Here is a 288,358-nt window from a genome sequence, read left to right as displayed (position 1 = left end):
AGAGGGAACGGAAGAAGCTAGTGAAGAGGAAGTCCATTAACGAGTTAACGGTAAGATGGAAAGTACAGGAATTCAGGACATCACTGCAGAGCATATATTCATCTTAAACTGAGGAAGACGATCTTAATGTTCATATAATGAACGATAATCTGACAGCTATCATTACGTAGTTCGCTGTAGAAGCAGGCGGCAGGGTGCTTCAGCAGGATGGCGGCAAGCTCGCTCAGGAGACGAAAGACCTGATTAAGAAACACCAAATCATGAAAGCATTTAATTCTATAGACAGAATAGAACTGGCAGAGCTGTCAAAGTCAGTAAGCGCAAGGTAACCGACATAGGGAAGTTTAGTATGGAGAGAATCGAGCATGCTCTAAAGAAGGGAGGTAGCCTAAACGCGCTGAAGAGGAAACTAGGCATAGGCAAAAATCAGATGTATACGTTAAGAGACGAAGAGGGCAATGTCATTAGCAATATGGATGAGATAGTTAAAGTAGCTGGAGAGTTCTACACAAATCTATACAGTAGCCAATGTAACACCAGGACCTAGGTGAGAGATGCAGTGACGCGCCGCAGTGGGAAGTCCCGCCTTACAATGCCAAGGTTGAAAGCTGCTGGTGAGGATCAGATAACAGCAGATCAGTTGAAGGACGGCGGGGAGGTTGCGATCAAAAAAAAAAAAAAAACTGGCTACCTTGTATACACAATGCCTTGTGACCTCGAGCTTTCCAGAAACTTGGAAGAACTTTAACCTCATCTTAAAGCATAATAAAGGAGAAGTAAATGACTTGAAAAGTTACAGACCGACCAGCTTACTGTCTCCTGCCGGCAAGGTATTTACTAAAGTAATCGCTAATAGAGACAGGACAAGATTAGATTTCTATCAACCAAATTATCAGGCAGGATTTGGCAAAGGCTACTCAACAATAGACCATATTCACAATGCCAATCAGGTGATAGAGAAATGCGCAGAATATAACAAACCTATATATATATATATATATATATATAGCTTTCGTATATTTTATAGGTTACGAGAAAGCATTTGACTGTGTCGAAAACTCAGCAGTCATGCAGGCATTGCGGAATCATGGTGTAGAAGAGCCTTATGTAAAAATACTCGAAGTTATCTGTAACGGCTTACCATAGTTTTCAATAAAGTCAGAAATAAAATTCTAATAAACAAGGATGTCAGTCAGGGAGACACCATCTCATCAATGCTGTTCACCGCCTGCTTACAGTAGGTATTCAGAGGCCTGGATTGGTATAGTTGGGGATAAGATTAATGAAGAAAGCCTTAATATTCCGCGATTTGCTGATGACATGCTAAGTCCCTCAGGAGATGAACTGCACAACATGTTCAATGAGTTATAGACAGACAGAGCAGAATTGTCGGTTTAAAAATTTATATGCAGAACACCGAAGTAAGTAAGGTTCAACATTATCGGAAGGGAACAGCTGTTTACAATTGGTAGCGAGGCGCTTGAAGTGATAAGAGAATACGTCAACTTATGGCAAGTAGTGCATGCAGATCCGGATCCCGAGAGGGAGATAACTGGAAGAATATGAACGGGGTGGAGGGAATTTGACAGGTTCTCTCAATCATGGATGGCAGTTTACCAATTTCCCTCAAGAGGAAAGTATATAGCAGCTGTATCTTACCGACACTCACCTGTGGGGCATAAACGTGGAGGTTAACGAACAGGGTTCAGCTCAAGTTAAGGACCACGCAGCGAGCCATGGAAAGAAAAATGTTGTGTGTAACGTTAAGATACAGGAAGACGGCACAGTGGGCCAGGAAAAAAACGCAAGTTAATGGCACCCTAGTCGAAATCAAGAGGAAGAAATGAGCTTGGGCAGGACATGTAACACGAAGGTAAAATAACCAATGGTCGTTAAGGGTGACGGACTGGATTCCAAGCGTAGGTAAGAGTAGCAAGGGGCGGCAGAAAGTTAGGTGGGCGGATGAGTTTGCGGGGATAGGGAGGGGCCACAGCTGGCACAGCAGAGGGTTAATTGGAAAGGAAAGATATGGGAGACTCCTTTGACCTCTGCCATATCTCTGATGATGATGCTGATGTAAATGCAGCGCAAAGCCTTGAACACTGCACCGCCCTTTCCTCTGCCTCCTGATTGTGCTCCGCTCAGCCGGAAGCAAAATGGGCGCCGCCACGTTTTGGCGCCGGAATTTACCTATGAATCCATGGAAGCTTCTCAGGTGCGGCATAATTCAGACAGACTGCGAATGGGGGAAAGAAGTAGCCTATAGAATCATCATCATCATCATCATCATCATCATCATCATCATCATCATCATCATCATTTATTATCCCTTAAGGGCCCTGGGTTGGGCATTACATAAGGGGGGTTGGGGTAACAAGTACATTAATCACGTGGTCATATAATTATAAAGCGAAATAAAAACCAGAGAGGCAAGTAACGTTATACATTCTTATGAAACCATGGTTATTGAAAAAGAAAAATGAAAAAAAAGACGAAAAGAACACCCATGCGATTGATTTTCGCATATCTTTACAAATCAATGCTAAGGTTTACACGCACAATTATTACAAACAAAGAAAAGAAAAGAAAAAAGATACAAGACAAAGCAGCAAATATGACCTATACATGGGCGTAGGGAACCACTACAAAGCAAAATTCGCGTTTATTATCTGGGTAAACCTGGAAATGTTTGCTGATAAAATGATTATTTGGAAAAGTGAGCTGATATTAGCTGCCTGAATTAAGAGGTGTCACGTTCATAGACTACTGGTTCAGGAATCGAGTTCCATTCTTCAATGGCCAAGGGTAAGAAAGACTTATTAAATGCGTTTGTCGAACCAGTTATGCGTTGCAGCTCATAGAATTGAAAAGACGACGTGATGTTCGTACAGGTGGTACTAAAAGGAAGGCTCTCAGTCAGGGCGATTATAATATAGATTTTGGAATAGGCACAGCCATGAAATCTTCCTTCGATGCGCTAATGATTCAAGGTTAATGGATGATTTAATGGCGCTAACGCTAACCCGTCTATCATATTCGGAACAGAAGAAGCGAGCCGCCCGATTCTGGATGCTTTCAAGTGATTCAATTAGATATTGCTGGTTAGGGCTCCATATTGCGCTGGCATATTCAAGTTTCGGTCTAACGTACACCTCGTAGGCAAGTTTTCTTACGGAACTGGGGGATAAGGAGCGGGAACGCTTAATGAAACCAAGTGTTTTGGATGTCTCTGCCACTAATTTCGTGATGTGTTCAGACCAGTTGAGTTTGTCGGTGATAACAACACCTAAGTATCGGTATGATTCAACACGTGATTCAATCGTATCGGGTTCTGCTTCGTCAGCGTGCACAAAGCATCACGACAAGGCACACCAAAAAAAGGCACGCGCGCAGAGCCTAGCGTCTATTTTTAAAGCACAGTACTAACAAGGAGCAGGCAGAAGCCTCTTCAAGAAGCCACAGAGAATCAGTCGTCACTTGCTGCTTTTTGCACACAGCAGAAGGTATGTAGATGAGCGAGCATAAATGTGACACGCGCGGAAGCTTTCAAGTAAGTCTGTTACAGATCGGCTGCTTGAAAGGCCGCACGGAACCTCCGCAGTGTCTCCTTCTCTTCCCCCCTGTAATGTTTTCGTGCATGCTTTCACATGCAGGCTCATTCCCCGGTATAGGACTACATTCTTAGCGGTTTAAACAAAGGATCCGGACTTCCCACGCTTCCCGCAAAGGCTACAGGAAGTTTAAGCTTCGTGGCAACGAGCGCGAAACAATGTAAGTCGTGAATCGCCTGGAGAAAAGTATAGAAGGATGTCCGACCGACGTGTGATCGACAGTAGATAAATGCGAGGCACTAAACCACGCAGAAGGGATTAGGGATGGCCCTCCCAAAGCGCGCATAGCATGGCGGCCCATCACCGTAAACAATCCGTGTGCTAACCGATTAGCCTCAGCATTAGCCGCACGCAGAGCGGACCGACTCTTGCAGGCAATTAGGGGGGACGGTAGCCATTACGCCAATTACTCGGCTTGCTTGTTCCTCCACGTTCTGGCGGCGCTTGTTCGTTTCTTTTTTGTTTTCATTATTTTTCACCTTCGTTCCATTTCGTTAACCCCTTCCGGCCTGCCTGCTTCGACAGTAAGGGTCGTTGCAACCACTCCACGAGAGGGGAAACAAAGATCCGTGCTTCCGATAGCAGGACTGTGTCACGCGCCGAGGCATAAAGAAAGCTTAGCACGGGAACCGGGCGATCGAAGCCGCGGTTAAGAACAAAGGCGCGGAAGACCATATATGTATATATACACACACAAGCAGCAAAGGAGAAAACAAAGATAACAACGAAAGACAGCTCAGCCTGCGCTCAGTGCAGAGTGCAGTGCATCAAGTGCACATATCGTTTGCGTCACGACTAACCGCTGAGCGTGGAAAGAGTTAAAAAAATCGCCCAATAAGTTTGCTGTTTGTCGATTTTTTTTTCTTTTTACACCGAGCAGGGTCAAAGCCGAAGCCGCACGATCGTCTATCTCCGGCTTTGTCTTGGCGTCCTTTAGGTGTACGCAGTTAGCGTAGGCTGCTGGAATGTGGACTGCGGCTGCTCACTTTGAAGGGTCCATGAAGGAGGTAAGAATTAACGGCCGTGTGAGGATGCTTTTCTAAAGTGAATCCGCTTTGCGATTCACCCCCATTAATCTTGACATTCCCCCTCTCCCTTTTTCTCTAGCTCCTTCTTTGTTAGCCGCTAGAAGTGAAGCACGACTTTCCTATCGTTCCTTGACAACGCAGGCAGCGCCTTCCCAGGAGGCTGCTAGTTTCTTATTAACTTGCGTCAAAACGTGTCAGCGCCCATCCTGCTTCCGGTTGAGCGGAACACCATCAGGGGTGGGGGGAGGGGGGAGGGGAGTTGGAATGTTCAAGGCATTGCGCTTCGTTTCCGATCTGTATTAACGATGAGAGTTTGGATACCCCTGCGTGCAATAGAATAGCCTGATATCGTCACATATATGTGGCGATACTACTATAGTAGTAGGAGAGGATCAAGCTCGTCTTGGTCAGGTACGGTTCCAACCTGTATACTCTCAGAGCAGCGACGGCATTAACGATTGTATAGTGCCACTTAGCCCCAGGGCTATGACGGAGAGGGAGAGGAGGAGGTGTAAATTTCCTTGAAACGGAAGACTTCCCACGTCTACATACAGAGTAGTGGTGGTAAAACTGGGCTCTAGCGTAGCCTTTGCCGCCCTGTTCGATCCGAATCGTTGTATGGCTCCACCCTCACTGTTAAACAAAGGGCGCCCAGGAAGGGCACCGGATGAAAAAAAAAATAACCCTTCGGAAAATGCAAAACCATTGCGCATTAGGCAGTGCGCAGCTCTCGGAAAGATGAAGCGCCTTAAGACCGCCCCGCGGTCCCACGGTCCCACCCCCCGGAACAAGGGGAGAAAGAGTGGGGGTCTAAGCGAGTCGGCGTGGCGAGCAGCAGAGGCAGGGACAGAGCGTCCAACTCGTCCATCGTGTTGTCATCCCGGTCAGCTCAGGGAAGCATCACACAGCTCGAACGAAGCACGCACACACCTGAGAGCAAGCAGCGGGCCGCGCGGTGCACCGGAGGAACCCCAACTGTCATTCCGGAGCGGAGAGAGGAAGAGTGGCCCGAGCACCCAGTTGTAAATAACGCAGGCGAGCCAGCCGCCTCTGCCGGTGCACGCATGCCGCCGCCCTCGATTTTTCCTCGACTCGCGAAGGGTGCAAAGTTTTCTTTTGTTTCGCCCTCTCCCCTCCTCTCCTCTCCGGCGCGTTTGTACGGCTGGTTATTCTTCGTTCCTCTTCCAAGTCATCGAACGACCGCGTTAGTGTTCGGCTGACTGCTCTGGTTTGTCGTGTACTGGCGTCATCAGAAGTGAAGCTTGCCATCAATTTCGACTCGCTCCACGCGATTCCTTCTGGCGATAAGGGGTTAAAAGGGATTAATTAAGGCTTAATTAAACAGCATTAGCCACCGGTGCCTGCACGCGGAAAGAAAATTGTGATTGACTAAGTGGTTTGTGCTGATGATATGCCGGAGTGACAAAAAAAGCTGGCCTCATCGCATAAGAGCGCACATTCTGTCTTGAAGATGGGAGAGAGGGTAAAAGACGGAGGTTCACTTCCGCGAAGGGTGGAGAGGTTGACTGGTGGAGCGTTTCTCTGGCCTCCCACTCGAAGCTCGGAGAGATGGTAGCAGGTCAACAGAAAAAAAAAAGGAGGACAGTGAGATGACCAATGTGATAATGGTATCCTCTTCCAAAACATAGTACACAAGTCCACATGAAGCTATGGGACGCTTGCACTATTTACAAGTATACGTATCACACTGAGCTAGCAAGTTACTGAAGGAAAGAAAGCGTTATAGGGCTCGGAGCTGTTCTCCCGATCATACGTTTATATGTAAAACCATAGTGTCTCAAGAAAAAAAGAGCTTGATTGCTTCCCTGATGCCAAGATTTCGCATTAAGCACGAAATTTTTGCATGCGTACGCACAAGTACAGTCGTGAGCATATGACAGAGGACAAAGTTTTGAACATTCAATTATTGATAGCTGCTTAAGTATGTGTGACAAGTACAGTTTTTATTCTCTTTTCTTACTAATTTTCCCCTTGGCGCATAATATCCAATAGTGATTCTCAAATTTAATGGAGAAATAAACAGTAAATTCGCTGTTTAGTGGAAAAAGTTTGTTCCCTTTTATATCGCTCACAACTGGACTTTTTTTTTTCCGCGAAGCTCAGATCGCTTGTTAACGTCTACGAGGCATTCTTTCAATTGTGATTGCCCATAGACAACGTTTGTCGGTGTCGTCACCGTAGCTGCCATTACCAGCAGCCCGGGTCACTTATGGTCCCCGTTCCTACAGTCCAACGCCTAGTCATTTTCATCGGCACACTCTGCACAGTGTAAATGCCATTCTCTTTAAATATTACGTTTTCATCGCACATATGCGCCTCTCTACAATAATGGTCGCGTACGTCTTGTACGGCCAATATTTGAGCGACTTCCATAACTTGCTCTCCTATGTTTTAATCGAAAGGTGCAGGTTATTTCACCTCAGTAACTTCATGCAAGACTGACGTCTTTTCTCTGGGACTTGTTCGTGCGTTAAAAAAAAATGTTGCTTATTTCGAATGAAGGGTGCGTGCTGCTGGATTATGTGTCTCGTTTGCTGTTGCATGCAAGAAAACGGATCTTTGATTTACGGTGTTCGTCTTTTTTTCTGGTGTCTTTCGCAGTTTCTTGCTTCCTGTGTGGACACAAGTGTTCAATTGAGGTGGCAAGTATATCGACGACAGTCGCCTGAAGGTGATTGCATAACGCTACCGTTAGCGGGACGATGCACGATCTAAAATCATTCATGGTTCTGCTGACTTCTGATCTTCTACATCTGAAACTGCTTACAATGAGGCTGATAGGTTGTGTGGGGTTGAGATGGGACAATCAATGCGAAACAAGTGCACCCAGAAGCAAAAGTGTGGCTGGCACGTAACATCTGAGAACAATTAAGTTAAGAAACAAAGGAAGACAGGCGTCCGAGGATTCCACTCTTCGGTGAACAGTTTCAAACCGAATGTGCGGCCTTTGAGCGCAACCCACCGTTGTGCCCGCAGGCAATACCTCTAAAGCCCGAGAGTGCGTGCAAGCGAGCGACCCGGCCAGTCAGCCCATCGAATTAACTCTCTCCATTAACCCGAAACTCCGAGCTGTAAAAAACGGTGCTCCTCGAGACACCGTTGCGTCTGCTCCTGTTATACAGGACCCATGCGAAGCAACGCTGCTCGCGTCGTGCACACTACAAGCCCCAGCAGTCCCGCCGTTCTTTTGTTCTTCCTGTAAGACGCAGCGTCGCAGGCCCGCAGAATCGATGGGTGGCGCGGCGAAGCAGCTAAGCAGGAGGGAGCCCTTGCACGCAGCAGCAGCCACCACCACCACCCGCGGGCATGGTCGACCAGCCGCTCCCATTGTGTTCGGGGTGCGACTCGGGGCGGCTCCGGTCCACGCAGGAGCACCGAAGGAGAAGCCAGTCCTGCCGAGACGAAGTAGGAAGGGGTCAGGCACGAGAGAACCCGCGCCGCGGCCCATTTGGGATACACCCGAATAAATTAGGGCCTCCGCTGATAGATGGTGCCCAATTTCGTACAGTCGCTCGCGCCCGACCGACTTGCTGCCAGGAGAGCGCGCGCCTCTGCTCTGGAAGAGGGAAGCCGCCGCCGAAGCCAGGCTGTGTGTGGGGCGCCTCTCGTGTGTGTGCGGATGGCCGGCCAGCTAGCCATGGGCGGCCGGCCGCTCGCTTTGACTGCTGTTCGTCCATGCTGCTGCCGCTCCTGCCACTGTGGAGCGCACGCATGCTTGCGTGCCTAAGCACGGGCGCGACGGGGGCAGAACGAGGAGGCCGGACAGGGGAGAGAGTGGACGGCGGGAGGTGTGCGGAGTTAGCGCGGTCGTGGAGCGGTTCTTGCGAAACTTTTCTGCGCCGATTCGACTGAACGGAGAGCTAATAGGTATGCAAAAGGGATGTTTGAGCACAAAGCTTGTACAAATGAGTTCAAGAGGGGAAAAAAAAAAGATTTGTTGGAGGGGTTTGAGATTAGAAAGCTTGTGGGGGTAGCGTATGGGACAAGGTTTAACAGAACGCATGGGACAAGGTTTAACTGGCGATCAATGAGAGAGGGCCTTGTAATGCAGTGAGCGTTTGGCTGCTGTGGCTGCTGCCGACGGACATGAATGGTCAGATATGGGAGGACAAGACTTGACTGTGCGCACTGTTCCGTGCGAGCCGAGTGAAGACTGAGTTGAACATCCTTGAAGGAGCAGAATGCACGCAATTAGGTAAAAAAAGCTACGGGGAATGTTTACTGCATTCGAATCAGTGCGAAAGCATGGAATTGTGCTACGTAGACGACGATGAGAGGGCAGTGCCGTGGGACGGAGCGCTCGCGCAAAGCCAGCTGCGAGAGAGAGAAAACATTTTTTTAGGTGATTAATTCGCAGGAGCCGGGTGGCCGGAGCCCCTGGTCCAGGGCTCTGCTGGCGAAAACTGACTTGCGGACTATAGCTGGATCATCCAGGTGGTGAACAGACAACGCTGCAGACAACTGACGACTTTGCTCCGGGTTGGTACCCATCACATAAGTGCTTACGCACTAATATCAACCGTCCTATGAGAAACATTCCTCCCTGAGAGGACTTTGCTTGTGGACGAAACTTCTGCCAGTTTTCCGTGACAATATAATGAAGCCATGCGCGAACACTCGTTATTGCTAACAAAATGAAGTTCGTATACCCTGCTTGGCGCGGCGAAGGCTTAATTGTTGTCCGAAAATGTGCATGCATTCTTTGGAAGACGGCTGTGATGAACGTTGGCAATCGGGTCTGATTCGGGTTTTCGTAACGTGATGCTTACAGCCGAGCAGTCTTGACTGTTCATGCTTTTCGGGTTCTGGCCCAATTCAGGCGCTCTTTGCACCTGAATGCTTGCCTTCTCCTTTTCGCACTTTCCCACTTCATGCGCGTTCATTAACTGCGCACTTAAACGGGGAACATGAACACACATCAAGACAACAGTTGCATATACGTGTGCGAATATGTATACAGGGTGTTTCACCTAAGATTTAGACAATTTTTAGAAATGGGCTTTTTGAGTTAGGAGAGAGCTTTTTTTTTTTGCTTATCATTGTCAGCGGTGTAGTACAGATGGCAAAACGCTTGTCTAGAACACGTTCTGGGCGTGTTTCGGGCAGAACACACGAAATCTAGCAAAAACATTTGGTTGAAAAATGGGCTGGGTGTAAGCATGTGCAGTTGAACTCGCAGGTTTTCATCGTAATTTATTGCCTTCCTGGTCGCAGCGACTTTGGGAACTGCGGAACACACAGTTTGGTCGTTCTAGACAAGTGTTTTGCCCTCTGTACATCAGTATACAGGTAAGATGTGCTAACTAGCAGGCTGGTAACTAATATTGAATATTTAACATTTTAACTATTAACCTTAGGTTCCTTAATTATTGAAAAGCGTGATGCTCACCGCAAGTAGTACCCATATCAGTTTTTAGAATTTCGAAAATGCGGTTACATAAGGCGAAGTGGCCCAACAAATTTTTTTTCTATTTCGACGATATGTGCACTGGAGGGGTTGCTTTGCCTGCAAGCTTCACGAAGGCGCCTGCATTTTGGCGCGGTGTAGCCAAAATCTGTTGGGCCACAGCGCTGAGGGTAGCGGCGTCTTCGAAATTATAAAAATTGTTATGGGTATTACTTACGGTTGGCTACACGCCTAACAGTAAGTTAAGGGCCTAACAGCAATGGTTAAAAAGTTAACTGTACGGTATTAACCAGCCTGCTAGCTAGCACGTCTTAAACGTATCTGATGTGCTACAGCGCTGACAGTGCTACGCCGAAAAAAGCGCTCTTCTAAATAAAAAAAGCCTATTTTTAACAATTGTAAAGTCTTAGGTGAAACACCTGGTGCATACTAATAGCCCTCTTCCACACATTCGTACCTGCTTGCGGTTTCCGTCATGCCACAACCTATCTCGCGCGCTCTACACGCGTAACGAGAAAACAGAGGTGCTGTATTTTTTCTTCTTCTGGCAACAAGGTAGGACTTTTAATTGGCGTCGTGTTCGAGGGTACCCAGCTCTTTCAAGAGAGCATATATGTAGGGGCGTCGAGGGTACTTTGCAGCGACCAGGTGTAGCCGACATACAGCCGCGCATATTGGTGTGTAAGCAGCAAGTGAGGAAACCTACTGCGCTTGCAGTTCGAGCTTAGCTTCCAGTAGCAACGCTAATCACCTAGGAAGTTTCGGTTAGGACTGCATTCAGTAGGCACTCCACAAGCGACCGAGAGTGGCCAGAGTGCAGAAACAGCGGCCCGGCCCCACCAAACAGAAGCCCGGCCGTTATTGATGGAGGAAAAGACGATCGGCGAGCCATTCCCGTTGTTCTGCGCTCACTCAGCCGCGTCTCCTCAAAGCCGCGCGTGCCCCCTCTTGTCGTGCGTCCATCCGCGGAAAAGGATGGCGCTCTCGGGAGCGCGCGCGCATCCTCCCGTTTAGAAGCGTCGATCATTGCGTCCGCGTGCATGCGCAGCCCACCAGCGCGGGTTCGCGACGATGGATGCGCTGTGTGTGGCGTGGTCACAGGATGCACGAAGCCCCATTGCTCCGCCTGCATGCTTCATTCTGTCTCGCCGCTTTCATTCTGCTGCTGCCTGCATCACCCTGTTGGCGAGACTGTGCATGTGCATGCAACGAGCGCACGCGAAGCGACGGCGGCGGAGCACAATCAACTGACGCCTCGGCCTCATTGCCTCCCGGCGCTGCTGTTCGAAATCAGCGAGAGATGGGAGGGGGTGGGGGAGGGGGAGGGAAGGGTGATTACGCCGGGAGACAATTAATGCGGGCACCGCGGCACGGCCAGAGAGGCAGGCAGGGCCGCGGTGGCCATGGAAAGAAATCACGAGCCGCAGTTAATTCGACGAGGGAACTCAGTGGCTGTGCCTGCCTTATTGGGTCCGTGTAGCAAAAGGAAGAGTTCGCGGCGTCGTCGCCAAAGGCCTGGCTCGGGCAGCATAGCACGTACAGGCGGTTGCCAACGCCCACCACGGGCAAGCTTAGCAGCGAGTCCTACAGGTCCAGGGAAGGAGAAATGTTAAGGGAACGAGAAAGAACGGCAAGAGCCATGCACATGTCTTCCTGCTTATTCCGCCAATACCCGTTGCTATTGTCTTCGAATGAAATTTATGTGGGAAGTAAACTTTCTGTGGTCTTTGATTAACGCAGTTCAACAATTTTTGCCGGAAATTTTAATGCTCTTGTAGTGACTACAGAAGGCCAAGGTTGGAAGATGGAATGTAGTTCACTTTTCATGCAGGCAAAAGTCCGCGGTGAGCGAACCCGTACCTTTCTCAGAAAAATATGAGTGCACTTTCTTTCTGGATTAAAAAAAGACTGTTAATGCGGCGCAGTGCTGCCGTCCAAGCACATTCTTCAAGAGCTTTCGTTATCGAGAGTTTTTCTATGACTTCATCGCTTTGTGCTGGTTTTCTTCTTAGACTTAGCCAGCTTGAAAAAATGAAAATGAAAACTGGGGTTTGAGGGAAGGAAATGGCACAGTAAGTGCCTCACATATCTCGGTAGATACCAAGGGGGTGTTTTAGACACCCGAACCGTGCCGTAAGGGAAGGGATAAAGGGGGAAGTGAGAGACGAAAGGGAGAAAGAGGTGCCGTATAGTGGAGGGCTCCGGAATAATTTCGACCATTTGGGGATCTTTAACGTGCACTGACATCGCACAGCACACGGGCGCCTTTTGCGGAAACGCGGCCGCCGCGGTCGGGTTCGAACCCGGGAACTCCGGATCAGTAGTCGAGCGCCCTGACCACTGAGCCACCGCGGCCGGTACCCAGCTGTCCCCATCCCGGTTTTACGGCAAGAACCGCTACTGCGACCTCACCCTTGAGTGTCGTGTAACTGAAGCCCGTTGTGATTGTCGCAGCAATCCGCAAGCCAAGCCATGAGCCAAGCCCAGAGAGAGAAGAGAAAGAAGAGTAGAATGAGATCAAGTGAGAGAAAAAACAAGAAGAAAAATAAAAGAAAAGCAGAGGGGAGAAAGAGAAGAGAAGAAGGGGAGCGAATAGACGGACACTACGTGTCTCGCCAAATATTTTTAACTCAGACGTAGCCTGGTTTTAGCCAGCATTCTTTGCAAACTTTTTCAACTGGTTTAAACAGAGTTAAACCGCAAGTTAATTTCTATTTGCCGCTCTGCCTCCGTGTTAATTTTTTCTTTGAACTCTTTGTCTCCGGAGCCCTCATGAGCACAGAAACTGAAGCTGGCATCAAACAGTATATCCGATGGCTTCCTCTTAGTACGGGTTCGCATGGTGGTGTTTTGCATAAGAAAGTGTCCGGCGGACAGGAAGAGGAAGGATGGGAACAGCGCCGACTGGAATGAAGATTTTCGCCGCTACATATTCCAGCTTCATGCTTGGCATCGAGCGAAGGTGCTAATTTTTGCAAAGTGCCGTGTTTCTTGCACGAACTGTGCACCGGAAAAACGCTTCTTCGAAATTGCGTTCGCTGTTCTTTCTGATCATGAGAGTGTATGTTGGACTTGTTAAAGTGATTTCCTGTCTTTCAAGAACCCTTTGACGGGCAGTAATAAACGCCGGACGGACGGACGGACGAACAAACAAACAACGTAACGAAAATTATGGCTTTCGTTCTGCGGCTGGTTCTCTGCTTTAGGTACCCTCATGGTCGCATGAAGCAATAATAATAATAATAATTGGTTTTTTGGGGAAAGGAAATGGCGCAGTATCTGTCTCATATATCGTTGGACACCTGAACCGCGCCGTAAGGGAAGAGATAAAGGAGGGAGGGAAAGAAGAGAAAAAGAGGTGCCGTAGTGGAGGGCTCCGTAATCATTTCGACCACCTGGGGATCTTTAACGTGCACTGACATCGCACACGCATGAAGCAAGAAAGTTATGATTTCTAGCAGTGACCGAGACGTGCCACCTGTTAATGTCGTCAAGGTGAATGCGGACCAGAAGAAAATGTTATTTTTTTTCACGCGTGTAAAGTGTGAAAGGTAAGAATTGGCAATGCAAAAGTAAAAAAGAAAACGAGAGGGAAAATAAAATAAACCTCCTTTTTTGTGGTTTTCATCCTGTAATGGCTTTTGGCACGGTTCCTTTTCACTTAAGCCAGCCTAATACTGCGGACTTCAGGGAGGTAATAGCTTTTCGCACTTATCGGTCCCCGGAAATGTTGACGCCGCAGGAAACAGGGGAGTATGCCAGCTGGTTGCTCCTGAACGTTAATAACGTTCATCTGTAGGACTCACGGTTTGGTGGTGCTGCCGTAATGAGCGGTGCTAGTTTCCACTTCGTATAACCAGCGACAGTGGCTACTACGCCTTCGCCCCTCCAAGGCTACGTGGCAACACATATGTGCACAAATTACACCATAAAACTGTCCCATGAGGCAATGCCAGATATGTGAGTACCTTTTGATTTTATTTTGGCAATGAATTGAGATTGCTCACGTACGTGAAAATTAACAAGTGGAGTAATAAGTTGTTTATTTATTCTATTCATATTTGCAAGTCGTGGTGGGCATAGGCGTAGACCAGTACTACCGGGTACTTCATTAATCGGGTTGTATATGTGGCAATTCAATATTTTAGAGCTTTATTTTAATGAATACCTATGACTGTTCCGTTCTGGATATGAAGTCTGGTTACTGGATAAGTACGAAGTGTCGAAGAGGCAGTATTTACTATGACCCGAGAAGTTGTGGCGCGCTGGCGTCGCTGAATTTATTTGGCGACACCGAGATTCCTCAAAGTATGATGCTACTTCGGAAGCAGCATATTTACTCTCGTGTGATACGTGACCGATACATCCGTTGTTCTCACAATAAAGGTGTGATCAGGAGAACACAAAGGTTAGCAAAACCATACACCCGCAGTTTATGGAAAACAGTAGCAGAGAAATAACTTTTCAAAGCCTCCTTTGCTAGTGGCGTACAATAGATATAAGCCGCCTTATCCTGAGTAAGTGAATTGCACAGTGAGCCCTTATACCTGATCAAGCTATGCCCCTCGGTTAAAGATATTATACTTTCTATTAACTTATGAGGACTGGTATACGTACTGCAAGCAAACAAGTCCAGCTTTCTTGGGTATCGTTTTCATTTGTAAGGCACCTGTGAAATGTTTGAAGATACTTTTGCCGGTATATTGATGGGAAGGGTCTATCCTTCCAATGTGTAGCAAAATCTTTCTTTTAAAGCTTGTCCTGCGCTCTTATCGAGTAGTTAGAACTGTGATAATAAACCATTGGAGTGTTTTTTTGACACTAAATAGCAGAAAACGACAAGCGTCTCGGGGTTGGATCAACGGATGTATTAACTGTTATGGTGCGATCTTATGAAATGCGAAAAAAATTGCGTTCATAAAGAATTTTTTATTGAAAAAAAAAATGCGCTTGTCCATAATTTCTGGGTATTACTAACCAGAAAACAATAAATGCTGCTGTTACTATGATTTGCGCTGCAGTTACGAAAAATGCAAGTTAATTTAATTTAATGATTTTGTTTCATCTTTCAGCAACTTTTAAAGGAAAAATTCAACTTAGAGACGTAAAATATGTCCATTAAAGAACGGGAAGAACTCCTAAGCTTTTTCGGCTCAGTTTGCCGAGTGTCTGGCTCATTCATTATACATTATCAGGCCCACTGAGCGATATAATGATGAAAAAATGACATCTCTCGCGTAGCCATGTCGTATTCATTTTCTGTTCCTACTTAAGTGCTCAGTACTTATCTTGCGTTTGCATGATAATGTTAATGGAGCAGCACGTTTACATTTTCCTCGAACGAATAATGTGGCGACGCACGCAAAAAATACGCTTCGCTTGTGTAACTAAATGATCAACTCCAGATTAATGTCTCACGTCACCAAGATAAGCGTCGCCTCATCAAAGCGACAGTCTGACGCAAGTTCGCAGAAATCTCCGTCAGCTGCGGTTTTGACGCACATGATAATGGTTCCAGAAGAACTTAGGTTGGACTAAGAAAGATACCTATATTCTTGCCACTGCACTTTCTGGCCTAGTATCGCCGCCTTAATATAAACTTTAGATACTAAATTATCTCAAAAAGACAACCGAATTGAAATGAGAACTGAAGCGTCAGCGCAACCGTAAAGACAACTGCTTTTCTAATTTCCGGGTGTTCGAGAGAACAGGAGTTAGTCAGCCACTGGCTATACGCGTGTAATGTCTCTTTCTGGCATACGCGATGGGCTACTGACGACCTTGTGCTTCTGACTCGCATTAATGAAAGGACCGCAGAAAAGGGCTCGCTCCGCCCAACACTTCTCCCCTGACCGCGGCACTCCCATCGCTGCCTAACCTTCAGCATACCTTCCTCGCTTTTATTTTTCTTTTCTCAACGAAGTCACTTACACGACCCCCTGTAGTGATGGTCGTTCGACAGTACCCGTCGCCCAAAGATTATGCGTGGCCAATTTCTTCATACACTCATTAACGCGACGTGCCAAAAGCAGTTAACGAAGAGCGATTTGCATGCTTCATATTCACACCGCGATTACCCTTTGCGAGTTGGCGGGGCGAACGACTAAAGGCCACACGTAGACGGGACCGAGGTCTCGGCAGAGATAGCCCGACCGCGAGGTTCCAACAAGGCGTGGTTTGGTGACAGGGCTCGACTGGTGCCTTGTGCCAAAACACGTTGTTGGCACTGGGATCGGTACGCCATTATATGATCAGTGGCGTCCGAGTCTTTCTTGCTTGCGAATGTGCCTTTTTGTTTTTCGTACACCGCCTTCCCTGTAGCTTCTGAACGGCACTTGGAAAATTTCAGCATAGTCTTGTCAGGAGAAGCAAGAAAAGGAAGCGCTTTATGACCGCATATAAGGCATACATAAACAACACATCTGAATGCATTTGTAATCGCCCGCTTTCATAGTTAGATTTTTATCCAGCGCGAAGTTTTTTTACCCCTTTGTAGAGGTACGTTTAGTATTTACGTCGCTTATTAAACAATCGAGAACACTTCTAATTAAACGGCTCATCATTGAAAAGAAGAGCGAGCTTAACTGAATGTGTCTTTGGCCGGGCGGCTCTATAGAAGCAAGAGATTAGTGGTATAAACCATTGAATCGGTAAGAGCGTGCAAACAAACAAACACCGGACAAGCAAACATAAAAATTAGATATATACAAGCAGCGCATCATGCGCAACACCTGTTTGCGTATGTGCCCTGCTGGCATATATTCCCCAAATATCTGTTTAATAAGAGCAGTCCTTGTTCCTGAATACTCTCAAGTTTTCCGGTAATGCAAACTAGCTTCAATATTATATTTTCAGAAGCCATTCTAGGGATTGTTAGTGAGCCTGCACCGAGAGAGGTGCGGCGAGCATGCACAGCGTAAAAAGCGTGTTCGTCTGTCAACTCTCAACGAGAAGGAAGACGGACGAGGAGAAGAAGACGGGACAGCCACAGGTCTATTTGTACCGGCGTTCAAAATTTCTTTCTAGAATCTCAGCGACTGCCTTGCCTTTCTTTTATATGCATTATTACATCTTTACTTAATCATTCCTGTTTTCTTTAACCCTCTCTTCTTTTAAAAAAAATTCAAACTCTTATCTCTTTTCAGTCCATGCCCTTCCCCCCGCCACCCGCCGCGGTGGCTCAGTGGTTAGGGCGCTCGGCTACTGATCCGGAGTTCCCGGGTCCGAACCCGACCGCGGCTGCTGCGTTTTTATGGAGGCGAAGCGCTAAGGCGCCCGTGTGCTGTGCGATGTCAGTGCACGCTAAAGATCCCCAGGTGGTCGAAATTATTCCGGAGCCCTCCACTACGGTACCTATTTCTTCCTTTCTTCTTTCACTCCCTCCTTTATCCCTTCCCTTACGGTGCGGTTCAGGTGTCCAACGATACGTGAGACAGATACTGCTCCATTTCCTCCCCCCCCCCCCAAAAAAAAACAATTATAAACCAATTATATTCATGCCCTTCTTAAAGCAGAATCCACCGGTGCTGCTTTCCCGCGTGCTTTTCTTTTTACATTACTGAGTACAGGTGAATAGTAACCTTAGGAGACAAAAGCTCTTTCTGAACAAAATTGGCCTCGGTGAGTACCGGCTTACTCGCTTTAATTTTTTTACTTCGGTTTGGACTCTGCACAGTTACACGTGACCTACAAATTTTATTAAGTGCGAACTGATAGAAAATTGCAGATTTAGAGCGTTGTGGACATCGGATATATGACTGTCGATGTGAGCCCTTCTATTTTTCTTTTTTGCGATGAGGCAGATAACAGGATGAAATTCACCCACAACGAAATCACCCACAACACAATGTAAACTACTATAATTGATGGTCTTTGAGTGCCAAAGAAACGCTGTGGGACATATGATGCATCCCTTGATAGAAGCCTCCGGATTAATTTCGGCCAGCTTAGGTTATTTAAAGCACACCGATTTATGGAAAATACATGCGAAAGAGCCATTGTACGGGTATCCTCCATCAAGCAGCACACAACGTGGTCCGCAATGAACTAGAGGCCGATGCTCAGAGATTGAGTCATGAAGCAGCGTAACTGTGGATTGCTTAAGGGTTATTGCTTTGGCTATCAATCTAAAACGACGTTTGTGGGCGTCTTTCTCCAAAACTGCACGAAGTGAAACGCCCATAATGAATGCTATATTACAAGCACACCAAGCACACAAATCAATTTTCCTCTCCAAGATCCACGACAAGGACGCCTCAGGTTTCGTCTTGGCAAGTGCACCATTCTTTTTTTTTGTATGTGTGTATTTTAATATAGGCTTGGCTGAAGGCACGTAAGTGCAGAGTAGTTAGCGGTTATTGCGGTACAGCTTTGAAATAGCGTTCATGCTGCCAACTTCGGTGCATATAAGGCGATAATAAATAGGAATTACTATACGGCTTCCTGCCCTCCCGTTTGCACTCTCGCGCTTTTTTTTCGCCTTGAAGTCGCATCAGTGGCGTTAACTTCCAGGCCAAACTTTTTAGAACTAATTTATGTGCAAATCTGAGCAGCTGCTGTACTAGCTAGTAGCCATTGGACCCTCCTCATACTCCTAACAATCCCGCGCAGAGCGTGTTCTTCCATCAACATCATAAAGACGTGCGAGCCAATAGCAGGGTGAGGCAGCAAGTAATGCGTTACTCTTCATTTGTGCTTCGCCAATGCACTACGCTCCCTTGTTTCGTCACTGTGGTAATGCACATGCAAGGGCGACTGTGATTTCCGCATGGAAGACACTCATAAGCTGTAGAGTGGCGCGTGAGTCTTCCCCTTGTAGAGGACGTGAAATGCTTGCTGGTAACGAAAAAGCTTTACACTATCTCCAAGTGGAATATTAGCACAGCCTTGATCCATGCAGAGCTAATAGGAATAATACAATTCCGCCATTTTGGTTCTTCTATGAGTCAATATATATTGAACGGCACTAGAAACAGACATACATTTCTCTCTTCACTTCATTCTATAAAAACAAAAATGAAATCAACGAATATTGTCATTATGTTCAAGGTCTCGAGTAACGATAGAAGAGATATCTCGCTTGTAACAGAATTCACATTTATTTTTAACTATAGCTGCTTTCGAAATACTTTTGCTGCTGACAAGACTGGCGTAGAATTTTTTTTCTCTTTGCTGTCTTATTCTGACTGATGTGTTCAGTGTGAGTATTATAATTTGCTATCCAAGCTTCGTTTTGTAATGGCAAAGTGGTTTTGTTATTGTTATCCCCTCTGCTAGGGGCCCGTGTAGGGCCTTCAGTATGTTGTAAATAAATGCTGCACCTACTGTTAGTACACGCGGCAGCCATTTTTGGTTAATGTCTTCAGCACGTTACAGCTCATTACGAAATATTTATTCAAGCACATTTCTAAACAAAATCGAGATTGAATTTTGAATACTTGGAGGTCTAGGTTCATGCAGAAGTAGTCGCCTTTCAAGGAGAGCTGACACTTACGCTAGAGGCTTTCCTGTCGTCAGTGTGGTTCTCAAAACCCGGACTACAAGAAAAAAAAAAAACCTTCTGGCATGCATGCAGGGACACACGGCACGTCACATTGGGATGGTGAAAACGAGTCTTCTTATTCGGTCACATTAAGATAATGTTTAAAACTAAGCTTAGAAAACACAGAGAACGTTTAAGCAAGCCCCTGGGAACATTCAGGCAAGTCACAGCGTCCCTCTGGATGAGCGCATTCTTAGTTTTGATCTCAATGTTCGCTCTTGAAAGCCAGCCTCCACTTAGTACACGCGTACGCGTGTTTGCCATACACTTGAAGCCTAACATGTTATCTTTTTTCCAAAGCTGTGCGAGAAGCACTATTAAGAAACTGAATCGAATAAGAATAGTGTAGCTTTGCTACCGAATTGAATGCGAATATTTATCGAACACGAATCGAATAGTGGTAGAAAGGAATCGCATACAAATTGAATATTTTTTTCTAATATTGGGTACTTGTGCGAAGATTCGTACGAAACGAATATTCGTTCGAAACCACTAAGCGCTACAGTGGCGGGGCTGCGGTACGGCGCTATAACTTGTGGAGCTATAGCTATAGCTTGCCAGAGATGCAACACATGATCTCCACTGTAGGGGATACGCAACAACAAGTCAGTACAATAACACTGTGGTCATGTCATACTTGTTAGAAATTTATTTTTTGCTGCTGGTGACGCTAAACGAATGAACGATTGTCAAATCTCAGTAAATGAGAGCGGCGAGAGCTATGTTTGAGTCTTCAGTTACGAGATGGGGCATCAAGGCAGGGTTTGGTAAACCTGCCTGAGCCCTGTAGCGTCGCCTAACCTTAGAGGCCATGTTCAATCGTCCACACACTTGTCTACAGCGATCGAGCGGCGCTCTGCTGTGCGTTTATCACAACTGCAGCTCCCTGGAGGACCCGATACAGCTTTCAAAGACATGAGGGTTTAAACACGATTCATGGGAACATGCATGCAAGACGCGACCAGGTTTCGAGCCATAGGGCACTCGTAAATGACAAAAGTGTACTCCTGGCGCGCTGTTCGAGCGTTCTAGACAGGTGTGTTGATGACTGTATGAACCTTATGAACGCCGCTACACGAGTGAACTGCGTCGTGGTGCTGAACTATCCTTGCCGCGCAGCCGAATAGCGGCAGCATACTGTGCAGCATCGGAGCGAGCCCTGCTTTTGAAATTTTCCCAAAAGAAAACTATGCCGTGCCTATTCGAAGATTATTCGAAAACTTTAGAACATAATCGATTCGTTTCGAATAATTTTGAACACGCAGTATCTCATTCGTTCAGCGAACAGGATATTCGATTCGCTATTTCGACAACTTCTAATATTCGCACACGTCTACTATTTTTTGGCTTGCTAGAGACTAACGAGCCAGACTGCACGATTTAGTCCTTGCGACGAACTGTTTATCCGCGAGGAGACTGACTGCGTCGGATGCCCTGTTGCACAGCCTCTGAGGGATTGATAGTTGCACTTTTAGGCGTAATGGTGGTTGCAACGCAGTTAGACACCAGTGCAGTTAGCCAGTGTAGTACCTTTCGTAGTTTCTCGCTTAGAGTGCATACTATGTCGCACAGCTTGTTGGAACTGAAATGGAAACTAGAGCTCACATCAGCGAATCCGGAGTCGAATTGTCAAAGCTGCTGCAGCGTTAATCGACTGGTGCTGCAGTTATCGTACGCCGCGTTATCACATTTTCCGACGTTACAGGCGCGCGCCAATCATGAATCTCTCTCCTTTTATAACAGCTCTGAGAACTGGGTCTTGATTACCTGGCAGTCTTCGTGCGAAAAACAAACTTTGAAAACGGAGTGTAATAAACATGACACGTCCTTTTAGCCGAAGTGACAAAGCGGTAAGATCCACTGCGTCCATAAGAGACAACTGGCGACCTGACTGTTATCGTGATTGGGCCCGTGCACATGTGGGCTTCATTTCTGTTGAAGGCCCACTGCTAACATTCGAACGAGCTGCAACTTCCCGGCACTATGTGTCTGAAGCAGTCGCATCGCCGTAAATCTGCGCAGCCGTGAGAAATGCTCTTCCAGTAGCCTGCGCGCCTCTCGATCAACACACCGGACTCACACGCGGTAATATTTACACGTACACACACACGCGAGCACACACACAAGCACGGCGCATTGGTTACGCGAGGGGGGCTCATAATTGCGGCGGAACCTTGCGAAGTGCCAAGAGACTACCGTGGAAGCCGCAGGTGTGTGAGAACACGCGCTGGTGCGGTTCGGGGTGTATATAAGCGGTCGCGGCGGCCAAGGCGATGTTTTATGCATGGCTAGAAACAACACACGCTGTGTTTGTTCAGCACAGGAGGTTGCGCTGCAGCTGCGGGGACGTCATTGTTTGTGTGCACTTGTCTGTGCGTGTTTCTGGCGGGTATATTACGGTGTGCCACGCGGCGGTGATGGCGGTGGCAAGTTCTTAGCCCGAACGAGCGGAGGTGAATGACGCCTCTGCGCAGAAAAACAGGTAGAAAAAGGGCTCGGAGCGGAATGTGCCTATAAGCTCAGGCCAAGAAGATACAGGTGAAGGAAGTGGAGGGCAGAGGGGAGGAAGCCAGCACAATTTGCGGCTTCGTGAGCGCGGCTACTGTCGAAGAAGAGCTGCTGCGATGATGAGCCCTCTTCGAAACGAGAGGGAGAAAAAAAAAAAAAGAAGACGGAGGCACTGGCAGCAGCGGTGAGGGAATCAGGCACGACGTTGACACCGGGGTCAAGGTGAGGCTACCCGAGCCGGTCGTTTTAAATGGCCCGAGCGTGACGCGGGGGTCAGGGCAGAGAAGCCTGCCCTCCCTTTACTGCCCCCCCCCCCCTTTTCCTCGGCGACTTCTTCCTCACTTCGCCAAACCACCGCTTCTGTGTACCGTCTACCGCGCTCCGCGCGCTGTAGCGTCGGTGTCCGAAAGTACGTAACTTCTTGTGGCGGTGTCCGCGGAATATGTTTATGCCGAAAGCGGTTTATTATTTTTTCGGCATCCTTTTTTTGGTATTCCGTGCTCTGTTTCTTTTACTTTTTCCATCAGGAATTTTTCTTCTATGTTCCGCGACCACCGTTAGCAATTTTCGCTTTTTGCCGCATTGGAACACAAAGTGTTCGCTTTAAGGCTGTTATTGTGAGTTCGAGACGGTGCAGCTTGCGCGACTGTGTCTTGAACTTTATCGTGTTAGTAATGCGGTTCCACGACAGCGTTAAACTAGGCTTATCTATCGCAAAGGAACTCGAAACATCACTGATAACCTAGAGAGTAAAACCGCGGATATAAAAAAAGATGCTTAGCTTTACCAAATTAACTGCCAGCTTTTGCGAAATTATTCGAGAACATGAAACAGTAAACACGAACGAAGACCAAACCCTTGAGCTCGTCACCCAGCTTGACAAGAAAGGTTTTCTACAAGAGAACGTAACGAGCACCTAAAGTGATGCTCAGCCTTCAGTCCGGTCCGCATAAGTAGTGAGAATGAGGCGTCATTTGCACCTACAGTGTCTCGAGACAGATTTCTTTTACCGACACAAAAGAAATCCGGATAGTGCATGCTTCTGCGTCAAGTTACGGAAGACTGTTTGCTACAAACAGTCATTGCGTATAAGCGGAGTAACAGTGGGTATAGAACAGAGAACGTCCAATCTAGGCATGCCCGTAGGTATACTAAGCGGCGTGAGCAGGCAGTTTTTGCGGATCACGTGCCTTTGGATCAGCTGCCGGAAAAGGCCAGGGAGAATATTGAACTTTCGTGATCCCCGTAATCTCCAAGAGGGGAAGCGAGGGAAGAGGAGCCATCGGAGAAGCAAATAGGCAATCGGGCACGAGGTTAACACCTCGGAAAGCGAGCAGGGCGGCATGCTGTCAGAAGTGGCTAAGGCCCGGGATCTCCGGTTTGCGAGAAGCTTAGAGGGCGCGAGTGCCGACAGGCCTCTTAGCTCCCCCTGCTGTAATTGCGAGGTCTAAGCACGGATTAGGCCTTTCATGCGGAATTGACGCACGAGTAATCGTATATGTTTGTGTTAGGAATATATATTTGAGTTGAGACGAGAAACTAATCGGATTGCTGGCCTGCATCACACACTAACGTTCTAGATGAGCTTAGTACAGGCAGTGAAAGTGCCAAGCAGAGGCATCGTATTTCTCGTATTTCCAGAAAAAAAAAAAAACCAATACGACAGCAGCCAAGCTTTGCAGGAATGTCTCCGCGTCTTGTTAATGGAGTGTCTTCCTTAGTTAGATTAGATTATGTTCCGGCTTAGGTTAAGTCTTAATTAGGGTCGTTAGCAATTAATGGTTATATAAAGAGACTACAAGCTTCGATGCGGTGAGCTTTTGTCTGAGAACAAAAACTTGGTGGCCTTCCTCACCGCTCTAAACATGGGACGCGATTTTGGGCGTGAACTGAGACGCCATGCATCGGGACGCCATGCAGCTTTTAAATACATGTTGAGTTAAACACGATCTATGGGAATGTATATGCACCGTATAGAGACAAGCCGCGGCAGCCTTAGACTCTGGCGACTCCGGCGACGATGGCAACGATGACGCCGGTTTTTCCGACTTACGAACTCCTTGATGCTCTCGCGTTAAAGGCACGCCGCCCCTCCCTAAGGCCATTTCGCGCGAAACGAACGAGAGACGCGGCGGCCGAACGAAGACCCGCGCAGTGACGTCCGTCCACGCTTTGCAGATCCACCGAAGCATCGTAAAGACCTAATAAACGAGTTTGATTTAAAATGAGCATCCGGCCTTCTTGATGACACTCACATATACGAAATATATAGATGCCTCGAGTACAGAAGTAAAGCATCCGAAAATAACGAGCGAGAACTTAGGGAGCTATGATTTTAGGCACCGTGGAGCGAAAAAGGAACAAGCGCTGCCGGGTTCAGAAACTTAGATAACACTTAGACAACGCTTGGTGCAACTTTCGTCTGACTCGGTCTTCTGTGGTTGTGGCGGATCTCTGGTTGAGTCGGGACGCATTCAATCTTGCCACTCTTGTGAATGTGCCAATATGCTATAGGAGGATGCGCGAAGATGTGACCGCAGGGCGCACGACTCTAGGAAAAGATTAGGAGGAGGGGCACACTTTAATGATTACTGGAGATGTTTGCCTGCTAGTTTACTAGACAGGCTACACGAGATGAAGGCGCAAAAGACGAGAGCCATGCGCACAAGACTCGCGCAATCACATACAAAGACAGGACTTTCAGAGAGTGCGTATCAGCCCCACGTCTTTTGAGAAAATTTAAAAAGGCTTTTGTTCCACAAAACGCCGAAGTACTGTGTCACGCCAGGGATGAAGTGCATGTACTAGGAAGAGGGCGCTGTCCTGTCGGAGACCCAAAGCCATTTTCAACGACCTGCGGGACGCAGTAAAATTATAGGTGGAACGCCACCCTCTAGCAAAATTTTCCTTCGAAGGAGACGCTGACACATTGACGTTCTGCAAACTTGCAGCGCTAGCGAAGGAGACGACGGTCATCACAATGCGGAGAACAATGCACCGACAGCCGAGCGTCCGCGCCCGACCTTTTTCCTCTCCCTATATTGTCTTCACCTTTATCCTCATACGCTTCTAAAACGTTTCTTGGTATATCGAACAGCGTTGTTCAATCAAAGGGTGTGGTGCCCAGAGACGATGTGAGCGGACACGGCCTTCGCCATCGCGCACCGTGTGAATCAGCAGCGCGTCAGTTTCGACAGACAGAACAGACAGAACAAACAACCAGAGCAAGCATGCCATAAGAGACGGCATCGATTGGCCTGAAAGACGCGGGGGTCGGCGTGACGACGCCTGCTTCATCTCGGTCCGGGACTGCTCCGACGATGCGTAGTTTGCTGGCCGGATGACGTCGGCGAGCGACCACCTGTGAGAATCTCGTATTACCGATTCGCCGCAGGCGACGGACACCTGAACAACTGCGAGCATCCGTCGCGGTGCTCAGATCACCGCGTATTTGGTACGCGTGCTTATGACTTTTTTAGTCTTTTTTGTTCGTTGGGCTGCGCGAAAGGCTCAGATTTCGGTTCTTTCCAACCAATGCGCTCAGCACACGTGTAGGGAGGCGACTTGTGGTGGCGTGTCTCTCGGAGAGCTGTTCGAGTAGTTGTCCGCGGTACAGCTACTATCGATGTGTGGTTGAGGTGGCGCTCATGCGCGACTCGGCTCTAACAAGGCGCCATCGTTACGGCCTTAGCCTTTACTTCAGGGGAGGAGAATGTGAAACGGGCCGCCTGTGTTCGGTGCGGAAGCGTGAAACTGAGATTGTCACTATTCAAGTTTAACTCATATGATTATTTGTTCTAATAATACAAATTTGATTAAAGAATATTTATTTGCTCATGAAATGCTAACGCCCACCATTAACTGACGGCCTCGTGTTCCTCCGGGTTTCTTTATGACTGCGTCAGAGTGCTTGCACAGTTCGTAGACAGTTCGTAGACTTGTTTGTGAAGTCTGTACAGACAGATATTAAAAAAAGAATACGAATTTGTAGCCTTACAGTTGTCGTTGACTTTTGTCGACGTACTCTCTATAAACAATTCCTCTAACCATTTACTCGCAGTTTATGGAGTAGGCAGTCAACTGACAATTATTTTGGGCTGCTAACAATCTTTCGGTTATGATCTCACACACTACAGTTTCGTCTAAAGGCTCTCCAATAAGCATGTTTGTATACATAGCCTGTATGCTATGCACTTAAAATATCTGCTCACCGTGTTCCGCACGCGGCGGCCGCATTTAGTGGGAGGCAACTTTGCAAAAACTCCCGTGCGCTGTGCGATGTCAGCGCTTCGTTAAAGAATCCCAGATGATCTAAATTAATCCGGAGCCCTCCGTTATGGCGTCCCTAAAGTCCATCTGCCGTTTCGGGACGTTAAACTCCACATAACACATGACACATTTAGCATCAAGCCTGAAACATCACAAGATGTCTGTCGCATCGCAATAGACGAACATGATGTTGCCAGTCTGAGGACCGCTGTCATTGCATCCCCTATACAAAAATTTCTATGGGCAGTTTATAGACATTCGATAGGCCGTCTGTGGATGTTCTACGGACATTTTCTAAGGACCACGTAGAGTGGAAAGCGGGTGACATGGCAGCGTCGCAATGGCGGTTCGCCTTGTCCTCAATGCGATCTAATGAGATTATATCCAAGGAAAAGCAAGACGTAGGTGATGCCAGGATAAACTGACGGAGAATGTACACACATGCAAACGAGCATACCTGCTCTGAACGCAAACTTGTACTTCGCTACTATTTCTCACTGTCCAACATTTTTAAGCAACATCCCGGATAGGGTGAGCACCAGGTGAAGTGAGTGCTCGCTTCTCAAAGACAACTTTTGCGAATGACCGTGCACTGCGCAGCGCATGCGCAGTCGGAATTCCCCGCGAAGCTTAACCGCATTGGACTTAGTATCAGCTCCAAATGACCCTTCTCCTTATCATGAACAGGAGTCCGAGTTCGCGGAGCCACGTTCGCACGGGCTCCACACTCCTCGATCAGCGCGTTCCAGAAGAACGACAGAAACCGAAAGCGGCGTCTTCGCGAATGGGACTGCCCTCTCTCACACGCTCTTCGCTGCGGAGATAACCGTCCGGCAGGTATGTCGCTTTTCCACCCAAAGAAGAAGATGCCGCAACAAGAAGCGGCAGCTTTTTAAATCGTCCGTCTCGGGCTTCTTAGAGTTCAACTCAGGAATGCCGCCGGCGCGCGTCGCCTACGTCGTGGTCGTCTACACGAGATCGCGAGCAGTGAGCAAGACCTGCCTCGTCTCTTCTTCTCGGGAGACAGCGCGGGGTCAGGGGTCAAATGGGACCTTTTTATGTCCCCCGCTCGGTTGCCTCTCTTCTTTCTATTCCAGCGTCGCCGCCGTCTCCTCTCTTGTGGCCGGCGGTGTACACACGCGAAAGAGAGAAGAATAAGAAAGAGCGGCTAGATGTCGCCGTGGGAATGGCACTGAGATGCGCATCGCTCCAAAGTCAGCCCACCGGGGTCAGAGGTCGCCGGGGGTACGTGGCTCTTTCCTGATAAGGTCAGCCACCTGCTCTCTCTCTCTCTTTCTCTTTTTCGTGGATGATCGGTTTCGCTTGTGGTTTTTGTCTTCTTGCTTCCAGGGGTCGATCGCAGAAACTCGGTGAGGGACAGCCGTGCCAGAAGCCGCAGCCATGCGACGCGGGGAGGAAGACGGCGAGGGTTCACGACCCGTTTATCAGATGTCACCGTGACTTACGTCGTCTTAAGGAGGCTGCCTGCCCAAGCATGCGGCCGTCGTCTCTGGCGGCTCTTCCACGAAACGCGGTGCCCGGCGCCGTGTCTTTGCTCGCGGGCAGGCTGGCAGAACGGTGAGGTAAGTAATGAGACTCGGAGGCCTTGACCGCTTCATGGCAGCCTGCCCTCTCTAATCCCTGACCGGACCTCGGGGGATATATCTCCGGACTTCGGCCCGACTTCCGCACTTTCTCGTTTGGTTGTTTGTATTTCGCGGTCTTGGGAGCACTCACGTCAGTTAACGCAAGGTCATAACGCCGATCCCTTATCTTTTTTTTTTCGTTGATTTCGCTGAAGTAGGCTGGGCGCTTACTTCCCCGTCGGTGTGGCCTTCGGCCATAGCTGCTGATGGGTATGGGTGGACTGCCTCTGACCACGAAGTTTCGTGTTAGGTTCTTGGCCCCTTTCAAAGCTCCCGTTTTAACGCGGTAAATTGTTAAGGTAGTCGTAGGCGTTGGGAGCGAAAAACGAGCCGGGGTAGGGTGGCCGCTACGGCCAGCTAGCCTGGGGCACAAGATTCTGCTCGGCCTCGCACAAACCTCCAAGGTCATCCGCCGTGGTCACAGTGAGTATGCGGATCCTAACCTGATGAGGAACCCATTGACGCTTTCGCGTCCTTCCCTTAAAGGCGAAGCTTAAGTGTCCCTCCAATCTTCTGGCCTGGGTGAAATGAAAAGCCGCCTGCTGTCGGGGAACTATGCACGAGGATCTCCACATCCACAGAATAGCAGGTATACATGTAGACAGAGGACAGGAAGATGGATTCTTGACAACGCATAGCAAAGCGAAGAAAGGTTGAGGGGGGACCGTCAGTCTGCTTAACCAACGTTTCGACACGATTACTTGTCTTCCTGTTGGCGGGGGTTCACTTTTTTTTTTCTTAGAGGTGTGCGGGTGGGGGAGGCTGTTTCTTTACAAGTGTCCTAGAAGCTTGACAATGTGTGCGCACTACGCAATTTGGCTGAACTGTGAAACAGTTATTTGCCATGGGAATTCCTCGCACGGAGCAATCAACAATTAGATTTCTTCAAGAAATAAATGTATGTTGATGTGAAACGCTCTGTCACGTTTTTTTTTTTGGTACCCTCGATAATTGTACATTCGGCTAATTCGGCCGTTTCCTTCGCCCGAATCAGCCGTTAAATTCGTTAACTCGGTCATTAAATCCGATTTAAGGAGTTTTCACTTCACTATGTTCAGCGAGAAAGTCGAACACGAGAGTGTGACCGCATGCCTTTGACGAGAAAGGAGCTTATGGAATGCTGTCATCAAGCTTTCGAAGCTTTTCTTCTGTGCTGAATCCTGCATCCTGAAGCATTATAAAATGGGCATATATTTTCTCACCGGTGGAGTGACGTCAGATGTTTCTATCGGAGCGGCACGGAACATTCCTGGTAGCACGCAACGAGTCGTTTCGGGAAACAAAGAATGACATTTTAAGCGACAACGCGTGCGTCACCTGATAGTTTCCATGCCTCCTTGCGACGCCTGTGGGCAGACGGCTGACTGCGGGTTTCCGCCTGAAATGCGGGCCGTTCTCGATGGGACGTACACCGCCTAGCTTTTACGGATAGGGTTCGCCGCACTTAACTGTAGGCGCGAAAAGCAAACTATACGCCGCGAGATGCAGTACACGGGTCGCATTGTACGAGGCACTGTTGCGCAGGCTGGTTGCGAGGGTTTTACTATAGTCATACGCTTTTTTCTTGCCCCATGTGGTCTAAAATACACAGGTTGTAAATCCTACACTCTAAACACAAATACACCTATATGGGATTAAAATCGGAACGCACACCCTTTTATAAAAGGGTGTGCGATAGAGGACATTTTTACTTCATTTGTTTACAGTGTAACACAGTAAAATTGTGCGGAATGAGAGCAGACTTCACGAGCCGGCCACAGAAGCGCACGCAGGAAGCTAGCTTCCTTGCCTGTCGTGCTATCCTCCCTAGACCCACTACCATGCGCACCACGTCTGCTGATATGGTAGTCATCGGAAATAACAGCAGCACTAGAGCTTATTAAACTTCTCCGCCAACACGCTTATTGCCCCTCTTCGGCTCGTGGTCCGACACTGCAGTAGCCTACCGCGTGGTGCTACACCTCGATTTCCGACCATGTGTGAGCTGCCAACAACCGTGCAAGCTGCACCGGCTCTCGATAGCCGTCAGAGCAGTGGATTTATGAAAGGCGTAATATTACTGCGTGTGCTCTTCTGCCGCGTGCTATAGTATTCGATTCTACGAGGAAAGAGCAAGTTAACTGATGTCACAAGTGTGATGCTGGAGTTAAATACATTGAGCGCTCCCGTATTTAGATATGTCGAATACTTCGATTAATAAAGTGCGGTGAAAATCGAATCGAAAGCGCTATCAGCAAACTATTTAAGCTCCGACTTAAGGAAATGACGCGATAGTGAAATTGGCTAAATCCCATATATGCAGCAGGTCATTTTCTACATTACATTCATGGATCCCTGGGAGTCTTCATACCTCCCCTGCCACAGTGGTGGAGCAGTTAAGGGATGCGCCAATGCCCTACGATGCCAGGTGCTCCCAGCGTTGTGTCTTGTACTGCCCAAGTTGCTTTTCCCGAGCGACCAATCATTAATTTAACTGCCACCTGCCATGGCGGGAAATTTTCTCACTATCCGGTGGGAAGGTTATGACTGCATCACAAGGCCACGTGACCTAGGTGGCCCACCTGCCTCCTAGGTTGCTCTCTGGTCATCACCTGCAAGAGCCATGCTCGTGATTTTTCGATTACAACGCCGACAACGCCGGATTTTCTGCGTAACGGCGACTTTAACGCTATGGCGTTAATATCTAATATTTGCCCGCCGTTACGGGACCTATAATACGCACTCTGAATCGCTTTTTATAACAACAAGCGCTTTTGTTCTAGTTGATGCGTTCTATCGGCTACCGTCTGCATCTCTGCAAAATTTTTATTTTTTTCTTGATAACATGGTAGGTATGCTTTCTTTTCAAACGTAACCAGTTCTAATTATGAAGGATTTTAACATCAACGTTTTAGAATGATAACGAAGAGCAAGTCACAATCTCGACATCATATCTTTGTATGCTTTTTCTAATGTTATTTGGGTGCCTACATGAATTACAAGCTCGAGGGAGGCACTGATTGATTTATGTTTGAAAAATTGCGATAAACTGAGCCAAACAATATGTTTAATATTAAGAGGTTCTAGCGACCTTCTGTCAACCTTTAGTTTTATTCAAACGTCCTGCGCGTTGACTACACCGACATGCTGAGAGAGTACACATCGTACAAATCCTAACAGAAATAATTTGGACACTTTCGAACCTTCGCCTGAAATATAAATTGGAATGAAGCTCTCTGCGAAAAGGCCTTGCTGTCCTATACAATATGTTCATAGAAAAAAAAAATCACGGCTATTGATACGACTGAGCTTTTCATAAAATACCTTTACCTATTTTAAAGAAAGCGCGAAAGCCTTGGATTACTCCTGATTTACTAAAATGTGTAAACGCACGAAACCAATTGTTTAGCAGATTTATAAAAACGAAAGATCGGTCAATCGTAAAACCATACAAAAACTTATGAGTAAATCAGGCTACGAAAAACATGTGAGGGCGCTCCCGCCGCGGTGGCTCAGTGGTTAGCGGGCTCGGCTATTGATCCTAGGTACCCGGGTTCGAACCCGACCGCGACAGCCGCGTTTCGATGGAGGCGAAACGCAAAGGCGCCATGTGCTGGGCGATGTCAGTGCACGTTAAAGACCCCAGGTGGTCGAAATTATTCCGGAGTCCTCCACTACGGCACCTCTTCCTTCTTTTCTTCTTTCACTCCCTCAGCTTGCGTTGCGATTCGGCTGGCGGTGCGATATGGTAACGCTTCAATTCGTAATTTAATGTATACAATTTTTACCTATTATTTAATTGTGGTTTATTTCTATACCACAACCTGCAGGGTTTTATTTGCCAACCAAATTCGGTACACAACTGTCCCCGGATGTGTGTCCCTTTTGTCGGGGTATAATAACGGAACAAAAGTATACGTGTGTAGCGGTCACATAACGGGACAGTTTTCCTACCCGTTATAGGATATTTTTTTGGGTGGGGAGGGGGGGGGGGGGGGAGGTGGAAGGGATGGGAGGCCACCACGAATTTAATGGCCTCCATCTTGAATTCGAGAAACCGAATTTCGTCCCATGACGTCATAACAACATAGTTCCACCCTATTGGACCGTGACGTCATCATTGGCACGTGGAAGGTGGTCGTTTCTACAATGCTATTGTAGATGGCGCTACAAGTCTCAATGCGAGATGTGCTTCTTTCTAGTTGCTGCCACAGATCGCGCATTGATCTCAGTGTGGTAGCAGACTCCACGAAATCTCGAAACGTGATGAGTGTACGAGCTAACGCTCTTAAAATCTCTCCTCCTCCCCGTGAGCGAAAAATCCCTCCTCCATAAAAACGCAGCCGCCGCGGTCGGGTTCGAACCCGGGAACTCTGGATCAGTAGGTTAGGGCGCTCGACTACTGATCCGGAGTTCCCGGGTTCGAACCCGACCGCGGCGGCTGCGTTTTTATGGAGGAAAAACGCTAAGGCGCCCGTGTGCTGTGCGATGTCAGCGCACGTTAAAGATCCCCAGGTGGTCGAAATTATTCCGAAGCCCTCCACTATGGCACCACTCTCTTCCTTTCTTCTTTCACTCCCTCCTTTATCCCTTCCCTTACGGCGCGGTTCAGGTGTCCAACGATATACGAGACAGATACTGCGCCATTTCCTTTCCCCCAAAACCAATTATTATTATTATTATCCTCCTCGCAATGTACGCCACTGCCCCAACAAAATTGAAAAAGGAAATGGCGTAGTAACTAGACAGTTTTAGCTGTGCGTACGCAACGGCTTAGCGTACGCAAGGAGTTTGCGGGGACAGTAGTGCGCATGCGCAGAACGCAAGCGCTATCCCTGCGTCTTGCGTGCGTACGCTATCCAGCGGACTTTGCGTTGCGGCGCTTGCGTGGCTTGCGTACGCAAACGTTGACAAGATGGCGGCGCCCTGCTCACCCGCTTCGGAATAAATACATGTCGCCGCTGGATTCTCCGACGCAAGAACTTGACGCTCAAATGATAGCGGTTCGCTTTTATTTCGCCTACTCTTGCCTACGCGTAGCGGTATAAGCGATAACTAGCCCTTGTTTTAAAAATCAGATAATTTGGCGATTTTCAAGCGCCTAGGCCTGACTATATGCAGTGTGTTCTAGCTTTTAGTCAGTTCTTACATTTTCTCCGGTTTGCATAGTTTTTCTTCTTGGAACAAAACAACAAAAAAAGCTCCCAAAACGCTCACCCTAGTTATCAGTAATCACGGATGAAATTGTCTTCAACCGAGCGTTGATGTGCTTTGACGTCTTTTCACTAGATGGCGCTACTGTTTACGCGTTAATAGGGTGCCTCCAGCAGTTCCAGCGCTACCTGTGCACCCGGATTTTCTACATCTTGATTGCTTTTCCAACAGTCAGAATTGCTTATTTAGAGCTGGAGTTTCATAATCGCCAAACACTGCCACTCGGGCAGTTCTAATAATAATATCAAGCTTTCCTGTCAACGACAGTTTCGAGGATGTTTGGGCATTAACTAACTTGCTATTCTGTTGCTACTGCGACAAAGCAGTGGCAGTATATAAGAGATAAATATATGAAAGCATAACAACTGTCAGAAGATATTGACATACACTGCTAACCTCGTGTTTGGGGTGTTGTTGAAACAGACCAGTGAACTGTGTAGTAGTCTCACTGTTTAATAATAGCACAAAATTGACTCACATTATTTTATAATTTGTTTTGCTTTCAAGAAATGTGTGAAATGGTCACCTTTGTTCAATCTGCTACTCCGTGGTTTTCTTTCGTAGTCTACAATTAACTTGTGCGTGTGTTTGATTCACTTTGCACAAGAGTGCGATAGCCATAACCACTGCTTATTCGCCGTGAAATTTTGACTTCAGTTTGGGAAGGTTCAAGGCAATGCTGTATACGCAATGCCTTATGACCTCGACTGTACCAGAAGCTTGGAAGAATGCAAACATTATCTTACTTCATAAGAAGGGAGACGCCAAGGACTTGAAAAATTACAGGCCGATCAGCTTACTATCCGTTGCCTACAAAGTATTTACTAAGGTAATCGCTAATAGAGTCAGGGCAACGTTAGACTTTAATCAACCAAATGATCAGGCAGGCTTTCGTAAAGGATATTCTACAATAGATCATATTCACACCATCAATCAGGTGATAGAGAAATGCGCAGAATATAACCAACCTCTATATATAGCATTCATTGATTACGAGAAAGCATTCGACTCAGTGGAAACCTCAGCAGTCATACAGGCATTGCGTAATCAGGGGGTAGAAGAGCCTTATGTCAAAATACTGGAAGATATATATAGCAACTGCACAGCTACTATAGTCCTCCATAAAGTCAGCAATAAAATCCCAATAAGGAAGGGCGTCAGGCAAGGAGACACGATCTCACCAATGCTGTTCACCGCATGTTTGCAGGAGGTATTTCGAGGCCTGAATTGGGAACAGTTGGGAATAAGAATAAATGGAGAATACCTAAATAATCTGAGATTTGCTGATGACATTGCCTTGCTGAGTCACTCAGGAGGTGAACTGCAAATCATGATCAACGAGTTAGACAGGCAGAGCAGATCGATGGGTCTAAAAATTAACATGCAGAAAACCAAGGTAATGTTCAACAGCCTAGCAAGGGAACAGCAGTTCACAATTGGCAGCGAGAGCCTAGAAATTGTGCCGGAATACGTCTACTTAGGGCAGGTAGTGACAGCTGATCCGGATCATGAGAGGGAGATAACTAGAAGGATAAGAATGGGGTGGAGCGCATATGGCAAATTCTCGCAGATCATGAGTGGCAGTTTACCAATTTCCCTCAAGAGGAAAGTGTACAACAGCATAATCTTACCGGTACTCACCTACGGGGCAGAAACGTGGAGGCTAACGAAAAGAGTTCAGCTTAAGTTAAGGACAACGCAGCGAGCCATGGAAAGAAAAATGATAGGTGTAACGTTAAGAGATCGGAAGCGGGCAGAGTGGGTGAGGGAACAAACACGGGTTAATGACATCCTAGTCGAAATCAAGAGAAAGAAATGGGCTTGGGCAGGGCATGTAATGCGAAGGCAAGATAACCGCTGGTCTTTAAGGGTAACGGAGTGGGTTCCAAGAGAAAGTAAGCGTAGCAGGGGGCGGCAGAAGGTTAGATGGGTGGATGAGATTAAGAAGTTTGCAGGCAAAGGGTGGATGCAGCTGGCAAAGGATAGGGTTAATTGGAGAGACATGGGAGAGGCCTTTGCCCTGCAGTGGGTGTAGTAGGGCTGATGATGATGATGATGATGATGATGATGAAGGCAATGCTAGCCCGTAATGACCAGCCTGTCCACTTAAACAAAACCAAATTAAAAGATATATTTTGTGTGTCGCTACTCCAAGCCTCCGTGACGAATTACAGTGTCGTCAAGAAGAGGCGACTTATTTCTGGTATCGCTTTTCAGTAAATCCCTACTGGGGAAAATATGCTACTTTGGTTGCCGTCACGTATAGCCACGAGATAAGTAAAATTCGTCACGCGTGCTTCTGGGCAGGCATGTCCTGGAGCTTACCTTTTTTTTTTCTCTTTCTTGATGACAGCAGCGGGGATGAGAGCTTGCCTGCCGCGCGTCTTTCTGCTCAACATGAGTCAAATCCTCTCCTCCTGTCCATTCACCTCTTTCATTTCATTTCTCCTTTCTGTCTGCTATCCTTTATTTCTGATGCCCCAGCTCAGGTGCTTCCGTATCGATGGCAGATACCGGGGCTAGCAGAAATCTTTTCCTTCCTTTTTTATTATTTTAATAAAACCACTTACTGCAACTAGCCCGGACCAGTACCTAATGAGAGGTCTGCTGCCTTGGCCAGCGACTATGGAGTAAGGCGGCAAGCAAGCGTCTTTTGGCAACTGGAGCAGACAATTCCGCTGAAGCGAGAAAGGCGGCCTGTGTTGCTCCGACTCCCCTTAGTTGAGTCTGGCGAGAATAGTGGCACTGAAATGAAGCCGTAATCCAGAGTTGAATTTTTCAGGTTTCTTTGTGAATCGGGCGCTTTTATTGTTTTTCCTTCATGTTTTGAACAAAAGGAAAAACTAACGTTTATTTACACTTAGCAACTGAAATTTGTTGTTGCTATGTTGCCTTATTCAATTACAAATTTCACTGAACCGTTTATTTTTAATTCTTTCCAAGAAAAACCAATAAAAACGACAGATGTTTTGGTGAATAATCAGCAAGGTGTGACATCGTACTATCAATCAACGTCTATTCAACACTATTCAGAGGGAAACTCTGACCATGTGCATAATTTTTTTGCCCAACAAGCCTTTAGCAAGCTAGAAAATAAGAACGTATTGTTTCAGACGTGTCCTCAGTTGCCCGTCCCAGAAGAGTGTGGCGACGGATCGTTTGGAAAGGAAATTTCCTATTAATGCTTGAAATCCTTTACACATGGCGGAGTAATAAGACAAAGTCATCCCAGTTAATGTTGGACAAGCGGGTGCTAACCGCGCAAAAAATAGTTATGTTCGGCCGATCATCCTCCGCGCTGCTGGCATACCTGAGAAACTTGGGATCTAGTAAACAGTTTTTACGTTAGAACAGCAAATGTAGCATAATCCAACAGCATTCGGCGACGCTGATACTGTAAATTATGACTACGAAGGAGGCGCCAATAACGGCAGGCTCTTTTCCAGTGTAGCCAGTGAGTGGGGAACGCAGTGGCCAGTTATAGCTTTTCGATCGGCGTGCATTCGCATCGACAGCATCATGCAAAAAAACATTCAAAACTGGCAGAACATTGCTGCCACGAGCGAAACAACCATGTAGCGTCAATTTCCAGTTTATTCGCACCATTGCAGTCGCCACTCAAGCGCACAAAAACGACGCCACATGCATAGCGCGCAGACCGGCGCGTGTGACCCAACATGCCGCTGCGAGGGGGAAACGGCGGTGCGGGTGCTACAAAGGGTGTCCTCACCCTGAAAGCGGAGGCGATGCGAGCGGGCATCCAGGCACCCTACGCGTTAATGTTGTGACGTTGTTAATGTTGTGACGACATCATTCTTAATCATGCCATAGAACTCTATTTATATACCAATTGTCATACACATTCAATCATGACTACTATACACGAGAAGACTCGGAACTTTTTGTGACCCATATTTTGGACTATCTCGGTAATTACAAGGCAATTTTAATAGTTGCGCCTTTATCTAACCGTCTCGAAAAATTATCTCTAGAATTGCTAGTAACGTGCGGTAACATAACCTAGTATGTAGTGGCAAGTACGGATTTTAGAAACATAAATGAGCTGAATATGCTTCGCTTACAAAATTGAAACGCTCACTCAGAACATAGAAAATCACATCTATACACTGAGCATATTCTCAGACTTCAGCAACTCGTTCAATCCCATTAAATACAACATATTTGTAAGCATACTCCCGTACTGTGACAAAGTTATCTATCTAATCGTTCTCAGCATTTCAATGCCAGCAGTGTCGAGTCCGAACTAGAATGCATAAAATTGGATGTTCTGTACGGCCCCTTATATGTTTAGGTATAGGAGGTGGACTTTATTGGATGCTCTGGGGCAGGTTTTAGGCGAGAATGGAGGGTTTCACCGCTTCCATTCCTGAATTACCACTGAATTCCGAGACTCTGTCGGGACTCCTGTTTAATAGGTGTGGACAAACGAAACAGAAATAATGCAGTAGCGTTGCTGGCTGCTAGGGTCCTCGATGTCTGCCTCCCGCGCTGCCGTTCGTGCACCCTGGTTGCTGCTAGTTGCTGCGGGAATGCAGCGCCATCTAGAAACTTATTCGGAACGTCACTAGGGCGCGTTGCTTACAGCCATCGCCAGATGGGGAAACAAGCGCCTTGCTGACTGGTAAAATGAAAGAAAATCAAAATGTATGTGAAAAAATGCTGGTGTGAGAAGAGAGCAGGTGTTCGCCCAGTGCACCTCGCAGTCCTGCTACCTTAGGAATCTGACGGACGCACGCTACCTCGCAAAAAAAGGCATTCAATAATTCATATTGAGCAATGCCGCTGAAAAGAAACGGCGAAAAAACACCACGTTAGCTCACGTACGCATCATATCTAGTGGTAAATTCTCGAAATTTCTTGGTCTCAAAAATCTGCTTCCACTTCAGAAATACTCAGGAAAGATGGGAGCAACCTCTTTCAGGTTAATTGTGCCTATATTATGTAAAATAATATCATGTGTTGCTCATCAGGATGACGAACTGATTTTTGCGGCTGTTCTTAGAGTATAGGCACCTAATTTTGATGGCATGTTTTCTTCTCTACAGTGACGCGGAAGACACTACTACGCATGAATCATCATGTGATATTCGCCTACGACCGCTAAGTAATTTATAATCAATTTTTTTCTGTCGTGCTTTTTCGGTGTCGGCTTCAACAGTCGAACGTTGACTGTGACGTCAAAGAGTGCTTTTGTGTCGCGTGAGGCATTGAAAAACGTCCATATAATCGTTGCTTCATCGTTTTAATTTACAGCAGTGTTGAAGCCAGCCTTTCTCGAGAGGCGGAATGACAACGAATGTGGAAACAGCGATTATATTGACGTTTTTTCATGTCTCATGTGTCCTGTAAATACGCGTTGGCGTCACAGTGCTCATTCGTCTGTTGAAACCGAAACCGTAACAGCACGAGAAAGAAATGCGATTATAAATTATTTAGCGGTCGTAGGAGAATACCAGGTGGTATTACATGTATAACAATGCCTTACGCATCATTGCAAACAAGAAAACACGCACCCAAAATTTAGGTGTCTATACTCCTTTAACGCTACCACAAACAATACGCTAAGGTAACAGTACCACATCAAACAGAATTCATGACAATCACTTCGTGGTGAGGAGCTAGGTGGGGACATCGTGCTCCGCGAAGGTACTTCATGTACTTCCTGTTTTATTATTGAGAGTATCATTCGTAACGAAATAAAATGACATAGAAACATGTAGCGCACAAAACGACTTGCGCCCTTCGAGGAATCCAACTGCGGGCAAAGCAACGATGACGTTTTCGTTACGGATCACGCGCTTACTGATTTCGCTTGATTGACAGCATTGATAAGGCAGTCCGTGGACGTCAGTGGACATCAAAGAACGTTCTGTATCAGGAGCTGAGCTGTATCTGGTTCCCCAGCACTCTCCGTTGTGCAAGTGTATCCCGTTCTTTATTGTGCTGGGAGCAATGCGGTTTTGTGGGCATTGAGAACAACACATGCGCTGTATTCCTTTGTCCAGCCGCCTATATGAGTCACATATCGCCAAGGACAGTACACAGTATGAGATTCGCGTGGCATCACAGAAACTACACCAGAAGAGTACTGCACACTAGATGTCCCAGGTTCCACGATGTCTACGGCGGCGTGGGAAGGTGCTCGTGGACATCTGATCTGGCTGTGGAAATCCGGCGGCAGCCGAGAAGCGGTTGGAGCAATCCCGTGAGGACGTCATTCAGTGCGATGGAACCCAGCGCTGAGATCTGATATACCGCGAATGCGTGGCTGATGAACCGCGCAATCTTCAAAGGCCACCAAGGGCTCGCATGTCGAGTGTGTTCCCACGCATTGGCTTAATTAAGACGGCGGCTCTCGAGCAGCATCGGCTGCTTTGTGCCACTACCGACGTCGTTTCATAATCTGCAAGGCGTACCCTCAGTGAAATTAGCGGGTCGATCTAATGACGGCTTGGAGAGTTGATCAAGATCCGAACTGAAAAAAAAATGGCGGTGGTTTAGCTCTGGTTAAGCCTGGAGTGACGCGATAGCTACAGCTGGCCGAGGGGAACTTGCTCAGTTGAATTGCAAAGTCAGTCTTTCGCTTCGCCGTTTCGCTATGCCTTCCTTCTTCATCTTCGTCCCACCTGACACGGCGCATTCGCACAGCTGTGGCAGCTCGGTTTCGCCGGCGCGCCGCGCCGCCGACAGCAGCAGCTTCTCCGCACCACGTGGCTGCTCACGTGACCAACCACGTGACGAACCAACTGAACAGCCACGGCGACGTGCCGCCGGCAGCTGCTCCGCACCACGTGGCCAACCACGTGACAGCGTGGCGACGCAGCCACAGGGTGGCGGCGCCGCCACGCTGAAGGCTCGAAATGCTGCCGTAACGTAGCTACCGCTACAAAAGAATGAACGATATGTCGATTGGAAACATTGATCCTCGTCCTTTTATCGAGATAGCGTTAAGGGTCCCGTTCTGCAGAAAATCCATTGTCGTCGGCGTCGTCGTCGGCGTTGTGAGCGAAAAAGAGACGGGGTCGGGTGGCCCAGGTGGCCACCTAGGTCAGTGGCGTTGTGACGTGATCACAACCTGCCCAATGGATTGTAAGCAAACTGACCACCATGTCAGGTGGCAGTTAAATTAATGACTGGTCGTGAGAGGTCGCTCGTGAAGAGCAACCTGGGTCTCATAAGCCCCACCGATGGCAGCACCTGGCACGTGGCCTGCCACCGGCGCATCGCATAACCGCTGTGCCACTGAGCCAGGAGTGCATAAGGACTCCCAGCGATCTATAAATGTAAAGTCAAGAATGACCAATTCTGCATATATGGGCATTAACACGACAACGCTATCGTGTCATACTGATCAAGAAACAAGCAATGAAAACCGTAAACTTTTTTTTTCTTCTGAGATACGCACTAAAACTCTCCACCTTCGAGTTCGCCTCCTACCTTACAAAACCATATCGTCTTTACAATGTTGGATTATTCTGAAATAATTTGGGGTCCGTTTTCAGATACGAATATAAATAAAATTGAAAACACTGCAAAAAAGCTGTTTATTTTATTTATAACGGCTATTGGAGCACATCAGTAAGTGACCTGTTCAGCCGGATAATGTATCAATTACCTTTAATTTCCCCCTTGGCATCACAACTTGAGTGTCTCGAAGTTGTCCACAGAAAGGGCCTAAGAAGAGCTATTGGAGTTCCCCAGGCGGCTGCGAATAAGGCAGTACTTCATGAGTCCCTATCGAAACCTTTTAGCCTTATCGCTTCTCAGAGACTATTAATGCATCTTGACCGCTTAGGAGAGAGGGTAGCTGGGCGATACATTCCCCAGCGGCTCTGCAAGAGATATGAGTCTTCAAATTTTCACGGATGGTTCTGTGGACAAGGTCAAACAAGCTAGCGCAGCGGCTTTTTACATTCCTTCTTTGGACTGTAAGGAGTCCGTACGCTGTACTGCTGTCGTATCCTCCACAACGGCTGAAAGTGTTGCTATTGAGGCGGCTTTACGGAAGTTAGGGTCTTGTCCGGCTCAACCTGTTGTCATCCTAACTGATTCAAAGTCTGCCCTTCAGAGGTTAGAGTGCGGATTCCCTACTGACGCCTTGTGTCTAAGCTCTCTGCGCTTGGTGCAGAATCTGCACAGCAGAGGCTTTACTCTACATTTCCAGTGGGTGCCCTCTCACATAGGAGTCAACGGTAATGAGGTGGCAGACAGTCTCGCCCGTAAAGCTCTCTCAAGGATTCCATAAAAAAAGTACCTCAAGATGGGAAAAGTCTCTGCAGGAAAACGGTGCTCGATCCCTTCAGTACCCTGTGGAGTGCATCCCCCAAGCCATGTGTGACCAAGGGACTGAGAAGATCTCAGGCGACCCTTCTACATCGAATTCGCACGGCCTCTGCTCGCACTCCTGCATGGATGCATAAGACTGGCATAGCATCGTCTCCGCTCTGCTCTTTATGTGGTGTGTGCGGGGATATCGAACATTATATTATGTACTGCCCAGAGTACAACGCGGAAAGGCATGTGATGTTCGCTTCCTTCAAGAAGACAGGAACTCGTCACAGCACAGTGCAGGACATTGTCTACCCGAGTGGAAACCGGACATGCAGAAGGGAGGCTGCATGCACGCCTTCTTTTAACATTTCTGCAGAACACGGATCTTGTTTTTAAATGGTGACAGCAGGAACGGACTATGACCTACTGTGATTGAATGTGTGCGTAGATGGTGTCTTCCGGAGTGGACTACTTTATACTGTGAGTGAATGTGTGTATGGAGTGTGGCACTACAATGGCCTATGTTCTACTGTGACTGAATATGTGCATAGATGGTGACTTCTGGAGTGGACTGTGATGTGAACTGTGTGGATTGATTGTGTGCATAGATGGTGACTGCGGGAGAGACTGTGCGCTTAGCGGGGTAGATGCGGCATTGTTAATATCGAAGGGACGCTGCGGGGGAGCAATTGCCGGCAGAGAAAGCAAGGCTAACCCCACCTGTAGCATTCAACACCTCAACTCAACTCAACTCACGGTTAGGTTAGGCGCCAGCGGGTCGTTTCCCCCTTCCGCCGTGAGCAGGCGTTGCAAACTAAATATCATAACCCCAGTGCGGGGAGTCCCGAGGGGCCAGGACAAGGGCGGCGCGTCGCGCCTAACAGAGCCTGCGCTTAACCGCTAACCAACGTATTCGGTGGCGGCATCTATGAGAGCCACTGAAACCCCCCGCCCACTCACTCACTCACTGAATAAAAAAGAAAAACCTGTGCCGAGGTTCGGAATCGGAGCAGGGCCTTTGGCGTTTGAGGCGGAGACGCTACCACTCCCCCACGACGACTCAAGCATTAACCCTTAATAAAGGCGCATCTAGTGAAGGCACTCTTCCGATGCAGTCTCCGCGCTTTCCCTACGTATATCCTGGCCTAACGCACCTAGGCCATCAGCAAAGACATGACGGACCTTGCCTCGTATCGCCCTGTGTCATTGACCTCCTGTGTAGCTAAGTTGATGGAGAAGCTGGTAAATGAACGCTTATCATGGTGGCTTGAGGACAGCAAGGCACTGCCATCATGTATGACAGGATTCCGCCGAGGTCTTAGTGCCCAAGATAGTGTCTTAGACTTAATCAGTCACATTGAACACCAGAGAGCTTTCGGCCTTTTCACCTTAGCCATTTTTCTTGATTTTGCGAAAGCTTACGACAGCGTGCTTCAGAGCTCAATTCTAAACAGTTTGCAAGGCATGGGCATACAGGGCCATATGTTAAGATTCATTTACAAGTTTATAAGTGATCGCGCGGTTCGCGTACGGTTAGGGAGTACGTTAAGCACTGAAAGGGTTCTATCACGAGGTGTGCCTCAAGGAAGTGTTCTTTCCCCCATGCTCTTTAACGCCGTAATGGCTGGCCTACCCGATTCGTTGAAAAAAAAGTTGCAGGCAAGTGCGTATGTCACTTTATGCTGACGACATCTGTATTTGGATTACTGGCTACCAACATAAGTGATTAGCCCTGATAGCTCGACAGGCTCTACTTTCGGCACAAGCTTACCTTCAAGGTGTGGGGCTGTCTCTGTCAGTGGACAAATCCGGCTTTATTCTGTTTCCAGGTGTAGGAAGACGTCAAGCGCGGTTAAAGATAGACCTCGGTCACTCTTGCATCCGTCAATTCAACCACGCGCGTTTCCTGGGCGTCATTATTGACTCCCGTCTACAGTGGCGAAAAGCTGTAGACGCGATTGTTTCATCTGTATCTTCTCGTCTCAATGTGATCCGTAGAATAGCACGTGAGCAATGGGGAAACCATCCTTCTTCAATGGTCAAACTTCATGAAGCGCTGGTGGTCAGCCGGATAATGCATCAATTACCTTTAATTTCCCCCTCGGCATCACAAATTGAGCGTCTCGAAGTTGTCCACAGAAAGGGCCTAAGAAGAGCAATTGGAGTTCCCCAGGCGGCTCCGAATAAGGCAGTACTTCATAAGTCCCTATCGAAACCTCTTAGCCTTATCGCTTCTCAGAGACTATTAATGCATCTTGACCGCTTAGGGGAGACGGTAGCTGGGCGATCCCTTCTCCAGCGGCTCCGCAAGAGATATGAGTCTTCAAATTTTCACGGATGGTTCTGTGGACAAGGTCAAACAAGCTAGCGCAGCGGCTTTTTACCTTCCTTATCCTCCACAACGGCTGAAAGTGTTGCTATTGAGGAGGCTTTACGGAAGTTAGGGTCTTGTCCGGCTCAATGTTGTCATCCTGATTCAAAATCTGCCCTTCAGAGGTTAGAGTGCGGATTCCCTACTGACGCCTTGTCTCTAAGCTCTCTGCGCTTGGTGCAGAATCTGCACAGCAGAGGCTTTACTCTACATTTCCAGTGGGTGCCCTCTCACATAGGAGTCAACGGTAATGAGGTGGCAGACAGTCTCGCCCATAAAGCTCTCTCAAGGATTCCATAAAAAAGTACCTCAAGATGGGAAAAGTCTCTGCAGGAAAACGGTGCTCGATCCCTTCAGTACCCTGTGGAGTGCGTCCCCCAAGCCATGTGTGACCAAGGGACTGAGAAGATCTCAGGCGACCCTTCTACATCGAATTCGCATGGCCTCTGCTCGCACTCCTGCATGGATGCATAAGACCGGCATAGCATCGTCTCCGCTCTGCTCTTTATGTGGTGTGTGCGGGGATATCGAACATTATATTATGTACTGCCCAGAGTACAACGCGGAAAGGCATGTGATGTTCGCTTCCTTCAAGAAGACAGGAACCCGTCACAGCACAGTGCAGGACATTGTCTACCCGAGTGGAAACCAGACATGCAGAAGGGAGGCTGCACGCCTTCTTTTAACATTTCTGCAGAACACGGATCTTGTTTTTAAATGGTGACAGCAGGAACGGACTATGGCCTACTGTGATTGAATGTGTGCGTACATGGTGTCTTCCGGAGTGGACTTCTTTATACTGTGAGTGAATGTGTGTATGGAGTGTGGCACTACAATGGCCTATGTTCTACTGTGACTGAATATGTGCATAGATGGTGACTTCTGGAGTGGACTGTGATGTGAACTGTGTGGATTGATTGTGTGCATAGATGGTGACTGCGGGAGAGACTGTGCGCTTAGCGGGGTAGATGCGGCATTGTTAATATCGAAGGGACGCTGCGGTGGAATAATTGCCGGCAGATAAAGCAAGGCTAACCCCACCTATAGCATTCAACACCTCAACCTCAACCTCAGCAATTTTTCTTAACTGCCTTGTGCCTTGTCTCCCGCTCCTAATAAACGATTTCCGTAAAGTAGTTTGAAGTTGACTGGCACAGCCGGGAATGTTTCGCCAACGAGCGTGCAAAGACACAAGTGTCTTTATACTGCGAACTACCTTGTACGATCACCGACCATCGTGCCATCATAGTTTTTCATCGACCGCGGCGATCATCTGACCAGCCTTAACATGCTGCTTCAAAGGTTATCTAGCACTTGAAGCGGCACTTGGAGTTCCTCTGCTGTTCGGCGCTTGTAAATCGAGGTGCGTCAAAAACAAAACCACGGGGCACGCAAAGCTCATAGACGCGAAGCGCCATAATAACATCGAAAGTCTCCTTGCCGCCTGTGGCGCCGCCAAGCATCGGTTTTCTTTGCTTCGAACATTCAGGTTGTCTTTTGTCTGTATTCCTTGACTGATAAAAGTGCACTATCGGTTTTAAAACAAAACTTACTTCAACTAGGCCCATTTGAAGCTCTTCTTCAATATTGAACCGCGCAACCTTCCTTTGTCAGCCTCAGAGATTCGCGGTGCATGTCGGAAGGAAAATTCCTCCAACGTGGCGTCACTTGTCCTATGACGTCATAACGCTTGTACTTGCGAGATTGGCCTGTGGTGGCGACACCTGTATTTTGGTTCTTGCTATTTTCTACCTTACAAGAGCTTTGTTTTCAGTAAGAGTGGCGTTTTTGTGATCAGGAGCTGGTATTCTATCGACACAAGCCAACTTCAATTTCTCCTCAGCGTCTCTTTAAATCTGGAGTGACGCGATAGCTACACCTGGCCGAGTGGAACTTGCTCAGTTGAATTGCAGAGTCAGTCTTTCGCCGCTCTGTTTTCCTGGGCGTTCTTTCTTCACCTTCGTCTCACTTGACACGGCGCATGCGCATAGCTGTTGTAGCTCCGTTTCGCCGGCGCGCCGCGCCGCCGATTGCCCGTCGAGGTGGCTCAGTGGTTAGGGCGCTCGGCTACTGATCCGCAGTTCCCGGGCTCGAACCCGACCGCGGCGGCTGCGTTTTTATGGAGGAAAAACGATAAGACGCCCGCGTGCTGTGCGATGTCAGTGCACGTTAAAGATCCCCAGGTGGTCGAAATCATGCCGGAGCCCTCCACCACGGCACCTCTTTCTTTCTTTATTCTTTCGCTCCCTCCTTTACCATTTCCCTTACGGCGCGGTTCAGGTGTCCAACGATATATGAGACAGATGCTGCGCCATTTCTTTTCCCAAAAACCAATTATTATTATTACGCCGCGCCGCCGGCAGCAGCAGCTGCTCCGTACCACGTGGCTGCTCACGGGACCAACCACATCACGGTGGCGGCGCCGCCACCGTCACGCGCCACCGCCACGCTGAAGGCTCGAAATGCTACCGTACTGTAGCTATCGCTACAAAAGTTACCGGAATGCCCAAGATATGTCAGCAGTTGCACCGCAAATGAGCCACTGGTTGAGGGGGCAAAATTTAAAAAAGCCTTAATGATAAAGATGTACTACCTTGATGGAAAGAAACATGAACAACCCGGCGCCAACACGCTCTGCTGTTTTAATTTCTTTTCACCGCGCTTTTACTTCGGTGATAGCAAAAAGACCCTAGACTCGTCCGTGATACATTCTAGGACGACTCTAACGTCTTTTTCGTACCAGCCAGTTAAAAGCGCGATGAAAATAAATTCCGACAGCGGGGCGTGTTGGCGCCGGGTTGTTCGCGTTTCTTTCCATCGAGGTAGTACAACACTGCATTTCTCTAACCAGTCCGTCAGACTTACCGGCATTATCTAGAAATTAGCTCCTTTTCATTCAATACAATGCTATTAACTTCTATGCTTTACCAATTATTAATCCTGAACTTGTATCCTTACGTCAACGCCCTCCTTTTGGGCCATCAATCTTACAATCGCTTTTTGCGAACGTCTATCCCAGATTCGTTCGCATTACCTTTGTTATCTCTAACACTAGGGCCTTAGGGAAAGTGAATGTGCCCTTCTCTGGATGGACATATGGACCGATATACTGCCACATTCTAGTGAAATATATTATTTTACGGATCTACCACACATTGCACACGTGTCATTTTCTTCGTTAAATATTGTTATATATCTTGGCGTTCTAAAGGCCGTTTCACATGATGCGATTGTTGGCGCAGCGCAGTGCGATTTCTGCCGCTGTGCGACAGAAATGCGCGTCGTTCTCGTCGCAGGGCCTCTGCGACAGACTTTCAACAAGTTGGTCGCATTATCGCAGCGTCGGTGCGGTCGCAGCGATGGCCACAGTAGTCAGCCAATAGGAGTTCAACGACATGACAGGAAAATCTCGAAAATGTCTTATTGAACTTAATAATACATCACAGCTCAATATTATTGCCCATTATTACGAAATCAACGCCTGCCACGATGTTTGACATTTACTGCAGCCGAAGAATTTTCGTCCACTGAAAGGCCGCACCGACGCTAGGGTGCCGACGGCACCGACAGAAATCGTTGGCATGTGAAACGGGGGCTGCGATTACCGTTGCAACGACAGTGCGACCGGACCGTAATTTTTCGTTCCCGTCGCACGATGTGAAACAGGCTTAAGACACCATAATCTCTCGCCAAAGAATAGGGCGTTGCCTCTTCAGTTACCATAGGACGATTGCTTCCTAGATTTGTTTGTGCATTTTCTATCACAGGTCTGTGGCCGTATACAACTTATGTCAGCAGTGATGACTGCACAGATTTGCTACTTCGGAAAATATAGTCCTCTATTTTACTTTTCTTGCCTCCTAAAAAAAAAGTCTAATCACCAGAAAAAATTATAAGCCGAAAATTTTGACACCCCTAGCTTGTTTGATATTGTCAAACTTCTCAAAGCTGATTTCGATTACTCTTATGAACTTATGGTTGTTCAGCGGAGTAATACAAAACGCCGCGGACCATGACCCATTGTTGCCATATTCTGCTTCTTTTTTATGGCCCAAGTTTTACTCTCCTATAGAGGTTCAGCTTTTTGCTTTGAATTAGTCCAGTTCTTAACTTCTGCGTGTGTGATTTGGTGTTTAAAGCATTTTATTTCTCCGCCCTGTGTTCCTGTTTTGTAGTCGTTCTCCGCCACTGAGTAAACTCTCTGTACAAGTAATTAAACGGCTTAGCTGCCCGCCTACTACCGTTAAAATAAAACTGCTGCTAGAGTAAGAAAACGATGTCAGCGCCACCTCTCAGGAAGTCTGGGAACCGGCGATGTGTCGCTATTTCCCGCATTGCCGAAAGATGCCGCAAGCGGCTTTGAGCGCAGCTCCTAAAGGCGGCGTCACTCCACAAGCAGCGCGCGCACACGAGGGAATTACAGGACAGATCAAATCCTGTATGCGCACCTGAATATAGGTGGGCAGACGAATAATTGTAGCAGTGTTCTTAGACGAAGGCCGCAAACAAAGGGGAAGGGGAAACAAATTTACACAAGACTGGCGCCAAAACCTCTAGAAAGAAGTGGAAAACGGGACAGAAAAGGTGGCGCAAAAAATATTTTCTCATCAGAGAGACAGAGAGAGAGAGAGAGAGAGAGAGCTGAGTGTAGGGCGCGCCCACGTACGCTTCCAATCCTCGAACCACCGTCTTGTTCGAACTCGTTTGTCAGCTTCTGTTGACACCAACTCGCCCATAGCAAGCAGCATTATTGGCTAACCACACTCTACGCCTCACAGAAAGGCGACCGTTGGCAGCAAAACCAGTAAAAGGTGCTTATTCCGCTTCAGCTGGTGCTTTCCTGCTTTGAACGTTTTAACTCCTGAGGTGCCGAAGCAGAAAGCCTCTTAGAGCTTTTCCGCCTGTTGTTGCCTGGATCTGGGTGCAATAAAATACTCACCATAGCCCGGATATCTGTGCAGAATGTTCCGATTGTGGTCCTATCGGGGGGAGGATGTCGACCAAAGAATTGTCATACCCGGAAATACTGGACAAGCGCATTCTTCAACGGGAAGTGTTGTTTATGAACGAAATTTTGGCACATCGTAAGGTTGCAGCATAATGCATATTAATCAAGATATCAGCAGATCCCCCACAAGGGGGAAAACTTTAAAAGAAACATTTTGCTTCGCATCGGAAGGTTAGACCGTTCCCATCCATATGTTCATAACAGTATCGTACAATGTTCCGCAGTTACCTCACAATCAAAAATGATGACCAAGTAAGCTGAACTTGCCTGTCAAATAAAACTTGCTGTGTAGGAATGTTGGAGCTGTATTCGGGCACTGAAACTATCTAGGCTGCTACAAGCCACGTGGTGTGAGTATATCATGCGGTGTGAGTATATCATTATAGCCTCCCTACCTGGTGTGGTCACACAGGCGGCTTATAATCATGGCTGCCACAGCTGCTGCAACTGAATGTTTTAATGCTTCGGTTGTTGCCCGTCCTGATCCAGCTGCCAATCCGTCTGTCTTCTCGTTTCTTTGGCACAGTATTCACGAATAAATTGAAGCTTCATGTAATCCGAGACATGCAAGCCGAAAACAGTGAAGACATTGGTATTAAAGGATATCTAAACACACATAACAGACTGATGGCGGGCGATGCAAGGAAACAGTTGTTAAGAGCTTTAGAAAATGAGGCGATGAAAGCACGTGATATGAATACCACTACAATCACAGTTCAAAAGCGCAACTTTGAGGCCAAGTGAATCATTCACCCCCTTTTACGCAGTTAACGCTGTGGAAAATTTATTACAGTTTATGCTCAAAACACTTCCAACTTATCTGATTGCCTTCATTGCCTACGTCTAATTTTTTTTATTGCAGCTAATTGAATAAGAATAATAGCTATAACGGTGCACAATTATTTCGAAACACAAAAGAGAATTAGTGCGTTTGTAAAGTACGCCTTCTCCAAAGTTAACAACATCGCATTTGTCTGCACAGTGTTCTGCTGCCAGCGATCGAGAGCAGCGTCTGTGCGTGTCTCTCGGTGTCTAGTTCTTCTGTTGTGTGCGTGTTTTCTTGCGCTGCTACTATGCCTAAGATCGAGAGACAGCGGACTTAGCAGGAAAGGTCACTTGCAGGTGCCGCAATGGGACAAATCACTCGGCCACGCGGTTATCCCGCCAGAGAGCTTCGAAGTCTAGTTTTTTTTAACACTTTCTTCATCAAGTTACACAAAACTTCTCAAAACTTATTTGGCCCCATAGCCTGACTGACTAGAAGCGGGACCAATCGATCGATGTACCAAAATGATTCGGCAAGCAGTAGCAACACAGTTACAAGAAGAAAAAAACAAAACAAAATGTAGACATTAGAGAATTAATGCTCTTAGTCTACAGAGGGTAACAGCAAGTCAAAAGTAACTATTTGCACGATTATACTGCTTATACACGAAACAAAAACAGCTTTAAAGCCATGGAAAAACTTGGTGCTGCTTTCATGTCTGCCGCTATAGAATTCCCAACAAGAGTGCCATGAAACTCTATAGGGTAAATTAAGCAGTAATGCGCTGCAGCTCTGGTACAGCCCGCTGATAACGTAAATGAGCTTAATGGCAAAGTGCCATCATGTATTGTTATTGTATATGTCATGTCAGCTAAATTTAGTGCTTGAACAGAGTCATGAACATGGACAGAGTGAGGAGTCTTCGTTGACAGGCAAGGAAGACACGCAGTGACGCACAGATTCAGATTGAAGAATACCTACTTGGAATCGTTGCAGTCCAAGAGTGATCTAAAAAAAAGTGCAAAACTGAGGCCTTTGGCGTCGCCCGTCTTGGACTTGGCTGTCGCTCTCACTTATATCACTTTTTTTCTTCGCTTAGGCTATTTATTAGAAGACGCCGACCAGATGTGTCTTCCGTAAATAGGAAATCTGCATTATTCGATAAAATAAAACAAAATAGAATATATATTTTTAAGAGCCACGATCTGCTTCGACGAAATTTGAGCGACGCAGTGTCCAGGAAAAATTCATTCCGACGCAATCATGTAACCCAATCGCCTGAACTGTCTGAGTGTACGAAGGAGACGTGGAGGCTGCATGCGCTGGTAGCAGTACCGAGCGATGTGAGCGTCGAGGCAGCGCTACAGTAACTTTCTTTTTTGTGAGAACACGCGTCCAGGAAACTTTTGCGGTCGATAGTACACAGAAAAACATGAGCGAAAAATAAAAACACATAATGGATGGAAAGAAGAAAAAAAAGAGAGGAACTAGAAAGGAAAACGAATAGAGAAAGAAAGAAAGAAAGAAAGAAAGAAAGAAAGAAAGAAAGAAAGAAAGAAAAGAAAGAAAGAAAGAAAGAAAGAAGAAAGAAAGAAAGGCGTGCGAAAGAATGGTAGGCTTGGAGATATTTGCTGAAAGTAGAGTGACCTCAAAAATTGAAAAGAAGCAGGCAGAAGAGTAGGAGAAGAGGAGTGGTTCCGACAACGACCGAAGGTGGAAAATAACGGGGTAAAAGGTTAATATGAATGATACCTCAAAGAGTGCCCTGTTGTATATATACCGAACGGGAAAAACCAGAGGGAACCCTTAAGCTCCACCTTAAGGCTATGACGCGATAGCGTTAGTGGGTTAATGAACACATGCGCGGAATTGTTCATTCTTGAATACATTCACAGAGTGCGTGGAGTCCTAATACCACCGGTGGCTGTTTGTGATACCCAGGTTGCTCTTGTCGAGCAGCCTTTCACGACCATTCATCGACTTAACTGCCACACTTCCACAGTGGGCAGTTTGCTCACAATCCGGTGGGCAGGTTGTGATGACCTCACAAGGTCACGTGACCTAGGTGGAATGTGTACCACCGGCTTTTTCGATCACAGTGCCATTCACGACGCCGGATTTTCTGCAGAACGGCAGCCTTAACGATAGCGCTTTAAAGCAAAGTTCGAGGAGTTTCTCAAGTTCATGCTCGAATTTATTTGCAGTGTCAAGATGATAATCAGCTTGGTGGATAGTGCCGCACGTCATTCGTTAGTGAACTTCACAGGCAGGAGCGCTCGCCGGCGTTCAAACCAACCTGTGGAGCGGTAAGAAAGATGGCTAGGTTGAATACACCTAAGAGCATGATGCTTCGCGATACGCTCGGTTTCAGTGATAAAGGGATATTTTGTTCCTTTCCTATTGCGTCCAGTGCCGGGTGTGTGTATTGGACACAGCGAAAATCGCCAAGTTAGAAGCACACTTAATCTTCGGGATGTTTGAAGCTCGAGCAAATGTTTAGAAAAACACGCTGCGCAAGGCTCCAGTACCTGCAGTGAGTGCAATGGTCCTCAGTCTAGAAGCCTTGGTGGGGCTTGTATCCGGATGGGAGGGCTCCCATGAGATTAGAGGGTGCTTGAACCGACACGATGAACCTCTGGTAAACCGAGCATGTTACAAGCAAAAAGAAAAAAAAAACTGATGACTTGCCTTTATGCTGTGGACAGGGTAAAGCTTGAAACGAATACATGTGCCAGCGATACATGAATTAAATAGTGCTACAAACGTGAGTCCACAGGGGAGGAGCATTTTTATTGTCACGGAACGCACCAATAAAACCATTTTCACGCTGTGGGATATCCCTTTTCAGTGCCAACGTCTTTGGTTAGCGTAATATAGAGCGTGTTGACATAAGACTGCCAGCCATTTTTAAAAATAGACATTTTGAGTTAAAAGAACGCTTCTTTTGCATAGCATTGTCGGCGGTGTAGAACATCATAATGCAGCTATAGACATGCTCACTAGCAGGCTGGTTATCTAGCATTGAATAGTTCGCTTCTTAGCTATTACTGTTAGGCTCCTTATTTATTGAGAGGCTTGAACCCACCATACGTAATAGCCATATCAGTATTTAGAATCCAGAAAATCCCATTCTCGTCACTGCTAGAGGGCAATTTATTTCGGGGCCGCACAAGGCCGCAGTCGAAACTGCGCTGCTGCGGAAAAAGCGCACACCATGCACGTCTACGAGCGCGCGTCACACGCCGGCGCACCTGTCACGTGCTCTCTGCCGGCTCACCGCTCCCATTCGAGAGCTCGGCCCGCCGCTGTGCGATGTCAGTGCACGTTAAAGATTTCCAGGTGGTCGAAATTATTCCGGAGATTTCTCCACTACGGCACCCCTCTCTTCCTTTCTTCTTTCACCCCCTCCTTTATCCCTTCCCTTACGGCGCGGTTCAGGTGTCCAACGATATACGAGACAGATACTGCGCCATTTCCTTTAACCAAAAAACCAAATTATTATTATTATTATTCGAGAGCTCGTGACATCCGCACCTCACCACTGTGTTTGTTACGAGCGCTCTTACGCGCGGCTCTTTCAGTTCGCGCAGTTTCGCTTTCGTCTGTGTGCCGTCCCGAAATGCCTTGCAGTGCAGTGGCGCCGAGAATGGCATTTTCGAAATTATAAATACTGATACGGATATTACTAAGGGTGCATACATGAGCAGCCTAACGGTAATATAGTTAAAAAGTAAACTGCTCAATGTTAGATAACCAGCCTCCTGGTTGGCGCGTCGTATCTATTTTCTGATACACTGCACCGCTGACAATGCTATACCATGAAATGCGCTCTTCTAACTCAGCAGGCCTATTAAAAAAAAGTTCCTGACTCCTAAGCGAATCAACCTGTACATACGAGGTGATCCTTTTTTATCTCTTACGGATGTTTATTTTGAAAGCTGCGAGAGACGCGGGTGTGCGGTCTGTGCATTTAGATTGTACAGCAAGGCGGACATTGTGTACGTGACAGCGTGGAGTAATTTGACGATTAATTATCTGTCCGTAATAGCCTGAATCGCTTTCGGAAGTTAAACTCTCATGAACCAGTTACCTAAAATTTCCTAATCAACTTTTTGAATTTTGATTTTAGGGGGCGAGATTATATGCGAAAATGAAGGTCGCCGACAACGAAGGTGAGCAAAGTTTTTAATGTTTAAAAATCAGCTATGTGGTTCCAAATATTTAATTCCAAAATTACGCATTTCAAAGCTGGTTGAGCTGGCTTTCCCGCATTGCACAAGATGGTCCTCTTCGTCAAAGTTTTTGATTTATTATTTTTTTTTTGTAAGTGAGTACAGTTTTGCTTAATTTCTACACTCGCTTTCTTTGCTTTAGACGCCGCTTAATACTTGGCCGCACCTTTCCGGCTATTGCGCACGCAACACGCAAGTTTTTTCAATGCAGACTGCACGGCGTTATGAATATTGAGATTCCTCAAATGAAGTATGTACACTAGGTTTCTACTGAGCGGCAGAAGTTTTTTCATTTTTTGCGCAGCTTAGTTGCTTAATTGTTGGCGGAGATTCGAAGGGAACCAAATGTCAAAGCTAGCTTGTGCCTTACGCATGTAAGCATTCTAAGCTTGAAAACCTAAAGACGTCGTAGACAGCACACGCGCCAGTCACGTGCATCTGCAACGTCATGGGGCATATGTATAACACTGCTATGCCACCACTTCACAACTAAGAGACAAAACACAGTGTGGCTTGTGCGCTTCCACGTCTTAATTCAGCGCTTGCGAACACAAGGCCTAAATCTTCTGCTCTCAAAACTCTAAGGACCTTGAGCTTAAGCCGAGTTGTTTGCCCGCAAATTTAGCGCTGTATTATAGGTCATTTTTCCCTGCCCTGACAGTTCGAGGCAGCCGCAGTTATCGCTAGGAAACTGACGTGGCGGAACCCTAGATTTCATCTGAGAAAGCTGAGGAGGGGACGCCTGGTAAATATGTAAACGCCCGCTTCGAGTCGAGGCGCTTCTCTTGACAGGCGCCTGGAACTCGCCGAATATTTGACAGCCCACTTTCGGCGGTCGTGCCTGTCGGAAGGCAGTGATCATCTCGCGCCGTTTGGTACGCGCGTCTTCATCTCATTTTCGGCTACTCGATGTCTGACGGAGCCTCGTGAGCCAGCATATGCCCCGACTGTGCATAATCTCTGTCCTACATCCTCCGGCCTGCGTAGCCGCTGAACTTCCATCTCACTGCAAGCCAGGATCGGTTTGCTCGTTCCACCCTCTCAGCACGTGCGAACGCGCGGGGCGAGCAATCATATGGCGTAGTATTTTATGATATGATATGATATGGTTCGAAATGGTATGCAGCCGCGAACCTAGTTACAACGAAATGGCTTGTCACGAAATAATGTATATAACGAAGGAATGACAATTGTCCTTTGACATTAGGCCAACACGGGCTATTACGAAGCTACGTCTATAACGAAGTAATCGCCGGGCACCCTTCAACTTCGTTATAACGAGGCTCAACTGTGTTATGACATATTATGTATAACGTATGGTGCGGTACGGTACGGTATAGTATGGTATGATACGGTATGGTGCGCTATGGTACGGTATGGTATGGTACAGTACTGTACGGTACTGTATGATATAGTATAGTATGATACTGTATGGCACTGCGGGGCGAGCAACGGTATGGTATAGTATGGTAAGGGGGGTTTAACTTTCCGAAGCCCCATTTTTGCTATGAGAGACGCTGTAATGGAGGGCTTCAGTTGATCCATAACAGCGCGACAGACGGGAAAGAGAACAAGGGACACAACACAGAGCGCTGTCTCACAATAAAACCAGTTTTTTTTTTGGTTAAAGTTCCGCCACGTAGGGGTCTTGAACGTGCGCTGCCATTGGACACCACTCGGGCGTGTTCCTAGCCGCCCAGTGAAACCTCTGCGGCAGGGATTCAATCCCGTGAACCTGGACTAAGCAGCATAACTGCTCAGCCAGTGAGTTAGCGTAGCCGGCTGGAAGAAGGGAGTGAGGGAGGGAAAAAGCGGTACATTCACTACCGGGCTTGAAATTGATAACTTTATTTCTCGCTGTTTGCATAAAGGTTGGCAAAAAGTTCAAGATTTCCGGTAAATGAAATCGCTCACAGACTGCACAGGTGGCAACCACAGCGAGATTAGCTGAGGGATTGCTGCATTATTTCACCTTGTTTGGCCACACAGAAAAAAGCCCGTGCCTGGTAAGAGAAATGTGCTCCAGTAAGGCTCTCCCTGCGTCGCGACCTTTCAGTCTGAGTCTATGCCTGTCTCCATCGAACGCGTGACTTCTTTCGGTTGTAGCTGCTCTCGTGTACTTTGAATGCAATTTGTGCAGCAGTAAGCCAACGTAAGTATAGATGTTGCGATCCAAGATGATTGGCTGAAACATTGGGCATTAAGGTTGGTTGAAGAAACTACACGCACTCGCACACGCTCGCGCGCACGCATACATACAAGCACGTACCGAGGACAAGAATGAGAAGATGCCGGGCAGTGTTGTACATTTCATGCCTTCGAGCACGTGTTTAGTGTCTTTGCTTTCACAAGCATTCGTAACAAATTCATTGGCACGAAAACCCTGTTAGAAAACAGTTCCCATAAGCCACCGTATTTATAGCCATTTTCTGTATTGGTTTCTGTCTGCTGAAAAAAGCCAGGAATCTTTGAGGCCAAGTTACAGGAAGCAGTGCAGATAAAAAAGAACAAAAATACTCAACGTCAAATTCGGTTTAGTGGTCGCATATATACACACAACCCTAAAAAGTAGCCGCCTTGGATTTCTCCCCTTTTAATCTATTTCGTAAGCACGGACTTAACACGTCTGCTGCCACTTTTGCCTTGTTGGCAGGTGAACTGACGAACATTCATGCATAGTGAAGGAATTTTATCTCGCAAATGAATCAATTTTTCTCCTATAACCTCCTCAATTTACTAAACAGACTAAAACATGAGAGTTTTTATATTTCCTGCAAATAAAAAGAAGGAATTCTGTAGTGCTGCTATGAAAATTTCTGTACTTGAAAATTTCCTTCGCGCGAGACATGTGCAATTTTTTGTTCATTCCTTGTGCCTTTTCTTTGCGATTTGCATTTTGAATTACCATCAGTGACCTTTTCCTCACGTCGCATGGGATTTCTTTTTGTGCTATTATTTCATGGTGTGTGTTTCCGACATTTCAATTGCTTCATTTGATTAAATTTTCAGAAGCGATTGCTGCACTTTCTTCACTAAGTAGTTGAACTGGATGTTTTTGTTTGCATTTGTAACCTTGCGTAATCCTTTGCAACCCGTATCTTCGTTCTGTACTATCGAAATCTAAAGGATCCGGGACATTCTGACAGGGTGCTGCCGAGCTCTCCCTGGTCCTTCTTTGTAAGGACGAAATGAATTTCAATTGAACTTCGAACCTGCTGCTCGCAAAGCCAACAAGAGGCTAAGGCGACCGAGCAGTGATAATTTTCTTTTTAATCTGTCTTGTTCACACCATTTGTTGCTAGCGCCTTACTGGCGCTTTGAGATCGAATGTTTAGAGTGTTTAGAGTTTTACGGACCCGCCGCGGTGGCTCAGTGGTTAGGGCGCTCGGCTACTGATCTGGAGTTCCCGGAGTCGAACCCGACCACGGCGGCTGCGTTTTTATGGAGGCAAAACGCTAAGGCGCCCCTGTGCTGTGCGATGTCAGTGCACGTTAAAGATCACCAAGTGGTCGAAATTATTCCGGAGCCCTCCACTACGACACCTCTTTCTTCTTTTCTTCTTGCACTCCCTCCTTTATCCCTTCCCTTACGGCGCGGTTCAGGTGTCCGCCGATATATGAGACAGATACTGCGCCATTTCCTCTCCCCCAAAACCAATTATTATTGTTATTAGAGTATTACGGAAGCTGCGATTGCGCAAAAGACTGGCTTCTGACCTTCCGAATGCGCAGTTTCTGAGGCAGGGAGAAATAAACACTGATTTCTCCTCGCCACCTGTCAGACGTGACCGCTGTCCGTCCAGCTCAGCGCGCTATTTCCCTCACGATTCTCAGATTTGTTTGTTGCATGAAACACAGGGACACCTAATTTCGTCGTGTGTTGGCACTGCGACAGTATTGAGAGCTGTCGATGCCTTTGCCGGAAGCGACCGGGTGGAGCTTGTGAGGCCCAGGTTGGCCTTCCCGTTCGCCGCCTGCCACGGTTGGCAGGCGGAGGCTTCACACTGACGAACCTGGTATGGTAGTGAAAAAAAATAATATTGATGGGTTTTGGGGGAAGGGAAATGACGCAGTATCTGCCCCATATATCGTTGCACACCTGAACCGTTCCGCAAGGAAAGGGATAAAGGAGAGATTGAAAGGAAGGAAGAGGTGTCGTAGTGAGGGGCTCCGGAATAATTTCGACCACCTGGGGATCTTTAACGTGCACTGACATCGCACAGCACACGGGCGCCTTAGCGTTTTGCCTCCATAAAAACGCAGCCGCCGCGGTCGGGTTTGAGCCCGGGAACTCCGGATCAGTATACGAGCGCCCTAACCACTGAGCCACCGCGGCGGGTGTATGGTAGTGACGCCATTTCCGATCTCGTGATATCACTGCCGGGCTGTGACGTCACGTCTCTCCAGCCAATGTGATTTCTTCGCTCCGAATGGCTTCACTGATGATGTCACTGCACTCCAGCCAATCAGAATTTTTCCGGACAACGCCGGACGGTCGCCACCGGCTTTTTGTTCCCCGATTTTATTCTGATTTCGCACTAGGATGCCCATTTCCCCAGGGTGCGCTCCTTATTCGTACGTTCATGCCAGCTTAGTTCAGGCTAAGAACTCTGTCGTCTCATTGCCTCAGAAATCCGGCCTCATTTAGCCTACTTTTCTTTCTCACCGCTCACGCACGCAGTCCACACATTCATAACATGAACCTCTTTCTTCTCTTCCGTTCTGCCGAACACCACTCGGGCGGTTGTTTTCTTTGCAGGCAGACTTAAAACCTGCAAAGTGGGAAGCTACGCACGCGCAAGCCTGGGTCGAAATTTAATTTGAGTTCCTCGCCTCGTCGCCTACTCGTGGCGGACCAGTGTCTCTTGAAGCAGGGCTATTAAAACTGGCCAGGCGTTAAGTGGCTCCAGCAAAGCACTGTCCACGGCATCCCCTCTTCCTGCTCAAGTACTACGCAAGCTGACCGCGTGAAAAAAAGAAAAAAAAATGCAATATCGTGAAACGAGTGCGCGACCTCTCGCTTTAATTACAGGCCACATTAAACTCGCCCTGAGTGATTACTTCGGCTTTTGAGAAACGCGACGCGACACGGTGCAAATTAGAACGTGCTCGTGTGGCAACCGGGAAAGAGCTGCCGCTACATGTTCGCAGACTGTCTTCCTGCGCCCGAACAGCTTCAGCTATATTTTGCAGAGTTCTCACAGCTCCTGCCGCTTAGTCGCCCGTACGTGCAACGACGTATGGCGGCACTTTCGCAGCTTTTAAACGTCTCTGCGAGCTGAGCTTAGTTTTAAGCCCCCCACCCCCCCTTATGTTCGCTCTCTCGCTCTCTCTCTCTCTCTCTCTTATTGCCTTGCTATCTCGGCGGGCTGCCCGTTGACCGGCTGATCCGCTGGACCGTGGGTTGTTAATTGGAGGTCGAACGTCCCAGAGGTCCCGAAGCTGTAAACCTGCGCTACAGGCCGAGGAACGGCGGCGAATTCGGGTCTAATGTTGGGCCTCTTGGGGGTCCTTCGTTAAATCGCGATGCTGTGCACACGCCGCGCTAAGGTGGACACTTTATGACACTGTTTAGCTGCGTGTGGCGTGGCTGAAGCTCGCACCTTGCGGATTATGTGGCTAAAGGTGCGGGATGCAGTAAGCATATGCCCCGGGGGAGCCATCATCATCGCAGGCAGAGGTGCAAGGAGGAATTTGCGACGAAAATTATTTGCTCCCCGGCTGTGCAACCGCACTTACGCTTGCTTAGGCCCAAGATACGTCGGATGTATACCGTGGAGTTTTAAAACTGTGCCCACAATTTTACGGGTTGAAATAGACTATGCTCGTGTTCTAATAGACTTTGCAGGGCAAAGCAACTTCGTCAGCATCATCATCAGCCTTACCACGCCAACTGCAGAACAAAGATTCCTAATCTGTCTCCGATTAACCCTGTCCTGCGCTGCCAACAGCGGTCACCTTAACCCTGCAAGCCTCCTAATCTCATCCGCCCACCTGAATTCCTGCCACCTGCTGCTACGCTTGCCTTCTCTTGGAATACACTCCGTTATACTCTTAAGGATCATCGGTTATCTTTCCTTCGAATTAATTACATGCCCTGCCCAAGCCCATTTCTTCCTCTTGATTTCGACTAGGATGTCGTTAACCCGTGTTTGTTCCCTCACCCACTCTGCCCGCTTCCGATCTCGTAACGTTACACCTAATAATAATAATTGGTTTTTTGGGGAAAGGAAATGGCGCAGTATCTGTCTCATATATCGTTGGACACCTGAACCGCGCCGTAAGGGAGGGGATAAAGGAGGGAGTGAAAGAAGAAAGGAAGAATAGGTGCGCCGTAGTGGAGGGCTCCGGAATAATTTCGACCACCTGGGGATCTTTAACGTGCACTGACATCGCACAGCACACGGGCGCCTTACCGTTTTTCCTCCATAAAAACGCAGCCGCCGCGGTCGGGTTCGAACCCGGGAACTCCGGATCAGTAGTCGAGCGCCCTAACCACTTACACCTAACATTTTTCTTTCCATGCCTCGCTGCGTTCTCCTTAACTTCTTCTTCTTCTTCTCCTCAAGTAATATAACTTAAGCTGAACCCTCTTCGTCAACGTTTACGTTTCTGCCCCGTAGGTGAGTGTCGGTAAGATACAGATGTCGTACACTTTTCTCTTGAGGGTTATTGGTAAACTGCTATTTGTGATCTGAGAGAACCTGCCATATGCGCTCCACCCCATTCTTATTCTGCTAGTTATTTCCCTTTCGTGGTCCGGATCTGCAAGACTACTTAGGTTTTGCTAAAGCAAGATTCCTAGTGCAGGCCCCATAGGCTGCATGCGACGGCCATGGCCAATCATCCCGAGGCAATAATAATTACATTTATATTCTTAGAGCAAGTACATGCTGCCTGGGAGTACTGGGCGTGTAAGCATCAAGCTTATGTGCCACCGAGCCGCACTCACCTGCATTTCCAGTTTTGTGTACGAAGGCTTCACTGCTTCGCATTTTTGTATTGCGACGAAGAGCTTTTCGAACGAACAACCCTCTTTAACACGCTGCTGATCACAACAAATACGAGGCAAAATTAATCTGAGTCAGCATATGCAATAAAGCGGGCCTCATAACGGGTGTGTCTTGCCAGGAACGGGATCCAACTAAGTTATGTTCATGACGTGTGGTGAAATATGACCGTGTAATGTTGCGCAGTACCATAAAGCGACCAATTCTGTGATCACAGACCTAACAGCGGCTAGAGGTCTGGTAAACTTGGGGCTGCGTGCACTTTGAACCATGTAAAGCCAGACACCTGGCGAGGCTCGATTCGTTCAGAAAGAGTGCCCTCACAATGAGCAGCGGTGTCACGCATGCCTCTCGCTAAAGTCGCCTTGCCTCTCACGTTACAAAGAACGTGCTTTGTGATTAAATATTAGAAAGGAAACTTATATTGAAAGCAGATGCTCTGTTGAGAGAGGTACGCGTTAAATTCAACACTCAGCTTGGTATCGCTGTTTCAATAGCTGACCTCTAGCTACTTGTTTCTCTCGAGAACTCTTCCCTCGTACAAAATTCAATGAAAGAAGTAAACTTCGATGTGCTTTATTTATCTCTAACGCTTATGATACCCCAGGGCCAGAAGAACGAGTGACTCTGAAAGAAGCCGTCGGACAGATTTGCGTGCTGCCATCTCCTGTTCCTATTTATAGAACAGGAAGGAAGCCGAAGGTTGCACGTCAGATTCTCAAACAAGTTTCCGTGGATGCTTTGCGACAACACTTTGGCGTTCATGCTGTGAAGCTTATCTGGAAACAGTGAGGTTCCGCGCTCGTACAAAACAATGCAGACCATTAATGATTTCAAAAACATATACTATGTATAGCCGGCCATGCGAATTCTGTGCAAGAGGCTAAAAAACGTTTCGAAGTGTACTTTAGCGTCTGAAGAAGATCCGCTGAGCTAAACGTTTGTTGAATCTGAAACTTACTGCATGAACTGAAATGTATGCGCTGGTTTGTTGTCTGTCGCACAGTTGTCATGCTAGAAATAAAAGCAAACACGCGTAGCTGCTTTTTGTGTTTGTGACAACGAGTTCATTTCTCACAAACAATTCTCTTTCTTTCTTTATTTCTTCCTTTCTTTCTGTCTTGCTTTCTTTTTCTTTCTTGTCTTTCTATCTTTCCTTTTTTTCTCTCTAATATTGCTTCATTTTCTTCCTTTCTTTTTCTCTTCCTTCCTTCCTTCCTTCCTTCCTTCCTTCCTTCCTTCCTTCCTTCCTTCCTTCCTTCCTTCCTTCCTTCCTTCCTTCCTTTCTTTCTTTCTTTCTTTCTTTCTTTCTTTCTTTCTTTCTTTCTTTCTTTCTTTCCTTCTTTCTTTCTTTCTTTCTGTCACACACTCTTTTTCTTCGTTTCTTTTCCACTCTTTGCTTCTTACTTCCTTTCTTGGTCTCACTCACTTTCTTTCATCCCTCCTTTCTGTCCCTCTCTTTGCTTCTTTCTTCCTTTCTTTATCTTCCTTTTCTGCCTCAGTCAATATCTTTTTGTCTCTTTCCTTTGGTTATCTGTTTCTCCTTTTCTTTCTTTCTTCCTTTAGTTTTCTCTCTTTCCATTATTTTTCTGCCTTACTTTCTTTTTCTTCCTTTATTTCTTTATTCATATCTCTCTTTTTCTTTTTTCCTTTATGTTTAGCTCATTCTTTTTTTATTTACATGAAAGTAAAGGAGAGGTTGGTGCTGCATAGCGGCTCGGGCTACTCCTTTTCACCAATTCGTAGCAACCACTTGGTCATTCTTTTCTTCTTCCTTTCTTTATTTCCTTTTTCATTTTTCTTTTTATCTTTCTTTCCTTTTCTCATTTATTATTTGCTTCCGTCTTTGCCTCCCTAGCTTCATTTTCCTTCCTTTCTCTCTTCTTTTCTTTTTCTCACTTACTCTCACTTTCCTCCTCTTTTTCCTTATCTTTCTTTATGTCTTTCTCCTTCTCTCTCTCTCTCTCTGCTTATTTTTCCTTTCTTTTTCTTTAAATATTTCTTTTGTCTTTCTTTATTTATCTTTTTCTTTGCTTTCTTTATTTTCGTTTCCCTTCCTTTCTCTCTTCCGCCTTTCTCTCTTTTTAACTTTTTCTTTCTTCCTTTGTTTCGCCTCTTTTCTTTCTTACTTTCTTCTTCCTTCCTTTCTGAGTCTCGCTCTCTCTCTATTTGTATTTTTCGCTATTTCCTTCTTTCTTCCTTTCACTTCCTCTCTCCCTTCCTTTCTGCTGACGGTGACCAATGCTACCGGTTAAGGAGCTTCTATTTCGCATTCGTTATTGCATTTGCATTTTGTATTTGTATTAATATTTGGATTTTTAATTGTAGCATATATTTCAAATTAAGCAGCATTTGCTACATAGCGACAAAAATTGCAAGGCAGAAATCCACAGAAATACCAGAACAGTAAAGGATGTAGAGGAGAGACCACTGAAAGGCATAAGATGATGGAGAAATGCAATAGCAAAATCATTGTTTCCACGTGTGATTCCAGTTTTGTTTCGTCAGCGTTGTTATTCGGCGCAGAAGAAAAATCATTCGTTGCTGGAGTACCATACTACTCAGTAGAGCTTTTTTGGCGACATGAGTTCCTCTTTTTTTTTCTTTCGTGAACACTTTGAGAGAGTATAAACGTGTTGTCAAGAGAAATTCACTGCCAAGTGGGCGCATTGTGGAAACCGGATTAAACTCAGCTTCAATTTACATCACTGCTGTAGAAAGGTCCCGACGCTCCTGCTTCCGGAGGAAGGACAGTGGTGAGCTCATTATGCAGACCCGGCCTAAAAGTGAGTTAAAGGGCCAGACCAAAGAAATTTGACTTACTCAGATACCGGCAAATGCCCACGGCTGTACGAGTGTTTGTGTTGGCATCCAGGCAGGTTGGAAGAGTAGCAAAACTTATCTCAATTTTTTTCTTCTCAGAGTGAGATTTGAAATACTTGCTGGCCTTTTCACACCTTCCTTCACTTTATAAATTTGGAAATTTTCTTTGCGGAAGGGAGCGTTTCGGCTGAACAGTGGTCTTAAGACTTGTAAGGGCGTAAGCTCTTACTACTTAGTTTTCAATATGGCGGCTAAATCACGTAATCGTAGCCGTAACACCTCAGGTCAGCAGATTGTGACACCCCACCACGTGACCACGCGCGCGTGCAGCCGCCGGGACGGCACGGCGGCCGGATTACATCCTGTACTGCATGGCGTTCTGCTATATATGGACCGTCTGTGACAAAACTGACAAAATTGTGGCCCACCCGCTTAGTGCAGAAGGTTCGGAGTGTGGCAAAGATTTGGCGCAATTCGGCACACAAAGTTGTTAGTCGGGTTGAAGCGCGGTGCTTGTGAGGAATTCATACCGATGACCTTTGTTCCTCGAAGCCGTAATGTGGGGTGACCTTCGGAGGGCCGTGGCGGGCGAGCCATTGGTCGCAGAGGGATGCGGGTGGTACCAAACGAATCGTCGTTTCATGGTATACATGTTGGTATCAAAATTTTTTTAAAAGCACAGGTGAAAACAACTTAGCTAACGCTCTTCATTTGATATCACATTCGCGAATCATTCGTTTAATTTTTTTTCACTGTGTTCAGTTTAAAGGGTTGTCACCAATACTGACTCGTTCAGAAAGCTCGGTCCTATTTGAGCCCTCTGAGAATGCGATCACATCCCATGCTGCAGGCTGTGCAGAGCATTTTTCGTAAACTACGGACAAAGACATCTCAAAACTAAGTGCATCCTAAGGAATAACAGTGTTTATTGTATCGACTAACAACTGTCTACAAGTTCGGGACGCTTTGTTCGTCATTACATGCGGCGTCCGTAGCACAACGTTGTATGCGTATTTTTTTCTCCACTTTTTTTTTACAACAATTTTCTTCAGGCGTCACAACAAGGCCGCAAGCACAACGATCAGAAAAGAAAAGAGAAAAGCGCACAATCACGCACAATGTAAAAAAAAAGCAAGAAAGGCAATACACATTCGAAAAAGGGCCCAAATTTTGTGTTAGACAAGCAATGCCCTTCGGTGACTGTTTGCCACGACACCAAGACATACATGAAGCGAACACGCTCATTCTAGAGTGGTAGCGTTGTGAATCATTTCTTGTTTGCCGTGGACTTCACCATGAATTTGGCAACCTTGTGTTGGAGAAAATAAATTCGACACTAGAGGAAGTGGCTCTTAATAGAATTTAGCAGAGGGGCATTAAATAAGACGAGGTACAGAAAGTGTGTAGAGGTTGCTGGAACCTTGTGGATGTCTCGGAGATTAAAGCCAAAACACAGTTGAGCCGCAAACGCGTTTTTTTTCTAGAAGTAATTAATGAGACTTGTTTAAAATTCCGCGCTTTTGCCTAGTACAAATAACATACCATGCCGTTGTTACTGCGTTATACTTGTTTTCTACAAAAGCTGCTCGTGGGCTTGAAGTGTGGAGCGCACCAATCGTGATTGTTGTTTGTTTCGGAAGGAAGAATTTGAACGACCTTGTTCAGATTTTCTGCATAGTTTCCCGGCATAAAGGAAGAAAATGCACATTTGAAGCTAGCAAGTGATTTCTGTTGATAATGAACTCAGACATTATATGGCATTGCGCGCTTTCAATATTTCTGTTGTTTACTGAGCTATGCGTAAACAGAAGCACGCCCTTCGGACACCAGATTCCGAAAGCGACTTGAAAGCAATTACTCGTTGAAAGTGATAAAAGCCGAAACTGTTTAAAATAACCTTTTCTGTAACTTTTTAAAAACTTGAGACCAAACTGAAAGCAAGACACGACCAATTGATGACGCATCCTTTATCGGTTTCCGAAGCAAAGAACAAGAATATCTCTATAAATGAAAAAAAAAAAACAAAAACAAAACAAACTCTGAGCGTTTGTGGATAAAAAAGAACATAGGAAAAGCCAAGGTTCTCACCCCAGACTTGATGATATGCTCACTGGCTGTGGATGCTACGCATTGGCTGTGTTGGTCTACTGGTTTGGAAAAAACAACTCGCTCGACTAGAAATAGGCTAGGAACTGTAGGGTAAAGTACGCGTGCTTTTGAAGGACTGAACGGGACACTGTCCCGAAAACCCGAAGAATCTAGTACTACAGCAATAGAAGACTGCTAATAAATCGGGCCCAACAAATGAATAAAATGTTAGGCTTCCCAATGTCGTCGCAACTTCCTGCTTTAGATTTAGAGCTGAGTAGTGTTTAAGCGTTTATTTTTTTAGACGAATTCAACTCGCCTTAACACGAACCATGACAAGACTCGAACCCTCAAGACAAGACAGCTGCGAAATATGTTTCGTTTTCCCAGGCGAAATTATCCAGCGTGTACGACGAAATTTGTCCAGAACCCCAACTGCATTAAACAAAGGGTCTTATTTATCGTTAATGAATCAGGTAAAAGCCTGACGGATGAATGTTTCAAAACGTTTAATAAGTACTGCACCGGACGTAAACCGTAATCCCGAATGATAATTAAAACTGGCTTTGTGGTCGCCTTTGAAAGCTAGCTGCGAAACTCCTCGCCGATAAATAAAAGAAACAAGTGGAAGCTCTCTGATTTGCGCTGACTACAAGGGTGTTAAAAATAGAGGGATTTAGCATAGCGCGATCCTCAGCCGCTACCGCGATCCGTTTCAGCGGGGAGCCAGTGCGCATGCGCAGGCTGCCCTGAGGTCGCCAGGTGCTGGCAAGCTGCGCGCACGCCTGCCGCATCGGGACCAATCAGCGCGGGCGCATTGGCGGCGCGGTGAAACGGATCGCGGAAGCGGCCGCGGATTGCAATATGCTAAATCCCTCTAATGTCCGCCTCAAGTGCCTATAAGCGCAGCTGTCGAATTCCAATGGAGGCTATGAACTATCTCACAATGGTACATCGAAATGGCATGTCAGATCCCTCATTAATTATTGGTAGCAAAGTTAAAGGCAAGCCATCAAAGCCAGTAGGCTATGATTTTTTTTTGTAATTAGGTAACAGGCCTTACCTTAGCCAGGGGTTGGAATAAGAACGTTACATTACTCACATCCATGTATGCATGTCACGAAAATTTTCGCTAGCGCTACAAGCGTTGCCGAGCTAAAGCATTTTATTTCGCCTTGTAGTTGAAATGCGCAGTTTGTTGGGAAAAGTAATAAATTTCAGTAGTTAGTCAACAGACAGCCTATGCACAACTTACGGACTATCTGCTTAATTATGTAGTTTTAAAGCCAGCCAGAAAGCCGGAACTCGAGACATAAGAGAGCGAAGGACAAAACTTGGACAAATAACATACCATTTGTTGTTAATCAAGTTGTTAGTCCAGCTGTAGTATTCTGCTCCCCTCCGTCTTGTACTGCATTTTTTTTCTGCCGGTTTCATTTGTCCTAACATGTTTCACCAAGTGACCCATCTTTTAGCTTCGTTCAGATACACAGCATTGTGGTCCTAGCCAAACTCTCCTTTGAGGTGCATTACTCATAATTTGGGGCCAGTTTACCCGGCAGCACCACCTTATTAAAGTTGTAATGATTTATCGTTGATATCCCAAGTGCAACAGTTGTGCGCACACATCGTCGCGGCGTTTCTGCACAGTAATTTCTCCTCCCTCTGAAAGCACAACATAGCAGCAAGTGTTTTTTTCTTTTTCTAACACTTTCTCTGACATGGCGAGGCAAAACAACTTGCAATCACACGGCCTCCTCCAAAACGAGGCAACAGACTGCGTTAGTGACGTGTTGCCCGAAAGCAACGCATGCGTATGCCCTGTCTACAGACGCCGGTAACAGATCGAAAGAAGCACGCGAGCCTGTGTACAGCAGTCTACAAGGGTAGGGCGCAATGGAGTCAATATGCGGCACACTAACACGCAGCGAAGTTGTAGCAACAATAGATGACATCGCGCCACTGAATGTGACACCTGAAACATGTAGCTTTTTTTTTCTGGGTGGACCTTTGTGCGGTGGCGCCGAAACCTGCCGTATAGCCGGTGACACAGTGGCAACGAAGTAGACGAAATTTTTTTTCGAAAAATTTGAGCTCAGTTTTGAAGTGTGGTGAAAATGATAATAGAGTAGAATAAAAAGGGATGAGAGGGGTGAATACTAAACTGTTTTAAAAACCAAGAAGTATCACAGAGACAAAAACGAGACAATAAAAATGGTTGAGTTTGAGAACAACGCGTGCTAATAAATTCATAACTCGAGTAACTGTGTGAAATGAAGGTCAGAAACAGGAATTATTTACCCGCTCCTTCTAGTTAGTCAAGGAGTAAACAAGATGGAGATAAAAAGAATGGTCACGAAAGATATCCCGAGAATGTTGGAGCGTAATTGCCGTCAGTGGAAGCGATTCAACTTGTCGGTCGCTAAAATTACTTTCGTTTTAGAGAAAATTACACGGACAAAGAGAATTAGCATAATAAGCTTACTAATGAACATCAAATTTAAACCATCCCCAGAAATCCAAAAAAAGTCGGAACTTCTGAGCACCGAAGAGAAATACAAAATTTAGATTTGGAGGATGCCTGACTAACGAGAGAGAAAGACAGAATGAGTACTGATCCCTTCAAGCTGCTCTCGAAGCGATGAGATTGCTTAGGATGATTGAGATCCTGCACGGAGCGACGCATCTTCCAGTGCATTGTTCATTAGAACACAGGACAAAGCCTCTTATGTTTCTAATTCCTCACGACCCAACGCTCGTCTGTTTAGCTCGCTCTGGCGTTAACTTTCGAGTCGATGATTATAGGAGGTTGAATAAACGGGGACTTTGTCGCTTGCTCCTAATTAACGGTGCCCTGATGCTGCCACGAAGATAGTTCTCGCATCACATGATGATGTTAACGTTATATTTTGAGCCGCATTATGTTTTAGTTTTCGCAGTTATAAAGCTTTACAGCTATTCAAAAATGTTCTGAAAGTTTGGCAAGTAATAAAAGGAACTGAACAAACTCTATCAGCAGATCAATGTATCAGCCAGCCCTCTGTTGCCATGGCAGATTGTGAATATGATTTCTTTTTTGTCTCCGCCGTGCAAAATTATAGAAAATGTTTTTTTTTTAAAAAGAAATAGCGCTTGTCTGAACATTCCTATCCATCCTTTGTGTTTCCTTCGCGCTATTTTTAATTTACGTCATGAGAGTTGACCAGCCTTCCCAGCTATCCGCTTTACTTAAAGTGAACAAACAAACATCCAGAAGCACACAATGCTTAGTAACTTTGTCACAAAGCCAAATTATTCTATGCCTATCTGCGCTTAACTCAGGTTCTCTTAAGCAAGAAAACTGCGCGACACTCGGCTTCAAGCTAAGTCTCGCGTGCAGGCTTGCCACACACACGTGGGTTTTTAGTACACTTTCCACTTTCCCTGGCCAGCCGGGCTCATCACCTTGAAATAAATCGGAAGAAAGGAAACGTAAACTACTGATTAAGGTGTCAAATGGATAAAATACAACAATGTACAGAATACAACAAGGCATACGGTATGGAAGATCTGACACAAAATCCCACCAGTCACATTAAGAGCGAGCAACTCTGTGTGAGACGCAGTGTCCTAGCTAGGTCACTGTAGAGTATGCTGACAAGCAGCGTCTACCGATCCATCTCATTACGATGTCATGATCCGTGACCATAATTCGATACTGCGATGGCAACGTGCCCTGCGGCCCTAACGTCTCATCAAACACACAGAAGAATATAACGCAATAAAAAGTTGTGGGTACGTCAGTCCGCCAATGTGAAGAATCGCAGATGCAGACCGCCAGCTCGCACGCAGGCTAAAGCACGACCGCACAAAGCTCGCCCTGGATACTTTGCACCAGTTTTCTTGCAAAAAAGTAGGTGCACAACGTCGACACCGGGGGAGTAGAAGCAACACTGGGCAAGCTACGAGGGAATGGACAGTATCGGAGCTGCCTTCAGCGGGTCGACAGCTAGGAGCGGTGGTGGCAGCGGGATATGACGGGGGCGCTCTGCTCGAGCCACGGTTCATGCGGGCCAGGCGACATTCCTGCGTCCCCTGGGCAGCGCGAGATGAGCGCTGGGAAGACACGATAGAGAGGGGACGTGGCGCAGGTCGGGGAGGGCTTAAGAGGAGACAGAGAGAGAGGGCGCTGGCGGCGCAGCCGCTCATGAGCGCGGCAGCGCCCCCTTGCGTGCCATGGCGGCCACGTTGCGCTTGTTCTCGCCGCGGGGCCGGCAGCGCTTCGCGAGGCGCTTAGGCCTGGCCTGGGGCCACGGAGACGTCGCCTGGGACATGTCTGCGGACAAAGGGGGAATAGGGAAGCAGGGAAGACAAGAGATGGGAGGTGTTAGTGAAACATCTTCGAGTTTATACATACATACATACATACATACATACATACATACATACATACATACATACATACATACATACATACATACATACATACATACATACGTACATACGTACATACGTACATACATACATACATACATACATACATACATACATACATACATACATACATACATACATACATACATACATACATACGTACATACATACATACATACATACATACATACATACATACATACATACATACATACGTACATACATACATACGTACATACATACATACATACATACATACATACATACATACATACATACATACGTACATACATACATACATACATACATACATACATACATACATACATACATACATACATACATACATACATACATACATACGTACCGAACATAGCTGATATGTGAGCTACGAAGCAAGAGCTGTTATGCCCCCGCACCTAAAAATAATAATCAGTCCTTTACGACAAAAGTGTTCGCCCCTCCGTATGTGGTTCTAAGCGGGTTCTGACCCACACTGAAAGCCAGTTAAAACAGGGACATGTTATGCCAGTGCACTAACTGGAAAACTGTGTTGGAGACAATTGAGCTTTTTGTTTTTCTTGCGCTTTCACCGTGAAGTAAGACAGCGACCGCTGAGTGACCGTACTCGACACTTTGCGCATCGGATCGTTTTGATAAAACGAGGGCATGCGTAGTCACGACGCGACCACCACACCTGGGGACAGCTTGCACCTATACTGACCAGAGTGCTTCAGCTCAAGTACTGGGTTACGCAAGGAATTCTGTCTCGTCACACGACATTACCGTGTGTACGATCCGTTCACCAAAATATTGGACAAGCGATACTTGCATAACATGTAGTGGGTGTTATTTGTTGATCAGACCCACCTCAACACTAGGCAATCTTGAAAATCAAACTAAGCCACCGAAATGGAGTTGCGTGTCGACGTGTAATTTGAAGTTGAGAAAGTGATTAAACGGTCGTCAGCCGCGCTACCTGCGCCACAAGGCTTGTTTGCTTTGCGAGCCGTTCCCGAAGCCTTTCATTTTCTCATCGCAGTAGCTGGTATGTAGGTGTCGGGCTGCAGAAGCTGACTTCCCGTTTTGTGTATGATCCTTTTACACGATGCATTTCAAGTTTTGTCGTGCAGCAACCACTCTCCTTGTGTCGAAACCTGACCGCTTATGAAGCAAAATTCGTGGAAACCAACGAGCTAATTAACGCTTTCGCCGCTAGCAACGCAAGTAACCGGCTTACCTTAGTTTCCTTTCCTTAATTAAAATACAGCTTTTTTATACATTTATATACAACATTCGGGACACGTCAGATGCATACGGTTTCAGGCTTTAAGGCATTAATCTTGGCTTGCGGAGATTCTGTGCCTTTGGAAACCTTGCGTGGTACACTTGAAAGAGGGTGTGTCCTCAAAACTTCGTGGGATGACTGAAACATGTCGCTGAAGATGCAGTAGTCCGATACAACTCAAGAACCCTCTTCCAGCCAATGGTGTCAGCCGATTCTCATGACCCTGATAGCGTGACAATGCTGGGAACGGTGCAACAATGGAGAGAGGGGACTATCCCCGACCACAGAGAGAAAGGACTGCCCCATTTAATCTCCCACTCATTGCTTTGTCACACTAGCAGGCTAATGAAAATCGGCCGACGCCATGGCTGGAAGGGGGTTCTTCGACGGGGAAAGGCGACTGCGTTCTTGAATTGTATCCGACTATAGTCATCTACAGAACTCTAGTGAAGCGTCATCTTAATGAAAAGCTCGAAGCATTGCCTCGAGCTGTGGTATTGTGTGATTGTCGTTATCAGTTAGTCAAGTGGCTGGCGAGAGATCACATGTTGCAACCATATCAGTGCGAAAACACAGCGAGGTGTGGCATGCGCTTCACAATTCCGAGGAGTTAATTTTTCAGTACGGTGTGAGATATGTCGAGCTTTTTCTTTCGAGAAATTACTTGAGTTACGGATAATACTGCCTCATACTGAAATTATTGAGAGGAAAGGAACAGGCTGGACGGCGAGGGGGCAAGGAAGCCGTAACATGCAAGGACATAGCGACTGTTTTTTTTCTTCTTTTAGAGTAAATGTATTGTAGGAGATGCAGGCGTGCTCAAGAGGCTCTAACTACTTAAGGCATTGCTTGAAAAACAATAAATATGTGCACACGTGCAGCCTTCGTAAAAAAATGTGCCGCTCAACAGGTTTGATAATAAGCCGTGTACTGGGCCTCTCTAACACCACTGCAACCTGTAAGCCCGGCAAGGTTGAGGAAAAGTTTATTTTCATTTAGAGCGAGTTGGAATGCTAGCTACGCATAACGAGCCGCACTGTGTTGCCCAGAAGCAAACAAGCGGACTCTACGTTTTTCGACAGTCTATGTCACTACTACGCTGATGTTAACATAGTGTCGAAGCTTAACGGACAACCCCGCATTTTTTATTTTTGACCGATGCACATTTTACTGAAATTTCCGCTTTAGGCTATCCGGAGTGTTCTGATCCTTTGGCCTGAACTTCGCAACCAAGACGCTTTTCGTTTTGGCACAAGTAAATTTTAAGTTTTCCATTTTTGTGGCCTCTATCGGGGCTATTTCTACAGGAAAACCTTGCTGTGTGACGTCACGAGCTGCCTGCCAGTAGATATTTGATCAGAGTTTGCTGAAAAATAAGAATATCGAGCTTTTTTTTTTTACCATTTGAGAGAAATAATGACCGACGCTGTCACTTAGTCTTCACTTAGTTTTTTTGATGGTATCCTTGACATCATACTTTGGTCAAAGGCCACATCCGGTTTCCTGGTTCTTGCTGTTTTATGATTGTTTTACTCATTATTTGGAGAAAGTATTCATCGAACTAAGACAGGGAAGTCAAAGAAATAAATATAATGCGATAGTCAACTCAAAATGCTTGAAAATTCTCTGGAGTCCCCCTAAAATATGCGCAAATCAGGGACGTGGAACACATTTAACAAATTTCTGATTTGCGCTCCCGTGAGGAACGTGGCACTCAAGCACCAAACAGTACTGGAAACACAAAGTGTACGCAGGAATACTAAAAATATGTTGTAAGACAGACAATTGGGCTTTGATGCCACAGCGGCCAGTGCCGACGAAGGAGAGAAAGCAGACGGAAAACGAGGCCGACGAAGTTCAGTTTGGCGCTCACGAACGCTTGGCTGCTGAACTGCGCTGTGCTAACAAAGTTTGTGGCCGTCCACATTTCTTGTTTGATTTGTGTCTTTACAATATATTCAATACAATTTAATACATAGAAAATCCACAGAGAAAATTTTCAACCGTTGTTTTCAGCAAACTATGCATAAAAGTGGGTGAAGAATTAAATATAAAGGAGCGCAAAGAAAGTGACGACAGGGAATGACGGCAACACAAGCGCCCTTTTTATGGCGATTAGGGAAACCAATACGGCTAGTTTGGTTAAGTCATAGTCAGACTTGTACGTAACGCGTTACAAGTAGTATATTAATTGTAATAAATTGCGTTTTCTTTAAAATTTGCACTTCATTAACAACTTTTTGAAAAGAGTTAAGTTCTCGGTAACCCAAACATCCTTTTCAGTAATCGATTACTAGTAATGTTTAAATTCATTTTTTCTTTCTGAAAACAAGTCGTAGCCAACGGTATCACCCCGAAAATCTGAACTCGATGGACAAAACTGGTGTAGGACAGAATCTTCTCGCTAGTGTGGAAGTTATAGTTACCCTTACCTCGCGTTACAGCGGCAACAGTCAAGCTACGGAGAAGCCGCGCGCGCGAGTATATGTCGGATCAGCCTGCATTTGACTAGACGCGTGTTTAACACTTCGCATTTCGAATTTCACCACGACAGCACCTGTTTTTTGCCTTGGGACCTCCTACTGTGTACAAATTGCATGCTATCACTATGTATAAAAATAAATAAAATTTGATTGGAATGTCACGTTTAGTGAGCTTGGGCTTTTTGTAGCGTTAGAGCGCGAAGAACAGCGGAGCTAGGCACTTCGTTTAACTTCGAGATTGTCACTCCCTTCCCTACGGCGCGTACATAAAGATGCTCTTCAGTGTCGCTACTAATGTGCTAAACCAGGTAGACGCGCGAAAGCACGTGTTTAGCCTGGTTGGCTAATGGTTTTGCTTTACTGGGTCGTCGACACGCCTGGCGACGATATTAGACTCAGGTTAAGCTCTGGTCGAGGTTAAGCTGATCTGATCTGTTTGCGGCGCAGATGGAAGTTGATGAACACGACGACGTGCAATGCACAGCGCGAGAGTGTTGCAGTTAAACACGAGGCGTGATCGGCTGCGGCGGAAGTATAGTGCCCTTGTGCAGCAGCCAGCGAAGCTGATCTGTTCGCGCTGCCGCGGGTTCAAAACCCAGTCGCGGCAATATTTATTTCTGCACGGGCCGTTGCTATGCTAGGTTTTGCCAAGGTCACTGCCAAGGTGAAGCTTCACAGAAACTAGATGAGCCCATTAGACCTCGTGATTTAGTGCTTTCGCACTAAATAGCCGAAGAAAATATCGAAAAACAACTAAAGGTGAGGTTACCAACGTATGTGCGGAAACAGACTATAGATCAACCAAGCTGAACCGGGTGTTGGTGGTGGCGGTGTGAATGAACAGGCGGGATTAACCTTACAGTGGCCTCTCGGCAATTACACCGCCTGAGGCAATGTTCAGCTCACTCTTGTCCCTGTATATTTTTGCTATGTTTATAAAAGGGGGACGTAGAATAACTTAATAGTAATCAATCACTTCTCTGTAATTGTTCAGTTAATTTCCGTGCGCTGTAGATGACCAGTGAAATCAGTTACATTTCGGACAAAGTAATCAGTTAATTGTTTTCAGTACCGTGAACAAGACAGGTTGTAGTAAAAAAAAAAGGACAGCCCGATGTATAAGAAATTCATTGTGCTAACGTGACAAGATGGTTAAATCAGCAGGGATTCATCGTGAAGGAGCACAAACATGACGGCGACTTACAAAGAAGACAACAACACTGGTGCGCTCCTTCATGATGAATATCTACCAAGTTGCCCAACTTGTCACTTTAGTGAAGATCAAGAATTTCGGATTTTCAGTTTTTTTGTAAGCCCAGTGCAACAGCCGAACTTTTCACTCCACAAAGCAAAAAATAAGACAGGAAATTCACGCCGTCTCGTCATCAGTTCGTCATCGTACAGAACTGCATGACAGTGAAATCAACATTACGACAAAGATCTGCGCTGCTGAATGATTTTCTAAGCTTTCTTTGTAATCGCATGCTGGAAAGCTGCTGCGCTTGACATTAAAACAAAAAAAAAAAAAAGGTGGCACGAGTGCCGATTTTATCCGTTTGGTCTACAATTGCAAGCTCAATGTTATGCTGGTGTGTTGCCATGTGAAGCAGCCTCTCACCAGCTCCAAGCAGGGGCCGACGATAGTTGAAAGGTGGAAGCCTTCCCGTTCTTGCCAGGTGGCCCAGGTTCCGTTTGACTTCTTCCAGTGACGGCACCAGCAGAATATCTTCCACATCCTGCGTCACGGTGCAGAGCCTACTTTCAACATGCTCAAGAAAATCAATGTTTATGCAAAACAAAACTTATTTATGGTTCGATTGATCGTTTGACGGAAGACATGGACCTAGGGTCAATCTCAATATCACCTGTTCGACCGCCATGCAGCGAATTAGTACAGACAGTTGATTCTGGAGGGCATCCAGCTTATTATGACCCCGGTGCCTGCCCCAGGATCAGTTGCCATGATGGGAAATTGCACACGGCTATTCTCATAGTTTTTTTTTTTTTTTGGTTTCCGTGCGGCTCATGCGGAAACCACATAGAACACATGGGGTCCATAAGAGTATACGGGAAATACGTGCGGATAAATCGAAATACACACGGACTCCATATCATACTATACGTAACATTACACATGAAAATCACGTAAACACCGAACGCAAATCATACGGAAACCATGCACGAAACGAGTGGAAACCATACAGATTTCCGCATATTACCCGTATCACACGTACTCCATATTCTCATAATTTCACACGCGTGGCTCATATGGAACGTTTCAGTGGTGGTCCGGTTTAGCTTTTCAGCAGCCGAGACGTTAATGCGAGAGTTCATGGTTACGACTGACTACGAAGGCTTCACTCTTTTCATCCCAAGGAATGTCCCACACAAAGTGCACAAAACCGTCTCGGCGGAAGGGAGTAAATAGCGTGCATATATACCTCGTCGTCTTGGTCGACGCAGTCGGGTGTGTCGGAGGCGGCCTCGTCCTCTGGCACGAATTCCTCCTCGTCCGCGCTGGCCTCGTGGGCCTGAGAGCCCGAGAAGCGACGCAAAAACTCGGCCCTGGTTCCCCGCTCCGCTGAGGGCGCCGCCACTGCGACCGGAGGCAGCCAGCCATTGCGCGCCAGGGCGGCCACGTTGCGTTTGGCGCGGCTCTGCTGCTGCTGCTGCTGCTCTCCGGACCGCTGCTGCTCTTCGCGCTGTGCTCCCTCGTGCTGCTGCCGCCGCCCTGGGCCGCTAGAGACGTCTCTACGCATGCGCATTGAAGGCACGAACGAGAACCTGCGAGGAGCCACGAGAACGGAGCCGGACCGGGCGTTAGGCGGGAACCGACACGACATGCGTGTTCCTGCGGACGCACTACGCTTATGGCGGCGGGGAAGAGAGGATTTACAATGGACCGTCTTCTACACCTGACTGCTTAGGAATAACGGCACAATGTCTACAAGTTGTTTGTAACGCCACGTCTTGTACAGTGTAGTGTCTTATACTGCTTGATATCAGGACAGCGCTCGTATTGACTGTTGGAGGCTTGGTTGAGGCTTGGTCGGATAATTGGTTGGTTGCGAAAACGACAAACTGCAGCAAGCGACCAAGCAAAAATACTATTTACGCGCGTTTTAGGACCTATACGGCTTCCATGACAACAGTCAAGAAACCGGAAACACGGGGTTGCTTCTAGAACGAGGAATCGGCATCGCAAGAGGCATTGCACATTTCCCCAATGGTTCAGCTGAAGTGCTGATGACGACTTCAGAGAAGAGTACCGGCACGTTAACAAAGGAACGACGACGGCTTTCTTCGAGGAAATATCCGACGTTTCCGACGCGTTCGCCCTCTCCGACTGAGTGCCAGAAGAATTGCCGAATGAAGATCACAAGCACGCCTTCGACATAAACCCAGCACTGTCCCGGAACAAGACCAGATCCGCAATCTGCTTCGAAGCTACAGCGAGTGCTTCTCGTCATCGCCGAAGCTCTTATAAACGCCGATTGCCAAGCATCGCATTGTAACAGACCAGCACACCTGACGTCTTCGCCAAAGCCGCTACCCTGTCTCACCACGAGAACGACAAGCCATCCGGGATCAAGTGGAAGAAATGTTTCGCGACGTCATCCAGCCATTGAAAAGCCCCTAGGAGGAACCGGTTGTTCTAGTGAAGAAAAAAGACGGCGCACTTTTATTCTGCGTCGATTATCGCCGCTTGAACAGCATAACGAAGAAGGACATCTACGCCGCACCTCCACCAGATGTCACGCAGTGGTGACGGGAGTTCAGACAGTGAGCAAGACAGCTAAAAGCGCTTCAAAAAGTAAACTGTGTATTGGGCTGACCTGCGCCCACAATAGATTGAATAGCACGGCTGGGGCGAAAGCAACAAGCGTGCTCGGCGGTCGTCGAACGGAATGCCGCCGCTCTCGGAAGAGCTCAATTTAAAGCTGATAGCGAACTTTCCAGATACGGCGAGCATAGTTACTATAACAGTCTGGAACAACCTTGAACCGGTTCCACCTGGATGCGATCAATCGAGATAAATCTGGTCGCGTCTTGCATCGCAAACAAAGCGATAAACCGGCGTGTCGGCACCTCTAAAAAAAAACAAAACAAACAGTACAAAAATTCACGGCAATTTTGAGCCGCTTTTGTCAGTGGCAGCATTTTTTTTTGTTTCCACAGCCGTACCTGACCAGCCATAACTTCGTCCAACTCTTGACTGCTTAAAGCGGTGCTGCTTCTGAGCCAAACGCTGAGAGTGAAAAAACGTTCTTGCTTCTTACTAGGCGCTGGCGAGTGACTGACGTCACGAGAGGGTTGTTGAGCGCCACTACGGATAGGCTACTAGCACTATCCGGCGTTTGAAAAACGCAGCGCCAGATGCGATTAGGCGATGTATCGGCCAAGTTGGAAAAAAAAATGTGGTGAAGCCGGAGCAGGATTCCACATTTCCATGCTCTCTTCCCTCCTTTTTCATCATGCGAACTAGATTCAACAAATCTTGAGCTCTATCTTATACAACGTAACTCCTATCCCTGGATGAAGATTTTTTCGCATTGAAATTAGCGCTTTACTTTTTTGCTTTATTTTTCGAGCACATAAGATGTTTCTCTCCCCATAGCTATTTTATTAATTTCTACCTAAGTTTTGAGGTTTCTACCTAAACTGCTGTAGTCTACCGCTTCTCCATTTCTATTTAGTAATTTTTTTCGAACAGATGGCCGGATACGCATTCAACTCAGCTGCGTATGACAGTTGGTTAATACTTTCTCCGCGTGCTGAAACGAAGGCATCTCACTTTCGCAGGAACGCTAGCGTTGTCTGTATTAGGCGTAATCGCCTCGCTCGGATACATGCAGAGCAAGTGGTGAGTTCTGTTCAAGAAGTTGTCTGTACGATGTGGACGATATGTTGAAGGAACCCAAAAGGGTTAAAAAATAATATTACGGCGTGGACAGTGCATGACACAAGGATGCACGCAATCATTCGCTTGCGATACAAACATACTAAATTCAGGCGCAAATGCATGCACTATAGCCGACTCGCACGTTCGGCTCATTCAGCGCAAGCTGGTGTTTGTTCCCAGGCCCATGCCCAGTAACATGGTATATTAGATATTAGATCGGCAGGATGAATCCACAAGTTGCAGAGATGCACCAAACTGAATTCATTAGGAAACGTACGTGGCGCGGGACATTCAGCGGTAGCTCTGTTGTAAGATTGTCACCATGACCTTCCCGGCTTCTGACTTTCGGGAGCCCTCGGAGCCCCCACTGCGGCGTCCCCCATAGCCCAGGTGCAAAGTTCGGGACATTAAACCGCATCATACCACACCGGGAGGCGAAGTACATACAAGCGAGGTTTATTTAGTCGCGCTTTACTTTCGCCATCTGAAGACGGTAATCTTCAGACCGACTTAATATTTCAACAATCTTCATAATAATTTAAGCTATACGATGTCTGGTGCTGGCATGCAGGTGCTCTCTACAGCTGTGGTAAAATAAAAGGACCTGGCGCAATAGTGAAAATTGAAAGACTGCTGAAACGAAGCAGGGCGGATTAGCGTTACTGGGCTGGGTGTATTTCTCTATTTAGCGAGGAACCTTGAGAGTTTTCTTTGGCCCTAGGCATTTGGTATTTATGCATCGATTAGGTTGGGAATCGAAATGATGCTTTGATGCTGTGTGCAGCAAATGCATATAAGGAAAGGGTGTCTGCATGGCCATGGAAGGGAAGGCGGGAGGGTCTCTCGGTGCCGCGCAGTGTTGATTATTGCAGTAATTTGTGCCACAAAAGGTAGATGATAGGAGACACGGCCGGGCCTGAGCTCAAACGTAATATCAAATCAATGAGCTTAATTGTCTTCTGCAAGACGGTATATTTGAGGAATGGTTTTTTCAGCCTATTCCAAAAATTTCTTTTTTTGCGTGGCATACTTGTCTGCTTTCATTCTTTGCTCATAATTTTGTGCTTATAGCTGTTAATCTGTCTCATTGCATTGCTGTAACCTACTGATTTGCGCAAGCCATACTTTTGTTCACATTTTGTATTAGTGACTGCTGTTCCTTTTTTCTTATTTTGTCTATTGTGCCCCACTACTCCCCTCTGTAATGCCCTCGAGCCCTGGGTAATGAAATAAATAAATAAATAAATAAATAAATAAATAAATAAATAAATAAATAAATAAATAAATAAATGCGTTCAGTATTGCTAAATTGCTACTTGGATGGCAGGGACTGCAACGAAAGTGCAGGGAGAAAAGAAAAGAGGAAATGTGTGGCTTAAAGGCTGAATAACGCAATTGTGAGAAGGGCTGCTAATTACTGTCTATAATTTATACTGCTATTTTCAAAATAAATTGACTCTTATGGGTAACACTGACACGTTTCCTTTGCGCAGAACAATATCTCAAGCACGAGCAGATGTGTTCGATAAAGTTGCCGCGCGTGCGATCCTTAGCAGTTACTGTGCTGTTTAGGAGAACGCTGATGTTCACTGATAGTTATTTGTTTGAATAAAGGTCGCCTTTGCCATTTACCGGGACTAAGACTTCACTATACCTGGCGAGGTTTTCTTGTCCTGCTAATCGCGTGATATTCTCAGGCCCCAGGTGGTCTAAAGGGAATATAGAAGTCCGTCCACTGACCCCTGCTGCAGGGAATATGAACCGGCCCCGGCCTTATGCGTGCGCAGATTACCCGGTGTTTCGAAGGGGTAAGCATCGGTTCCCCAATAGAGAGTTTTAACACAGCGCAATCCGGCACCGTAATCCGCTTCCGAGGGAACTCAGGTGCGCCTCTTGAGGGTATCTGCGCATACGCAAATGGCGTTTTGAGGAACCAGTTCGCAGTAGACGATCGCTGATGACGCTATGCTAAATCTCTCTAATGATGGTAATGCTAAACCTCTGTAATGAACCTCTGACGAATGAGACCGAAAATTATTTTTATTCCATAATCCTTCAAAGCTTTATGAGTGTGGATGATTCAGTTCGCGCTCCATGAGCGCTGCTGTCGAGCGTACAATGACTTGGATTGGCTTGCATCGTTTTGTCAAAAATTATTCGGCAAATTATGCAAGACTGCCTGGGACTTCGTTCAGTTAGCGCGAGTAGCTGCAACAATGCTGTGTACAATACATCCCCCTCCTCCCCCCTCAATTCAGTAGGCGCCAAGGGAAATTTCTCTTCAGTCCCAGTGGCTTTTTAGTGGCTTTTAACTGTCGCCGGAGATCGAAAAGGCGCCGCCCCTGCCCGGGAAAAAAAATCTTTGTCTCTGTGACGTAAAGCTGGACAGTTGGCATTCGGCAGCTGTAGTAGTCCGGCCTCTCTGAAATGACGAAGGTTGGCACCGCTGGAGGCAAGGCTCACCTAGCCTCAAGCTAGCTCGATTAAAACTGACCTCTTCCTGACATGAACGGACACGACTGCACTTAAGGGGTCGCTAACCATAACTTGAAATCCGGGGCACAGACCTACATGCTCACAGTTCGAAGTAATAAATCCTAAAATGATCCCAACTTTGCTTTTCATGCATGGCTCCGTAGAGCGTTTCAGTGCGGGTAGTTTCATAACTCCGCGTTGATTTAAACGGAGCACACTAGATGGCTCCCGGAAGACGTCCTGAGCTCTATAGTAAACTCTCAATAGGTCCAGGACGCGCCTTCTGGCAGCCATTGAAAGCCATCTCTGCTCCTTGCGAGGCATTCAAAAGTTGTCGCGGATGATGGCCTCCAACGTTCCTCTCAGCCGCCACACATCACTTCATATGTCTTCAAGTGCCAGATGGTGAAATCAAATATCATCAGTGACGTCCCAAACAACATGCCGCTTCTATACGTTAGCAGAGGTAGGCTTCGTCATGCGAGCGAAATCAAGGAAAGCAGCACTAGCGTTGGCCTATTGCTCGTGGGTGTGTGTGTGTGTGTGGGGGGGGGGGGGGGGGGAGCTTTTTGGACAAAGGGACGTGTGAGAGGAAAGTGAAGTGTGCGTGAAACTCTCAGCTGCTGCTCCTTTCAGTCCTTAAAAATTAAGACCTATGCTCCATGACAAAAGTCCACAACGTCATTTCTACTCTTCCTTTGCGTTTACACGCTCTTTTCAAGCGAGATGGCTACGAATGCTTCTGCTGAAAATTGCTCTAGGGGCTCTTCATCTGCAGCACGCGCAGTTTCAAGTCTGCTGTGAGTTTATGAACTCTAGCCTCCTGAGGAAGTGGCACAAAAAGTTGTGAAGAAAAGTAAAAGACAGTTTGTTCAGTCCATCCACGTTATAAGCACGTGGAGTTTTTATTAATTTGCTTATAAATACAAGGCATGATGCTTTGTGAAGTTTAACTTGGCGTGACTGCGGGTGGCTCACACGACACCCATATCAACCATGCTTTGGCAGCCTCGAAGACAAGAGCACAACTCACGCACCGAAGTGGCACTCACGATGGCACTCCTTCGATTATACTTTACATTAAACCATATCGCTATTAAACAACCCACAACGACTCACGATTGTCATAATCTCAAATCGATTGTCATTCCACACATAGAATAGCATTGTGATGCTTCAGACACATAAACACTGTCTTCTACAGCCCTAGTCTCGTGTTGTTTTCATTTTTATTTACAGATCTTTTTTCGTGAATGTTTAATATTTTGAATTGTGTCATTAGGGCTATCTACCAATTTTGATTTCCTTTTCTCTAACGCAGTTGTTGTTGCTTTTTTCCGCTACCTTCTTTGGTAGCGAAGCCAAAAAACACTGGCAAACAGGTAAGGCAGGCCAGGTATTATAAATGCAAATGCGCTGTCACGACGCTGCCGCAGTAAATTTGTTACCAGCGCAGCAAAGCATGTCATGCACCTAGCTGTTAGTGCGTCGACATAAGAGCGTTTAACACAAAGCGATGTGAGAGCATAAGCGAAAAGCCACTGTGAAACGACACAACGAAAAATGCACGCAGAGGGCACGAGCACGGAATGCAGATGTGCATGAAATATTATAGTGGGAATACCAAAGAAATAGACATGAAAAAGGGTGGTGCTGCCTGAAACCCATATCAACGTTTCATCAACAGGACTCGGCACACAGGCCTTTTTGCTGAAACGTTGTCACAACACTGATGCCGCCAATAGTCTTGTTAATTTATAGTTCTCACACAAAGTTACTGCTCTCAGCCGATCACAACGATATAGAAAAATATCTTTCTCTTGCAAAAGCACAACAGGATTATGTACGAGTTATATGTTTTAGACCTTGTGGACATCGAAGACATCGAATAATGTAAAATAAGAAAAGTTCCCGAATCCCGCTTGGGATAAGCTTAATTAAAAAAAACTGTTGCATAACTAACGATGCTACAATACAGAATTTCATCCAGACTGGCTTCTTTCTTTACCCGCAATGCAAAAAGTAAAAGGACAAAGTGTGCAAACAATTTGAAGGAATCAGTAAGTACAAGCCAATTTTACTAACTGATAAATGTAATGCTGGCTTAATTTTTCCTTCTTAAATTCTTATCGAGCTATCTAAATCGTGGATAGAGAAAGACCACGAATTTTCGCAATACCTCACATTTGACAGCCAGGAATTTCTTCGTATGTAGTCGTCGTGTTGTACATACTGTATCCATCATTTCACGCTGCAGTTGAACAAATGACGCCATTGTCACTGACTTCCGGATTTCGTGCCTTGTCCGCTTGTAGTCTGTGAATTGTTTTGCGTCAAATAATACGGAAAATGTCAGCCTTAACTGGTCCACGATTTTCAATCAGAACGCCTAGAAAGTAAAAGACGATGGCGACACGGCTGGAACAGAGACGAAATTTAAAGGAAAAAAAAAACTGAGCTCTATAGGCGAAGCAGAAAACCTCACTGGCATGATGGAGAAAGCTGTATCTGGGATGCTGCAGCCGCTATCAAGTTCTACTCAAGTGGGCGCTGAATGTGGACAAGTGCTCTTCTCACCTTAACTCAAGTGCAGAGGAGCTGTCATTTGGGCTAGACAAGCTCGAGACTTTTTGCGGACCACTTACAATGGGCCTAAGCCGGCAGGACAGACAGAGCAGAGCCTGGCGTTTTCACAACAAATATAAGGCTATCCAGCAAAGCTTCAGTCGTAACCGATACGTTTCTCTACGCAAGCGAGTGTATAGTCCCGCAGCGCAACTGGCGTTTCGTAACAGCCACAAATTCGTTACAGCGAGGCCCTGCCACCGGCACAGCAGCAGCGGCGATCAACGGTGCCTCGCCCTGAGCGCGGGCAGCGGGTGCAGCACGAAGCGAGCAGGGGGAGGCGGCGGGGTAGCGAGCAGGCAAGACAGAGTAACAGCGGGGTTTATGCACCACGGCTTTATCCACCTATGCGGCCCGATGTAGGGGAAGATGGCGGCCTCGGACAGGCGGCCCAGCGCCTCGACGACGCCCATCTTGTCGGGCGCGTCGCCCTGAAGCGCCTGGTCGCCCGCCGCCGACGTCCAGCCGTCGGGGCGCCAGCCGGTCCCCTGGTGCTGTCGCAGCAGGGGCGCCATGGCGGCCGCGGGCAGCAGCCTGGCACGGCTGCCAGCCATGAGCATCCGCGAGGCGGGCTGCAGGGGCGAGGCGGCCGGGCCGAGCTTTTTGTTGTAGTGGAACCGGGGAAGCCGTCCGCTGCGAGCCAGGGCCGCCAGGTTGCGCTTGCTGGCCAGCAGACCCGGCTGCTGCGGGCCGGCGACGCCCAGGTCCGCACCGCCGTCTTCGTCGCCTCCCGACGTCTCGACGCCGCTGGCCGCGTACTCAAGCTCTTCGTCCGCCCAGGACGTGCCTCCCTGCGCCCGAGGATGGGGAAGAGTGAGCTCTTGAGCGGTGGCCGCCCTTCACACGTTCCCTACAACTGTGTTGCTCATAGTCAATGCATCGACTACAATCGACGTACTGACCATTCTCACAGTAATGACGACAATGCCCTTCATCTTCGTACTCTCCTGATTTCTGCTTTTTTTTTTTGCTACGCCCTCTCGGAGTAGCAGGCCTGAGACGTGCTACTCCAACCAACCTCTCCACCCTTCTACACATTATAGATTTCTCTCTATGCCTCATATTAATTCACTACCAAATTACTCTGAACGACTTCGATCTATTGGCACCGGCTAAAAACCCGTCGGCCATCATCAGCTATTACCAGCCGTCAATGTACTGACCATGGTCACCACATTGACCGTCGTCCCTTTTAAGGCCACTGACTCATTTAAGGCCACTGGCCGAAAAAAAAAACCGCCTTTTGTCAAGCATTGGTCATTCTGAAACATATTGACCGTCATTAGAATGTTGGCCATAATCAGCATATTGGACTGTCCATGATGACCATCGACCTGTAGATCGTTGTCAACATTTCTATTGTGACCATGCACAGTCTGCTTAACCCTGTGTAGAGAGATCGGGCAGTGCACACCACTGAATAAGAACTTGAAGCAGAGAGCAACCGATAGTTCTCGTGTTAAGTGACAGTTACCGCCTGGTTTATAATTCTACACAAACGTTGCCTCAAAAACTTCGCAGCTGCGATGAAGTGTCGCTTTGTTTCGACGGTAATGCGCTGTTCGATTGCCCCACACAACGTTGACGCAGACTGCAGTGATCCAGCAACAACGTACTGATCAACGATGATCTGTGAAGTAAACAAAATGCGGTGGCGCTGCTGGGTAAGTGTAACAAATGGTAAGCGGCCCATACTAATTCATGTAAACAGAAATTTAGATGTAGTTTTCTGACTTCATAGGGCGCCTATGAGGTCGCCTCTTCGTTGAGAAAAGCCCAGTACGTTTTAGAACAAAGTGCGAAAACATAAGAAATTATCTAAAAGTCGATGTATTTTTAAAATAACAAAATGTGTGCGCGGCGAAGAGGGGGGAAGGGGTACTAGGGGGAGAGCGGTCCATAGGAACAGACGTCACAAAACATTTCAAAGTAAATTTCTTTTCAAAGTGCAGCTATGATTGCGCTTGTATTTCAACAAGTGGCGAATACTTTGAAGAAAAGCATGTAAAAGTATGCAGCGATATTTCGAAGCTGGTACTTTCGTAAAACGTCACTATAAGTACGTGATGTGTTGCCGGACATAATCTTCACAGCGTATGGGCACTCAGTCAGCTGGGCGCTTCTCCGAATCGGACAAGCGTCAGACATGTTTCCGCGGGCGCTACGCAGCGTCTCTAATACAGTCGTTCATACTAGATGCCTCTACATGTAAGTCAGTTCTATCACTGCATAGTAAGTGAACCGCTCACTGCAGCAGATGATGTAGCTGCCGAAACCACCAGTCGCATAAGGCGTTCGTGTTCGTGACCCTATGGTATTCGTGACCCTATGGTTTTGAACATAATCTTGTATTACGGTGATTGGCCACAATCCGTATACTATTATCTATATTGAAACGCTTTTGTAGCGATAGCTACACTACGCCACCTCTTCGACCCTTCAGCGTGGCACCACTTGAGCTCCGTGGCGGCGCCGTGGGTTGATCACGTGGTGTGGAGCAGCTGCTGCTGCCGGAGGCGCGGCGCGCAACAGCTGCAAGAGCTGTGCGCATGCGCCGTGTCAAGTGGGACGAAGATGAAGAAAGAACGCCCAGCGAAACGGAGCGGCGAAAGCCTGACTTTGCAATTCGACTGAGCTAGTTCCACTCAGCCAGATGTAGCTATCGCGTCACTCCAGGTTTAACCACAGCTAAACCACAGCAATTTTTACTTAATTAACGCATCAATGGTCGCGTACCATATTCAGCGCATTGTACATCAACGGCCGCCAACAACTCGCTGACCATAATTTATTGGCCATCAACTTAGTCTGGTTGAGGGCTGTACGAAGTTTCAGTTCAGAGACACGATAATTCCTATCTACAGGCATTGTGACACAAGGTGACACAGAAAATTGAATTGCGGCACAAATTCAGGTGTGCGGTCCTTTGAAAGAGCTTGCGCGTGAGGCTGATAATGGCGCTGGTTGACAATAGAAGTCCCCTTTTTGCATGCAGCACTTTGCGTTCCGGCATTCACTTTCCCTAATCTCCGGCAGAACAATTATGCACTCCAGGTAACAACGCCGCTGTTGTTCGAGGCTACGAAGATCCAAATCTCAGAGCAATGTCACGTACACTTTGCAAATAATGATCACAGCGGATGCAGTAGCTGGTAAACTCAACTGATGTCCAGCATTAAGAGCAGTAGTTGTAGGCGTTGTTTTGGATTGCATCGGTCAAAGTGCTACTGTAGGATCGTTTCCTTTACTGGCATTTTCAGCAAGTTTTTACTTACTCTCCTGCGGTCACCGACTTAAACAAGAGTCGTCAAGTAGTCACGATATGCAAAAATGTTCACTATAAGCAAAGTGACATAAAAAAGTAATCAGTAATCAGTGCACTATATGCTACCTGCGGAGGTTTATTTATGTAGCGGTTGTATTTCCATCGCATTTATATGAAGAACGTACACCCAGACGAGCTGAGAGAGCTTTCATGGGCCCCTGATATTTTACAAAAAGGGAGCGGCACCCGGGGGTCTCATGATCCTCGAAACGTAGGCCACGACAAGAATCCCGAGTTTTTTGTGTGTGAGAAAGAGAGCCATGGCATCGATGTGGATTGTCTCCATCTTTACTCCAACTTTGAGCACTGAATCTACTCTTACTTTGTGATTTCCCGAGTTGACATGTAGGAAATGGGAAGTCAAGTGTTTTCAATACTCAGCTCACGGTTGCCCATACCGTGTGCGGTGTGATACCGAGGTCAATGAACGATGAATTATGCTGCACCTCGAAGCAAGGGGGGAATGAGAATCTTCATTTACACGCTTCAAATATGCCATAAACACAGACGTGCGACGGAGGTTGTAAATTAGCCGTAAAAAAGAAAAAAAACACAGGAAATATAGAAAGCTGCAGACACTCCGGGCTTTGCTGTACGGAGCTTCTCCTGTTTTACGTTCGATAAGTAATAAAGAAGTTCCGTCTTTACCGCGAGCCGGTCCTCGTTGAGGAGGTATAAGCACGTTACCCCACCTCCACTCGTAAAAGATGCTTCGCCAGCAAACGAGTGGATGCTGCGGTGAAAGCCACGCGGGCAGGAAATGGATTCATCTTGCTGCCGTTCGCACTTTGCTGCCCTCTTTTTTTCTTTTATTTCATATTCCTCATTTCCGATAGCTCGTTCTCCCCCGTGTCTCACTAAAACCTTGCACCGTCCTGGCCCTTCTATAGCTTGCGCCAACCAACCGGGGACCCGGTTCATAAACGTGTTCTTAGCCGAGAGCACGCTTTGTGATTGGCAGGCGCTCTCGAGCGTGGCGGCCTATCGCAACAGTGAAAGAAGTAATACTCGAAACGCCGACCAATCACAAACTATTCTTAAGCGGGAACATTCCTGTAGATTCCGCTGCTGAATAGCCGATACAAGCCACAGCGTCCAGAACGTTGCACGCTTTTTTTTAAAAAACAGAACGCGGTTGAGCCATCTGCTTCTTTCAGACCCTTATTCCGTTCCTCACTTGGCCTGCGTCATTTTCGGTCCCGCTCGTATCAGCGACTTCAATTCCGTGGTGAGGACTGTGCCTTCTCGCGGTCACGGATCATTTACAGCTTTGCGACGCATTTGCGGTATTCTGTACCGAGGAGATATAATAACCCCGCGCAGAAGTCCGGACACAGCTAATACTGGAAGGTTTGGTAACGTCCGTGGTTCTGCCTTAAAAAGAAAACAGCAATAAATCGGTGTCACTCAGTGGATATAGAACGCTAACGAAATCGGGAGCTAAGCAATATCTTCCTACATCTCTCCTCCCACCCCTTCTCCCTTTGCAACATACCGCTCGCAGTCAGAAAGGGACGTCTTTCAAACGTTGAAGACGGTGCTGCGCTTGCAATTGATTCCGTCGCGATCACTGGCATGACTATTATACATTCCTGCTCTCTCGTTCGCTCACTTATCGACTGCCACTATTGTACAAAAAAGAATTACACTTGACTTCAAGACAGAATAATCGTAGGAAGAAAAAATGGTTTTCGAAGAAAGAGGGTTCTGTGCCTTACACAGGAGGGGACGCTAACCATTCCGAGTAGTGTGGTGCATTTGAAAAGACGGAGCGACGCAGAACACCGATCAAGGACGAACCAGCCTTTGGTGTGCTTTGGTTCTCATTACTCGGAATCGGGAGTAATGAGGACGCATTGCCCGACTGTACGCGAACTGCAAAAGCAATCGTTCGGGTGATGCAAGTTTCGCGAGAAATTGGAAGCTTCGCCGGCGTTTTCGCGTACAGATCAACTTGATCAGCATTTGAAACGCACTCGGTCAAAACCAACTGACGTCACACACCGAGTTATCGCATGCAAATTTGCAGCCCCATTGAGTACAAGGACCATAGACAACAATTAGGCAGTGGCAAAAGTGCTGACATTTAGCTGGGACTTTGTTGCTAAAGAAACTCGCACTTCGCATAGGCTCGATGAAAAATATTAACAAAGAGAGGTGGAACTAAGAAAATGAAAAAAAGTGATATAAAGGCCAACTACGACAAAACACGTTCGAAGGATAATGGCCGACGTTCATTCGGAATCGGCAAGTGAGAACTGAAATTTTCTTAAAAAACCACCCTGCTTCTTTCAAAAGTAAGAACAGAAACGGATAGATTCACATAGGCTTCTGACAAGCGATAATTTGGAAGCCACTACTGCACGATATCCTGTCTTATTCTCAGCAAGCTGGACTGAGCCACAGATTTACGTACTCATTTACCCGCTAGTGTGCAAGTTAAGCAAACTCTTGCGAAATCGATGTTTTTCTGTTGCTGTCTCTACGTCTTCTAATTCGCCCATTCACTTCCCGCTTTCCTGCCATTCGCTTGCTGGCTTCGTTCCTAGATAGAAATGCTCAGCAGTGCATATTTTAAAGTTCACAAGGACAGCTCTGGAGTAGACAATGGTGGAACGAGGCTGAAGAACCACTCGGGGAAACCATTCTTTCGAGCCCACGGAATGGCACGAAACTAAAGGAGGTTGGGAGGGGGGGGAGGGGGGGGGGTGAGACAAAGGAGGAACGGCGCTTAATAAAACCTCTGTAGAGTTCGCGGTACCGCAGCTCGTCGGTAGCAAAGCGTTTCTTGTTCGGCAAAAAATTTGTTCAAGAACGCCCCATTGTGTGACATAACGTCACCACCTCATTCCCCCCTTGTTTCGCATGAAGCAGGGAAAGAGAATATATCCTTTTTGGTGTCCATTTCTTCACGTGTGCCTCCGTTTTTTTAAAGACTAGTGCAGTCTGCGTTGAAGTGAGAAAATTCGTGGCTTAAGCTACATGCTTAGGCTCTGCAGATGGACAGGGCTTTTCTTAGTGTACTGCATCGGTGAACTCTGTGAACTTTACCTTTCTTGATCAGCCTCGCGCAACTTGAATGTCAATATAATGTCAGCATGCTAATAAATGGAGTGCTTTGATTTCCTCCTAAACTCTGAGGGGACGTTAAGACCAAACTGCAATGATAGATATATTGACGCGTTGTAATGACTACGAGGAGCGCGATGACATCACCCGGAACGCTATACTATGAACGGCTGCTTCACAATTTTGATATGCAAATTGGTTTGTGAGGAAAGAAAATGGCGCAGTAACTGTCTCACATCACTATGGACACCTCAACCGCGTCTTAAGAGAAGAGGTAGAGTCTGGGAAGGCATACAATTGAAAGAGCATATGTCGTCGGTTTGAATCGAAGTCACGTGTTAGCGTCCAACTTGATTAGCCAATGTAAGCTATATGCAACGAGAAATCGTATGACGCCGCTCGGAACGCTGTATGAAAAACAGTTGCGTCACAGTTTTGGTACCAATGATTGTCTGTCGGAAAACTGGCGCCTCAGAAATGCAGTACTCAAGAGCGGCTTCGCCCCAGGAAACAGTTTGGCGCCGATCGCCACTGTATAGCATGCGTAATCACGCCGATTGGGTACGAAATCTTGAGCCGAATATCTAGACCACGGGCCTCTTACACGAGTAATAACGAAATTTAATATTCTTTAGAAGCCCTCCTAGCTCTAAGTTTCCAGGAAAAAAAAGCACCGTGAATGCAATTACTAAGAAGTCTATAAATTGGTCTTACATAATTAAGAATTTGACGGCGAGATAGTTGTCACCTCGCTTTGTGCTAGGTTGATTGCATAACCATTGCGCAAAAACTGTTTCGCTCTACTGTTATTCATTTGTTCTCAAAAACTCCCTGTACAGCTCATTTTCACCGCTTCTCCGAATATTACCCCTTCTGATGACAAGCTGTGAACTAAGAACGAGACGTGCCTGATGCCGACGGACTTTGACGGCCCTGTAATTAAACTGTCCACAATAGCATCGTCCTCTGCGCGTTGACGTCACGCCATGCAGAGGCTCAATGCAACTCCGCGGATTCGCTCTAGCGCATGACATTACACGCACCCGAAGAGAGCCTGCGCGGAGTTAGTCTGTGGTAGTAGAGCCGCGACCGCTAAGGCCGCCTCTTCGGAACGGAATAGCCTCGCGAACATTAATAGCCCGGCTCGCGTTCCACGCTGACGACGAAACCGTTATTCAAACTGTCCCCCCAAGATATCGCCGCCCGTTTCCTTTTCCGCATTGCCGCTTCTTGCGTCGCGTAGAGCCACCATTAAGCATCCCGCAACCGGAGACGCCGCGACCGCGTATGCGTAAGCTGCGCCGTTAAGACGAACGGTGTGGGCGGCGTGCACAGCGTCTCACTTCAGGCGCGGCGGCCGCAAATGGCGCCGGAATTTCCTTTCCATTTCGGCAGAAATGTCTCGCGAACGTACACGGTGTAGCCCTGCTTCCTTCTCGTGTTTGCGTAGCTTTTAAACTTGGCAGTTAAGATAGACACAGGAGAAATAGGAATAATTGACAAAACCACCAGTGCTTGCCTTTTTCGTTACCTGCATTTCCTGGCTCAGGGCTGTACGCCGCGAGGAAAAGCGATTGCCGCAGCCCTGTTGTGTCGCGTAGTATCGTGTCGTGTCGTGCCTTGCCGTGTTGTGTCGTGTTGTTCGTTATAATTTAGCATTAAGCTAGGCCTAATTAACTGTGTTAGTCACACGTGGATAAGCAAGTGAATTCGAATAAATTTTCAGCGCGGTAGTCAAAACGCATAAGCTTATTATCTCGCCAATGCACCTTACGTGCCCGCTAGGACACAGGACAAAAAGATGCACATTAATGAAAAACATAAAATTCAGAACTAAACAAACATTGAAAAAAAATAAAGAGGGTAGAACCGGTACAGTGTTTGCGAAAAGAAACCAGGCGAGAGTTTGTTTCTCAGTCGTATATTAAAGCTATTATGCCAGCCCTCAAACTATAAATTTCTCTGTGGTAAGGAAAACCCTTGTCCTCACCTTCCGAGAACTTTTTGATCTTCAGGGAAGCCGTACACTCCTCTACTATTCGAATGAGAAGGAGACCATGCAGCCTGGTTACTTTTGGGAAAGGCTGTACATTCCTATAATACACAAGAAAGAATAGAGCTTGTCATGCAATCCCAGACACAAGCATGAATACAGTATTTGCACGCTTAAAATTTTGAATTTTTTTTTGCATGAATGCAGTCTTGCCACAGGGCCAGATTGTCAAACTGGACCATATTTGATGCCCCTAGCTTGTACGGATGAGTCGAAAAGCACTGAATTTTGATCACAACAATTGTGTTCTACAGTACTTGCAACAGTGATATGTGAATTACGTGCACTGTGCGCGAGAGTGGAAACGTACTGCCTGGTTTCCTTACTTTGGACATAAAATTATCAAGTGTAATAGATCGTCATTCCTTCTGCCTCGCTATTAGGTGCGCCCGCAGTGGATTGTCTGTGACAGAATGAGTGGCTTTTTTCTCTGCCTATTAGCTCAACCTTATCGAACGTCTAGTGTAAGACAGCCCATATTAGCATTCTCAGTTATACAATAGGTTTAAGCCAATAAGAATATCTCGCATATTGCGGAATTACTGCTTTGATCCTGAATAAAAAGTTAACTGTTTGGTGGGGTTACCTGATCGCGAGACGTGAAGCGTGTCAGTAAGAGGTAAAACGGCCCATTTGTTCGGCACAAATGCGTTCTTTTCGATGCAATTTGGCGCTCAGAACTAGATTATAACTTCAGTAGAGTTAGTTCTTGGGCTAGTTGGTATTGTTGATTGAAGTTCATAGTTCTTCAGCGCAACGGCACGTTTTTAGCCAAGGAAAAGAAGACAGAAGACAGAAAAGAAGAAGGACGAACAAGGACGAACACAGATTATAACTGAAGCTATCCAAGATAACATAATTTTTAAAAATGAAATACTTCCCTTCACTCACTAGGTTAGGCATGTATGGCGCCTTGGGTTACAAATATGTAAGTGATAAGTTGCGGCTCACAAGATTTTTCCGAATGGTTGCACCACTTCCTTTGGCACTCTTTAAGCTCGATGAAGAACAGAGTCAGGTGGTGGTGGTTTTTTGGGTTGTGATCATTATGCGGATACCTCGGCTAAGCTGAAAGGTAAAATCTTCGCTGTTTCCCTGGCGAGTGAAACCTAAAGGTGCCTGGAAATGGCAGCCGGAGCATCAGTTACTGAAACAAAACCCTGCACTTCAGTATGCACCCGTTCACACAGTGAACCATGCACACTTCTGAAATATCTTCAAGGGTTAAGCAAAAAGTGATTCGCAGTGAAAAAAAAAAAACGGCTGTGGTTTAGCTCTGGACAAACCTGGAGTGACGCGATAACTATATCTGGTCGAGTGGAACTCGCTCAGTCGAATCGCAAAGTCAGTCTTTCGCCACTCCGTCTCGCTGGGCGTTCCTTCTTCATCTTCGTCCCACTTGAAACGGCGCATGCGCGCAGCTGTTGCGCGCCGCGCCGCCGGCAGCAGCAGCTGCTCCGCACCGCGTGACCAACCACGTGACCAACGACCACACCACGTGATCAATCCACGTGACCAACGGCGCCTCCACGGAGCTCGAGTGGTGCCACGCTGAAAGGTCGAAAAGGTGGTGTAGTGTAGCTATCGCTACAAAAAAGGGAATAAAACAAAACACCGAGTTATATTAATGGTTGCCGTTATCTCTGGAAGTAATCGGGCGGCCAGAAGTTCTGAATTTTATATATTGCTCTTGGAAGCAGAGGAACCAGACCTTCGTTCGAACTCGGTTTCTTTTTATTCACCGACCGTAAGAACACTATCATCATCATCAACCTGGCTACGTCTAATGCAGATCAAAGGCCTCTCATATCTCTCAAATTCTCTGCACAGCACTTATCCCCTTTATCCATCTGACATACTCGGAATCATCGCATTCACTCACTAACACCATGTTTTCCGAAAACTGACTGTATTTGTTTTTTCTGCGAACAGTATCCGATCGGAATCATGCTATGGCGTTGTTTTAGTTTAGTAACACTTGTCACTCTTTTATGCATATTCCTCTTGATTTTGTTCTGCATATTTCTGAAATACTTAACAATACATGCCTGTCCTGCTTGGACCGTGACAAGGGTCTGCGGTATGTACTAAATAAAATAAATAAATAAACTAACACTGTCCTGTGCTGCCAGCAGCGGCCACCTTATCCCTGCATCCTTCTTAATCTCATCCGCCCACCTTACTTCTTGCCGCCTGCTGCTACGCTTGCCTTCTCTTGGAATACACTCCGTTGTACTCTGGTTATCCCTCCTTCGAATTACATGCTCCGCCCGAGCCCCTTTCTTCTTGATTTCAACTACGATGCCATTAACGCGCGTTTATTCCCTGACCCACTCTGCTGCCTTCCTGTCTCTTAACACTAATTTTATTTTTATTTCTTTTCCTCTTACCCATTTTACTGATTGCCTTTGAACGGTACATGTGTCATTTTCCTTTCCACAGCTCGCTGCGTTGTCCTCAATATAAGCTGAACCCTTTTCGTTAGCCTATAGATGCGCTTAAAAGATGACCATTTCCTATTCTAATCTTATTCCTGTCTTTCTTTGAAATAAATTTTGGACTGTACAAGAACGCGGCACACCTCGTGCGTTGCAGTAGCAGAAGGCGCTAGGCAATCGAGGGATGAAGTTAAGAACTCAGCTCTCATAGAGTAAGCGCAGGTACCAGTAGCTCAAAATCCGTGAGAGAGGCCTTTGCCTTGCAGTGTGACGGATGAAATGAAGATGGGGAGGATGCGACGGCAGCGAATTTGCTTGTCGGTGGCTAATGAATCCAAGGATGCCCGCATTTTTATTTCTTACTTTTTGCCCACATCCCAGCAGCCCATTAGACCTCGAAGATGGGGCGTACGAATGGTACAAATTCTGAACGGAATTGAACGCAAACAATGTAGCTTTCCTACCGAATCGACTGCGTTTTGAAAAGAGAGAAAAAAAAATCAGACATCGGGCATTTAGCAAATAATGTTTTAATTGTGGGCACTGCTTTAATAAACACGCGTCACCCACGGACTGCTGGTACACGTGGTTTCGCGCGCTCCTCAGACGCACGGTTCCGGTTTGGCGAATGTACAGGATCAGAATTTTTTGCTCCGCAGCGCCGATGAGAAAAGCATTTTACAAAATCTTGGAACTCATATGGCTATTGCTATGGCGTACGACAAATATCTAATTACAATGATGCGCTTTACGGCGATGGTTAAAATGGTTATTAGATTTCTATTAACAAGGTTCCCAGTCGACACGTCTTAGCTGTTCTTTTTGATGACCGTTAGTGACAATATATGCCGACGTAAATGTACTTTCAAATAAAAATTTTTTTCTTCAACTTCAGGTGTAAGTTTTGCATCTTAAATAACGGCTAATTCCCAACCTCCTAAGTTTCTCGAATAGGATATTTATTGGCAACCAACGTCACTGTCATCATTTAGTCTAGCTGTGATGTCGCTGAAAGACACAGTTGACGCAGGCACCTACGTAGTAAAAGGAAGGTAAACGATTAAATAGGCAAATATTGTCGGTAAGCTTAAAGGTCTCCTACGTTGCGCAAGCTAGAACCATACAGTGACGTGAAGCGGTGGCACTATACCACACCCACGTACGTTGCAAATGCTAACCTTCTCCGCAGCGACGTTTCTCGACTCTGAAAATCAGATGGGCTACAGCGACTCTCTAGGCCGAAATAAAAAATAAAAATACTTGAAGAATGGAGTGCTCGAGCTACATTGAGGAACCATGTAGCACACAACCTACGACGCCGGCTTGCACGCGACCTGCTATTCTTGTTGAGAAGCAGACGCACGGAGAATACCACACGTGATTAAGCAATACGCGACGCAACAGCCGTGACGAAACATGAGCTCCGTGGTTAGGAGACACTTGCAACCAGTTGCTAGGAAGGATTAGAAGTGCGTGAAATCCCTCAATACGGACAGGGAGGCGCGTTTCGAAATTTGAGCGGTCGCAAACACGTGAGAGGGATTCTTCCGCGTGGGCATCGCACACTGTAGCACTGCATTTAATTCCTAGCACGTGGAACTAAAAGCACGAAACGCGAACTGGAAGTTGGTAGCTAGAGGAAGCGTGACAGTCAGGCAGCAGTCTCTAAAGTCTTCCGGAATAGGATGAAAACAGGAACTGGCCCCGGTATCGGAAGCGTGGTGAATACTTACGCCTAGCGTAAAATGTGGATAAAAGAAGTGCCTCGCACAATTTCTTTTTGCCGGGGCACTCCTATGGCAAAATATTCCGTGGCCTTATATTTGCGCAACCAAAGTAGTGAAGAGTCCTTTCTGATAATTAGGGCGTGTTCCTAATTCAGGCAATACCCTTTATTTCTCACATTCCAAAAACGATTTAGCTTATATGGGAGTAAAGAGAGAGTAAGCTGTCCTGCAGTGCACTCCCTTTTAGAGGCAGGACATTCTTCCCAAGTCCTGGGGTAGATTTTCATCATTAAAAATACGAAATTCCTATAGTTCGCAACGCAAATATACCCCCACTTCAAAACATGCGAAGTTTTAGCAATTAGAAGCTTTTTACCCGAGGTTCAAATCTCCTCTCTTTGGTGACCTCAACACCTCCGGTGTCGCGTTTATAGCCTCCTCCACAGCTTACTCCTTTCCACTCCCATATAGGCGAATACGTGTTTACAGTGCAAAATAAGGCACCTTTTTTCGGCACTGTCGGTACTTCAGAGACCTAGTCATCACGCGAGCCGCGCACTTTGAGCCGGTATAATAACAGCCGTTAAAAAGAGAAGTCATTTGTTGGGTATTTTGAGGTCCTCCCTCCGCTGCCACTAACAAGGCGAGCCGGGATATGTCCGAACGATATTTTTACGGCAAGTGGAACGAGCTAATGTTGCAGAGATACGCTTGGATACATAAGTCACTCTGACACAAAAGATAAGGCAGGGCGCGCGGGGCTGCGGGCGAAATGCGCAAGACTAACCTTGCTCAAGCAACAGTGCTCAACGCAGTCCAAACAAAAAAAAATCTCGAAAGAAAAAGCGGAAATACGGGAAAACACTCGAGCCGCCGGGCATAGTCAGCAGATTCCCTCTGATAAGACGCTGACTGGTCCCGAATAGCAGTCAACTTCTAAAGAGATTGTAATTCCGCGATTTAAGCAAGCGTTGCGCTCTTTCCAATCTTCCGCGCGCCGCTTGCCTACAGCCCCTGGGTGTTGCGATGGAAACAGGGCGTGGGAGGGGGCAGTGGCTTAACGTCCCAAAGCGACTCAGACTATGAGGGACGTCGTAGTGAAGGGCTCCGGAAATTTAGACCACCTGGGGTTCTTTAACGTGCAGTATACGGGCCTCTAGAATTTCGCCTTCATCGAAATTAGACCGCTGGGGCCGGGATCTAACCCGTGTCTTTTGGGTCAGCAGCCGAGCGCCATAACCACTTAGCCATCGCATTGGCGTCTCGGAAAATTATTTAAAAAAAGCTGAGAGTCTTATTACTTGCCAATTATATTTGCTTTTGCTAATAACTGTTACTTTATCGCCTTTACATCTCTATATTTTTATATATACCTCCTCGCAGGAAGTGTGCATATATTGCACTTTTGTTACTGTAATTGTGATCTGCTGTTCCAGATGTGCCTTTTATGTGCATGCATTTGAATGAATTACACCACTACTGCAACTGAGTATAGAAGAGCTCTGGGACCTTTGTCGGGCCCTCCTGGGCGTTAAGTCCCAGTCTCCCCTTGCTTTGTCGATAAATAAAGCTCTTTGAATCAATGACCAGAATCGCTTCGCCCAGCACAACGCCATATGTAGGTAGTGGTAATATAATGTCAGTTTGTTGTTAACATGCTTCAAGTATTCCTCTTGAAGCATGTTCTGATTCCTCTTTTGCTCAAACAACAGTTATACAATTCGCCCTTTTTTATTCAAGACTATGCTATGGGATCTTGATATGGGGAACAACAACAACGAACTACAACAAGCTAATTCTTTTACAAAAACCCATTCTTAGTACATACAGCAATTACCATGGCCGTTACGCAGACCTTGCAACATCTCCATTATTCATTATTCACTTCTTCGCACAGACAGAATTTATTATAAGAAGCTTGTGCTTACAGTACACAAACAGAAATTATTCTCTAAAACATCAAATATTGATACACCTCGGCACCTTCTACGGTGAAATATCAGACACATGCCGAAGACAAGAACAAATTATGGAAAGCAGACATTCTTATATAAGTCAACGGAAATATTAAACAAGGTCGAGGCACTGTTAATTTTAGCGCTTCATTAAGTATTTTCAATAAAGAGCTTGCCGCATTGCTAATAGCCGATGTTGTTTCCTTTTCTTGATGACTGTAATTCTGTTTCTGTTCTGTTTTTGTAGGTATATCCGTTCACAAAATGAATATATAGAGTGCAGTTGTGCTATGTGTGTATTGTGGCTATGTAATGCGTAATAAACACAAGTGTAATGTGTGTCTTTATGTAAATTCTGTACTTTTCCTTTTTATATGTATTTCCTTCAGTTATCAATGCTGTCTAAACTGTTTACTGTAGGGGGCTCGGACCTTTCGTCAGGTGCTTGGTAAACTTAGTCACAGTCTCCACTCGCTGACAAGAAAATAAAGTTAATTAATTCCTTCAAGTATAAAGAAAATCACACACACGCACACGCGCGCGCGCACACACACGCCAAGCATGTTTCAATTCCGGTTCTCGTCAAAATTGAATTCTTACGCAGTAGAGAAGTTTTCTTTATTTTGTCGGTTCTTCCGTTCACAAGGCAAGTTCCAATTTCCAACAAAGAGTGCATTGTTTTTGAGTTGCTCATCACCCATATGCAGCTATCGAACATTTAATCCCGCAATTTTTCTTTCTTTCTTTCTTTCTTTCTTTCTTTCTTTCTTTCTTTCTTTCTTTCTTTCTTTCTTTCTTTCTTTCTTTCTTTCTTTCTTTCTTTCTTTCTTTCTTCCTTTCTTCCTTTCTTTCTTTCTTTCTTTCTTTCTCTCTTTCTTTCTTTCTTTCTTTCTTTCTTTCTTTCTTTCTTTCTTAATTTTCCATATTTCTCTTTTCATTTTCCCTTTTCTCTCCTACTTTACCATTTCTCTTTCCTTCTTTTCCCCTTTTTCTCTCCTTTCCCGTTTCCCTCTTTCTTAATTCCTTCCTTCCTTATTTCTTTTTTCGTTCCTTTCTTCCTCTGTATTTATTTTTCTCTTTCTTCCTTCATCCTTTATTTCCCTCTTTGCTTCTTTCTTTCTATCTTTCCCTTTTATCTTTTTCTATTTCTCTCTTTCCTTATCCTTTCTCCTTTTCTCTCCTTATTCTATTTCTCTTTTTCTTTATTTCTTTATTTACTCCCCTCTTTCTTTATTTATTCCTCCCTTTCTTTATTTCTTTCTCTATTTCTTCCTTTCTTTCTTCCTTTATTTCTCTCTTTGCTTCTTTCTTTCTAGCTTTCCCTTTATTTTTCTATTTCTCTCTTTCCTTATGCTTTCTCTTTTTTCTCTCCTTATTCTATTCCTTCGTTCGTTCCTTCCTTCCTTCCTCTTCCTTCTTTTCTTTCCTTCGCCTTTCTCTTTTTCTCTCCTTTTCCTATTTCTCTCTTTCTTTCTCTCCTCCTTCCCTATTTTTGTCTTTCCTTTCTTTCTTCCTTCCTTCCTTTTTTTTCTTGACTTTTTACTTTTTTCCCCTTTTCATTTCATTTTCTAACCTTGTTTACCCCTTTCTTCCCATCGTTCTTTTCTTTCTCCTGCTTTGCACGGCAGCTTTGCCAGGGTGGAAGTATACTCTCGGAGACACTGTATTTCTTGGAGTTCAGTAATGCTAAAGAAACCTTTTTAAACCACGAGGTGCCGGAAGCCGGAATTGTCAAAAAACTTTCTGCTTTCTTTGTCGCATCTTTCACAATGATTTTAGGAAGCTAAGTGTTGTATTCCTTACATTTTATATTCCATTTTATCTAAATTCTATTCACATTCCGTTTCAACACAGACAGCGAACTGGCTCTGGAAAGGCAGACAAAAACAAAGAAATGCTAGGTGCTTTTCCTGTTTTTGTCCGCTTGCTAAGGCCGCACTACCCGATGTTCATTTTAAGTACGGTTTCACATTGTGGAGTCGAAATAACTTGCTAAAAGATAGTGCCTCCGCATTCCCTGCACAGGCATCTCTCCCGACCACTATGCGCAAAAGCTGGAGGGAAAGGGAAAGAGGGGAGCACGCCCCTTGAAGTGCGAGAATTCAAAATCAAATAAGGCTAGGGAGGAACTTCACAGCAGTCGACATACAAAGTAAGCCCGTCTTTTGAATTTCGCGGTGCACGCCCTGAGAGAATATTGCCCGCCTGTGCATTTTAGCAGCAGCTGTCGCAGCGACGCCAGAGTGCGCCACTACCTCCGGTTGCAGTAGGAAGTCGATATCCCATGGTTCCAGCTTTTTCAGCACTGTGGTGTCTCTACTTGCGTCTGCATACGCGCGTATGTTCCTGATTCGAGACATATTACATAGCATTAGTAGCAAGTCATAAGCTTTGGTATCTGTTCGACAGTTAATTACGGCGCTATTTAAGCTAAAAAAACCGCCCAAAAGCGGGATCAAGCCGAGCGCTGACTGACAGCTGAGGTTTATTTCAGCAAAACCGAAAACTGAGCAAGTTGTGGCAGGATATCTATTTTAAACGGCGCAGAAAAACCAGGACGACGCAAAGAAACACACACACGCAGTGCTCATACCCAGCAATTCAGGACAAAAACATTTTTGAACGGGAAAAGTTCATGAGCGGAATATTTTTCATATATTGTAAGATTTAAGTATAACAATCAATACATGCGCAGGTATCCCGTTGGCAGGCTTGAATGTTTTTGCTAATAACGTTCTTGCTCGCCTCACAAGCGTTCCCCAGTGGTTTACTATCACTTACAAAAGCTGTCTATAGACGGTCTATAGATTTATTATAGACTATTGCCTTCCTACGGATATTTCTTTTCGTCCATTCAGTCTATAGACAAAACTCAACTAAAGCGTATGGCCATAAATCTATAGATTGTCTATAGACTGTATATAGGATTTGTATTGCCTATAGACTGTTCTCTAGGGTTTGCCTATAAAGGGTTTAGAGATTTTATAGACAAAAGTCGTTGGCCAGTCTATAGACTATCTAAGGAAATTTTTGTAAGGGATGGCACTCTTAACTGCTCGATGCGAGCAATGGAAACGGTACAAAATAAATATTTTGCTTGATATCGGAAGAATGGGCCATTACCTTCAATATTTCTCACAGTTATTCAAAATTTTTGTCCAATAATGCCGGGCATGTGTGTGTTTCTAGTTCGTTGGCAGCGCTGCATAGGTGCATTTGTTGCTACGTTGTGGTCCTTTTGCTCTGTTAAAAAATGCTTCTGGTTCATTTCGTGCAATGTAATAAAAATCAAGAAAGAACAGGCAAAAAAAGGAGGAAACGGGTGCACACTCTGTGCACAGAGTGCTTAACTATCAAGTAAGAGTAGCTTTTCTACAACCAGACCACGAAGAAACTTTTTTTTCCTCGTTTACACACACGGCGGCAGCAAGGCGCCCGCACCGCATAAAAATGGACACAGTTAAAACGACCTTAAGTCAGGGTAAACAGAAATCGTACCCCGAAGTTGCACTTTTCAGGTGACAAAAGGGAAAAAAGAGCGCCAAGATACGAAGGGAGCTGCTCCTAATTAAACCTGTAACGCGGCGCGCTCCAAAATAATTAGACCCGGATACTCTGAACGCAGAAAGAGAAGCCATCGACGCGTGGTTGGGACTAAGAAGTGCTGACCTCTCGTTGGGCTTGAGTTACCGCGCTTAACACTTTCAGTCACTGCTTAATGTAAGAAAACCGCGTGCCATTTTTTTCAAGAAAGTTTTGTCTTCTTTTCATTTTATTTTCAGGTGTGTCCGTGGGCATATACGGCCACGTGCTACTTCACATCGAGATTAGCGCCACGGCTAAGCCCTCGACATCGTTTCGAAACTAATAGCATATTGCTGATGGCCGCTGAAGAATGGCCACGAAGTCACAAAAGAACCAAATTAGAAATGAACTGGTGACAGCCTTCAACGAAAAACTTAGTCAAGCCCAGATACATACAGAGAGTAACACGAATACGGTGTGGAATGGCCAGAAGTTTGCGAACCTGTAGCAGCTAGGGAGTAGAAATTAAGAAGTTTAGAGGCTGATGCTCAGGCTGAAGGGTCAGAGGAGCTGGAGGGTCCTGAATGCATATAAATTGATACTGCACTAAGAAATTCATTAAGTAATGATTGATCGACAACGTTCACGTTGCTGGGTGTATGTCTTCCCCCAAACAGCTGCATTTGGTTGTTTCCTCTGGTTTTGATGTGTCAAACAAATCTCAGTGCTTTTCCGTAAGAATGAGTTGCACTGATACTTTTTTAGTTGTCCACGTGACAACGCATACACACTGTTCGCATGAGATTTTTCTGTTTTGGGTCTATTTTTGGACGCTTCTCTTTCAACTCTTCCCGAAGAATCTTCTGACCGTGTTAATTCTTTCTTTTTAGGAAGGGAAGATTGGGGGGTGGGGCGTGGGTTTGGTAACTCTTTTCTAACGTTCATCCTCAATCGCTAACGTGAATCCTCCGAGCGGTCAGGAAAGCCGGTGTTTTGCCGAAGTGTTGCTGTTCGTTTTTCAAATCTCAGTTAGGCTCACCATCTCTACAACCTACAGGCATTCTGACTGAAGTTTGAATTTAGAAGTTTTCTTTTTCGTTCTTGTACTTTTGAACTTCCATCAAGCAAATAATATACAGTGCGAGCAAATAATATACAGTACGAGCTAAACAACAACGACTTCGGTATCAAAAATTGAAAAAAAAAAAACACAGCTCCAATAAGTATGCCTAAAAGGTGTGAACAGCCTTCATATTTTCATAGAGAGCGAGAGAATCTCGAGACGCTAGAGGTGGGGGTCAAATTGAAACCGTTCTGCAAGAGTGCGCCTGCGCCTGAAACGTCCTGCATGCAAGCCTGATGCCACAATACATGTGAGTGCAAAGCAAAGAAATGGAGTTAGCCTTGCAATGAACTATCTTGCAATTTTCAGTAGGAAAGAAACAAAAAAACAACAAACAGGTCAGTCTATCCGCTTTATGAAAATTATCTTTTTTTTTTTAAGAGGAGCGCGAACTGCTTTAACACTGCTTTCGTATTCTCTTTTTCGCTCTTTCACTAAGGAGAAGGTGAAAGAGCGTTGGCGTCGAGGTGAGCCGGAGAGTTGTCCCCATCATCCGAAGTTCCTTCATACGACTGTGGCGTTCTTTAGGTCGAGGTATTCAAAGAAAACATTCATCGCTCAGGTCCAATAGACAGAAATATTTTCAACATATGAACAAAAAGAAAAAAGTCAATAATATACTTGCAGCACGGCAGCATAGAAGATCTCATCGTCAGTGCACAATGCTACGAGAGTACTTTTTTAAAACCGTTACTAGGAAGAGACGCGTTAAAGCAAGATCAAAAGAAAAAAAGAAAACTTTGCCCGATGTTTCTCTAGTCGTATGTGCGCTCGGAGCATGTTCCTCTACTAAGAGCTACGCTACCTACGCTACAGACGCGTAAACTCACGCATGTCTTTTTCGAAAGCCACCGGACCACTTATTCTGTTCATGGGCCCTTTGCACTGCAGCTTACGCAGCATTCACAAAAGAAAAATAAACAAAAAATAAACTCGTCTGTTTTCATAATCCCCATAAAAAGCTTCTCTTTGTTGAACAATTGTTTTTACATTCTTCCCATTGTCTTAATTGTTGCTGCATTCCTATTAACTTTTCAAATAGCGTCAAATGCCTCGGTATACTTTTTGACAGAAAGATGTCTTGGAATAGTCATCTTGCCTTAATATGTAACAAGCTTCGTGGTTTATCACGTGTACTATACAATGTTCGATATTTATTACCTTTTCAGACTAGCAAGCTTGTTGCACATTACCTTATTTATGGTATCCTAAGATATTTGGCTCACTGTGTGTTATCGCTGCTCAAAACTTTCACTCCGTACTCCGTGCACCACTACTCCGTGCACCATTAAAAACATCAACATGCAACCAAAATTCACTCTCGGCATCTTTTCAAAAGCAAGGAGGACTTTCCTCCTCACTCTTGCGGAGCCTCACTGCCAGAGTTTCTACAAAGCCCTATCTAGACAGTAAATGGTCAATAACACCTTAAGCGCATTAGGGAGCATGAAAGTGGCATTGTCGCTGCTGCTCACTTATACACGCAGCCTTCGTTTATCCGACTCAGCCGGCAGTTAATAAAAGGAAAACGGCACTTGTCTCTCTTGGTGAATTATTGCGTCTTAATGGGAAAGAGAAAGAACAAAACAGTATTGTCGCCTGATGTTTATAGCTAACCTGAAAAAAGTAGACGAAGTGGTCGCGCTATCGAGTAACGGTCGCCACCGCCTTATAGTTCTACCTGGTTCCAAACATTAACTTACGCCTCCTTTCACAAGATCGTGACGAACTGGCAAAGGAGCAAGATTCCTGTAGCCCATGCAAGAAATCGCCTCCGGTTGGTCTTTAAGAGAAAGCGCGAGCACTGGCAATATTTCCGTGGTATGAATTCACGCGCGCATGTTTCTCAGATTATTTAACATATATTTCACTCATCAGAAACAAAATAAAAAATAAATAACGGAAAGGAATAGTGTCGCTGGTGATCTGCGCATCTTGACATTTCAATTTTCGTCTCTGACAACATCCGGCGAATCCGGAATGCCCGAGCCGCGCCGGGGCTCAGTTCCCTTTCGATCAGTCGCCATTGATCGCTGACATTTGTTCACATTAGACGCTCACTTTCTCCGCCGCATCTTCGCCTATGTGATTCCCGGAAGAATGGCACCATACTTTACTTCTTTTCCTTTTTATTTATTATTTAGAAAAACCTATCGTCAACGAAGTTACAGCGGTGCACGATTTTTTTTTTTCGAGTCACTGGGTGGGATTTTTTTGCTCAGTCGCCCCCGCTTTCCCTATTCCCTGATTACTCCGAGCTCCGGCTCTGCTCACGTCTTTTCACTGGCCAAACAATAAAGAAAAAAATAACGCAGGACAATGCGCATTCTGTCTGATCTGGCAACCAAAGGTTTCATAGAGCGGAAGGACACAGCGGAAAGCGGACTTCCGTAAACTAAGCTAGAATCGAAAAAAATGATGAAGCAGGGAAGAAAGGTAGCCAGAGATACGGGAAAGAAAGGAATTGCTGTGAAGAATAGGGATGGCACGGAAAAGAGGCCTGCTCTCGCTCGGCTATCGAACGCCACCGGGCTGGTCGGCTGACTGCCCTTCCTTTATGTTACGTGCGCCTGCGCGTGCAATCTCGGAGAAAGTCGGGTCGTCTTCTTCCAAGAGTTCGCCCAAGGGGTCGTCGGCTTGGGCTAAAAGGGCGCGGGGAAAATTTTTTCTCTCATTTAGGAGGTTCATGCACAGTGCTACTGGTCGTCGCCCGGGACTTGAAGGAAAAGAAATCAGGAAAAAAGGACCACTTCCCTTCCTACGTAGGCTTGCAAAGTAAGACGCTAGCTGGACAGACCGAAGCATGAACACGAGAAGTACATAATTCAATAAGAAGGAAGAATAATGAGACGTTTCTTCGACAGAGTTATCAAGCGGATAGACCCTTTACCTTTAGCCACAGGCGCTATACCAACACCGGTGAAATAAATGACAACAAAATAATAGACAGCCACCATTCTCGCACTGAGACTTCCAGCCTCTTTGAATAATCGTGGTTGGTCAAAATTAAATGGAAGCTGCGCCGACTGCGGTGTCCGTCATGGTCATTGTTTTGTTTTTTCTTTGAGGTGAAATACCCTTAGCAAATAAGTATCACGTATTTAGGAGAGCCAACAGGCATTAAAGCCTAAAAATACAGCTTTTTTTTTTGGCTATGATAACTTTCCGATGTCGTGCGTTCCCAAAATATCAGCAAACCTAGGTTCAAGAGGCGTCTAGCGCGCAGCATTTACAAATCGTTGTGTTCTGCAGTGTTGCATTTTATGGCGCATAAGTGACTAAGTTACAATTGACTTTGAAACAAACTTCTAAAATGTATTTAAAATCACATACTTTGTTAAGAAGCTTGGCTTCGTTTAAAAATGTAAAAACACCAGACATGCCCGCAGGTGTAGTCTCTCCTATGAGTAGCCAAGGGTGAAAAAGTATATATCAAAAAATTGGAAATGCTTTCTTCCTCAGTTTTTTCTAGATTTGCTCATGAGCATAGTACAAAGCTCTACCTACGTTAAGAAGCCTACTATCGCGATCAAAAGTTTACAGGACCCTTGTTCTAGGAGAGAAGTTTATTGCAGTTCCGTCTCGTTACCCAGTCACGTCGTATAGTTACCAGCGGATACATCAATCATGTCCCTTCATGCATTGACACATTTGAGGCGACTGTATTACGTGACTGCGCCGAAATACTATTTTTTCAGCATATTCACGCCAAGCGAACTTTTGATCGCGATTGCGCATGTGATAATAATAATAATTGGCTTTCGGGGAAAGGAAATGGCGGAGTATCTGTCTCATATATCGGCGGACACCTGAACCGCGCCGTAAGGGAAGGGATAAAGGAGGGAGCGAAAGAAGAAAGGAAGAAAGAGGTGCAGTAGTGGAGGGCTCCGGAATAATTTCGACCACCTGGGGATCTTTAACGTGCACTGACATCGCATAGCACACGGGAGCCTTAGCGTTTTGCCTCCATAAAAACGCAGCCGCCGCGGTCGGGTTCGAACCCGGGAACTCCGGCTCAGTAGCCGAGCGCCTTAACCACTGAGCCACCGCGGCGGGTAGACTGCGCATGTGCAAAGCACGCTTCTGCCATAAAAATGTTTTCCGAGGCCAGTAACAGTACCGTTGGCTCGTACTAGAAGAGGCATTCTGCGCGCTGACACTCAAAGCTTTTACAGCCTGCGCCAATACACCTGCGAGGCGGGCTTGAGTTGTTTGATGGCGAAACGCTTCACTAATCCGCCAGAGCAACGGTTTGGTCCAATACCCTTTTCCCAAACATTTCAACCCAGAAAAACTGAGCAGCTGGTAGAGGGAAATCTTGTACCCATTACAAAACCGGCGGCACTAGGGATCAAACCCAGCATCTCCCGAATGCGAGGCGGATGGCCTACGACAAGGACGCCGCTTCTCCATTGTGGCAAGTTTTCAATACTGGATAGATTTTACGGTTCGTAGACTCCGCACGTTCGATCGTGTTCGGTTCGCAAATAGTTACGCTGTGAAATAACCGTCACACCACGTTTTCGCTACGCTTGTTAAGGTGTGTGGCGTCCTTTCTTTTCTGAGTTATACTGCAACGAAAATTGCACGTTTGGCCAAAGCTCCCTGTGGGAACAGTGTCTGCTTTTGTGCGCTCTACGAAGCTTCCAAGCTCCAATGGCTGAGGGTGGTAATCCTCCTCACCCTCAACAGCGTCTGAGCTACAGGGGTGTGGTAAATGCACCACCAAAAAGCTTAAAAGCAGGCCGTGTGACATAGGCACTTTTGACCTACCCTGTATATTATGGGCAGAGAACATGACGCCACCGTGGCTATTTGATCGAAGGGTAAGAGCTGAGGCGCGGGGAAGGAAATGGCAACTAAAAACAGAGGCGCAGATAAACATTACGCCTTAGAAGCGACGGCTGCAGAACGAAGTGAATTGAGGCAAAGGTGTGCAGCCAATCTTTGGGTCCTTTTTCGGCTTACACGGTGGTTTAATTTCCGGCGGACTCGACAAAGCCGCACACGTATAGATATGCACTGAGCAGTAGGTGCACGCGGACGATCCTGCCAGTTTCAAACAAAGAGTTTGAGGTTGCATGTGCTACTGTGGAGTGTTCCTGAGCATCATGAAAAGAGCATGCACTGAGACTGAGTGCTTTTCCTGTCTTCTTTTTTTTTTCACGATCTCTGCCCATGTTTTGTCTTTATTTCGCGCTAGATATTATGTCGTGCTATTCGACATACCAACTAGGCCATCTTTATGCTTTAAATCCGTACAAGCACAGCATGCACAGTGATGTATGCGCGAACCGCTTGTAATGGTTTTTTTGCTTGAACTGTCGAGTGTGTCACATCAGCAGTGTGCGTAAAGATTAGGATAGTGAGAAATTTTAAGTGGAAGCTTTAATTTGGTGCTTTGATATTTCGTCCCCAATTAACTGTGTGCTATAAATGAATGCTGTGTTACTACAAAAGTACTCATAATAAGTTTGGTTTTATTATTAGCCTTTTTTGTTTTTCTGAAGGAGGTAACGTAACAGGCATCATTCCAGAACTCTACGATGTCTTCGGCACTCATACATTGATGTAAAGAACTAACACTAATTGAAGATTGCTATCGCGATTGAACAAGCTCCAACAAGGTGTCTTCTCAAATGTAGATCATTGAACTTGACAGATCACCAAGATGATAACAACTTTTCGTTTGGTGTTAAATTACAAAAAAATGTTATTGGAATAGCCCCAGCACGAAGCTGAGTCCTGAAAAACAAGAAATTCCTGAGATATACAATTCCCTGCAAGGTCACTGATAGGAAAACTACCGTCTGCGCCACTTAAACTGTAATTGAAAGCGTGGTAGCTGACCCGACCTTTGTTGGGTGTTTAATCTCTTTAGAATTCGCGGCTGTTCTTAACAGAACTGTTGCAATCAATGAAGGGACACGATGGACGGAGAGTTATCTGAGCGAAGCAGAGCGACATGAACATATCGAAATCATTATCCACGATTAAAAGAAAATCATTACTGTCTCCCATAGTTCTCGGTAACACTGCGACCTCAAAAACGCCGGCTGCTCGAAACACCGTAGGCAATGGAAACGTACACGGTCGATGAAAACAGAACTGGAACCATTGCACTTGGATTCGATTCCTGGCTTCGCAGACCGATGATTGCTTCATCCAAAAAACGCCACGTGTACAAATGCAGCAACATTACGGCAGGGAAAAAACGTATCGCTTCCTGAAACTTGGACCCAATCAATTTCGATTTTTCTATTCCGTGCCTTTTTCTCTGAAACGGAAAGAGAAAATAGTAGGGCGTGTCGATATGCGAAGTAGCAGTGAACGCAAAGCGTTGGTACAGGGCGCAGCGCTTATTTTAGAAAAACGTTGCGGCCTCTGCGGTAATGTACAGACCAGAGCCAACCGTTAACATGCAAATTTTGTGTTGAGCTAACTCCCTCCCCCTCCCCCTTCAAATATTTTAGGAGGCTGCCCAGAATGAGTTCTGATAAATGTCAAACTCCGCAACAGGAAAGCTCATCTTGCTTTACAGCTGCCTAATTGACTATGCTCACAACATTAGCAGCTGACCGCTAATACCCAGCTCTACTTCACTCATGTTCGGCCAATACCTGAGTATGCGTGTGTTTGTTGGGATCCTCACACAGCTGAGCTTATAGACCAATTAGAAAAAATCCAGAACAGGGCAGTCAGATTTGTTCTTGGAAATTACAGCCGGAAACTTAGCACGACAGAAAGCAAACATGAACTTCAATGGCAAGAGCTTAAGGATCATAGCAGAAACGCTAGATTAAATTTTTTCATAACATTTATTACTCTAAAACAGGCATCAACCGCGAAAAGTATATCCAGGCTCCAAATTATATATCTAAAGCGACTGGACCACGATTTGAAGGTCACGGAATTTTCTTGTAGGGGGTGACGCCTTGCGTTACTCTTTTTTTGTTAGAGCTGTGCGAGAATGGAACAGTTTGCCATCAAGCACTGTGTGTATTGCGATGAACGATGCTTTTTACCATGCGTTGAAGTAATATGCAAAGTGACACTTAACGTTAGTAGCCACCCCTGCTGTATAATTCCCTACGGTCGATGCAGGTATCCAATGACTAAATAAATATTATATATATATATATATATATATATATATATATATATATATATATATATATATATATATATATATATATATATATATATATATATATATATGAAGGGGGCCAACAGTCACCGAAACCAAGGTGCATAGGGGAACGTTAATTTTTTTTTTTTTAATGTGTTATGCTTATGAGTGGCGCTGGTGGCGCTGGTGGCGCTGGCGCTGGCCGGTGGCTTAGGGTGGCGCTGGTGAACACTCTCAAGGCTCGCTTACACCTAGTAAACATAAATACCCACGAGAGCAGCAGATTGGACAGCCGTCGCCGTAGCTCAGTTGGTAAGAGCACCGGACGCGATATTCGGAGGTCGTGGGTTCGGATCCCACCGGCGGCATGGTTGTTTTTCTGCTGCTTTATAAGTAATTTTCTTTAAGCAATTTATTAATCTAAGTATTATTATCCCACTCATAAGCATAACACATTAAAAAAAAAAATTAACGTTCCCCTATGCACCTTGGTTTCGGTGACTGTTGGCCCCCTTCATAAATTTGTCAAACGGGCCCCTCATTTCCTTCAACTTGTCTGCTAATAGCTTAACGAGGGTCTCGGTTCTGGCAGTCTTGATGCCATAGGTAGCATAAGAGGGCTCTCGCACAGTTTCCGCCCTCACCGTTAGTTGCCGTTCTACGTCACGCTCGCGGTATTACAGGACGTGCTACGTCCGCCGCTATGGTCGAGGGTGGCGCTGGTGAACACTCTCAAGGCTCGCTTACACCTAGTAAACATAAATACCCACGAGAGCAGCAGATTGGACAGCCGTCGCCGTAGCTCAGTTGGTAAGAGCACCGGACGCGATATTCGGAGGTCGTGGGTTCGGATCCCACCGGCGGCATGGTTGTTTTTTCTGCTGCTTTATAAGTAACTTTCTTTAAGCAATTTATTAATCTAAGTATTATTATCCCACTCATAAGCATAACACATAAAAAAAAAATTAACGTTCCCCTATGCACCTTGGTTTCGGTGACTGTTGGCCCCCTTCATAAATTTGTCAAACGGGCCCCTCATTTCCTTTAACTTGTCTGCTAATAGCTTAACGAGGGTCTCGGTTCTGGCAGTCTTGATGCCATAGGTAGCATAAGAGGGCTCTCGCACAGTTTCCGCCCTCACCGTTAGTTGACGTTCTACGTCACGCTCGCGGTATTACAGGACGTGCTACGTCCGCCGCTATGGTCGAGGGTGGCGCTGGTGAACACTCTCAAGGCTCGCTTACACCTAGTAAACATAAATACCCACGAGAGCAGCAGATTGGACAGCCGTCGCCGTAGCTCAGTTGGTAAGAGCACCGGACGCGATATTCGGAGGTCGTGGGTTCGGATCCACCGGCGGCATGGTTGTTTTTTCTGCTGCTTTATAAGTAATTTTCTTTAAGCAATTTATTAATCTAAGTATTATTATCCCACTCATAAGCATAACACATTAAAAAAAAATAAATTAACGTTTCCCTATGCACCTTGGTTTCGGTGACTGTTGGCCCCCTTCATAAATTTGTCAAACGGGCCCCTCATTTCCTTTAACTTGTCTGCTAATATATATATATATATATATATATATATATATATATATATATATATATATATATATATATATATATATATATATATATATATATATATATATATATATATATATATATATATATATACAAGCAGATAAAGTATTGAAACTTCACGAAGGTTAAACCAACCGGGCACACTTATAAAAAGAAAGACTTTTTCATAACATCGTTACTTTTCAGTTAGGTTTTATCCTTCGTCTACCTCTGTTCTACAGCAAGTAAGATGAGTTTAAAGGGACACTTCTATTCTTAAGTTTTGTACATGAGTCTAGCGCTTGCCTTACAGCCATGAGAGACAGTTAAAGTGAATGCTTGAGAATCTGTCAGCGCCAAAAGACGCCAGCAATTAAGCACATACACGCACAAAGCACAACCGCTTGCCATCAACTGAGCGTTTTTTTAGCTCACGCGAGCTTTCATTTTCAAAAGAACCCTAGGCGATAGAAATCATCCGGAGTCCTTCACTACGGCGCCGCTAATAGAATTAGTCGCTTTGGAATCGAAAGCCATAACATAAGTCAGTCCGTAACAGTCATAACAGTTGATAACAGTCAGCCCAACATACGTACTGGAAAATGTAGCTTTTGTCACAGTGACTGCGCAACCGTAGCGATACGGTGTGCAAGATGCACCATACGTTGAAACAGCAAAATTAAATCAGATGTTTACTCTGCAAGCAAAGCCCAATCAATCGATAAAACATTCCGCCCCAATATATAATGCGATGTCGAAGACAGAAACACGCGCAAACCGTAGTAAAGGGAACACGCCGCAAACTTCAAAAAGTAACCAGTAAATTACAATGAGGCGACAAAGGCCTTAATCGAGGGCAACTGATAGGTTGGGGTTCACTAAGATTAAAAAATATTAGCCCCCGTCTGCATCGCCTACGCACAACAGGCTTACTAATCGGTAACTGTTGGAATGAAAAACAACCACGACCCACGTGGCACCATCTTGCAAAGGGCTGTAAAGAGGAAAGGTCACAGCAAAATGACACTCCAGCCGGTCGCAGCAAAATACGTTAAACTTACTGCAGGCACAGTAAAAGACAGTTGGAAACAGCGAAATGCAAAAAGGCCACGGAAAGCTCACACCGATCTCCCACCGAACAATGAAAAGGGGGAAGTAACGTATAGAAATGCAAACTTGTCATTGTTGTGTCTCTCGGTGCCTTTATCCTTTAACTTCCATTTCGGGATTAGGTTTCACACATGTTCGAAACTATTCTATATTACTCGGTTTTATTCGCCTCTAAGCATTTTGTATCATCCAAAGTTCTCGTGTCTAACGTTTCTTCTATGAACTGAATTTCGCTTATACAGTAAAATTTGTAGTTTTTGTTTAACGTTTACACGTGTGGTGCTTCACTGCAGCATTTAATTCATGTTTTCAAGATGAATTCACATGGTTTCAAAGATAAAAGGTAGTTATAAGAGTTAATTTAGAGCCAGCTGGTGATACAAGAGAGCACCTTAGTAAAATCGTGCTGCTAACATCAGGGGAGGACTTCAGCGCCTGATTGAAGGCCTAAACAGGCAATGTACAAGTATAAGCCTAAAAATTAACACGAGGACGACAAAACTATTAGCCAGGAGTTTCGGAAGAAAACACTTCACGGCAAGCACTGATGCTTTCGAAGTGGCCAGGAAGTACTATTTTATAGGCCGAGCAGTGACTGCACATGTGTGCCACGATGAAGAAATGATCAGCAGAATATCATTAGGTCGTAACGCATTTGTTATGCGTTCCAAGGTTATGAATAACAATTTGCTGACATTCCTAAAGAAAGTGCATGACAGCCGTATCTTGCCGGTACCTGCGTAATGACGAAAAGAACGAACGGGATACACAATTCAAACAAGTTACATGGTCTTGTTTATCGTGTAATGCTCACAAACGGAGCGCAAAAGTACGATATCCTTCCTTGTTCAAAGCTTGTATATCGCGTCATGATGACGTAAAAGTGCTCCCGGCACTGGGAAAGAGGGAGCGCCATCAACACTGACCTTTAGTAGTAAGAACATGGTTGCCATGGCTAACCCCTCCAGATGCGGTCTAGGTGCTTACAGTGGACTACATGCTGGCAACCACAGAATGAAGTCAAGGACGGGTGATGTAAAGAGGGCTTTAATGTGTGAAGCCTAGCCGGCAATGGTGCCTACAATCCCGGTGCGAGCGCACGGCCGTTGTTGTCCTCTGTTGGAGCGGGACATCTCTTGCAAGGCCGTCTTTGTCTTTTTTTTTTTGGCGCGGCAACGATGGTGGTGACCAGGATGGAAAGTTTGGCAAGAGGGGCGATGCTCTCGGAGACAGAAGGCAGAAGTCGACAGAAAATGTAGGACGGATTTAGAGTTGAAAGAGACAACAGAAGCTAAACATTACGCATTTAGTATGTATGGTTCTGTTACGCGTTCAGAAAATTTTCCGGGACGGTATATAACTCGTAGGGGCATCCTATAGTCTCTTAAGCGCTTCCTGTAGTCACCAATGGGTGGATCATGGTGTTCGTGTTCAGTTTTGCAACGCGGTAGACGCCGAACCTTGCTGTAATGCCTTGGCGTGTGGACGCTGTGGCGTCAAAAGACAGTCACCTTTTCTCGCAGTTTAACTGCTCATGAAGTGGATAATTCGTTTTGGCGAACGTTGGAGAAAGCCCGGTTTTCTAAATAGTTCACGAGCATTCCTCACATTCCTCGCTTGTCTCTCACTTTCACTTACCATATCTGCTGTCTCCAAAAATAAAGAAAGCCAGAGTAACTATTTATACCTGCCCCTATTATAGCACAGAGTGACCGCTCAGAGGTGCTATTTTGGTCGCTCATTACTACAGGTCTATCATCAAGCCAGGTCCGGCGCTAGTTTCGAAACGTTCCCATGACGAGGAGCCGTACACTGAGCTGTTGAATCAATAAACCTTTTTTTGTTGTTGCATCTGAAAGGTCGTGGCTGGCACGACGCTGAATGCAATCGGCGCGTCTCCAGATATAGACGCACCTCTCCTGACACACAATAAACGCTGGCTATTTAAAGCAACCGCATTCATTTGCCGGTTAAAGTGATTTAGAACAGCTTCGCCAAGGGGAGCGGTGGAAAAGTTCGAAATTTTTTTTTTCCGCTTTGTCCCCTAGAGTACCCGTCGGATTCAAGCGTGGGGAGGCAGAAGATCCTGAACAAAGAGGAAGCCGGCCAACTGTCTAAGTCTGAGCACCTCGGCTGTCCACAACCGAGACTAACGCCGCTCATATGAGCAATTTAATCAGTTTAATTGTGGCGTCTTATCAAGAGAAAACTAAATAAACACGTACCGCCAGATATAGACTATCGAGAGTTCTTTATTCACGCTTGAATTCACCTCATTTGTAAGCTCTCGGTGAGACGAACCTAGCCTACTCGAACCTCTGCTGCTTTTTAAACCTTAAAACACGACTTGCGTACCCTCCCTCAACTATTTTTTGTCTATAGCAGAGCTGAGGACCTCGCGCCCATTCATCTACGCTTGCGAATCCGAGGCACGTGATTTTACCACGCCTCAGGTGAAAGAAGAAAATTACGGACTCTGCTATCTCGGGCGTGCCCCAGCTGCCGCGGTAGAGAGCGGTAGGGAAAATACCCAAGGGGATTTCTTTCCGTGTAAAGCAACCTTTAGACACGTTCGACTGCACATTGATATCTTCGCAGCACGCAACACACGAGACCACTTTCTCGATTCTCGTGTTCGACTCTGCCGAGCAGCCATCTTTAATACGTGGCTTGCATGCAGCGTAGCAAGAACGCAAATAAATGCGCCAGCGAAGCAGCTATGTAAGGAGTGTCGCACGAAGAAGTGCGTGAACCCTCAAGGGGCGCACTTAAAGACCCGAAAGTTCGAAGTTTTCTGCACCGTCTAAAACAAGGAGAACTGACAAAGCGCAAGTCGCGCTGGGCTGCAATGGCAATGCGGCTACCGTGAGCATCATGCCAAATATCTTGGTCGGTGGTAAGGAAGCTATAGACGAGACGACTTCGAGACGAGGACAAGACGAGATAAGGGAAAGACTCAGACCTTACCTCGTTATATTGATAATATAGACCAGGGAACGGATGAATCTAGGGCAGCGGAGATCACCTTAGGATTACTAGGGTAACAGATTAGATTTAAAGGGGGGGGGGGAGCGGTCAAGAACGACATGGAAGAGAGACAGAAACAACATTTATTGCCAAGAACTCGCCGACCGTAGCCGACTGGACCTCAGTGTAATCCCCATACAAGGGTGACCTCCAAGCCCCGCTATCCAGAGCTTCCTGAGTTGTCCGTTCCTGCTTCATTAGCACTTGGTTCGAGCTTTCCTCAGAGGCAGCTGGCAGAAGCGTGCGGGGTGAACCTTTCCCTCACATCCCCAAAGAATATGACCTTGTGTTGCCAATTCCTTTGAATAGCAATTTTTGACATGCGGGGTTATATTTTCCATTTGTGATTAAGGATAATCAGTAGGGGCTTTGAATGAATCGGATGTGGATCCTTTTCAAAAGCGTGGCCTGTGTTTTTCTGAAGTCCGCGTGCGGAGGCGAGTAGACGACATCAGGAAATTCGCCGGGACGCGGCAGCCGTGGCCGGCGTTGGACAAAGCTGATTCGACGAAAGCTGGCCGATGATGATGATGGCTATGCTGAACAAAAATCTTTCGCCATTTCACTCTCTTCACAAATTTTCGGAAAAATAACGCATCCGATTCGCTTCGGTGTTACGCAGTGACACGGCTTACGTCAAACCGATTCCGGAAGCTCCTGGATTGGATACGGTCGCGCGCCTTGTGGTCCCGATGAGATCTGCATGCCCAACGGTGCCGCTGCACAATGCTCTTCTTCCACGCTCATACGCGTCACGGGATGTCTGGGCGGGCAGCTGAAGAGGACAAAAAATGGGGAGGGGCGCGCCCCGCGGGCACGCGGCACCAAAGCGTGAAGAGATCGAAGCGAAGCCGAGGCAGCGTAGGCTGTACCCGTGCACCCGCCACTTCCCTGGTGCTTCTCTGCGGAGCGGTCCTCCCTTCCCTCGCCACCGATCCGAGTCACAAGGAACCGGGGGTAAGTCGTGTCATGGCTTCCCTCTCGCCTAGAGATGTTCCTCCGGCTCCAGAAGAGGGACGTGTGTCGCTTCAGCGATGTAGTACACTTCGGTCGCAGCGTTTGCTGTTCATCGCGCGACAACTGCACGAGGTGTTAAGTCGGTGGCTGCGGCTAATAACCACTGAAGGCTGACCGCATACATTTACTAAGCGCCGAGAAAGGAAACATCGTTTCCAGACGCGATGACGACAACATGTGCAAAAATTATTGATAAAATATTAGTTTAGCGCAGTGGTTTGGTCTAGTTAGTGGTGGTAATAGGCAGAGAGCGTGGTGGGAGCAGAAAACAAGACAGGGGCAACGGGAGCGATTGCTCGTATGCTGTTCCCCCGATGCGCCTTGTGCATTTCGTGCTGTGCATCTCTCACCATGTCCACGAAGGGATACAAGCTCCCCGATTTCCCACCTTCCTCCAAAGCAGTGATAGAAAGAGCTGCGTTATACCACATACTCTCCGTCTCCTATAATTCTATGCGACACTCTCACCGCCCACCCATACCACGTGATCACAGATGGCATATCTTCGTGAGCCTGCACTCCTCTGTCTTCTTATCCGTTGTGGCTCAGGCCTTACTGTGTAGTATTCGTTTTGGCCAGCATGCGCACGCTGTAGGTTTTTGTTACAGAATACAGCCTCAACACTGGTGTCGCTTACCCTGTACAAAGACTCATGTTCAGCTATCGCAGTACTGAAGTTAAATATGCAAATCACTCAAAGTCTAAAGCGATGCGCATGCCTTCAACGAGCTACAACGCCTACCAGGAATTTGCCGTGGCATAAAGTCGGCGTGGAATTGATTCCAAGAAAGCGTAAACGTAGCAGGTAGAGGCATAGATTCACGTGGGCTTACATGAGATGAGGAAATATGCAAGGATATGGCTGCCACAACTGGCGGTGGACGGGGCTAATTTGAGACCAATGAGAGAGGTCGCTGTTATCCAGTGCTGCTGATAGTGAGGAATCGGTGTAGGCATTTTATTCACTTAAATGGCATGACAGTGTATTCTGGTTGTGTGGTCACTCGAGTTAGGAGCATATATGTAGAAGTGCATTGTTTCCATTTAAGGTCGTTATTCGAAAGCATCAGCACTGGCTTTTGCTTTTACACTTGTTTAGCAGCCTCCGGCACTGACGCGATTTGGGACATTTAACCGGTAGACCACTGCGAAATTTTGTTGCTTGAAATGCACAACGGTGAGTCGTGTGATTGTTAGACATTGTTTGATGCCACCAACTTTAGTGTCTGTGTAGGGTAAAAAAAAGCGGTTTCGGGATTTTACTTGCACACCTAAAATGGCAGCTGTCACAAGCTTCTGCAATCACCAGCAGAGCAAGGTACACATGCAAATTCAGGTTCAAAAGCAAAGTACACGAAGTGCTCAGCAGACGACCGCCTTCAAGATACCTTAGTTTTTTTTTAACCTTCTATGCGTTCCACTGCTTCCAACAGATTCTTTAATTCCTGTTCTATCGCTTTGATATGCGCCTCTATTACCCAGGCCACAAATTCGTACATTGCATGTTTGTCTGCAGGCGTCTTGCAGGACGAGCTCGTACCTATTGACTCATCTAGTAGCCCTACTTCAGCATGACATCAGCGGCGCCATTCGTCGTGAAGCAAGAGCCTCTCAGCGATTTTGGCGACGCCGAAATGTCCCCTCTCCCCGACGACGCTGCTGACCGAGAGGACGACTCCGACGAAATCGACGACCGCTCCAAAAGCGGAGACTTCAACGACATGGTTTCCGCGTTCGAGAGGTCTCCCACGGTGTCGAGGGCCCGCGTGAGGTGCGGCATCTGCCACAAGGTGCTCGCAAACCGCACCACCCTGCACAAGCACCTCCGCATCCACACGGGGGAGAAGCCCTATCCGTGCAGCTTCTGCTTGCGCCACTTTCGACAGAAGGAGCACCGCGACAAGCACATGCGCATCCACGCCGCCCAGGTAGGCTGTGTTGCGCAGCTGCGGGTCTCTGAGGCTCTGCACAGCTAATGGCTTCCGCCCCTCGTGCAGGGGCTTATTTGGAGAAAGGAAGGGGCGGTGGGAGGGCGCTGCCTCCCTCTTTCACAAAGGACGAGTTTTCTATGGCAAAACCCCACTGCCACTGCTTTCTGAGCGAAAACGTCAAGAAATACAAGTGATATAATGCGAGGCAGGATACACGAAAGGGGAAATTATCTTTGAGAGAGGCCTGTGCCCTGTAATTAGCTCGTTTGGTGAAGATTATAATAATTACACACAATTAAAAGGACAGAGGTCATTTTGTGTCATGCTGCCGCGGCACGGAACGCCGTATACTGCTACTGTTGAATGTATACTGGTTCCAACTTTTCAGGCTTTAAAACCAAGAATCGATACTTACTCACCAAATGGGCACTTAGCAGTTAGGCTGACCTGCGTACCTTGGTACCCTTACTGCAGCGTTCTTGAAAACAAAAAAATATAACATTTGTAAGGTGCAGATATTACTGCTTTTACGTAACTGAGGTTTGCGGAGCTACAACCACGTGCGAGGTTCATGGCGATGTTGCGCAGATTTTAAACAGTGCCCTTCGCAAAGCACAGCTGTAGTACTGCGCCAAATGAGTGGGATGTTCAAGTGACACGATAAAAAAGAAACAATGTGTCCTCCAGTGAAGTTTGGCTGGATACTCAGTAATGAGGCTGGAGAAATAGCCAGTATTGTCAGCCACAGCCTAGCAGCCTAACAAGGAGAACATTTTAACTTTCATGCAGCTTTTCGGAGGTAATCAACACAGATTTGAACATTTGTTCAAATCTGCGTTGATTACCTCCGATTACCCCCCCCCCCCTTCTGTACAAAAAAAAATACCTTGTGACATAGCGCTCTTTGCCTAAGTCTTCCCTCGTCCATATTCGACGTCATCATCAACTAAAACTACCATTTTCTCACTTTCTGCATCAACGGCCGATCCGTTCTAAAATGAGCGTATGAGCTGGGCGATGATGGGAGACACGAAACGGTTGCTTCCAAATTCCTTGAAAATATTCCTCCAGTTTATGGATGGTCGGGACGCGGGTAGTGTTGTTAATTATTCTGTCTTTGATCCGTGGGACGATTGATGTTCTCGGCGAATTTTACCGACGCCCGTAATTTACGTGCGCAGTGAATAACTTTAGAGCCATGCACAGCAGTACCTGGATCTTACAACGCAAGCTTACCTAGAAAAAAAAATCATGCGGACCAGTAAGTGAACGCTGGAGCTACCGGTCACCGAGGCGAAGCCGACATCAGGGATTCCAGAAAACGTCCAACGCTGTTAACACATTTCTTCGTCTACAGCCTAACGTGACTTGATGGTTATTGTTCTCGCTTCGGCTACACAAGACCAGTAAGCTTCTCCCTTAATCTTATTCTTATTTCTTAATCTCATTTCTTAATCTTCTTCCTTAATCTTATTCTTATATCTTAATCTTATTTCTTAAGCAGCTTAATCTCCGATAAAAGTGACGGTGAAGGACAGCGGAACCAAACGTTAGCCAGGCTCGTGTGTTTAGTTCCCACTTTTAGCGAAGTAGACCGCGTTAGAGCACTTTATTTCAAGCAGGTTAAGCTTAACGTGATAATCCTCCAATCGTGCCACACTGTTGTGCTCTCCATGTAAGGCCATCTATGACATCCATGTAAGGCTAACTCGTTACAGTTCGAACTGGCAGTGGCTAAACGTTGCATGTGCCTATAACATGAGTGGTGCGGCGTCCAGGGCAAGGCGTTCGAGTGCGTGCAGTGCACCATGACGTTCGGCCGTCGCCACTTCCTGGCCAAGCATCTGCAGAACGTGCACAACATGGACATTCTCTCCATCGCCGAACAAGAAGCGGCCTTCCTCGCCAACAACGCCGCTCAGCCTCCCGTGCTCGAAGTAAGTGAAGGGCAAGGCCTCATACTCCTCATCGACTCGTAACTATGGTTCTCGCGCGTCAGCGGCCAGGAGTGGCGAACAAACTCGAAATCCGCATCGTCACATCCGCAATGACTATCCACACTTCCGAGCCTTTTAATTTTTGCCGTGATTAGTTCAGTCAGGCAAAAAAAAAATTATATATTTCGAACTGTTCGCCTTCTCCAGAGGCCCTCACGGACCCCCAGTTTCGCTCCTCAGTGTGATGAACAACTTAGTAGCTCAGATGGAGTAGTCCCTGACTACAGAGAAGGAACACTGCAAGGCACATATGAACCTAGATGGCTCAGGCTCCTCCTCTATCGTAGAACATAGCGCGTTTTCACTGGCCACCAGGCGAAGATCATTGGCAGGGAGGTGATCGGGTGATTCCGTACAGTTTTCTGATTATAATAACCCCGCTGATAGAGTGAGCAAGGATAAATTTAAGGTAAGCGGCGGCACCCTTCCTAACTAGAAATTTAATTTGAAGAAAACCCATAAGGAGCTTCACTTATCAACGAATGATGCCCAAGAAATGCTTTGCGCAAATATTACTGCCCTCCACAACCACCACTTCCTAGAATTACCTTTGAATCTGCCCTTATCAGTAAGCACCACCAACAACTACAAAATATCTCGGCCCTTTAGCCTCCTCATGGGGCAAAGATTTACATCGATGGCTGTATCATATATAAGCTTTCCTCTCTCCCCCCTTACCCCTGCCTCCGTCTCTCCGTACAGCATGCGTCGGGAGGCAATTAACGAGGCCGTCCATTTGGCGTTTCGCAAATTAATTTCCTCCGACACTAAATTTCCGCGCCTGCAGTTGCAAGTGGAGGCTGCCCCGCCGCCCAAACCACCCGCGGAGTCCACGTATCGCTGCTACGTGTGCCGCAAGATGTTCAGCCAGCGGTACAACCTGCGCCGTCACATGAGCAGCCAGCACGGCGAGTCGCCCAACATGTGCCAGTACTGCGGCAAGACCTTCAAGAGGTCCTCCGGTCTGCAGACCCACGAGCTGACGCACTCGGGCGAGAGGCCGCACCAGTGCTCCGTGTGCGGCCGCTGCTTCACGCAAAAGCACCACATGATGAGGCACCAGCTGGTGCACGTGCCGAAGGTGAGCGTCGTGTGCCCGGTCTGCAACCGGGGCTTCAGCTACGCGTCCACCTTCTTCGAGCACATGGCCACGCACGATGCCGAAGAAGAGGAGAGGAAGAAGCGGGGTAACGCCCAAGAAGTCGCGGAGGATTCTGGGGAAGACGACGGCCGCGGAGCGACCACGAAGAAGGAACCGGACGAAGTCGTTGAGGCGAGCGACGACCCTAGCCTAGAAGACGAGTGCGGGGAAGAAGACCAAGTCGGCGAGGAGGTAGTGATAAAGCGGTCGCCGCTATCGACGCCGCCGCAGCAGCCGTGGTCGCTTCAAGATGATTACGTTGACGTGGAAAACTTGGGCATGGACTGCATGTTCTGCGGGAAGTTGGTCATCGAGCCGTGCGAACTCTGCGAGCATCTGCTGGAGCACTGCACCGAGATGCGCGGCGGTAGTCAGAGCGACGGCTGCCGATTCGAAGACGACATGGACGAGATACTGGGCCTTTGAAATTTCTCGTACACTGTCGTTTCAAGGAGACCAGTACTTTACCAAGAACTCTGCTAACGTTGACATGTCCGGTTTTTGAAAAATGAATGAAAACAAAACGAGCAAGAAAAAGCGTTTTCTTAAAAAAGTTAGTGCACGTGGTTAGTCATATCTCGCTTGTAAATTACAACTGGGATGCGTTGTCAGGATAGTTTTTACTGAGTCCACGGTGCGTCAGCGCTGGCAGAAAGCGTAAACGAAGCGGTGTTATTTTTTCAATATATTTTCCTCGGCTTCTAGCGAATCTTGTACGCTTTTTGGGGAGATGAAACGGCCCTTCTCGTAGTCTTCATATTCTTCCCGCTTTTTTTTATTTTCTCACCGTTTTTCATTCTGTTTTCTAGCTTAGGATCTTTTTTTTATCTGCATGGCAAAATAAGATCGCTCACAACATTTACTAAAATAAAGGCCACGTTCTGACTACTTGTTAGCCTCTTTTGATGACAAAGCCAAATTCTAGATACAATGCAGGATGTAAAATTGTCAATGCGTCATCATGAGAAGGGTCTGTGCAGTGGGAAATGGGACCACCGACACGTGTGACGCGTGATAAGTTGCGTGACGTATGCGGACCTGTGACGTCATCACAACCTGCTTACCATGGCAGGTGGTAGTTAAATTAATGATTGGTCGCGAGAGGTTGCTTGGTGAGAACAACCTGGCTCTCACAAGCCCGCCTGTGGCAGCATCTGCCATTGCAGTGGAACATCGGTTGACCACTGTACCGCGGACCAGGAGTGGTATGAGGACCCCCAGCGATCTATGAATGCTGAAAATGACCAATTCCGCCTACATGGGCATTAGCTGCAACAAAATCAGCAGCAACAGAAAATGCCAACGCATTCAAACGAGCCGCCCAGGATCGCCTAATATTTTTCTTTCTGCCTGAGCCTAACGTCCTGCGTGGATTTACAACGTCTGTAAAAAAAAAAAAATACGCAGCCCGAAAGCTCTGCCTCCATCCAGTGCAGTGGTGATTCATGTTGCGTCGTCAGCGTCCCATACCTCAACTCTGGGCTTTTGTACCAAGAGGCCCATCCACACCAGCATACATTTTTTTCCGCTTCATTTTAATAAAGTTTGCTCTCTCTCTCTCTCTCTCGAGATTGAGAGAAACTCTCGTCCTCACTCGACCTGAGCTTGGAAGTCGTGGGGATGTAACAAAAGTCCCACAACTGTGACTGCTAGCACATGTTTGGTTTGTGGTTTATGGGTGTTTAACGTCCCAAATCGACTCAGGCTATGAGGGACGCCGTAGTAGAGGGTTCCAGAATAATTTAGACCACCTGGGGTTCTTTAACGTGCACTGACATCGCACAGCACACGGGCCTCTAGAATTTCGCCTCCATCGAAATTTGGCCGCCGAGGCCGGGATCACTAGCACATGTGGCGGCATGCATATTCTTGGACAAATTACGTACATTCCATACAACAAAGGTACTTTCAAAATTCTTGTATTGTAAAATTTTGAATCTCTTCCGACAGTTTATTTCATCAAACATGACATGGTTTACGCAAAAAGCGCTAAAAGACGGAGACGACACACACAAGACCAGACTGGCGCCATGAGCACCGCTTTCAAACTGCTTTGGCTCGACATATAATAATTTAACTCGCCAGATAAACCTTTTGTCGCGAGAGCTAGGTCTGAACTGCGCAGACAGTTATTCGTGTTCTTCCTGCGCAAAACAGTTCTCTCCGTTCTCACTGTCACAAGGCACTTGAACCGAGAGTGCACATTGAGCACTGTATATTTTACAAATATTTTAATGTACCTTTTAGAGCTTCGTTTCTGTGCAAGAGATGCAAGTTAAAAAAATTTGTACAGCCAGCTGAAAAAGTTTTTAAAAGAAAGAGACTGCGAAAAAGATCTAAGCCGGATTTTCTTCTGGCCTTAGCGTACAGCAAAAAATGTAGTGTACTTTTATATTCGAGACAGTACATCGTATTCAAATTCTTGCTTCAGTATATGCATTTTTTCCTTCATGGCTCCCGCGTTCCCTGAACTTTTTCACTTAACTATACTCGCGTTATCATTGAAAACGTCTAATACACTCCGCGTTGAGTAAGACACTTGTCGCTTTATTGGAAGACGCCTATGTTACTTTGTTTCTTTCCTTTCACTTCACCCGCCAATTTATTTATTTTTTTTTATTGATACTGTAAGTCCCATTAGGGACTGTAACAGGAAGGACGGTGAATAATACAACCAGGTGTAGTGCCCATATCGGTAAGTAAAGCAACTTGAACAATAACATATGGTACAAAATGTTACAAAATCGGTTAGAATTCAAGTTGAGGTACAAATAATAGGCTGCAAACATTGTTAAAAGCAAAAAAAAGGAAAATCGGCTGTACCAAGTACCAATTTTACAAGTACTGCCAGCCTTAAGATACCAGGCCTTAGGCAATAGTAGACATTTGAAATATGTTTCAAACTAAACCAGCAAGCATGACACCAGACACTGAACAGTGTATTGCTGTAAAACTGTAGAACAAATAACACAGAAAATAGTTCCTCCTAACGATTTGGGGGGGGGGGGGGGGGGGGAGAGCCAGGAAATGGAAGTTACGGTTTATGCGCAAGTACGCAAAAAGAATGATGAAAGTGTTGGACAACCAACATTGTTTCCGGGTAACGTGTCCTTTTCAGAAACTGTGTGAGGCCAAAAGGAATTCTTCAATACGCTGTTACAGGATGAAACGTTTCTGGCTTTTTTTTGTGTGTGGTAACGAGCGTGTGGAGCGTTGCTTAGCGGGCTGAATGTGTAACCATCTATCTATTCCTAAATTTTTGTTACAGAATCAATCTAAAAACTTCAGCCTGTCCCGCTTACGCATTGATGCGAAATTTCGTACTTCCACATTATCTAGTTCAGATGTTGGAGACGTGCGCGAGCAGTAAGACTTAAAAATGAACCTGACTGGCTTTGTATGAACCTTCTAAAATTTACTGACGTCAGCTTGAGAGTGCGCATCTCAGGCAATCCCATTATACTCCCGAAGACGTCAAATAAACATCTAGCTTGTCTGAAGTTTTATGGCAGGTGAAGCGTCTCCTAATTTTCCCTGTCGCGTTATGACGTTTGTGCTTCCGTCGATGCGTCGTGGCTAAACGACACCTGTCCAATGCACGGCTCTGTCAATAAAAGTGTTCGCCTCTTTTACACACCAGGCTCAAACACCGACACCCTGAAAAGCTAGGTGATGATTTAAAGAGAAAAAGCAAATAAAGAGCAGTGGTACCAAATCCTTGCTTAGGTATTGCTCAGACCTCCCCGAGACAGTGTGCTCGAAAAGTCTCGAAAGTAGCTGTGGTGAAAGAACGAATGAATGGACAGCGCTGGGCGATGCACCGAAAAAACTTGCTTGGCAAATATTAACGTATTACCGTCATCTGCTGACTGTTAGGCGCTTGACGTAGTGACGGGCGGTGCCGGCAGAGGGCGCTCAGTATGCTTACCGGCCGGTAGAGGCTCGGGAGCTTCGAACTACTCCCCTTGTCGCAAACCGCTAACGGTGACATTTCCAGGGGCGCGGGTGAAAAACCCTTTAAAGCAGAAGCTGCGAGCGGCACAGGTTTTGGAGGCTTTATCGCGATTCTTTCCAACCAACCAAACGGGGATTTGTTTCCCCCTATTATCTGCCGAAGTTGAAGGGGGGGAGGGGGGGAGGAAATCCTGCTGTTCGTATTGTGCGTGGGAGCGATCGGATAGGGTGTCGCAGAGCGCGACGTTTTTTTCCAAAACTTTGACGTCCGTCGTCTGTCCGTTTCCTATTGCAACCTATAGGTCTCTCCGTCGGAACCTACACCACAACACCGAAAGGCTTCGTGATCGTGTTCGGTTACCGGTGATGAATGGCTCGAAGCCAGCTTTCTGCGAGGGTGTTTTCCACGCGGCTTGCGGTAAATACCGCTGTTGTGCTTTTTGTACTCTCTTCAACAGTGCAAACGTGCTGCCAGCGCACAGCGATGAGTTCAGTATGGAAACTGCGCTGCACGAGCTATGAATTAACCACCTCATTCTCTTAACACTTGCGATCACTTAAAAAATGTAATAATCATGCTAGAGTCGCCTTTGCTTATCATTAGAAATAGCAGTCGACAAAACAGCGCTCTTAAACAAAACAACAAAAGCTTGGTCTTTGTATTCCTGTCATGTTAACAACTCGCTGATCTTGTAATGCACTACAAGATGAAATTCACAATGTAAAACGGCAGCGCGATGACAGGAAGGATATATGGGCGGCTAACAACGCAAGCGTTTACTGGAAAGTAAATCTTCATTCAAAAGAGCACTCATACATCCCGGACTTATAAGTATGCGCAGAAAAAGTGTGTCCATTATTATGCCCCTAAAATCGAATAAGAAACAGCCATTCAAGAAGCGATGCAATCTAAGTTTCCTAGCAATATACTTTCAATGACTGTAACAAAGCTTACAAGGATGGAGGTGCAAGCTAGGTTTCTCGGCATATCTTAATACCTGTAAGCGCCTGCTGTAGAGTGCCCAAACGGGCCTATTTTGTTTTGTGCACCATCATCAGGGAGTGACTCGCAATTATGTTCTTTTTCTTCCATACGAGATGGGTTTCTGCGGCTTCGCTCGTTATTTTGTCGTATTCATGCGTGACGAGACCGTTACGCGCACAGGCTCTATTGCTGCTTTCGCTGTTTAACGCTCTACAGCGATCGCCCGCTCATCATAGACCTTAGCGATAAGTTCGGCCGCTTTCTCACCTTCACGTGTGGCTCCGTGAAGCTGCGTCAGCACCATTGACTCCAAGCGCTTGCAAGAGTGGAACGAACCGATGAATGCTAAGGAACGGGCGATTTACAACACGCAGCGCGATAGGCTACCAATTTGAACGCGACGCTCGAGAGGCTGCGGCGATGGTCGCTGAGGGATCGGAAAACTAAGCTGCTCTGTTGGCGCCGACAATGGTTCACACCCTGCTGACGGCAGAATTTTTATTCCCCCTGCTGGCCACCGCTCTGATGGAAAAGTTCGAAAGCTTCGAATAAGTTCGGCTTCAGGTTCGCCGTAGTTACAGGACGATGTTCGCCTGTATTCGCCGATAACGGAAGCTAAAAGCATTTCATGCTTCGAAAAAGCCTGCCTGTGCTGAAGACCGTCCCGCCCGTCGCCGTACAAAATTAATCGGACAGCCTGGTCTATACGACGACTCTTATAGTCAAGAGCGCAAAGCCTTTGGCACTAAAAAATTCATCATACTTTGTTACTAGTGCCGCTGTTAGTGTAGTACACTTTGTGCGGTAACATAATTAGTTCCATTCAGTTAGTCGCTCCGGAGACAAAATAGAGAGAGTGTTTAGAAGGAGGAACCTCTAACGCTCCGCTGATGTACCGACTGCAAGTGACCGTGGAAACAGTACGACGCACCGCAACTAATGGTGTGTTGGGTGGAAAAGCAAGCTAGCATAGTCTTTGTGCCGACTTGGCGAGCGCAGATCGTCGCTGTGCAGCGGAAAACAGGAAGCCGCAAGCTAGGTGTAAACAACGGGAAAACGTGATAGCCAGCGGCGGAAGGAGACCACCCGCGGTTTCTTAGGACAGCGTGTGTTATCCGCAATAGGACCGCGCGCAAAGCGCGTTGGAAATGTAAATAAGCTGTTTAGACGCGTGCTACACAATTACGTTTCGTTATTTATTTCATATTATCACGCTGACAGGCTCACCTGTAGACCGCACTTTGTGAGAAATTTCGAGACGTTCTCTAAAGAAGTCCCCAGGGCGGCAAACTTCAGCACCCGTAAATAGACAAACTGAGAGCGTCAATATTCGCTGCAGAGTTTTGATGTTTCCCTGGTAACAATCACTGCTGTCCGGAGAAAGTGTCATTTTAATCAAGTAAGTACCTCGGAGAGAGTTCGCATTACATTTTTTTTATGCGACAGCGTATACAGCTCGTTCGGTCAAAAATCCGTCGGCGTAGTAGTATTCGACACCGCGCGTCGGAAATAATCGGGGGCTGTGTAAAAAAAATCGTATCACGGCAATTTGTGCTTCTAGTGATTGATGAATGATTGTTGTGTTATAGGCAATGAAAAGTTAATGAAATCATTGTAATTAATTTTTTAATTAAAGAAATGAAAAATTGCAAAAAGAGGGTTCAAAGAAATGTTCAGAATGAAAAGCCACGCTTGATATGCTAGAGAAAATTTAGAGTGTGCAATTCATCAATTAATTAACTGAAACAATTGAAAAAACGAAAAATGCGTTCAAAGGTGTCAAACTGCTCAGAATGGAAACCTAACCTACTACTACGCTATCACGCCATACTTTTTTTTTAATCTGTTAGGAATAACGAGCTTTGAACATCACCTCGCAACAAAGCCTACAAAATCAGCAACAGTCATTCGTGGAGTGTATTGTAAACAAAATTTCGAAATGCGAATTCATCGGGATCGTATTCTAACTGTTGCAACGAACAAGAGCGAACTCAGCGGCGCACATTATGTCGAAGATACAGTCAGTGTACCTTACTGAACTGAAACTATAACATTTTTATTGCATAAAATTTCAGTCGGTTCAATTCGTCTTTATAAAATTTTGCAAAATGGCACTGGGCACTGGAGCAGGGGTCAGCACCTCGCACAGAAACCCGCACGATCTCGCGAGAAAAGACAAAGGCGTCCCATTTACCGTAGTGGATAAGCTTATGAAAGGAATACAGAACTGATACTGTTCAAGCACGCAGTTCAGCGTAGGTGAAAATGTCGAGGCCTGCAATGGTGCAAAACTACAAGGATGTTCGCCTACTGCGCCATATCGGTCTCTCCTTGAGAAGAAAAAAATGTACAGGCTATTCCAACTTGAATGCCAATTAGGAGTCGACGGTAATTAATCTCATCATTCTAGGAGACAAGCGACACGCTTGTCGACGTAGTATCATCTCGCAAAAAATGACCAAGTACTGAGGTTTCAGTGCGCGTTACCGAACCCGAGCTGGTCAAAGTTAATCCGTGCAGCCGCCCACTACGGTTCACCTCTCATAACCCGCATCGTTGCGTTAGCACGTAAAAGTCCATTAACCATTAACCGTTAATTAGGCAGCCGGTAAGTGAATGCCGGCAACCCTCGTAGCAGAAACGGCGACCTTTCCGGAGATGACGGCGGTCAAGACGGTCCTTATATCCCAATCCCCGTGCTGACTGCGCTCTATTCTTTTTCCCATTTCCTGCCTTTCGCAAGCACACTCAGCATCCCCGAAGGGATAAAAATATACACAGGAGAAGAGGCTGAAGAGGGGATGGAAGCAGCTGAGGAAGAGAAGGAGGGGTGGGAGGACGGGTGCCGCTGTCCGCTGTAGCGGCATTCCTATGCGGTCCTGGGAAAGATTTGTCGGAGGCCCGGGAAATGAACGAACCTCTGGGTGAACGGACAGTAGCCCGGCTGCGAGCCACGTGAAAGCACGCAGATCCAAATGAAGATATCGAAGCAAAGATGGCGAAGATGAAGCGAGGTTGAGAATGAAGGAAAGAAAGAAAAGAAAGGAAAGGGAAGAAGAGAAAAAAGCGGTGCGGGAAGAAATCGTCAGGGCACGAGAGCAATTCCCCTCGCTTCAGCGAATGGAGATTGCGGTCTCCGAGGCGTCCTCCCGGGAGGTAGCGACGACGGCCAAAAGGACTGCGCTGTGACACTTGGTACTAACCACCACCGCCGCCTGGCGGCATACACACGCCTCGTAAGCAACGACTCGGCTTCCCACCATCCCTTCCCCCAGACCTCTCTTTCTTTTTTTTTCCTTCTTTCTTTACTCGGTGTCTACCGAGGCACGAATTGCCACCACCAGCTGGCGGGATCGGCAATAGGCGTCGCTTTTGTGTTCCCACGCACGAAGGAGCTCACAGCGGTCGCAACAACTCCGCTACACTCGGCGCGTGCTTGGGACACAAGTGCGACGTGCAGCGGGCACGCTGCCACCCCACGATCCTGACGCGCGTCTTGCATTACACACACCACGCTGCCTTCAATCTGTCCGCGCGGTAGTAATAGTTACGGAGCGAAGCAGTGTTGATATCTCCCTCCGTCAAGAGGGAAGGCAGAGAAGAAACACTGTTTAGTTCTGGACGCCACGTTACACGGCACTCTCGGCTGCGAGTTGCTTCATACTGCGCAGTACGCGCTATCTGAGCACTGCAGTTACATAAGTAATAAACAGCCACTGGTTACATCCGAGTTAGCTACTCAATAGGCGTCGATAGCGTGCTTTTGTAGCCTTCCCACACACCGTTTGTTCGAACGGTGACGCTGGTGATTAGTTGGGACAATATTCGATACATGAAACTTGGTCGATTAAAATGTCAGCCGAGCAGCGCCTCGCAGTAGGAGAGTTAGGACGAACCGCTTAGAAAGTGGTATAAGGGACTATGCAGCTATTCCATCGTCCTCATTCACTGTCCGCCCATCGCCACCCTGAGATGGTTTCTCTGCTCTGTGCAGCGTACGAATATTTTCTCCTTTGTTCGTCGACATGAACAGGCCTCTCCACGCTAGCATCGTAAGCTTCTCCAAGCGCGTGTTAGCACCGGGGAGCTCAACAGCGCCGGTCTCATAATCGAGGAGCGCTAGCTCCTATTCCCTCTTCGACTGGCTTTATAGACCCCATCTTTGCTTCATTGCTCAATGTCAAATGACGTACGAGTCATTATGAGCTACAAACTTTTCGTTCATTCATTCGTTCTTCCTCTATTGTCTTTTCTTTAAATTGTTCGTTTTTTCTTCCGTCCGTCCGTTTGTTCACCTGCCCTGACCAAGTAAGTTATTTGCGCATCCCTGTAAGATCAGTCACAGCCCGCACCCCTTTCGGCTCTTTCTTTTCCCCACAGTATACACGCTCTATTCCGCGACAGTCGATTTATAGGAGGCAAAGCCCTGTTTGTCCTTTCACTTCTAACAGTTCGCTTATTTACCCTCCCTGAATGCACTTTGCGCCCGGCATTTACTGTGTGCATTTCCAAGACGTTAAAGCTGTACTCAACCACTTGCTTCGGGACTTGCCTGCGCTAAGGCCAACCGTAATCCGGCCCCTGGAGGCTCTGCGTTTTGCTGGACAGCGCAGCATCTTACAGTATGCTCTTATTGGGCACAAGAACACTGTTATTAGTCCGTTCCGGACTTCAATCGTTGCTTCAACCTTTAAATATTTTTTATATTAGGAAATAATCAACGCGTGCAATTAAACTTGAGCTTGAGAGAATTCTTGAAGTTTTGACAGGCCTGAAAGCTCTGACAGCAGATCGTAAGCGTGTCCATGGCCATCCGCCGTCTAAACCCGAAACTATCAGATTGCTTCCGAAGAACTTTTAGGCCTCAAGAAGGATGCGGTGTTTTTCATTCGTCTTATTCTTTCGCACTCTTTGTTGAAGGTCTAAAAGTACAAACCAACAAGCCCAAACTAGTATTCAAGCAGGTGCCGAGCGTCATGGACAAATTTACCAATTTTGACTTTATTCTGGCAGCCGATAAACACGCAGAGAAAAGGGGTAATGACCGGCAGGCACAAAGGCTTCTCCAGTGCCGCGGGCCTGCGCTCAATGGTTCTTACATCCTCACCCACTCCGTTTCCCTCCCGCTTCAAGATAGAGCAGAGGTGCTGAATGGCTGAAATATGCAATCAGGGACAAAACAGCGGCATCACGGCTAGCTGCTCACTTTAATGATGTGCCTTTCGCTCAAGCGAGAAAAAAAACGACCTCTCTGTCTATCTTTGTAGGTAAATCTTTCTTCTTCTCTTTTCCGTTTCGCCAGGACGACGTCACACATTCACTTTATAAAGCGAGCTGTCAATAAGAAGAAAATGTCGAGTCTAAACATTTTTCTTTTCCTAAAAGAAACTACGCTCTAAAGCCTTGCGCGAGGTTTCTTTACACATTGATCTGTCAAGCCGCCTTTGGCCAGCTGCTTCAGTATACAGTGTGATTACTTGCAGCCCGCGAAAGAGCGATAGGCTAATGTGCGTCGAGTGGGGCTCTCAGCGACACCGGGGTCGCTAATGGACCCCGAGAAAAGCAGAGTAGAAAACTGTGGAAAAATTCGAGTGGTGGTTCGGCGATGAAGACTCCGAGAAAGACCGCACGGAGGGGCAAAAGGTTCCAAGCAATGTCTCGCTCCATCGATGGGCCGGTGGAGAAGTTATACCGTAAAAATTGGACGGAAAAGGGGGCGCTACATGTCTCTCCCACGCAAGCCTACACCCACACGCACGCACACACTACGTGGGCGACACTGGCATTGCGGCTGGATGGTATGGCCGCTAATATTATTTTAGGTTTTATTTTTTTTTCGCCGAAATATCCGGAGTGCACAGAAGCAAGGCTGACGTTTGACTCTGCACATTTCGCGCGTTATGCTGAGAAGTCCGTCGGTCAGGCTTTTCGGGTGTAAGGTTAAGAGGACCATTTAGCACTGCTTCGCATATTTTTGCGCGAGGAGCCGGCGATGCTTACTGACCTTACGGTTTAGCTCGTTTCCTGCTTTACTTAATTTTTTTTGCCTCGTCGGTTGGAACACGGGCCACGATAACTGGCCACGTCGAGAGCTCTGTACTTTGGGATGTAAAACAAAAAAAAAAAGCGAAGAAAGAAAAAACACTGTTTTACAGTATGCCTGACTCAGCCGAGACAAATGAGGTTAAAGTGCTGACCACGGCAGCGTGCCATGAGGCGTGACATGCTCAACAGCTTGCTTGAGATGGTGACGGTGATGCGACGTGACGGCAGAAGGGAGTGCTGGTTGTCAGAGTTATTTTGGGTCTGTGTTTAGAATGTGGAGAGTTTGTCGAAAGTTCCAAGGTCACAGGGTCTGCCTTTGAGCCGCACTGTCGGTCACAAACGACGCCTGTATGACGCTCACAAAGTCCTCAGGAGAAGGGATAAAACTGCTCATCCCCTTCGAAAAATTTTGACTTTGGCCCAAAGTTAAGGGAATTCCCCAAGTTGGAGTTGATTTGTAATAAACAAGTAACTACTCATTGGCATCCATCCAAGCAGCCATACGGTTACAAAGGAAAGCTATACAGCTTCCGCAGAAACTTCGTAGTTAAAGAAAAATTCGGCCTGACCCGGGGTTGAAACCCGAGACCACAGCTTCACCGGAGCAGTCGCTCTACTGAGCTAACGGGACAACTAGCGTATGGTAGGGCGAGGGCAAATTAATCACAAACTCGAAATGGGAACGGTGTTGTAAAATTTTTCTTTAACTATGGGGTTTCTCTGTAGCTCTCCTTTGTAGCCGTATGGCTACGCTTGGATGCATGCCCATGAGTATTTACTCTCTCATTACAGATTTTTACTCCCTGACGACCCAGTACGCGGCTTAATTCCAAGAAACTTTGGAGAAGCGCATTTTTTTTCAACGGCAAGCTGTTTAAGAGCGCGATTTTTTTCGCATATCGTAAGATCGCACATAGCAATCAATCTATCCGCAGACACACCTCGAGACGCTTCTAGCTTTCTGCTGTTTATTCTCAAAAACGCACCTTAGTGGTTTTTTTATGGTGGTCTTAACTACTCAGTACTAGCGCAGGACCAATTTTAAAAGAAAGATTTTGCAAGGTATCGCATTGTTACAGCATTCCCCATCAATATGTTCAAAACAGTATTTTACACTATCCCACACTTGCCTCACATTTACTGTCAAAAAATGCCCCGCAATTTCTAAAAACTAACAAACACACCCCATTTCATTGCGAAACCCCCCCCCCCCCCCCCCCCCCGCATGCAAAAAAACTCGTCCCACCACAGTTGCTTCGTAATTGAAAGTGATTTCTAAGAAAGCTGAACTTTCAAAAGCAGACCGTGTGGCCTAGGGACTTTTAACCGACTATGTACCTCGCCAAGTGATGAGCATCACTAGCTAACGATCTAAGTACTTCCTTTTAGTATCCCCAATGTGCCTCAGAAGATAACGGTGCATCGTACGCAGTGCCATCCACATTTACCGGTAATCGAGAGAGAACAGAACTGGCATGTACCTCAGTTTAAAACTAGGAATGATGACAACAAAAACGGACTTTTCCGTATAAAGACACTTTCTCTTGGTTCCACCGATGTAATGCAACTAAAAATCGCGCGTATATGACGAAATTTATCTCCCATATGAAGACAAAGTTCATTATGAAATTTCGGAAGCGCTCCAGGAACTTCCTTGTGATGCCTTCTTCCCAGATATCCACCTTTCGTTTAGCTAGCCAGTTTTAAACAGTGTCACTTTTGTATTTTTTTTTCTTGTTGCGCTGAATTCAATCCCCTTAGCTAGATTTTGCATTAGAAGATAGTCGCACAAAGCCCCAGATAACGACCTCTGCCGGCAGCTTCAGTCGCTTTCCGGCCTGAAACGAACTTCGTATCTGCAGGTGAGCTTCCAAACGAAGATCAGGAAGGCGCACGCGCCTTACAAAAAAAAAAAGACTAAAAGTCCTGAGATTTTTTGTCGCTTTCCTCGAATACCATGCCTGTCAAGTTCGCTTTAAAGCAGAAGTGAACTAAAAAAAAATGTGATCGCTTTGTTTCTAGATTCAAGCTTAATATAAAGCGGGAAACGCTGCAGAATGTGGACGTGCAATTGCCCGAGTGAATTCTTAATAATGCACGATGGAAACTTAACTGCTTCGTATGTACCTCAGTCTTGCCGGAAGTTCGGCTTTCGCAATGCGATACGGTCCTAGGTATCACTTATATATTTCTGAACGCAGTTTTATCTGAGCTCTGAAACAGACTATGAAACCATTAGACACGCTGCGCAAGCGGTACTCTTAGCACCGGTCCCGCCAAACCTTGTCTCGCGGTGAAATCTCTTGAGACAACAGTATTTTTCTCCGGCACAAATTCCAAGCGAATTATCTGAAGATAGTGACGGTAATAAGCTCTTTATGTTGCAGCTGCCTTCTTGGTGTTTCATCAACCGCGTCAAAAAGTCAGTCTTGGTGAAAGGTGCCATTCGGGAGTAAGACCCTAAGAAACGCAACGAGATGATGCGCCTTGTTTCTTCGTGTTTTGTCCATTATAGCCGCCTTTGACCAAGCTTGACAGTAACCAACTAACCAGGTAGCAATCTCTCTCAGGTATAAATGTCCAATATGACAGGTTGGAAACGAGAAAATACTAATTAATGACTCGCTCTTCAAGCCATGACCCTTCCTTTTCCGTTACATGGCAACAAGCAGTCATTAAAGCGGTTACGATCTGTCATGATGTTTAAGACTTCCCCCAGACTAACTTATTTCTTGATCCTGATTTATTAACGCAACAGCAATAAAATTCCTATCAGGAAAAAAATGTGCCGTCGGTCATAAAATTAACCCATTTGCTGGAGCGAAGTGACGACATCTGACCACATAATTCCCATTGGCTGCATGGAAGTGACGTCAATAGATCAGATAATTTGCATTGGCTGAAGGAAATCACGTCACCAGACCAAATAATTCCTATTGCCTGGAGGGCACTGACGTCACTAGAGCGGATAATTCTCATTGGCTTGAAGGAGGTCACGTTACCAGACCGAAAATGACGTCACTTCCAATAAAGGCTTCAAAAGCTTCCAAGGCTATTGCATTGCTAACTCATAAGGTAATTATGGGTCCCTGGGGATATTTTTTATCCCCATAATGCGGTTCAGTAAAGCCCGTTACCTGTGCATGTGTGCTCACTTGCAGGCGTGCATGCGCGCGCGTGCGTGTCTACGTGTCCGTGTTAGTGAGCTTGTTTCCTGGCATTCTGAAAGCACGGTTGGCATCTCGCGCGAACGGGTGAATAAGTAGACTACCCGATGATTGCAGGCATTCGAAAACAATGCCTATGAATAATGTATGCATGCGCCACTTGCACCAAAAACTGAATACGCAATGGTCGCTACGAGAGTGAAACGCCTGGGAAGAGGCGGAACACATGCAGCCCACGGAAACACATTCAGTCAAAGTGCTGTGGACGTTTCTGCTTCGAGCGCCATATAATGTCCCCGAAAGCTGCACCGTTCTGCACTACTATGCCCGGACTAATGGAGCGAGGGACGATTTTTAGCTGAATCTCTACCTTAACCAATTTCACTTCAGAATTAAGAATCAAGCTTTTATTGATAAAGCATTTTTTGTTCAACACCGACCTTTGAGTCACTCTATAATATAGGACGACACGAAGCAAGTGCACTACCCATAATGCGTGGCGTAAAGCTTGAGACATTTGACATCGCCTCTAATGTCATATTTCTGCTCACGCATGGTGGTTTTCTCATGACAATGCGCTAGTCTTGTATGATTGTCTTCCTGGAGAATCTACTCACTGCTTCCATAGAAGAGTGGCGGCTCTTTTCGAGCCCATACAGCGCAACGCTTGCCCAGGAAAAGTGTAGAGCGTTTTGAACATACGCTTGAACCTAGAGGGGCGCAAGCTTTTATGCAATAATTGTTTTGCTTTTAGAGGACGGAGCTAATTGGGAGATATTAGAGAGGCCTTTGTCCTGCAGTGGGCGTAGTCAGGATGATCTTGTTGATGTTGATGCTGGTGAAACGTTTTGCGTTACAGCGCAGCAAAAAAAAAAAAAAAGCGGTGTCTCATATGTAGAACGATAGGTATATATAGGTTAATATGCCTCAATACTGTACGCGTGCGCAATAACAATAACTTGTGGTTCTAGGCTAACCTCATGTAGTAGGTGGGATTCCCAAGGAAACGCATAAAATAAAAGAAATGGTGTAGAACTTACCGCTAATTCGGGGTTGTGTAACGTTCGGAGCGCCTCATATTCGAGCACGGTAAACGAAAAGCTGGACGAGCAAGTATATGATGGAAGTGAGCGGCTGACCAGTGCCACATAGCGTAGGACAGGAAGAATATTACAGGTGCTGTTACGAAAGCGTTGTGCCCTCTACATTCTTTTCTCGCCCTCTCCTCGCCAATTTGAACACCGCTCCTCTATATAGATGGTTCTTTGCGCGTTACAACGATCGGATAGAGGTCTACCTTGCATCTACGCATAGATTCAAACTCTTCATCGTGGTCCATTTTCATAACCATCGCCATCACCATCATCACAATCATCATCGTACGAACCAGCCAGGTTAATTAAGCCCAATGGAGGAAAAATACCTCACCCATGGGTCTCTTAGCAGTGATGGGCTGTGATAGTTGCCCGGCCAAGATTTCACAACAGAATTCCCTAATCAGCGCCGCCTCAGCTGCATTTTACTCCCTCCTTCGTACCCTATTTTTTTTCTTCCTAAAAGGCCACCGATTGTCAGCTGCCCGTATTACAGGGCCGGCTAAAGTCCACTTCTTAATTCACTTAGGACATCATTCACTCGATTTTTCTCACCATACATGGCTACTGAGTTTCTGAGTCCATCTTTACGTTAGTTAATTTTTTTTCCCCCGCAGTCTGCGGCGCTGTCCTCAATCTATTCCCGAGCTTCTTCACTAACTTTACAGTTTTGGCTCCATCTGTGCACGAACTAGTTTCTCCTCTCCCTTGTTTTTTTCTCTCTCTCTCTACACTCTAAATAGAAAGAAGTAAAAAGCGCACTCTTTTTATACTCTCTTTTTGCTTCTGTATACGCGTATTTGTGTTTAGGGTGCAGCAAGAAACTTCACCTTTCCGCAGGTCAGATGCATGGCATGTCCTGAACTGAAATATTGTTTTCAACCCTTGCTTTTTTATATAGATGAAGATGGCGACGAAGAAAACATGTGGAATGCCCCTTTAATCTACCGATTGAGCATGACCTTCAATTTCTGTTATTTACTTTGCCCGCCGCGATTGCACAGTGGGTCCAGCATTTGGCTGCTGGGCCCAAGAACCGGGATTGAATTCCGGTCACGCCGGCTGAACTTCAAGGGAGGCGAAATGCAAAAGAAGTCTCTGGGTTGCGTGATGCAAGTGCACGTGAAAGGACACCAGACGGTCCAGATTAATCCCGGACACTGTGCTACTAGGTTTCTCATATCGCACTTACTTCTTCGGTACGTCAAACCCCGCATACAATATGCGACAAAACAGACGGTGAACCTTGAGAATCTTTGGCCTCGTAACCACCCTCAGGTTAGTCCCGTCGCACTCTCAGTGGTGTGTGCTAAGAAGTGTTTTGCCAAAACAAAAGAAACCTTACGAAAGGGTGCGCCGTGTAGGCACTGCCAACAGCTACCTGCAACCGAGTTAAGCGACCCGAGATGCAATGCCCTCGGAACGAGGACGCTAGCAGTTACATAAGAGGGCTGTTTGAGTGGAATGAGCCGACAACGTGGCCACAGATTCAAGGTACTTCTCTGTCTATCCTGTTTTATCACAGCTATTCGCGAACACCGCAAAATATTCGCCTTTCGGAAGAAACTATAGACAGAGAAGATACAGACAGTAATAATAATAATAATAATAATTGGTTTTTGAGGAAAGGAAATGGCGCAGTATCTGTCTCATATATCTTTGGACACCTGAACCGCGCCGTAAGGGAAGGGATAAAGAAGGGAGTGAAAGAAGATAGGAACGAATAGGTCCGTAGTGGAGGGCTCCGGAATAATTTCGACCACCTGGGGATCTTTAACGTGCACTGACATCGCACAGCACACGGGCGCCTTAGCGTTTTTCCTCCATAAAAACGCAGCCGCCGCGGTCGGCTGCGTTTTTATGGAGACAGTAAAGAATCCGAATTCAACTGGATATACCTTACACCGTCGTTTAAGAAAAAAGTAAGTAAGCTATAACCGCTACCCGCGGATAAACTTTACGTAACTGGGAGATGTCGTTAAAAGGCTTCCTGCGACGGCTACAGGTGAAGACAAGGTGTCAAGCCCTTTTGTGTGGGCGATGATCTGAAGTACCTGAAACAAGAAAGAGCGACCTTACTCGCTAAGCAGAAACTATACAGGACAGCAGCGAACCAAGAGCTGGGCGCCCTGGCTCGGTTCCTGGGCGAAGGCGTCGTGATGCTTGACGTGCTCTCTGAAAGGCATAAGAATTTTCTTTGCCGCGCGATATGCAAAACAATGTTTCGCAGTAAAAAGTTTGGGGCACCACGTTCCCGGCTCCAAAGTGTTCTGGAAAAAACTGAGAAGACAGCATTACTTTTAAGATGAGTTGCACATCATTAGCGCTCCAGAGTGATGGCAGCACTAATTTACGCGTGAGCAGATCATGCTCATGTCACAATCTTTGGAGAGGAGGGTGGAGGTGGGTGTGTTGGTGGTGGGTGGTGCTTCTGGAGTGTGGCGGCTTCACATAGACAACGCCGGCATTTCGAAATTTCCATTGATTCTGCTATCGCAGTTAAAGACACTGTCTGGCTAAATCAGAACCTGCCTGTCATAGCATGGGAGGGGATTAGCACGAGCTGAATCACAAATATCACAAACAACCCTTCTCGCTCAGTGTATAATAAACATGAATTACGAATGAGAAGACATATTGGAGTGCTGTTGTCCCCCGTATGATCAGTATGCACTAACCCATGGAAAAGCCGGAAAAGCGAATCAATCTTCCAGAGCTCACCCATAATGAGGCGCAGTCGATCACACACTCAATAACTGGCCTAGGAAAGATGTCCAGCAAATCCTATATGACGCATAATGTGAGCTAAAACAGTCACAGGGGGTCGCTTAACAAGATGCCGGAAATCATTTTACGTAATGCATAGACGCTACAAAGTGAACCGGTTCGATGCGGCCGCGACCGACTACTCTACGAAAAAGCAGCGTATGACATGCATACACAAGTGAGAGAGAACTCTAATCATGTCAGGTGCGCGATACAGGGCACGTGGCCTCATACTGGCACAGGTATGCTCTATTGTTTCGCCTGCAGGCCGTTATTCGTTGCGGGCCGCTGCTACTGAATGCGGATGCAACCATGATTGCATATCGTCGTGATGAAATGCATTCTTCGGCTAAAGGCGGGGGTGGAAGAAAGCGCACGGCGGCTTCTTCTCAGCTAAACTGAACGCACCGTGCATGACTACCGACGGCTCTTTATGTTCGGCCTTCTTCGGATCATTTGCGCAGCACACAGGGGAAAACCTTGCACGCACCAAAGCGTGTTATGTAAGCAATTAATAGAGAATCTTGCGTAGCGGATACGTAGACGTATACGGCTTAACTAGACGCCGGCTGCGCACGCACAGTGGCCCCGCCTGACGCCAACAATGCCACTGCGCATGCGTCTGACGGGTCCGGTAAAGCGGTATACGTCTACGTCCGCTGCGCTAATGTAAGCCAAAATGGCTTCGCAAATACGGTATTGCGTGACAGTTGATGTACAGCAGACAACGCAGGAGGAAAAGGGGATTTTTATGACATACATGAACGAAGCCAACAGTGATAGAAACCGAGAAACATAGAGGATCTTCTAAAAATTTGTGATGTTGACCACTGGGAGGCTAACAGCATAATTAATGTATCGCTTACAGATAACTAATTATATAACAGAAGAAAGCAACCTCATGCTGCCGGTAGGATCTCAACCCACGACCATCGAATTTCGCCTCTGGTATTCTACTAACTGAGCTGCGGCGGCGGCTGTTCAAGCTTCTGCTTTCGGGGGTATTTGTGTGTCGTGTAACTGAACCTTGACAGCGTTAACCAGCGCCACCCTTGTCCATAGCGGCGGACGTAGTACATTCTCTATTGATACGAAAGCATTAGATAGCTCAATCTCAAGGTCATGTCTGCAAAAAAAAAAATCGTCCGCAAGAAACGGCAAGATGTGACGTCACGAGCCGACGAGTCACGTCATGAAGATGATGACGTCATGTCATAATTTACATTAATAACACACATATGTATTGATAATAATGTAATTACGTAACGCGAAATCTAATTAATAGAATTAGTGGTGACATCGTATGAGTATGACGTCATATTAGGTAATCTAACAACGATGTATTGTGACATCATACCAGGTCACGTGACAACTATGTAACCGGACGTCACACCAAGTAACGTGACAGCGATGTGATGTGACGTTACACCAACTCATCCTTAATCCACCCTAAATTTTTTTCTTCAACGTGCGGATTTGAGAAATAAAGCAAAGAGACTGCGCGGCAGAAGTTAAAAGAAACTGACGCATGTAATATCAACCTTATATGGTAAACACTTCAATTCTTTTCCTATCTCAAAGCGGTCGTGCCTTAAGCTTGCATGCTGATCATTTCACTAGCATATGACTGGACCCTGCAAGCGCTTTAACTGATTACACATTGCTGCATAGGCGGAATCGTGCCACTACACGGGTGAAGAATCAGCAGCGTCCGAGGTGATTTTCAGGTTGCTTCGGCGCAGAAGCCAGTGTTATCAGTCGACAACTCCGGCGATAGGACACAGTAACATCCTATTTCCCCGGAAACGACAGCGAAGATTGCACATTTTGATATCCCACCATCAGTCCCTTTTACATCGTGGAAAAAGGGGCATGTTCGGGAACCTTTCGACCTTTTTCTGCACCGCCTTTGAGAGAAGTCGGCAAGGATGGGAACGTCGGGTGCTGTGTAAACTAAAGGTATACAGCCTACACCGTATTTTCTCTAAAAATGAACGCACTTAATGTTGGTCATAAATTTGTTCACAATAGACGTATACTGTACTATATTTTAGTGAACATTTACAGGCGCGCAAACTACCTCATCTAAAGGTTCTTTCGGAGAATACTGTATATTGGCACCAAAGAGCAAGGGCAAGTTGAAGAAAACGATAGTTTGATGTTATCGCTCGAGGAAGAACTCAAAAAATCGCACAGGTAATAGTTACCATAACCATCTGTAAGCCGGCTTGCTCTAAAGGTCAAGTTGAGGATTGTGGCGCGAAAGGAGCGTACGTTATAAAGCATTACCGCCATTAACCTCGCACATGTCGGCGATGACAACGGTGCTTTACGCGCGGTAGGCTAACTCAACAACAGCAGCAACAAAATAGACAGACAAACGAAAAAGACCACCGTGCAGTATAGACGAAAGCGACAGCACGGAGGTAGTCTCAAAAGTTTCGCGCGCTGAAAAGGGCGCGGTGCGGCGTGAAACGCGCGAGGATTAGCCGCTCGCCTTCGCTAATGGCCTCGCAATGTAGGTGCACCTGGCGGCGACTACAAAGCTCGGAAATAAGGCTGATGCGTAGAGAGGACGGGATAAAACGAGTGAAAAATAAACTAAATAAACGAGACGACCTCTGTAAAGGAAAGTTATACAGAGGGTGGCGTCGTAATGCGAACCGTCGTCATACCGTCTTTGTAACTTTTGACATCGTGGGTCAACATCGCCGACAGCGTCGCGAACGGCTTGCGTGGAGAGCCGGGCGATGTGAGTTCGGCAACAATGAGCCAGAGCCATGAACGCCAACCGAGTCTTAGTTGTTTGAGAGCGCCCGTGCGAAAGATGCGCTCACCCGACTTTAACTAGAGGCGGATATTTTTCTTTTTTCTCTTTCTTTCTCTGAACCGAGGTAATTAGAGGCCAGCCGAAGAGGATGCCCATAACGTCGCTTTTCGAGGTTGGGCGCGAAACAGGCCATCTGCTCTCTCGCTTTGACCCAAGACTTTTTTTTTTAAAGCTGGCCGGCAGAAGTTTTCGAACAACGCGAAAGCTCAGAGTGTTGTGGTGCCCCGTTTCTCGAGGTACGCAAAGTCATCGTACCGAGTTTAATTTGTTCGCAAGTTTGTCGAAAAATTGCTGAGATTAAGAAAACATTATAGCAACAATGGAGAATGTCACCGATTCGGAAGAGTCCGCGCAGACGAAATTACTTATCTGGCACTTCGTATAACATAACATTCTATAACACGACATAATTAAGCATAACACAATATAATAGCGTAGCACAACGCAACACAACATAACACAACACACTATGACATAAATAGTCTGTAGTATGCCTTTCTACATACTGCTTAGTGACAGGGCAAGAACACGGGAAGGATAAGCACCCTGGAACAAAATTAAGTTAAACTCAAAAAAGGAAAGAATTCTGTCTTGAATCCAGACATACGACACACAGGATGGCATTGCACTTAATCTACCGAATACAGACTGGCCTGCAGATTTGTAGCAACGCAGCCAGGGGGAAGAGAAACTAGTATTGCATGATTAACTCCTCCTCCTCCTCCTCCTCCTCCTCCTCCTCCTCCTCCTCCTCCTCCTCCTCCTCCTCCTCCTCCTCCTCCTCCTCCTCCTCCTCATCATCATCATCATCATCGTCATCATCATCATCATCATAATCATCATCATCATCATCATCATCATCATCATCATCATCATCATCATCATCATCATCATCCTGTCTAGAACCACTGAAGGACAAAGGCCTCTCTCCTATCTCTCCAAATAACCCTGTCCTGTGACAGCTGCGGCCACCACACTATCCCCGCAAACTTCTTAATCTCGAGAACCCGCCCACCTGACTTTCTGCCAGCCCTAACATGCTACGCTTGCCTTCTCTTGGAATACACTCCGTTACCCTCAATGACCATCAGTTATCTTGTCGATGGTCGTTGAGGGTAACGGACTGCTACGCTTACCTATATTTTATAGGAAGCAACAAATACACCAGTGCGGAGTCATATTGTCACATGGTGGTGACTGCAGTCCGGAGAGGAGGAAGAGGGTGAAAATAGCATCTAAACAAAGCTCTTTATTTGGGCTGACTTGCACCCAGAATGGACTGAATCACTGGGTGGCGGCGGCGTAGCAACAAGCGTGTTTGGCAGTCGTCGAACAGAACGCCCGCCGCTCGGCCGTGCTCAATTTAAAGCTGATAGCGAACTTTCGAGATAAAGCGTGCAAATTTACTAGAATATTCTGGAACAATGTAGAATCAGCTCTGCCTGGATGCGATCAATGGATATAAATCTGGTCGCGTCTTGCATCGCAAACAAAGCGATAAAGCGGCGTGCCGGAAGCTTTGAAGAATGAACACAGCAAAATTCGCGGCAATATGAGGAACATACACGATCATGGTAATGAGAATATTAGAAAAATAAAGCTTTAATCAAGCACGTCGAAGAAAGCACTAATAAGGTTCCCACGTAGGAGTCTAATACTCGTGCCACACGCGCACAAAAAATGGCAGTAAATGCTTAAAGTCTTAAGTTTGGTAATGTCACTATTTTTAAGGAGTTGTTCCTACACGTCTACATCATAAGCTGACAAAAAATTCACCTGAATAAGAACAATGGAAATGATCACATTAGCTCGGCAAAGAAGTTCAAGCGTAACAAATTATTTTTAAGAAAATGACGCTGTACGTCCTTGCTTGACTGACAAGTGGAAAAAGTAGTCATGAACACGCGTGTCAGCACACAAACTGAGAGTATCTGACAGAACTGCTGGTAAAGGTGTCACCGTTCGCATCGAAAATGTAGCAGGAATGCCTCATCTGACTGAGAGTCATGAGTAAACTATTTATTCCCGGACAGGAAGTTGTTTCTAACACAGTTTCATTCTTTTCTGCGTGTGGAATGGGGACGAGAGTACGCATTGCTAGGGCGAATGAGTTGTGCCGCCAATGGCAGTAAGGCTAATGCCACTAAATTTATGCGTGTGGCACTGCGCGAATGTCATTAAAACTGAAGTCAGTAAAAACTTAGTGGCATTAAATTTGCCCGTGTGGTACGGGTATAATTTCGGAACTGATGAAGATTATGAATTTTTAATGGCGCGAGAGTAACTTGGCTGAAGAGTGTCATCGCATATGGTGTAGCCGTCTACATAAAGTGGCGTCTGAGACCAATTTAACCAAGCACTTCGACGCACAGAAGCCGAGCATTAGGCCAGAGGAAAGCTTGTACACAGTGGAAACCAGTGGGTGTATGGCGGCACTGGGGATCGAACCCTGCAGCTCCGCAATATAATTTTGGAACCACATGGAGCAATCTAAAGTTACTGCGTGCCATCTCCTATAGTGCACACCATAGACCTCTCTTCAAGCTGCTAAGCCAGCTTTACTGCATTACAGCTTGCACTCCTAACGGCGTAACAGTCCTTTTTATGAGCATAAAATACGCGCGCATTTCTGCTTTAGCTCTCTCGCTTGCCGCTACGTCATTTTGACGTAGGTGTGGGTGGGGCTAACATTGCAGGAGCATGAGGGGCGACCGCAGCCAATCGGCAATTGTGCGAGCTTTCTTTTGCGTTCGGGAGAGGGCGCCACTCTTATTTTTGAACTTGCGCGGAAAGCCTATAGGGCACGACGGAACTTCCGTTACTCTCGACTTGATATGATTAGTTGTCAGTGCCGGCAAGCAAAGGCTGCAGTCTGGGACTGCACACCTCGCTGCCGAGCGTGAGGTACTAGTTGAGCTCATGGAGCAGTAGAGTTGCAAGTTGGGCTGGTTGGTGAACATGTCTTGCTGAAAAAAACTGTAGTCGCTAACAGAAGCGGAACAATGCGACGGAAGTAGGCTCCTTACGCGTGGGTTAAATGCTGTTATGAATATCACAGGTTATGTACACTGAACCTAACGGGAAAGAAACAGATGAGCTGAAGGCAACCCCTAAACTAACGCCGGCATTACGATTCACATAGCATCCACGAATCGCACGTCGGTGTCTACTACGGATGCCTGGCTGCCGCATTCGCTATTTGTTTTTTTTTTGGTGATGAAGCAACCCTCTACAATTTCACGAGTAGAACTTTCCTGATGACAATGCAAAATGCTAGCTTTGGCGAGAAGTGTGCGGCACCCCCTTTTTTTTTTGCATTCCTGAGACGAATGCTGACACAATGGACCCAGGTAAAGCTTGGCACGAGGAAACAGAAGCTAATTTATAACTACGCAAACTCATGGTACACACCGTGTCTTATGGTTAACTTGGCAAAGAAAGGGACTGCAGGTCAGTGAAAAGCAGCTCTGTTACACGGTGACGGCTTCATCTAGGCTCAACTAGCTGACCAATAAGAAGGCCCAGCTCTGACAAGAAACCACCCATAAGTGGAATTCTGCGGACCCTGCCGTTATCACCGCAGCGTAACAGCGAAAGTTCTTGAAGGAAACCTATACAACGCGTGGCACGGCGAAGACTTCGCGGTGTTAAAGAGCCCAACGACAGCGCTTTCATATCCGTTATTGGCTCAGCAAGCACGCCTGGTGACAATCGGAGAGGCAGAGGCATCTTCTCAACGGCACCTTCTCTACCTTTCTCTGGACACATCGCAGGCAATAGCCAGTCGTCAGCAATCTCAGACCGAGTTGTGTCCGTGGTAATTCTGCCTACGCCCATTTGTAAGCCTCCGGTTGCCAGAAAGCGAAGCGCGCAAATGACATTTCTCTCTCGCCAGCGCAGCCTAAAAGCATCATCAGGCATGTCGAAGGCGCGGTCACTTACGTTCGGCAGCCGATAACGAGAACTGAACAGCGCGCACATCAAGACTTCAAACGGAGAAACCGCCATGTTTAGCGCCTCGGTTTCGCAGACGGCCGGCTCACCGGTTTGCCTTCATTTGATTGACAGCTCATGTACAGAAACTGCGGTCTTACCTCCGCGAGTTGTTTTCACGCCAGCAGTGACGACACGAGGCCAAGCGCGCGCGGCGGTTGGCGGGGAAGCGAATCAGCTTCAAAGCGAGCCGTCTCTTGTAATCGGCCCCTGGTTCCCATAGTGACTCCATGTGCACCGTTTCAGGCGTTATAGGACAAGTGACCGGAATTTGGTACTTCTATGACTTGGGTGATCGATGTTATTAGTAAGTCAGAGGGCTTTGCTGGGAAACCGGCTTAACTGCTGGAGCGTTCGTTATGTGGGCGAATGAATGATCAACGAAACTAGTGTGCGAGTGACGTGCACTGATGACATGGCAGCGCTTGTTATCAAAGCGAAGTCGGGGTAACTATAAATCCATGTGTCGATATATCTTTGTATTCAAACACCATGTATCAAGTGCTCGTTGTGCTTCAAAGCGCATGGGCCAAAATGTCTTTACAAAGTGATATCCGGTTTTACAAAAAAACAACAACCATCTTATGTTATACTTACATGCTATTCCGCGCATGCTGAATTTCATATTGTGCTGTGGTATTTGAGTACGACTTCAAATCAGTGGGCAGAAATACAGAGCTAAACGCGTGGTCTCGTGATCCCGTCCATTAATCACCGTGTGACACGCCGTACCCCCTTTCCACTCTGCCCGCCTGTCGACTCTTGTTGCCGACCACGGTTTCCCTCTCCCTTTTCTCTCTCTCTTTCCCTCTTTATCTCACCCCTTCCATCTCTCCACTTTGCCTCCTGTCCTCTGAGGCTTCACACGCCGGACGCCAACGCCGTACACTTTTTTCCGGTAATGGGAGTTCTAATGCTGCCCCGCCGCGGTGGCTCAGTGGTTAGGGCGCTCGACTACTGATCCGGAGTTCCCGGGTTCGAACGCGACCGCGGCGGCTGCGTTTTTATGAAGGAAAAACGCTAAGGCGCCCGTGTGCTGTGCGATGTCAGTGCACGTTAAATATCCCCAGGTGGTCGAAATTATTCCGGAGCCCTCCACTACGACACCCCTTTCTTCTTTCATTCCCTCCTTTATCGCTTCCCTTATGGCGCGGTTCAGGTGTCCAACGATATACGAGACAGATACTGCGCCATTTCCTTTCCTCCCCCAAAATTAATTCTAATGCTAACGAAATAAAACTGTTTCAGTATACGACCGTCCCGTGTCACCAGTTTCTGAAGAATGCCGACACATGCGCCCCCAGTGAGCGGTCAGAAGCAATGGGCGTACATGACTTTGCCTACAAGAACCTCTTCGCATTCTCGTCAAGGGTGTAGGTACTTCTAATTTCTTTGTCCCTTCCAGATTTCTGACGCCCCACGCGAGTGATTGCGACAGCGGAGTGTTTAAATTGAATGGACACACACAAAACCACTACACTGGCGCCATCTGTCCTAAGTTGCACAGCAATACAGACCCACATCGCACTACTGCAGTCGCTTTGCACGATCTCCCCAAGGCCTATGCGGTTAGTGCACGGACCACAAAAGGGATTCCTAAATGAGGAAATGCGGTAACTCCATTCGCTCTCTCTGTTCATACAAACAACCTACGAGCAAGCACGCGGCGTGCGAACCTATCCTGTCCCTCAATTCTAATGAGAACGTGGGATTAGCAGTTCGCATTAAAGTCGCCGAGATACACAGCAGCCATCGAATAGATCCCTCGTTTTTTTTCGTTTTATTTTTATCCCGGCACATTCTGTACAACGCTCTCCTTTCAACGTGCGGATCATGTTGCCCGAAATCGCGTCCTAATCTCGCGGAAATCCCCTTTGACAGAAAGTGAAGGTTATTTGTTTTTTTTTTGCAGGAAAACTGCCAGAACAGCTTATTGTTCCACAGGACGGAAGAATGCGTCGGGAAATGGCGAGCCTCGGGGCGAAAACCGAAGCCCTTCACAGACAATGACGGTGCGGGGCAGCTTTGTTATCCAGGCTCAAATGGGGTACCCTGCCCACGATGAAACGCATGGCACTTACAGGATTGCCTCAGCTCCTCAAAACTGCGATGTCATCACATTAATCTCTGCTCAACGTCGATACATGAGTGCAGCAAGATGTAAAAAAAAATAGATTGGCGAAGGTTATCGGTCGACCTTCCTTTTTAAAGCAAATTACAAACAATGATGTAGCACGTGGGCAAAGTTCAAAACGCTCTGAAAACGGTATTAAATTTTTACAGCTGCAAAAGATAAGCTCATGAAACGGACACCGAGTATATTTTGTTGTTGTTTTTTAAAGTTCGAATCATCAAAGAAAAGCATGTTGTATGGAGTCGAGGTCTCAGCGGTTATAGCTGACGGCAGGATAGTTAGTTTTCTGAAAAGTGAGTTACAGTAAACAGCGCAAAGGGAGGGGAGATCGAGCGAAGAAACAGAGGACATACGCAGGGCCTTCGACTTCATTTGTTCTTGCTTTTTAAGTCCAGGATCCAGAGATTGCATTGTACGATTTTGTTTGTAAAAATAAAACTAAAAGTTTGCCCCGTCCATTTTTTGATGCACTATTGCTTCATTACTGCCACATAGGCAGCAGGGATTGCATTCGGCAGGGCGGTCGGTATTACTAATGAGCAATGCGTAGTGTTTTGGAAAACCAGCGCCAAGATACAGATGACAGAATAAAGTAAATTAAAGTAAAGCAATCTATTAAACTAACGAAATAAAGTAAAGTCAAGCATAGAGTAAAGGGAGCCACGTCGCCATAGACATCATGAAGACCATTTGTATTTCAGAGCCCCAGGAATGGAGACATGAGCGGAAGAACTGGCCCGGACACAGGCAATGTTCGACGGGGAGTCGGCCGTCACAGCGAAATTTAGGGGGACAAATCAATAGAAAGGGAATTACCTGTTTTGGGCACAAATGACGTGCAACATGAAGAGCGGAGTACATGTTGCGAGTGCACCAAGCTAGGTCAAGACAAAACGCGATGCGATCACGCGATGTTCAAGCTAGCTCTGAGCAGACGATTACGTCAGCTGATCGGTGCAGGTTGTTTTGAGGTACGCAGTAGCAGTAATCTTTTCGAGCTTGGGCTATCGCGCTATGAAATGAAGTTGAAGCACATTTCGGACATGATAGAGCCAGGCCTCAGAACATTTACCTCTGAACAACGCTTAATTTCATCCAACTCATGCGATTACTTGCAAATCACTACGGCGCACTGTTTGGATAGACGATTGCCTCATTTTTCACGTCTCCTGTAACCATACTAGACTCCTATAACCACCTTATTCACTGCAATAGCACGAGATGAAGCAGAAAGAAAGAACGAAATGGTTCAGAGAGCACGCGTCACTCGTAGTTTATTTCTGGTCCGCAGAAAATGAAATCTCAGTTGTCAGTGCGCTCTATGTCGAATTCAACATTAAACGTCTGTCGTATATTTCTGCCATGCCGCCGGTTATGTCTAGTGGTCCGCATGTGGACACACTGAGACTGCATTTATTTCTATGTACGTACTGTGCGTACTTACGTTGAAATGTGTTTATGGGAAGGCCAAATTTACATGCAAAAAGCAAAAACTGCAGGCAGAACAAATCTTACGCCGATAGAGTGATGTGTATTACCAATTACCAAACCGCCAGTATAAACCATACTTGCAGTGAGTGTAAGTCGACTTAAAATGGTTGAGACACCAAAGTTTTCGTATTGTGTTTTTGCTTCGAAATGAATGCTAAGACAGTACTGACTTAGATCACCACGTGGAAGTCTTCAGGGATCAGTAAATGATTTATAACTAAATTTCTTCACCTATGTAGTTTTGTTTTCGGTAAAAGTAGTCTAACGATGCTTGCGACGTCACAAGTAGGTATGAGATCACGCCAGACTTACAAAAACTGCAAAATAATTGCTGCTTTGCCGTATAAATTAGCCCAAAATTTTACGCTGGCCTGTTCTAAAGACCACACTGAAGAGTACAGAAACATTCAGGACATTGCAATTTCACATGCGTCATGCCATCTCATACTTACTTGTGACATTATAACCACCATTCTACAGCCCAACCAGAAACCGACACTATATTGAAGAAGAAATTCAATTATATATTGTTTACTAATGGTTAAAGCATTACTTCGAACCGAGCACATGCAACGAAGAATTTGGATTCTCTACACTTCAAAAAATTTAAAGATGCCACCTTCTTTTCTCCTAAAGCGAAAAAAAATATATATACACTATGGATGCAGAGCTATCCGTGAATACGTCTGCCGCCCGCCTCCCGTTACAAGCATCAAGACGTGAAATGAAGTCAACTCAATTTTCCTCAAATATGGTGAGTGATGCAGTGAAGACAATGCTTATAGCACCTTGCATGCTGCAAGATCAAAACCCGATGCCACTGTGCCCTTTCGCCAGAGCACACAGAGTATCAAGAATAAGGAAACGTTATTTTTGTCAACTCAGCATCGTATGAGCCAGCTTTGCTTGCACATTCAGTGCGCGAAAGAAATTCACAGGGACTGACGACACTGCGTAATTTCGCCAGGCTTAAAGTAGAGGACTGACAAATTTCAAAGTAGTCTGTGTAGTTTCCGCAAGCTTGCTTGTGTCTCGTGCAGTAACAGTGCACCTCGATTGATATACCGATCCGCCTTTCAAATTTGTGATTGATGTGAGGCACACATGTTAAAAATAGTGCCTGTCCTGTGGAATATGTCACACTCTTAGCTTTCTTATTTTATTCAAAGACTTAACCTGGTTGCATACACTTTTCGTATCACCAAGTACAGAACAGGGCGAATAAGAAAGGAAATATTCTTTTTTGCCTTTATGATAAAAGTACCGCATTGAGCAGAATAAAAGTGGTTGCCTTGAAATATAAACACACTAGACGTGAGCAATGGTGCAAGCCTGCGACAAACCTTCGACATCATCGAAGCTACTCAGAAAAAGCCCTGATAGGTCTTTTTTTTTGCCGAATTTTGAGGCTCAGTTTTCAGCGACCACAAAGCTCGACTGCTCTCCTATCGTAGTGCCGATGCGTTGACATAGTGGCACCACCAGTGGCGATAGTTTCATTCATTCATTCATTCATTCATTCATTCATTCATTCATTCATTCATTCATTCATTCATTCATTCATTCATTCATTCATTCATTCATTCATTCATTCATTCATTCATTCATCCTTGCGGAAACTAGAATTAACAACAACAGTACCCGCCGCGGTGGCTCAGTGGTTAGGGCGCTCGACTACTGATCCGGAGTTCCCGCGTTCGAACCCGACCGCGGCGGCTGCGTTTTTATGGAGGAAAAATGCTAAGGCGCCCGTGTACTGTGCGATGTCAGTGCACGTTAAAGATCCCCAGGTGGTCGAAATTATTCCGGAGCCCTCCACTACGGCACCTATTCCTTTCTTCTTTCAGTTCCTCCTTTATTCCTTCCCTTACGGCGCGGTTCAGGTGTCCAACGATATATGAGACAGATACTGCACCATTTCCTTTCACCAAAAACCAATTATTAATTATTAACAACAACAGCATACATGTGGGGTGAACCTTCCAACTCGGAAAGGAACATAGCGTAGTCGCGAGTCATTTCAAATGCTCCGCCGTATTTCCCTTAAGAGCTTCAAATATGCCTTTACTAAAGCTGGCAGTAACTCAGCGTAGGCAGTTCGTTGAAGTAAAAGTAGTGCCCTTCGAAGCTATTGGGCCAATGAGAACATATCGATCCACCGCCCGCAGCAGCTCATGGTCGAACCATCGGGCAAGCTTATTGCATGCATTGTTGCATTCACGAGATGTCACCTTTTTTCGCACTTCCCTCTACACAGTTGCTACACAAAGTGACTGCATAGCAGAGCTGACTCTGAATCCCAGCCCTGAACATCCATTTCGAGCCAGGTGTAAACTCGCGCTCATACGGTATGCTCGAGCCCAAAGTCAGACGCGCGAAAGCTGCGGCATTCGACCCTCGGAGCAGACAAGCTTTCGAGCTCGACCCCCTTCCCTACCCTTGCGGACATTTCCAACGACACGGAACGTGATGAAAGCGCCTACGAGGCGCATTAGAGGCATTTGCGAAGCGCTAAGTGCTCTAATGCTAGTCGAAACGCATGGGCCCCACCGCTCGATTTGGCCTATGGATTAGTCCCGGAGTGGAACACCCGCCATCGCATGTGCCCGCAGTCGGCTTTTGGTTGACTCGGACCCCTTCGCTTCTCTTTCGGCGAAAAAGCTGAAGCGACGGGAAAGCACAGTTCGCATGAAGCAAAATTCCAGCATCGCACTCTAGGGACACGTGCTAAAGCTGCGCCACCCACTCGCGCTTCACTATGAGGGCAAGTCGACGAGGAAATATTTTCTTTAGGTCAGCACTGCCGGACAGCGCGCATGAAATGTTTGAAGATGTCTTGAAACGTTTTAGATACCTTAAACGAAGATTATTTCTTGCTGAAACGAGAAAGTAAAATGCCGGGTTGAACATTAAAACAAACTCAGAAGATTTCAACAGCAATAGCAGTAGGAAAATGATAGGTGTAACGCCCATTAAAGCCCGTCGTTGCGTTTATGTCACAGAGTGCAAAAATGTAAATAATTTTCATTTTCTTCCCGCATATCTATTCGAACTGTAAGCATACTTCAAGTAACGGTCCTCTCCAACATATTTATCAACACACGGCCAAAGTATAAGCTGCCGGAGGTGAAAGATGCCCGCGAAACGATAAATTCATGCAACAGCTACTCCTAACGCAAAACAGCTATTATGTTACGAGGTCGTAACTCTGAATTCACATGTGATAGAACAGTTTTAAATTTTGCACTTGAATTCCTGCATGCTCCTTCGTGTCAGCACATGGTTTTGTGGCCTTAGGCGCTGAGATAAGTTATCTCAAATAAACTAATACGTAATTATTTTTCTTAATGAATCTCAATGTTTTCTTTAACATTTTTGCGATCAAGGAGCCATTAATGATGAAGTCCTGTAACTTCGTAATTTCTATCTAACGTTTTCTATGCATGGGAATCAATGGGTTAAGAAATAGGAAGAGGACAGAGTGGGTCAGGGAACTAACGCGAGTTGATGACATCGCAGTCGAAATCAGGAAGAAGAAATAGACTTGAGGAAAACTCTAGTTTGGGCTAGTTGGTTCACGATGCGCGAAATACGGGGACAAAAGAGGATCAAACACGACGCTGGTCCTGTCGTGTTTGTTTCTCTTTTGTCCCCGTATTTCGCGCCGTTCTCTTTGTGAAATAGGCTTCAGCAGGGTATGTATTGCGAAGGCAAGATAACCGCTGGTCCCTTAAGGGTAACGGACTGGATACTGATGATGAATTTTTGTGGCGCAAGGGCAGCTTTGGCCAAACAGCGTCATGGCACAAGGTAGTTTTCATTTCACAAGTTGGCGTCAAAGACCCATTTCCCAAGCATTTCACCCTAAGAAGCCGAGCACCAGGCAGGGGAAAGCTTGTACCCATTGTGTCACCGGTGGGTACCCGGAGGCACTGGAATCAAAGCACTAGGACACCGCTGCGGTGCTAACGGGCTGGATACTAAGAAAAGGCGAGGGTAGCAGGGGGCGGCAGAAAGTTTGGCGGGTGGATGAGGTGAAAAAGTTTGCGGGAATAAGGTGGCACCGACTGGCAAAGGACAGCGTTAATTTGAGAGATATGGGTTGCCTGCAAAGATATCAGTTTTGCACTGACAAGTCTCGCAAGTGTTACGACATTAGCTTCAACACCTTCTTTGCTAACATAAAGATTTCGAGCCATACTAGCAGCGCTTGTTTGAAAACCGTTCAGTTGCACACGCCGTCAACGTGAAAACCTAATGAAGTATGAACGGGTTGACTATTTTTGTCATTTATTGAAACCAAAAGTTAATACTTAAAGTACATAGGTGAAAAGGTGTGAATGGTAAGGAGTGTAGAAAAATAGGGACGGCCATTCGGTTGCATCGATAATAATAAAAGAAAAGAAAAAAACACTTTAAATGGTGCATAGATTACAAAACTTTTGGCTTGGTTTATGAGGGTTTAACGTCCCAAAGCGACTCAGGCTATAAGAAACGCCGTAGTGAAGGGATCCGGAAATTTCGACCACCTGGGGTTCTTTAACGTGCACTGACATCGCTCAGTACACGAGCCTCTAGAATTTCGCCTCCATCGAAATTTGCCCGCCGCGGCCGGGATCGAACCCGCGTCTTCCGGGCTCGCAGCCGAGCGCCATAACCACTAAGCCACCGCGGCGGCCATTGCAAAACATTTAATAGTGCACAAGTAGGGTCTCGTCAATTCTCCTAACAAGTCGCAAATTAAAAAAAAATGTTGCAGCGAAGTAAAAGAAAAAGAAACAATTCAAGAGCGCGTTCTCTAGGCCTTTACACTAAGTTGTGTTTCGGCACTGTTTGAACATTGTACAACAAGGAGTAAAGTTTTCTCAGAAGATCGAAATAAAATGTCGTACCTCAACAAACATTGTATCTAATATGGAAATTTTAGACAAGGTGAATGACATTATTTCTCAGTTTGTTTGTTTATTCAGGAGCTGCTTCTTAAGTTCCATGTTATAAGCTATCGTGATTTTGTCACCTCCTTTGAACACAAAAACCGTTCACTCCTAAACATGCAGCAGCTTGAAGTGACTGCCCTTTTGCGCTGCACTGTATTCAGCTAAAGGTTCGATCTTATTTTTTTTTTCTTATGCTTAACATGCTTTGTGTATAACCTTTTTCAGCGGTAAATAATTGAGCGGCAGTAATTCGCCCTGGCACCTTCACCTCCCGTCACTTAACCTTTCGTTCTTTCTTCCTTTCTGGTGCGTTCGTTCGTTTCCTTTTTCCTTAATCCTGTAAGCCTTTATAACACGGCTTTGCTTTCCTTCTCGGCGCCACTTACTCATTCTGCTGTGCGCTCAACGTTTGAAACACGCCACGACACTAGCCCTCCCCTAGAACGATTCTGTACGTAAAAAGAATAGATCGAAAAATGGAAAGAAAGAAAGAAAGAAAGAAAGAAGAGAAGAAAGAGAAAGGAAGAAGGAAAGAAAGAAAGAAGGAAGGAAAGAAAGAAGGGAAGAAAGAGAAAGGAAGAAAGAGAAAGGAAGAAGGAAAGAAAGAAAAGAAGAGAGAAAGAAACGAGGGAGCTCGCGGCAAAGAAGCAGCGCCTGAAGTCCCGTCCTTAACCGGTCGCCAACATCTGGAATCCATCATTTACGCCGCCGATCCGCTAAATCAACACGGATTTGCAGGCTCTTGAGGCACCAGCCGTGGTGCTCAGGAAGGGAAGCGAGGCAGTATTTGTGCCGCCTAAGGCGAAGGATTAAGAAGTGAGGTGCAGCCGCGGAAGAAGCAAAGGCGTTCTGAGCCACGGCATGCACAAGAGCTGCGTCCAAGCAGAAGAAAAAAAAGAGAACGACCTCCTCTTCCTCCTCCTCGTGCTTACCCACCACCTCGAACCAAAAGGATGCCAGCGCATGGCACAACCAACTACTCCGATGCGCGATGGAGCACGTCTCGCGTGTGGACAAATAAAGTAAGCCGCAGCCTTGCGCGCGTGCGTGTTTCCGGCGACGTCCACTGCGGCGCTGAGTGCCCGTTATGGACAACGCGAACGGAACGGAATCTCTACGGCGCGTGTGTTTGCACGTGTTTCTGCTAGTTCATTCGCGCTTTACTCTCGTTTCTTGTTTCTTTTTGAAATGTTGTTTCTCCTTTGGTTCCCGCTCAGAGCTCTGCCGTATCTCTCGAAAGCTTCTCTCTGAGCTCTGCCGCTACGCTGTGTTTGCTTACGCAGGGAGGAAGCCTAAAATATGAGCCACTCGAGGCGTTGTTAGCTGCGCTGCGCCAGTTGGGCTCTCCGCTGGTCTGCGGTGCCCTGCGATATGGCTGAGCAGCACCAAAGCGGAGGAGTCCACTGCTCACGGATAGTGTAGACGGCTCAAAATATTGGTCACGAATTCTTCGAGCTTCGAGCTGCTACGTTCGGCTTCAAGGATGCTGTATTTTGTGTGACCGCCCTTATCTCTCGTTTCTCCCATGACCTTTCGCTCAAATTTGACTCGTTTTTTATTTTTTATTTTCTGAAATCAGAGTGCCAGCTGCCTTGTCAGTTGGTTAGCTCTGTAAACTAAGTGCAACCAGTTATTTTCATGCTCTGATGTGGAAACATCACCATCATCACCACCAATACCATCATCAGCCTGACTTCAGTCACGGCAGAGCAAAAGTGTCTCCTATATCCCCCCAATTAACCCTGTCATGTGCCAGCTGCGGCCATTGTATCCCAACAAACTTCTCAATCTCATCCGCCCACCTAACTTTTTTGCCGTCCACCTGCTACGCTTGTCTTCTCTTGGAATCCACTCCGTTACCCTTAAGGACCAGCGGCTATTTTGCCTTCGCATTACAGGCCCTGCCCAAATCCATTTCTTTCTCATGATTTCGACTAGGATGTCATTAACCCGCGTTTGTTCCCTCACCCACTCTGCCAGCTTTCGGTCTCTTAACGTTGCACCTATCATTTTCCTTTCCATAGCTCGCTGCGTTGTCCTCAATTTAAGTTCAACAGCTTTAGTTTTTGTCCTAGCTAGTGCCCAGTGTGAGCCCCTGCGACAATAGCCTCCGTCAGTACGCGCCCTGTAGCTGCTGAATACCAGCCTTTCAAACGCGTACAAGGAATAAGCCGCGATTATGCGGTCCACAGTCTCAGGGACCAAGTACTGCTTGCAGTGTCCGCACGTCCAATTAGTTGGAGGTAGCATCACGTTAATGTCACGCCCAACTTTGAGTCTACGCTGAAGGCTTGCGTAGTTACGCTGAATGCCACGTGCAGTTATTTAGATCGTGTTGTCATTCACCCTTTGAAGACGGCTCAGTCGAATTCCTGCTTGATCTACACCAGGCTAGAAAGAAGGCCAATGACATCCTGCCTTTAAAACAACAGCAGATTCGTGCACCAGCGTTGTGAAATTCCCAAAGCTCGCCGCACGTTTGAGCAGCTGGTTGATAGACACTTTTCTCGTCAGCTGGGGCTGCCACAGCTATCCACCGCCAGCCGTTTGGGATACAGAATCCAGTTGCATATAGTTCGCGAGACAACTAGCGATTTTGCAATCCGATAGTGACAAACGAAGACAGCTGATTTTGAGTCTAAGTTTCTACATTGAAATTATCATCAGCGCACAGACTGATATTTTTACAAATTATTACAAATCGGACAAATTATTTTAGAATCTTCATATTCATAACTGTGAGCGCAACAGTGCAAACCGTATTATAAAGCGGCGGCGCTAATTTAGTTTAGTATGCAAGAGAGAAGGAAATATATTTGCGCGTGTCTAATACATCACTGCCTACCACGGCTTAGTGCAAATGGGGCGCGCAGGGAACGGACTGACAGAACGTCGCCCTGAGTGCACAATCTGTTGTATTCTGCCGACAAATCTTACGAACGGCCGATATCTACACATCCATTCCGACCTCTTTTCCCCATTCTTCTCTCCCAGAAGAGGCGTACGTTTTATACGGCGCTCTACTCTCCCAGCGGTGTCCAGAATGAAAGCGCCTTGCACGTCCATCATGCCAAGCAGGAAGGAATACAATCCAAATACGCTTTCATGGAAGATGAATAGCTTTCTCCTACGGCGCTTTTTCGAGGGTGCGGTACTCTATCGTGGTCCTGGTTTCATTACTATTTTATCGTGTGCAGTTTTAGCATTAGTTGCGCTTCATTATTTTATTTTTTTGTAGTCTCCGCTGCCCCTTAGTCGTCGTACGGTGCTCACCCTAATAGCCGTTCGCTCAGAGTCCGCCTCAGACGCGCCCCCTTTCGGTGAGTTCGCCCGTTCCCTCGTTTCCGTCACGAGGTGTCGCGCATGTCATGGTAAGTAGCGTTTTATCCCTTCTGTTTTCCAGGTCCTAGGTTCCTTCTCTCCTTCGTAGTTTCAAAACTCGTCCTCGAGGCTACTTGTCTTATCATGCAGTTTTCCCTATACCAATATTTGTTACTGTAGGATGTATTTCCTTACGTCGGCGTTGTTTACTCGGCAATTCATCTCGGTCGCCGATTTACTAGTAATTTTTCAGGGCTCCTTGTTTACTCGTCTCCATCACCGTCAGACTAGTGAATGGGTGCGCCTACTTTGTCGTTTTCCGGTTCCTGTCTCGCTTCTCCTCTCTCTTCCAACGCTAACTAGTATAACTAACGCGAATCTACGTTTTATACCTGCTGGTCATCATTCTCCACGAGCATCAACGTTACAGTGCAAGTGCCAGGTATTCGTGGTTAATAATAATAATTGGTTTTTGGGGAAAGGAAATGGCGCAGTATCTGTCTCATATATCGTTGGACACGTGAACCGCGCCGTAAGGGAAGGGATAAGGGAGGGAGTCGTGAATTCGCTTTTTTGAGTTGTTTTCTCAGTCTACGTTTCACGAATTTGTCAGCAACCAGAACGACAGGAATGTGATCCGTACGCAAGACAGAGCGGACCCGATTGCTGGGCTTCAGGCACAGCGAGTAAGCTTCCCTGCCATCCTTTACTTTTTATTTTTTTGTTGCAAAGTGTGGTTCATTGTTTGCATTTGCGGAAAGAAAGGAATTCGGCAAGCTTCGAGAAAGAGGGCAATCAGTTAGAGAAACTTCACGTTGCCGGGAGGAAGCAGGAGCATGAGTAAAAACCCAAGCATGATGCGTATGCGGAGGAAGTACGTAGCTTGCAAGAGGGCCTTTTGGTTCTGACTCCTCAAGATCCGTAAGCAAAAGCATGACGTATGTTACATCAAAACGATCGCTTATTACTGACCCAGGTACTGAAATCATAGGCGTTATGTTCACTTCAGCAACGACACAGCTACATGTAGTATCTCAGTATCACTCGCCCTCTTCTTACTGCACTACACGAATTCGTTGTTCTGTACATTCACAAGTCTGAAACTCTGCCTGGGGTCACATCGTGAAATGAGCCATTTTGATCCTTCTTTACAGTTGTAATTAGACGCGTTATTTTGCCTCGCCAGTTTTGTTTGCCTGCCTGAACGACTGACGGCCTTCTTTCTATGTTTGTTTCGTTATTGCGTCTGTGTGTTCCTCAGTGAAGAAGCTATTCCCTCCCCGAAAGCCGGCTTCACTCCGATTGATGCAGGGCTTTTCCTGAAAGCGGGAAACGAGAATAATTAAGTAGCCAATTAGTGAAGGGGGTCGGTGCTTAGTCTGGCCCTGGTATTAACACCGCAAATGAGATCAAGATCCCGACTGGGGCTTTTGGTTGGGCCTCAGTGGAAATTAGCTCTTGTCTTTCGTATAACACGACAGAAACAATCGGGCAGAGCTGTTTTATCCCAACGCCTCCAGGTGCCATTGCTCACCGTGGGTGTTGATAGCATTAAGATAAGATAACGTCAACCTACGCTGTGAACCAGATTGCTCACAAGGTACCTAACACTAGAGCTACAAACAAACGTGCCATGCTCGAACCCGAGCTTTGCGATATTTGCTTCTAACTACTCAGTAAAGACAGGAAACAAACAGTCGTATATTATGTGGCTGATACATGCTTAAATAGGTAAGTTAAGGTTTAACAGTCTGCAATAAGACTCGAAGGTATTTTATGAAAACAAATTCCGAATTCAGTCTAATGGCTAAAGCTAACGCGCTCTCATTCGTAATTGTGGTGAGTGCATGAGTAAAGCTCGGTGGCCAAGTCAACGGAAAGATGAATAGGTGGCTTGGTCAGCGACCTTTACTTCTTCTTTAGCGTTTCATTATGCCAACACTCTCGGCTAAGAGTGTTCACCTTGGCCCTGGTTTCAAATTGCGCATTGTTCAGAAGAAATATAGTGTCATTACGTGCCTTGCGACCTAAAGTCAGGCGCTTAAAAAAAAAAAAGACGGTCACTATCTCTTTCTGAAAACTAAGAACAACACTGGCAAGAAAACCGCAAGTGGACAAATAATTGGTGGTGTGACGAAAGCAGAAGAGCAAGCGAAAGCAAAAAATAAATTTCTAGGAATATATTTCACGGAAAAGTTCTGCTTCAGTTTTCCCAGTTCTAGTTCTGCTTTTTTTGTTTAATCATGGTAGCTCTGCATTGTACTGCATTGCATTGCATGGTAGAACTACGAAGATACGCAGCAACGAAGGTTTTGATTTCGAATCGCGCGACCCGAGTGTTTTGTACTCACCACAACCGGCAGAAATAGGTATAAAGGGCGCTGAGGACACTTCACGCAATTTTTATTAGCAATATTGGATTGTTTTTTCTCTTTGTGTATTTTCTGATGCTTGTTCTACAGCAAAAGGCGCACATATAGTTGATAAATGTTGAGTTTAAAATGGAGTTTTTTCCCACTGTGCGATTCTAACTCGTCATGTTGATTTCGATGCCGAAATAATTATGGGATCCGTGACTGCAGTTTCCAAGTGGATGACGATGGTGTTAAGTCTCAGAGATGCGCATATAAATTACTTGATGTTATCGCAGTTTTTCTAGAAAACTTCCTGTGGCGATGATATGTGCACTTCATTTTTTTTGGGCCTGTTCTAGCTTACAAATGTTTTGTTTTCACTTAAAGAAAAAACCTCTTTTTGTCTTGGGGACGCAATACATAATCGATAATAGGTCAATTGCCATTTGCCCTCAGCGCCCTTTCAAAGTCATCCAACGTTCACCGAGGCAGAATAGCCTGAGTTGTGTGGCGGTTACGATATAACATGTTACTGTTTCATTTATCTGTGTTTCTTTAACGCAAAGAACAAAACTTGTAACCATGCAGTTCGCTTTAGGTAACCAAGTCCAGGATTACTGGACATCGATTTTAATTGTCAGACAACTGTGGAATATTGTAAGGTACTGTTGAGAAAATATTGACAGCAATTATCCATTCTTCAGAAGTGTAGCAAAGTCTTTCTTTTAAAGTTTGTTCATCGCTCGCATCGAGTAGTTTAGACTGTCAATGAAAACCAATAAGGAACGTTTCTGAAGGTTGCACGAGTAAAAACATTAACAGCAAAAAAAATGCAAGATTTCCGAGAGAAGATGTGCAGATATATATTGATTGTTATAGCAGAATCTTACTATGTGTGAACAAATTGTGTTGATAAACAACTTTCCGTTCAAGAATGCGTTTGTCCAAAATTTCTGGGTATGGCTATCGGTGCTGCTAGCTTAGGACAAGGCAAAGGCGCCATTTTACAAGCATGCGCTCATAACTCGCAGCGTTTATTATTGAAATAAATAGATTAATCTTAGTACGTCGTCACACGTCTCGACCTATCGCTTCACCTATGTGCACATGGTCATTGTTAGCACAGAGCTACTTGGAATAAAAAAATGACCGTTGACTTCGTTCGCGTTGCTACAAAAGCGAGAGCAGCCAAGAAGTGAAATCCCAAAGAGAAGGAACTCTGGCAACCTATGCTCCTTCACCTCTGTTTTACTTCTGTCACGAAAGCATTGCTAAGGACTACGACGACATCAGACACGACAGTGGCGCGGAAGCAAGAGATGCGCCAAGTCCAAGCGGGTCCCCCGCACCCCGGAGAGCGCCGGCCACCAGCGAAGCCGGAAAATGACGCCTTGTCACGCGTCGCTGGGTTTCTTATCGAACGCGGGGGCACTGGGACCTAAAAGCGAAGCCTCGTATCGGGAGGGTTGGCGCGAAATTAAAACAAAAAGAACAAGGGAGAGGGATGGCGTGTTGTCACGCTCCGATAGGCGAACATGGATGGCACGACAGCTGCTCACGGGACGAGGCACAAATCTCGGATAACAGAAAAACAAGTTCCGGTGCCATCAGTACTAAGTTCTTTTGAGTCTGCCTCTTGTCTGTTGTCCATGTGTGCATGCGTGCGTGCGTGTGTGTTAGTGTTTTGCTGTGTGTGCGTGTGTAAGAGAGAGAGAGAAAGCGTCCATTTCCTTTTCCTACCCTACAAGGCGTCACACATGTAGGGTGCGTTCTCTTCCACTTAAGGACACGATCAAGCGGACGCAGAAAAGTAGAAGTCGTCATTCGAAGAATTTCACACACATCTGGCGGCAAGATGAGAGAAAAATATTGACACCACGGCCTGCCAATGTTCTGTTTATGAACGATTGGGTCTTCTTTAATAAGGGGCGTGTCTGATGTTGCTGGCTGACAACGAACATGGGTCTTCACTTGTGCGTCGTCTTTCATTACAGAACGGGACTAAGGAGTGCCCTCGACGCTGACAGCTCTGGGAGATAATTTAGGACATTCGGAAATACTATATCCACATTTATGCTCAACGGACCATGGAATCCAGAGACTCGCGACGGGACTTCGCGTTTTGCTGACACACCCAACTGCGTCCACTTCGTCGCAGCAGATTGGCAGCGTCACTGAAGCGTTCCAGGAGTGTAACGAAGTAGCGTGGTCTAATAAGGACCCTTAAAAGAATTAACGCCTCGGACTCTATTACAGAGCTGGTGGTTCAAAAATAAACTCAAATGTAATCAAAACGACGTTTAAAGTTAAATACGTCGAACATTATGTGGCGTTAATGAATCGCCGTTTATTAAAGAGCCAGGAAGACGGACGACAGCCGTCTCTACCACATCTCAGTTGTGAACGACACAATTATCACACTGTTCCCTTCCGATTTTTTTATTTTTTAATCCTGGGGTTTCGCCATGGTTTCAAAAGTTTCTCCTACCCTAGAGTAGCCGCTCCAATACACGAAAATCCACCAGGCTTGTCATCACCGCTGTTTAACATCCTCAGTCTTCGAAAACATCATGACTATATCTTTTCATTCTCTATTATCACTCATGGGTTTGCTTTCGTGTGTCTCTCTGAAACGTGGTTGTCAGCCAATGACGGGAATTTATAATTATTCTCGGCTTATGCTTCTGAGCATCGTCACTGTACTGAACATTGTGATGGGAGACCTGCCATATATGCAATCTTTGTGCATGCCAAGTTATTTTGGACAATACCAGCTACTGCCACCTGTCGGCCGCAAGTAGCGAACTTCGCGTAACTCAGTGGGGATATTTTGATTTGTAATTTAGAGAGAAATAAAGAGTGTGATGAGATGATGCACGAAGGTAAGCATAATGATGGCCTACTTTTCCTACACACTGTAGAATGTGACCTAAGCAATGCTCTCTTCGCCAACACCGACTAGTATACTGACGGTCATATGATATCAATAGTGTGCACCAAAAAGTCTAAATTTCCGCAGAATTTTTTTTTATGTTCAGCGCCACGCAGAACAAGCAGTGCTTGCCGCGGGCCCCGATGTCATCAGGAATGTGGTAGTTATGTTGGCCGGTAGACCGTTACGTCAAGGTGCACTTCTGCGCGGGCGCTGACCGAGGCAGAGGCCGCCAGAAAAAATCGTTTATAATTACTTATTGACGCTACGAACCGGTGTTTTGAGGTTATTTTCACAGTTACTAGGCTTGTAGGCCTCATTCGAGGCAAAAAAAAGTGGCAGTGTTTTAACGTAGCTAAACCGAGTAGACGTGTGAAAGCAAGTGTTTAGTCTGATTGCCTCATGGTTTTGCTTTGCTCGGTCGTCGGCACATCAGGAGACAATGTTAGGCTTAGGTTAAGCTCTGATCTGATCTGCTCGCGCCGCAGACGGAAGTTGATGAACACGACGATGTGCAATGCACAGTGCGAAAATGTGTTGCAGTTCAAAAGGAGGCGCGATCGGTTGCGGCGATAGCATGGTGCCCTCGTGCAGTGGCCAGCGAAGCTGTTCTGTTCGCGGCGCAGCGGGTTCGAAGCACAGTCGCGGCATTATTTATTTTATTTCTGCAGGGGCTGTTGCTATATGCTAGGCTTTGCCAAGGTCACCTTCGAGGTCAAGCTTCAAACAATCTCGGTGAGCGGATTAGACCTCGTGATGTAGCACTTTCACGCCAAAAAACGGACACACAGAAACTTTGCGTCTGTACCCCTTTAAGAGTTTCCTTATGGCGGACGCTGCTTTTACACAGCATCGAAGGGCAGGCGGCTGCCACCTCTCACCCGGTATTGACGAATATAGGACAGATTTGTTGTAGTGGTTACACATCGGAAACAAGCAGCAGGTATGTGAAAATGGCGACCCAGTGACCAGACCACGGACAGTGAAGAAAAATGGGTGCGGCACACGCCACATCCACACGCGGTGATTGTGAATGTTTTTTAATGGGCAAAGTTCCTCATGCCGCTGCCAGTCCTATGCACGCAAATGTGAATAGCGAATGTTTGCCAATTCCCAGGCGAGGAGGAAAATTAGCTGCAGCAAGCACGGTATGAACGAAAGTGTGTGTTTCCGTGCTTGACCTTAGCGCAGTGAACTTGGAGTTTTCTCGAACTTGGCAACGGCGGCGGAAGTGCAACTGGCTTTCAAACGATGTGCTGGCAGATTCGGTCAACTGGCTGGTGGCGCTGCTGCTGAAGTGGTTATTTTTTTATTTAAGCAAAGCGATGAACATTATCCGACACATCCTGTCTACGCCAGCATCTCCTATGACATATCTTTGGTTGAAAAAAAAAACAAAAAAAGAACTTGCGAGGAAGATATCACCATTTGTGGGGAGGGGTGTAAAAGTTCCCCGAGAAAGATGAGGCTTTCATAGCCCCATCGTGAACTTCGGCATACAGCTATTGGCCTCCGTTGTTTTCAAACCATCTGATCCGATGTGTTTTAAGCAAGAAGCGAAAGGACTAAATACTTAAATTTTTATCCTCCGCCGTCATAACAAATTAAGCGCTCTTGTAGCTACGAAAGCTTCTGGCCGTATACGGGCGTAGGCGGGCTTTCTCCTGTGCTCTTAAACAGGAGAAAAGCTCGGAAAAGAAACTCAGCTGTCGCGCGGCACGTAACATATGATATCGATATAAATAAAATTCATCCCTCCAGCGCTTCCCCTGCCAGCTCTCCGCTTCGTATTGACGTCAGTAACGCTATAGAACTGCAGCACTAGATAGAAAATACGATTGTTTTTCCCAAGGAGTTTTGCAAAGAAAACAGAACATAAAGACGTCTTCTCTCCAGCCTTTTAGGGGTTTCTGTGTTCACACAAGCCGTTGTGCTAGTGACTACCAATCGCCGTGAAATGTCACTTTCTGCGATGTATTTTCAGGAAGGCCACGTATAAAACTTGGAAAGTAAGCTTTTACCCGCGTCCGGAAGAAAAAACAGTGGCAGTAGAAAAAGTGCTGTTTGGCACAGCGCGAAGAAAGTGCATGGCATCCAGCCAATATCATTAGCTTTTGGACTGATATCTCGGCATAACAGGAACGTCTGTTGACCGTCGCGCTCTACTGAAGTCGCATTAACAAAGTAACAGATGGCTCCTTTTGCAGCTCGTAGAACGCGTGCAGGAGGTAGAAGAAAAGGCCGAACCTTTTATAGATTTTCTTCGTTTCAGGAGCGCAAATTGTGTTAAAATAGGGCCAACCGGTTCGACCACAGAAGTCGTTAAAAATTGAGGCACGGGGCTAGGAGCTTTATTTTCTTGCTCGAATCTTTCCGGATAATCTCTTTTGGGGAAGTAATGGTCTCGAGACCCCTTTTATACTCTTTCTGAACTCTGCACATGATGTTACGAACGCTAGCGATTCGTTTAATAACAGTGGCGCAGACGCAAAGTGCTGTGTGTTCGCGCACTTGATAAGCGCACCTATAAAAAAGAAGGTATTAAAGAAAAGAGCATAATATGCAAGGGACTTGTCAAAAAAAGAAGCTTACTCAGGAAAAAACAAATTTCCGGCAGCGACTGTCTCCTTCCCACGTGCGGTCTTGCATATGTGGACATTTTTAACGCTATATTCGCTATCATAGACTTTAGATGACGGGAAGTTTGTAAGTGGGGGTGATGACAGCTTACTTGTACTCAGTTTCTAAAATTTACATTTTCATTTATTCTCTTATTTTCGCCACCGCTTGACTTTCGATTAATTTCCCATCTCTGCGCGTTTCTCTCGACGACCAGAACATGGTAATGTCTCCAGGCCGTTGTCGTAAGCGGTAATTTTTGACGCCAATTAATTTTGGCGCCAATTAATCAGCTCAGTACATACCGCAGCGCTCGGTCGCAGTTCAAACCACCGGCCTTAGGCGACGCAATAAAGACGAATACGCTATAAACGCCACATTAAAGCCACGCCAAAAATAATATAAGATTGTAAATACACATTTTTGCCCTCCCGCTGTGATTATGCAGGGTAATTAGCTATTAGAGATAGCAAGGTGTCATTAGGATAATTAGGTCTTCACTGAAGCAGCCTCCCATTTTATCATTTCGCCAGTTCTCAGAAGCACGCAAAAACAAAAGTGAGAACTGAACACATTTCTTCGCCACGTCACGAGACAAAATTAAAGCTGCGGCTCGATATATGCAAGCAATGTATTGCTTAGTTTTTTCACATTCATCATCCATTTAAGAAACGGTCTTCCCTGGAATTGGCTCCTCTCTCGCAGCCCAACTACGCGCCTCTCGTTCTCTCGAGAAACTAGGGAATTATGCGCCCTTCTACTTCTTATCTACTTCCGGTAATTAGCGTTGAGCCGGGCGCATAAGCAGCTCATTGCCGATTGGTTGGGAATAAATCAGTGGTGATAATCAGGAGGTGTTTACGTAATGCCATTGCGTCACAGAGGAAACGGTTATTGGCTAGAGAGAAGCCCAGTCATTGTTTAGAAGGAGGCCACCTCGACTGACGCTGATAATTGGCCAAGTTGGTGTAAGTGCGCTTCGGAACCAGTGCAACAAGGGTAGAGGGCGCACGAGCAAAGAATGTGAGGCAGGCGCCAACAGGCGTGTGTATACTATATGTCTAATTTTAACGCGGTGACATTAAAGCTCCCGTTCTACAAAAAAATCCGACGTCGTTGCCGTCGTTGTTAGCGAAAACGAGAAGCAACCAGGTGGACCACCTTGGTCACCTGAACTTGTGGCGTCATCACAACCTGCCTACTGGATTTTGAGCAAAGTGATTGCAGCGGTAGGTGGCGGTTAAATTAATGATCGGTCGCTCGGGAAGACCTGCCTATGTCGCACAAGCCCCACTGGTGCCAGCACCTGTCATTGCAGTGACGTGGCGTATCACTTAACCGCTGTTCCACTGCGACAGATGTGGTATGATGACTCCCAGGGACCTATGAGCTGCAAAGTCGAGAATGACAAATTCCGCATGTATGGGCATTAATTAACCCATTAACGCTATCGCGTCATACCCTTAAGGCGGAGCTCAAGTGCCCCCCCCCCCCTCCAATTTTTTTTTTTTTACTGAAACCTTAGTTGACAGTCGGCGCCTGCCAAGTCTTTGTTCGTGTCACGTTTGCCTTTGCTGCGCTGTTCTAAAAATGAAGTGGCGTGTAGTTACGACAGCACAAACTTTTTGCTACACACGCCGACGACACCTCAATCCCCGGAGAAGCTTTTTGGTGCAGACATCGCTGCAAAAGTGAAGAGAGGAAGAAAAAATCCGAAGGCGGAAGGGAAGAAGAGGTTAGGATGAGGAAGAAAAAAATATATATATTTTTAATTTTCTGGCCTTCAGTTCAGGGCTCTCTTAATAGGAAGGTGTGTATGGAAAGGAGGGATGATTCGCTAAGTAGATTACGGTGCGAAGGAAACGGATGCCAGAGTTTGTAAGCAACTCGAGGTCGTGCCCTAATTTCCCTGCCTGCAGTGAGACTATTTTTTTTAACTCTACGTCACCTCTCGCAGTAAGAGCGCTTAGCACGCACGACGGAAGCGTCAAGGCGCTTTTTGTCTCGGCACTTCCTAATTAAAGCTTTAAAGCTTACAAGGTTGATAAGTCACCCGAGCGCTCGAGGAGACGAGACTGCACCTGAACTGCCTCCAACTTCCGTGTCATTGCCTGTTTTTCTGGGGCACAAACAGGCGCCCAACAGTGAAACAGAAAAAAATACTCGCAAAGTGGGTCACGGGTCATGTGAGTTTCAGGTGACCCGAGAAATAGGCGGGATTCGAGTGTCAACAGTCCTTGTGTCCAGCTTAATACCCGTCTCTGTAGCCAATACAATCCTATACATTCGAAGTTTCATTTCAGCCACGCAGGTAAACGTGTACTGATGCTTGGTGTGCTCCTAGTAGACGTTCAAACAAAATCGTTCAGAAAGGCCTTAAAATGCAGGCTTTAAGTGTTTGTGTCTGGGAAGCGACGCTACAACACGAGACAAGGCATTCGAGCACATTTAACACGTGCTTGATATTAGGAAATGCTTTGGGAAATACTGCGCCTGTCAGCTAGCAGCCTCATCCCAATACGTTGGCACAAGCAAACTGCGGTAGTTAAGTTCAGTAAAGCATGTCGACGTCATGTAGGCTGCTGGACTACCGCGGCAGACTCGAGTGAAACTGCCACCAAAAGTAGGTCATGGGTCACGGAGGTTCCTGATGAGCTAAATAAAAGACAGCCTTCAGCACCTAACCTTGATGCGCAGACATTATTTGCCATAACGCCTGCTAAAGCAAGTTTGCCAGCTACAAGTGGTGTCTGAAAGCCGCATCCACTCTACTATTCAGGCGACAGAATTTTGCTTGAAACTCGAAAATAAAATCCCCATCCTTACATTTTTGTTACAGGAACCTGACAGCGTTCGACGTTGCTCGACTCAAGAGGGCTTGAACAACGGTCAGCAAACATGAGCACGTTCATGCCTGGCAAGGATGAAGCGAAGCCGACGAGGAAATCGCAACAAACTGCTTGCTACGCAAATTTGTGCTCTCAAAATAAACAAAAAAAGAACATGAAAGACATATAACTGCCATTAGCTGTGACAGTCCTGTAACATAAGAACCTCGTTGTGAACTGCCGCTCAAAGCCATACATACCACACAAGTAGAGAAGAGAATTTTTCCCTCTTCACGTTGTCGCCTGCGTGGCAGGTGAAAGAAGGCAACTGGCTTTTCCGCGTACTAACCTTAGCAGGTGGCAAACTGTGACACCGGCGGTAGGCGCGAGGACATGGGGCTCATAAGGTATAAGGTATCATGGGGCTCATAAGAGCTCATAAGTATCATAAGGTAAGTTTTCGGAATTTCGAAAACGAAACTACCCTTGCCTCTGTGGCTCGACAAAATTTGGCTTTTTCGACTAGTTATGTGCACTGGAGAGATATTTTTGACTGCACTCTTTTGAAGGCGCATGTATTTTCGCATGATGCCGCCAGATTTTGTCGAGACACAGTGACCAGGGTAATCGCGTTTTCGAAATTCCAAGAACTGATATGGCGGTTACCAACTGCCGGCTACAAATCTTTAATTGCAACAAGACGCCCAACTCTAAATTTTAAAAAGTTAATTATTGGAAATTAGTTTACCATCTTACTAGTCATGATGATTCATCGGTTTTCTGGCGCCCGTCAACCCTGGCAATACAATGCCGAAAAAGACAAATTTTTGGCTCAAAAATCCAACTTTGAAAATTACCTAGTCTTCCTTGTAACACCCGGTAAATTGCACATTATATGCTGGTACTCAACATCAGTGAACCCTCCTTTTATTTCCCTGGTCTCTTCATTCATTCTGAAACAGCATGGAAAATCACGACACTTGAATAAAGTTAACACATGTCACCATAATATTCGGGAAGAAACCACGAAGGAATAAATGGCATCTCACTAATCCACGAGAGGCAACTGGTTTTCTCGGTGAGTCTCTCAGGTTCTAGTAAAACTGGATCCGTTTAAGCGGAGCGCCTGCGTTCACAAGTCGCCGCCCTTCGGCTCTGTGTAGAACAGGCTTTTCCTGGAGCTCTGTATTTATGAGGCAGAGCACGCTTCGCAGGAGCAAAATTATTATAGCTCAACATTTCTGCCAGCGCGCGCGCGTGTGTGTGTTCCGGATTACTGGGGCCTAGGGGGGGGGGGGGGGGGGGGGGTGAGATATACCGTGACAAGCTTTTAGGAATGAAACCTTTTGTCCCTCTCATCCGCGTGAAAGAGACTAAATTTAAAGCCATTTGATCTATGTTTACTTTTCTAGACCTTAATAGTCTTCTTTTCTCCCTCGTGCCCATATTTCTTTGTTATTCTCTACAATTACTAAGCACGCGGGATTCCAGAACAAAACAAAAGAGACTATGCCTCCGCCAGCTAAGTTCCACTTCTAGCCAGGCGTATATTGCCGTTGTCCTGACAAAAATACCTACTTCGAGAGGTAATAATGAGCCCGGTGATCGTAAACATAAGACACCGTAAGGAAGAAGGCTCGAAGTCAACGATCATTTTTGACGCTCATATAGTATGCGTTAACTCCCAGACATGTTAAATAAAAACAGTCTCTCTATTTCTGGGCGGGGGATGTTGTTTTCAGGCCGCATGTCCTTTACAGAAATAGGGCTCGCAGGCTTTATAATTCTCGCTGAAAATGATAACAGGCCGTGCTGCCACTGTTACACTTACCTTTGTGCGTACCACGAGAACACGAAAGAGAGGGAATAGCTGGAAGTATAATATTCGACATAACACCGCCAGTCACGCAAAGAGATTCTTGTATATACGCTCCCGCTACTGACTACGAAGCAAAAGTCTCGCATTATTTGTAGGGTGGCTTGGTAAAAACACGAGTACATTAGGCTTCACGCGATACCGATATACATTAGTGTCCATCATTTCGCTTTTTCACATTTACCGGACATCTTAATTTTAGTAGTTATAGGACGGTAATTCGCTGTCGTAGTGTGGGCAGTTCATTAGTTGCTTTTGAGCATTACATTTCCTTGCGATTAGCTTCATTTTCTCGTTGTTCCTTTCTCAGGACTGCTCATTCTTTTTATCCCAGAATAACAAATAAGCTCTGCCGATTACAGGTCTGAGCTGTCCTTATTGCTATAAGTTCACCAGTATTTTAACTCTCTATATTTTTCTAATACAGCTGTACGTTCTCAAAGTGTTCTTTATTTTTCGGTTTATTTATTTTATTGTTCATTATTGTTACTGTAAAATCATGCTGAATGCGGATACAACTGGCCGTTATTCAGGCTTAACAGTGAAGTGCTTAACACTAGCTTCTCGACATAGCGAAGAGATTAAAAACACAAAATTAAGTTTAAGAACAATTATTTTGGATAGTTTACAAACCAGCTTGTGAATGCGGCAGAACTTGAGGGAATGACTGCTCATAACCGGTGATTTTTTTTTTAGAATCCGGGTTTACTTTAGTTTTAGAGCCACCGTCGTGTATAGCATGTTCCTATGTCATATTAGTCCCATTTTTATAAACTAGACAGCGAATCGTGTCAAAGTCCGCATTTTTTGTTACAGCTCATTTGACTGCTACCCTTCAGTTTTATTTTCTCTGCTAATACTCATAACAGCACAAGACATCTCGACTTTCACTCCTTACTTGTAAGTCAATCACCGATGAGGTATGTTTTTAATGGTTCGTTAAACGCGGCTGGCGGATTTTGAAAAAAAAATTGGCGGTGGTTTAGCTCTGGTTAAACCTGGAGTGACGCGATAGCTACAGCTGGGAGAGTGGAACTTGGTCACGTGACCAACCACGTGACAAACCACGTGATCAGCCACGGCGCCACGCCACCGGCAGCTGCTTCACACCACGTGACCAACCACGTGACATCGTGGCGGCGCAGCCACAGGGTGGCGCGCCGCCACGCTGAACGCTCGAAATGCTACCGTAATGTAGCTATCGCTACAAAAAGAAAAAGAAACTGCCAGTCATTTGACGAAGCACACGCTCCTGCAGAACTCCTGTCATCAAAGCAGTCATCTTAGTGTGGCGTTCTCCTGGAAACTAAAGCCTTAACCATGCTACTAAGGGGGTGACGAACTATAAACTATTAACTAAGGTGGTAACAAACGAGCCAAGGAAGCGGGGACGATAAACTTTGTCTAACTAACGCTTAGGAAGCTGCTCATTTTGCCTCACTTCGTCCGCGTTCTTTCTCCTTATGCGTAAACACTGCGGCAAACCCTCGATGCCCAGGTCGACGCACTTGTGGCGAAACCAGACGCGCTAATGAGCGCACTTTCAAGCGAGCTGTGCCTTCCTATCAAGGGTGCAGCACGGAAGAGGCTAGCAGTCTGCACAAGAAAGAAGAAAAAAGTATTCCGCAAAGCGATAAAATTTTCTTCGATTCTCACAGCTTCGTGGCAGTAACGCCACGGAAGCTGTTTTGACAAAGGCATCTCAGATAGCAGAAACTGAAGTGATTGAGAGAGAGAATGCGGCAACAAGACGCGGAGAGATAAAGCGCTTGGATCGATCTGGCTTACTCCTTGATTGGACAATTAACGCGCGGTCACAGCTTCTACACCGCTGCATATAATTACCGGCCACGAAGGACACTCAACTACACGGTGAAAGCTTCGTTATAGGAACACGTTTCTGACCTGACAAACTATCGTCTTCCCGGCTGGAACTTCAGGAAGCCAGGCGTGTTCTAAAACAGAGTTCCATGTCCTGCGTACTTTAACACAGCGGGGGACGTGATTAGAAGGGAAGTTATCCGTGATGCCAAAGCTAGCTGTGTTATCATTTATGTTAACGACTTTCTTTCTATTTTCTGACGTGCCACGTGCGCTATTAGGCAGCAGTGTGGGCAACATTGGGTGTGACCCTGAAACATGATATTGCGTGGGCGGACTTCTAAAATTAACAAGCTAGAAAGGAGGGTTCTTACTGTTCACATGGATATCCTTGATCTCAGGTGTCAAAAACATGCACAGAATTGTCTGCAGCTATACTTAGACAGCATGGGTGCTTTCCTGAAAGAAATATAGATATAGAATTTAATAAAAGCCTTGTATTCTCGCTCTCTCATTTTGCTTGAATATCTGCAGTATTTCTCTGAATAAGATCTAAACCTGGTGCCTTCTTGATGTGATATGGTTTTATTTTTAATACAAAAGAGCACGCACGTGGGGGCTTTCACTGCACATTTGAACCCTCTTTCAGGTCTCCATTTCGCGACAACACTTTCCAGACCACCCTGCCGAGCTGACCTTGATAGCAATAAAGAACACCCACGTACTGCAAAGGGCTGTGCCAGACAGCCGCGAAAACCTAATTGTAGAACCGCCTCACCGAGCAACCAGTTTTTGTTTTTGTCTTTTATTTTCTTTAGTGGGTGACGGGAGTGAAAGGAGAAGAGAGGCTTGATATGGCGGCTCTCTACGACCTCTTTTTGAAAACCTCTTGCACTCAGTACATGGCCGTGTACCTCGGACAGTAGGTCACCCCACGCTATCGAGATGGAGCTTGGAAGGTAGGAAGGTGGAGGAGACGACGAGACGACCAAGAAAATAAAGATAGCTTGGACAGAAAGACGGGTTTCTGTGGTCAATAGAGGGAGATGCATTCCTGCAGAGTGGCACCCCACATTTCGCTCATGGCCCTGCATTTTTTTTTGTTCTTGTCGATCGTCGCCGTATGAATGACTTCCACTTGACACTCAACAGGCGTATATTGTGAAGTGGTCCTCCCAGCGCCACCGATTGCGGCTAGTTGCTTTCGCCCCTGGCGAGCGCAGATGTCAAAGCGACTGGCGCGCCCACACGAAATCGCGCCGACGACGACGTCATCGCTGGGAGTGACCCGACCTATCCGCCATTCGCGAAACAGTGGGAGCTTGGGCTTCTCTGCAGCGCTCAGCATAACTGGACCGGGGTCACATATGAGGGAAGTGGGAGGGAAGGAGAGAGGGAAAAAGAGAGAGAATGAAGGTTTGCGCATGCTTTTGAAAGCGTGTATGTGGACGAGGTCTCCGAGGACAGGATCTGCTGAGGCAACGCTCATTGGGAGCGCAGGTAAGTGCAGCCAACACCGTCTCGCTTTAATGGATGGTCCCTCGACTAATCAAGTGCGGCTCGCCCCGTAGCCGTCGGGTTCGCTGTCGATTAGGCTCAAGCGAACGTCGTCTCTCGTGTACTGGGAGCAGCGCTTGTACTCTCCGGACACGGCACGCACAAACTGGGTATGGTCCGAAGTGGGAAGTGCAAATGGGCACTGCTCGAAGAGCGTTGGCTAACCTATACTAAAAAAAAAGAAACGACCGGGGGGGGGGGGGGACTTAAAGTTTCCAAGCCAATCTTTATCGACGTGGAGAAAATTAATGGCTCGCAAGTACTGCGCAAGCCGTGAGAACAAGCTATGGCGATGGGTCCCTTCAGAACGAGACAGTGGCGTGCAATGCCTGGTGTGAAAGGTTCATGCACGGACCGTTCGTTACGCTCTATGCGCATCACTCCATACAGAATGTTTCGCGAAACTGGAGCCAAAGTTTAAAAAATACTACTACACTACACATGCGTGAAACCAACGACATACTGTTTGCCTTCGTGTGGCGCGTCAGAATAGTTTCTAAATTCTGCCCCCAACTGGTTGATTGCCAAAGATTATTTACTCAATTTTTTATTCATTTTAGGTTCCAGAGCGCCTCTTGTTAAATATAAGTGGGTGTTTAGAAACACCCGATTGTTATTTTTAGCAGCTTACCTACTGCATGATCTCTTTTTTTTCCTGGCATTTATAGAAACAAGCGAAACAGTGAAAAAAAAAAATTTGAAGGATGGTTACTACTGCGCAACGCGATATTCAGCGCCTGCTGTTGTATTCATATTTTATGCTATGTCGAGGTAGAGAATGTAAGAGCGACTTTATGTCTGTATAGTTTTAAAGCCCTCATTTCATTTTTTCGCACATAATCGCTTTTCAACTCGCTCTCCTCTCCCGTCCACCGATGTAGGCGCGCGACGCCACCGATGACCCTGTTCCGCAGCAAATGCCGCAGATGGACCATGCTGAACTCCTCTGCTAGAGCCATACTATCTCTTCCTTGCATAGAAAAGGAACCAGCGAAAATAGACGCAAGACAAGAACAAAGGAGGCACACACCACAACGCTGGACTTACAACTGATTTATTGCGATGAAGAATTGCTCATTTTAAAAGAATTTCCTGCCTGCGCACCCACCCTACAGACAATACACTTCGCGCACCACATGTTGACATGCCTACTATAACGATAAAAAACTGCCTGCGCACCCACCCTACAGACAATACACTTCGCGCACCACATGATGTCATGCCTATAACGATAAAAACTTGTACTCCTTTTCAGTGATAATCACAGACGGTTCACTGACGCATATCTGCTTATTCTTTCTGATCATGAATGCCTCCAATAGCTCACGCTCACGTTTAGATTTCCCCCGCCCGATAATGCTGGCAATGTGAAATCTAGGAGAACATTTGCAGTCCTTTACATGTAAGGCTAGATTGCTGCCAGTGCCTGTGCCCAAAGTTGTGCGATGTTGCCTCAGGCGCTCATTCAAGCATGCTCCAGTTTGGCCTATGTAGATTTTCCCGCATGACAATGGGATTGAATACACCACGCCCACTGCGCATGTGGTGAACCAACTAGCCCAGCAGTTTGCACTCCTGAACTACTATCTCTTCCTTCCACGTTAACCACCCTTCAGTTATGCATCCCTCGCCATACTCTGCTCCTTCCACGCTAACCCTTCTCCTCTTCCTCTTTGCAGGCTAACTACCCTCCGGTCGGTCCCAGTGGCAACCACAGCCCGCTTGCGCCTTACGCTTATGCCATACCCTCCTCCTCCTCCGACGGTAACGATCCTCCGGTTGGGGATTTCTCCGCTCTCACCACACCCTCCTCTTTCAACGCTAACCACCCTCGGGATGGTTCCGTTGCTGAGCACCCACCGGTTGCCCGTTCCTCAACTCACGTCATACAGTCCTTCTTCCATGGTAATCACCCTCCGAGTGGTTCTCATGGTAACGCACCCGCAGGTTACGCCGACGACTACCCCCCGTATTCACAAACTGGACTTACCTTTACCTTACTTTAATGCGAAGGGCGACTTTCAGAAAGGTCACTGAAAGTGAAAGGTAAGGGAAAGGCCAAGCTGTGTTTCAGAAATCCACCTTTCGGCAGCCTTACGGAAAGCGCCCTTACCCACAGAAGTAAGAGGTATGGTAACGAGGCTAAAGAAATATTAATGTTTGTCGCATCAGTGGATGTACTGATAACATGTTTTGTATACTATAGAAAACAGTTAAACTTATACTGGAGCTGTCATAATCATTCAGTAGACGAAATTAACTAGCCTGGCTCAAATTTTTACGCATCTTTCCTCTTGGTCTAGCCACAGTGATAGGCAGCCGTCGCTACAAGAAGCTTTGTTGAGTCGACGTCGGTGTTTGTTTACTTTCGTGTGCCTCTATCGTGGTGTGTTGTGCTTGTGCGCGTTTGTTGTTTTGCGCTGAACGTCAAGAATGTACCTTTTCTGGGGATTGTTGCCCAATGCGGAAATGCTGGTAGAAGGGACAACTGCGATACAAGGAAATTTCATCCCATAGCTGCTTTGCTGCTGCTGCCTTGTGCGGCTCGGCCTTGGCTTTCGCAAGATCGACTGCTGAAGGCGTCGCGGAAATCGGGAATATCTTTATTTTATTATGGGACAGGCTCACAGTGAAGGGGGTGACGACAGTCGTATTTTTATTATAGCGCTGGCCTGTTCCGAAGCGCCCTCAGCTGCGGCATCGATGCGAAACTAGCTAGGCTTAGCGACGAGCAGGGCAGTCAGGAAGCAGCGTAGTCCGTCGCCCGGTGCGCCAGCAGGCGGTGTCGCTGCCGGAAGGTGGTCTCTTGCGCAGGCATGGTGTCATTGCTCGAATATTGCAGACAGACTTTCTGATAGCACGGCTGTTTTGTTTTTTCTGGTGCGAACGTGAAGCACACCAAGCAAGCTGGCCGGCCGGCCTAGCTGAATCCCGTGCGCCGGCGTCAAAAAATGAGCTGAATATTGTTCTTGATGTAAATAAAAAAACATGGGGTAGAAAAATTTGAAAAATATATCATTTTTGTGGAGTACTGCCCAATACTGAGTTGCTGGTAAAAGTGACAACTGCGATGCGAGCAAATTTCTTGCGAGAACCACCTCGCAGCTTCTGTTGGCCCGCCGTTGTGGTCCGGCTCGCTTGGCGTCCGCCAGCTCCGGTGCCGAAGGCGTCGTGCAAATCGACCATATCTTTAGTTTATTGCAAGATGTAGCGGTTGACAGCACAGTGATATCAACAGTGTGCCATTATTACAGCGCAGGCGACTTCTGAAGCGCTTTGCGCTGCTGCATCGATGCGAAACAGGCTATAGGCCTAGCGGCGACCAGGGCAGCCGGGCGCAGTTCGTAGCGCGGCGTTCCCGCGGGTGGTGCTGTAGCCGAAAGCTCGCTACTTGAACAGGCATGCTTTGTCGCTGCTAGACGATAGCAGGCAGTCTTTCTGATAACATGGATGTTTTGCCTTTTCTGGTGCGAACTTCAAAGCGTGACACCGGCCGTGTGCGGCGCTTGAGCCGAGCTGCGCATCGATGCTTGCCGATCGGTGTTTCCCTGCTTGCAGTGGAGCGGCAGTTCGCAAGCGGCGACCAGCGCGGCGCACCGACGAAGTTTTCGCACATGTCTCTCCTGCTTTAGTTTTTGCATATGTTCGGTTTAGAGAAACTAGACCAGTGCCGGATTACGGCGGATACAATCGATACCACCGGTAAGGATACATCGACAGGGTAGCCGACGACAACTTGGAAAGTTCCCGCACCGTAAAATCGATTGGTGGTGAGCAGTCGCAGCAGCAGCGGCACGGGGCAACCTCGTCCGTTAGGCCAGCGGTGCAGCGGCAGCACAGGCAAGAGCTCCAGCACGGCAGGCTTCGAAAAGCGGTACCTCGAGAGAAGCTCATCGTCGAACAGCTCCATCGGGTACTGGCGATCCCTCAGCACTCACCGTGCCGGCTTCGCACGATGGGGCACCTGATCGATTTCTTCCATTAACTCCGTGAACTTGATGAATCGGAAAAGCGGTCGCCGATCGTACTCGGTTGCCATGTTTAATTGACGAAAGGTGCTGCTAAAGGTAGGCCAGGGGCTACCTTTGCGAACGCGCCTTCTCCGAGGCCGAAAGGGCGGCTAAAGGTGCAGTTTAAGGGCAAGGCTGGTTTCTGAAACCCGGAAAGGAGCCGTAAAGGTAAGGACCTCGAAAGGGAAGGTAAAGGTCGGTTTGTGAACACGGGGGTGTGACATACTACTATACTACTACTACTGCCACCACAACTACTACCAGTACTACTACTACTACTACTACTACTACTACTACTACTACTACTACTACTACTACTACTACTACTACTGCCACCACAACTACTACTGCCACAACTACTACTGCCACCACAACTACTACCAGTACTACTACTACTACTACTACTGCCACCACAACTACTACCAGTACTACTACTACTACTACTATTACTACCACCACCACCACTACTACCGGTACTACTACTACTACTACTACTACTACTACTACTACTACTACTACTACCGCTACCACCACTACTACCGGTACTACTGCTACTGCGGGTCCCCGAAAGCCAATTGCAATCAAGCTCTTATTCAATCATTACAAAGACAAAAAAAATGTGTGCGTGGGGGGGAGGGGGTGAATACGGAAATTGTCCCGTCGTCAAGCTAGCCTCCTTTCTTTATTATTGAGCAGCTCGTCGAAGTCGGGGGTAGCCACTCACTTTGACAGTACACTCGCTTCTTTCGTTCAGAGCACGGTACACAGCGCTACAATACGGTAGCGTAAGAGCGCAGTTACGTGGTTCTTAATACGAGATTAGTAAATGCTTCATCAGGAAAAAAAGATGTGTGGGCCAGAAAATTCTCCCATTTGCTGGAGGGAGGTGACGTCACCACGCCGGAAGTGATGTCATTTCCGGTAAAGGCATAAACAGCTTCTAATGCATCGCACTGGCATCCAGTTTGTTACCCTGAACGACCATCGGTACTCTAATTATGCAGGATGCACGTTTCTACAATAAACTGAGTGGGCGGTTTCTGAACTCCCTCTACAACAACGAAACACGCTTGGTTCTTAAAATAATATTACAAATTTCTAAAAACTATTTTTACTAATTAGCGAATTAGGTGGCATTAAAGATACACTCACTTTCTCAAAACTAAACAAGCAATAAGCCGTTGGCTTGACGCATATGTGGCACAATACGTTTTTTTTTAAAAAGTTACTGGCTCACATTACGTGAACATCCTTCGCACGCGCTTTATTTCCTCTAATCGCTCCACTCACCCCAGAACACCTTTTTTCCCATTCGCACTCCCTTTTCTCGTGAGGGTTAGCAAACTGGACGTACATCAGGTTAACGTCATTGTTATTCTCTTCTGCCCTTGACCGCTCTCTCCCTCTCTCTTCAGGGTCAGTATAATTCGTTGCGTTGTAAGTACCTTTTTAACATTTCGCGCACACGGGCCCTCGTTGAGTACGCACCAAACTACCGGCTCACAATCTTCTAAATAAGGAGACTCAATGTCCATATCAAACACATTCAGGTAAACGTTGACGCTAAGACCCTTTTTGGTATCGAACTTGAAGTAACGGATTACATTGATTTACAGCCACGGTCTATTTGAAGAAGTTGGTGCTGGCAACCGAGCGAAGGAAACTCAGCACGTTGATGAAAAAATGCAAAACGTCAGAGGCGCAACAAGTCGCTCCTGTAGCGAAAACGATAACCTGGCTCACAGGCTTCATCGACCACAGAGACAGCACTGCATATAGAAACTTTTTACAATGTTTGTCTGCTCCCTTCGCCCCTCTTTCCATATAGCCTTGCTACTGAAACGACTTTTGCCATTGTAATGATGCACCGGGCGAGAGTCGGAATACTAATGGCATGTCTTTGCAACAGCGGACGCGAATGAATCTTTTAAGTAGCGCGTTAATAGTCGACAAGGGTGCTTATGCACATAACCCGCGCATTTCTAATGAACAGGCAGGAAGTGGGACGAGCGAGCGGGGGCCGGAAATGGGACCCGTAAGCGCTGCGCAGCTGCGGCATAAATGTCCGTTCAGGACACGCGTCTGTGTCGCGTCCCCTCATGCCCATTGTTTCGGCGTACCAGTCGGTCAATTCAGGAAAATACACAACATAAAAAAGCGAAGTGCAGATGCACGAGCCTGTGCTGTCGTGCCCACAAAAATCCTGCCATGATGTGGAAACTGGCGCTGCTGGCGTCAGCTGATTGTGAGCTGGATTTACAAAGCCGCTGTTGGATCGCAAAAGCTATTCGCGGGGAGTGGCAGCTTATAAAGAGAGGCGGTCAAAGTATAAAGCCACTCTGAAGCGCGATCAACTCGGTGAATATGGTCTCTGACCAGTAAAAAAAGAAAAGACCCCATAACCACTAGAACGAAGAAATTTTGTCGCCGTTCGAGATTAGCGATTGGATTTTGTCGATTCGGACCGTAAGTAGTCAGGAGAACGCCGGAGATAGAGATATGTGGTTAGCGCAGTTTCTGTCGTTTTCACTGTTTTGCGTTAGGCCGCATTGCTTTTAGCGCCCTACGTTTATCGTGCATTTAGGAAGAAAAAAAAAACAACGTAGGGATGACGAAATATCACTTCGAAATCGACGGGATTAAATTTGAAGCGGGATTTAGCATCGGCGAGAGAAATTTTAGATTCTCATTGAACATAGATTTGCTCTTTTTTTTGCGCGCTTTGAAGCTAAGGATCTGCTCGCCGCGCACGTTCCCAGAAAAACCGACCGCCCCCTTTTCCTGTAGCGCCATTTTTGTTAATGAAGGAAAAGCAAACAGGTTAATTTTTGCTTTTCTGTCGTCCCATACATTGATGGAAGCAGGCAGTTATATTGCAGGAGACTACGCATGCTTTTACTGCAGTGTATGTGAAATTACTTTTGTTTTCGTTTAGCAAAAGGGTCAGGGATATTTACTAACCTTTTAGGAACGCGGCTGTAATTCTGCCATTTAAATCAAACCTGACTTTGGACCACGAATTTTAAGCTATCGGAGACCCTTGCTTAAGATTCTATAGGTGCAAAAAAAAAAAACGATCTTGAAGCTGAAAGGCCGGAAGCACAATTCAAATGAGCATTTTCACAACGCAGCTGCCTGTAGCAAACAGTTGACAGTAAACAGATTTGCCGCTTGCTCAATAACAGCGGCGACACTGCTAAGCATGCAACTTGGCACAGAAAACGTTTTTTTTTAATGCGAAATGTATTAACCGTTTTTTTTTGTCCACGAATGTTCCGCCCATGGTAACCCGAATACATCGATTTCTTCAGTTTTGGGACATGATTTTTTATTTGATTCTAGATTACAGAAAGTGCTTCACACTTTTCTGTGCAGAGAAGTTCGTTCTAAAAGACATGAAAGATTGGGTGCTATGTTATTCTGAACAACCTTCTAGCCCTTGCATTAGTAACAGGCTTTTTAATGATGCTTTCGTGCATGTCGCCTTCAACGATTAATCAATACAAATCCTAAGTGCTCTTCGATTGATAGAACAGAGTTTCTCATAAGGATGAATCATTGTGAAGCCAACAAGCTCATCGAATTTTCCTTTAACACACAAGCACATTCACAGGCACTCACGCGCATACATACATTTATAGGTTTGGTTTGGTTTAAGTCGTTGAACGTGCCAAAAAGACTCAGGATATGAGGGAAGCCGTAGTGGAGGTTTCCGGATAATTTTGACCACCTGGGATTTTTTATCGTGCACTGACATCTCACAGTACACGAGTCTCTCGCATTTGGCCTCCATCGAAATTCGACCGCCGTGGTCGGGATTCAACCCGCGTCTTTGGGGTCAGAAGCCGACTACCACAACCAATGAGCCACCGCGCTGGCCTCACACAGTTATAAATATAACTTATAAATATATCTTACCCAACGAGGTCACCTATTATGTATGTGGAGCACCTTTCTCTGATAAAAAAGGATGCAGACCTAAACGATGGGGATGCAAAGAGGCGGGCTCAGATGCGGACTTAAAAGAGGAAAAAAATGTCGTATTGTAGTGTTAGCAGGTCATAAAGGATGCCTGAGTCATGCACTGCGCAGTGTATTGATAAATATTTCAGTTTCCAGGAAAGTAGGCCTGCAAGCAAAAAAAAGCACAGTACGCAGCGCGTAAAATCATGTTTATATTCACGAAAAAAAAACGGAGAAGGAAGCGTTTTAAAATCAGTATTTGTTTTCGTGGCAAAGAACGCTTCATTAAAGGCCGGCTTAAACGCCAGCTCTTCCCTGAAATGCCACGCCTTTACGCTCAAAAGTTCACAGCGTTTAAATGCTCGTAAACTGTTCGTAAAACGCTCCGTCAAAACTTCTGGTTGCGGAGTGCGCGAACAAAAAAACAGAGCTAAACTTTCACGGTAGTCGAAGACTTACGAACTATGCGAAGCAAATAATAAAAAACGCGGACGACAGCAGATGAAAACAAGAAAAACATTGGCACCCATACAACCTAACGGCCGACGCAAAATGCCAGTGGCCAGCACGTTTTAAGAACGCTCAGTCAGGATTCCTGGTTTCGAGAAAAACAATAAAAAAGGATCGACGCCCGCAACCAAGCAAACAAACAGGCACGCGAAACGCCAGGAGCGGGCCGCCTCGCATCCACGCAGCTCACCGGAACACAAAAGTCCCGTTTTAATTCACTCGGATAGTCACATCAGCGCCCTATTTACTCCGCTCAGCTCGACGACGGCAAAGAGGCTTCCTCCGTCCGAGGCGCTTAAAAATCACCGCGAAGAAACTCGTTGCCGCGTTCAAGAACAAACGGCTGCGATCCGATATCACCGAGCGTGCTTTACACTCGCGTCAAAGTCGACAGAGAGGTTGGACAGGGAGTGAAAAAAAAAAGCTAGGAATAAAGCACTGGGGCTGCTGCCGAGCGTCGACGCAGTGTCAACACGAGGATTGAATTCGTTGGGGTGAACGCCCCGGTAAAGTCGAGGGGAGGGGGGGGGGGGGGGGGGGACTTGAAGCGCGACGAAGAAAAAACGTGGTAGCGCCACCCCGCGACAGACTTAGAGAGAAAGGTGAGTCTCTCGTCGCTTTCCGCACGGCGAATGACTTTATAATCATTGTTGGAACCTCACAGGAACTTTATTATACAGTTCTCAATTGACGAGCACCGCTCCCGATCGACGCCCCTCCACTAAGTCGGGTATACTTTGTTTGCGAAGTGTTCCTTTGGGCTGCAGCCACACTCCAGAAAGACTATTCTTCTCTTCGTAGCAGCGTTCAAGAAAAAGAAAATCGATTAGGAGGAATAAAGCTAGGAAAAACACGAGCCAAAAAGAAGAAAAAATAAAAATACCGAAGACACCCGAAAGCTGATCAATAACAGTCTCGACCATATTCTATCTTTTTCTAATCGAGTGACACTCAATCCTCTTGCCTACCGCGAGTATGCAAGCGCTGCAGCCGGCTGCAGTGCAAAGTGCGCTGCTCCCATTGAACTTGTGATGGGTTCAAAACCCTGCGCCCGCACTTTCATTAGCCTGTCGCCGTTAGGACGTCGTTTGGGCTTTGCAGCACCGTAGACGGGTTCGTTGACCACGGGTGCAAACGCGTGTTGAAAACGATAACGTAAGTTCGGTAGGGGGCGGTGGGGCTGCAAAATACCATCACGGTATACGAAACGTGAGAGCGCACTAAACGGGCCAAGTTTGTTTTCTTATTACGAGTAACTATTAGGCGCGGCTGCGCCCCAAGTGTGACAGTGAAGAATCTTCAAACCGCGTGATTCCAGCATCTGCCACTCCTAGGCGCAAGCAGTAAAACAGAGGTGAATTACATCAAAATTAAGAAAAAGAGTAAACTATATAGTATAAACAGCTTCTTCGGCAAACTTCTTGATAGACTGAACAGTATGTGGTCTTTTCACGGGAAGATCAATTCTTTATGACGCGTTTCTCCAAAAGCATATACCTCTTGACTGTTTAAAATATTCGTGTTTCTTTTTATTTCGTTATTTTCTTATCTGCGAAGAATAGTTTGCTGAAGCGTTCGAGTTGCAACTGCAAGGTGCACATCTCCAGGGCGTAGCAGTGATCAATTTCCAGATCCATCAGTGCCTGGCTCTTGGCAACGGAGCTAATATATTGGGTTGGAACAGCCACTTCGCGCGCCTATATGCATAGTATGCAGGGTTTAATGTCCCCATGTGGCACGTGGATAATGGAAGGCACAGTAGTGGAGGGCTCCGCGAGTTAATTACGACCACCTGGAGTTCTTTAACGGGCACTGACATCGCACAGCACACGGGAGGTTTTGCACTTCACCTCTGTCGAGATGATGGCCGCCGCGACCGGCGGTCGATCCCACGACCTTGGGCACAAAGTCGAACGCCGGAACCACTCAGCCACCGTGGTGAGGCTACAGATGGCGAGGGTTAAATGCAGAGGTTTATTGCTGGTATCTGCAAGTGTGCAAGTGTGCTAGTCGACTTAACATGATTTAGTGCACCTGTGCGCAGTCAGAGGGCAAGAATGAAAGTACTAGAGTCAGAATTTATTTGTAAGTCACGAGCACACTCACAGATTTCGTAAAAATCATCAGTAGCTGAGAAAGTCTGACTGCATAAAGGTTCTGCTCAAAAATAAAAACGCATAAATATGAGAACTTCGGGCCAATTGAAGAGTTCTGCTTGTTCGTCCTCTCATAGCTTCTCTTGAAAGCACCTTGGAATATGATTTCGTGTTAGATGCTGTCCTTGTCTTTTCTCGTCCATGTCTTTTTTAGCGCAATTCCCTTCTTTAAGGAAATGAAGTAAGCTTAGCTCACAGAAAGCGTGGCGTTGAGATTCATTTTAATCACCTGAACCTGTCATGAGCGTAGTATGTCTAAAATGTCATAGTCACTTCGTAAAGGCCGTATGTTTTACGCTGCAAATTTTCCTAATTCACCCTACTGCATCTCCCTACGAATTAAGTATGTCCGAAAGAAAGCTCCTGAGTGTTTTGCAAGTCACCGCGCGAGACTAAGATGGTGCTAGCCACCGAGAAACCACGTGGTAAAGTCACATAATTACCCGCAGAACGCGCAATAACCTCTTTAAGTTGTGCCCCTCCACCACCATTCTCCTTTGCCTTCCTTGCCTTCCAGCAAGGACGAGCTTAAATTAAAGGTCGCCACGGGCAACAAGATAAGCGAAAGCTGTACACATGCGTTATCCACAATTTTCCACCCCCTATTTTAACCACCCGCCATGAAATCAGCCTCAGTACCAATCTCAACCTTACAACAGCCACTAGACGACTTAGACTAGGATCCTTTTCTCAGTAGTCAGCTTGTTACTCTTTGCTCCCGGAATGGAAACTTCAATCTCAGTGAAAAGACATGAAAGTGATTTTCATCTCGTTGCTGCCTTCAGGCCGCTAAATCTGAGACGCTGTATCTCACCGAAAATAACACGTGGTGCTTAAACCGGTTCGGTACACGCTGGCATCTCCGGTTCACGTTGCAATTCCCTTTTTTTTTATATAAGAAACCACTTCATACCACTCTCACCAGCTTCAGTGAGCGTGCCCTATCAGTATCTTTACCTTTGTCTCGCTCCTCCTGTTTTCGACCATGTGCAATTTTCGGTCACGTGACAGCAGCGCTTTCTAAAGAAGTAAATTTGGTGATATAATCTTCTCTTGTTACTTCAATAGTGTGCGGCCTGGCTTATAGTTTAAAAAACCTAGTCTACATAAAACAATTCGTTGGAGGCACTTATATATTTCTTAACTGCGGGAAGGCGAAAGCCGTTTGCGACTCATTGCACTGATTTGAATTTGAGCGGTGACGTCACGCTGCGCATGCGCAGTTGTTGCTTGGCGGCGGATCACACCGCCCGCCACCGTGGGCAGTTTGCTCACAGTCAAGTTCGCAGGTTGTGATCACGTGACAAGGTCACGTGACCTAGGATGTAACGGACGGGTACGTTCACGGGACCTAGTATGTAATGGACGGACAGCGCGAGGTCACGTGACTGGGCCTAGGATGTAACGGACGGACACGGTCACGTGACCTAGGTTGTAACGGCCGGACACCGCGAGGTCACGTGACCGGACGGACTCTGCGGTCACCGCGAGTATGAGCCATTAAAGGCTTTCGCCTTAATACAAATGTGATGAATGGTCATAGATGTATCGAGACCTCTGTGGCCTGTAACGTGATATTGATTTCGAGCTGATTTTTCCGCGCGAATGTAAATGTAACCGATATGCCTACAAGACAAGGCTCATAGTTAGGCAGATCATGCCAAACCGCTTGAGGCAGCTTCAGAGCAAAATATTCAGTTGCCTTAAATGGAACATTTTGGTGCGTAATTCGACTCGCACTTGTGTTTAAAATATGGTTTCATGTTTTAGATATATCATTTCTTATTTTTTAACATCGTAATGGTCAACATCTCCCGCGTATGCGCGTGCACCCACCAGCGCGGTTTACAATATCATTGTCCATTTACAAGCTTTCATACCCAACCATTCTGGACAAAAGAATTTTTGAGCGGCAAACCGTTTTCGAACGCAATTTTTTCATATAACTTAAGAGTTCACTATAACAATCAATATATCCACAAATCACTCGACGGAAGCCTTGCATTTGTTTTTCTATTATTGTTTTTGCTATCAACAAATGCGTTCCCCATTTGTTTTCTACGGCAGTCTTAACTGTTCGATGCGATCGATGGAAACACTTTAAAAGAAATATTCTGTTACATATCAGGGGAATGGACCATTACCTTCACTATTTCCGTAAGAGTATCTTGCAAAATTGGAATTTTCAAAATTTTGTCCGAGAATGGGGGTCATGCGACTACCTGTATACAGTTTCAGTGCGATCGCCGACCTCGCTACTAATTTGATGGCGCCCTCTTTCAGTGCCATGAAATGCCGTAGCGCACGGTACCGTACCATACACCGTCCCTACTGTCTGCCTAACTTCACTTCCACCACATTTTTCCGCATTATTTAGCGACCATGTTTTTTTTTTTAAGTGGAAGAGCCTCGAACATTGGAGACGGCTTAGAAACGAAGCGCTTTTTACTTAATTTAGTTTGGTTGGTTGCTTTTTTAGGGAAAGAAAATAGCGCAATATCTGTCTTGCATATCGGCGGACACCTGAACCGCGCCGTAAAGGGAAGAGATAAAGGAGGTAGTGAAAGAAGAAAGGAAGAAAGGGGTGCCGTAGTGGAGGGCTCCGGAATGTTGTTGTTGTTCCCCTCACAAAATGGCACATACCAACAAGGGGGATTGGCCATAACCAGGCGGTGACTATTTAAATTGCAGATTGCATATGGCAAGCGTGGGATGACCTAAGAAAAATTGTGTAACTCTGATTCCGTAGCAGAGGAGGTAGATATATACGCCCCTGTGGTTGATATATACGCGGCGGTTTATGAAGACAGTAAAGTGTTGCAAGTTAGCGCCTGTCCTGTCGGTTTCCTCCTTCTTTGTGTCGTGTTGTTGCGCTTTTATTCTTGTTAGGTTGCAGAAGGTTAAGGCGACCTTACAAACTGAAAATTAGGTAAGGAAATCAGTAAAAAAAATTTCGACCACCTGGGGATCTGTAACGTGCACTGACATCGCACAGCACACGGGCGCCTTAGCGTTTCGCCTCCATCGAAACGCAGCCGCCGTGGTCGGGTTCGTACCCAGGAACTCCGGATCAGTAGCCGAGCGCCCTAACCACTGAGCCACCGCGGCGGGTTTACTTAATTTAGTACTTCGCTTTTTTATTCAGCGACAGGAACGCCAAAAAATTGCGGTGCTTGGAACCACGTGATTCTTATTAAGTTCACGTTAGTGCACTGCACTCCTTTAAATATAGTAGGTCGAGCACGCTTTAAGCCTTACTGTGAACGCCGAGTAGGATTTTGAAGTAGACCGAATCAAGCGCGCAGGTTTAGTTTGGGGTCGATGTTTCTTTACCGAAGAGCTAGCTGGAAATGTAACTGAGAGTTCGACGAAAATCTTTCTGGTCTGGAATGACTAAGAAATGAAGAAGCAGTCGCACTTGACCATAAGCAAAATTGAAGAAATCTTAAGAAATTTCCTTCTTCAGCGTTGGCTATGGTCAGAGACTGCTTCTTCATTGCAAGGAACCTGTAGCTTACGTCAGAAACAGACATCCCTTCTGCAGTGGAAGCAACAAACAGAACAGCAGCCAAGCTTTAACGGCTTTTCGCGTCTCTCATAGTTTACCAGACGCGATGTGACGTGGTCTACTTCGCTCGCGAGGCAAGGGTCTCCGAGGGATTTGCTTTGGCTTTGGCTTTAGGCTTTGGCTTTAGAGGCACCGCAGATTGAAGCTAGAACGTCGCTGCAGACGCCCTCCTTCGAAAAGAAAAAGCACTTTGAAAAGCTACGCAGCGGCAATTCGGCAAGCAATTCAGGCCGGAAACAAAATAATCAGCTCTCACCAAACAAGAAAACGGAACTCATTTAGATGCAACACTATTGCATTGCAGTAGCGGCAAATATTTTTATTGTGTCCCGAAAACTAAAAATCTCTCTGAATACTTGACTAAAAAATATTCGCGACATCAAAAAGGCATGTCCCAATCTTTATACATAAAATACATCAATCTGTTCTCCACGATTACTGAGGCGAATGCATTCTTAGCTTGGAAAAAAATATATAATTAATGACACCAGTACTACATGCATCACAATACGCAATTTTTCTTCATTTCCGTATGCATTAGGCAACGCTAAGATAGATTTACAAGACCCTGGCACGTTCAAAGCAAACTCATTTCCTCCGTAACCAAGAAACAAAAAAAAGCTGGAAATGCAAAGGCACTGATTTGGTACACTTATGGGAGATAAAGCTTCCTTTGTATGTAAGCTTTAGCCACGGGAAAAGCCCTGGGTTTATTTAGACCACCGGGTGTTGTTAAAATACACCGTCTGTGTACACGAGCGTCTCTGAATTTCGCCTATGTTGAATTGCGCCATCTGAAGTTGGGGTCCAACCCGCTACCATCGAATCGCAGCCTCTCCGGGAACAGCGCCGGGTGCACTACTAGTAGTTTACGGCTCTACGCATAGTAGAGCTGACTGCGTGCGCCTTTTTAACGCGACAGCGTTAAGCAGCTTGGGTCGCAGAAAATCTGGCGTCATCGGCGTCAGCGTCGTAGAGCGTGGGCGTGGACGCCACGCTAGGTAGTGGGCTACCTAGGTAACGCCACCTTGTGCCGTCATCGCAACCTGCCCACCGGATAGTGAGGAAGCTGCGCACCTTAGCAGGTGGCAGTTAAATTAATGATTAATCGCGACAGGTTGCTCGGGAATAGCAACCTGGGCCACACAAGGCCCACCGATGGCAGCACCTGCCATCACAGGGCTATCGCTTAACCGCTGCACCACTGCGCCAAGAGTGGTACTAGAACTCCAAAGATCTATGAATATAAAGTCTACAATGACCAACTCCGCATATATGGGCGTTAACCCACTAAAGCTGCCACGTCATATCCTTAGGGCGGGGCTTAAGTGTCTCCTTCAATTTCTGCTGTTTTTATTTCACTTGTCTCATCCCTCTCATCTTGGTCCTGGCAGGACCGACAATAAATAATTTAGCAGGAGTTAATCCTCAAGTACAAAAAAAAAATCAAGACGAGAAACGTGGAACACCGAGAAAGCTGATGCAGGGCAACATCAAATTACATGGCGAGTTTTATTCGTTAGTGGTCTTATGCGGCCCTGACCAACGATTTTGCCAAATCTGCCATTTGTTCGTTTTTTGGTGCATCCCGCCACCTCTCTACCACTTTAACTACCACAGTGGACCCGTACAGCCCTCCCGTGTTCACTCTGCCAATGGCAGAAATCTGTGCCTTTTTTTTCTTTATCAATTTTTCCGAAGCTTCCTTATTATCACTCAAGAAGCTCTCCAAGCATTAGAATTTTGCTTTGTTTTTGACCCGCCGCTTGTTATCCTAGTACGACATAAGCCATGAAAGGATTGATGAATAAATTATTTTGAAATAAGGCGGAAGTCGTCGCGAAAAAGGGTCGGGGTTAACAGGAAGAGGCAGATAGCGGAATTTTAGTGCCAAAGTTAAAAGGGTGATTATATAGCTCAACGTGGTGGAGGGCACGCAATTATATTGCGTCTAAACACGAGGTATACCTCGTGTTTTTTTATGAGTTTAATAAACAGCTAATGCATTCTGTGGACTATCAGGAGGGTCACAGTGAAGGGCTATGGATTAATTCGGTCCTCCTCGGGCTCTTAACGAGCACTGAAGTCGCAGAACTCTGTCGGTTTTTTTTTCATTATTGCGAAAGCATTACTTATCTATGTTAGCGGTTTCATGTGCTCAGAAAGTGGACGCGAAACATGTCAGCAGCCCTTGCGTCGTTCGAGGGAGAGTTAGGAGCAAAACAAAAATTCTATATTATAAAGGATGATAAAATATCGCTGCGCGTCAAATTTGGTTGATGTGGAGTAATTAGTTAATTAATTGGAGGCGAAAAAGACAATTAGACGTCAAAATAGTACAGGACGTTGATATAATGAAAAGACATCAAAACAGCCTTGGAAGTCAAAATTGCGGGAAAATACGAAACCAAGACGGATGATGGCTTGAAATAGATTTTAAAAAAAATTTAACTAGGATTGATTAATAAATAATAATTAAATAAAAAGCTAAAGAAAAAATTATGAAATAAAAAAATGAAAAAAAAAACAATACCAAATGGCGTCAACGCGGTGACATCACGTGACACAGTGCCGTGATGTGTCTTGACGCGGTTGCCATGATGACCGTCGCCGTGAGAGCAGTGGCGCGATGAAAAAAAAAGCCCGAAGCAAGAGAGGCGACTAGGGCGGAAGAGGCGTCAGTGATCGGTAAAGTTTTTTTTTCCTTTCATTGAAAATCAGCTGCCGCGGCCGAATTTTGGCGTGCGAACCTGTGCCCAGGAGCCGAGTATAGCCTCCTGTCCATTTTCATCTCCTGTCTTGTGTGTGCGCAATTATTTCCTGGAAAGTATGCTGTACCAACTCGGCCGAAATGCAACGCTTGTGAAAAAAAAAAAAAAACAGCCTCCACTCCTTTTCTACACTCCCGAGGGTTTCATGCTTCGCAAGGGCCGCTGCGATGGAGGTGAAAAGAAAAAGGCGGTCGTGCACTGTGAGGTGTCAACGCACGTTAAAGATTCCACATGTTTGAAATTGTTATCCTGAGCCCTCCCGTAACCCGCCGCGGTGGCTCAGTGGTTAGAGCGCTCGGCTACTGATCCGGAGTTCCCGAGTTCGAACCCGACCGCAGTGGCTGCGTTTTTACGGAGGCAAAACGCTAAGGCGTCCGTGTGCTATGTGATGTCAGTGCACGTTAAAGATCCTCAGGTAGTCGAAATTATTCCGGAGCCCTCCACTACGGCACCTCTTTCTTCCTTTCTTCTTTCAATCCCTCCTTTATTCCTTCGCTTACGGCGCGGTTCAGGTGTCCGGCAACATATGAGACAGATACTGCGCCATTTCCTTTCCCCCAAAACCAATTAATTCATTAATTAATCCCTCCCGTACCCAACTATTCCGGACAAAAGGCATTTTTGAACGGGAAAGAGCTTATGAACGCAATTTTTTCATGTACTGAAATACTGTTACGACGAAGTGTAAGTGTAAGACAAAGTGGCCTCCCGCGTGAAAAGGACGAACAAAGAAGTTAATGTGGCTCTTTGTTTGCCTTGGTGCTCCCTGCTCGGAACTATTCATTCTAAACCCCGGACGCTTGTAAATAAATGTAAATACGACAATATGACATTCAATATATGTCATTCAATAGGACATTCCAGATATGCGCAGATCTCCCGTCAGCAGGCTTGCATTTTTTTTACTATTATCGCTTTTGCAGCGGTGGCCTAGTGGTTGAGCATCCGCCTCGCATGCGCGAGGTGCGGGGTTCGATAACCACGGCCGCCGGGTACCCACCGGTGTTACAATGGGTGCAAGCTTCCCCTGGCCTGGTGCTCGGCTTATTCGGGTGAAATGCTCGGGAAAATGGGTATTTGCCCCCACCTTGAGCAAATGAAAATACCTCGTGCCATAGCGCTCTTTGGCCACAGATGCCCTTGCGCAATAAAAATCCACTTTCATCATCATCATCATCATCATCATCATCATCATCATCATCATCATCATCATCATCATCATCATCAAAATCGTTCCCTATTTGTTTTATATGGCAGTCTTCACTGCTGAGTGGGAGCGCTGGAAAAAAAATTTAATAGAAAAATTTTCCAATGCATCGGAATAAAGGCATTTCTAGAACAGTACCTTACAATTTCGCAATATTCAAAAAGTTTGTCCAAGAATGTTCGACATGACTTACCTTCATCCCCATCCTTCACGGCGGGTTTGAGGTGTCCAGCGAGAAATTAAACTGTTACTGCGCCGTTACATTCTTCAAAGTAAATTATTCATTCCCGGAGCCCAGTTACTGATGTAGTACTAAGTGTCAGCGCAAAATTATAAGCTACGCCACCTCGACCGATTCTGATTGAACTCGTCATTAAAGGCATCTACGTGTGCACTCTTTTTCGTAAAATTTGTACTAGCGCACGACAATTCATGAAACACGATTTTTGTTTTCTTTGTTCTTTTCCTGTTCTCAACTCTCTCTCTCCCTCCCTCCGCACGTTCTCAAAAGTATGTAGCCTCGAACCTGTAGCTGTAAAAGGACGCCTATGTGGGCTGGCTGGTGCTCTTTAAAATGTCAGAACAAAAACACAAAAGCAACTCCCGGAAGGAACGATAGCACAAGACAAAGAAGTCAATCAGCTTGCAGCCACCTTTTCCGGAAATACCTGTGAAAGCTTCTTGAGCCTCAGTACTAGCGGACGGGCAAATACGATAGCTAAGGAGCTTTTCATCGAGTAAGGGTTATCGACGGCTCACTGCTGCACCCTACTTCCTCTTCAAAGTGCCCTTCATATCGGCAAATGCAATGGAAGAAAAATATCACGCGAGATATTTCAGGCTTTTAAGATGCGCAAAGAAGCCACGTGCGTGAGAAACGTCGATAGCTTCTGCTCAAGAACCTGCTTGCCTGTCTATACGGGCGAACGTCTTATTTGGAACTGTGCCAGTGCAGGGATATATATATATATATATATATATATATATATATATATATATATATATATATATATATATATATATATATATATATATATATATATATATATATATATATATATATATATATATATATATATATATATATATATATATATATATATATATATACGTTCCACGTCACGCTCGCGGTATTACAGGACGTGCTACGTCCGCCGCTATGGTCGAGGGTGGCGCTGGTGAACACTCTCAATGTTCGCGTACACCAAATAAACTTAAATACCCACGAGAGCAGCAGATTGGACAGCCGTCGCCGTAGCTCAGTTGGTAAGAGCACCGGAAGCGATATTCTGAGGTCGTGGGTTCGGATCCCACCGGCGGCATGGTTGTTTTCTCTGCTGCTTTCTAATTAATTTTCTTTAGGCGATTTATTAATCGAAGTAATATTATCCCACTGATAAGCACTACACAATAAAAAAGATAACGTCTTGGTTTCGATGACTGTTAGCTCCCTTTATAAGTATATATATATATATATATATATATATATATATATATATATATATATATATATATATATATATATATATATATATATATATATAAGCCACACACACGCATTTTGTGTGGCTTAGCAATTCAACATTAGCTGCAGTTAAAAATATTTACAAGCTAAGGTTATTAGCACTAAGTGGCCTACCCTTGTCCCCTACATTTTTGCTAAAACTCTTTCTCTGTAGCAGTCTATAAAGTTATCATTCCAGCGTTGATGCCGCATGTCGAGTGAAGATAAGTGCTTCCGGCCCGCAGCCAACACAGAAAAAACCCCCACAAACTTGAGATGTGGCCTGAACAAGCTCATCGATTGGGAAAAAATAACAAAAAAAAAACGTTGGGAGCGTCTTACATGCAGGCGTCGAGTTGTGAAGTTGCAACATGCGTGCGGCTGTCTTGAGAAGCAGATATTGTTATCTCTTCTTATACCAGGAAACAGTATCAAGCTCATGTTCCGGCTCGGTGCACGGATGCCGAAAACGAAGCGTGGAAAAGAGATAAAGGCTTCGTGGGAGATGACGTGTTGCCGAAACGGGTCGACTTATCGGATCGAACGCACCAAACTTTAAAGTCGACACGCGCTCATAGTATGCATGCCGTTCGTGGTGTTTGCCTACTTCGGCTTTCTTTCACGTCGATTTTATCTCTCAGCGCGAACAGAGGCGTCCATAATCATTTATGGAGAATGTCAGCGGTCGTTCCAAAATATCAACCAAGTATAAATATCTGCGCGTGTGTCGGTCTAGCTGGGCCTACTGCGTAGCGCACTGTGTGACTCTACGACAACGTTTCAATCTCATCTATGCCACGAAAATAAAGTAATAGTCTTCCTTCCATTCTCTGCACTGTGATGTAGTTGGCGTCGCTATGCACATCTCTGTATAGTAAAAAAAAAACGATAAATCTAAACGGAAGCTATCAGAGAGGCAAGCTGCTACGTCAGAACCTGTCTTTGTGAGCTTAGAAAACGAATATATAGTGTGTATGGCGTCATTATAGCTTAAGCGTGACATCAGGAGTAACTGTTGGTGCTGTCGCTCAAGCAAGAGATGATAGCTATTATGACGTTACGGTTCCCAAACCACCTTTTTGTTGTTTCTAAATTTCTGTATCTTTGATCATAGATTAAAAACAACAAACCGGACTCACTTCTTTGTTTTTCCACTTGATTCTTTTTTTTTGTGCATGGTAGTTGTTTTCTACGTAACAGGAAGACAAAAACAAAGACCAGATAGCAGAAGCTCTACTTCTTGATAAGTTTACTGATTGGAAATGTAACTAATAAACGCACGCATATGTATTTAAAAGCAGAGAAGGGAACGAGTTCAAAACGTGGGATCCAGGAAAATCGAATAGTAGAAGTTTAAAATTTTGGTGAACTGAACAGAAATTCACTGCCTAAACGTCGTATCTGACGTGCCGCCTAAGCATAACAGCCCTGTATTTTTTGTTCTCAAGCCATCGTATTTTCGCCTCTTTAAAGCATCGTGGTTTCCTTCTGGTTTGGCTTACATCTGCAAGAGCGACAGCCTCCAAGAAGGTGCGCACCTAGGTTATTTAGAGACAAGTCAGGTTCTCTGGCTCTCACGTCGTCAGGTTTGGCCTGCATAAGACCTGCCGCAGCCTCTTGCATTAGGTATGTTGAGGGGGAAATAAATGCTAAAGAAATGGAGAACGGCAGCTTTAATTAAAACTGCTTGGCACTCCCTTGGAAAGAATATTATTGGGAACAATTCTGCGCCCACTTCTGCCACCTCTCCCTAATGTTGGTATTTTTTTGGTGAAACGGGTACAAAGTCGCACGATCATATTCAGTTAGGCTGCGGCGAATGGCACGTGTTCCTACCTACATTAACGAACTAAAAGCGAATGACAACTAGAGCCACTGAAAAAGAAATAAAATGAAATGAAATATTACAAACCACTCGCGTCATCATCCTTTCTATCAGAATAAAAAGAATGCTATTCACAGCTGAGTGAAGGCTTCTTTAAATTACTTTGCAATAATGGCACGATACAAAATGAACTTCACGACTCAAGAAACAAGCCGATTGGTTCACGATGTGCGTTTATGTTCTGTCAGGTTCGGTGAACTTTCTGCTTTCGCTAGCAAATTTGATCGAGATTTCTGTTTAATTTTTATGTTGCAAAACCAATGCACAAAAAATTGTTTGCACTCATAACCTTTATTGCTGTGGATCCTGCCACAGGTCAAGTGGGTTTCTGTGCCCGAAATCTAGTTTTATGTTTTTGTTTTTGCCAAGTAAATACTTTGGCTTTTAATTATTTTTCCTACTTCAGGGTTACGTTTTCTACTGAGGTTCCTTTAACGGCGATTAGTCGCATTATCAGCGCCTGTGATTGTGTGAGCCTTCTCTCAGTTCTAGCCGACAAAGCTGAGGCTCCCTGGCCCTGCTTGACCAGCTGCAACATTGTTTCGTCTCCACGCTATGAATCGAATGAGACTGATAGATAAAATTCAGGCTTGCACTCGCCCCCAGGGGAACACGTGTGCAGAAAACGGTCACAAAAGACGTTAACTCTTTGACCCGCCGCGGTGGCTCAGTGGTTAGGGCGCTCGACTACTGATCCGGAGCTCCCGGGTTCGAACCCGACCGCGGCGGCTGCGTTTTTATGGAGGAAAAACGCTAAGGCGCCCGTGTGCTGTGCGATGTCAGTGCACGTTAAAGATCCCCAGGTGGTCGAAATTACTCCGGAGCCCTCCACTACGGCACCTCCTTCTTCCCTTCTTCTTTCACTCCCTCCCTTGTCCCTTCCCTTACGGCGCGGTTCAGGTGTCCAACGATATATGAGACAGATACTGCGCCATTTCCTTTCCCCCAAAACCAAGTATTAAGTATTAAAGACGTTAACTCGCCCTGCTGCAGAGATAGATACTATAAAAATAAAAAAGAAAGCCGATAGATATTGCACTTAATCTTCCTCACATCTTACTACAGACGCCTACCTCAGATTTTTTTTTTGTCTGCTAGCTTCGTTTCTATTCATCAGACCATCACAGTCATTGTCATCATCATCGTCATCAGCAGCATCATCGTTATAATCCTTGTTGATTCCATTGAATAAACGTCTCTCGCAGTGATACCGAAACACTTCTGTTTTGAGGCAACATTAGCCGCATTTCTCCAGCTAATTTCTTCATCTCGCCCCTTCATCTCGCTCTTGTCCCACTGTGATTACCTTCATGTGGGAGTGGCCCCACACTAATCCTTGATGTGTTGAGAGAGCAACGATAAAAGTGACAAAAACATGGCTGGGTGCTGGAAACTAAATTTCTCTTTCTTTCACTGCTTACTATAGTCGCTATTCTAACACTACAATGCATCACCCTCGAATCAGAATGTTCTTTTTATTTCTTTTATCCTACTTCTCGATCCAGTCACTCTTACAGGCTCCTAGAACACCTCTTATAAGGAGGGTCAAGCTTCGTGACATCCCGTGGAAAAAGAGCTCTCAGTGGGTCTTAGCCGCCCCTTTTTGTCACTGGACGCCGCCTCGTTGCTTGTATTCGAAGTCCGCAATGGCAACAACATCCCTTCCTTCCGGCGTATTTTTGCTAGCGATTTCTGCGTGCTTCACGCGCGATTACAGTGGGTCTAAACTGAGTTCTGCCTGACAAAATTTACCCGGGTTCGAACCCGACCGCGGCGGCTGCGTTTTTATGGAGGAAAAACGCTAAGGCGCCCGTGTGCTGTGCGATGTCAGTGCACTTTAAAGATCTCCAGGTGGTCGAAATTATTCCGGAGCCCTCCACTACGGCACCCCTTTCTTCCTTTCTTCTTTCACTCTCTCCCTTATCCCTTCCCTTACGGCGCGGTTCAGGTGTCCAACGAGCCCCGCCGCGGTGGCGCAGTGGTTAGGGCGCTCGACTACTGATCCGGAGTTCCCGGGTTCGAACCCGACCGCGCCGGCTGCGTTTTTATGTAGGAAAAACGCTAAGGCGCCCGTGTGCTGTGCGATGTCAGTGCACGTTAAAGATCCCCAGGTGGTCGAAATTATTCCGGAGCCCTCCACTACGGCAACTATTCTTCCTTTCTTCTTTCACTCCCTCCTTTATCCCTTCCCTTACGGCGCGGTTCAGGTGTCCAAAGATATATGAGACAGACACTGTGCCATTTCCTTTCCCCAGAAAACCAATTATTATTATTATTATGTCCAACGATATATGAGACAGATACTGCGCCAGTTCCTTTCCCCAAAAAACCAATTAATAATAATAACAAAATCTAAAACGCCGCGTGGGTGATTTGACTTGCCGCTGACTTCCCTCCATTTTTCCTACAAAAATCGCTGGGAAATTTCCTTTTTCTCCCCCCTCCTGGTCTCAGTAAAAGGAAAACAACAGGACCATGAAATCTCCAAAGTTACACGCCCACAAGCGACTGTTCTCGCTTTGACAAGTCTTTGGCCCGATCTCCCAGGAACAACAAGCGAAGACACATGCAAAAACCTGCCAAAGTCGAAGCTGCCAGAATGATCCTCAATTTAGGCTCTTAAGAACTAGATTATACAAAGCTGCCCCGAGGAAATTCTCAATAAATAAAAAAAAAACAAGAAATAGTAAGGGGACCATGGTAAGCCTATCACCGCCGAAACACGTTCACTGCTGTACACTTAGGGCTGTTTGATTAGTCTTTATTTATTTTTTCAGTGAAGTAAGAAAAGAAAGACCTTAAGCCGTCGTTAAAAACTTGTCGACAGCAACTCGGAGACTTCAGTTGGCGCGGAATAAGTCCTCGTTATTTCCTTTAACCCCGCGGTACGAGTTGAGGAAACAGGGCCTTAACGACCTCCCCTTTTTCAGAATTCAGGCGTCCTCAACCTGCACGGTCCTGTGCCAGACTGAGAGCGAGCGAGGTGATTCGTTTAGCTCGTTTAGACCGTCGAAACGGCGGCCAGCGAATCCCGGTCCCGGCTAAGTTCCGTTCGATGTCATTCCTCTTTCACGTCGTCATACATATACAGAGCCCTTGTGTGCCGTTTCTCTCTGTTCACATAGTCGTTCAATCATTTTCGCTGTCACGCTACAACTCACAAAGCCGATTTCAGTCTCGAACATCGCTAAATATAGACGGATCGGAAAACGGTTTTTGATATTTAAGGCAACTGAAAGAAATTAAAAGAAGATAGCTGAGTGCTAGAGGAAACAAGAAACACGCTGGGCGTCTTTACAAGACAGGATAAAGCCGCAGCCGCGGTAAACAACAGCAGATCTCGAGGAACGATTGCGTTTCTTCTGTTCGACAAGTTGTGGCTACCAGCTGAGTGTGCAACACTTCATTTTGTGTAATAAGGGAGTAATTACTCATTTGCCATCCATCCAAGCGCAACCATACGACTACGAAAGAAATCTGTACAGTTTTCTCAGAAACTTCGCAGTTAAAGAAAAATTCGTCCTGGTCAGGGATTCGAACCCGGGACCACCGCTTTACCGAAGCAGTCGCTCTTCCAACTGAGCTGACCGGGACGCCAAGCTTACGGTAGGGCAAGAGCGAATTGATCAATAACTCGAAGTGGGAACAGTGTTGGTCAAATGTGTAGGGGAATCCCCCAAGGTGGAGTAAATTTGTAATAAGGGACTAATTACTCACCGCAATCTACCATGACACTTCCCTTGCACTTCCCTTGTACTACGGTTATTCTTAGCTTTAAAGCGTATGGACCCGTGCCATATATTGCGTACGAACCTGTGCTGAAGCAGTCCTATACTAGAAGCCGAGTGCAGAATGAAGGCATCGCGTTGCGAGAACGCCTAAGAATGAATACACTTTCACGAATGAGTGACGTTTTAATAAGCGGGATCGCAAATATTCTCCGCTTCCTTTTCATCCACATTAAAGTTAATCTAACTAAAGTGTACCTGGCTCTGAAAACTTACCTCGGTGTTCTTAATGTCAGAGAAAAGCTTGCAATAGAAGAGAGGAATATTCGTTTCTTGACCTACTCTTTGTTTATTTGTATGCCTTACAGAATAAGGAATTAATTAAACATGATGCGTTTCGCGAACACTTAAACGAGAAGATGAGCGAATTTTAAAACAATTTCTTAATAATACTGGCCGGTCGACTTCCACGCACTTTAATCGTTTAGATATAGTGAAGAAAACAAATAACTCTCTTAATTATTGGCTAAATGTATCAACCTGTAAAAAAGAACATACTAAACAGCCAGTCCAAAGGCTTTTCTTATTCAACCCAGGCTTGGAATGTGTAGAGGTGTTGGAACAGGTAAGGGCACGGCTGGCTTTTCGTGCGAAGTTAGTTGCTCGCTTTAAGCGCAGAAGCGCTGCTCTTTGATGCAAGAAAGCATTAGAGGTGCATTATTCGTGATAAGCTCTATTTCCCAGAAGTTCTGCGGCGGAGAAAAAGTGTAACGAACCATTTTTTCGGTGGCCTTTGCAGCGATAGGAAGTGTCGCGAAGTCGTGATAAAATATTCACGGGTATTTAAATTCCGCTTCTTTAAACAGTACTTAGAGCCATGAGCATTTGGAAACCGTAGACTTAGGTGAACTCACCAGCGATGGAAACGACGTAGAACAACCCGAAATTGGCGTCGCCCGGTTTCATACGGCCAGGCTTTTATAACGCGGTAATGCAGTCTCTATACTACTGCTGCGTTGCTGCTAAGACCGCGAAATAACTTTGGAGATGCACACTTAAAGCTCCAAATGAGGTTTCGGGCTCTAGAAAGTTCTCCCTTTCAAGTCTCGAACAACAAGGATTTTTCTGTTTTCCGTTCACAAAAATTAAAGAATTCCAGAAAGAATTCGTTGGTTTAGTTCTCCCGGAGTCAAGATCGTGTTCGGCGCTTTGTGTGCAGTAAGCTCCTTTAATGCTGAACCGTTGAAAAACAGGCCGCGCCGCTAATGCCTGGCTTTGCTGCTGACGTCTAATTCCTGCATTAGAATGTCAAGTTAAACCCGGCATCAAATGCGCAAGGCCCTTAGTACCTAAGATATAGTTGTGGCTGGTAAGCTCTCGTGCAGTGGCCAGCACTGAAAGCCGACGAGGCTACGTAATCTTCTCAATGCACGAATTAATGAGCAATAAACCGGTGAAAAAGCTTTCGTGTATATACTATGTCAATGTAATGTACTACGCCCAAGGAGTTAGCCAATGTGAAAATGTCAAAATACGAAGGCACGCGTGACACTTTACTGAGTCTGTTTCACTTAGGTAAATTAAGAAAAGATCTAGTTTTGCAGCTTTCGGGCTAGTAATCCGATTTATTACTGCTTATGTTTCGCACCTTTAGGTATCTTTTTTATTCAGTGATGAAAATTCAACAATGTTACATCCAATTAAAAGTTTACAGTGCCATCTTTCTCACAATCACACTACGCTTCGGTGTAATATAATGAAACATGATGTGCTCCTAATAAAGAGGACATTCGAAACTTTAATTTTAACCTAATATGCAGCATTTTCACTACTTTAAAAAAATTACTTAGGGCTCAGGAGCCAGAATTTAATGGACACCTCACGCAACGCACACTTTGTTTGTTCGTTACCAATCGTCACTTTACGAGCAGGAAAAGAAAAAAGACAAATGCGTGCCTACTTTTTGTATCGATCCTTAAAATAAGTCCGGGACCAAACTGTCTCAAACTTGGTAGCATCCTCGGCTCAACAGGCCGGCGACAGAAGCGCGAGTCAGTTTTCAAAGCCGACGGCGTCTCTCAGTACAGCAGCTTCGCTATCCAGCAAAAAAAAAGTGACAAAAAAGGAGGTCAGTCGCACTCACCAAGAGCGTCAGTGCCACGCTGAAAATGACGACGAATGCGCTGGAGTGACGCATGGTGTCCCACGAACGCCGATCGTCTTCTTCCGGTCTTTCAGGGGAACGCCTTTCGCGGCCGCAACAACAAAACTGTACGACTTGAACAGTTCCTCACAAACTTTCCTTTTTCCTATCTCTCCCTCTTCGTCTGCCACTTCCCCTCGCCGGAAGCCCGATGTACAGTTTCCTTCCTATGTGTTCCCCTCCCTCGCTGATATCGTAAACGAAGGTTATTCAGTAATCGAACGCCTCCTGTCGCGTGTACTCGGCCCCGGGGGGTGTCTGCGACTGAAGAAGCGGTGAGCCCGAAGCCAAGGCGACAGACGAAGCGCGCGTTTTCTATCGTCGCTGGAAAGTGCAGCCCGTCGATTCGAAGTTTGAGGCGGGAGAAAGTCCGACCGTCCCGCCACCGGAATCGGTGCCCCGTTATATAGGCTCAGATGTTGCGTATTGATCAGCCCGTGACGTCATGCCCTCCGGCGATCCGCCATTGGTCGCCCTCATCGTAGGAGGCTGGTGTGAAGAGGGGCCGCCTCTCGCGCGTCGTTCGTGTCTTCTTCTTCTTCTCCGGCGCGCGCGCGCAGTCGCGCTCCTATACAACTTACGTTGTGAGTCTCCGGCGATGGCTCTATGCATTATTTTAACCTTTTAATGGGGATATCCCCGTCCTCTCCCCTCCCCCTCCCCTGTTTTTTTTCTGAGCAGAAATTTAGCGCAGATTTTTCAATGGCAGATTTTCGAGCAAGAGGTTCTACATTATCGAGTTGAGCTTGGAAGAGGAGGAAGAATTAAATAACAGACTAACAACAAAAATATGTCCTCGATGGAAAGCACCGTCTTTTACGAGAAGTATCGTAACAAGAAGCAGGCCAAGACGAATGTTGTCTCAGTATGGTATATGGTCTTGTGAGGAAGCCGCAGTTATATTAGACATATACGCCGTTATAAACGGTGTTTCACATTATCTACTAATAATTTTTCATAAAAATGCTATAATAGCAGCAGAGCACCTCTTTCGACGTTTGGCTTTCTGGCCCCGCCAATTCCTTGTTGAGGCACACTTGTGGTGATTATTTGGTTCCCTACCTTGCGTGCTGTAGTTGCCGTCTAACTGATTTTTAGCACTGTTTCAAATGAAGCCCCCTGTATTGTATCGGAATATTTGTGCTGTGCGCATTAACGCCCATCCTCACGAAAGTGTATAAGCGTTAATTATTTAGGACGCCTTTAGGACATGATAAAAGAGAGACCCAGTTTTCATCTTCTATTTTAATATGCCATCGCAGCACTAGGAGGTAGGAGCGAGTGAAGAAAGGCAAATATTTTGCATAACGGCGTTTTCATGCGACGGACTACATGGAGCTGCTGAATAGGCGAACTTCATCAACGGCGGGGGTGAGCTTTCCGCGCCGCAAATGGACGCGGTGCAGCTACGAAGAACTCGTCCCGCAGGTAATGCGAAAAAGGACGTGTCTATTTTTTCGTCGACAAGCTTAAGTCGATGAACTTGGGTAGCTTGGTGTAATAAACGTTCGAGTACAAAAAAGTGCGTCTCAGCACGGCCTTCATCGCAAGCAGTATCTTCGTGCCAAAGTATATTAAAATAAAAAAGAGGACTTAATGTTCTGCTTATTTGCAGCCGTTTCACCATTCCATATATCTCAAAACTCCATGTCCAGCGTCCTAGGACAGAAATCTTGAATATTGAAATATTGTAAGCTACAGTTAGGAAAATATTAAAGGTAATGGTTCATTTTTCCGAGGCGTATCAAAATATTTTTTTTTAAGTTTTCTCATCGCTCACATCGAGCAATTAACTGCCACAGAAAACCAACATGGAACGTTTTTGACGACAGCAAAAGTGTTAATAGCAAAAAAAAATGCAAGCGTGCCGACGGGAGATCTGCTGATCTATTGACTGAGTCCCCGCGAGAAATGTTTTCGCATATAATAGCTGGGTACTTTAAGCTGGAAGGGAGGTGAAGTCCGTTCTTTTGAATTGATTTTCGTTTCGGTGTGGCCAAAGGGCGTCTATTTTCGATATCATTTAGTTTAATCTGTGATTGCGCAGCACATCCATAACATATATAGACGAGGGGCACGAAGACGCCAGCTGGAATTAGACCCAAGATTAATTGTTACAAACCGAAACGACCACATGAAGAGAAACAGCAAACAAACAGGAACGAATTATTCAGTAAATGAAAACTGCACTCACATTGAATATACGCATAAAAATAAAAGTATTGGTCAAATGTTTAGGGGAGACCCCCAAGGTGGTGTAGATTTGCAATAAGGGAGCAATTACTGTCGATGAGTAATTACTCCCTTATTACAAATATACTCCACCTTGGGGGTTCCCCTATACATTTCGAGTTATTGATCAATTAGCTCTCGCCCTACCATAAGCGTGCCGTCCCGGTTAGCTCAGTTGGTAGAGCGACTACCCCGGCTTACACAGAAGCGCGCCTTCTGCGTCTTTGGATCGTGCCCCGGGCTACGAACGCGCAAATGTCGACAATTTCAGTCTACAAAATGTGTTGGCGCACAGTTTACGGAGGTTTTCGGACAGCGTCAGCATCGCGTGCTCCCCTGTGTCCAACTCGCCGCATACGCAGGGTGATTTTCATAGCGAAAGCTCTACTTCTCCTGCACAAAGCTCAAAGTCATATGGCTACGAAATTTGACCTTCAAAAGAGTAGGAGCGGAGGCTTGGCTATGACGTCATGCCACGTGACTAGCCACGCCTCGCCACAGCTGCGTATGCAGAGCCGACGGCACTCTCGCAACTACTGGAAATCGCTTGACGCGCCGTTCGCTATATAAAAAAAAACGTGTGGAGTATGCTTACCGTCGTGTGCTTACCTTAACAGAGCTTTCGTTCGTCTTATTAGGTTCAGCCGGGTTGAACCACAGCTAATTTTTTAACCAGATTGTTATGTTAACAACTGTGTGAGATAAGTCGGTGCCGCCTGTTGAGCTGGATTGTACAGCAAGAGGATATTATATAACTAATATGAATCAATAATTAGGCGATTATTTAACTAAATATAACTAATACACTTTTTATTCTTGATTCTAGGAGGCGAGGTTATAATACGAAATTGACGGCCCGGAACATCGAAGGTCAGTCCTGTTTATAAAGTTTCTTAATCGGCAATGCAGTTATAAATATTGAACGTAAAAATACGCATTTGAAAGCTTGTTTAGTTTGCTTTCTCGCATTGCCAAATTATAAAATGGCGTCGCTGCGCATGCTATCACGGCCGAAATCAAGCTAATTCGCTACATCAACAAATACACCAACTGGGTCGGTATTTGATGCATAGGAAATGCGAGAGACGCCAGTTTATAAGTACGCAATGCAAGAAAGCCAACTCAAGAAGCTCTCAAATCCGTATTTTTGACGTTCGATATCTCGGAACGTATTGCCGATTAAGAAAGAAAGTTGAGAAACAGGCTCACCGTCGATGTTGACGGCCATTAATTTCGAACTATAACCTTGCCCCCTAAAGTCAAGAATAAAAAGCTTATTAATTAATTTTAATTAATTAATCATCTAATTATTGATTCATATGAGGAGCATAATGTCTGCCTTGCTGTAAAATCCAGCTCAACAGGCCACACCAACTTATTTTCAAACAGTTTTTAGAATAAGAATCTGTAAAGGTTTTAAAAAAAATCACGCTGTATGTTTGCTTTGATAATTCCACCTAGACACTCCATCTAGGTGGTGATGGCTCTCACCTCTCGGCTGCGTGGAGCGTTCTAGAGGCGTTTCGAAGCGTTCGGCGGCGTCTTACTACCGCGAATCATGACGAAAGCCAACAGCCTCTGAAACCAAAGAGCACAGGGGATGTTTTATTTTTTCAATATAATTTGTGATGTTCATCAATGGGAGATTAATAGGGTAATTATTTTAAAGATAACTGATCAGAAAAGGGAAGAAAAAATAACCACATGCCACAGGTGGGATCCGAATGCACGACCTCCGAATTTCGCGCTTGGTGCTCTACCAACTGAGCTACGGCGACGGCTGTCACATATATATCGATTATGATTACATGAAGTGCGATGCTCCCAGTGGGTGCATGGGCTGGTCACGTGATCAAGGATTAGTGCTCATAGGCCTTCGCGTACTAGCGCTAGCGGGACACAGAATTAGCCGCGGATTAACCTAGCGTCACATGGGATTAAGCAGGAATTAACCTCGACGTCATTACAAACAGTCGACGCCATTGACTGAAAGGCCCACTTTGAGGGGCATTTGTCGCTTCGTTCTTGATTTTTGAGTTGTATCCGACTATATAACAAAGTGAGATGTGCCTTTGACGATATACTTCCCTGCAAATGTTTCATTCCAGGCGGGCTTATTTGTGGCTCAGTATGGCTTTCTACGAGGCATTCAAATATATACTCAGACCCAGAGATGGGCATCCTCACGAGGGCGTCCTCACTCTCACCTCATGAGGATTTCACTCGGTGGGGTGAGGGTGAGGGAGGATGGGCGGATGAAAATACGTGAGGACGAAGGAAAGGGGGGAAAGACATGGTGAGGTGAGGGCGAGGGAGGACAGAATTCACTATTAGAGGGCGAGGGTGGTGGCCCAAACCGCACTCATAGCTAACGCTTTTGCCTGTGCCGCCCATTATTAATTACCATTTTAAAGCGCTACTTCTTAGGGTGAAGATCCCGGGGAAGACGTAGTTTCTGCATTATGAAGGCACATGAGGTGAACACGAAACGCGGGTGCAGCACACCTTCTCCGTCATTGTGATGTACCACACCCCCGAAAAAAAGCGGTCTTCTAACTAAAAACGTTTTTAAAAAATTGTGTAAAGTATTCGGTAAAACACCCTGTATAGTGCGATAACAAGGGGCCACTGGACGGGCCGTGCGGGTGGCTGCCAGTCCAACGGGAACCATGGTAACGCAGTCAACATTTTCATTATGAGCCACGAGTCTATCGGATGATCAGAGTGAAGAGTAAAACACGTAGAAATTACACCTAGTAAGGCTGTTGAACACCCAACTTGTAGGCCTTCTTTCCGGAAAGAAGTCAAATTTCAGCTCAGTGAGGTTTCATAGAATTGGCTGCCGCGCAAAAAATGCTTTTGCGAAATTCCACTGTCAAATCAAAGCCTGTTGGCGGCGTTGGTGTGGAATTTATTCACGCTGTGAGTAGTTCAGTACAGTCATATCTTCTGTCTATATTCTATTTTCTCTGGAACTGCGGTATAGGAAAGCGGTGCGCAATGTGGTGGGCAAGGGCGACCACTGTAGTCTTAATATGAAAATAAAGCAGCACCTTAACCACCTTGGTCTGAATCATCGCTCTCTCCGCCTTGCATTGCAAAGTGCTAAAAAAGAAAAAGTTGTACTGCTCTCCAAATAACACCGACATCTCTTGGTTTATTTCTATCCCTGGTAAGACCTGTGACCGCGTAATCGCGCGCCTGATTTTATGAACCAAATTTCTAGCAGACATGGTAGGTAAATGACAATCAGCGTTTGAGTAAGGCGTAGACGTGCAAGCAAAAAAATCACGGGCGGTTTCGTTAGGGTTTAACCATGAATTACCGTGCGCTAGCACCGTTAGTCCTGTTTCGCATGGTTTATCTTCACTCTCTATGGTGTTGCTTGGCCTGAACATGCTTACTTTGGGTGATATGTTATATGATGTAAGTTTGCGTGTTATTGGATCATTTTAGGCTTGTACTGCGGTAGAATTGGTCATTCTTCCCATTCACAGATACCTGGGAGTCCTGATACCGCTCCAGGCGCAGAGGAGCAGCGGTTAAGCTACGCGCCACTGCCCTGCGATGGCAGCTGCTGCCATCGGTGGGGCTCTTGAGACCTACGTTCTTCCTGAGGAATCTCTCGCGACTAATCATTAAATTCAACTGCCACGATGGGCTGTTTGCTCCCAATCCGATGGGCAGCTTGTGCTGTCGTCACAACGTCGCGTGACCAAGGTCGCCCGCGCACTAGAAGCAGGCTTCGGACAGACAGACAAGCACTTTTCGGCGAATTGGAAGCAACAGAGCACTAAAATGGCAACCACAGGAATCGTTCACGATCCTGACTCGGGGAGTTAGTGACTACTATTATTCAGCCCAAACGCTGAATTTAAGCGAGCTGTCAGATTTTCAAGTGTCCTCAATAATGTTTTGTTTCAAGCGACCGCATAAAGGCCTCACTGCAGCGGAAAGCCGGCACCGCACCGGGGGAAGACACTATAAAAAAAAATTAAAGCTGAAGGTGAGGGATCCGAACTTGCGGCGGCACTAAAAGATCAGTTCTGCTGGCCGCTACTTCGGACCACTACGCCATCGCCACAGCTTTTCTTTAAGTATGACATTTATAAGACTGAAAATTTATTCTATTTACATTAACTAAATTATTTACAAAGCTTTTAGGATAAGCCATTTACAAAGCTTTTATAGGATACACAAAAGCGCGCTGACTGACTTTAGCAGCCCATTTTAGCACAGTGGGTACAGCAGCAGCAAACGAGGCAGCATGCTAAGTAATCCTTTTTGCTTTGCCATCCAGGTTAGTGATTCCAAATCTGTACATTGCTGCAGGAGTGACGATCGCTTTCTAGTGCTGCTGCCCTGCCCACTGTGTGTTCAGACTTTCCTTTCTTGCGTGGTTGCATTATCACAAGATCTGTTGTCTTGTGGCGGTGTTGAGCCAAATCCTGGCCCGATTGAAAAACAATTTCCATCGGAATTGCAAAAGGCCAGAGCAAAATTAATTCAACAATGGGGGGCCTGCAGGCGTCTCAAAACATAACTGAGAATAAACTTTCTGGTTTAACTCAGCGAATTGATGGCACTGAGAAACAGATGTCGGGCCTAAATGTCTTAGCCACGAAGGTAAAAGACATGGAATCGGCAATATCGGAACTTCAGGAGCAGCTTAGTACAGTTACGAATTAGATGATTTAGAAAACAGAGGCAGGAGAAATAACGTAATCGTTTACGGAATAAATGGCTGAGCGAGGAGAATAGCGAAGAACTGGGAAAGGAAGTAACCGGTGGTGTTTTCTTCTGCAAAAAGGTTTACCAGTGAGTTGTGTCGAAAGATGCCACAGGGTGGGTAAAAAAGAAATAAGGCGCGACCAGTCGTTTTGAAACTCCTCGGCTTCTGTGAAAAAAATTCAATATTACGATCATGCTATTAACTCAAAAACACCAAAATCAGCTCAAAATCCAAATACCAAAAAAGCTCAGGGAGTTAGGGAAATACGGCAACAGCAGTGGAAAAGCTGTGAAGAAGAGGGTAAAGAGGGCGCCAAGCTTTAAAGCCAATCTATGATAAGCTAAGCGTTAATCGCGTACTGTATGGTTGGGATGATACAAGAGCTCCTCGCTTTAGGCTTAGAAAGAAATCAAACAGACTCCGGGCTAGGAGACTTCAGACGCTGAGAATACTAAATGGTAATTGCAGAAGTGTCATAAACAAGACAGCTGAGCCGAAGGCCTTTCTGCTTTTGCACGAACCTGAAATAGCGGTTTTTACGGAAACTTGGCTTAATAATACAGTGTTTGACAGTGAGTTCGCTACCACTGGCTACAGTTCGTACCCAAAGGATCGTGATGGTAGAGGTGGAGATGTCAGCATTCGGTTTAAATCATCCCTGTGAATTTTACCAATCCCTGATGTACCCAATGTAGAGTGCATTTTTTGCACAACATACTATGGAAACGTTAGATATATTATTTGAGCAATGTACAGGCCCCCCAACTCTACCGTAGCCGTATTATGGGAACTGAAACAATATTTGTGCACGAATTTTAAACCAAATAATTGTATTATACTGTCAGGACATTTTAATTTGCCTGAAGTAGACTGGTCAAATTTTTCAGTTAAAAAGCACGACCCCCAAGGTGAAGCTATGTTGGGCATTGCTTTTGGATTCGACTTATTGCAGATTGTAGAATAAAATAGCATATTTCAGGGCAATTCTCAATCAATGCTCGACCTCTTTTTTTTATAGCGGATCAATTACTGCCAAAACAAATAGCCAGATAGTAGATAGCATATCGGACCACAAAGCTGTCCTGCCCTCTAAAGCAGACGCCACTTTAGAAAAGAAACCTAGACATTCATCCTACCGAAACTTTTCTCGAGATACATTACAAGTATCTCGGACTCTTGATCACTAATGACTTCACTTGGACTAAGCACATTGACTACATAATGGCTAATGGTAAGCGCAATTTGTTCTTTCCGAGGAGAGCTCTGAGGCTTCCTACTCCTTCTGTCTGACTGCTCGCATACAAAAACACAACTCTGTCGATACAAGACTATGCATGCGTTATTTCGGACACTTTCACTAAAACGTACTCTAATAAGATAGAAATGGTGCCAAGAAAAGCAGCTCGCTTCTTTTAAAATAGATTTGGACGTACGTAAGTGACAGAACTGTTAACCAAAGCGGACTTGGCCACATTAACGCAAAGAAACCGTGTGTCAGGACTAAAATTCGTCTTTCAATTTATTTACGGCCTCTATAATACAGACATCACGAGAATAATTTCTTTTTCATCTGGTTACGCCATTAGGCAAAGGCACAGCTGCACAGTAACGCCATTTACCACGCGTAATAATCGTTTTATGTATTCTTTGCACGAACAGTAATATAAGAGAATCTCTTAACCAATGACCACATATCGAAATCATCTATGTCGACATTTCTTTCCAGTATTGTTTAAAAATCTGTTGCGTATGCTTATCTTTCAATATTTTCAAGCTACGTTATTCTGCTTTGTTCTTGTGTTCATTGCCTGTGTTATTACGTTGTAGGTACTTATCTGTATCCCACCCTGCTAAAATCCCCAGTGGGGATTGCAGTATGAGTAAAATAACAAAAATAAATACAGATAACGTTTAATTGAAATGTTATGTGTGCAGGGCACATGTATGCATGCAGTGCGTGCCAGAAGTGAAGGCAGAGTGCAATTTTAGGGCACAACTCGTAACAGTGTCAGTTTTGTCTCAAGTATTAGCTCAAACAGCTCACACACACCTACCCGCACACACACAACAGTATAAGCATCTAGTCTCGCGTCCAATAGAGCCTTGAGGACTTGTGTTGTATGTTTATTACTCTGTAATACCGCCAGAAGTTGCAGACTAGAAAATATAACACGAATTTTAAAATGACTGTTAGTGAGGTTGACGGAGGGCCGACGATGTGAGGGTGAGGGAGGGGCCAGCAAATTTTTCGAAGTGAGGGTGAGGGCGAGGCAGGGCCGGATAACTTTTCAAAATGAGGGCGAGGGTGAGGAAGGGCCACGGATTCAAAAGTGAGGGTGAGGGAGGAAAAGTAAAAATGAGGGCATTTGCCCACCTCTGCTCAGACATATATATAATGATGTGAACCTGTGTAATGTTTGTCGATGCTCGAAGCCACCGGCATGAAATTTGGTCTGATGAAATTTCTGATGAAATTTGGTCGCATGTCTGAAGAACATTCTTATTGGCTTTTCACCCCTTAGAGGGAGGTATAGCTGTCTTGAAATTTGACAGCTGGGCTTTGTATTACTGAGTAGTTGTTTCGGTACTCAAAAGAGGGCGCCTGCTAGCATCCACTGTCATCAGCAGCAGACTTTATATCAAAAGTAGGGGTTGCGTTCTCTACGCGAGGGAAGAAGATCGCACTTTTTGACAGCCCAAGTAGAGAATGCGTTCATTATGCAAGCGCGTTCAACACGCGAGTACATCCGGTATAATGGAATGTTTTGAAGTGCCAGGGAGCCACAGGGTAACAGCGATTCAAACGCATTTGCAAAGGATCTGCAAATTGTTTTGACAGGGTGCCTCATTATGCTCTCTTTTATACCACGTTAGGGCGATATATGCTATGATACAGGGTTCGTCAAGGCGTACGAGTGTTGCATAGTGAATAAGAAGCCAGGTGTGCTCTCACTAAGCTTCAATAAACATTGAGCTGCGGGAGAGACCAGCCCGAAGAGACTTAGCTGCGGGCTGGCCCCTACTCGGTCTCTGCCGTGAATTATTTCATGCAAATGTGATCAGAAATGTGATTACCAGGTAGCGGTAGGCCCTACTAGCTTACACCGACGATGATGCATTTTAATGCAGAAATGTACTCCCCGACTTAGACGCCAGGTTTTCGCGGACCAAATTTTGCGCCCTCACTCCTCGGAAACACTTTTTCGCCCTCTCTCGGCAGAATCTACCTGAATATATAATCCAGGTCCCAGTTCACCTGTGAAGACCGCCGGCGTCTCTATAGGCGTATATCGTGCACATGGGCACACGTAGCATACACTGCATACACGGCCGCGTTGGCAGGAAGCCATGTTATCCGTACTACCCGAGTGCGGAGCTCTTTCCTCTTAACGGTTGCGCAACTTACCATAGAGAGAGAGAGAGAGAGAGTGAGCGTTTACAATCAATGAGTAAGGGTTGGAGGGAGGCCTCCAGAGGGTAGAGCCCTTAGTCCAGTGCCCCATTTGGCGCGGCTATTTGGCGTAGCGCTACGATGGAGCAACTACTGGCAGATTAATTGCAAGGCTATCTCCACCTGTAGCTTACTGCAAACTCAACCCCTTAGGTCCGCTAGCCAATTGCTGCACAGTTTTACAGGCGCTGAACTGCTGTGACGTAGATTATACCCCCGGTGTCTTTTCTTTTGTTAATGTCTGCTGGCAAGGTGACATCAGGTGCTGCGAATTTCTGCTGTGCGCTTCTTCTTTAACAACTGGGTTCAATTAGCCACGAATACAAGGGTGTATGTGGCGCTGTTTTCCTAAGCTACTATAGAGATCATTTGCCCGGATGGCCACGCCGGAATGGTCGGGATGGTTCAAAAGGAATGATTAGTTGAAAAAGGATTGCTTGTAATCTGACGGCGCAGCACATTAAATGAAAAAAAAAAAACAGTCTGCAGTCTTGTCGTCGAGAGAAGGTGTGAGCATGATATGCACTGCGTGAAACGTGCGTAGCGCATTCTAGGACTGCTCACAGGTGGTGGTAGCAGCAATCGGGTACAGGTCAGGTTTACTGGCCTGGTCTACCTGCCCGGCCGGCCGCCCCCCCCCCCCCCCCCCCCCCCCCCGCTTATGTTATTCAAGGGAAGCAGCTTGCATGGTCTCCCCGGCTCCTTTCGCAGCTTAATGACACTCCGCAATGAGCCACATTTATTAGCTGAACAGCGTACTTGCCTGCCTTTGTCGCTTTTGTTGATTTACGTGCCAGCGCGTTCAGACGCTTATGCTTCTTGATGGGCATGGTGCTCAGCATCCTTTGCTGCTTTCGCTGTTTAGAGAGTCACAGAGCCACAGCGATCGCCCGCTCTTCAGAAGCCTCAGCGACGCATTTGGCTGCTTTCGAACCTTTGCCTGCGGCTACATAAAGGCGCTGTTGGCGATATATGCGACCCTTCAACCTCTTTACTCAACTACCTCAACTGCGCGGCCATGCTGGAAGCCTGGAAACGAGCAGTCACAAGAGCAGAACTAACGGATGAAAGACGAGAATTACGGCGATTTACAACACGTACCTCGAGAGGCTCACTCACTTAGTCTCACTTACTTCCTGTCAAAGGATGTGTTAAGCCCGGGCTGACGCTGACATTCACTTTGACCATACTTTTCCGACAAATGCAAAGAATTTGCTTGCCGTTGTGTTAAATGGCCTCCTAGACGAAAATCTAAAAATTTCCGAGACATGCAGTTGCATTTATTCCTATGCATCTTGCTTGGAGTAATTTCGTTCGAATCCCAGATTTTACGTCAGTATTCGTGACTGAATTCTTGGCATTGGTTTGCCCCTGCGCAGGATTTTCTGTAATGTAACTCAAATAATTTTAGTCGCTGACTGCCTCAACATCTTGACAGTGCTCGAAAGTTCGAGGAATGCCCCCCCCCCCCCCCCCGATTCTTTGCTTTTACCTCCCTCCCAATGTATGCACAAGAACTGCGGTTCATTATTATTTAATACAAGAAGTTCGGAGTTCATTCAAGCGCGGTGGCCGATTTCTTAGCAAGTTCAGTTCTTAATGGAATTTTTGCATCATTCATACTAAACCTTATCCTGCTGACAGTGGTCCGTTTCGAACGTCACCAACATATTCACTACCTGAGCCATAAGCCGGTCCTTGCTGCAGCGGAATGCAAGAATTTAGCATTCCCATGGTGTGCTCGTGTTCTGTGTTTCGAAATTTCATTCAAAATTCTCCATTTCTTCTTCCAAATCTCATCCGTAACACGTTGCAGTCTCTTGCGGTATTATTGCAATCTTTACCCACCTTCTCCACTCATACAGCTATCCAGTGCCGTAAGGCCTAACAGGGCACCTGTATTAGATCTCCTGTTTGGATCGGCACCAAGCCCCGGCCAAGCACCCTCCGTGAGTGTCCGCTGTTTTAACGGAGGCCAACAACAGCAGTGTGAACATGCTGCGGAGAGCCTCTGTTCTTGTGCGTAAACGTGTATAATAGACATCTTTAGCATACCGTGTACCGTGTTACCGTTGCCGAAGCATCGGAAGTCCGCCCACCGCCAGTGCACACTAGCTGATTGGTCCCGATGCGGCAGGCGCGCGCTCAGCTGCCGGGCGCCATCTGGTGCCATCCAGGTGATCTGCGCATGCCCACTGACGGCGCGCAGGCACCCGGTACTCCGGTAACGGTAACTCGGCACATGGTATGCTAAAGGTGTCTATATCACGTTAGAAAAAAAGAAGCCAGAAAGTTGTGGTGATTACCGAGTGTATGGCATCGGAAAATGAAGATGATCTGTGTGAGCCGGTACTAGTTTAAATCTTTTTTTTCCTGTCTCTCATCCGCACTGAAAACTTCTGAACTTATCGGACAAATTCGGCATCATGTTCCTTTTCAGATTCGGCTTTATGTTCTCTTTTAGGTTCAAATGATGTTCGCCAGAATTCAGCGAAAATCGAAGCTAAAAGCATTTGATGCTTGAAGGTTACGACGAAACTATTGAAAATGCGTTCTCTGGGAAATGTTGATTTCCTCTGGAATATAATTTTGTGTTTCCCTGTGGAGATGTTCATGCTGTATTAATCTCATTTGAATACTCTTCCTTGTCTGTGTTGATGTTATCTTTCTCGCATATATATATATATATATATATATATATATATATATATATATATATATATATATATATATATATATATATATATATATATATATATATATATATATATATATATATATATATATATATATATATATATATATATATTGTCCGTCCCTACTGAAATCCCCTGCGGGATTGCAGTATTTATGTGTAAGAGTAAAAAAAAAATCATTATTCGACACTGGCATAATTCAACCTCGTGATTTAGTCCTGTCGGAACAATGTGTATTAAGTAAAGCCCGGTCAGGTTTCTCTAATTCATACTCCTCACATGTCGGACAAATTGTCCACCGCCTTGAGTTCGAGTGACCTATATTAGGCTGTGATTAAGTAAATAAATAAATAGCCTACGGCCCTCACTCTCACAAAGGCTTTCCTTTCAACTTATATACGCAGTGTTCGTTTCCGTCAAGTAGGAAGTTAAGATGGCGCACGTTTTTGGCTAAATCGCACATCTTGTGATGACCAATATGTGAAGGTAAGAAGCTCTCACAAGGCGCACCCCCATAGAAGCGGGATCGGCTCGCCAGTAAGCCTAAGAGACAGAAACCCCTTAGTGAAAAGCAGAGATTTTAGACGGTATGAAAAATTTGCTAACAAACTGCACTGCGTGGAGAAAGGAATTGAGGACAGAAAGATGGAAGGAGAGAGGCGCTGAAAATTATAATGTAAAGAAGTAAAAGAAAAAAAGAAAAACAATGAAAATAACAAAAATAGATGGGCATTAAATTTGGGATGAGGTGCATTAACGAGGAATGCTACAAGATATTCAATGGTGAACACTAAACAAGGACCATGAAGTACGCACTGTTCTACAGGAGGACAGAAAGGCCTAGACTATGTGCCACGTTCCTTGCCTCCAGATGAGACATTCGTCAAGCTAAAAGAGGTTTAATACTATCCAGTCCTCAAGTAAGCACTGCTTGTGTTTTCACCAGTTGAGCCGCAACTGTGTGCTTCTCGCGTGTATGCTTTCTTGGACGCGTTTTTCGAAGACCAGAAAAAAAAAATCGGGCAGGCTGGTGGCTTAACTGGATGCCCGGTTTCGGAGTCAAAGGTAATGAGGCGGCTCGGCTTTCGAGCCGACTGGTGGCACGAACACTTTTTTTCCCCCTTTTGGCCTTCCCTCCTATGCTGTTCGAATCTGAAGTGTAAATTGCGTCGCCCATTTTTCAGACGCTTAGGATATGATAATTTGGGCTCTTTAAACCTGACTGACATATTTTTTCCTGGATTTCGAACTTTTGGCTATGTGCCAGGAAATGTCGAATACCGGGATAAAAGCATGAAATTTCTGAACCGCAGAGGAAGATTAGAACCACATCTTCGCTCAAATAAGTGCGAATGTGTGTTAATTACGCCGTCACAAATTCGAAGTGTAGTGGACCTACGGGTCCTCCTGTATTCGCATAGACGTCAGAGATAGGAGACGGGCATCAGGATGAAAGATTCCTACAATGAGACATCGAGCGGCTGAACGTGAGCGAACAGCAGCTCGTGAATGAGGTGCAATGATGGTGGTGTCTTCATCTATGAAGAAGTTCCAACACTAAGTGCTCAAAAGTGCTTTAGAGATTGCTGAAAGCCCCGCCGCGGTGGCTCAGTGGTTAGGGCGCTCGACTACTGATCCGGAGTTCCCGGGTTCGAACCCGACCGCGGCGGCTGCGTTTTTATGGAGGAAAAACGCTAAGGCGCCCGTGTGCTGTGCGATGTCAGTGCACGTTAAAGATCCCCAGGTGGTCGAAATTATTCCGGAGCCCTCCACTACGGACCTATTCGTTCCTATCTTCTTTCACTCTCTTCTTTATCCCTTCCCTTACGGCGCGGTTCAGGTGTCCAAAGATATATGAGACAGATACTGCGCCATTTCCTTTCCTCAAAAACCAATTATTATTATTATTATTGCTGAAATGCATACGCATCTTTTTGATTTTATTCACCGCCACCGTGATGCGAATTTGCACTGAATCTCAGACCCGCCGCGGTGGCTCACTCGTTAGGACGCTCGGCTACTGATCCGGAGTGCCGGGTTCGAACCCGACCGCGGCGACCGCGTTTCGATGGAGGCGAAACGCTAAGGCGCCTGTGTGATGTGCGATGTCAGTTGGCGTAAAGGATCCCCAGGTGGTCGAAATTAATCCGGAGACCTCCACTACGGCACCTCTTCCTTTCTTCTCTCAGTCCCTTCTTTATCCGTTCCCTTAAGGCGCGGTTCAGGCGTCCGCCGAAATGTGAGAGAGATACTGCGATATTTCCTTTCCCTACAAACCAATTTTCCACTGAATCTCACGTTTTCGAGAGGTTCTGAAGAGGGAGGTGATGCGACTTTGACTGCAGCCACGAGGTTGCAGCACAGTTTCTAAAATTAGATGGGAAAGAGTCTTCTAAACTCTTGCATGGTGGACGCGCCTGTAATTCCGCTGTGCAGTATATTGTACAAATTTCCTATTGCCGTGTTTCAGGAGTTTATCAAGAGAAGGGTGCATTATATTCGCGAATTCTGCTCGGAAGTTTTCGGAAAGGTGAGACTCGCCGAACAGAAGCCAAGAAGAAATAAAAGACCGAATGGGCACGCGTCAGATATTACATGCGGTACGGCGGGCCAATAGAGAAACTACCCCGGAGAACTTGGTTAACCGCGGCAGTGCATGCTTCGTACTCTTGCATCCAGCGTTGCCTGCACCCGTGTGCCTCAAAGCTATCTTGGCAGGCTGGTGCGCTGCGTGGGGTTCCACGAAACGAAGCTGTACAAGAGCTCGGAGAGATGTCGTAGTGGAGGGCACCGGGTTCATTTCGACGACATGGGGCTCTTTACCACGCACCGAAATCGCACAGCACGCGAGTGTTTTTGCATCTACTCAGCGAAAGCGGTCAATGCTGCCTGTTTCGATCGCGTGACGGTGGACTCAAAAGCCAAATGCACAAAGCACTTAGCCACCATCACGGATTCAAAGGTGCACCACTCTAAACACGAATACGCCTACATGGGAGTAAAGAAGGAGTAAGCTGTCCTCTCGCGCACTCCCTTTGATACAACAGAGTTCTCTAGAAGAGAGTTTACCCCCTTTTAACGCGATAAGGATAAAAGCCCCTTGTTCAGAAAATTCGGTGTCGGCGTTGTCAGCGTCGGCGTTGTGAGCGAAAAATCACGCGCATGGCTCTGTCAGGTGGTCCCCAGAGAGCAACAAAGGAGACAGGTGGGCCACCTAGGTCACGTGACCTTGGGGCGTCATCACAAACTGGCCAGCGGATACAGAGCAAACTCCCCACCGGGGCAGGTGGCAGTTAATGATTGGTCGCTCGGGACGAGCAATCGGGGCCGCACAAGGCCCACCGCTGGGAGCACCTGCCCTCTGAAGGCAGTGGCGCATCTCTTAATCACTGCACCAAAGCGCCAGGAAGGGTATGATGACTCCCAGGTATCTATGAATGTAGAGAATGACCTTATGCACATATGTACGTGAACCCAATACGCTGTCGCGTCATACCTTTAAGGCGGAGGGAGCTTATGTGTCCTCTCCAATTTTTTTACTCCTTTCTGTTTAGAGTGACATGTAACCTTGAAGAGCGCGGCCGTTCTCCTCCTACACCCTGCGTCTCTCGAAAGGTGCCATGCGGTACGGGAGTTGGGAGTTGCCAGCAACTTCGGCGACATCACCGCTGGTAAAAAGAAAAGAGGCTCTTTTTAGATGTGCGAAAAAAGGAATAATAGCCTGCGTTCGAAACACTTCAAGAATACTTGACCTATCTGACGTCGCGTGCTATCATGTACAGGGGTGGACAGAAGTAAACGGAGCATGCTATGGCTTTACAACCCTAGCCATGCGCGGCCTAAAGGAAATTGAGCGGCATGGCATTTGCAGGCTGTAATCCGCGGCGCGGTTTCTTACGGACTGACAATGTTTCTTGACTTTTACAAAGACAGGCGTGATAGCACTTAGAACAGAAAATCTGCGTTCACTTATGTCCGCGCGTGTGTACAAAAAATAATGTCGCTAGAAACCAAACTATAGAGAGGAGCTTTGCTTGTGACTTGAGGTTCGCACTAGTCACGGAGGCGTTAGTGCGGTCATCGACCTACGTGAAGGCGCCGGTCGAGTCGCGGATATAGTGGCTCTGCATCCGGTCGCCGCAAGTGGCGTGCTCGCACGCTCCTTCGGCGCACCTGCCAGTCACGCTGGAGAGACGGCAGAACCCTCGGCAATAGGCCCAGTGATGGTGACCGCCAACCGCAGGTGCCGAGGGAATAGCCTCGAGAGGGCGCTGCCTGGTCGCTATAGGTAAAAGTGGCCTGCATGTCGCAAGCATACAGGGCCCGACCGGCACCCAATCGAGCGCTCGTGCCGTGTTGTGGTCCTCTTTCTGATATTACGATGCTCCCTTCCAACAATTTTGTATTAGTACTTGTGCTCACTTTTACATATCTTATTTGCAACCGCCGCCCCTCTCGAATGCCCTTGGCCTAGGATGTATCAATAAATGAATGAATGAATGAATGAATGAATGAATGAATGAATGAATGAATGAATGAATGAATGAATGAATGAATGAATGAATGAATGAAATTTCCGTGGTATTTCTAACGAATTCAGAAAAGTCGCAGAAGAAGGCACAGAATATAGACAGGCGCTGCTGTAAAATGAGAGCATGTCAGAAGCCAAGTGCGCTTGATCCTCGCCAGACCCATCGCACATTATAACAGATTTATCTTTTAAGGCGTTCGTAAAAAAACTCGTCAGTTCTACAGCCTAACTTGTATTGGAGGTCAAAACCCTGCGTTCCCATCGCCTTTTCAAGAATAGGGGGCGTTGTCATCAGCCTTCCTTTCAAGTTGGTTGATTTGTCTAAATATTGGCTTCCTGCTCCAGGCGGCCAAATATCTCTCCATTTCCCGCGGTCACCCGTAATATTATCTGTGATTTTGATTTAAATACGTATTATGATCCGCATTTATTTAACTAAACATGCTCTATAAGGAATTGTTGCATGTTTCGGAAGGTATAACCACCTGTAGCACACAGAAAACGGACATGTGGCGCAGGAAATATATGAACCTCCCACCGCGAAAATTTTGCGTAAGATCATGGAACGTTCAGACATCAGATATTTATTTTCTGTAACGCTGAAAAACCGAAATTTTGATCAGGCGTGAAGCGGATGTGATCGTTTGTGCCGAGGAAGGCGGCATGAAAAGTGATTAGAGACTTTTGTGCAGCCAGTCAAAGCGGAAGAGCCAGGAGGACCTCTATGATTTTTTTTTCTGAGTTGACATTTAACCCCCCTGGGGTGGTTTTAATTAAGCCGGAGCCCCCCACTACTACGTCTCCATCAGCTGATGTGCAGCCTTGAGACGGTAAAGCCGCACCCCTTCGGCTTTGCATGAACCTTCAGAGTTGAGTATATACCGTTTTTTAGGCTAACTTTAGAATGTTTTAGTAATCGCGTAAAAAAATATACACACAAAACCGAGTATAAGCGACATATACATGCAAAATGTGCGCTGGTCGGTATAATGGAGCACAGTGACACTCACTGACAACGAAACAGTACACTCTCGTTAATTCCAACACTTGATTCATGCATATGAAGTAGCGTTGTGTTACCATCAACCTTAACTGTGACAGAAATGTTATCTTTAATTCTAACTCATTCCACACGCCATTTGCTTCAAACGTTTCATCCTTGTTTTTCATGCGTAGAAACACAGAAAACCCGGGAAGTCAATGCCGACTTCTAAACTCATCATTCACACATTTTACAGCGCGATCTGCAAGACAGACTCTCCTGGGAAAGAGACGTCAGCGTGGGATTCGTATGACGTCGTAACCTATTAGTCCTAGGTTCATCTGCTTCCCATATACAATGCTTGGTGACATGCTTTTGCGAAAAAAAAATTCTTCAGACCATCCGTAAACAGTTTATAGACAACCTGTGGACTGCCTTTTGAAAATTTTGTGAGGACAAGTGGGCCAAAGGCATAAGGGGCATGTCAACCGGCAAGCTTACGAGATGCAAGTACTCGGTGGACGGAGTTTAGTCTCCCGTTTTTGCACGATCAGAGGTCGTCACTCCTCCGACGGCCCCACCGCCGACGTACGCGGGAATTCACCAGGGGGCGGAGCTTCCTGACCACCGAAGCGACGCTGCTGACTGAACGCGGCCGTGGTAGCTGCGTGACGCCTGAAAGAATCCATCCAATAACCATCACTGAACAGAATTACGCAAAAGCGTGCGACGAAGAGTGCGCAAGCATGAAAACGTTGCCGCGAAGGACTCGCCAACTTTCGCGCGTGATTGTGAGTTCTCTGTTGCGTGCGGAGGTGTATCATTTGGCGCCGGTGTTCATGACGAGAGAATACAGTGATTTAGCGAATTTGTGTGCTCTCCTCAGAAAGTGTTTCAGGGCCCCTTTAAGGCAACCGACATGGAAGATGTCAGTGGCGGGGCGAATGTACGATGGCCAGGACGCACGGTGAGTGACCGATGCGCCAAGTGACCGATGTCAGTAATAAAATTTACTGACATCGGTCACTTGGCGCATCACACGATAAGGGCTGCTACAGTGGGAAAAAAACTTCTCGGAGTGGCCGACGTGGCAAGCAGGGTACCATGAAGAGGGCGGGTAGGCTTGGCGGTGGTCGTGGGCGGGCTTCTGTTCAATTTGAGAAGCGTTGAGACGACTGCAGCGCTAGTGCGCGGACACGAAGCCGAGGCGGGAAGAGCGTACGGGAGGGTGATCTAGAGGGGTTCTCAGAATAACTTCTCGCCGAAGGAGGGCAAAAAACGAAACCACCCATTTCTGTTCGCAGGGACCCCGCGAGAGAGGTCCGTAGTGAGAAAACAGCATCAGTGGGCGCGCGCTTGGGTAGCACAATCCTCACAAATGCTCCAAGACTTCCGCCAACGCCGTTCCGTCGGAGAAATGAACGCTCCAGAGTATCCCCTTCTCACGAGGCAGTTACCGAGCCGTCCACATAGACTATCAGTTCGAACTATGGTCCAAGTGTTAAACTTCCACTGCCAAGAAAGAACGAGGGAAAAAGAAACGAAAGGGAAGGAAACACGAAAGAAAAGAAAAAGTGTGAATGCGCGCGAACGGGGCAACGTGAGAAGAGGAAATGAACGAAGGTCGCTGGAGAATCTGTAGGCCGTATTGTTTCTTTTCTGCCGAGCATGACGGTGCAGGTGACAGAGCAGTTTTACAACTGGCTGTCCGAGCAGTCCTGCTAAGAAAGGAAAAGAGAGGGAGCGTTCGGCTAAGCATGACCGAGAACACTGAAAGGAAGCTGATACTTCAACCACTAGACTAATTAATGGTCGAGAACGAAGTCAAGATAAAAATTGTCTGAGAGAACGGAACGACAAAGAAAAGCGCACGCTAAACGAATACCTGCGTGGAAAAACAAAAAAGAGTCAATTCATATATCCTTATTCACGTCGAAAGTACGTAGTTTAGCTTGTTTAGCCTCTCGTCGCTTCAAACCTAAATGTACGACACTTGCGAGTTGCATCGCACGCGAATGAAGGGAACCGTTGCCTTGATGTATGTACTTACAAGCAAGCTATTACAAATCGTGCGCAGTAGCGCATGTGGCTATTTTTTTCCTAGTTTGCGTACACTGGAGCCAACGAAACGGCTAACACTGAAATTTATTCGAACTAGTTTAGCAGCCGAAAATACTCTGTTAAAGGCAGAGAAAAAAAGTAACAAGAAATCGCTAAGAAATCAAAAATGACTCTCAACACTTGAAGAATCCACCGAGAGAACCTTGCAGCCACGGGCACTACGCCTCCGGGGTGATATGTTCGGAAAGTGTCGCCTTAAGCAGAGCAGCCAACCTGACAGGATTTATGAACAGGCATCTGGGTCTTACTGCGCTGGAACATGAAGCATCAACGTTGATGGTGGCAGTTTTTCTGCCGTTTCGTAACTCATTCTTCAACTTTTCTGTTGAGAATGTTTCGCGTGCGATTCACAACTATATATACTAATTTGGTACAATATATATAACAGCAGCAACTCATCGCAACCTAATGCCTTTCGCTGATTTTGTTCAACCTCGACAGATTCATTTTCAGGATTTTTAAGCAGAATACAACAGTCCTTTTGAAACTGCCATATATGACAACAGGACAGGGTTCTTATTTTCAAATAGAGTTACAGGAATACTGCGCAACGCCTTCTTAATCCTGTATAAGGCGCCAAAAAGTCGGCGGACGTTAAGGAAGCGCTCATTCTAAAGCATTTAAACTTGCTAGCAATGATCACAGCTCATCAGCCATTGCCAATGTGCAAAGGATATGTTGGAGGAGGAATTTTTAACATTAATAGTTCGAAACTGAGATCAAATATTTTTCTTTTTTCTTTCTAGAACAGTGGTGCCCACTTTGTCATAACAGCTATGTTTTGAAACAAGTCTCCTTTCATGACTTCCGAGTTTTCTTATTACTAAAGAGAAAAGGAATCGTCTTTAACATTAGCACGATGTCCGACTCATCACGAGCTTTCCGGTATGCGCGTGAAATCATAGGTATATAGGTAGTTTATCTACTTAATATCGTAGTTTAATGCTCCGATCGTTGTATAAAACTCACAGTTAGTTTCTAACATAAGCGCATTTCTCAAGAATTTCATAGTTTACTCGCACAAAATTTCATGAAGAAGGTCGGTACTGAAGAGAGGACGCGGCCCGCTTTTTGCACCGTTTTTGTCTTCTTTTTCCTCCCAAGTGAGCTGTTAAAAAATTCTTACAGCAAGTGCCATATCAGCGTTTCTGCTTCATGTCGAGCTTCTTTACCGTGCCTTTGCACAGAGGTCATGCACAGAGGTCATGCGCAGAGGTCATGCAGGTACATGGGGGTCATTCCGATCTCCCATTGCAGCGAACCAGCTGAAAAACCACCTCCCCTCAACTCCAGCTTTTGTTTCCGCTTTCGCCTTGTTTTCGTGCGGCACAACTAACTCTACGATAATTATATGCCTACACACACGTACACACACTCGCATTTGCACACTGGTTCGCACGCACATACACACAGATGCAGGTATGTACTACTACGCCCGCACAAGGCCTAGCGGGAACAACGGAGTCATTTAACGTCCGAAGTAATGATCTGCAGCAGCGTTATATGACACCCCGGGGGGTTTTGTCGTATATAGATGTCCGCTTGGCGGCGGGCTCGTCGCATGTAGGGCGAGTGTCGGGGTCCCCTGCGCAGCACGCGTTCCCGGTCGCTGAAAGAGGCGAGGTCCACTTTTCACCAAAGTGACGGCCGACAGCGGTCGTGATGTTTGTCACTGGCTGTGCATCGCCCCTCGCTCGGCATCTGTAACTTGGTCAGCTTCATGCATGACTGGCTGGCCGACTGAATTAGGAGGTCCTGGCAATAGCCTGCTGCTGCTCAAAAACAGCGAACTGAAATATAGCCGATAAACAGAATTCAGCGAGAAACTTGAAGCAATGATAGGCGTAACAGCGCCGGTACACCTGAAATAGTCAACTAATGATCTGCGAAACGAAAGGGGAATTTTCCAGTTTCCCGAATCAGGGCCCAGCGAACCAGAATTACTAGCAGTAGGTATCACTTGAAATAATTCCTCATTCATTTTATCCCTTACCGTACGGCACGGTTCAGGTGTCCAACGATATATGAGACAGATACTGCGCCATTTCCTTTCCCCAAAAAACCAATTATTATTATTATTATCAAAAGCAAAGTGATGGGTCTTGAAGTGAGGAAAAATAAAGTAAGAAAAAGGAAAGTCAGGTAGGGTAGAAATAACGAAAAAAAGAAGGAAAGAAAAAATTAAGGAGGAAAGCGAGAAAGAAAGGAATGAAGGAATAATAATAATAATTGGTTTTTTGGGGAAAGGAAATGGCGCAGTATCTGTCTCATATATCGCTGGACACCTGAACCGCGCCGTAAGGGAAGGAATAAAGGAGGGACTGAAAGAAGAAAGGAATAGGTGCCGTAGTGGAGGGCTCCGGAATAATTTCGACCACCTGGGGATCTTTAACGTGCACTGACATCGCTCAGCACACGGGCGCCTTGGCGTTTTTCCTCCATAAAAACGCAGCCGCCGCGGTTGGGTTCGAACCCGGGAACTCCGGAATGAAGGAAGGAAAATAAAGATTAAAGGAATGATGGAAGCATGGAAGAATGGAGGAAAAAAGAAAAGGAACAGAACGATTACTACACATGGGCATTCACAACACTGTAGATGATAATACTCAAGGCCATTCGATATCACAGAGGATACGGCTGTCAGGAAGGAGGACAGGAAGGGACCTACTCGATAGACTAGGGCTCCCATGCATTTGGTCTACGGAGGACAGAGAGAACTTTGGAGATCAGCTCAGAAGCAAGATCGAGGTGCAGCCCATTCCGAGAAATATGCACCCCGAATATCATAAGAAAAGAAGAAAGGCTAGGACGAACGCCATCAGGAGAACATGGGTCGTGATGGAAGACGCAATTTACGTGGACGCGGCAGGACCGGTCAACAGGATATCAACGATAGTATGCACGGAAGCGCAAGGGAAATTAGTTAAAGGGGCATCAGTTCGATTCCAGAGAATCGCCCAGGCTGAGGAAGCGGCGATAGCTTTGGCGATGGTTTCCAGGAAGGTCTCGGGCGTAATTACAGACTCAGACTGCACGTTGTAGCTAAACAAGAGGAAGGATTGGCAAAGACGCAAACAGAATACTCGGAACTAATGAAGACACAGACTTTAAATCCACAGTCATATGGACTCCTGGACACTCTGGGGATGTTGGAAACGAAGGCGCTCACACCGCTGCCCGCGCGCTATTACCCCCCCCCCCCCCCCCCCCCGACGTTCGCAGGAACATAATTATTCTGAACCACTATTAAGCTACAGGAATTTACTCCAACATTTGAGATTAACGAGGAAGGTATACGCCGAACCGCACAAAAATCTTAACAGGGAGCAATGGGTCATTTTAAGGAAATTGCAATCGAACACTCATATAAACCCTGTGAAATTCGGCTACATGTTTCCAAATTCGTACGATCCGCATGGCGCCCTCTGCGGTGAAGTGGCCGACTTATGCCATATGGTATGGGCATGATACGCAGTGGCTTAACTCTGGTTAAGCCTGGATATACAAGCGAAAAGCTTCAGTTATGCTTGGTTCGACGTCATGGTTATACTTCGTAGCTTAGCTGGTATTGTATACATTGTTTGTCTGTAGGCGTAGACTTGGTTACTCAATGGCATATGTTTACTAGTTAGACACAGAAGCGACAGTATTAAACTTCTTTATTTATTATTGTTGGCCGCATTGTCTTGCAGTTTCTCTACAGCCATAAAGACAGCCCGGTGATCCGAATATTAGCAAGCGGCTGTCTCTATGATTTCGCTGTTGTGCAGCCAACTCCCAAGCGAGTGCTTCTGTATCGGACAAATTTAGTTTCTCAGCTTTTCTGCATGCGTGGTCTAGCAGCAGCCGCACTCTCCTTCCCTTCCATGTCGAGTGCGCACGCCTATTCTCTGGCAAGCGCATTATATAGGCTCCTTGCGCATGCACATGACGCACATGTGCAGTAGCGCGCGGCTGCGCCGAAAGGTCAAGAGACGGAGTCGGCGGCGGCGACGGCTGCGGCAGCGGCGAGGAGCGACCACCTGCGCGGCGCATGACGTCACTTGTTTTCGCGCATGCGCATAACTCACCAGTTCGCCTCACGCGAAGCTCGGCTCTGACCCGCGTAGTGAAGCTTTTCGCTTCAAAACCCAGCTATAACAAGAATCAATAACCCAACAACTGAGGACTGGGAGGCGAAGACCAGGTTTTGCTCGTGAACAGGGCAAGAGCGGCGGCAAAATCCAATGGGCTCCTGGAATGAGGGCCCACCCAAACATTCTATGCATTAAACGCTTTTTTCTTTATCCCTCTTACGGAAGAAAAAAAGAAAATAAAGATGAAAGGAATTATGGAAGAATGGAGAAAAAGAGAAAGGGGAGCATATGGGAGGAGGAAAGGGAAAAATAATGCTACTGAAAGCGATCGACGGAAATCAATTATATAATTGCCTTAGCCTTAAGAACCATTATTTGCACTGTAGGCTTATTCACTAGCTTATTCATCGATTCTATTGAATGCGGACCACAAAACGCTTCTCATTAGCGCGTAACCGATGGTGGCGCGTGTAAATGTGTCGCGCACTCCCAAGCCAACTGTTTCACCTGTTTCAGTTGCCCGTTGTGCAGCCGCATCAGCTATGATGAGGCTGCTCCAAATGACACAATATTGACAGAATTTTCTTAAAGACTTAATTCTTATATAAGTGAACCGTCCTGTAGACATCTTCGGCTAACCACAGCCGGGGTGGTCTACAACATGTTTCAATGTAATAAGCGGTAGCATCCGTTTAACTGATTCACCTTATGACCATCGCGGTACTAGTACCGTGGCGTAGCTACACCAAAGGCAGAGTTATTCATTCGTCTTTGCTGAATGTCATCAACGCTGGCTGTATGCGGCAAGCCATATAAACGCAGGACGTCGTTATGTGTGAAAAGAATCTCCACATGGTTACAGCGAAAAATAAAAGCAACACAGTGTCTGGCATTTCCGACACACCTCTTAGAACGGAACAGCGGCCAGCGGACCAGAAGTAACCCGGACTTGGCCTCCCATCGAACGTGGTAATAACCATGCACAGCCGTTTCGTGCTAGTCATTTGGGTTTAAAATGGTTCTCTGCTTTTCTCTCGATATCGTCTCGAGAAGAGTCGAACACATGAGTTTGCTGATATTCGCTAGTCCAGGTCAACACGAAAAAGGTATATCGGCGAAGCATAAAGGAACACTACGAAGAATATAATATAATATTTAAAAAAATGTGCTGTTTATGGAGGTGGCAATCTCCACTGGTTATCGGTTCAATACGGCTGGTAAACTGTAGAACGCTCCGAGATGGCTGCCAGGTAGGATATTCAGTGAAAAAAAGAAATATTTAAGACGACGCCGTGCCTATTACTGCAGTGTTGATTCCGGCTCACTAGCCTTTCTTGTAATTTCCATAAAATACCCGGCTATTGCTTTCGGAGAGTGCCAGAAAGGAGCAAGATTTTTTTTTTCTTTGAGGAGATTATTTCCTTTGCTTTCACATAGTGCGCAAATCATTTTCCCCAATATTTACGTTTCAATTCAAGCAGTTTTATTGCTTGACTAGCGCTCAGGTTATAATCAAAAATTTGTTTTTCTTCGTTACTTGGACACTCCAGCCCCAGCGAAGAAATGAGCAACAACACCGCTCAAAAATGGGAGAGAAGAAAATGACCGCATAAAGGTCAGGGTATGCTTTAATGTTCTGTTCTGAAGGACTTACTCCACACGGTAATGCCCTAAAGATAACAAAAACATATAAAAAACACACGAACAAAAATACCTTTAAACCTCCTTTTTTTTTCTAGCCTGCAGAGTGTTTGGCGATGCCATGCCAGCGTATGCGGGAAGTTTGGTTTTCCACTCAGACAGGCTGAAGTGTGGACAGTGAATCCTTTATCTACCAGAGCAAAGGTTCCCACTCGAGACAGGGGCGGCAAAATCAAACACCTTACGCACACGTGGGAAAAGATAATAAGCCTAACCATCAACTCTTTTTTCCGCCACACTTTAACGCGTCGCTTTTGTTGACCGCCAAACGTGTCATAGAGTTCAGCAGCGTTAGAAAATCAGGACCCACTTCTCAATGTGAAGAGAGAGGACGTTCTCTTCCCGTTTTTTAATCCACAGGGAAAGCAAATCGAGTATTGGGAATTGGATCGAGCTTCGGTATTCTGGCTGCAAAAATATTATTGTAGCGAGAATTCAAGCAAGGACGAAGGAAGGCGTAGTCGAGGTGACGAGTTTCACAAAAAAAAATAATAATAATTGTTTTTTTGTGGAAAGGAAATGGCGCAGTATCTGTCTCATATATCGTTGGACACCTGAACCGTTCCGTAAGGGAAAGGATAAAGGAGGGAGTGAAAGAAGGAAGGAAGAAAGAGGTGTAGTGTTGGAGGGCTCCAGAATAATTTCGACCACCTGGGGATCTTTAACGTGCACTGACATCGCACAGCACACGGGCGCCTTAGCGTTTCTCCTCCATAAAACGCCGAAGCAAAGATGACGGCAAGTATCGGTGCAACTAAAGATGATTGAACTGGCGGAAAAGGGGCGTTGCGAGTTGTGACGAGGAAACAAGATATGGAGAAAATCCGTCATACGAAGGGCATTTAAAAAATAACGGATGGAACACAGTTATCTGCGAAACAGACGGGCGTTGAACTCATTGTGCGACCGGCCCACAATCCACTAGCCATCAGGCAAGGTATTTAGGACACGTCAACGAAACCTTACATAGAGGGCATTTAAGTTTCAGCTTCATCATAGATCAGAAAAAGGCATGCGCCCACACGTTCAAAACAAACCATAATCAGTATTCGGAAAACTGTCTCCTACGCGTCGTGCTTAATTACCCCTGCAGAAAACCCATAGATAAAGCAGCGGTGTCCCGCAGTCAAGAAGACAAAAGACAAACGTTTACCCCACAGTTTTGTCTTGCTTCGTCGCCGCTCTTAACGCGCGCCCGAGAATGGATAGATCACAATGGTGCCGCGCAAAACAGCGTGGCCATTAGCCAGACTTTAGGACATAAAATAACAGATTAAAAGAAATAAGACAACGAGAGGCAGCCTGAAAAGAATCATCCGAAGGAAAAAAGATTAAAAGGTGTTCCTGGAACGTTGTTTCCACGACGGTAACCTTTATATGCGGGAGGGGTGTCGAAGCGTAGCGGCCAACAAGGATCATTACTCTCCGAGAGCCGGTATTGAGCTGTCACAAAAGCTCAGCCGAGGATATTGAAGCCGCTGCGCTCGAAGCCCGTCCTGAACGGTCCTTGGCCTACTTGTTCTTTTGTTCTCGAGCTGCTCTGTTTTGTGTTTTTTCTTCAAGTCTCAGTTTCAATAAACGGTTGGAGAAAATCTCAGTAGCATCTCAATATCTCAACTTCGTTAGATTTCGCCACTGCAAACTCTGAAGAACGCGAACACAGGGGAAAATTGAGATTCTCAAGTTGCGAAGCGCACAACTTGCCCTATATTATTTGGCATTTGTTTCAGAAAAAAAAAATGTTTGGAGAGATAAAGAAGCTTTTACTTTAATCAAACGACTAAAGCTCGGACAGCAATCTTAGCTAAGTGCGACACAGACTTCCAGCACGGCCCTGGTGGCTGGGGTTGCGGGATGCACGTGGTGTAATGTGTGATTGAAGATACGAGATTTGAGGGGGCCGTGGATGGCGAGTAAAAGGATTCGAAAAGGGTTTAAAATTAAAGTCGTCAACGTTTCAAAGCTTTTGGGTGTCTGTTTTTGTTTTGTTTTGTCTCGAAAGATGCCTACGGGCCTTGTAATCATGAAAATAAGCTCTAAACATCAATGCGCAGAGTTAATAATAACCTAACTATAATTATGTACTGGCAGTTGCGGTCTCGGTCGTCGCCAGCACTAGAGTGCACCCTAACTTCCCGACTGACCGGCCAACCTGGACTCGACGGTCGGCTTCTAACCTTTCGCGGCACATGCGCACTTCGCAGAGTGCCTTATCAGCGGCGCGCACAGACACGACAGTACGGTATGGTAAGGTACGGTATGGTATGGAAAGGTGTGGTATGTTTGGACCTATTTTTCTTTAACTACGAAGTTTCTAAGAAAGCTGTACTGCTTTGCTTTTTAGCCGGAGGGCTGCGCTTGGGTGGATGCCAATGAGTAATTACTCCCTTATTACAAATCTATTCCACCATGCGGGAGTCCCCTAAAAATTTGACCAAAGGTATGTTATGGTATGGCACGGTATTAAAATTTGGAAGCTGAAATTAGAGGTATGGAATAGTATGGTGTGGTAGGTTATTTCACGGTACGGTAAGGTATGGTATGGTTATGTTAAGGTATGTGGAAGTTCCAAAGCTGCACATGCACTATAAGAGACGGCGTAGTGGAGGGCTCCAGATTACTCTTCATGTAAAGCCCTCACCCAAGGGCCGTTGAGGTATCTGTAACAAACAAATAAATAAATAAATAAATAAATAAATAAATAAATAAATAAATAAATAAATAAATAAATAAATTCGACTTTCTGGGTTTCCTTAACGTGCACTGAGATCGCACTGCGCATGGACGGGCGTTTTAGTATTTCGTCTGCATTGAATCCAATCAAGTTTCGATGTATTGGTTTCACAAAATGAAATGACGATGATGAAAAAGAAATGCGGCCGCGCGGACAGGATTCGATCTCGTGTACTTAGTGGGCTCGATATGACGGACGACGACGACAGCGAGGCCCCGGTAATTTGTGCCATTGTGTGAGGTCAACAACAACAACAACAACAATAATCTTGACGCTCTATGCGAGCCTTTTCGCTCCTGTTTTGCTGCCGTTGCCTTCGTGACTGATCACGAGAGGGAAATAAAGAGCAGAATAAGAATGGGGTGGAGCGCATATGGCAGGTGTTCTCAGATCATGAATGGCCGTTTACCAATATCCCATAACAGAAACGTATATAACTGCTGTATCTTATCAGTACTCATCTATGAGGCAGAAACGTGGAGGCTAACAAACGGGGTTCAGCCTCAAGTTGAGGACCACGCAGCGAGCCATGGAAAGAAAAACAATAGGTGTAACGATAAGGGACAGGAAGAGGGCAGAGTGGAAGGGAACAAAAGCGGTTAACGACATCCTAGTTGAAATCAAGAGGAAGAACTGGGCTTGAGCAAGGCACGTAATGCGAAGGCAAGATAACAGACGGCAGCGGACTGGATTCCAAGAGAAGGCAAGCGTAGCAGGGAGCGGTAGAAAGTTAGGTGTGTGTGTGTGTGTGTGGGGGGGGGGGGGGGGGGTTGAGATTAAGAAGCTTGCAGGGATAAGGTGGGCGCGGCCGGCAGAGGACAGGCTTAATTGGAGAGATATGGGAGACGCCTTCGTCCTGCAGTGGGAGCAATCAGGCTGCTGCTGCCTTCGTTTGGAGGCGGCAGTTTGCTACTGAGCGCATGAGGCCACTAACTCGACTACACCCGCCACAACAACGGTGTTATATCCTGGCTATGAAAGCCAGATAACACGTACGAAATATCATTCTCGCGTGACTTCTGTTCACACCATTCCCGCATCCTTACAACATTACGTCCCTCATGCCCGATTGGTGCTTGGGACATAAACAGTGAAGACAAAAACTACCGGAGCCACTTAAGCCGGGTGACGTGATATGAAGGCGAAAGCACAATGCACTACTGCCGTTTCCGTTGGTATACGTTTGTGGTTGATTATTTCTGTGGCATTCTGTGCGTTTGTGTAACTTAGTTCGCGTTGGGTACCAAACCGCACACCATTCGGAGCTCCGTGGGTTAATGCCGATATATGCAGAATTTGTCATTCTCTAACATTCGTAGATGGCGCCGAGTCCTCATACCACCCATGTTGTTCTTCCCGAGCAACTTCTCGCGCAGCTGGCGCGACGCTTCTCCGAACTTACTAAGCTTCCACCCGCTATAGCTATCTGCAGCTTGCGTGGTGCTCACTTACCCGAGCTTTCTCCCATTGGCTGCAGATTGCGGAACCTGAGTTACTCGGGTACTGTCCACTGGAAGTGTACACTTCCAGTGGACATTTTCTGTCCACGCCACGCATGAGGCAAGTAATGCTTACGCATTAAAAGCCCCTAATTTCCTTCCCCGCGGAGGGCGACGCTAGCCTCGCAGGTTACATAAGCCAGGTGGACGGACGGCAATTGTGTAGTCGGGCGGGCTACCCCTCGACCACTGAGGAACGTTCGCGATAGTTAAGAGGATTTATGCGACCACCTCATAACTCAACCCTATCGCATTACTTGGGCGTTCCCTGAAATTTCTCACTTACCTGTGAAATGTGTGGGCACAGATTTTCGGACATTTTCCTGCAACGCGTTCGTAGCCAGCCGCATCCCTATACCGCGTGCTCCCTACGTTCAACCAGGTTAATTCAACCCGCCGATGTTTGCGGGCTGTGGCCTCTACAGCGGCTGCGTGCAGCGTCCGAAAGGCATTTCGAAGCTTTCGGCTACGTCTTAGATCGCACATCCCATGACGACAAAGGCAACAATTAAGGGAACGGAGGAAGGTGGGAGCGAAAGAACAAGAGCAAGAGGTGCCGTAGTGGAAGGATCCGGGATAACTTCGACCACTTGGCGATCTTTAACGTGCACTGACATGGCACAGCACATGGGCGCCTTTGCGTTTTGCCTCCATCTAAGAGCGGCCGCTGCGGCTGAGTTTGCCGCGGCCGAGTTTACCAAAATCGAACTGTCCTATAGTGAGCGGACCCATCCCAGAACACGCTGAGATCAGAGCACTGAGTCTCTTTATCAATAAACACCGCCGTGTCGACACAACACTGCCAAATTGCGCAAGGTGGGGGACCAGGTGGGCCGCATGATCCGCCGAGTTTCCAATAACCGCGGGAGGTTACGGTACAAAGATGCCTTGCGGCTGGCGCACGCATTCATAACCAGTGACGAGAAAATGTGACGAGAAAGCCCTTGAGGTGGTTCTCCGTAAGATTTATAAGCGTGCTCCCGACCTCCCGGTCACCACGTCCAACCAGCGCCTCCTGGGCCTGGGGATGGTCAACACCTTCGTGGAGCTCCGAGAAGCACAGTTGACAAACCACTACACAAGACTCTCAAAGACGCGATCGGGCCGCCGCCTGCTTGCCCGACTTCACATCTGCCATCCAACCCTGACGGAAGAGCGCGTGCGCATCCCCGAAATCTGGAGATCCGCCCTGCACGTACGCCCTTTTCTGGCCAACATGACACGAGACGACCATAGTGACCGGCACTTCGGGCGGGCGGAAGCCTTGGCACGCTACTATGGAAACAAACACGGAGTATTTTACGCGGACGCCACCGGCCCACACCATGGAGTTGGCACACGGCCGCAGTCGTCCACCAAAACACCGCAGTGAACAACTTTACGTTCAAAGCACAAGACATTACTTATGCGGAAGAGGTGGCAATCGCGCTCGCCGCCGCCGATCATGCAGGACTGGGGGGTCATCATTAGCGACTCGAGGAGCAAAGCGCTCTAACCATTAAACCAACGAGGCGGGTACGGTGGACATCTCATTAGTGTTCTTGAGGGCAGTTGCTGCTTCATTTCCTTTCCTCAAAACCACTCGATGGACACCTCATTAGTGGTTTTGAGGAAAGGAAATGGAGTAGTAACTGCCTCTCTTCTCGGTGGGCCCCTCAACCACGCCGTGAGGGACGGGAGGAAGGTAGAAGTGCCCCCGCCGCGGTGGCTCAGTGGTTAGGGCGCTCGACTACTGATCCGGAGTTCCCGGGTTCGAACGCGACCGCGGCGGCTGCGTTTTTATGGAGGAAAAACGCTAAGGCGCCCGTGTGCTGTACGATGTCAGTGCACGTTAAAGATCCCCAGGTGGTCGAAATTATTCCGGAGCCCTCCACTACGGCACCTATTCTTCCTTTCTTCTTTCACTCCCTCCTTTATCCCTTCCCTTACGGCGCGGTTCAGGTGTCCAAAGATATATGAGACAGATACTGCGCCATTTCCTTTCCCCAAAAAACCAATTATTATTATTAAGGTAGAAGTGCAAGAGAGAAAGGAACCGTAGTGGAGTGCTCCGGAATAAATTCGATCACCTGACAGCACACGGACGCTTTTCGCGGCCGCATTTCGGTGGGAGTGAAACAATGAAGAGGTGCCGTAGTAGAGGGCTGCGGGTTAATTTCGACGCCCTAGAGATCCTGCCGTGCGCTGACAAGATCGCATAGCACATATATATGCGCCTTTTTCTCTTCGCCTCCATCGAAACACGTCCAGGCGGGTGCTCAGGATCAGCAACAGAGCGCTCTAACCATTGAGCCACCGTCGTGTGCCACTGAAGAGTGAGCAGGTTGGACATTATGAATGCAGCGAGAGGTTGAACGAATGCTTATTACAAAGATAGAAATGGCTGAACGGAGCGTTACTTAAGCAACTCGCGTGACCAGCGCCGCTTACGGGATGAGCACGCACTACAATGTGGTCGCGTTGCACGAACGCGTCGTCATGGCGCTCCATGGGACGACGGAGCCGGTTGCTTTTATTGCTTCCTTTGAACTGAGCGCTTCATTGGGACACCCTACCGGCGAAGGTAGCAGAGCGCGCTGCGGCTCACAGAAGCAAAGTGGCTGATGGAAGCAGCACCATCCGTGGACCGTGCTAGAATGTGCTACGCCTTTCTTGCCGAGCATTTCGTGCTTACATCTCCCGCCGACGCGATAGACTTAATTTTTTTGCACAGCGAATCAATATTTACGCACGTGTTTCTGAAATTCGCCGTGTGCGTCATGTTTACAACACGATATACGATAAGAGTGGGGAGGTTTAGCCACAGCTCCATGCTCACTACTAACAGAGGTACCGACCACGCATTCGCCATGCTGGCTTGCATACAGGGCTTCGGGTTTACGGCACCGGATGCCTATCGAATTAACTAGAACTCCTGGAATTTGGTATTACGGCTAAGCATCGATCTTAGGCACGTGGGACCGAAACGGTCGAAATCTGTACGTAGAAGAATCGGCACGTATGCTTATTATTTTACAGCGAGAACTGCTTATGGAGCACCTTCCACGACGACGCGCAGCCCCGTTCAGCGATCACGTACATCGCGCTAGTCTTAGGAGTGGGGCACGTACTTACCCGTGACCATCCCCTGCACGTGCCACAAGCCTCGCATTTCGTGCAACTCTTAAATTACGGCGCGGTTCAGATGCCCACCGAGATGGGAAACAACTATACTACTGCGCATTTCCTTTCCTCAAAAACCAATTTTCATTTTTTTTCCGCCGAGTAGCGAGACAGTTACGGCGTCTTCCTTCCTTAAAACCAATTTGTTGTTTTCAGGTCGGGGTTCAAACCCGACCGCGGCGGCTGTGTGTTTATGGAGGCAAAACGCTAAGGCGCCCGTGTGCTGTGCGATGCCAGTGCACGTTAAAGATCCCCAGGCGGTCGAAATTATTCCGGAGCCCTCCACTACGGCACCTCTTTCTACCTTTCTTCTTTCACTCCCTCCCTTATCCCTTCCCTTACGGCGCGGTTCAGGTGTCCAACGATATACGGGACAGATACTGCGCCATTTCCTTTCCCCCCAAAAAACCAATTATTATTGTTACTATTTCAGTCTAAGGTGTCATGAACTAATCACGCGCGCAACCTGTACACATTTGTTCTTCTCTGAATAGTTTGTGTATATTACCTCTCCCCATATCCTCTTTTCCTGTCCCCTCACCTTTCATTTCATTTCTCCATTCTGCCTGCTATCCTTTATTTCCGCTGCCCCAGCTTAAGTGCTTCAGTATTGATGGCAGACGCCGGGGCTAGCAAAAATCTTATCCTTCCTTTTTATTATTATTTTAATAAACCACTACTACTACTGCACTAGTGAAAAAAAAAAACGTAGTACATAAAATAGTACATATGGTAACTATACGCACGTGACCTCAGCGTTCGGGCATCGAAGGAAGGTCTGCTGAACACGCATCACGGAAACCTAGAGGCCGAGTAGTACGCATGAACCATGGTATGAACAACTTCCCAGTTTGAATGTGCAGAGTTGTGGTGCTAACAGTTGTGCTGCACGGACTGCGGTAAGCTGTGCAACGTTGTAATGGGCCCTGCTGTGAGAGTCGCAAAAGGAAACTATACGGCGTGCCTGATCAGAATTTAGTGCCGATTATTTGAAAATTATTCGGAAACTTTTGAATATTTTTGAACATGTTAACTACCCGCCGCGGTGACTCAGTGGTTAGAGCGCTCGGCTACTGATCCGGAGTTCCCGGGTTCGAACCCGACCGCGGCGGCTGCGTTTTTACGGAGGAAAAACGCTAAGGCGTCCGTGTGCTGTGCGATGTTAGCGCACGTTAAAAATCCCCAGGTGGTCGAAATTATTCCGGAGCCCTCCACTACGGCACATTTCTTCCTTCACTCCCTTCCCTTACGGCACGGTTCAGGTGCCCAACGATATACGAGACAGATACTGCGCCATTTCCTTTCCCCAAGAACCAATTATTTATTATTAACATGTTAACTACCAAATACGTTTGACGAATCATATAGGAGGATATTTGATTTGCTATCTAAAAATTTCAAACATGCGCACACACCTGTTTTATACAATTCTGATAAAAGAACAAAGACAAAGGGATGGCGATTACTACTAGCCTTGACGCATGCACAAGCGCACAACGTTTGTCATACAAACTCTCAACAAATTCAAGCAGTGGTGTGCGTACCACCAAGCCACCCGAGCGAAAGTGAAAGTTCCGTTCTATGCCATAGGGTGCCAAAAGCTAGCCAGTTCAAGTGTGGGTGGGAGTCAAGGAGCTTGCGAGGGAAAACTGCTGGCCAACAAACATTTAACCGCACGCCCTCGCTTCCAAAAAGCAGGTCCAGCTGGACAACGTTCAAGCTGCGGCAGCACGACTCACTAGCTGCAGAAATTCAAAACACACCCGAAAAAGAGAAGCCTAAATGACGAATAAAACCGTCATTAAAGCGAAAATCCCACGTGCCAGTGCATGATATTCGTAATTTCAGCTATTTTGCACCGTATGTGCCGATGCAGCATAATCGAGCTTTTTGCTTCGTGACCGGGCGAATATATTACTGAAGCGAGATATGCACGCTTACAGGCGCGAATTTATGGGCAACTCCTTAAGGGGGTGCTCTTAACTCCATAACACATTTAACATTTAAGCGCGATAGCGTTCAGGGCCAGGTTCAGTGGAGAACACAGCGCCGTAGCTGGCGTGTAGGGAACATCGGGATTGGTTGAGGGGGTCGTGACGTCACCACCAAATGAACTCGCGCGGGGAATTCAAAACACCTCACTAGTACAATAATGATGATGCCACTACTCAATTGCTCATGGGTCTACAGCATCATGATGACATTCCACCACCATTATGTAGTGCCTCTGAAGAAAAAAAAAACTGCGCTGAAAATAAAAGTGGTCGTGCCTTTGGCTCGCGAGCGAAGAGCGCTACCCCTCGACCACTGAGGTATGTTCATTCTACCTTGTGGTAAATAAAAATAAAGTACCGCGTTGGCAAAGAGGTCCCCAGGCCATTGAAGGGACCCAGCTACGCTATCTCATCATGCCCTTAAGGCGTAGCTTGTGTCCCCAGAATTTTTGTCAGCAAAAATGGGGACAGACCATTTTTAGTGAAAAATTCCGTAAAGAGAAATAGTACAGATGATAACACTGCCCCCAGTTCACTGTACCTTGTCTTGCATGAACCAGCCATCATGCACTCTATCTACATGTGAGCAAGGCAAAATTATTTGGCTGCTGTACTAGACGTAACACCAAAGATTGCTCCTGCAGACAAGGTGTGCCTTTTACGCTTGAAACCTTGTAGGGAGAAAGAGTAACATGAATAGTCACAACAGCGTGCCTTTGTCTTGATTCTCGTGCAGCTGGCAATTTATGGGCTTTCTTTTGCCTGCCTCATAATGCAGCTGCACTAGAAGCCGGGTCAGTTCAATGTGCGCTGCTAGTCCAAGGTGTGCATGGCCTGTTGCTCCAATGGTTACCCTTAATAACGTAACTAGTAATGGAATCATTCAATGAGTCTGTTGGGGCTCATACCATGACCACCAAAGAGTGCACAAGCATGAGATTGCCTGCAATGAGGGGTCAACTGTAAAACAAGCAGTTTCACCCCACACCATTTATGTCCTTTCTTTACTCTTTTTTTGATGACATTTCAGAAAAAAGCAGCATGTGAAAAATTTACAAAACTGACAAATGCAACCCAGTAATTTATGAAAAATCATTATTCAAGCAAATAATAGGGATTGAGCAGTTTATCTTGAAACAAGATACACAAAGCAGCATGTATGCTCACCATAAACAGGCAACACTCAAACAACTATCACAAATTAACACTAATGGAAGGATGATCAGTTTCCGTACTGCATGTTCAGAAGCAGCAACGTGTCTGTGATGGGCACAGCGCTGTTTACATTGGTGCTGATTCCAACTTGAAATGCCTTTTGCAAAAGCATGCTGCCGTGCTCCTGGGCGAGCACCACAAATTCTGGAAGGTGATCGAGCACAAGCAACACCAAATCCCTACGATCACTTGCAAGACACTGCAAGTAGCCCGAAATGAATTGTCCTGCAGTCTTTGGATTATTCTTGATGCTCTGAAGCAGCAGCCTGAATGCCAAGCTGCAACACGATATGTTTGTGCTAGTCAGCACAACGCACTGTAGCTCGTCTTGATAAGCTTCTAGAACTTCGGGCTTCCTCGATGAAACTATGTCCAGGTCCTTCAATGCCGAAAGAATCTCTTCTGGGTCAACAGTATCTTTGTCAAGCAGGCTCCTGAGATCCCGGCTACTGCCACCTTTGCCAAATCCCAGCGGTTGTGACACTGGACGCACAACCGAGCTCCTTGTAGAAGGGCCAGGTTCTGAACCGATGCTTTCTGGAGCATTTTCGTTTCCTTCGGGATGCAGTCGAAGAATACAAGTGCCAGCCAAAAGAGTCTTCAGGCTCAGCAGGTCTGGGAAGACACCTGCAACATCTTGCATTGCACCGTGGTGCTTCTGAACCCACTGCCTAGCTGCAGATGGATTGTGGTAGACATACTGATGAACCAGAAGCAAGAACCTGTTCAGCAAGCCCATAATCCGCTCTCTTTCATGATTACGCATATATTGGATATGACACTGAAAGGCATCCACATAAACGTCCAGTATGTCATTTAGTGCAGACACTCGAATGTCAAGAAAGAGGTGTGGAACAAGCAACTCCAGCGTTCCCAACATGTGCACAAAAAATGATGCATGATTTCGTGTACCAAAGACTAACGTGCCCATACCTGAACGACTGTGGAGAAGGCTGGCCATCATAGGGAGTTGACGAAGCATTAGCTCTGGATGAGTTGCTGCAAGTTTCCTAGTAGCAATATGGAGGTCTGACAGCTTGTAGTAAGACTGCTTGTCATAGTCAGCAATGGACAGCGCCAGCAAAAGCGTGTGTGAGAGGGTGTCCACCTTTGTCTGACCAGATGTCTGCGGTCCTATGTCCTTCAACATTTCGGCTATTGCATCCAAAGTGAACACAATGCTGGGAATGCACAGGTATAGCTGCGTGAGCATCTCTTTTGCAGCTGCACGACGATCAGGTTCATTCTGGACAATGGCTGTCAGGTGAGACACGACAGCCGAGATCAGAGTCTTGTCAGCACAGCTTTGCTCCAGCAATGGCAAACGTGTAGAAATCTTAATTCTGCTTTCCTCCTGGGGAGCTGACTGACCCTCTGAAGCTGTGCTCGCTGAAATGTGTTCATTGATGATATAGTCTGCCATTGCACAAGCCTGATCAGGGCTAAAGATCAACACTTTCTCAGGCGTGTAATGCTTAGGAATCTTCTTGTCCCGGCCTTGCCATATCTTTGGTATGAACATGCAAGCCTGAAGGAAGTCTAGCACAGCAGAAGGATCATACTTCTTTGTGGATGCCTGAGAAAGAATCTCATTGATGGCTGCATGCAATGTCGTCCAGTGAGCCCTGTGGATGAGCAGAGCCAGCAGGTATGGTCGAAATGTCGTTCTTAGAAGCTCATTTTTCGTACTGTTGTGAAAAAGCAATTGGTGCTGCAGCTCCGGACAAGAGAAAATACATTCCGGCTCCAAGTGCTCCAGCCAGTCTACAATGACAAAGCTAGTGGTCACCTTCTCAGACTCAAACATGTTTTCACAAAGAATTTTCGAGAGTGCATGAATCAGCTGCTGACTGTCGCCCATTTTGATAGCCCTTTGTACAAGCACACAGAGTGCCTCCTCGAAACGCTTAGACTCGTTTCGTGCCACAGATGTCAGAGCTTCTACAATGTTGGCAGATTTCGCATCACCAGACGCTAGCCTTCTTGGTGCCTGATCCTTGTTCCTCGAAGATGAATGTGACATACAGTACTGAGTCAAGATTGCTGTAAGGGGTGACTGGACTTTGCTCAGCTCCAAGATCTTAGAGCAAACCCAGTGGAACTTGAAAGTAAGCGGCGAGTTTGAGGCTCCTCTCTGCTGAGCTGCAATGGCAAGTCTGAAGAGAGAACACGTTATGAATGACTTTACAAACAATGCATTTACAAACTCCTCTTGCTTCTCACTCTCAAGGAGGTGCTCGCATGTGTGTATAAACTCTGCCAAAGCACCACCAAAGAGGCACTTTCTGAGCACATCGTGTGAAAACGCCTTTTGCAGACCCCTAAATAGTTCCTGCTCTTGCTTGCTTCCCAGCTTTCCTTTTATGGGGTCTAAACCAAACAACTGAACAACAGCTATTGGGACCGAGTCTAGACGAGACACCTCTGTTGGTCGTGGTGGGGCATGCTGAATAACCGAAGTTGGCACTGGTTCAATGTCGTCCATCTCGGCAGCTGAGTCAGTGACGTCACTCTCGCCCAGAAGCCGATAAAACAATTCGCCCCCAATCGCTCCCCTCTGATGTTGCACTTCAACAAGCTGCGACATGTATGCCTTGTCAACAACTGCCTGGACAACAGCAGCCTCATCATACTCCACAGCTCTGTCCAAGCAGCAAAGCAGCTTGCTCATACTGGGAACTGGAATACCAAAGGACTGAATGAAAAGTACAAGCTGGTTCGGCTCCAAGTCTTTCAATGCAGCATCGACAAGAACGTCCACTGACGACCTGATCATGCGAAGCTTCAGCCAATCCGGCAAGAGGAGAGCCTCTTCAGATGTGTCCACGAGGAAAGCTTGGGGTGGGTCTCCTCCCTCTGGAAACCACGTCTCCAAAAGTGCGTTGAACATTTCAGGATCGCTCTGAGGGGGACCATACGTGAGCAAAATGATCATGGAATGGACAACTAGTATGTACATGGTTGCAGTCTCACCAGACGCCCACTGCAATGTTATGTGATCTTGACATTCATACCAAAAGACATCTTTAGAAGGCTTCCGTGCATTCTGGAGATATCGCGTAAATATGTCGAGCAGTGAGCAGTGGAAAAGTTGGCTGTAATCAAAGCCAACGGAGTCCTGCAGGAGAATGCAGTTTACAATTGTTGGCCTGTCAATAATGAGTTGAGTGATGTCAAGTGAGAGCTCGGAGAGTCCATCTTCAGGTGTAAAGGTTGCAAGGAATTTTACGTAAGCTGTAACGGCAAAAGGATCATTCTCAACTTGACATGCCTGCCGCAGAGTTGCACTGATGTCCTGGCGCACAACGTTGAAGTGAGGAAGCGAGGGAATTTCCTTCAGAAGCCATTCGTGACTGTTTGGATCAGAATCTTGCAGGCCCTCTGCACTTAGGGGCTTCTGACTGAGGACAACCATGAGTCCTTTGGTTGCAAGTGTACGGGCACTCTGCTGCTGTGAACTGAGGCGCCTCATGAAATAGTCTAGAACCTCGCACGTGGCCTGGACATCTTCGTCCGGGTTCCTCAGCAACTTCTGCAAGTGCTGCAACAACTGTTGCTGTTTGCGCTTCTTACTCTGCGGAGGCTTGACTTTGCCTTTCTCTGGCTTCTCATCTTCCAGCTCCGCGGCTCCTTGGCTGCACTCCAGGGCATCTGTGAGGAGAAACTCACAAAGACACTGCACGGGAAGGAGGTCGAATGAGCCCTCGTTTGACTCTACAAGTTCTGCCAGCCAAGGCATATGAGAAGTGCCTTGTCTTTGGATGATGCCCAAAAGGAAGTCGGGTTTTCTGCTTCTGCACAGGAGGTGCCCAAGCTTCAGAGTTTCATTAAGAGCTTTAAGCTGCTCCAGAACCTGTGGCGGAGGCCTCCTTGTCACGCCCTGAGGGTCCATCATTACCAGCTTAGACATCAAGAGACTGTTGCTTTCAGTAATTGTTACCTTTGTCGATGCAGCTGCAAGATGTGTTTCAAACTCCAGTATCTTCTGCTTTTCCACCTGAGCAATCTGCATTTCCCGTGCTTTGATTTCATCAGCTTTCTCACCTACTGCTAATGTCGGTGGAGGAAAGACAAAGTGGTTAGTGATGCACATCTCCACCATGCTTTGCAGTGTTGGGTGACTTGCAAAGGCCATTTCCCCAAACGTAGAAGGGTTGTGGGCTACCACAATAAGAAGCATAATCCAGGCCTTCCAATAGTAGTCTGCAATTGCGAGATTTGGTGGCGTGTAGCCCGCCGGAAGTGTGATGTTCTCAGGGTGGTGATAAGCGCACAAGTGAAAGATGATCTCAATGAGTTCTGTTCGCTCTACCACGAGCACAGGGTGTGAATCTTCCTTGTAGATTGCAGCTGCCCTTCTGATGAGTTGATCTACGAGCTCCATAGCATCAGATGGGCTGAGGGGGTGCTCCTTTGACATCCCTATTATCAGTATTCGAATGAGCGTGTCCTCCAATGCAGGGACGTCTGAGGCTAGTCGAATCATCAAGAGCCTGTCACTTTCTGGAGGCCAGTTGTCCTTGCAGTAGTGTTCCAGCTGTTCGAGGAAGAAGGCCTTGTGCAAGCAATGCAGGAATTCATTCCTGGCTGGTTTGAACATCTTCGGAACGACGGTGTGGAGCCACCACACAGTGTCCCGCTGAATAGTGGCGACCTGCATTTGGTAGTTTCGAAGGGGGGAGATGTCTTTCTTTTCACCCCTGAATAGTGCTGTTGCTGCTTCGCGCACGGCTGGTGTGATTGCCATGAAGATAGCCTTCACAATGAGATCCGTTATTGACACAAAGAGCCGTTCCCTCAGTGGCTGGTCAAGTTCTTGAAATTGCGTCTCCTTTCGCTCCTGCATGAGACCAAGACAAAAAGTAGTGAAGTTGAGGTCATAGCGCAGAGACCGTATGATCTCTCGGAACAAGGCACGCAGGCATCGCAGATAGTCATCTCTGTTGATCAGAAGGTCTTGAAAAACTTCAGCGAGATTTCTGGCAGCTTTTTCAGGTGAGTGCTGAAATATCACCGAGATGAGCTGCATGTTATTTGGGTTCCTCGAGTTCGATAGTTCATTGTAAATGCAATGCTTCAAGACAGTGCATAGATTGTCAGCATGCTGACCCAACAGTTCTTTCATGCACTGCATGAAATGGTTGACAACCGGCTTCGTCTTCAGCCGAATGCGGATTAGGCAGCCAATCACTTCGACATCATGTTTGTTGTGCTGGTTGCAGTTCATGCACACTGTGAGCAACAGGTCCTGGGCAGGACGGGTCAGCTTGGGATTCTGAAGCCAAGTTTCCAGACGGTGGGCAACCAAAGAACGCACCTCGCTGATTCCGCACGCACACACCAGCAAACGCAATAGGTTTTTCGAGATGTCCATTGGCTGACGGCGATTCAGCTGTTCGTGGATCACTTCCAGAATGTAGTGCTCAATGCTTCCTTTGGAGCCTGCAAATCGTGGCACAACTGCAACATTTTCCGGGCTCTCCTTAAGGTCCAGGTGCAAACTCGACAGGGAATCGTCGTCATCGACTGCTTGCGCTGGAGGACTGGGACACGCGTCTGGCTTGAAGAGGAGGTCCGGCGCAAGCATGCTCTTGGGCGGCAGCCTGGTGTTAAACGCCGTGAGCACATTGTCAACGTAGTTTTTACACTCATCGTGGTCGACCCAAACTCGGTCTCCCAGCGAGTCCTCGACAAAAACTTTCACAAACTGATCTGGCCAACTGACGTTGTCCTGAAACGCAGCCAGCAAGAGGTTGCAAGCCAGCACCGAGATCAGGTTGTTGCCTTTAGTCTTGAAGTTCACCGTGACGTCGCGCTTGAGCAAGCTAGTGAAGGCTTCGACGGAACCCTCCGAGTCAAATATCCTTGGTCGAGTTTTGGCCAGGAACATCAAAGTTAGGTAGAGCATGGGATCTGGCTTTGGCCGCGTGTTCTTCAGCGTTTTCGCCGCACCACACATGAGCGACTCTACCTTCTCATCATCGCCGACGTCCTCCGCTTTCAGAACGCGGCTCAGAAAGTCTGTTGGGTCGACTTCTACGGCGATCACGTCCCACTGATCACTCTTGCTGGAAGGCGTCTCGCGCTTTATCTGCGACCCGCCGGGGCCTAAGCGGGCGAGAGAGGACGGGGCAGCGGCAGCGAGTTTCGGCTTCTTGGACTGCACCAACGAAGGTCCGCCCCCGGCTTCTGGCCGTTTCCGCTCACTGCTGGAACTTGCGCTGCTCAATGTCGCCTGCTTCACGGGCGGCTTCGGTTCAGGCACGTCGGGCGTCGATCTTTGTTTCGATCCGAGGGCGATGAAGTCGCCGGACGGGAACAGAGCCTTCACTTTGTTGGGGCCTCTTTTCTGAGAGCCCTTGCCTTTCTCTCGTTCCATGTCGCACCGAAGTTGTTCACTTTACGTAGCTACAACACAACTCATTTCTTGCCCGTTGGAAACCCTACAGCACATAACTGCTACCTGAAAGAGACGCGTCCGCTGACAACCTGCCAGCACTGGCGCCATACTTGCCATGCCATACCCGTTAGTTTCTATTTGTTTACTGCAAGCCACAGTTTCGCATACGTATTGCGCATGTCGTACTACATGCAAGGTAATGCAAAAACATTAGGAATAAAAAGTAAAATGAAAACTAGTATATTTAAAAAGACTGGTTTGTTGACATAATTTTTATTTAGAAGTTTACTACGAGTATGCTACGAGTGATGATCCAGTAAACACGCTACAGCTGGCGCTAGCGGCTTCAGAGCGGCGTCTCATTGAAACGCAAAGCCGTTTTGAGCCAAGCCTCCTAGCGAGTGCATGTTGAGCCGAGTGATGCGCAAGCATGCTGTCGCGCAGCATAAACAACGAGTATTTATTAATCCTTCTGGTTTCATGTGCATTTTTGCAATGTGTAGTCGCTGAAACACCAGGTTGCACATTGGTTAACAAGGACTCTAAATCAGAGAAAGCGCTTTTAGACGGGCTGCACGACTTGAAAGGAGAAACGTAAGATTCCATATTATGAGGTTCTATTTTCATGAATGATTTTGCGAAACGGTTTGCAAAACGCGCATCTAAATAGAATTGACTGCGCCGCTTCTTTTTCATCAATATTTGCTTGAGATTTTGTTCGCCGGATTGATGTGACACAGTGCTCGATCGTTCATGGAAAGCACTCGTAACCGATGTGATCAGAAATGTGCGCAAACGATCTGCTTTTTTCTTTTGCTCCAGTTTCAGAGTAGAGGACAAAGTAGACGGCAAACTGAAGAATGTCTACGAAATCGGCGTCTGCGCAAGCGTAAACAAGTCGGCGCCTCTAATTGGGGCTGTTCAACATGTTATTGGCGATAAAGCCAACCAGACAATCGTGTTGGGACAACTGAACGCTACGACGCTAGTCGGGGCCCGTGAGTCGGATTTCTCCTTGCTGCGTCTGAGCTCGCGAAATGCGCCTTCTTTCAGTTGTGTGTGCTTCTCATCATAAATAAACTAATAACGTTGGCACTGACAAGCCACGTAAACTGAAGCCACTTTTTTTTTTTTTTTTTCAGCCGGGTGGACTCTAGTCACATACAGAGGTGGCGATCAGTATAATGGATCCTGTGAGAACTCTTCTCGACAAGTTCAGTTTGTCGTCCTTTGCAGTCCAGACGAGCATCACGTAAGTTCTTCTGGGAAAGGGCGGAGGGGGCTCGGCTGTACCGAAACGCTTGCGACGCGAAGAATAATTTATCATTTTCAGTTAAACCGCGCAAGCGTGGTGCCGACAAGCTTTTTGCACATAATTTCAAATTTTCTGGTTATTTCTCTACCAAATTTGCGATTGATCTTTAAATATTATGCTCCGAGAGGAAAACTAGTTATAAAAGAGAAAAACTATAGTCACATATAATTAAAGAGTGATCAATAAATGCGGCCTAACTTCGTTCCCTCTCATATTGCTCACGACTGTACTATTCATTGCTGCACTGCCAGTGCCATTTGTCCACCCATGTATGTAGGACTTTTTTTGGCTGCAGTAGTGTGCAGCGCAGTCAACCTTGCTTGCTTGAGAAGAGGGACGCGTCCTCAGTACAGAAAATGCAGGGCAAGCATGAGCACAATAACTGCTCTCTTAATTCTCAATTACTTCGCCCTTCTCGTTATCTGTTAAGCTCAGCTTGTCGTCAGTCATTGCCTATTCAACGCATGCAACTTGTCACGATTAAACAGCTCGTCATCACTCGTAGCTACGCATTTTGTTGGCTCGAAAATCATGACGCCGGAAAGTAAGTTTTTGAAAGTGTAATTTGAATGTATGACACTGTTGGACATGAAATATGTGCAGCATTCCTACAAAGATTTGTGGTTGCTCAGGTCCTCTCAGTACCTGAGGAAGCGTGCCTTTGTTCAGTCGTGTAGGTGGAAAAATCATTTGTTTGTGCATTTCAGGGATCTCTCCAAATAGCCTCCAGCGGCCGCACAGGCGAACCAAGCTGCTCTTACGTTTTTGTAGTAAGCAGCAGTGTTGTATGTTCCAAGGAGAAACATGAGCAGCATCATCGTGGTCTCAGTGGCGGTGCCGTGTTCTGCATACTGTAAGTAAAACTACATGTTTAAAGGCACACTGACGACGACACTATCCATTTTCTTGTTATATTAGTAAAATCTAATAGCTAGGTTTTTTGTGGCCGTGTTTTTTCAGCAGCAAACGACACATTTATTAGTGAGAAACTTGGGTTGAAAATGGAATAATTTTTCTTGCACTTGGTTCAGGTGTGTGTCATCTGAACCAAGTGAACACCATCTGAACAGCATTGACAGAATTATGAACTCTGAACATCTACTGGAAGGGGATGGTAGTGTGCTTTAGCCTCGGTGATCATCAAGCACAAAGTGCTTAACGTCATTGCAGTTTGTGAAAATGGCTTGCAGCAGCGATACCTGCATTTTATTTTTTGGTCTTTCCTAGTTTCTGAAAGTTCTGTTTTTGGTGAAAGCACCCTCTTTGTAATTAGAGCGCAGTAATCGGTTGATATGGCCCAACTTCACTTTGTCCTCAGTGCCCCTGTTAGCTATAATCTGCATGATAGCGGTATGGGCAGTTGGCAGTGTATGGCCGGCCTGAAAAGTGTTAAAATAATACTATTCAGTGGGTGAACTGTGCTTTGCAAAGGAATAGACAAAGTATCTGTTGTGCGCAAACAAATCGTGTGAAAAGTTTAAAATAAAAAATTTGTTTTGAAGAAATGAAAGAAAATAAAACAGTAAATGTATCACCTCTCGGTGGACACCTCAGCTGTCGGATGAGAGGAAGGTTGTAGTGAAAGAAGATTGAAAGAGGTGCTGTAGTGGAGGACTCTGGAATAATTTCGACCACCTGGGGATCTTTAACTTGCACTGACATTTTACAGCACATAGCCGCTGGAGGCGGAAACGAACCCTGTGTTTCGACAGAGGCAAAATGCAAATTGTGTGTTTTGGGGGAGGACAGGTATACTCTTGGCCTATCATGGTGACATTCGCAGCGAGAAGCAAGTATAGCGAGTTCCCAGCATTGCCTGAACAAGCTGGGCAATGTGTAGTGAGCTGTGTGTAGCTTGCTACGAACTACACACCAAATCTTTATAAGCACTGAAGTAATACTACATTTTTGGCACCACAGATACGTCCTTAGAGCGCAACTCCAGTTCTTTCACTTTTTTTTTTAATGTCATAATTTCTTGTAGGCTCCTCTGCCTGACCATTTGCACGATATTATGTTGCTGTATTGCTCAAATCGATATTAAAGTTGACCATTGCAAGTTCCGAGTAGATTTTTGTAAGCAGCACTGCATTTTCTATGTCACAAATGTTATTAGCATGTTGATCTGGCTCACAGCTTGTCACAAGTTGCTGCTGTCTTCCAAAATTTGACGGAAAGGGCGACAGTTCGGCATAAAGAAGCAGTGGATTAGAAAACAGACAGACTCAGGCAGCAGGTTAAGAATGTTATGCTTGAAGCACATCCCTTTCAGCACCTATTGAGTGAACCAACTGTGAGGAGAGATGAGAGTTGTTTTTAGGAACAGTGGAACACTCTTTTTTTTTTCAAGAGAATATACTCGCGGGAAGCTGCTGCTGCGTTTTCCACCTCTAGTTGCCGATAAGAACAGTGTGCTGATCTCATGTGACATTTCTCACGGAATTATGAGTCACAGTTCTGCCTTAATTATTTGTGAGACCAAATTTTTGTGACTTGAATACCATTTGCAAAAAATGCAGAATTTGCATTTTCATGAAAATTGAGTCATTTACAGTATTCAATAGGTGTATTATACTTGAGTCAATAATATTTGGAGCATCCGCCTCACATGCGGGAGGTGCGGGTTTCAATCCCCGGTGTCGCCGGGTGCCCACCGGTGATACAGTGGGTACAAGCTTTCCCCTGGCCTGGTGCTCGGCTAGTAAGAGCTGAAATGCTTTGGAAATGTGTCTTTGACCTCACCTTGAGTAATCGAAAAATGCCTTGTGCCATGGCGCTCTTTGGCCATAGACTCCCTTGCGCCATAAGAAAAGCATAATCATCATCATCATCAATAATATTTGCAGTGTTATCACACCAGAAAAAAAAGCATTGCATTCAATTTTGTTGCCCAGCTTGAAAATTAAGATTGGTTTTTCCAGAAAGGAAATGGCGCAGTATCTGTCTTGCATCTTGGCGGACACCTGAACAGTGCTGTAAGGGAAGGGTTAAAGGTGGGCTTGAGAGAAGAAAATAAAGAGGTGCCGTTGTGGACGGCTCTGAAATAATTTCAACCACTTGGGGATCTTTAATGTGCACTGACATCACACGTACGCCTTTCGCCTCCATCGAAATGCAGCCGTGGCAGCTGGGTTCGATTTCATTTTCCTGTTTTGCTGTTATGAGTGGGACAGGGGTCTTTAAGGCCAAAAGATCACGAAAAAGTTCATTTTTGAAATAGTTTTTCAAAATCGACATCCTGTCTCATGCCTCTATATGAAGTTTATAGATTGTTGGATAAAATTTTAGCTGCAATTCCAATTTATAATTCCAAATTATTCCTCATTTCTATTAGTATTTCCTGTTTTCTCAGTACAAAAATTCTTTACTGTTGGCAAGTTTATTTTTAAATTTTTTTATTAACTATGTGCCACTTTCAACCGAGAACCTAGCAGGTGGGCAAATTTTTTTTTTTTTTTCGTGTAAAGTCACACTTGTAACACACAAAAATGAACCAGCAAAACAGTTCTCCAAATACAAACAATAAAGCTACAAAATTAAATAAAAACAAACTATAAAATTACCAACCATAAAGGGCACATCTTAGACAAAGGCAAGGCAAGAAATGTTATGGAACAATAACAGGTGTATCCAGTTTCACTTCAATTTCAGTCAGCTGTACATAAAAGAGAGTTGGAAACAAACATAAGAAGCATTAATATTCTCTTGTGATGAGTTCTAGCTGAAACGAGCTGGGATAATGAATTTGTGTTTGTTATTGACGAGTTTAGTTTATTTCATTCTCTGATTACCCAAGGAAAGAATGAGGACCTGAATGCGTCATTAGAAAAGGAATACTTGGTTAGTGCATGCTTGTGTTGGTGCCATGTTATTTTCGATTGTGAATATGAAATGTACTGCGTGATATCAATTTTCTATTGATACCGCAGCCGTGGCCAAGTGGTAGAACATCCGCCTCGCATGCGGGAGGTGCGGGGTTCGATCCCCAGTGCCGCCGGCTACCCACCGGTGACACACTGGGCACAAGCTTTACCCTGCCTGGTGCTCGGCTTCTTTAGGGTGAAGTGCTTGGGAAATGGGTCTTTGACCCCACCTTGAGTAGAACAAATAACCTTGTGCCATGGTGCTCTTTGGCCACAGATGCCCTTGCGCCATAAAAATCCATCATCATCAATTTTCCATTGATTCAGAATTTGAAAAAAGAATTTTAATCCACCTTATTTTGAGGGCATGTTTTGAAGATGATATCTCGGCATCTAGAGCAGCAGATAGCATAATAATATTTGTTGCAGCGTGCTACTAAATGAATAAGGCATGCAGTGTTGGGAACAGATTTCTGCATTTAGGCCTACAGATTATTTTGCGCTTTGTAATATAATCATTTGAGACATGCATTATGTTCTGCTATAGAGAAAAACCTGAAAATTAGTGTGCATATATTTGGAGCTCCCTTTTTCACAAAAACAATGTGAATGGCTCAAAAGCATTAGGAATTAACACGTCTCACACTTCCACACTCATGAAATTGCAGCCCTATTCTTCAAGCAACACATTTATGCCCCAGTTAATTATTTTCTTTATCATCCAAAGCTGTTTCCACAATGAAAACTCAACTACTCTGTTCTTTAATAAAGTGTTCCACCCCATGAGAGAAGAAAGGACAGCACCAGACAGCACTTCCTGGGCGTGGCGTGGCATATAACTTTGTAGTGTCTACCTTTATTTTTTGGTTTTTAAAAGCAAAGCCTTTTTTAGTCGCTAAATGGCTCTACCATTCTGTCCAGTAGGGATTTCAAATGCAGCTGGCATAACTGATTTCGTGAAAACAGCTCTAGACGTTTCGAAGAAAGTTTGTAAAGTGTGCGCAGTTGTAGATGCTGCGCCACAAAGGGTTGAACCATTCTATAACCAGTCCTATGAACACTGAAGTGCAGCGTGCTGTAAGATAACTAATATTGGCTTTAATGTGTAAAGTACTTTCAGTATTGCATTTCTTGTACGTTATGTTATCTAGCCACACGTTAATAATAGTTTTCTGTTGGCTTTGCAAGGAAAGGAATGTAAATTTGTTAATTTTTTCGAACTAATTGGTGTAAGAAGTGAACATATATATCAGATCAGCACAAAAAAAAAACTTAAGACGGAACAGTTTCATTACGTTTGGCCTCAAAATGTTTGTTGCAACAAAGAAAGGAAAGAGCAGGTAATGCACTGAAGTTTGAAAAACCCCAGGCGTTGCTCACTGAGGCTGTATTTTAGACTAACTAGGGTGAAATTGTCACTGTTAACTCTTCCAGGAATGAAACTAGTAATTTCATATATGTGAATTATACGCTGGACAACGTTTCTTGGCACTGCTGCCAAAGCTACAGAACTGAAGCATACTGTCTCTTTCTACATGGCGGAATATAGTATCCAATTGGAGTGAACAGTTTCTTCTTAAAACACTACTTATTGGTTATACTCATTATTTAACGCATACAGTCGAGCCCACTTGTAATGGCCGCAGTTATAACGAACACTTGCTTATTACGAAATATAACAGTGCTGTTGTCAATGTATGTATTAAGGCAATGGCACTGTGTCTCAGATAAAACGAACGCCTGTGGCTGCAAAACTTGGCTACAGCGACCGAGGAGGCATTGTAAACTCGACCCCACAGCCAAAAACCATCGCTTCTTGCAGAGAGCGACGAGCCGTGCCGCACTCTTTCGTCTTCCTACGAAAATAAGGTAAAAGAAGCAAAACCCATAAAAATAAATAAGAAATAAGAAATACGGGATATGTGGAATGCTGACAAAACATTTTACCAGATCCAGCCATCAAAGGCGATGCCTAGCGCTGGTGGAAAGTGCAGTAAGCATTGTGTTAGGAGCTTTCTGTACATGAGCATGAACAGCAATGACCGGTAGTAGCCGTTTGTCATTTGGAAGTTTTTCAAAGCACAGTGCTTCGGAAGGTACATTCTCGTACGCTACATGCACGGCACAAAGGCGTGAATGGTGCGGGACTTTTTTTTTATTCGACGATTGTGCCACTAGGCATAAGCTTAGATGGGGATGACAGGTGACTTCTTCACTGAGTGGTGTATTGAGTGCAACCACGATATCGCAGAAAAAACATGCTAAACAACTGTGCAGCGCGTCACATACTGCCTTCCCTCATTGTGGTGAGCACGCTCTCCTTCCACTGAACGCGACAGGCACGACCAGCCACTTGACACGGGCATAATTCACATACTCGAGGTGTCTTGTCGGTGGAGCACCACCAGTGCTTACTGTTATCAATATACAACGAACACTTGTGGCTGCACAAATCGGTTACAGTGAATGAGGAGGTGCTGTAAACTTGGCCCTGAAGACGAAAACCACTGCTTCTTGCTGGAGCAGAGAGCGATGAGCATCTCCCAGCCTCTGGGTCATCCCCTACCTCCTTCCTATGCAAATAAAGTGGACCCCCCCCCCCCCCCAAAAAAAAAGTAAAAACAATAAAAGTAAATGACAAATGTAGGATGTGCAGAATGTCAAAAACATTTTATCAGATGGTGCCGTCAAAAATGCATGCCTTGAAAGCTGATGCCTAGCGCAGGTGGAAATTGCAGTAAGCTTTGCGCTAGTGGCTTTCTCTGCAAGAGCATGAACAGCAGCGAGCGGTGGTTGCCGTTATTGGGAAGACGTGCAAGGCGCAGTGCTTTGGAAGCTATGTTCTTGTACGTTTCATGCACAACAGACAGGTATGAATGCTGTGCGCCTTTAGTTTTTATTCGACAAGAGCGCCACTAGGCCTAAGTTTAGAAGCGGGGGGGGGGGGGGGGGGGGGGGGGGGCGAGTGCCTTGTTGAGTTGGACGATGACGTGACGAAAAAAAAATGGGAAGGTCTCTTGATCGACAACTGTGCGGCTCGCCACGTGCTGCCTGCCCTCACTGCGGTGGCCATGCTCTTCTGCCACCGAATGCGACGAGCAAGACTGGTCACTCTACATGGTCGTAACTCACGTGCTGAAGATCTCCTTTTGGCGGCATGTGATCAGTGCATACTGTTAGCAATAGACAGATCAGATGCCACAACATCCCAGTTCTAATTTTTCTGCTCCCAGTCGTGAAGTTCGTGGATGGAATTGACTCTGGAGTGCATAAATAATTGTTTACATTGTGCAGACATTTAGAAACCTAGGAACGATGAAGAGCACTGTCGAACACCATGTTACCAGACGCATGTGGATTTGTGACAACGCGTCGGCGATGCGCAGCTGGCCCAGCCTAATGTCGCCTGGGATGACTTCGTTGGCACGGATGATGATGCCAACATGGGAAAGCCACACATTGAGGAATATATTAGTATGTGAAGTACGAGAGCTATCACACTGCCAGGAATTTAATAAGGACGATGATGAGGAGGCCGCCCTACCACTTGGTACCGTGAGCGCTTCGACCACGATTAGCTATATTGCATCCCTAAGCCAGCTTGTTGGAAGCAAGGGTATCGGCGAGATTCATGTGACTGCGTAGGGGAGAGGTTGGGAAGCACCGTAATGGGGTGTAGTGTGAATAAGCAGACACACATAAAGAACTTACACTTTCCGACTTTCTATTTTTGGCTGTAACGTGGGAAGCCCACTTACTGCGAACCTCAGATATAACGAACGCAATCCGCGCAGCCGTCAGGTTCATTAAAAGTAGGCTCGACTGCATTTCTAACCTGACTGCTCATTTTAAAACATTGAAAGAGTCACGCCAAGAACAGCTTCTTTGATTACATTGAATTGCACAGGCACGTTTGGTTACAAGAAGCTGCTATGCATGGTACCAGCTGCACCAGCAATGGAACAAAGCAGCCGTGCAGTGAGCGGCATGCTTGGCAGCTGTCCTGAGCCCAAACTATTGGTGGAGTGACAAAGTTACAGGCACTTCGCTCCTGTAGTTTTCTCTTTATAACCAAAAAAACCTGTTGCCAAGTATAAATACTACACAAAGAAACTGGTAAATTGCTGATTTGTATTATCAGAGCAACACAACCTGTATAAGAATGCCATTTGCATGCTGTGAAGGTGGCCGAAAGAGCTGTTCCTAGTGGCAGGTGTGATGATATTAACAACTGCAAATGCTTAAATCAAATCAGAACAGCCTCTCAGTAACTCTTGATGGCGGTTCTCACTTCAGAACGAGGCAGCTTTATGTTCGCTGATAAATTGGGAAATTATTTGAGCACATTCATTTTTTTCTCCCCCACTTTGCTCAGTGGTACAGGGAGAGTTACTGGCCAAACAGAAAAACCAGTATTTAATTGCTGAGCTAGCTGTTAACGCCTCTTAAGTAGTTAATGGTTGTGCCGACATGTTGCGTCAATATTGTTCTCAACGTTAATATGGTACATTGTAGGCCTCATAAATAGGCACAACTAGCCGCTCATCTTGTATCTAGTAACAGGTCTGTGTTTACCTTTAGTGAAACGCACCGAGTGGAACATGTGGCAGCACAAAACTATGATTGCTTAACTTGGTGCCTGTGATTTGCCTTACATAATTACACTAATCCTCTGTGCTTTCCATGTGTCATCGTTCTATAGAAATAAAGTCACATGGTTTTTTGGCTGTTATCATAACATTAGTACATTTCGTGGTCAGGGTTAGGGCTAGCTGCTTACTGCAGTTGAGACGGAGTGACTTGAGTGTACGAGCACTGTGTACCTCTCTCTAATCAGTGTTGGCAAATAACTGATTTGCATTCATACCTTTACAGCATGAATCCAAAGCGGCTGCAGATTAGCTAAATTACACCTGGTTTTTCTGTTGCAGCTTCTTCACGGTGGCTGGCAGCTACCTGCTTTTAGGTTTCATGTACAAGCGCATTGTGGTGGGAGCGAAAGGCTTGGAGCAGATTCCAAACTACAGCTTCTGGAGGGACTGTGGCCATCTCCAGGCTGTGAGTAAAGCTGTATTTCCCCGAGGGCTTCATTTACAGATTGTCACTTTCAGCAGCAGCTTCACATGCTTTTAAAACTTCGGTTATGCCTGTGTAATTGGTTTTAAACCTGTGAGCCTGTATGTTCTTTGTGAATGTGTGTAACACATGCGGGCATATGTACATTGTTTACGTTAAAATATGAAGATGTACCATACTTAGTGCACATTTTAAATTCTCACCATTTCCAAGGAAATCGTGGCAAGAACCTCGTCAAGCTACTAATAGCTGTATTTTTGCCCTTGTCTTGACATTTCTTTAGTTCTGTGTGAAAGTGTGCTAGATAAAAAATGATCTTGATCTTGATTTTGGTGGTGCAGCATCTATTTGCACCATGTGTCAAAATCCGAGAGAAAATTTGCGAGTTTATTAGTGAATTTCTTCTGGCACTCTGTCAACTGTAGCAGTTTTATCCTTGTGTGCAATAACCTACATATTTTTAGGTGAACCTGGCTGCACACACGTGGTCGCATGCACGACAATACTGGATTGGTCTGGGAAGATACTGAGACATGTGGCATTGTTTTTGTATACTGATCTTGCTTAAAGTAAATTAACCTACTAGATTTTGCTTGCTGAGACTGCTGTCACTTTAATCTTTATTCAAACCTTTGCTGTTGGATGGGTGTTGAATATTATTTTTTTTTGTGTGTGTGCTTGGAGAGGATCGTGGAATTTTTGTATGCAAAGGGGTTGAGGATATGCATATCACTGCTGTAATGTCTTATTGTTGACATTATTTACTCAGCACAGTGCTCATGAAAAAACAAGTGGCAGGGCTTTAATGCAGAAAATTGAGTAGACGTGCGAAAGATTGTGTTTAGCCTGGTTGGCTCATGGTTTCGCTCTGCTTGGTTGTCGGCACGGCTGTCAACAATATTAGATTTCGGTTGAGCTCTTTTCAAGGTTAAGCTGGTCTTATCTGTTCACGCTGCAGATGGAAGTTGATGAAGACGATGATGTGCAATGCACAGTGCAAGAGTGTGTTACAGTTTAACACAAGGCGTGATTGACTGCGGCGATAGCACAGTGCTCTCGTGCAGTAGCCAGCGAAGCTGATCTGTTCACGCTACCGTGGGTTCGAAGCCCAGTCGCGACAATGTTTATTTTATTTCTGGAGGGGCTGTAGCTGCGCTAGGTTTGGCCGAGGTCACCTTCAAGGTGACCCTCCCATTGGTTACAGCTGGCGCGGCGCTCCGAACTAACTCGAACTTACCTGAGTTACTTTGAGGCTTCACACAAGATTCTTGGTTGGGACAGCGTTAAGTTGTGCTTTCACACTAAAACTGATCTGTAATTTTATAGTGACATTGTTTATGAACGTACACAGGTTACATCAAATATAGTTGGTGTTATTGCCGGGGCATGTGCAGAAGCTTGTGCTGTGCCGAAGGCCCAAAAAGCATGGGGTTGAGACTATTTTCACTAGGACTCCTGTCTACCACCAGCGAAACAGGAATCACGTTGTTAGTCCCACCCACTTCTGTGATCTCATGCAAAAGTGACAGGCATACTTTTGACGAAGACTGCAGGCGTACAGGTTTTTCTCTGCATATTAATGCGTGTTCACTTGTGGCACAGGCAGCATCGAGTAAACGAACCTGCACTGTTTCGTTTTGTCTCAGGATGGCTGCAACTACATCTGCCGATGCCAGTGTGACTCCTCCGATGAGCATCGCTCCTACAGAGACATTGACGACAGGCCCCTGCGTCCAGACGAGGACAGGGACGACCAGCTGCTGACCATGTAGGCTGGTGAAACTCACTTTTACTTTTTTGTTGCCAGCGAGTTTCGCTGAAACGTGTTACACAAGGATACGCAGTCTCTTGCCCTTTTTCACACAGCTAGTTTGGCTCAATCTTTACCACAGAGCAAGCAGGGGGTGAAACTCCCCATCAGTGTTAGAATGAAAGATGACCAGGTGTGTGCACTGGTGGCCATCTGGTGGCGAGGATTATCAAGTTTCTTTGAAAGTGGAACAGTTGTGTGGGGGTGTGGTTGCATTTCGGGCCACTAGGTGTCGGCACTTGAACAGCTCCGAGCCGTCTGTGACTCTGCCACACTGTTGCAGAGAGCGGAGTCTGCCCTCCTGTATATCCTTGTTTTGTGTTCTGTACCAACAGGAGCACTTGCACTTGGGCACTATTGTTCTGTGTCAGCAGAAGGAGGGCGGGGTGGTTTGTAATGTACTCTGTAGCTAAAAGGAACTCTGAGGACGATTCCGTTAAATTTTTGTTTTTAGCGAAATTCAGTGTGGCCTCTTCTTGCAGTTCCGAGTAAATGTTTGGTAGCAAAAGGCATATTTATAGTCGAGGATGTTGGCGCTGAAAATTAAATAATTTTATTCAGCCTGTTGATTCAAACTTTCAACATTGGCAACGTCAAGAGGCATCAAATTCTAAGTCCGTAATTTTTGGTTGGAAGTGGATGGTGATCTGGCCTTAGAGATCTATTTTTTTGGGCCTTTTTTCCCACTTATAAAAGCTCTCTTTTAGTTAAAAGTAGCTTTTTTGCCATTAGAATGCGGTGACCAATCAATATTGGCTAACCTCAATTCATCCTCAGTGCCCCTCCGAGTGGCGTGGCTGTGTGACAGGAGCAGGTGCCGCTTGACGATCTCTGCCCGTGAGTTACAGAAATATGAAAACATTGTTTTGCTTATGGTTGCCATCTTGCAGGCATGTTGCTTGTTCGCTCCCCTCCTCCAGCCCTCTTTTCTTGCTTTTTTTTTAACAGTTGGAAATGTGATAGCCACATGGCCAGTGCTGTTACAGAAGCTCGCTCACACACATTGTGCACTGTTCGTTTGTTTCTGAAAACTTGTCCTTTGGGATGAAGATTGTGAAACAAAATTGTAATGTCAAAAACTTAATTGCTATCTTAGCAGGCAATATGGCCACTAGGGAAAAGAAATTGTTAGGTGTTTTCCTGGCCAAAGGGTCTGTGGCATGTATACTATTGAGTACAAGCTGTTTATAGATGTGCACACTCCACATTCCATATGCTTAGGGAAAGCTGCTTTCATTAGCACCATCCCTGTGACCTTCTTTTTTTTGCACTTAAAAGTGGGAAGACTTTAATTTCGCAAATAAAATGAGCGGGAGTCCCAGTTAGAAATTTGGGTTATGATTAAGGCATCATCACTGTGAAGAAATCCTTATAATGGCATACACCACTGTACAGAAAAAAAAAAGTTCCTTGTGCACTCATGTGATGATGCATAATGGTGTTGAGGCATGGCTAGTGCACTTTAATGGACATTCGCTTTCATTTGCAAAGTTTTCAACATGAAGGCTCTTGAAATGAAGGGAAGACAGAAAAGGGCTCTTTTTTGTCCTTTTTTTTTTCCATACAAGGTGCAGATCTTGTTTCTTTTGAAGGAGTTTTTTTTTTTTATTGCACACAGGTCTTGCTTCTTTTGCACCTCTCTCCACTGCCTTGGAAAATGTAGCACAGGGACTGTAGCAGTGAAGAACAGAGCTTTATGTAGTTTGTTGAAGCGTAATTAGGGTACGTGGTTGTAGTTCTGAGGGTCGCTTATGTGTCACGCTCTGAATGTTGAAATGTGCGACACTTTCTGTTCTGTAGTGTGCGTGCTATATATGTGCTGTGGGCTTGTGCACACGCTGAATGGAGTGTCAAGAGTCGTTTTTTTTTTCTTTTATGTGTGGGTGGTTATGGTGATACTTTTCTCCTTTGAATACTATGAAAACAGTTGAGATTAGCCACCAACACACTCTTTTGTGAAGCCTAAATATTTTTGCTGGTTTTGTGACCCACCAATTTGCAACGCAAGTAATCACCACCCATGTTTGTTTTGTGAAGCTTAACCACCTTTGGTAGTTATGTGCCCCACCAATTTGCTGTGCCGCAGTTCACGTGCACATTACGCAAGTAAGTGTCGATTCAGTTTCCATAGACTGCAAAGAAGCTTTCATATGTCAGTGCCATTTCTGAACAAGTTTTATAGTCGTAATAATAAAAACATGAAGCACACACAGTGAGGCTCAAGTGGCACACTTTTGAGCCCCACCAAAACTACCTACATGAGTGCGGCAAGTTGTTTCATAATCTTCTTTAAGCATAGTAGTTTTGCTTGGTGCTGTGCAGGCGATATGTATGCATGTAGAGTCAGTTTCTGTTCATTGTGTGTGTATTGCATTAATTATGTGGCTGTGGGCTTGGAGCTCATAGGCAGACTGCTTTTACGCCTTTTGCTGTATACGAGGAAAAAGTTTTATACAATTGGGCCTCAGCGTAACAAAGTTGTGCTTCTATTCTAGAGCCACCATTACCTCACATTTTATTGTGCAGGAGCTGCATGTTAAATGTGCAAATTCATTGAGTTGCTGCAATAGTTTTTTTTTAGGCATTTTGTCAACAGGAATTTACAAATAAGCGTTTAGCTAGAAGCTCTGCAATAATGAAGATCTTCATCAGTGTTCATTTTGTTCGGCTACTATAGCAGTCCCAATAATATTCTGGTGTACGGTATTGAATCAGTGAAATTAAATTGTTTCGGCATGTTGTGCCATCAGTCTTGGAGGCCATCTAAAGCATCGCAAAAACTGTCTCCGAGAACTGTGACATCCCAATGTTTATTATATTCCTATTGGGTAGAACAACATCAATTGCAAAAGCCCATAGTACAAACTTGGCTACACCCTGGTGTCATCTTATAATAGGTGCTCATACATAGGTAAATGGTGAAACTTGCTGCAGTCAGAGTCTTTTCTTTTTCTTGGCATGTAGAATTACTTTGCCTCGTTAAGGCTAAATGCAGTGCCTTCAGAAAAGAAGAATAAACAAAAGAAAGTCCTTGCATTCAAGCAAGGTTTGTTATTTTGAGGTTCAATTGTATTTGAAGCATGGAGTATGTAGAGCTTGGTTTTTAGGCACTGCATAAGCAACATTCGGTTCTCTGCTGCACAAGACCACTGGTGCCATAGTGGAACTACTGTTGGGCAGTGTTCATTGCAAGCATTGTGGTGTCTGTGTCATAGTGGACTCATGGAAATGCGTAAAATTTCTCAAAAGTGCAATTGGGCATTACGAGGAGTACCAGCTAGTATATGCAGCAACTTCCGGAGGCCTGGAACAATTTTTAGTTTCAACGGTTGCTGCCTTTTTTTTATATTGTTCACTAAGTTGTGTCTGGGTACTGTGAAAGTGCATCTTGCATAAAAGTAGGCGTGTAGCGACATCGAATGCCGTGTACCAAATCCGTGATGGCAGTTTATATAAGGGCACTGTCACCTGTTGCATTGCTGTTGCCTGTTATGCCTGCTGAAAACATTGTGCTAAACTTTGTCAAACCGGTACAGGTGTAAGGGTGACATTGTGAGCTAAGGCCTCTCAAAGTGCCCTGCACACCTTGAAAACCAGCATTTCCTACAAGCAGTTGTGTTCAGAGCACTGTCGTTTTGGTTCCTTAGCCTGAAGGCAGTTCCGTATCTTGGTGCCTTGGCATCAAGTACCCTCTATACTAGTCAGTGAAGGATGAACTATGGCTTTTCCTTTTTATTTTGTATTGTAGTTATACACAGAATTTCCGTGATTTTGTAGGATCTGTTGTTTGAATGCATATTATTTCCATGCATATCTTTATCACACATTACTGCATGTCTGGCACTGTGTTGATAAGGCTGCTGCTGACTTCGTTAGTTTTCTGAGCAAAAGATGTCGGCAAAGGCTAGATGAATGTGGTCACGTTCACAGCTTGAGTGAAGTGGCATGCAGTCTGTAATTTCTGCAACGAAAGCATTGCTGTGCTTCTTGTCTGACAGTGTTGTTGCTGTAAGTTTTTGGAGCACCCATCTACTGTCTAGGGGCCAGCAGCCTTGGAACAGTAAATCAGTCAATTTCCTGCCATAGCCAGCTTGGATTTTTCCTGTCTCCACCCACATGTGTGGTGAGGCTTTATGTTTAGAGAGTTAGATGAAAACCTAATGTGTCTTGTCTATTTGCTTTCAAGTATGTTGGCAGTGTTATTACTGCTTGCCTGGTTGCATGTACGATTGGTTTCATGGATAATAAATGTGACACACGTCTTACAAGTTTTGGTGTGATGATGGCATCTGGAAGTTTGCTCGTTACAAAAACAGATCTGCAGGGTGTTCATAGTGCAGAAAAATAATGCACAAGGATTATCACTAGACTGGAAGGTTACTGCAGATAAATTCAGCGCTTTTACGTCCACTGTCTCAGTGCACATGATACAAGCAGAATACTGGTATGTAGAAACAGCAGTAAAAACATTTTTTTTTAACTGGCAAAAGAGCCACCTTGAACGAAACATTTGCCCACAAAACTCTTCCACAGTAGGTGCTTTTTGGAGCCTGGGTTGCAGTTTATGCGTTTCCATTTATTTCCAGCCAACTTACTAGGCATGTGCGAATATTAGATAATTTTGAATATTCAGTCAAATAGTAAAGTATTCAATATTCGATTTGATCCGAATGTTTGGCATTCAAGATCTCGAAGTATTCGTCTCGAGTGAATAACGCTTCTGGAACTCTTGTGGCGTGTGGTTTCAGTTCAGCGTACCTCCTCCGGCATGGCACTGCGGCGCATGCACAGTCAAAGTCCTGACTCCACACTGCGTGCCTGTGCTCCCGTGTATGTGCCAGAGCCGGTCTGAGTATGCCCGCAGCATCAGACATGAGCAGGCAGAAGCATGGCAGCCAGATATGTCCCTGCCATGTGTCTGCGGCCGCGCTACTCGCAGGCCGCGATGCACACGCGCCGTAACCGGTTTGGCAGCGTGCATCAATAGAGAGATTCAGCACAGCGCAATCTACTTCCGTGCACCGTTAGAGTGCACGCACTGGTTGGTCCTGGCAGAACAGGCATGTAAACAGCCAGCCGGCACCTGGCGCCTTGTGGCGTCCTCGGGGCGATCTGCTTATGCACAGTGGCTCCATGCAGAAGCGGATCGTGCTGTGGTAAACTTTCCTCATCAGAGGACGCGCAGCTCCTTTAACTTCTGCAGAACAAGTCTGTGCTGACTGCCACAGCTGCTCTTCTCCGCGTGAAATTCGCTAAACAAGCAAGACGGCGCGAGCACGAGGGGTAGCTAGCACAAGACACGTGGAGATGGGTGCCTCCGATGCCTGACGCGGGATGGCACTGGGTGCGCAGTGTCATGCAGGTGTCATGAAGTCACCGCTTAAAAGCAACAGCTGCACAACGCTGCAATTGCAGTTAAGAGCAGCAGTTGGAGGTCCCACATATAGGTCTCACACCCCACAGATACTTCAGCACGGCTGCACTGCATGTAGGTCGGCTCCCCCACTTTCCGATCATCATTTTTGCAGAAAGTCGACACAGCTTTAGTGAGTGTGACAAAGCTTCAATGCATTCCCACTGTTGCAGCGATAGCTACATTATGATAGCATTTCGAGCCTTCAGCGTGGCGGCGGCGGTGGCGCCACGCGTAGTGCGGAGCAGCTGCCGGCGGCGCAACGCCGTGGCTGATCACGTGGTTCGTCACCCGGTTGGTCACGTGACCAGCCACGTGATGCGGAGCAGCTGTTGCTGCCGGCGGCGCGGTGCTCCGGCAAAACCTACTTGCCACAGCTGTGCGCATGCACAGTGTTAAGTGGGACGAAGATGAAGAAGGAACGCCCAGCGAAACGGAGCGGAGAAAGACTGACTTTGCAATTCATCTGAGCAAGTTCCACTCGGCCAGCTGTAGCTATCGCGTCACTCCAGGTATAACCAAAGCTAAACCACCGTCAATTTTTTTTTTTTTTTCATTTAGTGGTCTTGTGTGTTCAAAAGATACATTAGTTTGAAAATGCCTATTGTGCCGTTCAACCTTTCTTGTATACCAGAAGTATTTGAAATATTTGCTTCGAAATTATTCGAAGAAAATTACTAATTAGTTTGAGTTCGCTTCAAACCAAGAAACCACTATTTGCAAATGCCTAAACTTAATCCATTGGCTTCAGATTTTTTATCAGTGGCGAGCTGACCTTCTATACTGATTTGATTTTTCACCCAGAGCATGCAATGAATATTTGTTTTGCTCTAAAAATAGTCATCTAGGAAAGAAACTGCTGAGGAGCAGCGGTAAAATATGTTCATTTACACCCTGAAATTCAATATCCATGAGTTTTGCGCATGCTATATTGCTGTAGTGGATGTGTTGCATAATGACTCTACATCAGTGCTGCCACTTGTCTGACCAGAAGGATGTGCTGAAAAGTCGCTTTCGTTACCCACCGCTGTGGCTCAGTGGTTAGGGCACTCGGCTGCTACGCCAAAGTTCCTGGGTTCAAACCCGGCCGCGGCAGCCACGTTTCGATGGAGGCTGTGCAATGTCAGTGCACGTTAAAGATCCCCAGGTGGTCAGAATTACTCCAGAGCCCTCCACTACGACACCTCTTCCTTCTTCCTTTCGTCTCTCACTCCCTCCTTTATCCCTTCCGTTACAGTGCCCCGTTCAGGTGTCCACTGAGATGTGAGACATACTGCACCATTTCCTTTTCTCAGAAACCAATTTTCAATTTTTTTTCTCCATTTAACATCATTATGGCTGTCATAAAGGAGGACGGAAGATCAGGTGAGTTGGTTGGAACTTAACTTTGGTGTAACTCCACAGAAGCTGATGGGACAGAAAAAAGGCAAGACAGCACAGCACTGTCGTAAGAATCCATTGTTTTTCGTTACAGGGACGGCATTCGTGTTTGTTATTGGTGTGCCAGCAAACAGTAAACTACAGTAAAACCTTGGTAATTCGATGTTAAATCGGACGGCCGCCAGAGTCCCGCTAAACGTTCATACAAGTCTATGGCGCCAAAAGTTTGTTTACTCGGACACCCCGGAGCTGACATCGGTTAATTCAGACAGGCTCCCGAATTGGTATGACCGGCTAAACAATGGCAGGTGTGTTGACTAAAGGATTCCGTTGATTTGCCAAGTATTCAGCCGCATAGCTTTGTTTTTGAAACTTTGTTGTCAGTCCTCAGCGCCGTGTCTGTGCACTTGTCACGTCCTTTGTCCCCTGCGCTGCTGAAAAACCATGTCACACCAACTTGCCCAAGCTTCTACAGCCCACAGTGACAGCGGCTATCAGCTGTGCACATCAGCCAGCCAGCCGAGCCACATATCATTTAGAACAATGATTGCCTTATTGTTGCTGTTTTTTAAAAATTTCTTGAAGGCATCTTGCCTTCAAGTGATGTTCGCTGTTTGTGCAGTGAAGCCTCAAGTGCGATGCTTCACGCTAAGAAGCTGCAACGCTCCCGCGTCGCAAACTGAAAGAAGCCGCAGAGACCATTGCCATCATGGAGCAGCTCCGTTTTTTTACCATTTGACGGAACTGCTAAATAGGGGCACAGTATTCATTTTAAAAGGAGATGACCAATGTTCAGGGTTGCACTGAATAGATTTCACTTTCACATTAACGGTTCTTGGCAGTTTTAGGGCGCCATTCGATAATTCGACTTATGGATAATTCAGACGTTTATTCCACTCCCTTGAGGTCCAAATTAACAAGTTTTTACTGTACTTGAAAAAAGTGGATGCACCCCTACAACCCATCACATCAGAAAAGCATCCAACATTCATCCAATGATTAATCACCATGTCATGTTGCGATTGCTGTAAGAAGTGCTAAAAGCCATGGGCCATAGCTTCGGCGACTTTGGTAGTGTGGCCATGGTTCCCATGGACATAAATCAACACTCTGGAAAGCCAATGGGTCAATGGATTAGATCTTGGCTAGATCCGGTACTGTTCAAAGATTTTAACGATTCTATTTGTCAAATTTCTAGACTATCTGAAAGGTGAACGTGTTCTGGCCAACAAGGGAATGTAAACTTGAAATTCGCTACTGCCCCGGTGTCTTCACCTGACAGTTGGATGAGGGACAATACGTAAGTGGTGCCACTGCTTTAGTATGCCACAAATGAAAACTTCCAGTTCTCCAGCTGGCAACATATACTCTAAGTGAAGTGATGAGGGTTAGTGAAATGCATGGACATGCATGTGTGCAGTGAGCTAGAAGTAGGGTAATGGAAAAAAAACAGGAGCTGCAGCGTAAAGCCGGAAGTGTCGACTGCCAACAGGGGCACTGGCGTTGAGTTAATGGCACTGGTGTGCTATCCCTAAGTAGCGCGAAGCGCAGTATCCAATTTTCAAATTACAGCATATTCTGCTTTCTGGGAAAGTTCACTAAAGACAATAGCACCTTCATAAGGAACTGAAGAGTGTAGTCGACTTTTGCATCAAGGTACTATTGGCCCAGATTGCCACTTACCTGGCTGTTTCCAAGCCACAAATGAGCAGACGACATCGAAGATGCTCCACCTCCGTGGCACTAGTGGCATAGCATCTCTATTCAGGAGTAGCACACCAGCACTATTAACTCTTTGCCAGAGCCACTTTTGGTAGCCGGCATTTCCAGCTTCATGCCGCTGCACCTGCTTTTACAGATACAAATACAAATGTCCGTGCATCTCTAAGCATGGATGTGTGCAGACGTGTACAGACGTGCATGGGGCATGGATCGTTACCACCATTCCTACGTCACCCTGGGGAAAAATAAAACGATAGTTTTCTTTAATGCATTCTTAGCTGAAACGCGCTGAACTCTTCTGTTCTGCAGTCCTTAAATTTGAGGGTTCGGAGACAACCCAGGCATCCTTGTAATTACTCATTTCCAGTTAACACAGCGAGACATGCGAAGAGCACCATCATTCTACTGTTCTGTCGTTATTGCCATTCCCAGCCACTGGAAAGCTGGAATCATTCTGCCTTCTGACCAAAGATAATGCAAGCCTTTCTTATTTTTTTTTACTTTTTCAACTTCCTAGCCTAATTTGGAATCCTTCCAGTATGTCTTGTGATAGAATACCCTTGCTTTGCATATTAGAGATTACATCTAGATTGTCAGACTGGCCTCAGCTTTTGTTTTAAAGTGAGAATGTGGCAGAAACATGATGAACAACTTGCTTTCACCACTTGGCACTTCCCCTTGTGAAGGAGGCAGAGCAAAATGACCAACACATCGGTGGACATACCACATATCAGCAGTGACATACTACTGAAAATTTACCGAACTCCTGAGCAGAAAATCTAGACTGCATGTCACATCATAAATCAAGATGTCATAGGCATGTGGTTGCCCCCCCCCCCCCCCCCCAGATGATCAACAAAACTCCACCCACTGGAGTAGTAAACAGATCATCCTTTAGTACTATAGTACACAGATCATTCTTTAGTACTAGTTCACAGTAGGCTTGCGGCAAGCAGTAACCATAAGCCTACAAGTGCATCACCTAGCGTGTCCTGCAAAAATTCCATTCAGCGAGTTGGTACCTGCACATTTTCCTTCTTCTATGTACCACTGGCTTTTACTACCGTCTTTTTTCTTCACAGTACAAGCATCAGCAACAATTGGAGCAATCTGTGCTAAGTAATATAGCAAGTGCTTAAGCTAGGCAAGAAATGCAGACTGCGGTGACTCAACTGTAGAACAAGCTTTATAGAGTGCGAACTGCGAAGACTTTGAAATGGCCTTATAGAACAACTCTGATGCCAGTTTTCTGCCTACATCTCACTCTGATGAAATTACCAGTGAAGGCATACAAGATCCTGCCGAGTTGCATGAACACGCAATGTGTCGCCATCACTGCTGCCATTCCATTTTTGTGCCTTGCAAAAAAGCTTGCTACTAAATACAGAAAGGCCTTTGCAGGGCATATTTACCCTTCGTCTCTGGTTGGATGTCATTGGATGGTCTGCGTCATGACGACTACCACCGTATAAACTTGTGTAAGGGCGGCACTTTCTTTTTTTAATTCGGGTGCAAGTTTTGAACGTGCAACCCATATACAAATTTAAAACAAACGTGTAACCATGTCTTTTTCGCAGTTATCTAGCCCAAAACGGCGGGTGCGGTCAGTACACTGGTGTGGCCCTTACATGAGATTATACGGCAATAACTCCCTCACAGATGTTGTGTGTGCATCTGTGAAGGAGTTGTTAGCAATCATCATAATGCACAGACTGTGAAGAAATGGGTGCGAAGGGCACAAATGGCCAGCCAAGTACCTGAGAATTCATGCCAATTACAGAGATTTCTAAGGTTAGTTTTTGGAAGAATTGTGCAAATATTGCACAATTCTCAACACGTTAACAACACCAGCAAACTCAACACGTCAGAGAACAGTCATTTATTCAGAAGCATCTGCACATATGGTAAGAGGCAAGACAGTGCTGCCAGCAGCAAGTAGCCGCAACAACAGTGCACAACTGATACTTGAAAACATGCCTTATGCTTGTGAAGTGGCAGTAGGCCCTGAATCATTCACACAAGCTCATCTGGGCGTAAAAGCAATGTGCAACCAGTTATGGTTTCAGTAGAACCACATTATGATGTCTGGCTGCCCGGAGGTGTCGCAGTGTCACAGGCAGAAAGACATGACACCAAAACAAAAATCGATTAAAGCATCCGCTGCAGTGCCAGGAAATAGAAACAGGCACACTGCTCTTTCATGACTTCTCCATCGTAAAACTGCAAGTTTGTGAACATGCATACCGACTTTTAGCTCCTTCACTGCATTGGCATGCAAAACCCTGATGGGATGATAAAATTATTCTATTCCAATTCGATGGGATTGTGTCCATGAGACAAACCCTGTGAAAGGACACTCCGAGATCACAACTTTTTCTTCAGAACTTTAAAGTTCACTTGAATGAACAATCTGTCAGTAACTATATACTGTTTTAGAGGTGCGGAAAAGAAAAAAATCTCCAACACTGCCTCAGTGTTCGACTTGAGAGCGTTAGCTACGAGAGCTTCAAGTGTTTACATTGGTGTGCTTAGTAAATGTGGAGAAGACCAAATCCAGACATCCGCAGATGTTTCCTTTCCAGAAACATCCCTTCTAAGACACATGCAGCACCATCTGCCTCATGGATTTTGCACTACTATTGCGATTTACAGCCACCATCGCTACATCTGGTATAGTTCCTCGTTATATCAGTTACTAAATTTTATAAACATGTGCATCACAACACGACAAATCATTTGACACCACCCGGAATCCCCTGTAATAAACGGTTCGGCCGTAATGGCCATCTGAAGGCCCTCGGAATGCACGGTTTGGGGGCGGAAAGGTCGTTGGCTCGAATCCCACAGATATTTTGAGCTTCATCTCAATTAGTAATTTTATCCTCAAGAACATGCCAAGTCATTTCACACCACTTCAAACACACTGCGTCAAACAGGTGGCCCCCGAATTTTAGGCAAATAGTGGTCCCGGGGGGGGGGGCCACTGCGATGGCCCACTGCGGTGGCTGCTATACTGGCACATATACAACGGATCGAAAGCATAGGTATCGATTGAGGCGCTATGTGCCCACTGTTGCTGTCATAAAGTGTGGTCACGTAGTAACTGTTTTGGTCAATTAGACCTTAATAGGAGACAGACACGTCCTTGACAAATTGACAAATGTAAGTAGTAAGAGCTAATGCTCTTCAAAAACTTTGCAGGATTTTTACCATCGTGTAATATGAGATTCAGTGGCAGTTTTTGTGGTGGTGAATATGATATTTGTTTTCTCTAAAGGAGTGTGCATGACATCACCATGTTCGAGACACTCGCAGCGCATTGCCATGAAGCGCTGCAGTGACATGCGTGATATCTGCATGCTGACCAATCAGCATTGCACGGCGCTACTCCAACACTGAAGAACCAGGAAACATGCCCTTAACAGCTGTCGCTGTAAATTTGAATGTACAAAATTACCTGGGAAACTGCACGTTTTTCTTCAAGGAATAGTCTTGAAAACCGAGTCTTCACAAATAGGCAAGTATGAAATGCCATATTTACTTGCATAATGAATGCACTTTTTTTCCCAGAATATCTGAAAATTTGGGGGATGTGCTTATTACGCAGGGTAAAATATTCAGAAAATTTTAAAGTGGTAAAGATAGATACAGAGAGGGGAGAAAGGCAGGGATGTTAACCAGAAAGGTTTCTGGTTGGCTACCCTGCACTGGGGAAGGGAATGAGGGGATTAAAAGGGGAAGAGAGAAGGAACGTTAAAGTGGTAAAAATGACACAAAAGTCAGGCTGGTGAAATAAATGTTTGCAGTGACATCATCTAAATAAAACAATGCATTCTTCAGCATAGTTTTTGTGCTTGAGAATACAGTCGACAAATTTTACCTTAACCACACACGTAAAAATGTTGCGTTGCTTCCCAATATTCTTTTCTAAGGACAGCATAAATAGAATTCACACTAGCACAACTCACTGCGCTCAGTGCAAAGCTCAACCACACCAAAATGCTATAATCCTTAATATAACAGATCGAACAGATAAACCCTTTGCGACCATGTGTGGTTGCTATTGGTTCTCGAATTACTTGTGGAACATTATTGGCGGCTCGTCTCGTAGAATTAACTATAGTAAGGTAGACATTCGACAGATAGGACTTTATACTACTGTAAAACCTCGCTGGAACTTAAAAAAAATGCAGAAAAAAATTAATCACCCAGGGAAATATAACCCAAATTGCCTAATTTTGAAAACTGCTGAATGAAGTACAATTTAGAACCCCACTTTCACTTCATTAAAATGTCGTTAGCATTCTATGGCCCAAGGTCTCAGCAGCTCCTTTTCTAGTGCTCGCAGAATACAGTTTACATTCATATTGTTCTTAAAGGTGCACAAAAGAGGAATCTGAAGTCGTCTTTTTACAGCGAGAACTCTACGTACACGTTCCGGGCATTTTTATACCCCTGTCACACGGGCACTCTAAAGGCACATTGAACTAATGCTCCTTTACGCTCCCAAAGGAGCACTACTTCAAGGGAGTTCGTCCGTGCTACACGGTCGCGGAACGACCTTCGCAAGAACTTTTTAGCGCCCTCATCGGCGAAAAGCGTTATTTAAATTGCAAACCTCACTGCACATGTAAATACATAAATGTCACATTTTTTTAGTTAATTAGTTTTATAACCGTATTATGTTAAAGCAACGCAATTTTAACTGCAATAATGACATGATTTTCCAAATACAGAGCATAACATCACAGTGCTGGCCACACTGAGCCCAACTCGCTCGTATATCTGGAACGAGAGTATGGCGTGGTGAGACTGCCACAAAACAAATGATCTTATATTTTAAAACAACACTAATCTTATGAAGTGAATTTATAAAACGAAACTTGAACGTTTCTTTCTTCAATTTATTTATGCTGTAACTCGCTGGGAGAGAGAGTACTCCCTTGAAGCCTCAAAGGACGAACTCGAGCTGCCTTGTTTCGAAGCTTCTTTGAGCTAGGTGTCCTTTGGCGCGTCCGTGTGGCAGCGCGCGTTCGTCCTTAGAGTAATGGAGCATTAGTTCAAAGTACCTTTACAGTGTCCGTGTGACAGGGGTATTAGAAACTTCGAATTATCCTGCACGGCCGATTGCCCTAATCAAATTGGATTTTAAGTCCCCGCTCCCGCCTTTTTTATTGCGAAAGCAATACTGCTCACACTTTTGGCCCATCGGTGGTCATGGCGCCTCCTTACACAGCTGCGTGTCACGTGACCGTGTGACGTCACGCCAGACCGAGAGACGGGGCCCCAGCTCGCGGCATCGATGGTGGAGGCGAAGCCTTGCGCGCCGCTGCTGCGGCGCTACCGAGAGAGGGCGCTCGCCATAAGCTTAACAAAGCCATAAGTTTAACAAAGGGCAACCATGTCCACACCATCAGCCGAACCAAGGCGCAGCGAAGGGTATTGCTTTTGCAATCTTCCAGGCTTAACCAAGCTAAGCCTTCAGCCAATTTTTTTAACTCAACACGGTAGGTAGGCGGAGTCAACCAACGTATCAGGAAGTCCCCTGGCGGCTTCGCTTTCGCTTTTATTTAGTTCTCTAGGTTTCTGTGAATAAACATTTTAAGTCACAGACAATATAGCCTCAAATTAGGCCTATGAAAATAAAAATACACGTGGACTCTTTGATTTACGAATCACTCTGCCGATGGCAGAGCAGCAAGCCGCCACGGAACTGGCTGACGCGTTGGTTGACTCCTCCTACCTACCGTGTTGAGTTCAAAAAAAGAGCGGGAGCCGGGACGTTTAATCCGATTTAATTAGGGCAATCGGCCACACAGGACAATAATTCCAAGTTTCTAAGAATGCCTGGAACGTGTAGATGGAGTTCCCGCGGTAAAAAGACGAGTTCAGATTCTTCTTTAGTGCACCTTTAACACTGAAGAAACTTCACAATGCATCCATTTCAACGGTTGCAGTGGAAAAAGTAACCGGGATCTCCAGTGTTATTTTTAAATGCTTCACCTCCTTGCCATACTGCACTGTGGGAAAGCCATTGCGGTGGCTGACTGTCACAGAGCTCTTCCTTTTCATGCTGCGTTTCTCAGACTGGACCGCTCATATATAAATGCACTGTTGCAGTTCACAGACACTTTGCCCCTTAGCTTTTAGGCACTGTGAAGAAACAGCTGCATTTTTCTCTTCATGTCACACCACACTGGAACAGCCTGCCCGTATGTTAGTGTTAGCACACTTATGCTTCTCCCCTTTGCAGTTACGCATTCCAGAGAAACTGCCACAGCGAGACACTGGCAGTCTAGTTCTTGTTGCGTGCACCCAAGTTTGGCCAACTTGTATGTGTGCACATGGCCGTTTGCTTGCTAAACGTATCGTGCGAACAGAATTTTCCGAAATTTTGAACACAGCAGCTGGCAGACCATGTTATACGGGAATGTATCAGCAAGAAAAAAAATAGTGCAACTCTATGGGGCATTTTTACCGCCTGCAATTGTGAGTGTACCACTGGGAATGTATCAATAAGGTTTTACTGTACTGCATAAATGTTTTGGGCACATGCTAGCATTCATTGTCATTGTCAGCAGACTGCGTGCCAAATAAAGGGTGTATTCATTACGCGAAGGGAAGAAAAAAACATTTTGACAACCAAAGGGGAGTAGTGGGGTGCATTCACCCCACCGCTCCCCTTTGGTTCGCATTCATTATGCAAGTAAATATGGTAGACGCCACATTTATATCACTTGCGTCTTGATAACATAGGTTCTGCCTTCCCTGGCCTGATTGCAATTTCATCTCCACGTCCGTCGTCTTGCATGACACTGTCAATATACCATTTTCTTGGGTCACAGCTGTGGCCATCATGCTCCGACTTTATATGGCATACAGGGTGAACCAGCTTCAAATTTTCTGTCGTGAACAGAAGCCTGTAGAAATAGTCTACATTGATGGCTCTGCCACTGGCATCTTGGATGGCGGTGACAATAGTTGGCAGTATGGACCTGGACCTCTCGATTCTGGAAAAGAAGAATGCCGTCTTGCTCACAGTTAGATTCATTAAAAAGCAACTGTAGCCTACTATGTGCCACCACTCAGTTGCTTTCTGATTCCTGTAACACTTACACTTGACAGTAAGATTCGTTAAAAAAAGCAGCTGTAGCCTAGGTGCCACTACTTAGTTGCTTTCTGATTCCTGTTAAACTTACACCTGAAGAGTACTAAAGGGACACCCAAGACAAACTGAACTTGGCTTATATAGACTGATGAATGTGCTCTAATGATAAAGGGGCTTAGTACCAAGCTAGACAATTCCAATAAGTGAAATACAAGTGGACCCACCACATACCGTATGCACAAACAAACCGCACTGACGTCAATGGTCTTTTCTGTTTGTACATTCTGATGCAAGACCACGCCATTATATTTATGACTAGTTGATGATCACAGACACCATTTCACCATCAACATCATGAGTTTGAAGCGAGTGGCAGTAAAAAAATATTTTAACTCAAATTTTCTTAGCAACAAATGCATCTTTTGCTGCCAGAAGACATCAACACAGTAACAAAAAGAAAAAAATAGATTTTTAGCACAAACAAAAATTGCATAGAGCTGTTGCCCGACCGACACATCATCATTATCATCAGCCTGGCTACGCCCACTGCAGGGCAAAGGCCTCTCCCATGCCTCTCCAATTAACCCTGTCTTTTGCCGGCTGTGCCCACCATATGCCTGTGAAGTTCTTAATCTCATCCGCCCACCTAAATTTCTGCCGCCCCCTGCTATGCTCGCCTTCTCGTGGAATCTACTCCGTCACCCTTAAGGACCAGCGGTAATCTTGCCCTGGCATTACATGCCCTGCCCAAGCCACAGAAATGATACAAATGCGGCGAATTGGAAGGCAAAATAAGGCTTACCTTTTCACGGACATTAACAGCGATATGAAAGCTGACAGCAAATGGCACAACTGTACTAAACAGTGGACAATACCTTACCAGTAAGTGAACAAACATGCAAACGTACTTGGCGTGTTACATTTGATTTTTTTTTGTACGCTGAGATTATGTGCTGCTCTTCCAATCCAGCTGCAACTTAGTACAATGAGCAAGACATCATGTTGTGAGATTATGTGCAAAATGTGAACTCAGTTTACTACCAAGAAATATTCAGCGGCCACAGACAATACGAAAGGGTGCCTGCTTGAATATTTTGTCTAAACCTAGGTGAGACAACTTTGTCACATCTATTCTGATACTAGAAGCTTGGGCAAGTTGGTGTGACATGGTTTTTTCAGCAGCGCAGGGGGCAAAGGACGTGACAAGTGCACAGACACGGCGCTGACAAAAACATCTATTCTGTGCACGCTTGTTTGCCGGCTACTATTCAGCTCCTCCTACTGACAACGGTAAAAGATTTGTACAGCCTTTGTCAAAAATCGACAGCACGGTTATTGAAATATAACATAAAATTCAACAACAGCTGGCGGTGTCATGCTTCTGTGGCAAAAGGGTCTTTTATCACTGGCTTTACCATCAGATTTGAAAGCAGGAATGTTACGCATCCGTTTTAACGTGATACCATTAATGCTCCCATAGTGCAGAAAATCCAGTGTCGTCAGCATTATTGGTGGTGTCGCCATTGTGGGGGAAAAAGCGGTAGGGCTTTACGTAGTTACACCAAGTAGACGTATGAAAGCATGTGTTTAGTCTGGCTGTCTTATTGCTGTGTCGTTGGCACATCTGGCGACGATATAGACTCAGGTTAAGCTCTGATCGAGGTGAAGCTGATCTGATCTGTTCGTGCCACAGATGGTAGTTGATGAAGGCAATGGTGTGCAATGCACAGTGCGAGAGTGTTTTGCAGTTTAACACAAGGTGTGATCGGCTGCAGTGATAGCAAAGTGCTCTCGTGCAGTGGCCAGCGAAGCTAATCAGTTTGCGCCTTCGTAGGTTCGAAACCCGATCGCTGCAATATTCATTTTATTTCTGCATCGGCTGTTGCTATGCTAGGTTTGGCCAAGGTCACCTTCAAGGTAATCCTCCCATTGGCTACAGCTAGTGCGACACTCCTCCAAACCTGCCCCAGGTTCCTCCCATTGGCTGCAGCTTGCGCGACGTTCCTCAAAACCAACCCGAGCTTACCCGAGTTACTCCAACAATTCACACAAAATTCTCGGTGGGGAGCATATGAAGTAGTGCTTTCGCACTAACACCCCCAGAAAAGCAACCTAAGTAGGCAACCCACGTCACGTGACCTTGAGGCACCATCACAACCTGCCCACCGGATTGTGAGCAAACTGACGACTGTGGCAGGTGGCAGTTAAATTCGTGATTGATCGCAAGAAGTTGCCCAGTGGGAGCAACATGGGTCGCACAAGTCCCACTGATGGCAGCACCTGCCATTGCAGGGTCATCGCTTAACCGCTGTAACACTGTGCCAGGAGTGGTATGGGGACTCCCAGGGACCTATAAATGTAAAGTCAAGAATGACCAATTCCGCATGTATGGGTAGAGTGTTAACCCACAAAAGCTACTGCATCATATCCTAGAGGCGGAGCTTGAGTATGCCCTCCAATTTTTATTCTCGAGCACTGGTGTTGCCCTCTTCGCATCATACGATGTGGGTAGCAACCAGTCGCTACCCTCCAATACCAAGTGCAGCTGGCTTCGGCATTTGTCATCGTCATCACACTCTCTACGCATCACGCCTGTCATGACACACTCTCCGCCCCCAGCTTCCACATGTAGAACCTCACGGCAGGCATGCACATCAGGCCATCTCATGTGCGTGCCTTCTCTCACATCTGCACTGTGCTGCGAACACCACCTTGTAGCTCACACTATGGGATCTCCACACTTACTGACTCAAGCCATGAAGGTTTGTTGTTTTGAGCTGCTAACAGCTGCAACTGTAAAATATACAGCTCACCAAGTTTGCTTCTGGGCCATGGAGTGTGGCTCATTTTGCACTGCCAACATTCCAAATCTCCCAAGCAGAAAGGAGCCATTGTTCTCATCCCTTCGGAGCTTAGTATTTAGTACTTATAGGGGGTTTTTCAAGAGACTCGCTACACAGCTCAGTAATAGACAGGCATGCAGTTGTCCATTTTTAACAGAAGCTGCACGACTATGTGCGTGTTCCTGGCTCAATGATGCTGTGATACTCAACTGGATGAGTTTATAGCCAATGATTTCAAAAAAGCATTCGAAGTCGACACTAGTACTCAACCAAATGAAGAAAGACAAGCTTAACCACTGAATGAACTGGCTTCTATTCACCTGACAGGAAAAGAAGGAAAAAGTACCACAGAAAGAAATGTCAGGCTTCTCTGCTGCATGTATATATCATGACAGGTGCCATTGGTAGTACAGTCAGTAGGTCGTATTTGGTCTTCAGAAGCCAGTTTCACAGACAGACGGTTGTTTTCAGTTCCTCCCAATGAGTCGTGCAAGTACTGCTGCTTAATTATGCACGGTTCAGTTGAAGATAAAATGTAATAGAGTGAAGAGTGACAGTTGAGACACACATCCCAAACGACAGTCACTCACCTGTGATCCAAGTTCCAGGTACTGAATAAGACCAGCTGCTCTCTGCTTGTGTACGGATTAATCATATGCAGTCTCCCAGAGCAGAGGTCCTTGCTGAATGTCCCCTGGCAATTGAACTTCCCGTCATTTAGGCACAGCGCACCTGTTTCGCCCCGCACAAAATAATGGCCATTGTGGTCCCTCTGCTTCAGAAGTCGCAGGAATTCCTCAAACAGGTGGCGCACGCAACCACCACTGGCTGTGTCGCTGAACCGCTTTTGCATCTCGTCTTTGGACTATTCAATGCAGGAGGAAGAAAAGAAAAAAAAATGCAAGTTTGTCTCGTCCGTCACCGAGAACAAGTTTAAATACTAAGCGTTTGCAGTGGGCAGCTTAGTGACATTGGATGCTGAACAGAGATATTATAGCAATATGTCTGGCATAATTGCTGCGTTCCTATCGCAGCCTGTGCTGCAGTATTCCTCCATCCATTCCTCAACTATTGATCATTTAATTTTTATTTGTAAGCCAGCAGTTCCCTGGAACAACTCGGAACCTTCATTCACGGGAGCTTCAAATGCTAGATAATTTTTGCTCTTGTTCCAAGGTTTTGTTCCTGTTCTGTGGAAACAGTTTGGTTTCAATTTCAAGGCTTGCATCTAAATTCAGCCAATGCATGGCTGGCCAGTGTTGCAAGAAACAACGTTGGCTAAATACCTCAATTATTTTTTTTTCGCAGTGTTGTGGCTTTAGAGTTTTAAAAAATTTTCCAGTTAATGTTCTGTTTGTGCAAAAAGTAAGTCAGTCCTTTTACGTCTGTTCAAATTTGGTCACATGTGCCGCTTTTAGCATTTTAAGACACCAGCCAAAAGCCAATCTACAGCCAGCTGTGCAAATTCCAAGCTTACCTTGTAGTAATAGCCCTTGATTCGGGTTTTCGCCCTCTCTCGCAGAACAGCCCTCTTTGATGTCGCCCTCTTTTCACCTAGATAACAGTACCAGATCAGGAAGAGCCCTTTCGAAGGACACAAAGTCCCATACAGAAGTGCACGCACAGCAAGTTGATGTGGCTGGCCATGATATCCTTTCGATCTTTTTGATGATGTTTTGGCTTCTAACGGTGCAAGGGCAGCTTGGCTAGAGGGCTACATGGTCCGCACAAAGTCATGTCGAACACCCTTTTTTTCCGAAGCATTTTGTCCATATCTGTTCATGCCAAACTGCTAGTTGGATTAAATGGTATTATGCTTAATGACTGCTATGAATTCAGGACATCAACTAGTTGTATGGCAGACAGGTTTTGCATGTACTATATTTCAATCAAGTTCCTTTAATAGTCTCTGTGCTTGTACCACAGAAACACTAACTGATTTCTAGAACTGACAAGCAAAACTTGACAAGACAGCTTTGCTACCATATAATCATTCCTGTTTAAATTACCACATGTCATGTAGTCTGAAGACTAGGAAGAAGCCAGACATTGATAACTTTATTAATTACTAGATTATCAGCTGATAACTAGATGTTTATCACAGCCTGTGACTTCCTGGGGCCACATTTTATTTTTTTTTATGACCACAATGAACACAAAGAACCTTTGTTACTGTATGCAGACAATGAATACACCTTTTCGAATGTGGTTGTAGTAAATAGTGTTACAAAATAAAACACTAATGGAAATAGTAAAATACGGAAGCTGTAAAGAGACAAATGGTAGAGAAGTGATACGGCAGCCTAAACTTCCTTTGCCTACACACACATTGAAAAGAAAGGGGGAAAAATATGTGAACATAAATTTCCTTTTACCTTCAAACCACTTTGGGTCCTCTTGTCTGCTATCAGCCATTGCCAGCTCTTGGGGAGCTTCAAGTGACTGTATGTGACCCAACATCTTGCTAACAAGTTCATCTTTTAGAGGGCTGAATATTCTATTAACCTCCCGAGGGTCCGATGCAAGCATCTTGCCAATGTTGGCAATCATCTGTTGTGCTTTCACTTGAGTATCTGTAAAATAATTTGCAAACATTATGTGGTTCAGCTGCTATGTCCAGCTGCAAAACAAGACAAAATAAATGTATTACTTATTATGCTGACATTAAATTTGTTAGTGTGCTCAAGATTCTACTAAACAACTTCACTTAAGGGTTGCTATGCAAATGACAACATGAAGTTGGAGAATATGATAACAATGCAAGCAGTCCTTACTCTTTGCTGCTGTTCCAAATCTCCTCTGGTTAACATCCCTGCCTTCCTTCCATCCGTCCACCCATCTGTCTATCTACCTATCTAATCTGAGGCACGAGAAAAACGAGCTGACGTTATCTAAAACTGTCTGCACATGAGACAAATTTAAAGTAGCTCTGGAACTAAAATTTAAAAAGGGCACCGTTTCAAGTATCATCGGTTACCATACAACGTGCCCCTTCCAGCACTATAAAACTATGCTCGGCACCAGTTCTCTCTCTTCTTACCATCATCATCATCGCCACCAAAGAGTGTGCTGAAGCACCAGCATATGTGGTCACTGCATCACCATGCTATAGCTTCAAAAGCCTCTCTTCAACTCTGCATTCATAGACTGACAAACTAAAGCTGTGATGCTAGTTTTGCAGAAGGAGGTATTGAAAAGCGACATGCTAATGGGAAGTTGGACGGAACAGGTGGCTCCAAAGAAGCAAGGTTTATTGATGCTTGACTGCTGCTCTTACCAGTGCTCTCAGATCTGTCACGTGCCCCAATGTACAGAAGGCTCCCAATCATTTCGACTTGAAAGGGACGAAAATTTGTTCAGATTAGGCAACATTAGAATTAACACTGCAAACAACTCTGCCCACTTTTCGTTCTTAGTAAAAATCCTCTGTTTGGCTTTCGGTGGCTATGCAGACGTTTGTTTGGCAGCAAAAGGATACGTCTATTTTCGAGGCTATTTGATGCAAAAGTAGAAAATTCTTTTCGGGTGCTCAATTCGTAGTAATGATGGCAAGACCAAAAGCTACTCTGCAACCACAGTCAGGAAGTGAATATCAGTGTGGCCTGGCCTCAGGGAGCCGCATGAAAAAAACCGTCTTCTCGTCACCACAATAACAGCTTCATTTTCAGTGAAAGTACACTCATTGTCATCAGAATGCTGTAACATAAAAATACAAACTAATTTCAATTTTTTCTTAAGTGTCCCATCAATGCACATGCTGTTGATTAGACCAAAGCTTGCTTTGTTGAATTCCCTTTTATTATTCTTTTAAAGAAAAACTCATACTTCCTATACTGCCCCCAAGTGAGGAAGTGACAGTGATAACTGCATCACAACCGTGTTGCCCCCTCCCCTTCCCAGTTCCCCAAGCCCGCAAGAATAACCTGATTGCAGATTGCACATTTTGCAAAGTGCCCACTTTTTGGCCAGCAACCCTTGTGGCTGTGGCCAACCCAGATGACATTTTCTTGGCCACAAGAAAATGCATTAGGTTTTCAGTTATCAGTACTGCATCAACACAAATGCTGTTACCCTCAGAGAGAGCTGATACAGCTATCTGATAAAAAAGTAAACCTTAGTACCACAGAACCAGGTACTATGTAGCAGCAACAAAAGAGAGTACTACTAGACTAAAATGTACAGTGTGGTGGCATGTCTGTCGAAGTCAGCATTCTGATGACCACCGCATAATCAGGAGAATCCCAAGATGATGCTTTTTTTTCTTGTAAAAACTAACATTTGTGAGAGGCATAGTGCAAAAGGGCTTGGACCTTTTGTTGGCCGGTAGCATGGCTTACTAAACACGTCTTTTGCTCAACAGGTTGTATTAATCAGTCCTGTCAGTTTCGCGAGACTATGGCAAAAGGTGGCCTGAAATTTAATGTTCACTTAAGACACAGTAACTCTGTAAACTTAACAACTATGCCAAGTATGTACCATTATGAGCGATCTTGTGGAACTGCAGGCCAACAGGAATCAACTTTTGCAGCAGAATGTCCACTCCGCTATATTTTTTAGTAACACGGCATCTTCCAGCACCTCTTGCAGTTCATGACACACATTCTCTGCTTTGAACAGAGAATGTAAAGCTTAAGACAAGTTTTTTTTTTTTTGCTTTCAAAACTCTTGCCTGAATACTGTATTAAGCTAGCAGACACAAAGTCATAAAAGAATGTCAGGTGTGCTGTCAGGCGCTAATTCAACGTTCAGCTGGGTGCTGTTGCAAGCCACTGCCTTTAGTGCATGTCTTGTTGATAGTTTTGCATATAAAAATTCAGTGACAGGCAATTGTGTGCAGGTAACGTAGAAACAGCGCCCAATAACCGGAAGAAAAGAATATGACCACAGCAGACGTACACTTTATCTGTTCAGATGCTCTCAGGATAACCAGAACAGTGTAATCGCCGCACGTAGCAAGGTACTCGTCGTCGATTTCAGTGCCATCCTCCAGGACAAGTCTGCAGTCGTCACGGCGCACCTACAAGGATCGATTTGCGCAGAAAGTGTTACACTTTCAATAGGCGGCCTCTTGCTAACCTTGCCCCTAACCTCACCAGCAGGAAGATTCTTAAATAGAAGATCACATTTTACGCACAAAATGTTCGGAGGGAAATTAGGGAAATTTAGAAGCGATATATAAATGGTCAGTTCGTAGCAAATGAACTAGCCGTATGACTGCGCGTGGGTGGATGCTAACAAGTAATTACTCATTTATTACAAGTTTATTTGCAGTAAGATACATGAGCACGGTATGTGAGTGTAGCGCAAAACGGGACAAGGGGCAAAGAAAGACGCACACAACACAGGCGCGTCTTTCTTTGTCCCTTGTCCCGTTTTGCGCTACACATACCATGGATCACCGTTACCGACTCGCCCAAGTTTCTACCCTTGTGAATTACATGAGCACGACTCTTTGTTCAATATATAGCTCGACTGTACTTTACGCTGCGGTACAGACAGGAGTTGAGGTGGTGCAAAACCGAACTCGTGAAACAGCCATCGGTTGTATACAACGGACGGCACTTGCATCTTACATCGAAAAGCTTGCAGCCACTTGACAGGAGATCTTCGCACGTCGAACCAGTCACCAGCTTTCTCTGGCCTTTGAAATTGCTGATGATGTAAGGTCTGGCCGCTGTCTTGACGGCTCCATATTTACACTCGACGCGTTGAGCATGGACTTGTCGAGGCTTGTGAGCTACACCTCCGGTCATTATTCAGCCGTCGCGTTATCGCAAATGAAAACCAAGGCAACCGACTACACGATAAGTTCGAATGAACCACTATTAGTTCACTTTACGCAAACTCGGAAACTTCTTGGCGACTCGCATACCGAATGACACATACCCACGAGTAGTAAACGTTGCCGACGTTGCTCGCGTCGCATTTGTCGCATGGCATCCTGTGTTGTTTTTGTCACGTGCTGTCACGTGGCTACATCCAGCTGATCTAGTCTGCGGCAGATTACTTACAAGTTCACATGATTTCTAATATTAATTATAACACGGCTCAAAATTTCAAACTAGACTGTACAGCAAGCGAAGTGCATATTTTCGACAGCACCTTTGCGTTGCCAGTGGCGCTACTTACCACCATTGCTTAGAGTCACTTATCCAGCGATTACCATTGATCCGTTACTTGGGGCAACCGAGTTTGTTTGGAAATAATGGAGCTATTTCGCTGATCGCCGGCCAAGTTTGCCGTTCGGAGATTCGGATGTAGCATTGATATCAGTATATAGGTTGTTCTGGATGCGACGAGCAATGAGCTGCAGAACTCAACGCGAAGAGCTAAGGAAGGCAATTTCGAGGCAGCTTTCCGGCGACATCGAGCAATGCATAACGCAAACCGACGTAAAGACCGTCGATCACATTGTCGCGCAAGTGACACGCTCGGAGATGTGGCGCAAGTTTCAGAAGTCGTACCTGCTACGCATGGACCCAGATGACCACGGCGAGCAAAAAGACTTTATTGCAAGAAGCCGCCGCGAGGCAGTCAACACTCCGATAGATAAACTGATTCGACAGGACAGTACTACTTCACTGGCTAGCATACTCAGCGAAAGTTCGTTGATGGGAGGAAACGTGGTTTTATCCCCCGATAACATCCGTGAGGTTTGCAACCTCATACGGTCGCCATCACCGTCTTCGAAGCTGCACGCCATCGACATTCTGAACAACGTTTCCAGCTACGACAATCTAGTCGCTTGCGACGAGTGGCCCGTGCTCGAAGAGTGGATCAGGTCGCTGCTGCTCCACCCTTCGACCGTCATCAAGCGCGAGACACTGCGTCTGTTCTGGACAATGCTCTCCTCCGGGGGCGTAGTGTTTGAGCAGACTTACACCAGCTTGCTGCTGGCTGTCAGAGACCAAGTGTGCCAGCAGAACGCGTCGTCAGCGCCAAAGCTCGGTCGCAGCCGCTCCACAGCAGCGCCAATCAACGTCGTCGAGCTGTTGAACATGTACCACAGAAACTTACCACGCCACTGGCTGCGGTTTCCTCGCAAAGCCGTCAGGCACGTCATAGAACAGGCGCTCGTGCTGATGGACGACACCATCTACGACAATTTTTCACGCATATGGAAGTCCTTCGCGTCCGCGGACGGCCAAGCAACGTGGCTTGGCAGCTGGTTGCACGGAGCCGAAAGTCGTGCTGTCGTATTCGAGTGCCTGGCGGACCACACGAACATTCTGCTTCACGCTTTACAGCTCGTGACAAATTACAGGAAGTTTCCGGACCTGTGCCAACGTAACACTGATAGCTATGTCTACGGCGCTTGCATTCTGTTGCGTGTGTTGATGTACAAGTCTGGTAGGGAGCTCTTCGATTCCCTGAGCTCTGGTGGAACCACGGAGAAAACATGGTTTGACGTCTTTATAAAGGTTGTACAATTCGCTAAAGTTCTCTTGGCATCGAAATACGAAAAATTTCCAGCATTCCTAACTATTTTGACTAAAGTGGTGTCGCTGATTTGCGGCCTTACCGAGAGTCAGATCCTTCCTCTGCAGGCTGAAAGCCTCATAAGCACTTTGGTGGAGTCAAGCAAAAGCAGCTCGAATGGCCAGTGCAGCACACACCTGCTGTCCGAGTGCCTCAATGCGATGTGCTCATCAGCCCCTGGCTTGGCCCTTATCACAAACTGCACATACAAAGCTTGCAAAGTGCCTCAGATAATACTGTCTTCGACAAAGCGGGCGATAGAAAGGCGCAGCGAGCATGGACTCTGCACCCAGTGCATGTCCAATTTCCTGAGGGCAAGTGGTCAGATCGTCCGGGAGCCGGAATATCTCCTGTCCGGAGGCTGTGCCGGAGTCGTCAGGCTGCTGTCGTCGGCGTCGCAGCTCGCAGCCGCGACGAGGGAGGAGGATCTGAAAAATAGTTTAGCGGGATTTGTAAAAGCTTTGCTTTCGACCAGCCTCGGAACTGCCCTGCTGTCTGTTGGCACCATCCCTGAAGCTTATGAAAGGATTGTGTTAGACATTACGGATGTTTCTGAGAAAGTGAAGTACTGTACTGTGCACATGCCGTCTCACTACTCGCATGATGACTTGGTTCTTTCAGCCAGGATGTGCATCTGGACTTCTAAGCATGAACTAAGGTCAAGCCCTGAAAGAGTTCAGGAACAACTGTTGCATATGATGTCGCCATTCCGACAATGTAAAACTCTAATTGGAAAGACTGCCAGTGACTCCAGTGATGCCCTGTGGAATACTGTTACTCTTCTGGCTGTTGGACAAAACCTTTCAGAAGAATGCTTGGTGGTTGCCCTTAATGTGCTCAAGGGGCTCGTGTGCTGCCTAAAGACCTACTTGTTTCTGCACAGCAAATACTCTGTTTGTCAAAGGCTAAAAGAACTTGCTGCTCAGTTTTGCAGTGATGAGGGAAAGCTTATTCTCTGTGAAGTTACATCCAAAATCAATGAAATTGAAGAAAAAATTAAGTCATTTTCCGGTAATGGGCCACTGGCACCTTCACAGATGTCACGAGCTTTCACTGGTCTTGAAAAGGTTCGTATAATTAGTTTGAAGCATGCCAGTAACAAAAAGGAGGACTTTGAAGCCCTTTTAGCGAGTAACAGAATATCAGCTTCAGGGTTCTCTGACATTATTGACTTTGATGACAGTGACAAGGATAACATCCTTCCATCTGCAAGGTCACTTACGGCTGAGCAGAGCTGCGGTGTTCAACTGACTGTTGGGCACGGCCTCTGCCTAGGGCTTCTGTCATCCACTAGTGATGACCATGCGAAGAACCTCGAAAGACTCATTCACAATGGCCGCCACTTCTATGGTTCATCATGCTCAAAGGATAGCTATGATTTCTTGCTTGCAACAGTGTTTCTACTCTTGAGGGGGAGCGTGGCAAAGTCATCTCAGCTACATAAGTTCCTGTGTGACAGGGACTGCTACACCCTGTACTTTCATGACATGGATGGTATCTGTGACACCCTGGTGTGTGCGTCCTTTTGCCAGCTCTTTGCACTCATCCTCAGAGATCAGCTCCCAAGACTCTACCATGCATTCAAAATGTACAGCTATGAGCCCAGCAATGTTCTCAAGCACTGGATAGGGCAGTTCTTTTGGGGCTGCCTCAGCTTTGACGAGATAGCAGCAGTGCTACTTATGGTGATAACTCTTGGGGGCAAAACTCTGCTTTTTGTCTGCCTGTCGATGCTCAGACACATAGAACAAGAGGCTCTGCAAGCTGTCAATGAATTTCACTTCATTGCCATGCTGAGAGAAGTGGAAATACATGACTTCAAGCTAGCGGCATATGCGCAGTATATCAGTTCACTGCTTGAACAATATGAAAATGTGGTTCAGAAAAGCTTGCATATGTATGCACACTAGCTAATTAATATATGCAGAGTTGTTTTAAGCACAGTGATGGTAGTCTGTTGTCTTCATCATTAGTTGTGCCAACATTGTCCAGATACCGTTGACATGAGCTGACGCAGCAAGACATCTGCGAATGCTTGGCCGAAAAGAGATTTTAGCGTCATGGTCTCCTACTGGCAACTCTACATGCCATCTGCACCGCTTAGACCCCTTACTCCAACTCAGTCCTCTGTCCGGCCTCTCCCGCTGCGATGCTACGCTGTTGTGTCGCCTGTGGCTGAGAATGGCGTTCACAAATGCCTTCTCCCACTTAATTGCAATGGCAGACTCTCCTGCGTGTGAGATCTGTGGGCACGACGAAACTATAGAACACCTACTTTGTAACTGCCCTCGGTTTCAGCGTGAGCGTGCACTCCTGGCTGCAACACACCGCCGTTTAGATCCTCGGCCCCTTACTGAAGCTAAGATTCTGGGTACTTGGAGCAAGCCTTCATCGCAGAGGACAGCTTTGAAGGCACTTTTCAAGTTCTTGGAGGACTCAGGACTGAGTGCAAGGTTGTGAACTATCAGCGTGTGCCCTGTGTACCCTGCAAGTAATGGCCAACGGACATGTGGAAAAGTGATCATCTCCCTTCTATCTTTCCCTCCGTTCCCCTTGCCACGTGTGGGGTAGCATACCGGGCGCTGCCTAGTTAACCTCCCTGCCTTTCCGTTTGTCTTTCTCTCTCTCTCTCTCATAATTAGTTATTGTAATGAAAGTTACTGAAATTATGTGCTATGTCATAACTGATCCACCAGTAAACTAAAAGGAATTTGGAAACGCCGGTACAAAAAATTTCGTGCATATTCTGAAAAAAAATCAAATATGTTGTATTTGTTGAAGACAAACATTCTCCAGCAAGAAGCAAATTAGGCAATTTTAAATTCACTTAAATATTCTTAATTTTAATAGGTAATCTTAACTTAGCCAGCATATTCAGCCTTATTACTAAGCACTACCACTGCCATTAGCACATGGAAAAGGATGTACCACTACCTGTGAGTTAGCAAAGAAATACAGAGCAAGCTACACATGTATAGCCACCACACCATCTCTTGGATTACTCAAAAACAAGCTGAATTTTTGCATTTGAAATAAATTACCTGCTACTATTACAAATAGTTTCTTTTTTTTTCACATTGCTTAACTTCCGTGCTTGCCTCAAAAACTTTTGATGATTAAATTATTTGCTTCGCTCCATAAATTTCTTCATGCTGAAGTAACACGGACAATTGAGCTAGTTGGTACATCGAAAACTTTCGGAAGCGCTACAACAGGGGACACAAAGAGAAAGACACGAAGGGCAAGCGCTACTATCAACTGAAGTTTAATGGAAAAAACACAAGGTTAAATAGCTCACACAAGGCATTCTGTATAGGCATTCCAATCAGCTAACAAGGGAATTATCTGAGGCATATCGTATTCACAAAAACTCCGACATGTGTGTCAGCACACCATATGTTGTAATCCATGATTGTGAAATTCGGTATCTTGGTTCAACACAGTGATTCGTTTTGTCATTTTGGGGGTAGGCACATGCGCTGCTGGCTGCCTTGTGTGAGCTATTTATCCTTGTGTTTTTCCCATAAAACTTCAGTTGATAGTAGCGCTTGTCCTTCGTGTCTTTCTGTTTGTGTCCCCTGTCGCAGCGCTTTCGAAAGTCTTCATGCTGAAATAACCCAAATAATTAATGAACAGGGTGTGTGTTTACCTTCTCGTCTCATGTAAAACTTCTCACTGGTTCTTCAGGCAGGCCATCTAAACAAGAAGTGCCATGCTGTTAGCACTCGCATAGAGCCAACAGCATAGTTGTGACTCAGCAGAAAGTGCCATTGCGCTCACCTTCCTTTTCGTTTTCTGTGCACAGTGGGCCGGACAGTCCAAAAGGACAACTGCACTGCCCCGTTGTTGGGTTGCATTTTGAACCTCGAGGGCATTTGCACAGTAGGCTGCAACCAGGACCGTAAAACATATCGGAGCAAACTGAAAAACAAAAAAAACATAGGAAGAGGAGAGAATAACGTTTGAATTTGGGACCTTGTGCTCAAACTGTGCTGCACACATGGAACCCTATGCATTCGACCAGCAATGTGGCCTCAGTACAAGCGTGGCACCCTGAGCGAACGCGCAGAGCTCCCTTAAGTCTGCACTGCGCAGTGGCGTTGCAGCTGAACAGCTCGGCTGTGCACTTAATCTGCATGAGAACATACTAAGTGAAAACTAGGCACTTAAAATGAAACGAATACTGCATGTTGTGAATCAAGCCACCGTAAGCGTGACCTGCAAAGGCCAGCTGAAATTCCATATAGGCGCTTTCTACGGAGAGAAAATGGTGAAGTTCGGAAAGAGCTCGTCCTTTCATCCTTATATATCCACGCTGGCTGAATTACTGGTACAGTTCTGAGCTGATTGCATTTTGAACCCAGAAGCTTATGAATTAATGCTGTTTTAACTGTGGACAGGATTGCTGAAAAGTTTGGTGGGAGAACGTTTATTTACAGGGTGTTTAACCTAGGATTGTCTGCAATTTTTAAAAATAGGTTTATT

General features: G+C 46.1%; 6 protein-coding genes across 11 annotated transcripts in view; 2 read left to right on the top strand and 4 right to left on the bottom strand.

The window, feature by feature from the left end:
* Positions 1-64,623: 64,623 nt before the first annotated feature.
* On the bottom strand, positions 64,624-202,719 carry Nplp1 (Neuropeptide-like precursor 1). Of its 2 annotated transcripts, none has more exons than XM_077654673.1 (5): positions 202,279-202,719; positions 84,331-84,791; positions 76,439-76,781; positions 75,616-75,733; positions 64,624-70,128 (listed from the first exon to the last, which is right to left on the bottom strand). In XM_077654673.1, the coding sequence occupies exons 1-5, from the start codon at positions 202,330-202,332 to the stop codon at positions 69,998-70,000; spliced, it is 1,107 nt and encodes a 368-aa protein (XP_077510799.1). In that variant the 5' UTR covers positions 202,333-202,719; the 3' UTR covers positions 64,624-69,997. The 2 variants fall into 2 exon arrangements, with proteins under 2 accessions (XP_077510799.1, XP_077510800.1); XM_077654674.1 differs by having other exon boundaries at positions 84,346-84,791.
* On the top strand, positions 118,583-122,652 carry LOC144118716 (uncharacterized). Its single transcript, XM_077651562.1, has 3 exons — positions 118,583-118,988; positions 120,770-120,928; positions 121,776-122,652. Exons 1-3 carry the CDS (start codon positions 118,632-118,634, stop codon positions 122,553-122,555), a joined length of 1,296 nt encoding a protein of 431 aa, XP_077507688.1. The 5' UTR covers positions 118,583-118,631; the 3' UTR covers positions 122,556-122,652.
* A 36,638-nt stretch (positions 202,720-239,357) lies between the features above and the next one.
* Positions 239,358-245,984, bottom strand: IntS1 (integrator complex subunit 1). The gene has a single exon (XM_077654672.1). It carries the CDS (start codon positions 245,841-245,843, stop codon positions 239,472-239,474), a length of 6,372 nt encoding a protein of 2,123 aa, XP_077510798.1. The 5' UTR covers positions 245,844-245,984; the 3' UTR covers positions 239,358-239,471.
* Positions 245,985-246,239: 255 nt separating this feature from the next.
* The window catches only part of LOC144121461 (cation-dependent mannose-6-phosphate receptor-like), a 44,634-nt gene continuing 2,515 nt past the window's right edge, over positions 246,240-288,358 (top strand). Inside the window, exons 1-7 of one of the 4 annotated variants that reach the window (XM_077654669.1) lie at positions 246,240-246,458; positions 246,687-246,862; positions 247,007-247,116; positions 247,887-248,032; positions 255,974-256,100; positions 257,765-257,886; positions 258,706-258,765. In XM_077654669.1, coding sequence (XP_077510795.1) covers positions 246,295-246,458; positions 246,687-246,862; positions 247,007-247,116; positions 247,887-248,032; positions 255,974-256,100; positions 257,765-257,886; positions 258,706-258,733 — 873 coding nt within the window. In that variant the 5' untranslated portion in view covers positions 246,240-246,294 and the 3' untranslated portion in view covers positions 258,734-258,765. Of the gene's footprint in view, positions 246,459-246,686; positions 246,863-247,006; positions 247,117-247,886; positions 248,033-255,973; positions 256,101-257,764; positions 258,029-258,705; positions 262,197-288,358 lie in introns of those variants that run through there. The other 3 variants (XM_077654668.1, XM_077654667.1, XM_077654671.1) reach the window with 3 other exon arrangements.
* Drep4 (DNA fragmentation factor-related protein 4) lies at positions 273,042-282,348 on the bottom strand. Its single transcript, XM_077654666.1, has 6 exons — positions 281,968-282,348; positions 281,291-281,411; positions 278,770-278,967; positions 277,872-277,948; positions 276,985-277,259; positions 273,042-273,453 (listed from the first exon to the last, which is right to left on the bottom strand). Exons 1-6 carry the CDS (start codon positions 282,145-282,147, stop codon positions 273,177-273,179), a joined length of 1,128 nt encoding a protein of 375 aa, XP_077510792.1. The 5' UTR covers positions 282,148-282,348; the 3' UTR covers positions 273,042-273,176.
* The window catches only part of LOC144121458 (uncharacterized), a 41,541-nt gene continuing 36,063 nt past the window's right edge, over positions 282,881-288,358 (bottom strand). Inside the window, exons 21-23 of one of the 2 annotated variants that reach the window (XM_077654665.1) lie at positions 287,654-287,794; positions 287,523-287,569; positions 282,881-284,301 (exon numbers count right to left, since the gene is read on the bottom strand). In XM_077654665.1, the coding sequence (XP_077510791.1) occupies positions 287,532-287,569; positions 287,654-287,794 (179 nt within the window). In that variant the 3' untranslated portion in view covers positions 282,881-284,301; positions 287,523-287,531. The remainder of the gene's footprint in view (positions 284,302-287,522; positions 287,570-287,653; positions 287,795-288,358) is intronic. The other variant, XM_077654664.1, reaches the window with a different exon arrangement.

This window comes from Amblyomma americanum, chromosome 2, assembly GCF_052857255.1.
Source record: "Amblyomma americanum isolate KBUSLIRL-KWMA chromosome 2, ASM5285725v1, whole genome shotgun sequence".
In the NCBI taxonomy this organism is placed as follows: domain Eukaryota; kingdom Metazoa; phylum Arthropoda; class Arachnida; order Ixodida; family Ixodidae; genus Amblyomma; species Amblyomma americanum.
The sequence above is the reverse complement of the archived record's forward strand: the minus strand, read 5'-3'. Positions and strand labels throughout refer to the sequence as shown.

What these genes read in the sequence shown, in the direction of transcription:
- LOC144118716 (XM_077651562.1), top strand. Translation starts at nt 118,632, where the DNA reads ATGACATCAGCGGCGCCATTCGTCGTGAAGCAAGAGCCTCTCAGCGAT. An exon ending in TGCGCATCCACGCCGCCCAG is followed by an intron (nt 118,989 to 120,769) that starts GTAGGCTGTGTT and finishes TGCGGCGTCCAG; the next exon opens with GGCAAGGCGTTCGAGTGCGT. An exon ending in CTCAGCCTCCCGTGCTCGAA is followed by an intron (nt 120,929 to 121,775) that starts GTAAGTGAAGGG and finishes CCGCGCCTGCAG; the next exon opens with TTGCAAGTGGAGGCTGCCCC.
- Nplp1 (XM_077654673.1), bottom strand. Translation starts at nt 202,332, where the DNA reads ATGCGTCACTCCAGCGCATTCGTCGTCATTTTCAGCGTGGCACTGACG. An exon ending in GCGTCGACCAAGACGACGAG is followed by an intron (nt 75,734 to 76,438) that starts GTATATATGCAC and finishes ACCGTGACGCAG; the next exon opens with GATGTGGAAGATATTCTGCT. An exon ending in TCGGCCCCTGCTTGGAGCTG is followed by an intron (nt 70,129 to 75,615) that starts GTGAGAGGCTGC and finishes CTTTGTCCGCAG; the next exon opens with ACATGTCCCAGGCGACGTCT.
- IntS1 (XM_077654672.1), bottom strand. Translation starts at nt 245,843, where the DNA reads ATGGAACGAGAGAAAGGCAAGGGCTCTCAGAAAAGAGGCCCCAACAAA.
- Drep4 (XM_077654666.1), bottom strand. Translation starts at nt 282,147, where the DNA reads ATGACCGGAGGTGTAGCTCACAAGCCTCGACAAGTCCATGCTCAACGC. An exon ending in TCAAGGGCTATTACTACAAG is followed by an intron (nt 277,260 to 277,871) that starts GTAAGCTTGGAA and finishes TGCATTGAATAG; the next exon opens with TCCAAAGACGAGATGCAAAA. An exon ending in ACCTGGAACTTGGATCACAG is followed by an intron (nt 273,454 to 276,984) that starts GTGAGTGACTGT and finishes CTTCTTTTCCAG; the next exon opens with AATCGAGAGGTCCAGGTCCA.